This window comes from Heliconius melpomene, chromosome 7 (assembly GCF_056956725.1).
Source record: "Heliconius melpomene rosina isolate 202511_hmr_F chromosome 7, ASM5695672v1, whole genome shotgun sequence".
Taxonomy (NCBI): domain Eukaryota; kingdom Metazoa; phylum Arthropoda; class Insecta; order Lepidoptera; family Nymphalidae; genus Heliconius; species Heliconius melpomene.
The window spans coordinates 10,407,772-10,632,879 of record NC_140395.1 but is presented as its reverse complement, the minus strand read 5'-3'; the positions used below and the strand labels follow the sequence as shown (position 1 = coordinate 10,632,879).

Below are 225,108 nucleotides of genomic sequence, written 5' to 3'. Positions count from 1 at the left end.
AGGCAGAGGAAATTTCGTGTTAAGACACTGGGTTCCCCACTTTCTGCCAAATTCTGGAGGCATTGCGTGTTGAGTTGGCAGAACTCAACGCCGCGCTTTGCCTCAACACCAGAGCGAAGAAATGGAAATAATTAAAATAATTAAATATTGAAAAATACGTTGAAATTAAAGAAACTAGAGTAATCAATTCTTGGTAGCGTAAAAGTATATTTCAATATCGTACACATTGCTCCGTTAATAAACCAAGGCGCTAATACATTAATGCAATTTTAACTTCAGCCGTTAACTTGTAAAGTAGTGGGAAGTTTCTTTAAAGTTTGTATTCACACTGATCCTACAAACTATAAACAAACTTCGTCTCAAGAATTTTATCCGAGGGATATTTTGATGCAGAACTAAATTTTAAATTTAATTTTACCTTTAAGGATTTATCAAAGAGCTTTAACGGTTCAAAGAAGGTGCAGTGAATTGTTTTGTATTTTTTTTTGCTTTACGCTGTATTTTATCTGAGATAAAAGGATAGGTCGAGGGAACCTAGTGTTAATACACTCTTTTCTCCACTTTTCGCTGAATTTTCGTGACATAAGTTGAATTCTTGAATTTATTCTATAAGTACATGATAAAAATATATAATAAAAAGTAAATATATATAATAGATAAAATATATAATATATTTTATCTGTTATATAAATTATAACAATATTATAAGTAAATTGAGAAGGAATTATCTAACACAATGTACGTAATCAATCCCTCTCCCAATTTTTGAAATGTTGTGTATTTAGTGGTGGAAGTCTATTCAGCTCTTTGAGTTGTAACCAAGGCGAGAAAATGAAAATAATATATTCTCTCAAATGGAAACCGAATCCATAACCATCATTACTTAATAAAAAAAACATAATTTTACAAGCAATAAAAGAACTAGATATATATAAAAAGTTCACTAAATGTATTAATATGGCCTTATTTTCTTCGACGAAAAAAAGTCTAGTCACGGGCCTATGATCACAATTTGATTGCTGCGGAGCAAGACCCTTAGACTATTTGCGGGGATAGTACGTCTCTTCAGGAATTTATGAGGCTCATCGACTTTTATTACGAATTGGATGAGTACAGATGTTTTTGATAGGCATAGTTCACTGCGGTATTTGTTGTAAATGTATTTTAATATGTATACCTTACTAAAATATAGATGTTTAGTCGTTAAAGGTTGGTAAATATTGCGTTTTCAGTGGCGGAACTTAACGCCGGAAATAAAAATTACGACACTTACGACAGTTGCAGTCACAGTTAAACACCGTTCAGGAACTTGATTTATTATAAGTACTTTTATGCAGTCGATTTTTTTGTTTTTATTAATATTTTTCTTAGGATTTATTGTATTCGTTATTAGTATCTATTATAACACGAACAATTTCACAGTTTTAATATTTTCTTGAGTAAAATTAGCAAGAATGGTCGTTAAAGTAAACTTAAATCGTTCGTCGTAAAGTTGTCTAATACATTATTTTCTAGGTATTACGGAATTGTGAGCAGCAAGAATAGTACACAGGAGGTATCAGAGCAAATCCGCCATACATGGTACTGGGACTTACGGTACGGTACGGAAATATTCTGGCTTGCTTTTGTTCAACAAAATGTCGTTGTCTGTAAAATAATAATAATAGAAATAGCTTGAAGATAGCTGGATGTTAAAACATTGACATGTACAGTGTATTTATATTATATATTTTTATGTATTTATGGAGAATTTTATTTATATTTCCTATATATTATACTAGTGGCTCGCCTGCGGCTTCGCCTGCGTGAACTACCTTATTATTAATTTCTGTCTCCATGAGTACCTACGTCCTATAAGTGATGTCCATGCAAAATTTGAGACTCCTAGCATTTGTAGTAACGAAGTTTCATACAAACTTTCAACCCCAAAAGCAACCCCTTAGAAGTCGAATATTGCAAATTCCCGTCTTAGCGAGCACCTACGTCCTATAAGTAACTCCTATGCAAAATTTGAGATTCCTAGTAGTACTTGTCGTTTCTGAGATTTCGTGATGAGTGAATGACCTTTGGATTTTATATAGGTATATAGATTTTCATGTTTACTCAACATAAATTGTCCCGCTCTCTGCATTTAGGCAGAATTCTGGGCATTGCGTACTTACCGCGTACTTTTATGATTGACCTATAGATAACCTTTCTTGAATCTTACAATTTTATTACAATAAAAGATTAATCTACTTCGAAACTAAAAGTATGAAATTCTCTTTTAATTGTACATCTCTAGTGCCGACATGACCTCTATCGAGCTCTCTATACCGTAATTAAGTTGGACGCCTCAGTTCTTAGAACACTAGCGTTTTCAACTTAATTGAAACTTCAAATCCCTCGAAATTAAGTTCAAGAATCCGCTTCAAAACTACTCTTTTCTAAAGTACAACTAAATTAAAAATTTTCTTTTAAATAGGTATATTTAATATTAACTTTTATCTATATATTTTTTGTTCAGTTTTGTACTGTAGTCCACATAAAGCAAAGAATCTAGTGCTAAGACACTCCATTCCTCATTTACTACCCGAAATTGTAAGTCGAGAGTACAAAAACCATTTTTGAAGGTGACCATTTTTGACATTGTTTTTCGAGCGTATGCTTTAAAATTTCCATATTTATTTTTAACATTATCTTTAGTTTTTATATAATATTTTATACACATATAACAATACATTTTATTTGTGTTTTTACTTACTTAAAACTTAAATGCTATCTGTATTTTTTATTGACTTATCACTATTTTTGCTTATAATACCTACTTAATGAGAAAGATAAAAAGAAAGAATGAAAGAAAAGGTAAGATTTTAATATCCTTTCATTAGATTAATGAGAGCGACGGTAAGCCGATTAAAATAAAGGATTTACTCGTTTACTGTGTCGGGTCCGTTGGGAAATCAACCACAGCACGTGTAAATGCACCAATGACGTTGTCAATTTGTTAAATGACTTGTTAGAATGACAATTTACTTTTATTATAATAATTGTAAGGTATAAATTAATATAATATTTTTCTAGTTAAATACTGTCTCGCATTTGGCAGGTAGTAGAGGGAAACTGGTGTTAAAACACTCCGGTTCCCCACTAAACGGTCAGTTTTGGAAACATTGCGTGCTGGGTGGCGGAACTCAACGCCGTGCAATCGCGAGGAAATGTAAGTTTAATCAAACACACAACCGTCGCGCTTAAAATAAGACGTGCCACTGGCCTACGGGCATTTATACTACGGCCGTTTAATTAAAAAACTTTTTTTTTAATTTTCTGCAATATAACGTCAATGAAATGACAATATAATGTCATTCTCAACAAAGGTTGTATAAATTTATATTCGTACCTACACGGTTAGCAAACTGTTTTTTTTTTCGACATTCCAATTAAGATTAATTATAATTATCTTTGTTTCGTTCTTTTTAGGGTTCCGTACTTCGAAAAGAATAAAAGAAACCCTTATAAGATTACTTTGTTGTCCTTAAAGGATAATGACATTTATAGATAATTTAAAGTACACAGTATATACATAGATAATTTAGAGTACACAGTATATTCTGAAAACATTTAGCCGGGATTAATGCCAGGAGGAAGAAGAAGTATATTCTGAAAACAATATTAATAACTAGCGGACGCGCGCAGCTTCGCTTGCTTATTGCTTAGTGGTGAATTCTAATAAACCATGAAATACGTGTTCAATGAAATATTTTTAAGAGTCTAAGTTTCAAATTTTATAAAAATCGGTGGCGATTTAAAGATTTTTCCATATTAATTTTCAACCCCTTATTTGAATTAAAAACAAACCACGAAACATGTATTTAAAGAAATATTTTTAAGAGTCTAAGTTTCAAATTTTATAATAATCGATGGCGATTTAAAGATTTTTCCATACAAATTTTCAACCCCTTATTGACACCCTTAGGGGATAAATTCTAAAACGCCGTGAAACACGTGTTCAATTAAATATTTTTAAGAGTAAAATTTTATAAAAATCGCACTAATCAGAACTAAGTCGGACGGACGGACGAATCGGACTTGCATGCTACATAAATAATCTTGACAGACGACAAAGTGATATAATGGTTTCGTTTTTCATTTTAAGGTACGGAACCCTAAAAATGTGTGTACGTATATTTAAAAATATATATATTTTAATTAATGTTAATAATTTTAAGCGTTTTTACGCCAAGTGTATGTTTTTACTTGGTATGTGTTTCCATATATGTAGTACCAAAGCAAGTTTTACTATTTACACGCTTAAATTAACTTACAAATAAATAGGTATAAAATACTTCCATACTTGTTTTGGAAGGAAGTATTCGTTCGATTGTAAAATTTTTTATCATTTGGTATGACCTCTGCAACTTTTAAACAATTTTATAATTTATGAAGGCAATAACATTCATCAGCGGCCACCAAAGCACAGTGGGGCAAAGTCTGGCTGTGATAGGTGTGGGTTCGTACTTGGAAATGACAGAATTTTTTCGAAATAAAAATATACGAAACATACGAAATTTTAATGAAACTGAACGAATTAAAGACAAGGGATTCTTTCGTCGAATGAAACCCGGTTCGTGTCAATCTATATTTAAATTAATGCCACCAAAAACATCTGATAACAAACAGCTCAGTCTCAATAAAGCTGTTTGTTTTTCTATAAAAAGTAATGAAATCTTTAGGTAAAACGAAGCCAATTCTAAGGTTCCTTACTGCCTTTATTATTTATATAGTTAAATTTTATGTGATCGACCGTTCAACATTCTTTAAACATAATTACGTATTTGGCAAGTCAACGGCCAAGTCTCTAGTCAAATTAATACAAAATTTAATACTGAACCCTCCAGAATTCGGCGGAAAGTGGGTAACGGAGTGTTTTAACGCTAAATTCCCTCTGCCTATCCTGCTGTGTGCAGGATACAGCGTGAAGCTAATTTTTAAAACTATATTTATTATGTGTAAGTTGTTCATCTGTCTGTATTTTATTCAGGTATTGCAAGTATCTAATCATAGAGTTCAGTTCCGCAATTTCTCGAAAATTGGGCCGAAAGTAAAGAACGGAATGTTGTGCCTGCCATAGGTATACTGAATACTAAAGCTAAATGAAAATAGAAGAAAATGAAAAGATTAAATCTCATTCCTCTGAGCAGGAATCGAATCCACAACTATCGCTTTTACTGGGCCACCACGGTCTCTGACAAGTAAGTGTACATTATAGAAAGCGCTATAGGGATTGGTGTATTGAGGTGACGTCATCGTGACGTAATTGAAATGCAAACTACTGCATAATGTGAGCATCACGGAGCGGACAAGTTTTGAAACGAGTCAGTTAACCATTTTTTTTTACATAGTTATGAGAACTTGATTTTAGAGTTCCCCATGACCTGTCAACAAAAATATTTTTTTAGAAATGTTTTTTGTTATATTATATTATACTATATATACTAAAAGGTAACTAACTGTAAATTATAAAATTTTCTTATATAGATAGATTTTTTATATCATATTATAAGATGAAAATTTAGGGTCGTGTTTCCGAACGTCAATTGTAAAGAGCTGACAGATTTGCTTAGTAATAGAATGACTTACTTTTGCTTCGGGGCAGCGTGAGAGCGGTTAGGCGCATCACTTACTATATTAGCGGTATCGTACCTACCTACATTTTAAATTCAAAACCAGAAACTAGTAAAAGATAATTATTGTTCATTTAAATATCATTTCAGTTCATTTACATGAATGTTCAATTGATATGAGATTTGTAGATTTAAGTTTTTGCCATTAGTGTTGTGTTTGTGTTGAGTAATTAATAAAAATTGTAAAGGTTGTTTTTTTTTTGTTTTTTATTTGTGTTATTCCTAATAATATTAATATTTTTTAATTATTCAAACCAATCTCTATTTAATAAGTTCACCTTTTATATATCAGGTGTCAATTGTATTCTTTTTCTTAAGATTTTGTTTTATACTAGAAAGTAATCAACGTATGTTTCTTACATACACAACCCAACAGTTTTGAGTTTTTTTTCCTTTTTTTTCCAGAAGTCACACGAACGAAAAGAACCTCGCAGATTATAATTAAATGGAACCTTGGATCAAAAACGTTTCGCTCTTGACCACAAACAATTTAGTCTTGTATGTTCTTAGCACTCTCAGTCACATTATAGATTTTGATCTGTGAGTTCATAATGGTGTATTTAATAATAATATTAACGATTATTTTATTATATTTATATGGAGTCAGGACTTTTAATTATTGGAAAAAGAAAGGTGTTAAACATGATTCTCCTTGGCCATACGTCGGGAATAATTTATCTAACTTTTCGCAAAAATGTAGCATTGCCATGATGGCCACAACAGCTTACTATAAATATCCTAATGAAAAAGTGGTAGGATTTTTCAGAGGTACTGCACCTGAATTAGTGATTCGGGATCCTACGCTTATAAAACGGGTGTTGATAACAGATTTTCAAAGTTTCTATGCAAGAGGATTTAACACTCACGATACTGTTATTGAGCCTTTAATGAAAAATTTATTTTTTGCTGATGGAGACTTATGGCGACTAATAAGACAACGATTCGGACAAGCTTTCAGTACAGGAAGATTAAAAGCTATGTTTCATATAATAACTGAAAGGGCACAGAAACTGCAAACAATAGCTGATGAGGTAGCGAACATGGAATATTATGACATGAGAGAATTAATGGCACGGTACACTACAGACTTCATTGGGGTGTGTGGATTCGGGTTAGATATGGACTCATTAAACAATGAAATGTCAGAATTTCGAAAATTAGGAAAGCGAATATTTCACAGAACTGTACCAGATGCAATAAATGGTGCGTTGAAATTTATGTTTCCAGAATTATGTAAAAATATTCACTTTTTGTCGAGAGATTTGGAAAACTCTTTTAATTACTTAATAAAGACCGTCCTACAAAACAGAAATTATAAGCCATCAGGCAAAAATGATTTTATAGATTTAATGTTGGAATTTAAAAAAAAAGGTAAAATTATAGTAGAGTCACTGGAATTAAAAAACTACGATGGTTCACCAAAACTTATTGAACTTGAGATGGATGATTTGTTAATCGCTGCACAAATTTTTGTATTTTTCGGCGCTGGTTTTGAAACATCTTCTACAACGTCCAGTTACACATTACACCAGTTAGCATATCATATGGACTACCAAAAAAAAGTTCAAGAAGAAATAGATACTGTTTTAAAAAAACATGATAATAAAATAACTTACGAAGCCATTAACGAGATGGCTATCTTGGAAAAGGCGTTTTATGAGGCTATGAGATTGTATCCAGCAGTGGGATTTTTATTACGAAAGTGTACAGCGTCTACGTATACTTTTCCTGAAATTGGTTTAACTATAGACAAGGGTGTCAAAGTTGTTATTCCAACGCAAGCTTTACATAGGGATGAAAAATATTTCGAGGAACCACATAAATTTAACCCTGACCGATTTTTGGACACGAAAAGTATGAAGAGTGATGTTTATTTACCATTTGGGGATGGGCCAAGAGCTTGTGTCGGTATGAATTTTCAATTTCAAATTTAATTTTTAACTTTTTTCATGACAAATTGTGTATGTAGGTAATATTTTGAGAATTATTTAATATTGACGCCATTCGTGGTGCAGGGGCACAAGTATGCGATTTTTACCGTGACAGTGGGGAGTGGGGAACGGAAGTGTCTAAATGGGAACGGAGTGTTTTAATACTAGCTTCCCTTTGCCTACCTTGCTATATGATGGAGACAGTGTGAAGCTAAAATTAAACAAACAACAAAGGTTCTCAAGTGTAGGTTAGATAAATTCTACTTCTGTAAATGACGTAAAATTAAAAAGTAAATGTTTAAAGAAGTAAATAAGACTAAATAGATAAATATAATAAAAGAAATATGCTATCTTTTATTAATGCTAATCATTTATGGCTGAAAGTAGATTATATAATGAGCTTTTATTTGAATCTTAAGAAAGGAATATCATATTTCCTCGCTCTGGTAACAAGACAAAGAGCACAACAAACAACGCCCTAAAAGATGGGCGACGAACAGAGTGCCCTGACATTAGGTTCCCTCTGCCTTGTTATATAAGGGGTAGAGTGTAAAGCTACTTAGTTTTATTTTGGTATAATTTTGTATTTAAAATATTTTTTCAGCTGCCAGATTGGGAAAAATGCTAGCGATGGCTGGAATCGTCGCTGTCTTACAAAAGTTTACTGTAGAACCGTGTGCTATAAGCAAGTTGGAACCACTTCCAGATCCAATGGCCGTAGTGTCAGAAAATTTTATAGGTGGATTACCTCTAAAGCTAAAAAAAAGAACCTTTTAATATGTATTTTTAGTCTTGCAATTAATTATAGTTTAAATACTACTCTTTGTATTATTATTGATAAAGAATATAAGATTTGGTAAATTTAAAATTTACTGCTGTTTTCTTAAACAATCCCATAAATCTAAATCTCCAATAAAAATATTTATTAAAATAAATATAAATAAGTGTATGTCCATAGATAACTATTTATGTATATTTGTAATGTAGCAATAATTTTAAATAAAAAATAAAAAACCAGTCAATTGCGACCCAAATTTGTCCACCGAAGGGTCCGTACCAAATCAAATTTCATAACTGTAGGCCCATGTGAAGTTCCCTGTAGGTTTTGGTTACGCGGTGAATTTCGTACAAATGCAGCAAAAACGATGCATAAATACTAGTATGTTTTAATTGTGCTGACTTTAAAGCTTGTTTTTTTGTGCTCCAAGCGACCATGGCCGAGAGATATCAAGCTGAAATTAAGTAAGCTTAATTTCATCAAATCACTTAAGTAAGCTTAATTTCAGCTTGATATCTCCACGCGATCTTTTTCCTTTTGAGATACGGAACCCTAAAAGTCATAACATATCGAGTTTGCAATATAAAATAACAAGGGACATTTGCTGCAATATGTTTAGCATTTAATTTCCAAGTCTTATCTGAATTATAATAACATAAATATATAAAATGTTTACTTATTTATTATCTGTGGGCGAATGACCTAATAAATTACATTGCAAAATTGTAATAACATCTCGTCTAATAAAATATATAATTGTATGCTATACACGTGATAGCAACGAAACGAAAACGAAACATGATTGGCCAAAACATGCGCCAAAATTCAAAATGATGAAATTATTATTTCTTCCTATTTCTTTTAAGTATTTTAAATTTATACTTTTTTATTGTCACATTACAATTAACAATGGAAATGTTGGACGTTTAAAATTTATATTCATATTAATATTAATTTACATGGACATATTTTGAGAAATCTGTCTGTCTGTATTTAAGTAATCAATTAGTTTAACCTAACTAAATTCGTGAAGGATATGTTAAAACTCTTATGAAAACAAAAACTGACAAAACAGAAAATCCGTAATATGCAAATATAATAAATATTATATATAATTATATTACACTTGTCGACCTGAGTGGCTTCGCCCCCTTGAACTATGTGAATATTTATTAAATATGTTTATGAAATTATTTTCAGTTCAGGGGATGAATTCTAAAAAACCACGAAACACGTGTTCAATAGAATATTTTTAAGAGTCTGTGCCATGCTCAGAGATCAACGCAAGGTGGAAAACTGGAATGTAGTTTTAACTTACAAACTTTTCTAGAAAACGATGAAAGACGTGTTCAATTGAATACTTTTAAAAATCTAAGTTTCAAATTTCACAAAAATCAATGCCGATTAAAATTTTTTTCCATACAAACTTTCAACCCCTATTTCACCCTTTTAGGGTTTAAATTTTTCCAAATCCCTTCTTAGTGGATGTCCAGATTACGAAAGTAAACATTTGTCCAAATTTCACGTTTCTACGCACAGCGGTTACGTCCGTGCGTGCGTCTTACCTCAGTAAGTGAGGACAAGTCCTTTTATATATGGACAGTTCATTTTGAAAGTGTTGTAAGTCCATTTTTGAGAAAAATGAGCAATCACGTAATTCATGCTTAATTTAATGTAATTTTTTTATATATAACTAGTCCGTGTTTAATTTCTCAAAAAAAACCCATATTTTGAACAACTTAAAAGCGGTCGGTAAATGAAATTGCATAATCATCGACATACTAACCTTTAATTTTCTCGAAACAAAAGAAAATGGACTTACACCACTCTCAAAATAAACGGTCCATATATAGATAACATAATTAAAAATATTGAAAGGAAATGAAGCCATCAGGGTCACAGAAGGACAATGCTTTTATATACACGCGATTGTTGTGTAACGTCTACTGATTATATTTAATGTTTCTCGTTTCTGCAAAACATTATAAAGGTATAAAACATTATATCTTATATAGAATATCATTACCTCTAAAATGCATAAAGTTTTGACTGATTAAATTAAAATTTGTACTTTTACCATTCCAGTTTGAGATTAAACTGACTTAACAGTCACATTTACCAGCTCAATTTGGTAACTTCTTGAATTTACTACTAAAACCTCGGATTTATCAGAATCAAAAATAATCTGCAAAGAAGAAGTCAGTCAGAAAACTTCTAGTATTAATAATATTCCTCTAAACTGTTTGTTCTACTTAGCACCGACTTCAAAATTATAAAATCTTTGTAAAATTATTTTTCACTTTTTAGTTCGTTGTTAGAAGTCGGTTTTTGTTTTTGTTAAAAATTAATTTATTTTACGATTTTAAGTGATGGGTAGATCTTAAAATGATGCTTCTTAAACGAGTGGTGATGGTGGTGGTAGTGGATGTCAACGAGTGGTTATGGTTGTTCCATGTAAAACTTCATTTAATTAGGTATTATTTTTGTGCAAAGTAACATATATTGACAAGAACATACATAAAAAGTATTCGGGCGAATTGGGAATCTCCCTTTTTTGAAGTTGGTTGAAAATGAGAACATCCTCTTTTTTGAGGTTGGTTGAAATTTGTTGGTTGAAAAAGAAATGTAACGATCCGGAATCTCACTTCTGACATCGAGTTAAAAAGTTTTTGCTTGTAACTATTACAGTATAATCAATTTTTTACCAAAAAAAAAAAAAACTTTCTCAATTTTCACCAGATTCCATAATTGGAACCTAACCAAAGTTTCACCAACTTATCCTTGAAGTGTATCCTTTCAAACAAAAAAAGAATCATCAAAATCAGTTTGCGCGACATTGAGTTATTCGTCTATTTGTCGCGCACATACCTAATGCTAATTTAAGACTTATGTGATTTTCTCATGGATACCATTGTCAGACATGGACCAAAAAAAAATGGGACCATTCGGGAAGCTTCACCTTTCAAATAAAAAAAAAATATCAAAATCGGTTCACCCAGTTAAAAGTTATGAGTGAGGTAACAAACATAAAAAAAAAATATTAAAAAAAAAAATTAAAAAAAAAAAATACAGTCGAATTGATAACCTCCTTTTCTTACAGAAGTCGGTTAAAAAGGAATTTAATCGATCGACCTTGGAAAGACAGTAGGGGCGACCTGATAATAAAACTTGATAATAAAAGTGTTAATATTTTTGTTGGTAATTTTTCTAACGCTCGAATTTCTAATTGGAGTGAATAGAATCAGTCGCATTTATCTACGTATTGCGGTAAGTTGCTGTTTTTGTTTTTACTCTTGTTCCTCACATGTATATGCGAAAAAAAAAAACGTTAAACTGAAAAGAAAACGTAAACGTATCTAGCACGGCGTTTAAATAAAAGTAGTCTTGCAAAGTGTTTTAATTAGTACGAATATGATGAATTATTTAGTCAACAAAACAACTCGTACAGACATAATATAATATTTGTATTTGTATATGATGGGGCCGTCGAGGTGGACGCGCACATTTGATGTATTCGTCATTTGTGGGTTCGATTACAACTCGGTTAGAAAGAATTATTTTTAGTTTTGCTAATAGGTAGAGCTTAGTGGGCGTAGAGGCACAAACTATGACTGTAACACGACAGGTTGTGGCTTCGATTTCCACTCAAGGAAATTAAATATTTCTATTTTCTTTGCTCTGGTGATTCCGCCATTTAACACACAATGTCTCCAGGATTCGGTAGAAAATGGGCAACGAAGGTTCCCTAGGTTCCCTCTGTCTACCCTGCTGGATACAGCGTGATGGTAAAAAAAAATCTTGTTATGTGGCGTTGAGTTAAAGTTAAGCAAGTTCAACCTGGTGACTGCCTCAAAGAGACGGCCCAGCACTCGTTGGAGATATGCCCAACCTGGGGGTCTCAACGTCTCGCTTTGCGCAACATCGTAGGGGACGACCTTTTCCTGCCGGCCGTGCCAGGGCCAGGGCCAACCCTTAAAAGAGTTTCCTAACGAAAAAAAAATTTTAAGTAATTAAGGTATATTAATAAGACGACTGTTGTACGTTTTAAGTAAGCTGTTTTATTAGTTTTTATCTTGTTTTGGTGTTACAGTAAAGCATAAATATATTGTTATAGCCCTATAACAATGTAATTAAACTTTATTGCTTTATGCGATATAAATTTATTTTTTCGTATAAATATTGTTTTTGTCTCATTTTATAGGATTCAGATTCAGATTTTCTTAAGATTTAGTAACACATAAAGTTTCATACAAATATTAGCTTGTGTATGGGTCTCTAATATTATTTTACAATTAATAAAGTTATTAAACATTAAGAGGACGAGTAACTTTATGAGAAAGGACATCGTAAGGGACGGATTCACTTAAGCCAGGTGAAAGGATGTGATAATGAGAACCACATGGTTCAGACCACAATCAAACAAAAAGTGATCCATGACTCTGACCTCAGCTGATTTTAGGAAGTGATTTTGATACTAGTGCTGTTACTGAACTCGGTCAGCCTGATTTTATTGGATCTTTAAAAGTTTGACATGTATTTTTATATTTACTAGAGGACCCGTTGATACGAATTATAATAATTACAACATGTATGTCGTTTTATACCTACATATTGTCAAATCCATGGTAAAATATGTTTTATTTAATTTTATACACTGTACAGACCTTCCTTTCGAAAGGAAGTGATGATGATGGTCATTTGTGATGCAGAAGAACAATGACTCGACATACACGCAATTACTATATAACCGCTACTGATTATATTTAATTGTTATCATTTTTGCAATACGCGGCATAGGATTCCACTATATTTATAATAATATAATATTTCTATCTATGTACTGATTAAATAAGATGTTTATATTTTATCATTACAGTTCGAGATCAAGGTACCAGCTGACCAGTAATTAGCCACAGGAGATTTACCAACAGAATCAAAAGAAAGACTTTATATGAATCAGAAGATTATTTTAAAACCAAATCTTGTTGGTTTTAACAATATTGTACTAATTTTACCTTCTGATGATTAAATTCGTTATATAAATCCGTTATAAAAGTCCGTTAAAAAGGTCCGCTATAAAGGTTCAAAATGCATAAAAACTTGATTTTGGAGATCTTTATTGGAATTCAATAAAAGTAAAATCTTGGAGCCCAAATTTGGTTTGGTTTTCAAATGTCAATTAACACATGTGTCCTGTGTGATGTGAACACATGTGCACCATATTAGCGTGATCGATATTTTCTAAAAAGGTAGCGAATAGTTGAAACGCATAAGAATAAAGACAAAGGCCTTGAGACCAGTCGTGCCGCACCTGAAAAGTGTAACTTAAAACGCGTTATGTTGTGGGTTTGATTCCATTTTCATTCTGATGTCGAGTCCAAGCGCGGCGTTCAGTTCCGCAACTGAATGACAAACGGAGTGTCTTAATGCTAAGTTGCCTATGCCTACCCTGTTTTGTGCGGGATACAGCGTGACACTAAAAAAAACCAAAAAGATGGATTACCTAATTATGGATTGAAGTGATTATTCATTATATTTAACAGGAGCTTATAATTATAGAAATATAAACTGTACTTGATAATATATTGTTAGAAATCGGAAGCGGTTAACGTTTTTAAAAAAACTCGATAAAACACATTTCATATATAAGTTTCTAATGTATTTGGAAAGAGATTCTACATAATTGCAATAAGTGATATGTACTCAATAACAATACTTCAAACTAGTTTCCTTTCAATCAGGGCCGTTGCCTACAAGCAACTTCCCCCTACTTACATCTACCCTCTTTTACACGAGTACGCTAACAATATAGTATATAATCACCACATATTTTTTTTATACGGAACTATATAATAAAATATTTCACTCTTAGCCAGGAATAATGAAGTCTTGATTTTTCTTATTCGCACACAGTCGTTGTTCAGTTTCTGGATTGTTAGTGCATGATGTTATTAATAATAATATTAACAATTATTTTATTATACTTATATGGTGTCAGAAATTTTAATTATTGGACGAAGAAAGGTATCAAACATGATCGTCCTTTACCATATGCCGGAAATAATTTACCTAACTTTATCCGAAAATCTAGTATAGCAATGATGGCCACCGACGCTTACAAGAAATATCCTGATGAAAAAGTGGTAGGTTTTTATAGAGCTACATCACCAGAATTAGTAATTCGGGATCCTGAATTAATTAAACGAGTGTTGATAACAGATTTTCAAAGTTTCTATGCAAGAGGATTTAACACTCATGATACTGTTATTGAACCTTTGATGAAAAATTTATTTTTTGCTGATGGAGACTTATGGCGTCTAATAAGGCAACGATTTGGACAAGCTTTCAGTACTGGAAGATTAAAGGCTATGTTTCATATAATTACTGAAAGGACGCAGAAGCTGCAAATACTAGCAGATGACTTGGCAAACATGGAATATTATGACATGAGAGAATTAATGGCACGGTACACTACAGACTTCATTGGGGTTTGTGGATTTGGTTTAGATATGGATTCATTAAACAATGAAATGTCAGAGTTTAGAAAATTAGGAAAGCGAATATTTCATAGAACATTAAGAGATACGATAGCTACAATGTTTAAATTTATATTTCCAGAATTGTGTAAGCACGTACATTGTTTGTCAGATGATTTAGAGAATTCTATGTATTATTTAGTACAGACCGTTCTTAGAAATAGAAACTACAAGCCATCAGGAAAAAATGATTTTGTCGATTTAATGTTAGAATTTAAAAAAAAGGGAAAGATTGTAGTGGAGTCATTACAAAACAAAAACGATGATGGTACACCGGAACTTGTCGAGCTTGAATTCGATGATATGTTAATCGCAGCACAAATTTTTGTTTTCTTCGGCGCTGGTTTTGAAACATCGTCTACAGCATCAAGTTACACGTTACATCAGTTAGCATACCATATGGATTGCCAAAAAAAAGTACAAGAAGAAATAGATACTGTATTAAAGAAACATAATAATAAAATAACTTACGAAGCCATTAACGAGATGACTTACTTGGAAATGGTATTTTACGAGGCCATGAGATTATACCCTGCGGTAGGATTTTTACTGCGAAAGTGTACAGCATCGACTTATACGTTTCCTGAAATTGGCTTAACTATAGACAAGGGTGTTAGAATTGTTATTCCAACGCAAGCTTTAAATAGAGATAAAAAATATTTTGATAAACCAAATAAATTTATTCCTGATCGTTTCCTGGATTCTAAAAGTATGAAGAGTAGTATATTTTTACCATTTGGGGATGGCCCAAGGGCTTGTGTTGGTAAGTTTATCTATTGTTTAATGTATAATTTTTATCTATCCCTATTTCGACTCTGTAGGGTTAAAATTTTTCAAAATCCCTTCTTAGTGGATGTCCAGATTACTAAAGTAAATATCTGTTCAAATTTCACGTTTCTATCACCAGCAGTTACGGCTGTGCGTGCGTGCTAGTCAGTTAGAACATGTTTTTTTACATATACAATAAAATAAGGTTCTAGAAATATATTGAAAAATCTTGGTGTAAGATATATGTTTACCAAATATGTATATTTTAATTATATAAGATAAAAATATATAATAGGAAAATAATATCTGTGTTATAATTGTTTCAGCTGCTAGATTAGGAAAAATGCTGGCTATGGCTGGGGTAGTTGCTGTATTACAAAAATTTTCAGTAGAACCCTGTGCTATAAGTAAGTTGGAACCTCTTCCTGATCCGAAGGCCATAGTATCCGAAAATTTTATAGGAGGATTACCACTTAAGCTGAAAAGAAGAAAATAATTAATTACCTTTAACGTATTGTACATTTTTATTAATACTTAAGTTTGTTTAAATAATTATTATTTAGTCTACAATTTAGTGTGAATAATTGTAATATTTTTATTTAAAATATTTTGTATTTGTCCTTTACAGACATAAGCAAGGTGATCTTGGTTTTTTTATATAAATATATTGGAGATAAGGAAACGAGTTTGACATACTCGTAAAGGCAGTCACGTTTTATAAAATAAAATTTGAATATATATTTTATAACGGTGTTTAAATTTTTTTTTTTGTAATATATTTTATTCTATTTCACATTTTGCTTGACCTTTCTTAACCAAGAGCACCTTATGAGAAGAGAATTTGGTCGCCGATGTCCGCTAGAATAGCGAATAGCGAAAAATCAACGCCGCGTAGAAGTGAAGATAATTTATTTCATCGAGTGGACTCGAACCATCAACCATCGTGTTTACAGCCATAATTTGTTCCACTGAGCCACAAATGCTCACTATTAGAGGTTGGATAGAAGACATACTACGTAAAGGACACTCGTTGTTAAATAAAAAACAAAACATTGATTATTTTGAAAACATTTAATCTTACTCGTATAAATATAGTCGGCCGCATTACACATAAGTCGATATTGAAGCTTATATCTAAACGTACATAAATGCTTGTTGGTATGTCACGTCTTAATACAATATACATTAAACTATTATATTTTTAAGTTTTTTTTATTATAGTATTATTATCATGCGATACTATTTTTATACAATGATTAATTGTTGCGTTTTCTTTGGTTTTAAATATCTTTAAGTTTCTTAGGATTTTGGCGGATTTTGGTTGATTTTGGTTGATTTTTATGAAGCCAGACTAGACTAATATCAATATATTTATATATTACGTGCAGATTTCGTAAGAAGAATGAAATTAGTAATCATTTTCTTTTATTCAACTCATCAAACGTAATAATATGAAAAATATGTAAATTTTGTATAAAAACAGTATTACAGATTACATAAATGTACTCTACATATATTATATGTAGGTTTGAACGACTAGTAACTACTTATGGAACTAGTGGTAAACTTGCTTGTCATAAAAGAAAACAAATACTATTTATTTACCTTTTTTTATCTAGTAAAATCAATATAAGCTATACATATTTTGATAAAACTTTAGCCTTTCTTTCAAGCTGTCGGACAAATAGCCTATATTAGGTAAAAATTCACTCAAATACACTACAATATTACTTTAATGCAATTAAAATTAATATGTACAGTCTCAAATAAATCTTGGATAAGCTAACTATCACAAAAAATCAATACATTTTTGTTCTTATGACGTTTAAATTCTTTAACATATTAGTCTTAGTATATCGAGTATATTGTTACTTATTTAATAAAATGGCATTTCGTTAATTACTGGACAAATATTATTAACATTTTTTAAATTGAATTCCAATTGTATCCCGTATATAGCAGAATAGGCAGAGAGAACTTAGTTAAGACACTCTGTTACTCACGCACCCCGTGTTGACTGGCGTAACTCAACGCCACGCTTTGTCCTGTCACCGAAGCGGGAAAATCAATATAATTATTTTCTCTGACTGGGAACTGAACCCACAATCATCGCGGTTACACGGCGGACCAATTAGTAACGTGATATGCCAATATACTATGTAGTCAAAGCCTTAAGTTAAATAAGCATTTTATTATTTCTCAAACTATTAAAATAACATAACGTAAGTAACCGTTATTTAATTGTATGTTTCACATAATTAGGGTTGTTAATGAAAAATAATTACATTTATATAACGTAATGTTATTTATAACTAACAAATGCCAGAAGCGAACACAAAAACCTATTGAAATATAAATGTGAGATTCGCGAGCCAGACAGTTTACAAGATATTGATAATAAAATATAATGACCGAAAGTTTTAATATTTTTAACGTTATTAAATTAATTATTATTTTTTTGTTTAATTTAGATGAATACCGGATTCGAACTCGCAACTGCCTGACTTGTTTACGATCACTTGAAATTTGTCATCACTTGAAATACGACAATATTATGCAGATAACAAAAGAGAGGATCTCGGACAGTAGACTAGGTCTAGTAGTAGCTAGACTAGACTAGGTCTAGGAATAGGTCGAGTAATAGCTTCTCCTAATATATTTTCTTCTAGCGTCACATATATAACGGTAGCAGGAAGAAAGGAAGGCGGAACTCAACGCCGCGCTTTTGCTTTGGCGCCAGAGAGAAGAAATGGAAAATAATTCATTCCCCCGAATGGGAATCGAACCTACAACCGTCACCTTACAGTCACACTCCCCTATGCCACGATAAATATTTTAGACTATGAGCTTCACAGTAATATTAAAAACAAATCAAAGCGTCAAATAATATATATAATAATTTACACATATCATTCGACGAATATTAGATCGTTTCTAATTTTATTGCAGTAGTTTTTATTAAGTGCATTTTGAAGGTCGTTCATATAAAGGTCATGTTTATCTAAAAATTAAATGCAAATTACATCGTCTACTCGTTTAATAGAGATACCAAATACCTATTTTATTTTTTATTTTAAAGTTTGATATTTTAATAGAATAGTAAAGAAAATTGTTATTAAAATTTGTTTCTTATTCTTTCCACTGTCCGAGCTAATACAATTTCTGTAATCGAAAGTGCGAAATTCCATTTATTGACTAAATATTAACATAATTTTAAAACAATATAAATTAGTCTGTTTTCTTAAAATGTCAGTAATTCTATGCACATGCCCAATCGCTAGACAGAGGGAACTTAGTGTTAAGACACTCCGTTCCCCACTTTCCGCCGAATATTTTATAAATATAATAAATATGATTATATACAATTACACGACGCCTTACAAATAGGTTAAAGTAAGCGAATGATATTGCTAAAAGCTATATTTTTTAAGGAATCTCAAGTGAACACCAAGCTTAATATTATAATGTAAATCTCATATAAAATGTGAGTTAAATAAAGAATCCTCTAACACATGCTGTACTTATTTTAATAACTCTATGAAAAGTCTTATAAGGTCGATTGAACTTAATTTTTTCCAGTTAATTAAATGTAAAGTGACTTAATAAAAAAATGCTCTTGACGGAATTCCGAAAAAAATACATTTTTTTAATGTTAATAATATAAATATTTTTTTTTAGTTTTTAAGCAAATTCGTCTGGGTGTGATGATGAATAAGAAATACTAATGTCCTCTAAACGGTTGAGCAAATATCTCGTTTAAAAGTTGTTGGTATTCTTCGGCGTTGTAAAGGTAGTCCTCGTCGTCTAATAAAGAGGTTAAGTTATACCTGAGGAAAAACACATTTAAGTTAATATGGTGTAAGCTTTAATTAGGTAGCACTCCCGTTCCCCGTTGTCCGAATTCTGAAGGTATTTGGCGTTGAGTGGCGGAACTTAACGCTGTGATTTGCTTCGTTACCAGAGCGAGGAATTGAAAATTTCTAAATATTACATTTCCTCAAGTGGGAATCGAATTATACATTCTGTCCAAAACTTTTTTATTTTCTAAAAAAATTGTTTAGACAGACAGAGATCTATCTATGTATAATAGAGAATGATAGTGAAACATGTCCAATGAATAAGTCCCCCTAAAAAGTATAATTATTGGTAAAATTAACCTATTTACCTTAAAATATCGCGTTTTCTTCGCACATTAATATGTGATGTGGCTTCTATACATAGTACTGCAAAGTGGTTGTTACAAGAGTACCTGCAGAGAATATATGTCTAAATATCAATATACTAGCGACCCAAACGTGGCTTCGCCCGCTTAAACTTAGCCAAATTATATAAAATACACAAATTGTGGCTTTTGTGTTATTCTGACGTATGAGCTATATTAATTACTGTAGAGTTTCATCGAAATATGTTTAGCAGTTTTTTGTGTGAAAGCGGAATAAACATTCCATCGTCACAAACTTACATAATACTATATGTTAGTAGGATAAGTTCTTTAAATATTTTTGCGAGTGAAGCAAATGCTAGTGGACGATGAAATTACATTTTACTGTATAAATAGGATATAGTTATACCTTTCTTGTGACAGCAGTTTATGAGAATATAAAGAGGCTGCCATTCCTCTGCTTGTGGGTTCTCCATTCTGCCATTCCTCACAGAAAGTGTCCATCGCGCGCTCTCCACTCGCGTGTGAGCCGTGCCATATTAGTTTTTGAGGCCTGTCAAAAAAATAATTAACTTTTCTTTTCTTTTCGCCGAATTCTGGAGGCATTGTGTGTTGACTGGCGTAAGTCAACGCCGCGCATTGCCTCGACACCAGAGGGAAGAAATGAAAATATTAAATATTTCAATTCCCCTAGTGAGAATCGAACACATAACCTTTCGCGTTTAGAGTCAAACGCTTGGTAAAGCCATGACTGGTATACAATTTTTATGTGAAAAAAAATAAGATTTATTTGCTTTTATTTCTGTTTGTAATAAAATATACACATCTACTTTAAAATAATTAAATCTTACCAAGATAATATAAAAAAATACCATATATTTACCAATTAGTATCCATTAAAATATTCTTTCCGTTGAAGCTGTAAATTCTGGGTGCTCCAGCTATGATACCACCATTTCCATCGAATATGTCCGAAAATGTCTTAAATAGAACTTCGCCTTGTATGTTTATCACCGGCAAGTGTCTGTCCGCGTAACGCACTGTGGAATCTAAATTTTGTATTCTGAAAGATAATTATTTAAATTATAAAAAAATAAAATAAAAAGAAGTAAATAACAATCAGGTTCACGCTGTATCCCGCATACAGCAGGGTACTCAGAGGGAACCTAGTGTTAAGACACTCCGTTCCCCATTTTCCGCCGAATTTTTCGAGGCTCAAGGTGAAACTCAATGGGGGGATGTTTACCTTGGTGCCAGAGCAAAGAATTGAAAATATTAATAAATAAAAAATTATTCCCTCGAGTGGATCCACAAATGCCCGTGGGCCACAACGGCCTCAAAATTGAATTCATATTTTTTCGTGCATTTTCTATTATCTTACATATTATAAACAATGTTATGTTATGAACTATACAAGCAGAGCCTGGTGACCATTTGTCTATTATTATAGACTAGTTATATTATTTCACCCAAGTAATAGGCGAAAAAAATTTGTAAAATTAAATAAAAAAAAAGTAAATTCTCAACAGTGGTCGTGGTCCTAGTACTAATATGCATTATTAAATAAATGATCATAAAAGATCGTGATATGTTGCGTCAGTGTTGGAAAAAAATGGTACATGAACACTATATTTTTCTTATTTTATAAAATTAGTAATTAATAAGTTGACATCCTTGCCTGCTGGTGAGGAAAGCCCTGAAGGTTCCCTTCAACCCGGCGCGCCGCGCCTGTCGGTAGCACGCGTAATCAGCGCGGCGGACTCCGTGCATATTACCCGATAGTGGCTCGTTGAGGGCTACTAGCCGGAGCTAAAAGTTATTTATAATAAATATTTTTTTAGCTTACGCTCTATCTCACACATAGCATGCTAGTAGGAACTGAGAATGTAATGTTAAGACACTTCCGTCTCCCATTTTCCATAGAATTCTTCTTTGCGTGTTGAGTAAACTCTACACTATTCTTTGCATCGGTACCAGAATAAAAATATTAAATATCTTATTCCCCTGAGTGGGAATTGAACCCACTATTGTCGTGTTTACAATAAATAAATCCTGTAAGTCAATAACTAATATTTAAGATATAATTTATATTTCAATACACTTACACTGGGCCCCGTCGGCGTTATAGGAATATTGTCGATTAAATTGGACAATTGCGGCACGTGGACGAGGCTGGCGGCGGGCAGTGGGGGCGTCTGCGGCGCTGGTGTGGTGGTCCCCGGCGCTGACAACGTCACTAGTGATCCTAGCTTTAATATGATAAAAAATATATTTAAAATAGTTTCGTAAAGAAATTTAAGTAAAGCTTACTAAATAATTTTCTTATTCGTATACCTACACAAATTTTAGATGGGTTAAATAAAGAAAATCTATAAACATAAAATATTTTACATCGATATATACCTTGTTTTGCTGTATTACAATTATTAAGATTAAAAGGTAAAAAAAAACTTTTATCAGCATTTTCTCAAGCAATCGGATTCGAATCGGAACATTCGCATTCAATCTAACATGTTTCAGCTTTGGTATAACGACATATTGTCGCGCCACTTCAACCTCTATTATACTTCATCATCATCATCATTATCATCATCAGCCTGTCCTCGTCCACTACTGGACATAGGCCTCTCTATATTTATATCTCTATACTTACCAATACATATTGCCAACCAGAATTGACTTTCACGAATAACGCCTGTTCTTCAACGACGTAAGCAAGAGCTCCAACTGGACTGGAGGACGCAAGCTATAAAATAAATAAATCATAAGAAAAATATATGACATATTTTATTTCTCATTAACATTGCAAAAAATTTAAGTTCTAGTATTGTCTCGTTTTTATTGTTTACACAATGTGCTTATTTAAATACAATACAAATAGCTTAAGTTGTTTCATTGTTGTCGTTATTATAAAAACTATTGACTTTAACTTGACTTTAAATGATCATATAATATTTATAAAAACATGAAGAAAATATATGAAATATTAATATTTATCTAAACGTTGATACTATATAAAGAATAAAATATATAAACATACTCTCAGCATTTCTTCTGTCGTTTGAAAAACAGCAGCGCCTGGTACATTTTGAGTTCGTTGAGTTTCCTCATAGTGTCTCGATTCGTGTGCTGGATATGCTGGACAAGAAATGTACATATATCCATCTTTATTATCATCATCATCATACCTTAATATTTAATCCGTAAACCAGCTAAGTCCATTTGCGTCAACTTTCATTCAACGCATCATGTCTTGATTCCAGGTGGCAAGTGGATAAAGGAACGCCTTGATACTATGTTTGTTATACCCAGGGTGGGTAATAAAATATGACTCCAAATAAAATACTATAATATCATAAATAGATAACTTTTTTACGTTTATTTTGAAAATTGTTATTTAAAATTAATACTTACATAATCGATCTCTATGTCTATCTTTCAAATCCTTAAGATCCTCTAGATCTTTAAGTGCTTTTATTGCATCTAGTGGACTTTTCGCAACTGTTTCCATATAGCAGCGTGAATTTAAAAAGTATACAATCACTAACAAAATTTAAATTTTAATTTATATACTTTCAGAAAGTAGATAAGGAAAAGTAAATCCCATCAAAAACATAAATGTAAAAAGAAAGCCAAGTTCTGTAATAAAACGTATGCTTTCAGCGATAAAAGAAGTGAGATGTAAATGTATGCCAAGTTCAATGGTCAGTCCTGAAATTTATTTTTAACAATATAAAATATTTTATAACAACTGAAAATGCCCATTCTTCCTTACAACTTGGAGACTTTATTTATGTGTAATATCTGACTTGGCTAGTTTTCATATGAATTTACAATAGAATCTTAATAGAATAGAATAGAATTTGAATACATTCATTAATATCGATGTAAATTAATTTGAAAACTAGCCAAGTCAGATATTACACATAAATGAAGTCTCCAAGTTGTAAGAAGAATGGGCATTTTCAGTTGTTATAAAATATTTTATATTGTTAAAAATAAATTTCAAGACTGACCATTGAACTTGGCATACATTTACATCTCACTTCTTTTATCGCTGAAAGCATACGTTTTATTACAGAACTTGGCTTTCTTTTTACATTTATGTTTTTGATGGGATATCATTACTTTTTGTACAGAAATTATAAGTAGGAAGGTTCATAATGTTATCAAAATCAAAATATTCTTTATTCAATTTGGCCATTACAAGTACTTTTCCTATAGGAAGCTACTATAGCAAGAAACTCAAGAGTTGCTCTTTTTAAAACATAGTTTAGAGTAAGCGCTTCATAGGACATTTCTCTTCGCCGAATAAACCAAGTAGGACACCAATGTGATAATACACTTCTATCTTAATATTGTACAAATCTACTGCAGCCTTTATTTCGGAAGTAGCTCCGTACGTAGTTAAGCAAAGCATGTCTTCTTTAGAAGAGTCAGGATTCCCGTTTCGAGCGCTAGTGTAGATACTTAAATCATTCCAGTTACGACATACGTACTCTACTATAGTCTCGCGCAATTTATTAGTTTGTTGTATATCAATACGCTCAAACGAAGAATATGCAATAGCATGGAAGAGACAGCTCCCATCGGGAGGCATTGGAACAATTCGGTGTAAGGTTCTTGTTTCACCCACAAGCAATTCTATTGAACGACTCATTGTTCAACATGTCTTGGAAAAAATATAAACAATAAGTTTATTAAGTGCTGACGGTACCAATCTGAATTGATATGATCTCAAGGTTAACTTCGTTCTCTGCCGTTTTTACAAGTGTTCCTAAAACCAGTAAAATCATGAAACCCAGGCCAAAAAAACCATTAAAATATGAGCGCCTTCGTACAATAAAATGTATCTAATATAATTAGGTATTTACTTTTTTTATTATAGTCAATAATATTATGTTTTATTACTCTTAAGATGATATTTAATTATATATGAATTTAGATTATATTTATCTATGAATCTCGACTATAGTTTTTATTTTGTTGATTAAATGACAGTTGTCAGATTATAAAGTAATTAATGTATGCTGCGTTTAGAAATCTGATAAATTTATTATTATTTTTTTCTAATTTTATTATTTTGTTGGAATAACTCAACACGCAATGCCTCCAGAGTTCGATGGAAAGAGGGGAACTGAGTGTCTTAACACTAGGTTCCCTCTGTCTACCCCGCTATGTGTGGGATACACCGTAAAGCGGATTTATTTATTGGAACGAAGTTCCTTACGGCAGGCTTGGAAGGGATAGAGATTTCGCTGCGTGAACGAACTGAAAAAAATGTGATAGTAAAACCGTAAGAAAAATGCGTGGAATAAAACCGTTAAATGAGACGTGCGCAGGCGCGACAGTCGCATACACAGACGAGTAATGTATAATACCTTTCTCTTTCTCCCTCTTTCTTTTTTTAGTTGATAATTTGAATTACGATGTTTTTTTATTTTAAGTAATTTATTATTTCCTAAAATACTGAATTTTCTAAATACTTTCTTGTACTTAAATAAAAACAAATCAGCAAAATTTAAGAGAAAAATCAAGAAAACCTACATAAAATTGAGCACGACTTTTTTTGCAATTTGTGTCGATTCTACATTAGCCGAAGGACTCGTCGTTCGTCGAACTTCGTTCCTAACTGGTGTCCCACGACACCACATTTTGGTTTTTTTTATTATTTTGTTTAAGTAATTTTTAATTTTCTCTTTTTTTCTCTTATTTTTTTATTAACAATTACTTAAATTTTTACTGTTAATAATTACTTTATAATTACTTCTGTTAAGATAGCTGGTAGGCTGACAATGTTTCACAATAAAAATCAAATCAGCTTCACTCTGTATCCCGCACACAGAAGAGTAGACAGAGAGAACCTAGTGTTAAAACACTCAGTAACTAGTAACCAGTAACCAGTCAGGTTTTACAGTCGCACTTTATGCCCCTGTGCCACGACTGACCTTACAGATAGTATATTATTATTAAATTTTATATATATTTCTATCAATATAATTACTTTTTAAAAGCTTTTATTTATATTTATTTTTTAGTGTATTTTTTTCTGTTTTAGGATTCTGTACCTCGAAAGCAATAAAACAGAACCCTTATAGGACTTAGTACTTAAATATTGTAATAATAATTTGTTATAATAATTTGTTATTTGTTATCATTGTGCCGATAGTGGTTTCGGTTAACGGTTTAATAGCGAAAAGCCTCGACCAAGACCTTAAGAGACTATCGCTTAGCTGTTGGATCAAGAACCGGATACAGAAGGCAGTATTACTTGAGACGGCACGTATTGTGCGGAGGTTCCTCTCTCTGGAGCCCTAGCCCCCGATGGCTTGGTCCCTTGTCCCGCCCTCGGAAGAGTGGTTTTTTTATATTTTTAAATGTATCTTTTTTATAATAATTTATATTTAAAAATGTAAAAGTGATTCACTAATTTAATAAAAGTTCTTCAGGTATTTAATATCAAATACGTTAATCGACTATGCAAATGCTCTTAGTATAATAAGTACTAAAATGTTTAAATTATCTATATATATAAAAGGACTTGTCCTCACTGACTGAGATAAGACGCTCGCACAGCCGTAACCGCTGATGGTAGAAACGTTAAATTTGGACAAAAGTTTAATTTCGTAATCTGGACATCCACTAAGAAGGGATTTCGAAAAAATTTAACCTTAAAGAGATGAAATATCAGTTCAAAGTTTTTATGGAAAAAAATTTAAATCGGCACCGATTTTTATAAAATTTGAAATTTAGATTTTTAAAGGTATTTAATTGAACACGTGTTTCATCGTTTTCTAGAATTCTCCCCTCTTATTATTCCCCCCCTAGAGAGAACCTTTAGGGGTGCAAATATTCATAAAATTTAAAATTCAGACTCTTAAACGTATATAATTAAACATATGTTGTATGGTTTTCTAGAATTCACCCCCTAAGGGTGCAAATAAGGGGTTGAAAGTTTGTATAGAAAATTTTTTAAAACGCCACCGATTATTATAAGTTTGAAATTTAGACTTAAAAATATTTCATTGAACACATGTTTTATGGGTTATTAGAATTCACCCTTAAATAGGCAAGCGAAGCTGCGCGCGTCCGCTAGTAATAAATAATAATGAAGGATGTTAATCCATTTATTATATTTTTATATTTTTACGTGAAGCCCTTGAAGTCCACATGATGACAGGCTTTCTCAGGACATAAATTAGAGTCATTTTCAGCTACAAATGGAGACATATCTTATCTTAAAATATACTTGAAAGCATCGTGTTGTTTGAGATGGCTTACGTAAGTAATAGTGAAGTTAGTCTACAAAACAAATAAAATATTTACTAACGTGTGACATAAATAAAAGCAAATATATATAAAAAATGCATTGCTCTTATTTTGTTGGCAGGCGCTATGCCTAAAAATCAGTTATCATTAACTTTGATTGCTATGCTTTCATTACAGGTGCTATAAGTAAATGTTACTAATTGAATCTATTTATTGAAAAATTATAAGAAAATATTTAAAAAAATACTAGTTTCGGATTTTTCCCTTGACATACACCTAATTACTTAACCGGATGCTAAATTTCACCATTCTAGATCATCTGGAACTTGGTTAACATTAAGGTCTATAGGTCAGTCACCCCCCTAAAAATTTACGATTTTTGGACGTCATTATCTAAATAACTGTTTGAGCTGTGTTTATGAAATTTTATGCACGTATACAGGTAGGGGGTCTAAATATTTGAGCCAAATATGACAGCTTTAGGTGGAATAGTTTTTGAGTTACGAATAGGTAAAAAGTGGCTTCAAATGGTTCGTGTAAAATAACACACGGTGCTGCTCGCCAGTTCTGAAACCCAGAAACTTGGCACGCGCTCCGCGCGTTTTAAAAATATTTTTAGCTGGAACACTAACAATAATAAATAACAATACATACTTGGCCGACCATAATATTTAGTGCTTCCGTGTACAGGTTCATCGACGTAACTAACACCGGGTTCGCCTTTAGGTCCCACTATAGATATTCCTGGAGTCCCAGGAGGTCCAGGGGGCCCTGGAGGTCCTGGAGGTCCCGGCATGTACTGCATGGGCTCTAAACTAGTGGCTGACCCTGAGGGCCCTGGAGGACCTTGAGCTCCTTTCATCCCAGGCATCCCATCGAAACCTCGATCACCTTTGTCGCCTTTTAACTGTTTAATTTAAAAACCACATTAACTTATGTGCATTCGATTCTCACTCTGGACTTTTTAATTTCTCCACTCTTTTAGGATAAAGTGTGGTCAATTCTGCTATTAATTATGCGAGATCTGAAATTTTGGTAAAAGGTTGAGAACAGAGAAACTTGTCACTCATTTCTGACTATTGAGATAAATGCGGAATTCTGAACAGTGTAAATACTGAAAAAGTCTTTTATAAAGAATTTTGCATAAGATTCACCATTGAAATGTCTAGGAGGTTAATTCCTGCATCTCCTTTTTCTCCTTTTGGTCCTGTAAGTCCCGGTACTCCTGGTGGTCCGAGTGTACCTGGCCGACCCTAAAAATAAGAATATAATATTTTAAAATTAATGAATTAACATTCTTAAATTCATATTTTTGAATTCAATAAAGTACATGTGTGATAGTACAGTTGTATGTAAAACATTGATATTTCATGCTTTACTATATACCATTAGTTAATTAGTATGCGTGTCCACTGGGACATATGTATAACACCATATCGGAAAAATATTTAGAATACAGAAGTCTTATTTCCTTACTAATATTTAAAATATAAATTTATAATATCTGAATTACCTTTGTATTCTGATCCGCATGGAATAATAATATGATTAGCAGTAGAATTAAAAAGTAACAAAAACTACTTCGTAAATTATGACTGTGTTATTACTATTAAAACGTACCATCCATCCCGGTAAACCAATGTCACTTTTCTCGCCAGTTTTTCCAGGAACACCTGCGATTCCTTGTAAGCCTTGAGGTCCGCGAGGTCCTGGAGGTCCAGGTCTACCTCTTCTTCCTCTTAAGCCTGACTCACCTTTGTCACCCTAAAAAAATTATAATAATTACGTATATATTTACATTTTAAGGCCGTCGAAGTGCAGTACTATTTTTTTAATTTTATTTTATTAATGACATCTGTAAAAATAACAACACAATGTTAATTTTATATTCTAAGAAGAAAGATACAAATATAAATCATAATACCTTAACAGTAATAATGTCTGACCCTCCATTGGCAATGCTAACAGGACCAGGGGGACCTCTTTCCCCTCTTTCCCCCTTAAGACCAACCGGCCCTTGAGGACCAGATATACCGGGCATTCCCGATGGACCAATATCGCCTCTCTCGCCAGCCTTTCCGTCTTTACCAGGCAAACCAGAAATTCCATCTGCACCTTGACTACCTTTCTCTCCCTAAATAATTATTTTAATAAATTACTTCAGATATTATTATGTACTTTTTATGGTAAGTCACTTCAATATAAAATGAATACTGTATTATATTTTCTTCTTCTTTATATTACATTTCCTTTCTTTATCTTATAATCAGTATTAATTGTATTTATGAAAAAATAAAAGAAAATATTAAATATTTCCTCTAGTGAGAATCGAACCCATAACCGTTTACACTACCCACTGATTTTGATTACCATCATCTGGTAAGATAAAGCACAGCGTAGAGAAAAAAAAGCGAATTTAAAAAAAGTAAACAAATGTACCTTTTCTCCTTTATCACCTCTAACTGCTGGTTGTTGTCCTAAAAAAATAAATATATTTAAACGAAACAATCATATTATATCAGTATTTTTTTCGCTTCTCGCTGTATCCTGCACATAGCTATGTAACATGCAAACCTAGTGATTAGACACTATGTTCCCATTAAGACAATTTTGTTTTCTACTTTCCGCCGAATTTTAGAGTTAAAAAAACGTTAAACTTATTAAAAATTCTGTATTTTATATATTTAATTTGCTATTAAATGAGCTTATATATTATGCATGTATTGGTGTTAAAGCTACGACGATATTGGAAACTATTAAACTACCATACAGATACGAACGCCAGCTTCTCAGTTTCTAACATTAATATTAGTTCAAAATAGGAAATAGAGAGCATGTGTTTATTACAAGTTAATGGTAGAAATTGAAGATAAGTGTAGCAGTATGAACTTTAGGTAAATCATATTATTACTTCTGTGAAATACGCTTATTAATTCAGTATTTGTTATTTTAGAGCTTACCAGTAGCTAAGTATTCCGATTCGTCTAATCCAATAATGCCAGTATTTACAGAAGGTGGTCCAGGTGGACCTGGAAGACCTCGTTCACCTAAAATTAAGGAAAAACATTTTTACTCCATAAGAAGTCTTAAGAAATATTACTAAGAAAATAAAACAAAAGTCAGCTTGTAAGCTTATACTAAATTTATTGACTACTCCTAAATGTTAATGATAAAAAAATAATAGAAAATAAACATATTTCACTATGAACAATTTAGAATCTATTACCTTTTTCACCTTTATCGCCAATTCGTCCATTAGAACCTGGAAGTCCGGGGCGGCCGTCGAAACCTGGACCGCCTCGATCACCTTTCAATCCTCTGTCGCCTTTTGAACCGAGATGCCCCTAAAAGAAAAGCAATTGTAAATTATCATTAACATAATTTGATATTGATATAATATTATTTGTTTTATTTATAATTATTAATTTACTTCAATTACAAAATATTTTGAATAGATGCTTACTCTGTCACCTTTAGGACCAGCTTGTCCTATTTGACCTCTTTCACCCTTTTGTCCGGGGAATCCTCTTTCCCCTTGTAATCCTAGGGGCCCAGGTTGACCTGCATCTCCTTTAGGTCCTGGCGCTCCAGGTCTTCCGATTGCTCCACCGTAAGAACCCAGCAGCGATTCCTAAGGAAATTTGAAAGATATCGTAATATTTTTAAGCTAACGAAATTATTTTGAATATAAAACTGTTGGGATCCAGATATTTTCGACAATTTCTTGGCCTTTCGGGCTGTTGGTAATAGAAAACGTAAGTCTAAGAAAAGATAATTATATTGACGTTGTGTAGCTGTAAAAGAGGCTAATTATTTCGAACTTAATTGTTTTATTTATGAATTATCTGTTTTGTAAATAAGTAATAAAATTACAATTATTTATTATATTTAGCTAAAAAAGGCTTTTTAGAATACGTTTACGTAACAAGTATGGAAAAATATATTGCGAATTTCATATAAAAAGTTGAGTTGATTTTTTTACATGCTTACTCAAATGATAACCCAAAAAATATTTCAATATAATAAGACATTAATAAAAATAATTTCGTTTTCTTTCTTAACATAAATTATTTTCAGAGGTTGTGTGAATTTGACGGTGACAACTTAAATAAATTTCCTTTCTCATTTCCTTGATATGTATCAAAAGCATAATGCTGTTTTCTAAAGTTTGTAGCAACGTTTTGTTTACTGGAGACAATGGGCCTATCATTCAACAGGTAAAATGTTTTTACTAAGAACAGACATAATATAAATGTCTTATTTGTATAATTTACTCGATTTCTTTTAAGAGAACAAAATCTTACCTTATATATTTGTCTAGGTTTCCAATTAGACTATATAGTCGGAAAAGCATGAAAATTATGAAAAGAAAATGTTAAAAGATAAAATTCTTGTTTATATAAACAACGAAAGTAATTTTTACAACTTAATTACAACTTACATAGGTACTTTAAAAATAATCTTAGTGAACTATTTATTAAACGTTTAAATTTTTTAGAAACATACATCAAAGTTGCTATAATCTGAAGATCCGGGAGGACCTGGCGGACCTGGGGGTCCGGCAACACCTGGTCTTCCATCGATTCCAGGTTCTCCCTTTGGTCCAGGTTGACCTTCAGGTCCTCGAGGCCCATCATCACCCCGGTCACCCTTGTCACCACGTAGACCTATTGGCCCTCTTTCACCTGGCATCCCAGGTTGACCCTTTTCAATATGGAAATGTATACAATTTATTTTCTTTCTTTAATATGAAATAAGAAAATAAGTAAATTTCATTAACTACTTTTTACTAAAAATTAAAGTAATAACTTACAGCAATACCAGGAGCTCCGGTCCTCCCATCCGCACCAACTATGCCAGAAGGTCCAGGCGGACCTTGAAGTTCCGGTGCAGTCTCCAGTAGAGACAGTAGTACACTGGAGTTACATCCACATTGTCCAAGTGATACGTAGTTTTCACCAAACACTTGCTATGAAAACAAAAGTAAATACTTTTTTGAATAAGTTAAACATAAACTAAAAAATCTTCAGAGAAGCTAAATATTTATTATAAAAACATTGTTAATGTATAGTCTAATATTATTAATCGATTGTTAAAGTAAAAAATACAAACCATAACTTTAGTCTTCTAATCCATTAAGCAGCAAGAAAAGAAATTTATAGATAATTCAATAATAAAATTATTAGGCATCTTTAGTCTAGCACGATCGACAGTATAATTATCTACCCATATTTTTTTACAGCTTCTGGTAACGAGTGGGGAATGGAAGTGTCTTAATGGGAACGAAGTGTCTTTACAATAGCTTCCTAGGTCCCTTCTGCCTACCTTGCTATATGCGTAATTTGACAGCATAAATCGGTAAGCCAAAGCTAAAGTAAAAAATATATTAGTCAATTATGACTTCCTTTTACCTAAATACATTCAATCTGTAGTTTATCATAGAAAATATATGAACTCTATGAATAACACTACAAAATTAATATTTTTACAACTGCAGCGAGTGTTAATTTAATTTTTCCACATAAAACCACCGGGCGTTGTATTAAATTTAAAAATGTACATTTATTTTTGTGTTCAATATTATTAAATACGATTACTTTTGTAAAAAAAAAATGGAAATGAAAAACAATATATTTTAGACCTGTGTCAGTTATGAAGGGGGAAAACATGGAAAAGTAAATGAATCGATTGCTATCGAGCATTGGGCGGGCGCCAAGTGCATAGTAAACTTAGTTATGATCGTACCAATTTAGTGAACCGCAGTTTCCCGGTAGTTCGAACTAACATTTAGAAAATTGCTACAGTTTTGAAAGATGTAGACCATATTCTAAATGGAATGGACTCTGGCTGTAAGAGTAGTTAATTCGGTTCTAAATTTTGCTATTTCAGTACTAAAATTATTCAAATGTTTACATATAGCGATGTTTGCTAAGCGGATAACGTTTAGGTAATATCTGCTTATGTGTGCATTAATATAAGTAATATAATACAAACGTTATTAATACATATATTATAATTTTGTATTATAATATACTTATTAATAATTAGTTACATATTATATTTGTGTTCACAGGTTCTCGGTTCGATTCCCACTCGAAGAAATAAAACATTTAATATTATACATTTTTTACTATGGTAACGACCCAGCGCAGCGTTGTATCCCACCACTCCACACACAATGCATCCAGAATTTGGCGGAAAGTGGGGAAAAGAGTGTCTCAACACTAACTTCCATCTGCCTACCCTATTACTTTATGGGACACAACGTAAAGCTTAATGAAAATTAAAGGGGCATTTACTTTTATCAATATAATATTGATTTTAATCTTTAAAATCGTTACAGCAAGACATAAAGAAAGAAAATATCTTCTTAAACCTAATAATATCCACCAGAGATGCCACATTGGCTACTCTGTTTATAAAACGCACACAATACAATTCCACTCTTCTCCTTTTATAGAATAGCAATAAAGAACCTCTCAATATTATGCTAGTAAAGAGTAAAAGTCATTTTAATACTATATATATCGTGAACTCGCCTCAGGGAAGGATTTGTATAGAAGTTATTTCAATGGGCTATTCACGTTCGGTTGATACGAACGTGCGACGCGAGCGATGCGGTTGATAGAGATGGGTTGGACTATGTTTAGAATGTAAGCGTTAAGCGATTGAAATATAACGTTAGTGTTTTATCTCTCTGTTAAAATGTCTTTTAATAAAATTTTATTTTCAACTAATGCGTTGTACTTGGCTTTTGAAATATATCTTGAGTCAATGTTATAAAATTGAATAGAAAAATAGAGTATGAGCTAGCGAAAAATATTCTTTCTTTATTACTTTCCGTCCAATTTAGGATATTTTTATTACTATTTGAGACGTGCATAGTTTTAAAAATGTTAAATTTACTGAATATAAAAAAAAGATAATTAAAATCTTTTTAAACATATAATATTTTGAACTAAGAACGGAGCGCCAAGCTCTACGGTCTCTACATACCTCTCTCACCTCGTCCACAATCATCAGCCCCTTCATACATGCCCTCCGGAAAGTCCTTAAGGTCAACCGAGGTTTCCCCCTTTCCCCCTTTTTTCAAAACTAAATTTTAATATCGGCAATAATTTTTATTTACATTTTTATTACCACTTGTACCACTCTAATATTTACACAGGGTAGGCGATGCCCGCAGGTTAATGGAGAACCGTGTGGTCTAGACTGCACAGGAATTTACTTTAAAGTGTACTCACAATGCCTTTACAAAGACATAGTTTGTCGTTTATTAATTTACAGCGAGAATACGCTTGTATTATTATAATAAAGGAGTAAACTCTGTTACTTGTTTGTTATTTAGGAACAATTATATAAGTTTTAGCTTACGACGTTCCGTTGTAGTAGCGTTTAGAATACAAGCTATCTTTTATTTATCTATACTAATATAATAAAGCGGAAGAGTTTGTTTGTTTGTTTGTTTGTTTGAACGCTAAGATCTCTGGATCTACTGGTCCGATTTACTTTGTTTTTGATTTGTATGAAAGCTGCATTCTTCAGAAGTGCTATAGGCTATATAATATTACATTACACATATGTACTAATAAATTAAAATACTTTCTAATTTGACATGCAATATATTCTGCCATGTTAATAACAACCGTCGTCGCTACGCGACCGCGTGCGTTACCGCGTCATTTTGATATTCATCCTTATGAAAATAAATATAATAGTCACTTTTAGCATTTCATCTAGATTGAAATTATATTTCTATAGAAATTATATTCTAATACTTCAAGCAGGCGTAGCCGCGTCCGGGTCCGCTAGTGTTTTCATATAATTATTCTGTTTTGTTCACAAATTAAGCATAATTAAGAAATGTTGTCATATTTCGTGAGCATTCATCTAGGGAAACCGAAACAAACGCTCTCGAGATATTGCGTGTTAAGTGACGGAACTCAACCCCACGCTTTGTTTCCCCTAGTTTAGTTTCCCTAGCAGGAATCAAAGCCGCAACCGTCGCCTTTACAATCAAACACTGTACAGCTGCGCCTGGCCTCATGTCTCTTTCATGAATACATAATAGAATGAATGAAGGCTAAAATCATTTCACTATCCTATCAAATCTGATATTGATCTCATATGATTTATGTGAACTTATAACATTCAAGTATTTATTAATAGTAAATATATTTTCATAAAGCTACTTACATCATCTCCAGATCCTGACATCTCCGAAATCGCATTTGAACCCGGCAGCCCTGGAGGTCCAGGAGGTCCCGGTGGACCAGGCGGGCCCCGAATCGATTCCCCAGGAGGACCCTATTAAAAAAAATATATTAGTACTTACAAAGTATTTTAATAAAACAGCTTATAATGGCGCAAATAGGACTTAAATAATAAAGCCTACTTAAGGATTTAAACCTCACTTGGGAGAATGTTAATAGTTATAGTTTGTTTGTTCTAGTATATTATTATAGATATATTATATATATGTATAATCTTTCCGTCAGGGATGATTTCAACCCACTATTATAAGGATTAAGGAGATTAACCCCCCCCTTTTCCTTAACCTTTTCTAAGTCCGTATTGTATGTAATCGCCTATTTCAATTTATTTGCAATGTTCCAATCACGCACCGTATTTGCTCGAGCAGGCTTCGAGTAGAATACTATGAAACATTGTTGATCAAAACAGTGTTAAGTGCTCCATAATGACTCTATATCATGATACGGGTTTGTAGAGCGTGTTTATAATGTACGATTGTTGGTAGTTTTTTATTAAATACGTTTTTATTTGTTATTTAATACTAATAAAATGTAATAAATAAATAAATAGGAAATTAGTGATATAATAATAAAATTATGATACAATAAAATATGAGAGTATTAAGTATTAATTTTTACTTTATTGTCAACAATTAAAATCTTTGTTCGTTGTACCATACATATGCAAATTATATATTTATATAATAGCATCGTAGAAGATTATTTAACTAAGAGAGATTTCTCCAAATTTACTCGTCGCTAATTTAAAAAAAAAAAAAAAATAAATAAATGATAGCATATTTATAAAAGCAGAAAAGCATATTTTTCTTTTATAGTTATATTTAATTTTACATCCAGGCGCTATATTTCCACCAGGTTAATTATACCTTCTCTGTTTCCCAATTACGATAAAACGTCATTTAATATATACAGTGACGTATCGTAGCCGGTACGTCACGATTAAAGAGTCGTACGGTAGGCGGCGCTACACGATAAATCGTGCGGTAGAACAATGGAGGGTGCCCTTTGTGTGAAAACTGCGAATTTCGCGTTCCAATCCCACATGTTTGTTAACTGGCGACTCTATACTTCCCTTTTTTCATTTATAAGCTGTCTATTTGCTACGGAATTAATTTGCATACGCTCGATTTATATAGACAGTCGACCTTGAGATATTTTATGGAACAAGGAAACCCCCTTTTTTTCAAGTATTTTTAACGTTTTTTTTATATTTATATAGTAAGTAATATGATATACATATTTATAAAAGGTTTATGCTACAGTATAAATATATTAAAATATGTGGAAATATAAAATAGTATAATATGTTAATAATATTATAGAGTAAATAATTGTATCTTACATTTGTTTATGGGTTAGGTTAGAAATGATAGCAATATTACATTATCAGTAATGAAACATAAAAATATATTTTGGCAACGACAATTCGTCGATATCATTTATGAAATACAAATAAAATAAATAAAAATATACTAAATTATTATATAAATCGAATTAAGAATATCTTGCCCTTGATCCTCTCTCTCCTTTCTCGCCACGAAGTCGCAAAGGATATCCTGTAAACAAAATTCATATACAAAATAAAAAATAATAATATATAATTATCTTAAATTCTCATTAACTTGGCTTAACCCTTGTTTAAGCTGAGTTATTACAACAAACTGAAGGGTCAAGGCGTTCTAAAGTCTTAGATGTACAGAAAGTTGGCAACACTAGTTGCTATCATAAGTCAAGCCGTAATTACGTATCGCGTAAAACAAACAGTCGTTAATCCCGGCAAACAGTGGAACCGCACGAACTTCAACGGCCCTCCTAATAGGTTTTTGATATTACATAATGTAATTGTAGATTATGTGGGGATATTATTTATTTATAGAGGAAACGTTAAAAATCGTATTAGCTCAATTTATATCAAATTTTAAGGTTGTTGATAAAATGTCGTGTTTAATTATTCTAATCTAGCATTGGATAGAGTACCTTGGGAAGCTAGTGGCAAGTTTTCTGGGTTAACAGAAGCCCTAAGAAGAAGATTAAAAAAAAATAAGAAAATATATCAAAGAAAATCGTGAATTATTTTACTCATTATTATGTTAATATATTTTTTCTATGTATTATATAAAATAATTTATTTACCGTTAGTGACACATAAATATTATTTATACAATATAATTTAACATAAAGTGAAACGATTACTCTTCAGGATAAAAAGGCTTAGCATATAAAATGAAGCTTAATAAGTTACCATCTAAGCCGGGAGGTGGCGGTGGGAACGGCGGTATGGTACCATAACGGCCGGAACCCTCCGAGTCACCTTCCTCTTGATCCACCTGTGTTTTACAATTAATTTCAAAACATATTGTATGAGTTTTTAACATTAAATTAAGCAGCATTATCCCAGGATTTGAGGATTTGTTAGATGAGAGCGTATTATTTCCGGTTATGATAAGGTTATTAAAGCTTTGGTAAAAATGTTTCTTTTTTGTTTTCTCTTTTTCATTGATAATATTAGATTAAAAATTATTACTGCATATATTTTTTTTGTTAATTAAAAAAAATATAGATTTTAACTAATTTATGAACAATTATTGGCAATGGGCAGGCCATGTTGTCAGGAGTACCGACAACTGATGGCGAAGAAAGGTCCTCGAATGGCAACCACGTCTCGGCAAAAGGAGTACAGGCCATCCTCCAACCAACCGACGACCTGAAGAAGACAGGGGGAATCCGCTGGATTCAGAGGGTGCAGGACTAGACGGAGTGACGAGCATTAGGGGAGGCCTATGTCCAGCAGTGGACTTTAAAAGGCTGATGGATAGAATGGATGTAAATAAATAAATATTAAATAATCAACTGCGCTGAAACGAAAACGATTGACTGTATGGACGTTTTCCTTTTAATAGAACATTTGAAACACAAACTTTAGTCGCTAAGAAACAATTGTATTAGTTGTTGTAATGGCTCAAATTGAATTTATAGAACATTTAAGTGAAGTTACTAAATGTAAATAGAAATAGAGTTTCTGTCTTAATTTACACAAATTATCGTTAGAAAATAAATGGATATTTGATATTTATTGCCTATAACTTTGAAATGGTAATTTGACTATATTTTTTTTGAATATTTATATGTTATTTTAGTATTATGTTTGGATATAATAGTTTCTCTATGGAAAAAAGGCCAATTAATTATTTATACGAAGTGTAATAAGTAAAACTTCTGTTCCCCAATTTCCGGAATTCAACGCCGCGTTTCACAGGGAGAAATTGAAAACATTAACATTAAGTACCTATTTAATTTCCTCGAGTGGGAATGAAACCCACAATCAAGGCCTCAAAAAAAATTAAACAAAAACCATAACAAATAAACGAATTCAGTACATCACGAACATCATATTTCCCCCCCATATAACGTCTCTACAGAAATACTACGAAGACGTTTGATTACGGAAGCGGTAACAAACGCCCTTACGGAATACGTAATTTCGCTGAATATTTTGATATTATGGGGTAGGTATGAATATGAATACCGCGTCTCAATTGTGTTCTACCGTCTACCTAATGAAGTGTGTATTGGTGAAGTTTGATTTGATCTTTATATTATGAAGTTGAAAGTCAAGATTTGTAAGTTCTTGAATATTAAGTGATGTTCAGAATTTCAATTTGAATTTTAAGTGTTTAAATAATATTTTTGTTTAAAATGTTGAATTCTACTGAAAAACTTAGCTTTTGTTATTCAAAAGTAACGAGCTTTCAGAATTTTCATATATATTTACTTATTTTTATCGCATTTCGCGATATTTGTGAACATTTTCTAGTTATTTATAAAAGGTCTTAGTAGTAGGTCATTAGAGAGCTAAAGGTCTGTAGTTCTTTTTTAAATTTTTTTGCACAATATTTGGTTATTTGTAAAATTGGTATATCTTTTAAATTATACTACCGAAACAGTAACCATCATTCAGTCCCTTTTTTAATTAATATTAATATTTAAAAACAAAAATTAAAAAAAAAATGAAAACTGCCACAAATATTTATAATACATCTAACTATGTTGGCTATAAAAAATTAAAAATTTCAATATTTAAATAGTAAGATATAAAGATCAATAACCTGAAATTCAAAAGGGTCTCTACTATTACATAGATAAGAGACCACGCAGTATGTTGTTAGAACTGAGCAAATATTGGTACAATAGTAACGGAAATCGATTAAATTCAAACGTGGGGTCGCTATCTTAAAGCTCAGTACACTACTAAGTGAAAATATAAAAATATATTTTAAAATTTTTTGATGTTATGAAACATTAAAAAAATAACAGAGTTATACTATAATGCATTACTATAATGCTAAATTACTTAAATTACAATTTTGTTTCCGGCGTTAAGTTCCACCATTCGACATGCAATGCCTTCAGGATTCAGCAGAAATTGGGAAAGACGCGTTTTAATAGGACCGGAGTGTCTTGAGTCAGGTTCCCTCTGTCTACTCTTCTGTGTGCGGGATACAGAATGAAGCTAATATTTTAAGCTACTTAAATATATCATCTAATCTTGTTAATAGTAATAGTTGATATTTATTAGTGATATTTTTTATTTTTTTTAAATAAAAAAATATAAAAGTATCCTTCAAGTATTATATTACATTACTTTCAAATTCTCACTTAAGTAAAAGTCCAACAAAGAACTCCAACAAACAACAAAGCAATGTTGTAAAGCGTTCATTCACTCACGGCTTATCTAAGACAAGCCGTACCCATAACGACAGTTAATGTTTGTCTTCATTGCCGTTTATTTGTTAAAAACCCGCCGCATTCTTTTCAATCACGACGTTATGAGTTTCAAGAACAATTACTATTTAATATGAGAGACATTTTCAATTGAAATCATTTTATATCTCGGAATCGTAAGATATAATGGTTTCAATTATATTGTAGCGGGATTTGAACTGGCATCTCTTAGCGCAAGCGCTTTGACAAGTGAGCCATATGTTCTGATCAAGCTATGTCGAAATTTTTATATGCTTGTTCCAACTTATTTGAGTTGTAAACATCTCTGTAGAGAAGTTTTTACTTTCCGCTGCTCAAAAGTATCTCCTTAAAATTATCTTTATAGTGTCTTAACTCCAATTTCTCTCTGTTCCTCTTGCTAAGTTTTTTTTAAACGGGAAAAAGCCTGAACTTATTACTTCTATTTCATGATTCAAAACATATAGTCAAATTACCATTTCATCACTAATATATCACAAACAAGATTTATATATTGCGGACGTATTAAAGACGGTAACAACATTAATTCAACCCCAAAGGTTCCTACAACACTAGCGCTAGTGCCAAGTTATGTAAATAAATGAATTTATGTGTACGTTTAAACGGAAATGAAAACATAATTTCACACAAACGGTTAAACAAAGCTTGGTTAATTTTAGACATTTACAATGCATTGTGTTAGTAGACACCACATATGTATGCTAGTATTCTTTAACTCGGTTAATTTATATGAAAAGTTTAAAATTTCAATTTATTATTTTTTGGTTGTTAATAATTTGATAGAATCGATTAATATTAAATGATTTTATATTAAAATCCAATTTTGCATGACGTTAATAGTAAATTGTTCGTGATAATGAAAAAATATCAACAAAATTGCACTTAAAACAGCTATCGAGATATTTATTGTGCAAAAAGGTCGAAAATGTCAATTTTGATAATAACATTTTGGCCTATAATATATTTGATGAGGGTTAAAGAATAATAGCGAGGTTAGGTGATATTAAACAAAAATAAATAAAGAATGGCTAGTCACCAAAAAATTGTCTATATCTATCTCGTCGACTTCACTGCTTCTGTCTTCCTGTTAAAATGTTTTTTGATATTGTAAAACAAATCTATTATTTAATGAGAAAAACAATATTTTATATATTTTTCAATATGAAAGTTTTTGAAAAATTTATAATAATTAATATTTATCCAAGAAACTAGCCAGAGCTGTATAAATTTTAAAAAATAAAACTTTTGACTTACCTCGAAAGTATTAACACACTGTACTTCAGCTTGTGAGGGAGATCCATACAGTTTGAGCTCTTGGAACGCACCCTGTATAATTAGGACGGTTAACACACGAGAAATAAACATTTTACAATAACCTCTGACAATTTATCGATCGTATTTTTTTTTAAAAGACCGCCAAATTTCATACACATTTATAAAGAATCGATTAAAAATTTACTTATGAAAATATAATCCATATAATATAATCGGATTTTTGAAATATTTTTTAAATCGATTTTTCGCAATTTCAAGCATGAGCGTCCCAAGGTCCGTGTCAATCATTGCGTACGCGGCGTTGCACTAAATTTAAACCAAACTTTAGCACAGGATCTTTGTAATGTCCAGCTTAATTCGGCACTTTGCATACTTGTAAATACTCAAGAAATGTTCTTTGAGGATAGCTCTTATTGGCTGGTTGACGTTCTTCATACATTTATTAAGAGAGGATTGGTAGCATTCCTTTGAAAAATAAAACAACCTTTTATTAGACGGTTATTTTATTGGATATAATTATGTTTTAAATTGTTGCTAAATCTTTTTTTTTTCTTTTAATATAACAATTAATTTACTTATTACATTATTGTAAGCCATAGTGAAAAGTAAATAATTTGTTGTTTTTAATTTAGTATTTTACTTTTAGCCAGAGATTTTACATTTTAACCAAGGATGAATCTACGAATAAATAGAATATATTATGTTAACATTCGAAAGAAAATAAGACGGTTCATATTGAAAATACAAATTAATTCTGTAATTACTTTGATAGAACATTATAAAAATGTTATTATAAAATAAAATATAAACTTTATAATATATTTTATTTTAAAATAATATTTTAGAAAATTTATTTTCTAATATATAAATAATCCAAATAAATCATTCCATTGGAATCTCAACTGAACTTCATTATAGTAAGACTCATCTCGTGCTCCACTAGATCTCTTTGACAAGCTTTAGTAGAATCCCAGAGGCGAGAGAACTAAATACGGAGAATACGAGTACGGTTGAAATATTCGACACCAGTGTAATTAGTTCGCACAAAGTCAGACGTCAAGAATCTAAAATAGTTATTTTCGAATTTAATAGGTATATTATATTAAAATTATGTATAAAATTGATTTTTTATAAACTTTTATATCTTAGGCCTTTGTATATTAACATATATATGTGTTTGTACACGTAAAATCTTGCAAGCTCAATTTAAAACGCCCTGCCTCAAAAAATCGTCCGAAAGTGGGGAACTAACTGTCTTAATACTAGGTTTCCTCTGCCTAACATCATAAAATAGACACCTACAAAGCTTATTTTCAATAATATTTTTTAATTTATATTTTAATTTAACTGCATATTATATAGATAGAGCAAAGCAGAAATATGAGGTCGGTGGTTAATTAACGCAATTTACTTATACATTTGTTTACTCTTATTAAATACTAGCGGACCACCCGCGGCTTCGCCTGTATGAACTATGTTATTATTAATTTCTGTCTCCATGAGTACCTACGTCCTATTAGTGACGTCCGTGCAAAATTTAAGACTCCTAGCATTTGTATTGACGAAGTTTCATACAAACTTTCAACCCCAAAAACAACCCCTTAGAAGTCGAATATTGCAAATTCCCGTCTTAGCGAGCACCTACGTCCTATAAGTAACTCCTATGCAAAATTTGAAATTCCTAGCACATGTAGCTTCTGAGATTTCATGATGAGTGAGTGACCTTTCGATTTTATATAAATAGATATATAGATAATATTTTACTCGTAGTTTAATAAAACTTATAATAAGCTGCTAACAAATTTCAAACTGTCAAAGTCTCCATCATATTGTATTGTTGATATCAAGTTTAAAAGTGTTGGATTTAATTATCAAGTGCATTCACAATAGCGTCGGAGTTGTATAAAGTTGAAACAATGAGCTGGAAAGTTGGTACTACTGTGTCAACGGTAATTATACTTGCAAAATACGAAACTTAATAGTAACTTGAGTTTCGATTGGCGTCTTTCAAGCAACTTTTAAAACAAACTTAATATGGATTACTGAGAAAGGTGAGGTAAATTTAATCTGCTGAAACAGTTTTGTTTATATAAATATAATAGAAAAATATATAACAAATTTAAATGAAATGTTGCTTAAATATAAAATATATGGTTGCGATATTGCTTCATTCGCGATTACTTAGGATTATTTATGTAATAAGTAGAATTTCGTTTCTGTTTTAATATGACTTGTAATGCGATTTTTTTAAAATCGTTATCGTACTACCATTGGGATTTTTCATTGGTATTAGAAATGAATAATAGAACTAATTCAATTTATCTCATGATCTTTTTATTGTACAGACAAAAACTTTGTTCAGTGGTTGTTCTTTACCGTCAGTGCTTCCAAAATTCGGCGGAAAACGTGGAATGGAGTGTCTTAACACTAGGTTCCCTCTGCTTACAAAACCCTTCTGATATAATACAAAACTTGTAAATAGCGATAGCATTACACAAAAATATATTAATATTTCTCTACGTATGATTTATTGGGGAGCGCACGAGATATTCAATACCTTTCACAATGGATTTGACATGTAAATAAAATTGATAGCGGCACCGCTTTTTTGCGGATTATTCGAAATTTATTGGCATTTTCGATAAAAGTTATCGAACGGGAACGGGGCCTAAGTCAATTTGTCTGTTGAAAATTATACAAATACCTTTTTTAATGAATCTTAGTTAAAAACAAATATTTAAGTTTAATATTTAAAATATTGCTTTAAATTTTACAATATTTTTTAACAGTTTCGTAACTCAAAAAAAAAAAAATGTTTCTCAAGATCGCGTAGAGGTCTGAAATTAATGTTAAATATGCAAGTCTACGTTCCTTGAGAGATCTCAGTGATAAGTCACTCTAACCTCTATCAACAGAATGCAATTTCGCACACTATGGCATTACTAAAACTGACTTAAGACTATCGCGGCAAAGGGATAGTGAACGAGAAGGTTGTAGGTTCGATTCCCGTCAGGAAAAATATATTATGTTAATTTTCCTAGTATATTACAAAAAACGGTGTTGAGTTTTGCTGCTCAACTGCAATGTTACCATTTACAAAAAAAGTAGAGAACGGAATATCTCAACGCTAATCTCTCTGCCTACTCTGCTATGTCAGTATAAGCATGAATCTGAAAAAGAAATAACCAGCGCTTACAATCAAATACTCTTTAATTAGGTTATGATGGCTGTTTTATATATACAATACATACATGTTTATTTAATTCAAAGATCTGAATTATTTACATAATAAGTATGCTTAATACCTGTATTTAATGAGCTAGCGGCGGACTTATATCGTTAACAAAACAATTTTTAACATCACCTTACACAATAAGAAATGCACACTACTGCTTATAAAAATATAATTCTTACTCTTCATTTATTTACATAAATATATACAAGATTTAACAACATTTACTTACCCTGTCAACAATCCTGGGAGTGGGTTTCGATTGGCTGAACTTCTCGGCGGTGCCTAAATGATGGGCTCCCTTCGGCTCTAATAGTTTTAGTGTCGACACCATTGCTAGTCCAACACCGATGAGCACAAGCAATACCAAGGAGCACATGCACAGTTTGGACTTGTTCGACACTACCATTGCCATTTTTTTAGAGTTTTTATCACTTCACTGTTTAGTTTTAATGATAGTTATATTATAGTTGATATATTAGCACTAAATATTTGTTTTAATGGAATTTATATAATTTGTAAGAAGTATAGTATATTTGATGTTTTAAAATATTTTCAAAATTACGTAATCTTTAGGTAAAAACAACTTATAAATGTTGGCTGTTCCTAAATTCAAGATTTTATTAAGAAAATAAGGCCTACGTGAAATTTATGAAGTGTTATAAAATAACAAAATATCTTTACACCTAATTTTAAAAATCTTATATATATCTCTATATACAGTAAATAAATAAAAAATATACTAAAAAAACAGTTACATATATCTACATCAGTAATTACTGAAGACTTTAGTTCTAGGCTAAATACAAGAAACTATGTTCTTCAAAATATTTGAAAAAACATTTCACTTTATATGCAATTTCTGAAGTATTTTTCATTCAAATATAACTGAAATATATTTGCAACTGTCGTTTTCGCTATAAGAACATGATTGCAGACGCGACGTGCAGTACCTAAACACGTGTCTGGTATATGGAAATCTCGTTCAATTGCTATGAAATCGTCACAATATAAATATTTTAAGAATTTTTCTATATTGTGTTACTATGAGGAAATGTTATTTTATACAAATATATAGATAATAATAAGATTTGGTTAGAATTTTTTATCTTAATCTGCTTGTGACTGTACCTAATTAGTTACTAGAAATTAAAGATTTTATAAATAAAAATCAAAATCAGCTTCACGCTGTATTAAGCACACAGCGGGGTAGGCAGAGAGAGCCTAGTGTTAAAACACTCAATTTTCCACTTTTAGCCAAATTCAGGAGGCTTTGCCTCGACACCAGAGCGAAGAAATGGAAATATAAATATATAAAAATATTTCATTTTTTCGATTAGGGATTGAACCCAGAACCATCGTTGCAGTCACGCAAATCTTATAAAGTTATAAGTATTCTATTAAAATAAAAACATGAACATAGTTCACTTATCTGTATCAAAAATACAAGCAATCAGACTATCATAGTACCTCCGGAACTGTTATAACTTTCTTCAAATTCTCACAGCGATAAACTGCATAGGTATTTCTCTTTGGTTCTATTGAAGAACCCAAGTTTGAACCGTCGAACGTTTCCCGGACAAAGCTTTGCACAATACGGGAACTCGACAAAGTCGCTAGCTGACAGGAAATTGCTATAGAAACGACAACTAGTGATAAAGGTGAACGTTTTTTCGCTTTTCCACGAGGAAAATTATATTTTAAATTTTCAAATAAATTAGGAGTGACATTTCAATAAAATGAATGAGACATTTCTGCTGTTAATTTTTTTGGATCTTTTATTTAAAACGATGTTTCTTTTGTGATATCATCACTTTCCTTATTTGATTGCAGTTTTCTTTGTCTAGCGGCGCGCCTAGCAAATGTTTTATAGCAATCTTCGTAAAAAGGTATTCTGCTTTTAATAATACTCAGGCGCTTCTATACTACTATAGTATTAAAAACATAATATATGCAGTGCAGTTCTACTATATTTGAATAATAAATTTATCACAACCTATAACAACTATGAATTTTGTTTTTATTGCCCTCCAGTAATAGAAATTATTAAAAATTAAAAATGCAATCTTTGTATAATCAATATATTTAATGATTTCTTATTTAACACGCATTCGTTCCTTAAGTAAAAATCGAACCCACGACCATTAGTTGAACATTGTATTTCATAATGTTACATGAAAAACTATTTTTTAGTTTCTTCAAGCTCTTCAAACAGTATACCTACGAAAATGTTTGAGAGTACTGTGCGGGTTATTAACAAACTTTGACAGGGGTCTATTACCCTACCTTTGACTATGAAAACTATGTTTTCAAATTATGAAGTTGTCACGAATGAGACTCTCATATATATGGCTAGGTTTTTGGCAAAGGCAATTGGTAGTACGAAGCATTTCTAAGTTCATATGAACTTATTATGTGGTTTTCCCTAATTAATTTTAAAGGTGAGCTAATTGTTTAATTTATTTTAAAATTGTATTATTATGTATATAGTAAATTAAATCAAATCAGCTTCACGCTGTATCCCGCACATAGCAGGTTAGGCAGAGGGAACTTTATGTTAAGACACTCCGTTCTCCACTCTCCGCCGAGTTCGTGTGGAGGGATTGCGTGTTGAGTGGCGAAACTCAACGCCGTGCTTTGCCTCGACAGAGCGATATAAATATAAATAAATATTTTATTACATCGAGTGGGGATCGAACCCACAATCAGCCGATTTTACAGTCACACTGTGCTCCTGCACCACGACTGGCCCCGACTGGACTATATAGCATTTTATTCTAATCTATTTTCTTCTGCCTACTCTTCCATATACAGAATGCAGCGTAAAGCTTATAAAAAAGTGATGTACATAATATATGTAGACTTACTTATAAAATCCAAAAATCTCATGAAAATAAAGAAATATATATTTTTTTTGTAAATGAAAAATAATTATTATTGTAAATTTACTGTATTTTATAATAACAGCATTTACTAACATTTGCATATTACTTGTTTGTATAAAACAAGATAGCCTAAGGCATATTTATTACGTTTAAGTATTAGTTTATCATTGCAAAACTAAATATCTGTTTATTTGACCAATTTCGATTACAAAATCGGTTAATAGGTTAGTCAAAGTGCAGTTCATTAATTTTCACACTAAGTTTATCTATATGAATTGTGTCACAAATATATTTTATTAAAAGAAATAAGATAAAAATGCCTTTATCTTTTAGCCTTGTTTTTCTGGAAAAAATGCCTACAATTTTCATTACTCTTTCTTTTAATACAAGCTTTTAGTGAAAGACCTTCCCGCCTTCATTTTTATATACTTTTAAATGAAATATCAATTTATAAACATAAATATGCGTCTTAGAGTAATTTGAACCCCAAATAATTTTTGCATATATGTCACAAAAGCGCAATTAGAACCGTATATAATTACAATAATAGGAGTCTCTATTATTTTAGAAATGAAAAGAAATTTCTCAGGCAAAAATATAAAAGCTTACTTAAGTAGGTAGTTATGAAATTTTTAAAATTGTGTCGAGTGCCTTAATACTACTTTCAAATAATCAACTTGGGGTTGCATAAATTTTATTTTCTATTCTCCACTTTATCCCAGTTACACATCGTTCTCTAATTCTCGAGTGGCGGAACTAAACGCCGTTTTTGTTTTACCAGAGCGGGGACATAAAACAGTTCTTTCCCCCAGGAGGAACCTAACCAATTTGTATGATAATATAAAAAAATGTAGACAAAAGATAATGCATGCATTACTTATACTTATTTCTGTTCATTCATGTTACGGGTTCGGTCTCATATTACGTGAAGACGTCAAATAAAAATATAATCAAACTAGCGGCACGCTCGCGGTTTCACCCGCGTGAACTATGTTATTATTAATTTCTGTCTCCATGGCTACGGCCTAGTGACGTCTATGCAAAATTTGAGACTCCTAGCATTTGTAGTAACAAAGTTTCATACAAACTTTCGACCCCAAAAACAACCCCTTAGAAGTCGAATATTGCAAATTCCCGTCTTAGCGAGCACCTACGTCCTATAAATAACTCCTATGCAAAATTTGAGATTCCTAGCACATGTAGTTTCTGAGATTTCGTGATGAGTGAGTGACCTTTCGATTTTATATATATAGATTTATTTCGATCCTATCTATATATGAGTCTAAAATTCGTAAAAAAAGCATAAATAATTAAAATTTAAATCAATTATTTATAAATATCAATAATTTCTTGAGTAAGAAAAAGTTCATTATAAAGAAAATTGTATTCGCAATAGTAAAAGCTTTATAAATAGTTTCTAAGTAGGTATTGTTCTAATAGCACATTAAAACAGAATCCGCAACCCCGCAGTGTGATTTTGGCAGGTCTCCACTGCCACACTACAGTACGTGTTAAGTGGGCACCTACAATATTCAGGTAATCTCTAGTACTACAACGGAGATTTGGCGGAATACGAAATTGAAATCTATAGAAAATAATTTTAGCATATAGTTGTGAAAATATGAATATTACAGTAAATCAATTTAAAGTGTATTATTATAGAAAAATATTCGTTATTTTAGGAGAAAAAAATCTTTAATTGAGTAGTGTTAAATTAAATTGGTTTCGGTGCATGATTTTGTCAATATAAACCATTCCAAATCAGCTTCATGCTCTATACCGCACATAACAGAATAAGCAGAGGGAACCTAGTGTTACGACACCCCGTTCTCTACTTTTCCTACCACGACGGTCTCCATGAACATTCAAATAAGAGAGAATTATAATCATATTGATATAAGCCATAAATTTTCACATAAATCAATTATGTGGTCTCGCGAACTCGCTAAGCCTTGTTATTGAAAGAGATAAAAATGATCCAGTATGTTAATCCAGATTACAAACGGATCGTATGTCAAATTTTACCTAATTTTGTAATGTTATTTTTGTAACTTCACTTTTGTTATATTGGCCGAATGATTATTATTTTATGAAAAATTTATTTTTTTATTAAAAATTGTATTGAAAAATCCATTTCATTTGAAATTCCAATTTAATTATCTACCCACTCTGTAGAGTAGACGAAGAAATGTTCGCGCCTAAATATGTATTTTTTAACTTTAGTTATTGTTATTATTTACATAACACACGCGTAAGGGAAAAAAATGTCATTATAAAAATTTCTCCCCAAATTATCTAAGCCTGCCGATTTCACACTGTTAAAACCACCATTATTTACACATTATCTGTATTACTATTTAAATTAGATATTATTTCACAAATCCATTTAACACGTAGAGCGACTCGGATTTTCGGCACAACACTCCGCTCGCGTACTGGCTACTAAAATCTGGTAACATCAGCTGTTACGAAGTCGATATCTTTGGCGACGTCTAGTCTGAGAAGTTGACCTCGTTATCTTGGGGCCTAGAGCCACGAGGAACTGACTTGCTTTTTATTATTCCATTTCTTAGAGCAATTCGACATTTGCGACGTTTAACTGAAGCACTGGAGACGGTTATGACTTTGAAATGACAGTTGCCAACTTTTGTGACTTTATCGTGTAATGATTTTATATAAATAGTTTTTATATTTACGATAATTTGTTATAGAAAAATGTAAATCAACCTCTTTGTTTAATAAAAAGATATATTTGAAAATTGATACATAGAACTAGCGCGACGCTTGATGTGTTGAAAATTCTGATGCGCATTATTAGATTTGGAGCTGAAGAGGAAAGTGGTCCTCTAGAATAAAATATTGTATTATAATTTAAGATATACATTGTACAAGCCTAATGGTATCTAGCCCTGGAAGAAGTATAAGTTCTGTAAAAGTCCTGAGATATAAATTGTAGAAGCCTAATGTTATTTAGCCCTGGAAGAAATATAAGTTCTGTAAAAGCCTCGAGGTGTTTGATTTCTTTACAGTCAGAAGCGGGATCAGATTCCGCCCCAAAGTGAGGTACGTACAACAAAAACATGGAAATCAAGTTTTCCACTGCTAGCTTTTGTAGATATTATTGATCGGAGAGCTTTTGATTGAAAATTTAGTCACTTTAAGAGTTATTATGCATTTTATTAGAATAGTATGAAGACAAAGTATATTTTATAGAATAGTGTGATGATGAAGTATATTTTGTAGAATAGTGTGATGATGAAGTATATTTTATTAGAATAGTATGAAGATAAAGTATATTTTATAGAATAGTATAAAGATTGATACACGGCTAAGGATGCCGTAGATGAATTAGTGGTCAGCGTGCCACAGAAGAATGGTTAGAATACCATAGATGAATTAGTGGTCAGCGTGCCACAGAAGAATGGTTAGAATACCATAGATGAATTAACGGTCAGCGTGCCGTAGATGAATTATCGGTCAGCGTGCCGAAGATTGATGATTGATATTATGTATTTAGAGTAAGAGCCTGCTTGCTCGAGGCTGGTGGTGGCCTCGGTATGTCGGGCGTAGTAGTAAAGTAAAACATTAAGTAAGCGCCTGCTCGTGACTGATGATTGCGGCAGTCAGGCATAGTGTGTAATAGTCTTTGTAAGTAATGTATGCTTAAATTATTATGTTTGTTTATTAATATTGATTATTTTAGTATTTTTTTTTTTTTCTTTTGATTGATTCTGATTTATTTATTGACATTTTGACGATCCATTTTAAATATTTTTTGAATGATATTTAAAAGAGAATGCTTTTGAATTGATAATTTATAAATACACCAATTAATTTATTAAGATTATTAGTTTTTAATGACATTTGTTGCATTAATTTGAGGGAAATGGAGTCGGATGCTGAGACGCACTCTAGAGGAACCACCCAGTGGAATGATGGCAATGACAAACAAAAAAAAAAGGAATTTATCGAAAATGCAAAACTTCGAGATCTTCGCGGCCGTAGGAGTGATTTACATCTTCTGATGAGCGGTTCATCTGATGTGATAAAGCGCTTCGGTGACATAAAGACAAGCAAAGGAACTTTTTACTGGTATACAAAAGCAATGTTTAGATTTATAAATTTCTGTATAATAGATAAGAATTAAAGTTAAACTTTAGTTACTGGTATTATAAAAGTTAATAGATCACATTTAAATGTAATTCCGCAGTTTGTGTGACATATAGAAAATTGGCTTACATAAGTAAATGAGTGTATAAATTTTGCTCGTTTGTTTATAATGGGTCTTGTGAGGAAATAATTCGTATCTACAAAAAGTTTAATAAAGTGCTTTGAGCGAAATTATGATCAGTTTCTCAAAGAAATGAAAGCTAATACTAGACAATAAAAAAATATACATCAATATTTCTGTAATAAATTACCCTTAGCTTTACTTTTAGATCTGGTTAAAACGAAAGAAAAAAAAGCTATTTTCTGTATTAGGATACTCGATAAACCTATTAGAAATGTAAAAAAACCAGAAGATTTATTGATTTATCTCAGATATCATGCATTAAAAGTAGAAAATTAGTCTCACTCGGGTGTCGGGTCAGGATTAGGATCAGGATCAGGATCAGGTACCGTCAGTGTCATAAATATCATAGGTCATAACAGTGTTAGTTTGGTCTGCTAGTTCAAAATTTTATATATTGAAAGATATATATTTTTTATGTATCAATTATTGTGGCAACAAATATATTAAACAAGATAAATAGAAACACGATAACAAAGTCACAGCATTAGGTTCTGCCGCCAGTGTAGTACCACCTACAAGTTTCGACATTTTTTATTTCCAGTAGAATTCATATATGTGATTTATATCGGGTTGGGGTGATTGGAATAAATTAATTAAATTTGTTTCTATGTACATAAGAGTTTATTAGCATACACACGTTACAATTTTATTATTAGCATAATTACAATATGTACAGACGTTGCAAATTATGTGTAAATTAGAGAAACGACAGTCACAATTAATGAATCATCTCACTTTGTTGTCTTTTAGCGTTATCCAGTCTGCTTTGATTTATAGCAATTATTATCTTCTTACGTTGGTTTTGTATTCACACGTATTCACTATTTTATCGCACTATTTAAACGCTATGTTTAAAAAGGTAGTATATTGTCTTTATATATATTTTTCTCCAGTTCCAAAACATATTATTTAGTACAAAATGTATATTTATGTATTCTGCCATTTTCTTTATGGTAGCGAATTGAAACGCACATAGAGCGAGTGTCAATATCTGCATTTTTTAAGCTCATAAATTTAATAAACATGTAAACTAAGACTAGTAAACTTGTTAGTTTCTCTTCACCTCTCTTGGACCTCTGTCCAGGGGTTTACTTACCTTTTGAAAATTCATCTGATGACTAGGCAGGCGTTAGTGCTCTAGTTGTAGATGAGATTTTACTGCATTAAAATGTGGCGTTCCGCGTTTGTTGCTTACCTTGTCTTAGTCAAATTTGTCACGAAGATAGATGTTTACTCTCTTACGAACTCGAAACTTTAACAATTGGTAGCTCGTAAAAGATCGCAATTTGTTTGCTGGTAACTGTAAATAATAATAACTGCTACGTACGTAGTTATTTTTACGCGATTTTGTTCCCATTATGACAACATGGTGGTCACAATTTAGTGTATTTTCGTTCTGGGACCGCATCGTCAACGTAGACTTAGAAACAATGTTTATACGTTGAAAATTACATTTTTAGCCGATTCAATAAGTTATTTTGCAGCAATTTTGTCTTACAAACGTGCTTCATATTAACATAACGTTTTTATTTATAAACCAATTCTAGTCATTAAGCGTAAATGGGCAATAAAGATTTCTAAATTTATTTATAAAAATTAAAGTATCTCAAAAGAAATATTTTTTAGGAAATTACTAAGGAAGTTACATAGGACTAAAAAAATAGTTTTTGTAGCATTGTGTGTGTATACGTTAAGAAATAATACGGAAAATTATTTTTTATTTATATAAATCATAGTTTTTAAAATTTGATTTAGCCGTCGGAATTACTCGTCCTTGATATATATATATGTATTTTTTACCTAAATTCAGTAAATTTCAATTGCAAAAATTTGAGGAATTTTCGGAATCGGTTCTTTAACGAGTAAATTTTACAACACAAAGAATATTTGATGGTTTAAATGACTTTTATGTAAATATAGTTCAACAGATGATCGTTTCGAATATTTCAGCCACAGCCAACTCTCCTTGCATGTCGTTCCGTGGCATGGTTAGGGATTGCTGTGTTTAGGTCGGTCTTGAATAGTTCAGGGAACTATTCAAGACCTATACTTAATTAAAATTGGAATTCTCATATTGGATGATTTTAAAATAAAAAAATAACTTTGTAAAATCGTTATAGTGTTTCTCATGAGGTTATTCTTTACATTACATAAGAATTTATTTACTACTAGTGGGCCCGTCCGGGGCTACGCCCGCCTGAAATAGAAATATTAATAAAGGAATTGAAAACTAAAGATTCAGTCAGTTCAGTAAAACACTTGTATAAAATAACTGTTACGGCAATTAGCAAATTTGTCGAACTAAATACTTTAAATTGGCATAACTTTTATTTTTTTTGTTTATGAACCGATTGTAATAAAATAAACCCTATATGTTTTCGGGAGCTTGCCAGAACCCAATAGTGAAAACCGCATTTAAATCGGTTAAGTCGATTCTGAGATAGCAAACGCACAGACAAACGGACAAATAAACAAAAATTCAAAAATAATTGTTTTGGGTTCTATTAGGTTAATAACATTTTTTTTTTAAAAAAATATTTTTCAAGTAAAGACCGAACCTCTTACGATTTTATTATGAGTATGTATGTGAAGTAATTGTTATAACTCAACTGCAAAATTGTTATTATATATATTTATTTTTGATGATGCCAATAGCTCGACGGTGTATTCCTATCGAATGTAACGTTCTCAATCCAAACATTATAAGCCCAGCTAGATGCACACTACTTGGCTCTGTAATATCGTAGATCCTTTTACTTTTCTGAACGTACTGTTATGGATTTTTTTTACATACTTATCAACATACATCTATTGTGTTAATTAAAATTGCTTAATAATATTTCCTAGGTATCCTTATACCAAGACCTAGACCTAGACATATTTAAGTTTTTGTATCCTTTTCTTTACAAATTAACGTGACCGTATTTATATATATTTGTTGACATTAGAAATTATATTTTATTATAATTAATAATTCTATACAATATAATAGGATATATTACGTATGTGTATAAGGATATAAAGCAGCGGTCCGAGTGCACCTTAAGGTAGCCTGGCAGAGATCGCTTACAGCGATAAGGCCGCCTGCTGTGCATTTTCTTATGTGAAGCATTTTCTTTTACTACACTTTATTTAATGATGGACAATAAAGTATTTCGTAAGATATTTGTAATTTTAGCGGAGTTTCAAATATAAATACGCTATCCTTATTATTTTATATATTTAAGAGTGAAATTAAAGTTCAATAACGGAACTGACAGATAATAATAGGTAACAGCAAGAAATAAACTTTAAATAGTATGTACGTAAAGAGTGCAATATACGTAGAGATAAACAAACATGTAGCCAGTGGACATTAGAACATAATATTTATATTTGTGTGTATGATTATTGATGTTACTTTAAGTTGAAACTAAACTTTATACTACATATTTCTTTACTTGCTCAACTTTTATTACTAAAAATGTTTAAAATGTTCATAATCTCAGGATATGCGTACAGACAAACGCAGGGACACATAAACCGACAAAACCGACAGACAACATTTTAACAAAACATGTTTTATTTATTGATAGATTTTCTCGTATTTCTTCCACGCAGCGATAAGTTACAATTTCGTTATATGTACATATGGTTAAACTTCTGAGAGAACTCCAAAAGTCTTCTGGTCTCAAAAGTAATTATTTTTTGTAAATTATATGTTAAGTCTAGTATCTATTGCGCATTTTGTTATAATATGATTGTACTAGCTCAAGACGCAATGATTTAATTAGTTGTATATTTGTTGAAACTAGTGATGTCAAGTAGGCTGCGGCAATATCAATACATATATTATTTGTAATCGACCGAATGTAATGAGTGAGTTTGTGAGTAGTCGTGCATCGGGAGATTGCACGAAGTCGGATGGCCGAATGTAATGATTTTATATAAATAGTTTTTATATTTACGATAATTTGTTATAGAAAAATGTAAATCAACCTCTTTGTTTAATAAAAAGATATATTTGAAAATTGATACATAGAACTAGCGCGACGCTTGATGTGTTGAAAATTCTGATGCGCATTATTAGATTTGGAGCTGAAGAGGAAAGTGGTCCTCTAGAATAAAATATTGTATTATAATTTAAGATATACATTGTACAAGCCTAATGGTATCTAGCCCTGGAAGAAGTATAAGTTCTGTAAAAGTCCTGAGATATAAATTGTAGAAGCCTAATGTTATTTAGCCCTGGAAGAAATATAAGTTCTGTAAAAGCCTCGAGGTGTTTGATTTCTTTACAATCGTAGCTTGGATAAGTTTTTGTTGGCAAATATGGTACTAACATTTTTGAAGGTTGAATAATTGTATGTGAAACTAATGTCTTATTTCTATGTCAACAGAAAAATAACTTATTTTAACTATTTGGATGTTAGGTTTGCTTGCGTTTAGTGTCTTACAAAGAGATGTGGTCAAAGATCCTAGTGGTCAACGATCCTTATCAGCCACGGTAATGACTATGTATCTTTATTTGTTTTGATAATATTATTATAAGTTAATCTAAGATTTCAATATTATACATAACAAATATAAAATCAAAACAAAAAAATTCTTTATCTCGTAGTTTTGCACAGGAAACCCAATCTAAATAATGATAGCTCAGCTACGAAAAAGCAAACAAACTTGAAAAAACAAACTCTAAAATTCCGACTGGGGCGAATTCCTTTTGAAGAATTTATTGAAGGAGCAATAAAAATGCGCACCGATAGTTACAAAAGTAATAACTAGTGGAATGGAATGTTGAACGTCTAAATTTGCGAGTTTGTAAGTTCCATCGAGTTGATATCGATTTCTCGTAGTAGCTGTTCTAGACGATATGATGGCGTCGCTCAGTCTGCGGACCGACCTCGTTATCTCGAGCGCCGCAGTGAGCCAGTTACGGATAAACCTTTTTACTTATAAATTTATTACCATTTAATACCTCATCTTAATTAAAACAAGTGTTGGAAGCATTTTTTTATTGATGGATTGGAATATACCTAAATTACTAGAGTTGTAGGTTTTTTATAGTATTTTAAAAGCCTACTTTATGTCTATATTCATATACTTAACAATTTTTCCATTAAAAATTCCTTATAAATATATTTTTCTTGTTCTTAAGTACTTTGGATTATCTTCAAGGCTTGTAAATAAGTAAATGATTTCTATCCACGTTTTAATAATTTAATTTTAATTTACATCGTCATTATGCTGTTGATGAGCTGACGTCTACTGGTTTAAGTCGTATTTGGAGAAAGTTTTATGTTTAAGTATATTTAAACTAATAATTATATTACATTATTATTTATTCGCGATGAGTAAACTATTTTTAATGCTAATTTAAATAAAGTTACTATATTTTTTATTTACTCTTTCATACTCTACGTATAAAATATTTAAGTTATTGGCCAATTTCATATATTCGTGTGATAATTGTATTTAAGGCTGTTTTCCACATAAACAAGTTACTAGTCGGACGAAGTACTAAGTAACTTTAGTCAAACAATCTTGCAGGCAACAAATAATAAAAAATAACATTAATTTAAATTTTAAGAAATGATAAAAATATATAAATTAAAAACTACGACAATTACAACAAAATGTTGAATTTTTTTTTCAAAAAATCACTGTAATATTTTTAAAGATTAAATTTTGAAATTGGTGAAATTTTTATACTTTAAAACAAAACAAAAATAATTCTGATTCATATAAAGTAGAACATAAATAATTCTTATTATTTCACAAAAATTCTGCCCACATATAACGTTTAAAGCAAAAATAAGAAAATTTTAATTTATTATTGGGTCCTGGCATGCAGTTTGCCAGCAAATCTACGCCACTGCGACACTTCGCGGCCGTAGTGGAAATTATTATAGCAAACAAAAATAATAAAAGGAACGTTGGAATTTTGTAACGGCACAAGCAAAGCTCTTTTGGATACGTTTAAATTTTAATAACAATTTAGCTTGAGAAGAATAAAGTATTCTCTTTATTGCTTTTCGCTGATTTAATGAAAAAAGTAGTCGTATGTAAATAATTATGTATTTGTTATTTTTTGTTTATTACTAGCAGCTTCCCGCGACTTCGGTTATGTGGGCGCTACGACCATTTTTATACTATTTCTATTTCTTACCCTCTCTCTATGTGTATGTTTGTTCAACTGGAGCGATAAATAATATATAATCATACTCGAAACGAAATCGAACCCAGATCTTTAATTTTTATATATCAATCGAAAATGTGCTATCACGTTGAACGACTTTGGTCAAATATTTATGTGAGCGGAAAATAAGCGGTTTCAGTACAGATGTATTTGTTAACAAATAGTTGGTGTGTTAAAAAAATAGAAACAAGAACCTACACGCATAGTATTTTTTTTGTTGAATATTATTGAAAATTTCATCATTTTCGAGATTATCATCTCCTGGCTGACATTTCAATGAATATAAATTCGAATTTATGTTATATGGGAGCGCAGTGGGACCTCGCCACGATGTCCTTAGCAATATTCTTCGACTGTAAATATTATAGTGGTGGGTTTGATTCCTACTCGTGGGAATTAATTATTTTCATATTAAAGCCTCCATTAAATACGCAATGTCAAGAATTCGGGTATAAAGTGAAGAACGAAGGTATCTAGACTACGTTGCTATTTCACTATATAATATTTAATACATTTAAAAAAATATATGTGTATGTTATATATATTTTTTTTGTATTTATATTTATTTTAATATATTTTGTTTTTGTTCTTTAGATTAATGTGTATAATATGTGGAAACTTAATTGGTTTGTATGTATAAGAAATTTTGTGGATTCTAAGTTAATATTGAATACACACACACAATCCCTAAAAATAAATAAATAAAAGAAAAAACGTAAAACTGACAAAAAAACCTTAAAAAAGCTTCTCAATTTTCACGAGCCACGTTTGATTGGAGGTGTCAGTGAAATGAAATTTCTGTTAACAAGAGACAATTATATTTCAGTTAATAAACTGAAGCATAAATTTAATTGTTTTATTTAATTTCTTTTATTATAAAAATACGAATTATTGTTTTAGTTGATAGGTATTATATTTTTACGTGATAATTAATATGTTTTGAAAATGGTCCTATGATTAACAAATATAATATAGAATATCACAGATATTTAAACAAAAAAAAATCTTTTACTACTTTTTTTATCTAATTAAATGAAGTTTAAATAAATAAAATAATGAGAAAATATTGGTAGTTTGTGTTACAATTTATGAAATGCTAACACTGTTGCAGTTTTCTGATGTAATAGTAAAAACCTATCAAAAGAACATTTCCATATCTGGTAAAGATGACGTGCGAAATTGGATTTTCTCAACATTGTAACATGTAATTCTTTTGACTTTATAACGTGCAACTTATAAAACATGCACATGTTAAAGTGTATAAGCACAAGAAGTAGAAGTAAGAAAGAAGAAAAAAAAATTAAGCAAGTATTTAAATGTTATAAAATAAAATAATGAAGTTAATGATACGGTGAAAAGGAATACTGACCCAATATGTCTAGTGATATCAGTTTTAAAATTAAAAGAAGGTGTATAAAAGTAACTTCTATATTTAGTTTTTTGTATTAGTGTATGGTACACTACCCTTTTGTGACATGGGAATTATTTCACCAAGAAGATTCTTTACTTCTAACCAGCAGTTGCTGAGATTAGCAGATACCTACGAACAAACTGTTCTACCTTACAAAATGAGTATAGAAGAATTTTCGCTTTTTTATCAATAAAAAAAGTCAACCATGTTATGACATATTATGAAATTGTATTTCTAACTGCAAAACTTTCAAATGTTAAATTCATAAGAGACCGGGAACTGTGGTTGTCAGGCGCAACTTTTCTCTCACAACTGTCAAAGTCAAAACTGATGCCGTCAAATTGGGTAACGTGCGCAAAAAAATAACCATAGCAGAGACCACTGTCGTTTCATGATAAATTACTTTTTCGAAGTTAATAGATATTTTTTTGGATATCCACTGCGCTCGTCAGTTGTGGCGTGGACACGTTCTATCAATTTATTTTATGCTTTTGTCATAAATTAATTATATTTTTATGTATATATGTCTTTTTTTAAATATTATGATGAAATTGTCTCAATAATAATTTAATGGTTAGTTATTTTTCTAAATTTTATAAGTAAATAGAATTTTATGCTTATTATAACATCTATTAAATTAAAATTAAATGTATCTTAATTAATTTATATGTAAAATAGAAGATTTCTATAATTATAAATTTATAACTGTAAAAGCGTTAACATGATTTATTAAATAAAATTAATAATGAATACACATATGTATCCGCACTTTGCCTTAGCAGAGTAATGTAAATAATTCATTCCCCAGAGCGGGAATGGAAGTCACAACTATCGCGCTTACAGATTCCTCTGCGCCTTGATAGTCTTTCGTATTATTATACTAACAACTAGCTAAATATTTTAAAAATCTATTTTTTTATAGACTATAATCTTATGTTCACATTTTAATAAAAACGATAAATATTATAATAAATTATAAATATAATTCAAATATTAATTGCTAATAACATCACTAATTCGTTGTAAACAATCACCGCGTGTGTTTGTTGACGTCAGTCCCGTCACTATACGTCACTGTCATCCGATCAGATTGACATTTGACGTTTATACTTATTAATCGTACCACGTGCGCGCGGCCCAACCGACCGATCTAGACTGAGATGAGCAAGCTTCCCACATTTGGCAAATATACAAGGATAAAAAACTTCGTAAACACGAATATAAAAAATTCGAATGTCGTAGCCAAAATAAGGAGCTATTCAGCATTCAACCTCGTTCTGTTCATCACAACATAAAACTGGCCGAATGTAAATATATACCACTAATTAAACATTTTTGACTGAAAAAATATTTCACGAGGCTTCCATAAGATAGTGTTTCCGCTGACAAGCTACGAAAAAGGGACTGCAAAAGGAAATTGGAGCAGTTTTTGTGGGTATACGTCTAGAAAATGTCATAACCGTAGCTCCATTGGCCTACATGTGGTATACAAACTCTTAAGGCTGTATGATGAATGGGCTAGGACGTTATTTACCCGGACCAATTTCGATGGCCAGGTCAAGCCGCTTCTAGTTTGTAATATGAGAATTTACTTTAATCAAAGTATCAAGTTGTTTCTGCTTAAGAATACAAAATTAATTGAAACTTTGCTCAGTCTGGGATATTGACATTTAAAATATATCTACTTGGAAATTATTATAATTATAATGTGAAAACTTTAGCGATATTAAACCACTACTGTTTTTCTTAAATTTTGTATATGTATATGTATAAGTAGGCAGAAATGTCAGAAGTATTTATTTAAATTAAAGAGCTTTCTTAATATCCGCCGATTATTAATCTTAAAGTACTTATGTAAGAAAATGTTTTATTAAGTAAAAATTGAATATGTCAATCAAATTTAAATTCATATATGTAAATATAAGATTAAATTTCAGTTTATAACATATGAGTAAAAAAGTTAACAAATTTCAGGACTTTGCAAAAGATTTTTTATTTAACCTATATAGAAATCAGTTTGCTATATACAACTAAATGCTTGCTTAATAAGAAACAGCATTGTAATTATGTCCTGACATTAGTAAGGAACGTTAAGCAAGCAGAGGCCAGTCGTAGGTTCAATCCCATCGGAAAGTAAATATTTATTTAAATTTATATTTTCATTTCTTCGATCTGGTGCGCGGCGTTGAGTTCTACCAGTCAACACGCAATGGCTCTAGAATTCGGCGGAAAGTGGGGAAAAGAGTGTCTTAACACGAGGTTCCCTCTGCCTTCTTTGCTGTGTGCGGGATACAGCGTGAAGCTGTTAGTTATACAACGCTTTAACTCCAAAAAAAATATTGCTTCTGTATTTCGCATATACCAGAGTAAGGAGAGACATGACCAGAGTATATGAGCATAATTATTATTAAGTCTTAATTAATTATTATCTCATTAGGTGAAAATATAAATTTTGGTCAGTAGTCACTTAACGCTCTGCTGGCCTAGGCTTGAAATGAAAACATTTCATTTTCGTAGTTAACTTTATAATTTTAATATAATATTTTATTTAGTAGTCTCTAAGGGTCACATGGTAAGGACCTCGCAGCAGTTGAAACGCGTCAGTCATGGGCACAAAGTGTGACTGTAAAACCAACTGGCTGTGGGTTCGATCCACACTCGAGGAGATGAAATATTTATTTCGATTTGTATTTCCATTTTTTCGCTCTGGTGTCGAGGCAAAACGCGGCGTTGAGTTCTACCACTCAACACACAATGCCCAAAGAATTCGGCAGAAAGTGGGGAATGGAGTGCCTTAACATGTTAAAATACTAAACAAAATTTAATAAAAAAAGATTATTAAAATAATAAAATTTCACTTAATGCATCAACATTGGGTAAAATTTGATGAAGATTATTTCTTATACAGTGCTAAAAGATATAAATTGTATGAAGTACAATAACCAGCGAAAAAAATACTTAGCAAATATTTTATAATAATATAGCGCCATCTTGCGTTAGAATACCACATCATAAGAGAACTTTAAAAAAGCTTTACCTAATTTAATTGTACAATTTAGTTACGAATAAATTATTTGCTCATCTTGTATCCAGGAGTATTGAAGCCGTTGCGGCGCAGTAGCCTAAGCGTGGGACTATAAATGTAACGCTTGTAGGTTCGATCCTCATTCGGGGGAATGAATTATTATTTATTTACTTTCATTTATTTGCTCTGGTAACAAGATAAAAGTCGGCGTTGAAAATTCGACGGAGCTGCGTGTCTTAATAGTAGGTTCCCTCTGCCTCCCTTACTATATGCGGGATACAGCGAATTAAAAATTTAAATAACATTTCTTTGAACAATTTTCAACTCTTTAGAAAACGATGAGTCATAACAAGATACATGAAAATAAAAAAAAATGTTCCCTCCCTTTCTGAAAAGTTAAATGTAACAACGACTCGCCGCGGGCAAATGCTAGCTAAACACTATACAGGCTATTCCAAGGATAGTATTCAAAACAAACCCCCAACCCCCATTCATTGAGATGGATTTTCAACATGCCACTCATCGTTATTGAACCAACCAATTTGTATTTATTTTTCAATGAAAAATTGAACCTGCTACATTAACAATAGAGCTTATATTTAGTTTCCTCTCAGATAAAGGGGTCGTAAAATATTTCATATAGACAGTGAGTGTGTCTGAGTGTTGTATTTGAAAGTGTTATAGCAAAGCTAGTGTGGTTTCAGTAATAGTAAATCAGAAATATTTTCGCGCATACAAAGGAAAAAAATATATATTAATTCTAATATTTTTTCAGTTATTATCATTTAAATATTCATCCGTATTTAAAGAAGATCTGCTTATTATTACACAATATAAATATATTATTAAACAAGTCGAGAAAGCATTAGGAATTTTATTAACATAATTTACCATTTTTAAGGTTTGAAATTTGGAATATCACGAAGAATTCTTGCAAATACAAAAAAAATAAGCCACAAGACGAAATGTAAGTGAATTTTAATTTCAGTTAATTCGACAATTTCGCATGTCGCCAACAAATAATGAGATATTAAATATTGCTTTTCTAATAATACTGTCTTGAAGGAATAGCATAATTCTAGAGGTATTCTAGCCTCTAGCGAAGGTTAAGATGAATTGAAGTGAACTAACGACTTTGTAAACTTAAATATTACCATGGCAACCCATAATTATAACCAGTTAGGCCTTCTTGCAAAATAAAATGTAATATTCTGTTGTAAACCTTGTTTTAAGTACGTAATGATTATAAAGTAGCGTGTTGTGCTATACAATAATTGTATTACGTGGTCGCAATATGCCCCAAGCGAAGTAAAATGTTTAGTCGATTATTCGATGGCATGGTTTAATAATCAGCTTCACGCAGTATCCCGCACACAGCAGGTTAGGTAGAGGGGACGTAGTGTTAACACACTCCGTTATCCACTTTCCGCCAAGTTCTGGAGACATTGAGTGTTGAGTGGCGGAACTCAACACAGCGCTTTTGCCTTAACCAGAGTGAAGAAACGGAAATATAAATTTAAGTAAATATTTCGTTTCCTCGAGTGGGGATCGAACCCACATGTGTCACGGTAATGTATGGTATGATTTGATAGTAACAATAATAAAACAATTAATAAAAAAATATATCTAAAATATCAAATTACTTTTGTAAAATAAAAAAAAAAACTAAATAATAATATCCAATAATTATTAACGAACTAAAATAATATTACTAAAGGCAGAGTTATGAATATAAATTATTGGAACACAAAATTTGAATAGTCCGTTGATTTAGATTTCGATATTAGTAAGTATTAAATCAGAATTCGTACCACATAGGTTTGAATACTCTTCAGTTCAGGATTTAGTGAATATTTGTTCAGAGTTAAGAGACTATTAATGAATCCATTTACGTACATATCCATGTATGTGAGGTTACATATATTTCTTTCTTCAGATACATGGTGCCTATTTCTGCATAAAAATGACATCTTCTTTCTAGCATTCATTGCTATGTCATCAGGTCTTTCTTGGGAAAACGTTGATGAGTACCGAAATAAACATGTGTCTAGTGTTGAGTCTTCTCTCGGGAATGTTTCCTTATATGGTGAAAAGAAGAAAGAAAAGGTTCTTTCAACTCCCAGAAGACACAGTTTGCGCGGTAATCACTAAAAAAACCCCAAGTTACGTGCCAGTTCTCGAGGGAACTCCTCTTAAAACTGCGCTCAGTACAGTATTAGCATATTAGACATTAATGCTGTGAGTGCTACGTCGTTCAAATCATTGGCGATCCAGTAATCTGTGAGAGACGTGTGTTCTCTATCGCATTTATCATGGGGAGTGCTCTAAGAACTGTTTAACCTGATACCTGTCTTCGAATTTTCTAATCGTACATGCGTCACAACCTTAAATATTATCCTCAACATCCGGATACGCTCTGTGGAACTTCACTACTGTGCAGTTTGGAATATCTCAACACAACTGTGAAATGTTGTTTTTGTTGTTTACCTTGTCTTTTCTATAAAAAAATTCATTCCCCTGATCGAGAATCGAATCGCAACCGTCGCCTTTATATTGTTGGTACAGACAGATGCTGTACTAATGCTCCATGACGGTTTCTACCTTTCTAGTTTCGTCACATTTAGCAACTATTGTAGTTAGAACATTTAGTAATATCATATTTGCAGATCAGACTCGCTAACTTTATAACTGCCTCTCAACTTGGAATATCTGATAAAATGTAGAGTAAAATTGCTTAAAAGCCCTTGTTGAATTATATTTAACTTTATATTTAAAATAACAAATATATTTTCGTATTTTAAAATTGACTTTTATTTTTTTATTTCATTTACCACTTACTTGTTATCGTATTATCGTTGTAAGCAAGAAAAATTTTTTTTTTAATATGCGGCACATATTTAAAATATTTTTTTTTCTTAATTTAGTTATTCCCTCGAAGAAATGTTTATTATTTATGTTATCGAACATCACTAGACGCAGAATATCTTTAGAATGGGCATAGTGTTAAAAAAATGGTTATTCTCTTTCTTCAATAAAAGTTACATAAAAATAAAATAAATAATTAATGTAAGCTTTTCCATATTTTTTGGACGCTCTACTAACTCTATTCCAATCCAAAAACATTATATTATGCATAACTATAATATTTTTTTCTTTATGCATAATATTTTTTCCAACAGTTTCCAAAGTTAGAAGCCGTAAAGTGTACGATCTGATATACGAGTATAAACGTGACCGAGTTGAAGTGCTACAAAAGTTTACCTGCAACTAAGAACTTGGATAACTGAGAAGATGCAAACAGCACATGCAAAATTTTACTATTTGCATAATAATATATATCCTTTCGGGGCGTCAATATCACTTTTTTTAGGTTCACGCACGCGGTAGGTAGATAGAGGGAACCTACTGTTACGACAAAACGTTCCTCACTTTCCGCTAAGAATATTTTTAGAATATTTTTGTCTTCAGTGGTGCTCAACGCCGCGCTTTCTCTCGTTTCCTGAGCGAGAAAAAGAAAATAATTAATTCTCCCGAACTGGAATCGAATCCATAGCCGTCAAGCTGTTGTACCACTGCTCCACCACGTGCCTCAGCTTTATAATAATTATATTAACAAGAATAAGTAGAAAGTAATAAATAGCGCATTCTTATATCTATCGTACCTCCATTGAAAAACGTATTCATTGTTCATTTATATAAGCAAACATTGAGGTTTTTCATTTAATCGATTCCTTTATTCCTTTGTTCATATTATTTATTAATGAATCACTTTATGTATTAATTTATAATTGAACAACTAGTTACTTATACATCTTAAATATTATATTATGGAGAATCGAGTGTCTTAACTCTACGTTTTCTTAATTTGTCTTGATTTTTGTGATGGATTGAAGATAAAAAAAATATTATAAGATATAATATTATTATTAATTCGACAAAATATTATAAATCTTACAGCAGTAACTTAAAATTCTAATGAATATTCTATTGGAGAAATTATTTATATTGAAGTGTTTGTTTTACATTTTAGAATCATCTACAAATGTTACAGTTTCATTTCGGCGTTTCTTGTTTTAAAATAAAAGTAAATATTTTATTAAGGAAAAACGATGAATGAATGATTTTTGGTCTATTTATGATATTTGATTGGCCCAAATATTATGGTATTGTAGCAAAAGCCTCGAAATTTGGGCACAAATTAGGGAAAAGAGTGTTTACCCTAAATTCCCTCTTCCTACTCTTCTCTCCCCTCTGTTTTAAATAACTTATTATTCTATTTCTTATAGCAAATTATGTTGCATACTACATAACTATTTTGTTACAGTAATTATTTGGCCAAAGTTATCCCAACTTAATCCTCCAATGTAATTAACAGTGATACGATGATCGATAACAGCGTGAAAACAAATAAGAAATTCCATTTGCAACTCAGCTCTTATCACGTAATTACATAAAGTAGTTGGTGTTAAAAGAAAAAGATACTTCCTACCTACTTTTTCTATTTCTAACTAACTCTTAACAGAAAAGTTTCGAACTCGTAATGGATATTCGATCGATAAGTGAATGTTACCTGAACGGTACGTAGAGATAGATTTTGTAGTTGCAGTGAAAAGTAATAAATTAATTGAAATTATGTTGTTAAAGGGTCGAATAATAAAATAGATTTTCTTTATAGCGTCACGCTGTATTCGTCTCTAGGGTAGGCAGAGGGAATCTAGTGATACGACACTCCGTTCCCTATTTTCCGCCAGAGTGAGGATGGAACCCACAACCACCACCACCCACCCACCAACGACCACCAGTCGCGTTCACAGCCACACACTTGTGCCCCTGCTACATTATTATAGGATAGAATTGTAAAATAGATAAATTAAGATATAATACTAAAAATTCTAATAAAATTTTAACATAGTTGAATTTAAACACGCGACTCTTGGAATCCATCCAAATGCTACAGCCAATTAAGCTATTCGTTCTTATCGCGATAGTCTTATCTAACGACTTTCGTTGTAACAACTTTACAATACACCAATAGATTTTTGTAGATATGTTTAGTTTATATTGCTAATAAGATATAACGATATTTGTATTAAAATATCTTTTAGGGAACATATACATTTTTATTTTTTTATAATTATTTATATGTTTTCTAAAAAGTATTTGTCTTCCTAAGTGTGGAATAACATTTAAAAAATATAAAATATTTATATTATATGACCTATATATACATACATAATGAAAGCTGAACGACCTGTTATTATATCACATTAGAATTTGGCATGAACATCAAACAATGGTACAATCAATTTATTTGTAGTAATTACGATCGATAAATTGTCAGGCGATTCATTTCAAAGAAAAAAAAATGTTATAATAGTTGAAATATATATTATCTAATTATATGGACAGATATATATAATATATATTACCACTTTGAATATTTTACAGACGTTTCAAATATTTGTGACGCTAATCTATGCCCCTATGCGATTTCACTCTGTGTAATTTAATTGCAGAAAGGCATGATACAGTAATTCTATTCTCCAATATAATTTTCAAGATAAATCATCAAATATGCTTAAAAACGGTCTTTTAATACGATGTTTTATTAAATATTGAAAGAAAAAAGTGTTTACTTACGTGAAACGCTCCCCTTATTAATGGTCCAGCCTGGCCAACGTATAGCGTTGATGCGGAATCGAATACCAATTCAAATGGGCTTCTCTTCACCGTCAAAGTGTCGAATTCTTGACAATTTAGATATAACGATATATTTTGGGCGGTCACTTTTAGGGCGAACCGACTCCATTTCTTAGCAAATGATGGTACAACAAATGATGCTATTGTTTGGCTTAAGGCGTATACATTAGCGTCTGTGTATAATAGCGATATATTAGTAAGACCTGGACCTGATGGTATTAATTGAACACCCAATTGGACTACGGTTTCCAAAGGATTGACGACGGAGAAGAGAAACCCGCCATCTTTGTTTGCAGGACGGACAGTTGCCGTAATAGAAAATTCTCCATACAGCTTCTCAGGCATAAAAAGACGATATGGTGATTTAATATCGGAGCCAGGCTTCAGCCCATAAGCTGGAAACCCATCCAGGCCCTCGTCGAAGTACTGAGTTTTCGGATTGCTGAACGGCACCCCAATCGCGTGCAGCAAGTCGTATTCAGGAATATCTGGAAAGCGATAAAATTATCTTTCTTTATGGGCACTTTACGTTTCTTTCCTTTTAGTTTTGTTTGTAGTGTGTTAATTTCTTAACTAGTTCACAGAAAATTTATTGTTACAACTAGGTCACGTTACAACTCTGCTTTATAGCGGTTTGTTGTGCTTCGAACAATTTATTGGTCGTCGTTAAAAATTTAACAAAGTAACATTTATTTGTAAAATACGAATGCTATTTAATTATGATAAGCACTTTGAATGAGATATTTAAGTTTTTATATTAATTTTACAAAAAGCATTCGACGTAGTATTTATGGTTTTGCATAATAGTCGTTGTACCTAATTCTACCGCTGGTCGATTCTTCTATAGTCAATAATTATCTAGCTATTAGTTACTAGTATTTTTCTGTCTGTGGAACTATACACTATAGCATTTATTACGAAATTGGTGTCATTTACCTCATTTATTAGTTCGTAATATAATAATATTAAACAACATTTAAAGATTTTTTTTTATATGATCGATTAAATAATTTTTGTACAAACGTTCTGTATATGAATACCTTTTAAAATTAATATTTTTAATATTTAGCTAGCGGTAAATTTATGGAGAGCAACCGACATGATGTCAATCTAATATCTTTGAGGTCCTGGATACTTACGCAAGTGGTTTAAGCTTCCAATTTCTTAACGTCATTAAAATGTGCTAGTAATTAGTTTCTAAGTCGCTATATCGATAGCTCTTAGAGATCTGACTAATAGATTCACATTAAAATATTCATAAAAAACTTATAACATATAAAAGTTTTATCAAAATCCGTCCAGTTATTTCTTATGTAAAGTGAACAAAAGACAGTTGTTTCACTAGAGAAGAGATCCAAAAAATTATGAAAATTATTTTGCAAACACCAAAAGCTTCTATTAGGTACTAAAATTGTTAATATTAATGTATATTCTTTTTAGAAATTTAACTTCTTTTACAGTTTTATTGTATGTATTTATACTGGTAAATTATTAATTAAATTAATAGTGTATATTTTATATTACTAACGACGAATATAAACATTTCAAATATTTTTTGCTGCTGCGTCTACTAAATCCCTTAATCCATAGAGTTGCACACCTCGCACGTACTATTGTTTCTTCTGAACGTGTGTATCATATGAGAACAAGAGGTTGTTTTTACGTTTTAAATTTATATTTTCATTTCGCTCTGGTGTTGAGTTAAATGGCGTTAAGCTCCGCCAGTCAATACAGAATGAATCCAAAATTTGACGGAAAATGGGGAACGGAGTGTCTTAATTCTAGGTTTTCTCTGCCTCTACCCTGTTGTGTGCGAGATACATTGTGAAACTATTTTATATTTTTTTATAATTTAAAGAATATTGAGAATAATGTTTTATAATTGTCAAATTTGGCTTTTTTATATAAAAAATTGAAATTTTCATATTGATACAGTATATCCAATATTGTGGTTGGTACAGATGAACATAATTATGTATTTGATGGGGAAACTGAAACGATGTCTGTATTGCAGTGTAATTTAATATTTTTGAAATACTTTTTTTTTGTATCTATTTGAATAAAATTCGTTTGATTCAGAATATAAATAAGATTATTTTGATATATCACCCATAATGCTGCTATCTTTAATTTTAATGGAAACTCACACTACTCCAAAACTGGCTCATCAGTTTGTTATCAGGAATACCTCAAGGTTCTATATAAGGCCATGTGTTCTTTAATCTTTTTATGAACGACCATTGCAGAAGTTTTAGCGTTGAAAGACTATAAAACTAATACTCTCTCTCTCTCTCTCACACCTATCTTAATGTTTAGGATAAGCGTGAAGCAAAATAAAAACAAATAGAAATTGTCCAATTGAATGTATATCACATTCCACACAGATGAATAATAAATAAACAAAAGCATTTGCTTGCATCAAATGTAAAAGGAACAAAAAACTAAAACCATAGCGTATAGTCCAACACGTCCAAGCTTAATAACAAGAATATTTGTTCATATATCACGTTTATTATGTTAAACATATAAAAAAGTAGTGCCAAGTCACTTATTCCTCTTATATGATGTTTCTGTATTATTATGACACTATGCACCAATATTAATACACTAAATCAAAAGATATCTTGATTTGTGCCACTTTTTATAATGTTGAACCCAGCGTGGTGGATACTGTCTAATTGAAAGTCGTGGTTGTCAGTTCAAAACCAGTCAGGGGTAATATTCATATTAACATAATATAAACGTTTTTGCCGTTTGCTTAGAGAAAGTGCGAGATCGTAGTTGCCATCTAATGCGGATGGATGCAATAAGGATAATTAAGTAATTTATTGCAGGATCGTTTCTGTGTATAACATATGCATTGCATATACATATTTTTTTTACTTTACGTTTTAGCTTCGTTTCAGCTAGGCGGGCTAGGCTTAGGCGGAGGGAACCTGGGAATCTAGTGTTAAGACACTCTGTGCCCATTAAGACACTTCCTTTGCCCACTTTACGCCAACTTCTCGAGAAAAGATTACAGTCTCACGCTTTTGGCCCTGCACCATGAGCCGAAAGGGTCCTAATATTAGGTTCCCTTTGCCTTCCTTGCTATGAGCAGAGTACAGCGTGAAAAATATTTTTGTATACTATCGCTAATTTTGTATAACACGTAGCAGGCATATTTACGTACAATCATTTTAATTTTAAAAAGCTTGTACACAATAAGCTTAATTCACCAAAAATTTAAAAGCTAAAATGTAGTATGTATAGTATTTTTGTAGACTTGAAATTCTCAATTCTCATGTCTCTTTTATTTTTATGGGTACGTTTCGCTGGCGTAAGCACGCACGTATATAATAGCCGTTATGGTGGCAGTCGACAAATTCGAAGCTTACCACCCGCGGTTACTGTTTGTTTATTTTATAATACTTTTATTATAACCGACCCGCCGCGACTAGCTTCTTTTTGTATGAATAAATCTTTATGGAACTAAAAATGGACAGTGGATTATTGTAGAATTTTTTTATGTCTTGTATAAGAATTTTTATTTCCTCGCTCGCTCGTTCTGCTATCGAGGCAAAGCGCGGCGTTAAGTTCCGCTATTCACCATGCAATACCTACAGAAATTGTGAAACGGGAATGTCTTAATGGGAACAGATTTTCTTAGCACTAAGTTCCCAGATTTCCTGTGTGTAATTTGCTATATCCAGGATACAAAGTAAAGCTTTATTTTACTCATAATATTAATATTTCAGCTATCAAAAGTAGAGTCAATATAAAAAACACTTACCATTCGCATATTTAGATCCAAAAAGTCCATCGTTTGCTTCGCAAATTGTACTTGACAGTACAATAACTAGCCACACGTACCTAGAAAAAATAAAACGAAATATTAATATTCATATAAAATGTCCTTTAAGCAATTGATACAGATATTAATAGGAATAATGATATACAGTAAATAATATTACAACTGCATTCTTTTCGCTTGCAAATATTCAAATAAATATTTTATATTATGCATTTATTATAAGGTCATAGAAAAAATAAACTATTCATGTTGTTTGTGTAGTTGATCTTATATTAATTAAATAAAAAAATAAAGAATCGTCATGGCGAAGGGGGCAACACAGAGTCTAACTACAAACACCATGATTGTGGGTTCCATTCTCAATCGGGGAAAAAGAAATATTTAATATTTTCATTTCCTTGCCCTACTAACAAGGCAAACCGCGACGTTAAGTTCCGCTATTCAGCTATTATTTTATTTTTCCATCCAAAATTTGATCCTAAAGCATAGATAGCATTTCGTAGCAGAATTTCAATTAACCGTTTTCAAAATTCAATTTAAAACAAGTAACACTGAAACGAGAAAGAAAGCTGACTAATTGAAATAATCTACTGAAGATTCATTAAATACGAACTGTCGGCCAATTGAACGATGAATCCCCAATCAAATCCATTTACAAGTATACCGGGACCGTGTGCCGGGATGAAAGAAGTGTCTATCTGCAATTCAGATCGTGCTCTGAATCGGGTAGATGAAGTGAGATTTCATTGATATGAATTGGTAAATGCCTATTGGGTGGTAAAATTTTGATTTTTAGGGTTCCTTACCTCATGACGAAAACCTTATACCTGTCGGTGTCAAGAACATTTAACTCGAGATCGAGTGGAAGTATCAGGGTGAAATTAATATCAAATATTCAGTTCTATAGTGCTTTAAAGCTCAGAATCAAGCTTCCATATTGTATTAAATTCGCTGCGTAATACAGACCTCTCTTTCAGATCTTTTCCGTGGACATACAGTTATGAAATTCGGCCCGAAGTGAGATTTTATAATATAAATAAAGGAAAAAATCTGAAATGTGATAGGTATTAAAAGAAAATCTGAAAAGTGAAAAATTATACAGAAAAGAAATCATTATTAACTTATATTTATAGAAAATTCAAAATTAAACTATATCTTTGTCTAATATTTATTTCTTATATAATGATTTCATGACATACAAAATAAACGATATAAATAACAAGTAATTATTGTGAAAGCTGAGCAAGTCAATTTGAAGCAAATTGATTTGAATAATACTCCTAGTCATGAGGGCGAAGGTCGTGGGCTTAGCAGGAGTTTTATGAAAGGAAATTAAGCAATAGCAACGTAATAACTGTGAATGAAACCTTAATTCCGATGAAAATAGCTTTTAAGTGAAATAGTCCATAATATTATACAGCTTTACTTCGATTCATTAGTACTTATCTTGCTTAAGAAATGCTCGCTTGTTTAAGAAAATGAGAGTAAAAAAGTTATTTTTGTAGTTTCATTCATTACATCGAATAGAAATCGAACCTACATCCTGTCGCGTTTATAGCCGCACTTTTACTTTCGGCTTCGAAAATATTACATTATAAACATTCCTCTGAATAAAATTCGAATTCATTACCATCGACTGTAGATAGACACATTCTAATTGCATCAGAATGGAGTTTTATAATATTTACATTCATACATTATGCAAGTAATATTCATATATATGTGATATTATTTACTAAGATTTAAATATGCCAAAGATCATTACTTTTTATGGTCATATCCTGTTTTACGATTGAGTGTTACAATTTTAATCCCATTTAAATTGATATTTTTTGCTTTTAAAATTCCAATGTTTATCATAAAATTGCATATTGAGAAATAATTTATTGCTTGTAATCTATTTGATAACTAGCGACCCTCTTGCGGCTTCGCCCGCTTTAACTACTGGATTATTCAGGTAATGTATGTTTGCAAAGCACTTAAGATAATGTGAAAATTAATTAAACCCTAATGTTACCCGCATTTTTGTAGTTTCAATAAGGATTTTCCAATTGTTTTACACAGCAAGGATTTTTTAGTAGGTACCGTAATTTTAAATCTGTGATACTAATCTTTTCAAGTACTTATTAAAATATATTTAAATGATTATTTTTAGATAGTTAAATGACTATTTTTAAACGGAAGAAATTATAAACAAAAACCTACCTACTAATAACTACTACAAAAAATATGAAACCAAATATATCGCGCTTAAATAATACATTCAACTCCAATTATCCAATACGTGCAAACGCATCTAACTAAATCTTCGTTGCTATAGAGGCAGCCGGGTTTTTTTTTTTCGAGCTTGTGGTTAATGAAGGGGGTATTCTGTCCCTGATGAAAAGCAAACACGACGTGGCTGCCTGTGAGGAAAATTAAATAGAATGCATGGGCCGGGAATCGAACCCGGGCCGCCCGCGTGGCAGGCGAGCATTCTACCACTGAACCACCGATGCGTGTAAGGCAAGCGGGCACGGCGGACGCATGGCGAGTGGCGAGCCGTTTCGCAGCAAGGATTTTTTTGATATTGTAACAACTTCTAAAGTACTTATTAAAATGAAAAACAGTAAAAGACAGTTTTGGTCTACATTAAAGGGCCAACGTAACTAATGTACTTATTTATATGCGAATATAATAAGGGATAAGTGAAACTTGAGTAACATACAGCCGATGTGTCAACGGCGGGATGTGTCAACAATTAAATGCGTTTTTCTGTAAAACTATTCGCAATTTCGAAATATTGTAAAAAGCAAATTTTATCTTCGTTTAACGTAGAAAATTAATAAAGTATTTTAAAGGATAAGGATTAATACCATTATGGAAAAATATCCCTCACAATAAAAAATATATTGAAATTATTATTTTTAGACAGAAAAATGATCACTACACGTTATTCTTAAAAGATACGAATATGCTCTCGCGAACTTTTTTGTAGATCTTATTAAGAGGAACAATACTCCAGTACATTTTTTTCATGTAGTACTTACCATTAGAGCAGCACATGCGCGAAAGTGTCTCAACGGGTAGGACTTTATACACATTTATCGTATTTATGTTAATTTACATAAGAATGTACAAATAATAAACTATATATAAACCTTCTACGAAAAACACTCGACTTAATGGTGAAGACCGCATCAACATCCGTTGGGTGGTTTAGAAGAAGAAGAGTTAGAAACAACAGACAGACACGAAAAGCGACTTTGTTTTATAAGATATAGGATAGGATGAGAACGAAGTGCCTTAACACTTAATTTACTCAACAGATTCCCAGGTTCCTTCTGCCTACTCTGCTATGTGCAGTATACGGTATGAAGTATTTTTTTTTTCTTATTATCTTGATCAGATTTTTTTCACATAGATTTTTACTCAGACGTAAAGTAAAAAACTGCATGCTTTATTATGAAGTGCTCTTTCTTAATTCAAGTAGTTTATTTAATTTAGGCAGGATGCGAAAAATAATTAAGAACATATACAATACAATATTACAAATAAATACAAAAAATCTTAACCATATCGACCAGATCGTTCATCTCGATTATTAATTAAGGCGTACATCCCGTTTAGAAACAGTCGGTATTAATTGCGGCGGAACAAAAGTCATAAGTACCATCCATCAGTGGGTTGGGGGAGGTTTGACAGCGGCCTGTTTCATTTAGACGTCCAATAGTGTGTCGGTTTTGAAGTTTCATACAATGTAAATAGAGGAATCAATCATTATTGGGAACCTAGTTAGGGTTATTGAAGGGTATTGTTTGGTTTGATATGGTTTGTTTGTGATAAGGATAGATTTGAGGGCTGTTGTGGCTCAAGGGCACAAATATGTAACTGTACCGTGGTGGTTGTGGGTTCCATTCCCACTCGAGGAGATGGAGAATTTTTTTTTTTATGGAATAAGACCAGGCAAACGAGCAATCTTAAGATAAATGCTCTCAGACAGACCACAAAGTGAGAATCACTTTAATAAACGTACCGTTTTTTCCTATTGAGGTACGGATCCTTAAAAAGGTTAATAATAAAAAATATTTTTCCAAAAATTTCAAATGTTAACTTTTTAAAGTTAATAAAGTATCGTACTCAATTAAAACCGATATATCGGTTTAGTAATAATTAAAATTTCAAGAATTTTATTTAATAAATTCTACGAACTAAGCTAACAGCGTGTGTAATTTTAAGTGCACAAATGAAAGCCGCAAACGCCGCATTCATTGTATTCCTAATTGATTCTACTTCAGCATTCTTTATAAAACATTTTTTTTTGTTTTTATTTTTAACCGACTCCAATAAAAGGAGACGGTATCTCAATTCGAATGTATTTATAGTTAGAAAGTATTAGAATGAAAACGCTATTTTCTTAGATTTAAATGAAGAATAGAGTGTAATAATTATTTTCTCTCTGATCAATGAAAAATAATTGTCATATTCTATGCGGCTAGGTACTATTTGAGGGCATCGTGGTACAGGGCCAAGCTGTAATGCGGCGGTTATGGGTTTGATTCCCACTAGGGGGCCAAGGCAACAAGTGCGGCGTTCAGTTCACTCAACACTCTTGAAAATTCACGTCTTGTAAATTCGACTAAAAGCGGAGCATGGCGTATATTAATACTAGGTTCCCTCTGCCTACCCTGCTATATACGGAATATAGTGTGAAGCTGAAAAAAAAATAAAAAAATCTCTATCAGTCTACTCACAAAGCGAAGATTAAATCCCTCCTCTAAAGTTATTCAATAAGGAAGCAATGAAGTGCCTGGTCGCAGGGTTAACAGACAATTACTCCTCCAAACAGAGTTGATTTTATTTATTAAGGGCAATTATAGGGCAATTCTTAATAAAACATAAAATATATTATGTGACTGTATAAATATTACGCGGCATTGAGTTCTGTCTGCCTTCAGAATTCAGCAGAAAGTGGGGAACGGAGTGACTTAACTCTAGGTTCCCTATGCCTACCCTGCTGTGTGCGGGATACAGCGTGAAGCTGATAAAAAAAAGCACTTTTTCTTATTACCAGAGCGAGAAATACAACCACAACGAGGATATAAAAATAAATCTCCAAAATATTATTGCCAAAATTTAGAATCGTTTGAGTGAAATTAATTCTAATTCTCTCAATCTATTCTCTCCATGTACAATAAAAAAATAGACAAAAGAAAAAAACTTCATCTTTCTTAATCCACACAATTATGAAACCGAATACCGAAAAAGAAAAGTCTGGCGTTTAACGAGTATTTTAAGTGAAGACAATTTAATTGTTACTCACAGTTGACAGTACGCTATTAATCTGCATTAAGCGGAGAGCAAGTAGCATACAGTTTGTCAATAAATTAATTGTCATGTTCTAACTGTAATGGATACTATTTTATAATCGCTTAGTGTCTTAGTTGGTTGAGGAATTTGAATGTGCAACTTAGATTGTTGACCTTGCGTTCAAATTGCTTAAATGTTAGCACTCTATTTACACCTCATAATAATACTTATTTAATAATACTTATTTGTTTAAACGTGGTACATATATAATTATTTTAACTTAACTTAACTTCACGCTTTATCCCTTAGCGGGGTAGACAGAGAGAATGAGCGCCAAAGTCTATGCCAAAATCTCTGCATACCTCTTTCGCCTCGTCCGCTGTCATCGACCTTCATACATGCCCTTCGGGGAGTCCTCATGCTTTTTACGTGACCTTCCTCCAGTATCTTTGATACTGTGTTTTCGAAGGTCAACCGAGGTCTCCCCTATTATAATTGTTTTTATTTTGTATACTTGTTTTTTTGTCAGCTTCATGCCGTATCTCGTATAATAGGGTAGGCAGAGGGAGACCAGTGCTAAAACACTCCGCACCTCACTTCTTTTTCTAACTGGTAACGCTGGTAACGAGGTGAAGTGCGGTGTTGAATTCCGCCACTCACCACGCAATACCTCTAGAATTCGGCGGAAAAAATGCAGACGGAACAGAGGGTCTTGGGAACCTGGTCCCACATTCTCTCAGCTTCCTCTGCTATAATGTTTACTAGCTAATTTTCGCCACAAAAAAAAACTATCACTATCACTATCATTCTAGTGATACAAACAATCATATTTTAAGAAATACATTATTTTTTACTAAGAGCACCCAAGAATGCAATATTACCTAATTACCCATTTTCTTTTTAAGTCCACGTTTTCTTTCCCAAGATACTTACAAATATAAGCTTGTAAGCATAATATGGATGGAATGCACAAAGGTCAATAGAATTAAGGTCGCAAACACCTAACGTAACGATGTGAAACATTATATCATTAAAATTTAAATAAAAAATTACCAAACTTTCACTTTGAAATATTAATAATTGTTATGATTATATTATAGTGTATTATATTATGACATAAGAGTCAAAATATGTCAAAAATAAAAATGGTTATAGTTTTTATCGTATCCCATTGTTGTGGAGCAGTGTGTTCACACTGTATTCTACACATAGCAGGATAGGCAGAGATAACCTGGGAATCTAGTGTTGAGACACTCCGTTCCCATTAAAACACTTTCATGACACACTTTAAACAGAATCGAACCCACAACCTGTCACGTTTATAGTCGCCCACTCGTACCCCTGCGGTACAACTGACTTCAATACTCCTGGATGTTAATATTGTTTATCTTAAAATATAATATTAATCTTAATATTATTCTCAAAAACTTGAAATAATGGAGACGATAACAAAATTTTAGTACTTACCAATAAGTATAACGAAAAAAATGCTGCATTTGGGATATTTACAAAATATATTTAGGTTTCTCCAGGTACATTTCGACACCTTCATGAATTATTGAAAACGATAAATTTCCCTTAAGACTCACAAAAAGAAAGTGTCACATTTATCGTTCGCTCCAGAAGGATAATATTATGTGAAAGAAAACAGTGGCTGCCATTTTTCACTAAGACTATGCATAACATTAATATTAATTTTATGGTATTCTGATAAGTTTTAACAATTATAAGAATATATGGAAAGAATAGCAATAAATGCTATCGGTTTAGGTTTGAGTAAATTGACATTCGCACAAAATTTAGGCTTGAAAGTGTTTTTTTTTATAATTAGGTACTAGTGCAGTTTTTTAATTGTCGGATCAATTAAAGTCTCTAAATTATTGGTATGCAAATAAAAGACTTTTCAAAGAAGAAAATAGACTTTTCATTAACTGTTGGAAGTGTCTCTCTCTCTCTCTCTCTCTCTGTGTCAAAAAAGATAGGTCGGCCAGTGGGAATATCTATTGGACATTTATTTATTACATCATTTCGACATAATTCGAACAAAATCGACAACATACACATAGACATGAACTTTAAATTGAAAAAAAAAAACAAAACAAAACATTCTTTTGTTCAATAAAAAAAAAATCCACAACACAATAAATTAATTTGACAAAAAAAATACGATTGTAAAAAATGGAATTTTAATACGAGTATAGTGTCAGGGCTGCAATCTTGCCCCGGACGACTGGTTCCACGATGAGCTTTATAATTTGTGCTATTTTCATGCAAATTAAGTGGAACACCGTAACAACGTAGAAGCGTTGTCATTACACGCTGTCAGAGAGAGAGAGAGAGAGAAATGCTTAAAATATTAAACCCTCGTTCGATTTCCGATGGCAATTTGTGGAACCTATTACACAATTGAAACAATGTGGAGTGAATGTTTTCAATTTAATTCTTTGGTGTGGCTATGTTGGAATTTATCAATTAATTTATTGTAATTTGTTTTTTTTTTAAATATTTTTGTTCAATATGTATGTATTTCAATTTGTATTTTATTATAAATGCAATTGTTCCAGAACTACCCAAATAAGAAACAAGAGTTGTAATTGATTCATAAAATACATTTTTACATTTGAAAAATCTGTGTTATCACAGTCTCTTTTTTGCGGATTTCGCATTTTTCCACTCAAAATTCCATGGCTCATGGCGGAAATCAACGACGTATTCCTTTTTCACCTCACAGCTTCACAATGTATCTCATGTATAGCAGGGCAGTTCTGTTCCCGTTAAGATATCTCCACCGAATTCCCCAGGCATTTTTCACTGCCCTCCAAAAGTGCAAAAAATAGAAATAATTAAAATACAATGACACCCCGAATCAGGATTGAAGTTGCATTCATCGCGCTTACAGGAATTTTGCTCGAAAACATTTCTTAAAAGAAATTATAAAAAACATTACGACTTTTTAACAAATCTACTCACGAATTGATGTTTAAAAGAATATAGAGCCGACAAACATTATATATGTGCGGTACGTCTTTGATTTTTATCTTGATTTTGTGTTTGCAACAAAATGACCGTAGTTTAAGCGCCCGTATCGAATGCTAATTGAATTTTAAAGTTTGTAAAAGTACTCAAAAGCTTCAATTATTCCGCATAAAAAAGCGTAAAAAGCTTCGGAACTTGTTTAATTTAAAACACTTTGACAGAGTTACGTTCATAAATATAACATTTTTGTCGGTATATTTTAAGAGATGATTGAATAATAAGTGTAATTAAATAATCTATTTTTTTTTTAATTTTCCCGCTCATAGCAGGATAGGCAGGGGGAACCTTAGACCCTACTGTTAAGACACGTTCCCCATTAAGAAGCTTTCCTTCTTCACTTTCCGCTGAATTCTTAAGACATTGCGTGTTGAGTAGTGGAACTCAACGCCGTTCCCCTTATCGATAGGGTAGTTATAGAGGTAATGAAAATATTTAATAATTATTTCCCTCGAGTGTGAATCGATGCCACAACCGTCGCTTTACAGTCGTACGCTTGTACCTCAGCGCAACGAGGGTCTATCTCTATTTTATATATATTTTTTTCTCATTTAAAGAAAGTTTAAATGCATTTTGAGTTTGAAATTGTAATGTCACTACTTGACTTAATAGAAGATTTTACTTTATTTAACTAGGTCTTCAAATCTATCTTCACAGCAAGAATAATACCATTAAGAAACTTTGCAGCGTCTGATTGTAAATGCGACGGTAATCGATTCAAATCCGTTCGGGGGTATGAATTTTCATTTCCTCGATAAGTAAAAAAAGACAAATGTTTTTAAAATTAATGTCTTAACAATAGGTTCCCTCTGCCTACCCTGCAATTTGCGGAATATAGAATGGAGCAAAAAAAAATTAAAAGCTCAAGCTTCTAAGGTCATGATATTGACATTTTAGATCAGTGTATTCATTCAATAAACATATTAAATTATTTATTTATCTGAACAGGCGTTATACGAGTTTCCATTTTTGGACAAGCACTGTGGACATGAGTAATAAATATAATACCATATTTAGTCTGTGCTGTAGAGTTCGTGATGGTGTTTTAATAATGTACTATTTTATCTCGATCTCGGTTATTTCTGGTAAGTGTCAAGTTCATACAATCAATCATTGTAAATCATTGAATAAATAATATTTGTAAAGTTAATAATAAGGATAGAGGGTCAATCGCAGTGCAGGGGCACAAAGTGTGACTGTAAAAGCGACAGGTCGTGGGTTCGATTTCAATTGGATGAAATTGAATTGAATTATATTTATTGAATTGAATTAAATTGATTGAATTGAATGATGATTTGAAATGAAATATTTAATACTTCCATTTTCTTCGCTCTGGTGTTGAGATCCGCCACTTAACAAGCAATGACACCAGAATTCGGCGGAATATGTGGAACGGAGTGTATAAACACTAGGTTCCCTCTGCCTACGCTGCGTGCGGGATACAGCATAAAAATATATAATTTTTTCTTTAAAAAAAATAATTATTTATTTGTGATGAATTAATAATATTTATAAATTATAATTTACAATAATTAGCAACTCTTTGACCTTACCAACATATCTACGTCCTTATAAACTGCTCTATTAGCTATATTTACTAGATGTACCTTATCGTGTCTTTTATTTAGTTATAAATATATATGAAATATTATTTAATATAATCATTACAAGTTTCATAATATATTTTATAAATCTAGGCCAATGTTGTATCTAGAAATAATTACTAAATCTAGGGCTATACAGAAATTACTAAGAATTATTCTTGTATTACGAACATGAGAATAATCTTAAATATGTTTTTGCCATACATTGGTATATGTTTATTGGTAAAATTAATGTATAAAATTAATATCTACTCTACGTGCTATAGTAGTTACCGTGAATGATTTGAGTTGAAGATAATTAATCTTCACGCAATCACGTTATTTTGCGAGGGTTTTGTATTTTCCGCCAATTTGGTGCTTTCCAACTAAGTATCTTGGTGCCTAAACTCCCTAAGGAACCTACATCCCTAACTTGAGTACTCTACGCCGCCTATTTGCCATTACGTTGTCTGTACGTCACTCACTGGTAGAAGAGTTTTATATTGTACTCATATATTACAGGAATATTATAAAAGCTTTGAGGTCACTTATGCGACTGTCAACGCGGCCTTTACATTTCCGTACCGCGGCGTTGGGTTTCGCCAGTCGACACGCTATGCCTCAAGAATGCGACGAAAATTGGGGAACGGCTGATTCCCTCTCTAATTCCCTCATGAGATTCCCTCTGCGTTCTAGGGTAAAAATCAAAATACTAATTTCATTACGGCAGTTATGGCATTGGGGCCGTTCAAGTATACACACGCAATGTCTCGAATAATTCGGCCAAAAGTGGAGAACGGAGAATTTTAACACTAGATAAACGTTTATCGCCTTGTTATGTTAAACTGTTTATAATAATTCATGTATTAGCATAGTAACTCCATGTAAGCTTTCGACCCAATGACTCAATATATTTATTATACTTAGTAACAGGATTTGCATAACCCGAGATAGATGACGAGTTGACACGAACTACAGGCACGTTCTGAACATAGAAAGTCACACTAATTGGCATACCTCATTCCTTGTTTAATTTTAGAGTTGGTACTGTTTATTTTGTGAGAAAATAAACTTTAAAATAGACCACACAGTATATGGTTAAAATTATATATTTTTTTATCTTCATGTTCCATATATATCTTGGTAGGTCGATCCTAGTGTAAAGACGGAGTGTTTTAACACTAGGATTTCTAGGTTTTAGGTTTACCACTTTCCGCAGGGCTTTTGCCTTAGTGCAAGACCGAAGAATTACTAATACTTTAAACATATTCGAAATCTCTCCAATATTTCCTCAAAAAGCTTTATGTGATTTAAGTAACAATTTAATCTCTCTACGATCAGTTTAATTAAAACGATTTAGCCTCGTCGGTCAAAGTCTTATAATGGCCAAAATATTTGTGATACGAGATATTGATCTAACTTTAGCTAAGAGCTTACGTTATTCAACGTATTCTCTAGAAACTACGAGTATTTAATCGTGATATTTGTTAAAGGCCTCGTTTGAGAGACAAGCAAAAGCTGTTTGTGTTCTCCAACAGTATAATGGAGAAATTGACGATTTACGTATATTCGTATATTGAATGTGTGATGTATGAACGTTGTTTGACAGGTTGATGGGAAAATCCTTGGTTATACCATATAAAACAATGACAACCCCAACCAAAGGTGTATTCTCTAACTGTGAAATCTATTACTTAAAATTAAATCAGCTTCACGCTCTATCCCGCACACAGCAGGGTAGGCAGAGGGAACCTGTGTTAAGACACTCCGTTCCCCATTTTGTGCCGAATTCTAGAGGCATTCTGCCGTGTATAGTGGCAAAACTCAACGCCGCGCTTTGCCTTGACACCGGAGCGAAGAAATGGAAATATAAACGTAAATAAATATTTTACTTCCTGGAGTGGGGATCGAACCCACAATCATCGCGTTACAGCCAAACACTTGTGCCGCTGCGCAACGACGGCAGTTATATTAATTTTATTACTGTGTGTGTTTGTTTAACAGATTAAATATGGAAAAAATATGGGTCGCCATCTGATTCAGCAAGTGCAGGGTTAGGTTACGCTAACAACTGAATTTCAAATAAATTGTTCAGAAAATGGAGAACGGAGTTTCCACCACCATCCCTCTTTTTACCCAACAAAAGATTACATATATTATAACTACTATCAGCTAACAACCCAAAACGTACCCAAACTGTCAATTATATCTCTATCAATTACAGCAATCTACAAACTTGGTATATTTAAATGAAACAAGACGATATTTGATTCACAGGTACCTACTAGGGTGTTATCAGGTTTAATGATAACGTGTGATAGCCCATAAATCAGTGTTTAACTATTGAATCGACGTATCTACTTGTAATCTTGTAATCTTGCCCCAAGACCCGTGCTCCGTTCCGCAATCTGTATTCGCGTCGCGCCTAATAGTTTATAGCGATAACCGTTCTGGACATGTTAGATGGTTGTATTGAATATGTAAGGATTAAATGTTAATTTAATTAAAAGCTTTTGTGTGGGGTTTTTTGTTTTTAATTTTATAGTAATTTAGAAATTAATTAATTTTATTAGTTGTTTAGCAATTATTTATTACGTAAATGATAACTTATAATACAAGTAATGGGAGATATCCCAATAGTGAATGTTTATTATATTTCATTATAGCCTCCAGAATTTGGCAGAAAGTGGAGAACGGAGTGTCTTAACACTAGGTTCCCTCTGCCTACGCTGCTGTGCGGGATACAGCGTGAAGCTGATTTCATAGCAAAAAATAATTACAAACTTATATAGGTAGGTTTTATAAGTTGAATGTCGAACTATAATCCTGAAATTGGTACGAAAGTCTAGATGGGTGAGTCCGACCCACTCTAGATCGGTTTTTAAGTAAGAGAAACGTAAAAAATATTTGTACATACTTATAATTATGTTTTATTTTCTAATCATGATCGTGTAGTAATTGCTGAAGATGCTCAAGCCCACATTTTAGAACACGGGATTTGAATCTGTTCTTGTTAAAGTTTAAAAGATTTAAATAACATTTCAGCTAAAATATTCATAAAAGAAATTAAGACATAGGTAATCCAATAAAATAACTCATCACAAACCTGTGTTCCTTAAAGCATTTTCATTAAAGATTATTATTATCTAGGTATAATACTATTAACATTTTCCGGGTGTTATTTTCAAATACTAATTACTTCTATTAACCTATAGAATAGCGAAGCATACGTGACATTCAAATTGGCATATATTGACCTGCACTCTCCATACTAGAAAGCCGTAGCAATTAATAGTGAAATGTCCTTACTTACTATGTAATCAAATAAGACAACTTTCGTAACACTATCAAGATATTGTAGACATAAATGTGTGACTGTAAAAACGGTTGCGGGTTTGATTCCCAATCGAGGGAATTAAATATTTATTTATTAAATATAATTTATTTAAATTTATATATTATTTTTTTCGTTCTGATCGCCTCAATGCCTCGAAAAATTCGGCGAAAAGTGGGGCACGGAGTGTTTCAACACTAAGCTCCCTCTGTCAGCTGTGTGCGGGATACAGCGTGAAGCTGATTTAATTTCAATTAAACAATTAATCATAAAATAAAACAACTTTCATAATACTATCATGATATCGTGATGCCTATTAAAGCGAGAAAGTTGTAGACTTCTATGTCTATTATAATTGACAACTTCGTTAGTGTAAGTTACACATATTATATACGGACATGTTACTGTATAATTAGTGAAGTTATGTGTATAGTTTAAATACTGTTTAAGTGTTTAACCACTTATGTTGTATTTGTATAATTAGTGAGAAGGGAAGCAGTAGGTGTTTGTTTGTATGGCTAGATTTTATAATATGTTTACATATCTATAAGGAGATGGTCCCACTGACTGAAGTAAGATGCACGCACAGCTGTAACCGCTAATGATAGAAACGTGAAATTTGGACATACGTTTATTTTCATAACATGGAGTTAACTAAGAGGAGATTTTGAAAAATTTTAATCCTAAGAGGATGAAAGTTTGTATGGAAAAATCTTTAAATCGCCACCGATTTTTATAAAAATTGAAATTCAAACTCTTAAAAATATTTCATTGAACACGTGTTTCATGGTTTAGGATTCACTCTTTAAAATGAAAATAATTTTATAAATATTCCTATAGTTCAAGCGAAGCCGCCCAGGTCCCCTAGTTTTGAATAAAACAAGGTAAAGCGGGCGATAAGCTCCAGCATTCTTAAAAATTGGGCGAAAAGTGGGAAATTTAAATTCTATATATAAGATATATATAAGATACAGCGTCAATCCTAATGAAATATATATTTTGGGATTCCTAAGTGAAAAGGCAGAGAGTAAGTATGGTTATAACATTTATCATATTATTTTGCTTATTCGAGAGACCAACTTAATTAACCCTGCTATTTGTCTTTTAAAATTTGTTTTCAACTTCACGCTATATCATTATATAACACACATTGTAGAGTAGACAGAGGGAACCTGGAAACTTATTGTTAAGACACTCCGTTCTCCTTAAAACACTTCCGTTTTCCACTTTCCGCCGAATTCCCGAAGCATTGCGTAATGAATGACGAAAATTACTGCCGGGCTTTACCTCGTAACCAGAGAAAGAAAATGAACCCAAAACCGACGCGTTTATACCCACACATTAATGTCCCTGCAATATTTTAAGACAAAAATAAATTAAAATTATTTATCCTAGTTGATTCAAAGAATCAACTAGGATAAATAATAATCTTTTGTTTTCTCTCCTCAATGATAGCGGTTTTTACTAGTAAATTAAACAAATAGATTAATATTACAAATGTGTTTTTGTAAAGAGTTAGGCAAACGTTAATGATATTAAACGATATTACGATACATTAACCTTATAATATGAACTAAGAAACTAATCTGCAATTACTTAAAGCGATCTCTCGACATTCGTAATGCATCTTGTTTGAATAACTAATACATTCTTGTGTAACAGTTCTGGTTACCAACATAATATATGTAGGTACATATTATGTTGTATGTATATACAAGATATTAAGATATTAGTTAAAGAACCTTATAAAAAAGTAGAGGAACGGAACTATCCTGACAGAAAACTAAGTGTCCTAACATTAGGTTCCCAGGTTCCTTCTCCCTACTCTCTTGTATACTTTTGGATTATTTAAAAATTACAATAAAGAATTATATATCTAAGCCAAAACTATTGATAAATAAATGTACAAAAGAGTTCGTAGTAACTACTAATTAAAAAAGTTTATAGATTATAGAATAAATTATTGTATTGACATATTTATTATTTTAACATTTACAACAGAAAAAAAATATTTTCAATAATAAATAGCTTCAATAGATTAACCAGGCGTCATGGAGGTTGGGTCTGTGAGACCCGTCACATTTGAATTCGTTTATAATTTTATTTTAATGCATATAACCTTGTCGTTCTTCTGAATTGCTGGAGCTGATGAGTTTTTCTATTCCTGGCAGATAACACTTTAACTGAGCAACAGCCGAAGTGGTAGTTATACGATTACAAAGTTGAAAAGGGTCTATGAGACCCATGCAGAAAGGCAGAAAGCGCGGGTTCTGTTGCGGGTTATAGCGTGAAGCTGGAAAAAAATAATAAATAAATAAAAAGGCGTCGTCGAATATTCAGTATTAAGCTGAACGCTATTATCGCGTCGTTGTGAACTTTATCCAGGAGTTGACGAACCGTGAACTGGTCCGATAACGGTAATTAGACTGTGCACCTGTCTACGGATGGCGTTTTAAGCTTAAAAATATAGTCCATTTTATATTTTGCTTATTATTACTTGTGATGTAAAATAAAAATGAAATTTCTTGCTTAAAATTTGATTTTTCATTGTTTTTTTTTATTAAATTCAAAATATTGTAAAGGAAATAAAAATAGTTTTCCCCTCTGAGTGAGAATCGAATCTACAACCGTTGTATATACAGTCAGACGATGTACCGCTGTGTGACGACGACCTTATGTACTCACTCAGAACTTTGTAAGATAATATACCAGTTAATATTAATAATAAAATAGACTAAAAGCTATAATAATATCGTCTTTTCGTATCGTAAGTATATCTAAACTCCAAAGAAAAGAAATAGAAATCTATTCAGTAGACCCTTTCATAAGTGCAGTGTGAAATATGCAGACAAATTAAGTCCAGCTGCAAAGTACGGAGTTGATTAGCACGAGCACATTTAGATTTATGATGAGGCGTTGATGAGCCATCAACTTTATTTATTTTTCATACATCAAAGGGTTAATAGAGTTCTGGGATTACTTTGACGTTGTTTAATTTTTTTTCTAACTTGCATGTATGTATTAGTTTTTGTTTGTTACAAAAAACATGGGTCTTGGTATCGGGTTAAGTATTCATATATGTATTTTCTTGCTAAGGACTGTTAACAAGGGTTTAACTGTGCGATGACTGTAGATTCGATTCCCAAGCTTTTAAGTTAAAAAAAAATCAGCTTCTTGCCGTATATAGCAGGGTAGGCAGAGGGAACCTAAACTAAATGAAAATACTAAATTGATTATAATTTTATTGTATTTAATGTCTGGCATCAAAATTTCTAAGAAACTTTACTCAAATATAATTTCTAGGAATGCAAAAGCGTAGGTTAGCTTTTGAACATGGCATGTTATTACAATGTTAATTAATGTAAATAGTAAGACTTCATAATTATGTTCTTACATAGTGATGAAGCCAAAAAAATATCTTTATTTTTCACTTTTTTATCATTTTCTATTATTAAGTATTATTTAAAAGATTTAATAGATAAAGTGTGTGTGATAAGTGTGATTGTAAAATCGACTGGTTGTGAGTTTGATTCACACTCGAGGAAATGAAATATTTATTTATATTTTCATTTCTTCGCTCTAGTGTCGTGTTCTGCGCCGCGTTGAGTTCCACAATTGAGTACATAATATCTCCAGAACTCGGCGGAAAGTGGGGAATGGAGTATCTTAACCTTAAGTTCCCTCTGCTGTTTGCGGGATACATCGTGAAGCTAGATTCCTTTGCGATATTAATATAATTATAATTAACATTAAATTAGTAAATAGCCAAAGAAATACAATATGTTTAATGTTTTCTACATATATTTATTGGCAAGCCGGTATCGGACTCCGTATAATCGCCGGCGCCTAATCGACTGTCACTCGCACGCCCCCATTGTTTTCTGAATAATGTTGGGGCACACGAGAATATGTTAATAATTACCTGTTCGTTCACAAATGGTGGGATTAATTACTTTGTGTGTTTGTGTTTGTGCTTTGAATGTGTGGGGATGTGTGTGTTTGTGTTAAACATATAATTAGGTGTGTGTATTGTACATATTTATCATAGCTTAGCAGTCGGGAAATATGCCTAGTCGTTTTTCTTTGTTTTAAAAGTAAGTTGGAATAAAAAACATAAGACAAAAAAAGATAAGCAAGATTTTTTTGTTTTTAGGCTCCCGTATATAACTGTAAATTAGACGGTTGTGGATTCGATTCCTTTTCAAGAAATGAAATATTTAACTTTTTTATTTCGATTCTGAGCAAATTGTAATATCTCAAACGGAAATATCTTAATGAAGAGCTTGGTGTCTTATCATTAGGTTCCCAGGTTCCCTGCTAGGTGCTGAATACACCGTGAAGCTAAGTAAACAATCACTATTGTAGCGCATCGTTATATAAATAAAAATAAAAGTACGATATATAAAACAAAATATTAAATTCACACAGCCCTTTATACCCTAAAGCGATATCTTTTGTAACTGTCGTAACTTATGAATGTTAAAACTATAATTAATTAACTTTAGGAAAGTGACTTGATTCATAGTCAAATTAGACTGTAGAATTAAATCTAAAGACGGTTATGAATGTGGTATGGTAATTAGATGGTTTTCAATGGCTCGTCTAATAAACTGTCACTTTTGAATAGTGATGTACCTATATTACGTCGGTACTATAAAACTATATATATAAAATCGAAAGGTCACTCACTCATCAGAAATCTCAGAAACTACAAGTGCTAGGAATCTCAAATTTTGCATAGGAGTTACTTACAGGACTTAGGTGCTCGCTAAGACGGGAATTTACAATATTCGACTTGGGGTTGTTTTTGGGGTTGAAAGTTTGTATGAAACTTCGTTACTGCAAATGCTAGGAGTCTCAAATTTTGCATGGACGTCACTTATACGACGTAGGTAGTCACGGAGACAGAAATTAATAATAACGTAGTTTACGCAGGCGAAGCCGCGAGCGGGACGCTAGTAACTTATATTATTAATTATTTTGATATCAATCACTAATATTATAAAGCATAAATTTCATTAATTTAGTTAGTAGGTACCTATTTTAATGAAATATAATTTTATTTTTACCTTTGCACTTTGCCTGCTTATTGCAGAATGAAAGATAACAAATACAGTGTTAATACACTCTGTTCCTCACTTTCTTTTAGTAACGTTCAATGATGGAACTTACATCAGAAGAAGAATGTAAAAATTTTGACGATGATGGCTAAAAAAGACGATGAGTGCGGGTTCGATTCACGGAGAATAAAATATTTAATAATGACACAAAACGTCACTCAATAAAATGCCTCAGGAATTTGACAGAAAGTGGGGAACGGATGTGTCTTAATGGGGAGTGGAGTATCATATCACTAGATTCCAAGATTCTCTCTGCCTATCCTGTTAAAAAAAAGAACAATAGAGCACCAATATTTAATTCTAACCAAATATAGCAACATAAAATGTAATTTCCAACGATCCATTTTATTATACAGTTAATGTACTGAAATTGATCATATTTATAGGCCATAAGATTGGTATATTATCCTGGCGGGAGTAATACTTCCTACGGGCCATTTAAGCAGACCCAAATCTTAAAACTCCAATGGACATAACAAATGATGGATTGTTTCTATGTGATTTATAGTTCTTTTTCATTTACCGTCAAATCGCTTTTTCCATTATAGCAAATTGAACAGAGATAAAGTAGTGTCAAAATATTCCACTTTTTTTTCTTTCTTTCTGATACCGAGATATTGAAAGGAACTTAACACCACAACGAAATAAAATCTTTAAAAATTTAAGCTTCGATTTAATGTGTATTAACTGCGTATATATATAAAAGTGATTTTTAAAGCGTGAAGTTAATTTTAAGTGTACTTAACCCATATAATATTAAGTAACGCTAGTTGTTAAACAAAAAAAAAAGAAAAATATAGAAATAAATATAAAAAGTAATAAATGAAATTATAATATTTTTTTTATTTACATTAATGAGTTAAATTTAAAAGAGTATATTATAAATTATTATTCAGATACTACAACTATTACTTAGTCTGTCAGAAATGTCATTTTATATCGTCATGTTTCATATTAAATATTCTATTTCCGGAGTAACATTTTCATATCTCTCATCGTCTCGTCTTGCACTAAATTTAGAACTCGGTGCATACGAGTGCGATATATTACTTTTTGCTGCAATGTGAATCCACTCAGGGTTTCCACGAATAATTATTAATAATCGAGTTTTATTAAGTAGATACCTTTACTTAATAATGTAGTATAATCATTATTAAAATATAAAAGAGAAAATGAAAAATAACCATTTTGGAGCACAGAAAAATACATTATATAAACTTCTGTCAAAGCAATCAAAAGATCGTTCTAAATTTCCCACGTATAAAACACTTAGAAGGTATATATTTCATAATTATAGGTCAACGGGAAGTACTCTATAGGTTTTAATTATTTGGTTTGAGAAACAATGCAAATGCATTGTTTCTCAGCTCCAAGGCAGTTTCGCTGAAAAGTGCCTACAAGAAACTCAGCAGTTAATCACTTTTCACTATAAAGTTATAATTTAATTCATTTTTGTAATTTATATGATATATGCATACGTTGAATACATATCCTCACAACATAATAGAATCTTAAATTACCTCTATTTTAATTGTTTTAACTTTAAACAAAACTTGTCTAATTTATTGTGTTAATTAGAACAACAATACAAATAAGAATTAAGTTGTCTAATTAAACATTCGTGTTTCTAGAATATAGTGAGGTGTTTTCGCACTGTGGTTATTAGTTTAGACGATGTGCGAACGACTTACGCCTTCTTGATTTTTGTATAGCTGCTACAGTTTCTTTCATGTTTGTATGGAATGAAGCTTGCTAAATAAGCTTACCTAGAAGATTCATTAATAATAAATAAGAAGAAAATAATTAAAATATAAATCATTAATTCATATAAAGCATATAAAGAAGTAATAATAGATAAATGAATTTACTATAATCGTATGCGAAAAACAGTATACATCTATACTAATATAATAAAGCGGAAGAGTTTCTTTGTTTGTTTGTTTGTTTGAACGCTAAGATCTCTGGATCTACTGGATCGATTTAATTTGTTTTTGTTTTGTATGAAAGCTGCATTCTTCAGAAGTGCTATAGGCTATATAATATACCATTACACATATATACTAATATATTAAAATTCTTTCTAATTTGACATGCAATTTATTCTGCCATGCTAATAACAACCGTCGTCGCTACGTGACCGCGTTCGTTACCGCGTCATTTTGATATTCATCCTTATGAAAATAAATATAATAGTCACTTTTAGCATTTCATCTAGATTGAAATTAAAATTTCTATAGAAATTATATTCTTATATTTCAAACAGGCGTAGCCGCGTCCGGGTCCGCTAGTATTACATATATAGTACAGATATATCGCTACATTATTTAACTCTTTTAAATATTGCAAATTAAATATAACCAAAAATTGGCAGTGCGCATAGATACTCGGGTTCCAAAACGAGGACCCTTAAAACAATAGCTCTTTTGTCTGACAGATTCGTCGCAGAGGCGTTAAGTCCATTACGTCCAACATCCTCGAACTCACCAACTTTCTGAATAGAGTTTCCAGTTAATTCCACCGCAAATTGACTCTGATGAACAATCTTGGAACAAATTTCGTCTTAGATGCCATTGTGATTAATCAAGTTATTGGAGAAAAATATCTTTGGGGTGTCCAGCTTGTTACTTGTCTATTGAAATGTTTGAATCGACTAATTTACTGTCTTTATCTACTTTTGTAAACGAGTCTTGGAACGAAATTACTTTTTTTTTTCGAATTAATCGTATTGTTTTATAAAGATTCACATCTTAAAAGAAAAAAACCGGAATTCTTATAATTTTTTATTGTTTGTCTGCCTGTTATTCTCAAGAACTAATTGAAAAACGAAATACATATTCAAGGTGTACCTACTCAGTTCCACGAAGCATAATTTTCTAACTTAACGCAATCGTGACGTGCGTGTGTTTATGCTTCGTTTTTGCTGTATATTGTACGAAATTCACTGCATTATCAAACATACTACACTAGATTATGATCTAGAATTATGAAATTTGATTAGAAGTGGAAACTCATACAACGTAAGACAAAGATAAAATCTAAAAATTGGTAATGTATCCGAAGGTATTTCAGAAAAAAAAAAACAATACAAACCTATAGTTTTAGTCCATTTCGTATAAATTATTTGCATACTCGTATGTCCACTAAGTTCAATAACAAATAATTCGTCAACTTTTATAAGTTCTACTACAATAACATACAATCATGTGACTGGTGGGTGAGTCAAGCAAGATATTTGGCCATTTTTTATGTTTATGAAGTAGGTATAAACAGAAGAGAATCTATTCTTATATCCATTATTTCTAGCCTGCCGCCGGTTTGATTGATATGCCGACGACAAGGCTACTTTAAGTAATTATCTAAAGTAGCGTTAACGTCAGCGACGAAAATTATTTGTAATGTAAACATTGGTCATTAATCTCACCTTGGAAGTACCTACTAAACTAAGAATATTTAAAAAATATACGCATTGTGCTATACAACGTGCCTATAAATGTGAAATCTGATAAAAATCGTATAAATAAACATATCAAATAAATTGCCATGACTAACGACAGCCAACACTCCTTCTCTCCGGGTCACTGCGTCCTGCGGGTGTAACTTCGTCTGCAGTAGGGCATCCATCGTGGAGCAGTTTGGAAGTGCTTTTTATTAACTGTGTGAATTTTTAATTGTCATAGAGGCCAGGCGTGTGACTTAGTAATTTTTTTTTCTTTGAATTCGAGGGTTTTAGTTTTATTGCTATGTATGTAGAATTATGTATATGTAGTGTTAATTAATGTTCAAGTCTTTGTGCTTATATTACCATATTTATTTATTATGTATACATTAAAAGATGCTAGAAATTTTATAGATACTTACCCTAAATGAAATCGGTTTCTTGAATGAGGATATAATCTGTAAAAACAAAAAAGAAACTCAGTTTATGAAATAATATAGATATTATATAAATTTAATGAGCTTGAGATTCCTTATGTTCCTTCCTTAATTAGTTATTCGAATATAACAGGGTTTTTTTAAAAAGATGCATTTCTAAATTCTAAATGTATGATATAAATATGCTGACGATGTAAATACATTATTATCACCAATTTGAATTAAAATACAATATTTAAAAAATATATATTATTAACTCAACTTTCACATATAAATTAAAATAAACAAACACCACCACCAGACAAAATTAAAAGTCAAATCCATTGATCAAATATTATAACCTATCCTATGACATAACAAACCCAAAAATATTTCATTAAGATTTATCTTCAGAACAACAAATCTCACCGACACATTTACTATACACCACTTGAGTTGTTACAGGATTTATATAATTTACCGTTGCTTCTCCAAATGTGAGCTTTATTCCGTTGTAATAAAACTTTGTTTGAGTGAAAGTTCCGTTGCGTCGAGCTTTCGAAGCTTGTTGTGTAACGCTTTCAGTTGGTGACATTGGTCGTTGTCACCGAGAGATAAATGGCCAACGGTTTGTATTTAGTGACAACTTTATACATGTACACCAATAACTAACTATTAATTGATGTATTGCTTTCTCAATGGTCTGTTTAGTGTTTGATGATTCTTATTTACGTAAATCTTTGCATAGAATTTGAGATATTTCGTGTTTTTGTGTCCCGTAATTTGCCTTACCAGAGTGAGTAAATGATATTTTTTTTTTGAGTGAATCGAACCCAAAATCATTGCGGTTATTTTTAGGCTTTTTACCACTGTGCCACGATGGCTACATATTCATGTTTATGTGCTTATTGTTTGTTAATAAGATTATTTACAGGTAGCTTCTTGTAGGTAGCTTATTTGCAATAGTAAAAACAAAATACTTGTTATTGGAGACGACTATAAACGCGATAGGTTGTGAGTTCGATTCCTGTTTAAGTTAATTTTAATTTATTTAATGATAATGGGAACGGAGTTTCGTAACACTAGGTCCCCAGATTCCTTCTGCCTTCTCCTTTGTGCATTTACAAGACTTAACCCAATTTTGACTTAAATAAAACTTAAAATATCCTAACATTACGTAAATTTATTCTAAAATTATTACCGTGACTGTTTCTTCTACAAATAAGAATACTAATGAAAGAAGTAATAGTATTTTGTTATTTAAACCAATAAAATGTAAATTAACCGATACAATTGTGGACTATTGATTTAATATGATACAAGACAGAAAAAGGAATGTATGGACCACCCACGATACCACACGAACACATTTACAATGTACACAGATAATTATTTTTATTTCCCACTCGATCTATTACAATTTAAGATTAAATTTTACGATAAGTTATTAATTTTTGTATATGCTTTAGTTGGGAGGCAATTTAATAATGTTATATTATAATCACGATTTTGCTCGAAATCGTGAATCGAGATTTTGTTTTACCATGGTGATTTAGTGTTTTTTCTTACTTCAAGCTGAATATAACAGGACAGATTGAATGAACCTAGTGTTAAAACACTCTATTCCCCACTGTTTCCCAATTCTAGGTTGCAAGTTGTCCAGACGCGAATCCACAACGACGCGTTTACATTTAGACGATGTGCTGATGCGCTACAACGCCCTCCAGACGGATGTGTCAATATTTTTTATAAATTATTAATTCATATTACTCCAAATGGACCTCAAACCTACAACTACCGTAAGTCGAGTCATTTTCTTCCCAATAACTACGGCGTGGTCGCGTCATATGGTGAGAATGATTGATTATTTTTTATTGCTCTTGAGAAAATTCTAAATCAATGCTATATAACCGTACTTCTCGTATGACCCTTTTGAATGGACCCACCCGTTGATAATGTTTGATGGATGACTTCGCTCTTAACCTCCGGCTACCGGTATAATTGTGTTTTAGGGCTTATCCACATGTATTCATATAAATACCTACATATATAATGTTTTTTTGTCATAAATCCTAAAAAACCTCTTTTAAATTTTGATGAATTATATTTTTTTGTTTGTTAATTTGTATTATTTCTAATTAGCCTTCCAAAAACAGACTAAGTGTGGGGTTAAGTTCCGCATCACAATACTATCGGAATAAACTACTATCGTAAAAACTTCGACTAAATTAACATTTTATAATCTGTATGCACCCTAAATGAGTCAGTCGATACATATCGGTACATACGACCGTAGTTTAATAGCGTTATTTCCGATACTAATGAAGAAGTCATTATTTACCATTTATCTTTTACCATTCACTTCTTATGAAGTTTCAATCTTCATTAATGCGGGACTATTATAGCTCCATGATATACCTTGGGGGCGTTCTGGATCGATTCATTTGTTTATTTTAATATATTAAAAAACCTTTGTTGGTAATCTGTGGGTGCATTAGGGCTTGTATTCCGCTATAAAAAGGGAAAAATAGATTTACCAGTAATAAAAAGCTGAAATTATGTTGTAATAAGGATTTTTACTTTTTATTTATAACTCTGCATGTGGTTATTTTTTTTACTTGCATACCTAAAGTTAAACAGATAAATATATAGATTTACCAGTAATAAATTCTGAAATTAGGTTGTAATATAGATTTTATTGTCAGCTTCACAATGTATCTTGCACGTCGCAGGGTAGAGGGAACCTAGAGTTAAGATATTCTGGTCTCCACTTTCCGTCGAAATTTTCCGCCGAAACACAATGCCGGGCTTTTGCCTTGATGCCAGAGCGAAGAAATGAAAATATTAATCAATAATAATTCGATGAATTCGTAGGGATCGATCGACAACCTTCGCGTTACAATAAAATTTTTATGCCGCTGCCCTGACGGGCTCAATGTTTTAATGTATTAAAAAACCATTATTGGTAATCTGTGGATGCATTAGGGTTTGTATTGCACTATAAAAAGGGAATAGGTTTACCAGTAAAAAAAGGTGAAATTGGGTTGGAATAAGAATTTTATAGTTTTTTATTCATAAATGTGCAAGTTGCAAGTTTTTTCTACTTTTATTTGAATATTATAGTGTAATGGACATTCACTCTATAAACAGAAATTGATGGGTGCATTCCATGCACATCGGCATCACGATTCAATCAGCCTCAGATGTCGTTTAAATGAGTATGCATTTCTTTTAAGTAGTAATTTTTCCTGAGCAATTTTTCTTGGAATATATGAAGTTATAGCCACCAGGGTAGAGACCAGCACAATATGAGATATCCTACCTAGACCCTCTATATTCCCCATAACAAATTGATATTTGTCATTAATGAAAATCGAATTTGCGTCTTGTGAACTCATCAATTCAACAGATCATTCAATAAAATTACAAAACAACATTCTATACAAACTTTCCATAAAGAACCCAAATATAATAGACATGACAAAACGATAAAGAATTCTCAAAAAAACTATAAATAATCATTAAAACGATTCACATATTTGGTTTTCTCCTATTAATATAGCGTGGGTGTGCCGTGGGCGTAATGTATCTATAGACTCGCATCGATTACAATTTGTACTGCACTGGTACCAGAGGGAATGTGAGAGGGCATTCGTGTTAAATGCATTTAAGACGTTATATAATAAAGTTTTTTACGTTATTAAAATTGTTTTGTTGGAATAATATTTAATTTAAATTAAATTACTTATAGCCTTTTTTTAATATTAGAGAGCTAAATATTTTTATTATATTTTGCATTCTTACATGATCGTCATTTCATTGAGCTTATAAGTTCGAACTAAATGGTTATAACTCATAAGCATTTCAGCGTCACGCTGTATCACCCATATAGCAGGGTAGCCAGAGTGAATAATTCTCCAATTTCTTCATTACGTGTTGAGTTACGGATTTAAACGACGCGCCGTAACAATTATTTCTTCAGTTCCCTAATATCTCATAAATTATCTATATATCTTGCTTAAAATGGAAGATATAAATACTATATTACTCTAACATAGTATACCGCGAAAATGCTTCCCAGCTATGTACGCGTAAATCGTTTAAATTACACAACGGAAATTAACGCAAATTCATAATTAGAATTGCAGATCTGCAACCAGCAACTAATAGTACTTTAGCTGCATTCATGACATGGAGCTCTACATAATGAGGTGCTGGTACCACCTACCTACAATGTTATACGGCAGCGAAACGTAGGTTTTACAGAAGAAGACTGAAAGAAAGATGTGGTCTCGGTGGTTTAGGTGATGTGATTTGCTATGAAGATATATCCATAATAGCAGGTAGGTATTAACGAGGATGTAAGTATCACAATGAAAATGAAGAAGACCGTGCTCAGGTAGTTTGTTTTGTTGAGAGAAATGTATGCATGACAGAAGAATAGCAAAAAATATGTATTAAACAAGAGTAAGTGGGTAAGACAGGCAGAGGGGGACCTTGAACCTTCGAGGACATATTATGGATTATAATTGATGAAACTGGTTGCAGGTCACGTAAAAAGTATGTAGTTTTACATGTCTGTTGATATAGGTTGATGACAGCGGACAAAGAATGCGTAAGAATGAGTAGACCGTAGTGGCGCTCTGTTCTTTTTGGAAAAAAAACTGAAATAAATGAAAGACAACTAAAATTTCCATATATTTAAACTAAAATTAAATCAAGAAGTGAACCCACTACCTTCGTCACGTATACATAACAAAATTGGCTTTATTCATGAAATTAAGAAACTTAATGATACTTTACGTAGGTTCGTCACGTTTTATTTGTCTCAAATACCGTTCTAATGATTATTACATTATTTTCCTTTATTTATTCATCCGTCCCGTTCCATTCTGAAGTGAAATTCATTAAAGGTAAGCAATAAAAATACAATGACAAAAATAAAAGGAAAAGTATAATGTTTCTACTACTTTATTAGAAAAACAACATTACTTTTCATAAAATCAAACAAATATAGACTCATTTTTTGTTGTAATATTGAAATATAAATTCATTTTATGTTTTTGATTACGTGGCATTGATGTCTTATTTAAAAGTCATTTTTTTCTATTATCATGCATTTCCTGTTATTTTTTTCTTAGCTTAACTCCTCGCTTCTGCCTCGTTACTAAGACGAGTGAACTGAATCTCGGTTATAAAATAAATATCACTACAGTTTAGTAGATCTCTAATATAATAAGTATAGTATATGGCGATGCAATTAAAAAATCCAAATTGTTATAATAATTATATCAACTGACAGACGGATGTCACCTCAGTCTACCCGTGACCAAAGACTGCAAAACTACTTCTCGAAACGTCGGGTTTCTAAAAATACGAAATATACGCGATTAATTCATTTAAGGAGTTTCATTTAAAATTGGATTTTTATTTATTTCTCTATTTATTTTTATCGTAGACATCGCGCATCGTTGGGTCCCGCCACTCTACCAGTGTTTTAAATTAGGTTCCTTTAGTCTAGCCTGCTATTGGTAATAAAACGTGAAGCCTCAATTTTTATAAATAAAATAGGTAACGCCGTTACAACGACGTTACGTTATTACAATAACGTGCCATCATTGCTGCAATTTAACTTAACTTTATGCATAGATTACGTGTTTAGTTGAAACCTCAAGTGATTTGGTACTAACAGAATTAATAAGCGAGGCGAAGGCGAATAGCGTGTAATGCAAGGGATTATCGAACATAATATATAATAAGCTAGGTTTACTACAGGTATTAGAATTAATTTACTACCTATAACTATTGAAAATGATAAATTATTTATTTATTAAGATGAAAAATTAGTATAGTTTACTTATAAAATTGATCAAACCACCAAGCACGGAATCGAATTGCAACCATCAAATGTACAATTATATATTTCTAAGTTGCACCATAGCTTGTAAGAGCTATTAATTATGTAAAAAAAAATAGATAAGAAATATCTTTAAGATCTATTTATCTATAATATTTATCTATCTAGAAGGTAATTGAATAAGTATTACAGATCTATGGAATATAAAAAAAATCGTCTCTATTTTTAAGTAACTAAATAAAAGTCGAAATGTGCCGAAATTTAAATAAGAAGGCAATATTGTATCATAGAACCCACACTGTAATGTTCGCTTTCTAGCATTTATATGCAGTTAAGATAAAAATAACAACTTTTAGTATAATTATCAGTATTTTGTATATAGTCGAAGGTGTAAATTATTAGAAAATATACCTATATTTGGAAAATAAATGCCTTATAAACAAGGCAGGTTTTAAATGTTTCTTGAAATTTGGTCTAATATTCACTTTATTTTCATAAATTATAAAACACGTTTATCTAATTATACTGGATTGTGAATGTGGATTCAAACACATACAATTCGTAACACCAAGGGGAGATGTTAAGGCATTTACGCTATGTATTACTAAAATATCATCGTAGTGTGTTGTCTGGACTGGCGGTATTCAACGCCGCGCTTTTTGCCTTGGTACCGAAGGAATGCAAATATATAAAATTTCGTTTTTTCGAGTAGGAATCGAACCCACAACCTGTCGCGAACTGAGTTAACACTAACATCCCTCTGCCTATAGTAAAAGTCTATTTCGATAAATTATATTTTGAATTTAGCTAATCTCGCTAAATACCAAAATGTGAAGAATGAATATGAAATATTTACCACCACTCAACAAGCTTTTTTCCATAACACAGCGCTAACACTATGTTCCCAGGTTCCCTCTGCCTACCCTACTATGAATACATGTACTCATGTTCTTAAATTGAATCCAAATTACGTCAAAGTAACTACAAGTAAAGATATCTAATAGATGCTATATTTAGATATACCAAATGCATTCTATCAGAACGAAGAAAGCACAGGAAGTTGATCGTTTAAAATTCTAATGCAATGTTACTGCAGCGATAAAGCTAAGAGAATAAAGAAGTGCTTCGTTTCAAAGTAAATAAAGTTAAAAATTTTATTTTAAATGGTTAAAGGTAGGTTAAACCTAGATTCTTTGACTTCAAATGACCTAAAAATTATATTATATTTTTAGTATAAAATTGTTCTGAAATAAAAATGCTGTTGACATATTTCGGATAAAAAAAATTAAATACCATGTTATTTTTTTAAACGGTTTTATTTAGCTCATCCCGTTTGTTTATTTGTTTGTTTGGGTCAAATTTAGTAATTGAAATTTAACCCTCTTCCCGTTAACCGATTGATCTGAAATTTGGTATAAACCTTTGATTCTGGTGACAATACAATTATCCATATTCAATATTATTGTGAATCCAAGATGGCCGCCGCTACAAGATGGCGGACAAGTTAGTTTTTTTCAATCCTATCAATACGGGTATCAAATGAAAGGGCTTGTCAAGCAGAATTCAGTGGACTATACAAAATCAAAATCCAAGATGGCCGCCGCTACAAGATGGCGGACAAGTTAGTTTTTTCGATCCCATCAATATGGGTATCAAATGAAAGGGCTTGTCAAGTAGAATTCAGTGCACTATACAAAATCAAAATCAAAGATGGCCACTGCTACAAAATGGCGGATAATGTAGTTTTCAATCCCATCAATATGGGTATCAAAATAAAGGGCTTGGTAAGTATAATACAGTATACTATACACAATTACAATATGAATCTCCCACCTAAGTCAAGATCTGGTATCCTGTCGAGGACTGTGTGGCTATAGGGTGCCTAAAAATGATACGTCGCTAGGGGTACCACCCAAGGTAAAAGGTAAAAGCGCGCCGAGAACTGTATGGCACTAGGTGGATAAAAATGATATGTCGTTAGCGTTTTCCCCTCAAGATTCAGGCACATCTTGTTGTACATAGCCTTGTCCCTCTATTGGACCTCTGGGGGGGTCGTTCGTAACATTCTCCATTAACCTTGCAATAATGAGACATCGAGCCTCATTTCAACGAATTGAATGGCATGAGAAATAAAAACTAAAAACTTAAAAATAAAAAAGTAAAAAAAAAATTTTAAGTTAAACGGTTTTATATTGCAGATAAATGTACTAAAAGCTAAAAAATAATTTCATAGAAATTATGATTACTAAAATAAAATCGTGGGGACACTTGCTACTTACCACTAGGTGGGTGAAGTCTCACGCTATGTCTTTCAATTGTAGATATTGGACGTGCCCCACGATTAAATTTTTTAGCTTTTAGTACATTTATCTGCAATATAAAACCGTTTAACTTAAAATTTTTTTTTTACTTTTTTATTAATTCTTTATGTAGCCTCAAGCTGTAACCCTCTCTCTGAGAACTGTGTGACTTGTGATGCCTTTTTTATTCATAGATGGTTAAATTATAAAATACAACGTCATCTCAAGATCGATCTCAAAGTTGAGAGTAGTTTATAAATATGTACTATAGTGGTGTAATATATGTATATATATATTTTTTTAACTTCACACTGTATCCCGCATAAGGGAAGGCAGAAGGAACCTTAAGGCTCTTTACCTTGATACCAGAGCGTTAAAATAAAAGTAATAATACTTACTTATTATTTTAAATGATAATTAATTCCCATAATCGAATCCACAATCGTCGTGTTACAGCCAAATGCTTGTACCACTGCGCCGCTATGGCCTTTATGTACATAATATATCACACATCCATGTTATATACAGTGAAAGGATAAGGGTAGTTCCTGAAGCCGTAGGGTTGTCACCGTTAATCCCAGCCGTCCAGGAAATTAAATGGGTATTAAACATAACCGCAGGTATCGCTTAAGCGGCAAGCGCGTCGAGCGCCTTCCTGTGTGTTTACGGTATCTACCTATGTATGTTCGTAGGTATAGTTATGTATGTGTGAGTTATCTCTTCATGTTTTAATTAAATCAGGCTGTGCTTGGTGCAGCGGTTTGGTCTGATTATTGTGGAATTTATACTCTATTGTTTTTTTTTTTCAGGTTTCGGCTGAGGGAATATAGTGTTAAGGCACTTGGTTCCCCAATTTGCGTTTTTGCGTGAATTATTATTTTTTTTTTCAAATATATCAATATAATTGAGTTTCTTAAATATAGATAAAGTCCCAAAGAATCCCTAAACTCAGTTATCATTTCTAACAATTGATTATTTATCTTTCGTAAGACGCATTATTAAAAACGACTGTGCTCTATTAATACCGTAGTAAACATACAGACATATACAGGTAAGTTTTGTATGTAGGTTGTTAATATTAAATCGCAAATTCTCACTTATTTTTTAGGTGCTTACAATTTACTTTCAGAACAAGTATATATTTTAAGTTTATTGACCTAGAATTGTTTTTGATACCTTGTAAGTTCAAAGGAACGAAACCTTTTGTAACATTTTATTTGGCGTTTAGGAAATCGTAAACAAAAATTATGAGACCATTTCTAAGAAGAAAATGCGTTCAGCGTAGCTGTTAAAATCTTGTGAAAATTGAGATATTCTACAGCAAAAGCAATAAAATGAATCTACAGCAAATATATTCTATTTAAGGAAAAAATATGTTATTTTACAATTGTCCAAAATTTTTTCATATTAACCAGGCAGGCTTATAATACTGGTTGAGTTCTGCCACTCAGCAGACATAAAATAGCCAAATAAATCGAACCTACACCTATGGGGCTATGTAAATAATATTAAAAAAAAACCTTGAGATTTTTTTATCAGAGTACAGTTTTTTTGTTGTATTTTGTAAATACACAAAGGAGCGACGTTCATTTAGTGTTTTCGGAAAACAATGTTGTCAATTTCGACGTTTGACGTTCCATCTGATGCAGCGCTTCCCGATATCCAGAGAATAATTGCTGGGAATACTGTCGAGTAAAATGAAATTGTTTAAATATGTTCATATTTATTTTTTTATATAAAATAATATAATAATCGTTATTATGAAGTTAAAAGGTATTATAATTGATAATAAAAAATATCTTTAAGCAGATAGTAAATGCAATAAAGATCCTTTGGCTGTCGCTCCGCTCGCCCTTCTTTCTTTTGGAAAGTGGAGAACGGAGTATCTTAACACTAGGTTCCCTCTGCCTACACTGTGGGATACAGGGTAAACCTACAAATATTACAAATATGATCTATTCATACAATACAATAGTAAATAGAATATCCAAAACAAATATGTATTTACTTATTAAATTCAATACAAACTTATATTATTTTCACGCAAAAGAAAAAATATTTTTCTCAACTTTAACACACATTCACCCTCAAAGGCGAAGCAAAGTTACACTGCCACTTTCTTCCCAACTTTATTCCTTGCATAAATAACGAGAATTGCACAAAGTATTATGACACTTACATACATATATTACAGCCTATAATCGCTTGTTTTAACCCGCAATTCGATCTAGTATACAAATATTTGTCGTTTACCATCCGCCTGTTAAAACTACTTGAGGTAGAGTAAGATATTTAACTCGTTTTCGAGTAAAAAAAAATTTATTCACATTGTCGCGCAAATTGTCGGCGTTTCCGGTGTTCTGTGGCTTTCGTTTTACTGTTATTGGTTTTTCTAACCTCGTAAGCACATTGCGTACACTTTTACTATTATCGTTATGTTGCTTCTTGTTGATAACAACAACGAATAATCGTACGTGTATTTTGTAGTTTTATTCGATATAGATGGAACTTGGGAAGCTAGTGTTAAGGCACTCCGTTCCTATTAAGACACTGCTGTTCTCCATTTACAGATCTCAACGCCGCGAATCGAACGGTCTTTTTTGTTTGATTGACGTTGTTTGATTGATATATGTATTAATTTACAGGTGTGTTTATTTATGATTTAAATAGTCTATGTAAATGGTTCATTGATGAACGATGATAATTTATGTAAAAACAGTAATAAAATGTTTCTATTAATATTTATTGTTTTTTTTGGGAAATGGAGTGTCTTAACACTAAGATTCCAGGCTCTCTCTGTCTACTCTGTTGTGTACAGGAAGAAGTTATAAATAAATATATACAATTAAATATTACAGAACCTTTTGTATGTAATTGCAATTTATATAATTTCGCATCGCAATCGCAATAATAAATATTTTGTAAGCCTAAAAGTTAATACATAGTTAGTTATTAATTAGTACACTAACAGAAATTTTCATTTAATTAATAATTGTTATAATGGAAGCACCATAAGTGAGTAAATGTCAATATCTGATATCAAATTGTTAAGCTTATAATACCAGCTTCCGGTTATTAAATAAAATTACTTTATAAAATGAACACGGGAAAGCTGTAATAAGCTTAATAATCGTTGAACAAAAACTTTTAATAACTGTCTTTTGTAAAAACAAATTGAAAGAGATAATTAAAAAAAACACAGATAATTTAAGAGTTTGAGAAAATGAAATATTTCCATTTCGTATTAGTTTTTTTTTATTATTCATAAAAACAAAAGGAAATCAAGAAAACAATTATTTTGTTATAATTTTCTATTTTCGATTTCCGAAATAAATGTTAAAGGTAATTTGCCAAAATATTAACACTCGTTTTCGATATTTAATTATAAACTCTTTTAAAATATTTTTTGATAATGGTTATTGTCGTGTTAATGGCAATTTGTTGATGAAATGAATTTTCAATTCAGTCAGGTAAGTAGAGCTATTTTTTCACATATTTGGAATAATTTAAGTAAAAATATATTATTATAAAAAATACGTTAATTAGTTTTGCTATTTTAAGCTATTTCTTAATTAAATTTCGATATTTATAGTAATACATTGTGGAAGCCTAGTCAAAATTAGAAATATTAGTCATTTATATCCGGTTCCATTAGTACTTAGATAAATTGATGTCCGTTGGTGTTAGTAGAATGATTATGATTTTAGCGTTTTAGTATTAGTAATGTTGTTTCTATAATTAAAATAGAATTCCGTGATTAATATCCGGTAGAGTTACCTTATATTTTGCACTTCTATATAACACACTTGTGGGATATTGGCCTAAGTTAGACAGTTGACGTGACAGACAGGTGATATCGAATGCAGGCGCCTGCAGGTTTCCAGTGGAATATACTCGTAATATAGAGTGAAGCTATTCTTGTTACCAATCCGTACGTGGTGTGATAAGTGTTAAATTAGTGGTTTGTGAACTGTGAGTGTAATCAATTATTTTTTTAATATTTTCGCTCTGGTCGATCTCATGCACGCCACAACACGCAATGCCTCCAGAATTCGGCGGAAAATGGAGAACGGAGTGAGTGATTTAATTGAACACGTGTTTCATCGTTTGCAGAATTCTCCCCCTAAGGGTGCCAATAAGGGGTTGAAAGTTTGTATGGAAAAATCTTTAAATCGCCACCGATTTTTATAAAATTTGAAATTTAGACTCATAAAAATATTTCATTGAACACGTGTTTCATGGTATATTAGAATTTATCTCTAAGGGAGCAAATAAGCAGGCGAAGGTGCGCGCATCCGCTAGTATAATATATAAATATACTCAAAATTATAAATCTAACTTAAAAAGCAAAGCTGCTACATTATTTCTTTGAAGCACTAAAGCTCCACCTAAAATATAGTGACAGGAGATTCAAATTAAAATCCAGTTTTAGTCTAGTTTCCTTATAATGCCCAGAAAGCGTGTTGAATCCTTGCTGGCTGAACACGAAGGCCTCACTCCTGTTAGAAAATTAAGGGGTTTGGTGGTTCTTTTATACTATTTTTATTAATTGATTATTTTTGATGACAGAGGGAACCTGGGAACCTAGTGTTACGAAGCAAAGAAATGAAAATATTAAATATTTCCAAGTGGTAATCGAGTTTGTCATATTTTTGATATACTGCATTTTGTTTTTATTTCTACGTAATATTAATCGTCACGCATATTATACCTTAGAATTGGAGGATTCGTTTTAACTTTCCATCCTCTTAATATTACCTTATGGTTCAAACTCAATCCCAGAATAGCAATATTTATAAACATAAACAATTCCTTCAACAGGAATCGAACTTAAAACTATCGCATATACAAACAGACACTTAATTTCTACCATAATAACGTCAATCGAAATATTAATATAACGTGGGAAACCACAATCTGTAGATTATATTGTAAAGTATTATCCTTTCTTTGAGTGCAATCGAGTGCAATCGAGTGCAGATCCCATTGAGTGTTACTTTATACTCAGTAACAATAATAGCAATTGAATTGCAATACCAATACAGTATGTATGAAACAATAAAACACTGAGAAAGCCTTTTGTACGAGTAATGTATAATCTGTTATATTCTTGTAATAATATATCTTTTATTTACTTTCCTTATATAAGTAAACGTTTTCTGTATTTATTTCTTTTGTGCTAGAATCTATGAAAATGTGTATCGTTTTGTTTGTTTCTATATGAGCAATATGTATATTTTTTTATTTTTTAGCATAGGAACGTAGTGACTCTATTCCCATTAAGATACTTCCTCGCTTTCCTCCGATTTCTGGAGGCATTGTCTGTTGAGTTGCGGTACTCAACATCGCGCTTTGTCTCGTTACCAGAGTTAGGAAATGAAAATGTTAAATGTTTTATTTCCCCAAGTGAGAATCGAACTCACAACCTGTCGAATTAACAGTCTCACGATTGTACACCTGCACCACTACTGGTCTCGTTTAGGGAAATGGTAATAAGTCGTTGGTTCAAGTAGGAATCGAATTCACAACCCTTATATTTACAGTTAACCGCCGCGCTGTCTCATAATGGCCTGTTTTCTTCCTTATTTTTGAATATTACAAATTCCTAGTGATGATGAAATTGAGGTTATCTTATTTTGACATAAAAGATATACATAAATTAAGATACGATATTTTTGTAGATATTTTTGTTTTACGTGCTGTAGCGTCCGTCGATTTATTAACTTTTTAAACTTCATATGTTACAAACGTAATATATAGAGAATAATTAAATTTTAATTGTTTTCGTTTATCTTTTTCATCTGCTGAGATAAGCGAGAGAGTAGAGAGTGCATCTACACCGACAAAAAAATATTTACATGTTTAAAATATAAGAAATCACCTAATAATACTTCAACATTTTGAAATAAAAAAAATATTTTACGTGTTTAAATTATATATAAAAAAATATATACAAAAAAGCTGTTTTTCTTAAGTTTATTTTAATATATTCCATATATATACATAAACATAAAAAAGTAAATTACTATTTATTTATCTTAAAAGCCATATTGATAAAAAAATCTACAAACTACAAATACCTTTCCCATTCAACAATAGATAAAATTTTACAACATCGTTTTCTCATTTCACTCGACGCGGTTTTTAAAATTCACGGCGCTCTTCAAATATTGTACCCAATTCCCAAACACATACAGAGATATTGGTAAGAAATCCAATTTAACTTATATTTTACAATGGAAAAAGTCAAATTTGAATCAAAATCGTGGATTCGGTGGAAAGAATTAGTTATTATTTCCTCGCTTTGGTAACAAGACAAACTGTGGCGTTGAACACCGCCGCTGTAACTTGCAAAATTATGAAAATTGGGCGAAATAAAGGGAACGTAGTGTACACTAATCCTAGTTAGTGTAACTCTGTTTACCCTGCAATATTTATCATTCACTGTGTAAAGCTAAAAAAAGGAGACATTGCATTGTCCCACTCAATATACAAAGCGAAGCTTAAAGTGTTTTGACACTACCTTCCTTTGTCTATATGTGAGACAAAAACGGTATATAAAAATAATAAATACAGTTTTTATAATAAATTTACATTCTAGACTACAAAATATATGACTAAGACTGAGAATAGGTATAAGACCAAAACATTATATTTAGTTTTAAATTATATATTTATATTATAATAGAGAACATAAAAGAAGTACAACTCAATAATCGAACGTGAACACTTTTCACACACCCACTTACCAACTTGCAAATTATAGACTAAGAATTAGAGTTCAAACAAAACCGTATAACTAATTAAAGGCGTTTCCGACGTCTCAGTAAATAAACCATACGTTTACTGAGCAGACGCTACTGGGTCAGTGGTCTGTGACGTCACAACCTGGTAAGTTTATTTATTCAAAATCCTATTCGTATCCGGCCAAAGATTCACTCTAAATATTTAACTGAAAGTACGTAGTGTGGCTACAGAAAAGGCGGGCAGAATTGATAAATATTCTCTAGAAATCAGCTTCACGCTCTATCCCGCCACAGTAGGGTAGGCAGAGAGAACTTAGTGTTAAAACATTCCGTTCACCACTTTCCAATGAGTGGCGCAATTCAACGCCGCGCTTTGCCTCCAAACCACAGGCTAGAAATGGTAATATCAATTGAAATAAATATTTCGTTTCCTCGAGTGGGGATCGAACCCACAACCATTCACGTTTACAGCGCGCCACGACTGGCCCCCTGCGCCACGACTGGCCCCCTGCGCCAAGACTGGCCCCAACGTTCTCTAGCGGTTTAATAATCTCATTAAAGAGTTTACTGACGTTTTAACTGATCGTTAAGAATTCACAACGAGCCTCTATTCGTCCTTAAACAGTATTAAAAACGAGGTTTATTTACAACAACTTTACGACTGTCAATTTTTTTTCTTTTATAATTAGGTTAGTTATTTTTTTTTTACAACTAGAAAAAAATATTCATGGACTTTTTGTGGTGGATGTATAAAAATGTAGTGCTAAACAGCTCGGTTCCGACAAGTTGAAAATTATAGGAAGGAATTATTTAATCTTTATAAAGAAATAATATAAAAAGCTCATTCGGAGGAAAGATTATTTTTAATTTACTTTCATTTTTCCGCTCTGGTAGACGAAAGGCGGCGTTAAGTTCCGCCACTCGAAAGTGGAGGACCGAGTGTTTTAACACTCAGCCTAGAGCAGACAAGAGGGAAAAAGAATGAAACTGCCGCTATATGTATAAGCTATATTAACAAAAAATAACGTCAATACTCGCCAATATGGTAAATACCAAAATAAATATATAAATAGTCAACGCAAGCAGATCCAAGAGCTATACACTAGTGTATCTAAAATATAAAGGGTCATTGGAATTAGGCCACAATTTCACTCAACTTTATTAAATGAAGGAAGTTTGATATCCGTTTTAACTAATTATTTACCGAGAATCTAAATTAAAAATGGCATAATTACTATGAATATAAATAGGCCATTTCTCTTCGTAGCTGTCCAACGTATATGATTTGCTATTTCACTATGAAGAAAGTTGTCCGTCAGAATGTTTGTTTAAGCAATCTCTCCTATTTATAATGTAAATGTTGAGTTTCTTTCTACCGGTTGATTTAGTTTTAGAACTAACGTCGAGTCGTTCAATGAATAGCTACTTTACCAATAAAGTTTGAGAAGTTGTGTTTCTTTTTTTATTTATATATATATTTTTATATGAAATATATAAAAAAAAATATATAGACTTGAATCACGTATTATTATTTTATATTATTAGTTAACAAAACATTTTTATATAGGTAGGTAATGTATTACCGTTTTGTACTACGTAAATGGCTTAATTAATCCCGATTGTAATACCTGAAGATGACGTCAAAGCATACTATACTCTTTTTGTAAAGAACATTTTTAGCTAGGTTTATTTTTACAAAGAATTTATAAAGAAATGGTATTAAATATGTAAATATAATAAACTTAAGACATCAATATTAAAAGATAAAAATTAACTACAAAGCTCAGACTAGACGTACTCGCGACGCTAAATAAAATATTAGAAATATTTATTTTAATTATAAAAAATATATAAATGTATTAAACTGCTGGTCCATACGAATTTATACTCTAATTTCTATAATAAATATCGCTGACCGCTGTCAGAAATAATCTTTTTTTATGGAAAACACCAGGCAAACAAGCGTACGAATCATCTGGTGATTATAACGCCCACAGACAGAAACAGTACCCCAGAACATTCCCCATGATAAATGCGTTGAAGAACACGAGCACAGCGAGGATACATCGCTACTCAAAGACAAATATAGAAATTTTTAATTTTTTTACAAAAAAGTTGCATAAAATCTAAATGCATAAATATTACAGAAAAAAGAAAATTAAATATTAAAAAACACCGTTATAATATTTATTTCATATTTAATGGACATAAAGCCGAATCTGCACAAGATTATAATTATTTGCTTACTGACGTACATATGTATCTGAACTTATAATAATAAACTCAAAGAGTTACTTATTGTGTATGAAAAGCTAGTTATAACCTGGAACCTTACGAGTATATGAGTAAACTAAAATACGCAAAATCCGATTTTTGTAGAAATTTCGGAAAATCTTTCTGTAATCTGTTAATTTTCCGTTTCTGTTAATTTGTGCTCAGAGAGTATATTATTAATTTTATGATATTTGCAATTGTAATTACATATTTATTATAATTGGGGCCAGTAGTGGTGCAGGGCCACAAATTGTGACTGTAAACGTGGTTGGTCGTAGGTTCTATCCCCGCACATGGAAATTAAATATTTATTTAAAATTTATTTTTCCTTTCTTCGCTCTAGTGTTGAAGCAAAGCGCGGCGTTGTGTTCTGCCACTCAACAAGCAATACCTCCAGAAATCGGCGGAAAATGGAAATGAAGTGTTTCCTCTGTCTACACTGCCGTATGCGGGATACAGCGTGAAGATGATAATAAAAGAGAAATATTTCAATTTATTATAACAACGGTATCTTAGTGATATAGAAATTCTAACAATTTACGATAGTTTTAGAGTAACATTTTGAGATTAAATATGAATAAATGCTGAAATAGTAGAAAAACAAATTTAAATTTTAAAAATAAAATTCTCATCTTACATTAATTATTTATATCGCGATAAAATTATTAATTATGTAGATGTACTCTACTGATTTAAATATATATCATTAACATAATATTTAGTACTAAAATTAACATTATATATATATATGAAAAAATTACCAACGTACTAAAATATTTCATAGCTTCGTTTCAACGTGAACGTGTCTATCCCACTTTAAAATTAAAATTAGACCGGACTCTGTGAATCAGCGAACCAATTAGAATTTCATGCATTTCCGTTTTACCTAATATTCATTTGAATTCACGTGGCTATATTACGAAAGCTTATATTTTTTTAAAAGTGATCGCTTTTATCTACATACTTGTAATATATAATGAAAACCTTATATATATAGAAATCTATATATATATATATATACATATATATATTTATTGACCGTTGAGGAGCAGCAGTACAATATCTGACTATAAATGCAACGGTTATACGTTCCCCTCTAAATCGTGAAAATTAATGGTTTTCGTTTACTTTTCTAGCCGCGGCGTTGAGTTCAGCCACGCCAAACGCAATATCTCGAACATTGGGTGATGTGCAGAATATCATAACACTCGGTTATCTCTGCCTACCTTGCTAATAAAATATTTTTATAATCAGTAGATCATCCCAACTATATTAAGTTAAATTAAAAGGTAGAAATAATCATACGAAAAGTAAGTAATAGTAAGGATATATACAAGAAGAAACTGAATTTGACTGATCTATCATCATGAAATATAACAATACAATAATATGGTATGTTATATGGTATGGTATGGTAAGTATCCATGGTTATCTCATGGTATTTTACTTACTTATCTCACAATGGAGACAGAATTTGAAAAGTGCAACACTTACATTGTTATTAGTAAGTAGATAAACGTGTGTTGTTAGTTTTTTTTAACTATACATGAAAAATAGGAAAATATCTACAAATGATTAGTAAAAATTCTTAATAAAATATCTTTTTATATACCTTCTAAAACAGAAAGGAGATCTTTCCTCAATTGTATATTATAGAACTAGTGGTTAAAAGTTACCGGGCGTTTCACACTTATATTATCTTCGCTGCCAAGATTCATAGCTCTGATTGTAAAGTTTTCGCTTTTCAATCTCCAATGCAATTTTCATTTTTCAAACCTTAAAGCTTGAAGTGTGCCAGCAAGTGGTAAGATTGTCGGTTATTCTATTTGAAAATCGATTTTGCTTCACTGATTTATACTTGTACATATTAAGGAAAAGTAATTAATAATATTGTTAAGATGTTACCACAAACTCAATGCCAGAACAAAGAAATAAAAATAAATTAATAATATTTTTTTTTTCTATGAAATGTCTATTAATTTTCATTTTTTGGATTTTTTTCCTTTATTTGTACTATATCTTCTATTTTAGGTCCACGAGAAGTGCCCTATAGATTTTGATTACGCGGCAAATTCATTCAAAATGCAGTAATAACTTTACTTAGAAGCTACATTTTTCTGCCCCAAGAGACCATGGCATATTTGACACTAATTAAAGCTTGATACTTTCACGCTATCTTGAGATAAATGGTCTTTACAGACAGACGTACAGACGGACAACAAAGTAAACCTGTAAGGCTTCCTTCGAGGTACGGAACCCTAAAAACGTAATTTTTAATGCATATACATTCTAAATACAGTAATGATCCTAATTACATCTCTCATTTCAACCAACAAACCAAATTGAACCAATAAATCTTCCTTTATGACGACAGAACATCTCACCTATATTTAGTTGGAGATTCCTGAATAAACCACAAGTGCTTCCCCAGTCACGGCGCTGGTTTATCGACCTGCGTCGCCCCTTGAATTATTTATCGCATAGCATTTTCATTGGTAGCATTTCTCGAACTGCAACTACCTTTTTGTTATAATGACAGCTATGGCTTTACACTGTGTTCGAAGAACTTGTTATGCGCTACTAATATTTTATTGAAGTTGGCTAGAGAAGATTGAAATTATTAAATTTTAAATATGATTTTATGTACGTGAGGATTGTGAGTTGGATTTTCACTCGATGGTATGAAATATTTTCATTTCCTCGCTATAAAAGTCCCGGTAAAAATATAAAGCGGCGTTGAGTTACGCAATTTAATACAGAAAATTTAACGATAAGTCTTTGTAGGTCTCCTGTTACTACCCTGCTATATGCGGGATAGAGCGTGAAGCTTAAATTAAATAAATAAGTTAAATCTAAACTTAACATGAAACAAACCTGATACGATGAGGAATGTTTACATTTTACTAGAGGTATATAATGTTTAATGTGCAATTTAGTCAGTCCAAAGGATACAGGTGATTCCCCTTTCAATTAGTTACAATTATTTATAGCACTTGATTTTTTTGTCTCTTTCGTAAATACTAAGAATAGTAATTAATAATAAATACTTTAAATAAGACCAGTAGTGGTGCAGGGGCACAAGCGTAGGACTGTAAAAGCAAAAGGTTATGGGTTCGATCTCACTCGAGGAAGTGAAATATTTACTATTTTCATTTCCTCGCTCTGGTACCGAGGTAAAGCGCGTCGTTGAGTTCCGCCATGCAACACGCGATGCCTCTGTTATTCGGCGGAAAGTGGGGAACGGAGTGTCTCAACACTAGGCTCCCTTTATCTACGCTTATATTTGAGGGATACAGTGTGGAACTGAAAAAAAATACTTCGTAATGTTAAAATAATATACTTTAACCTATTTGACACAGATAATTTAGATTATTACCTAGAAATTATTTATTTGTGCATAACAAAAATTACAAGCAAGATATAAATTTGTACTTTAGTGCATACAAAATGAGTATTAGTGAGCGAAGCTTGTTTAAATAAAGCGGAATATTAAACCGTCGTCGAAGGAAACACTTTGTTAACACTTCATGTAAATTAAGTGTGGAATGAAGAGATTCATTATAATAAGATTTTACGATATGAAAATGTCGTTTGCGTGTAAACGGGAAATGATGGATAAAATAATAGCTTGAAAATGCAACTTTTCTACGTAAAATATTGGTAAATTTTCACAATTTTCCATATATTTCAGACTTTTACAAACAACAACGTATACAAGTTGCCAAATTTCGTTCCTATGCATTCAGTTTGTATGAAATGAATTAAAAATATAAGCTTATAATACTTTTTTTCAGAAAATAATAATGTTGTTTTTGGGTTGACTATAGATATATTGGGTTGACTATGAAATAAAATTAAATTATTACATAATATGTGTATGTGTATAATAAAACATGTTCAAATAATTAGGTCAAACTATATTATTCAACATACGACTTACGTATGTTAAAATTAATAGGCGGTAAAGAAGGCACAAACAAGTTTCAGTGAAAGTAAAGATAAACGCAACAAAATTATGATATTTACTTACATCGGTAATATCTGACCTAAAATAAATCTCACGATGTTAGTAAACTCTACAGCAGCAGTGATTATATTGGTGATATAAATAAAGGTTTTTTTTATCAGCTTCACGTTATATCCCGCACACAGCAGGGTAGACAGGGGGAACCTAGTGTTAAGATATTCCGTTCCCCACTTTCTGCCGAAATGTGGAGGCATTGCGTGTTGAGTGGCGGTGGTGGTGTGTTGTCGAAGCGAAACGCGGCGTTGAATTCTATCAGTTATCACGCCGAGAGTTCGTCGGAGAGTAGAGACTGGAGACTAGGCTCCCTCTGCATACCCTGCTACATGCGGGAAAATTGGAAAAATTAGATCTATAGGAAAAATTGTACTTATAACAAATAATATATGTAATTATGTTACCTTACCAAAATAACGCCCTATAACAATCAATCAACTATTTTTAGTTAAATCAAAACAAATAGTAAGACTAGGAAATTGGTAAGTTGCCCTAATAAATAAATTTGAGCCACCCATTCGTCTTGTTCAGAAGAAACCTGTTGGCCTGACGCCAAGTTTTTGCGGTTTCTTTTCGGGCATAATTGTTTTTTGTCTACACTCATCTTCCACTTTAGTAGGATGAGCATAGAAAGCTTAGTGTCAAAACACTTTATTTCTCTTCTAGATACCCTACTGTATGTCCAGCCTAGAAGTAGAGAAGTAGATTTAGGACAGTCAGTTCCCTACTTTCTGCCCAATTTTTCAATATATTGCGTGTTGAGTAGAATCATTCAACAGTGCGCTTTATCTTGCTGCCACAGAGTGGGAATAAAAATAAATAATTAATTCCCCCACGGAAATTATTTTCATATCCTCGAGAATCGTATCCATAACCAACGCATTTACAGACAGCCATCGTACCACTATGGCACTATGGTCTCAATTACTAAGTACAGATAAATCAACGCCAATATTTTTACAACAGGGCCGACGAAATGAAAATATTTAGAAACTAGCGACCCCCTTGCGGCTTCGCCCGCTTTTACTACTGGATTATTCATATAATGTATGTTTGCAAAGCACTTATTATAATGTGAAAATTAATTAAACCCTAATGCAACCCGCATTTTCGTAGTTTCAATAAGGATTTTCCAATTGTTTTACACTGCAAGGATTTTTAGTAGGTACCGTAATTTTAAATCTGTGCTACTAATATTTTCAAGTACTTATTAAAATATATTTCAATGACCATTTTTAGATAGTTAAATGACTATTTTTAAACGGAAGAAATTATAAACAAAAGCCTACCTACTAATAACTACTACAAAAAATATGAAACCAAATATATCGCGCTTAAATAATACATTCAACTCCAATTATCCAATACGTGCAAACGCATCTAAATCTTCGTTGCTATGCCTCTATAGCGGATGGGTTTTTTTTTCGAGCTTGTGGTTAATGCTGAAGAGGGTATTCTGTCCCTGATGAAAAGCAAGCACTACGTGGCTGCCTGTGAAGAAAATTAAATAGAATGCATTGGCCGGGAATCGCACCCGGGCCGCCCGCGTGGCAGGCGAGCATACTACCACTGAACCACCGATGACTGCTCATGACGCGCTTGTATAAGCAAAACGTCGCGGGGCGCGTTCCGCAGCAAGGATGTTTTGATATTGTAACAACTTCTAAAGTATTTATTAAAATGAAAAAACAGTAAAAGACAGTTTTGATCTACATTAAATGGCCAACGTAACTAATATACTTATTTATATGCTGAGAGTAAGGGATAAGTAAAACTTGAGTCGGCACAGTTGATGAGTCAACGGCGGGATGTGTCAACAATTAAATGCGTTTTTCTCTAATACTACTCGCAATTTCGAAATAGTGTAAAAAGCCAATTTTATCTTCGTTTAAGGTAGAAAATTAATAAAGTATTTTAAAGGATAAGGATTAATACCATTATGGAAAAATATCCCTCACAATAAAAATATATATTGAAATTACTATTTTTAGACAGAAATATGATCACTACACGTTATTCTTAAAAGATAAAAATATGCTCTCGCGGACTTTTTTGTAGATCTTATTAAGAGGAACAATACTCCAGTACATTATTTTCATGTACGACTTACCATTAAAGCAGCGCATGCGCGAAAGTGTCTCAACGGGTAGGACTTTAGACACATTTATCGTATTTATGTTAATTTACATAAGAATGTACAAATAATAAACTATATATAAACCTTCTACGAAAAACACTCGACCTAATGGTGAAAACCGCATAAAAATCCGTTGGGTGGTTTAGAAGAAGAAGAGTTAGAAAGTTCAGACAGACACGAAAAGCGACTTTGTTTTATAAGATATAGGATATAAATATTTCTCCTGAGAGATTTCAACCTAAAACCATCAAGCGGTATTAAACACTTCCTAATTACTTTACCGCAGTGACATCTCCTAAAGAGACTTCTTGGCTAGTAGCCAGTTTTTGCAATCTTTAAACGATAATTGTTGGTAAAGAATTTTAATCTCCCATCTCACCTTTTACGTTATTCTTTCGCATTTATATCGTCTTATAACCACTTTTTCTTTATAATACGTGAGTAATTACAGCATAATTTAAGTAATCGTTGACAATTCAAGATTCCTTTTCAAGAGAACAATAAATAAATGGCATTTTATCGTCTGTTTTTATTTGTATGTTACAGTAAAAGCTTGAACGTAAACAAAGTCTAGAAAAACTATTTTTTATACTGTGAAATTTTTATTTGCATATATTATGTTTAATGCATTTAAAAATATGTAACTATAATATTTAAAAGAAGAAGTATTCGATTAAAGTTTTTCTCATAGTTACTATTATGGACTTGTAACTTGGTGTTAAATTGTCTTCAGTCTTGTATACATTTTTGTATCTGAATTATATCTAGACAGATAAAAAGTGAAAACCGTAGTAATATCCAATAAAATAACATTTTTTGAAATGTTATTATAGCTTCATGCTATAGCATCCTACCCTGCTCCGTGCGGGATATATCCCGCAAGGTAAGCTGATGGAACCTAGTACATTCTGTTCCTTTTACGACACTTCCATTCTCCATTTTCTGCCGAATTCACATTTTTTTTGTATTCACACAATAACTTACTTTTTACTACTTTAATAAATATTGTAATACTAGCGGCTCGCTCGCGGTTACACCCGCGTGAACTACCTTATTATTAATTTCTGTCTCCATGGCTACGTCCTAGTGACGTCTATGCCAAATTTGAGACTCCTAGCATTAGTAGTAACGAAGTTTCATACAAACTTTCGACCCCAAAAACAACCCTTTAGAAGTCGAATATTGCAAATTCCCGTCTTAGCGAGCACCTACGTCCTATAAATAACTCCTATGCAAAATTTGAGATTCCTAGCACTTGTAGTTTCTGAGATTTCGTGATGAGTGAGTGACCTTTCGATTTTATATATATAGATAATATAATAAACTCTATTAATAAATAAATAATACATACAAGTAAAGCTATTAGGCATATCTCAGCCAGAAATCCTATTACAAAACATAATTCCTATAATAAGTGTGTTACTCCCACACACATGCACATATTGACATAATAATTTATGCGGGAAGCAGTTTCGCAAAGGTTATATAGTTGGCTCTTTACTTAAAGATAAATGATACTATAAACTTGTATGACTTTACATTATAAAGTAAGAATATTGATTTGCTGTAAATAGGTATAAAAAACCAGCTTCACGCTGTATCCCGCACAAGCAGAGGGAACATAGTGTTCAGACACTCTGTTCCGTTTTGAGTGGCAGAACTTTACGCCGCGGTAATATTAGTGTCTCTAAAATAGCATTAAAATATTATCTAAATTGCACCCACTTGATGACAAAACAACAATCAATTGTTATCGGGAATTGTCTGCTGGCTCTGTCATCCAAAAATAGTTTGCACCCATTTGACGAAAATAGATCCCAATATAAGCATCGGTGTACAGTTATTTCTAGAAATACAAATATCATTACTTCTACTAGTATACACGTTTTATCTATAACTTTTACAAAATAAAAAACTATTATACTTATTTTAATACTAAAATTGAATATATGATAAAACATAAAAAAAATATTTCATTGTGTAATAAGATTTTGAAAAATAAATAATTAAAAGCCTTTTTTCTATTTTAATTTTTATTGAGTTAAATTTAAAAATAATGTGAGCTACATACCTATCCTACTAATATTATAAATGTGAATGTTTGTGAGTATGAATGTTTGTTCTACTTTAACGCAAAAACGACTGAACGTTTCAATAAATCTCACAGTATTATAGCTAACATACTAGATAGAACCCATAGGCTACAATTTATATAAACCTGTTGTATAATTTGACTATAATCTATATATATAAAAGGACTTGTCCTCACTGACTGAGGTAAGACGCACGCACAGCCGTAACCGCTGTGCGTTGAAGCGTGAAATTTGGACAGATGTTTACTTTCGTAATCTGGACATCCACTAAGAAGGGATATTAAAAAATTTTAACCCTAAAGGGGTGAAATAGGGGTTGAAAGTTTGTATGGATTTTTTTTTAAATCGGCACCGATTTATATAAAATTTGAAATTTAGATTTTTAAAAGTATTTAATTAAACACGTATTTGATCGTTTTCTAGAATTCTCCCCCTTAGGGTGCAAATAAGGGGTTGAAAATTTGTATAGAATTTTTTTTTAATCGGCACCAATTTTTACAAAATTTGAAATTCAGACTCTTAAAAGTATTTAATTGAACACATGTTTCATGGTTTATTAGAATTCACCCCTAAATTAGCAAGCGAAGCTGCGTGCGTCCGCTAGTATAATAATAAGCTTAAAGTTGGCGAAGCCGAGTGTGGGCCGCTAGTAGTTAATCAATAATATAGTAAAATATACTAACAGAGACGCTAACAACATAAATAAGTTGTAACAAGCGTATAAGATTTTCGACATAACTCGCTGAGAACGTATGGCTTAGTGGTCATAGCGGTCGGACAGTTTCCAAGAGGCGCGGGTTATAATCTCGATACGATTAATTATTTAAATTTTTATACATTTTCTAAATTAGTAAATAACTATTTGTACTGCATTTTAAATGTTGTGTCAGTGTCAAAACACTCTGTTATTCACATAACGTGTTGTTTTATCGTTGCGCTTATTATGATCCGAGCGGCGAAAAGAAAAAGGGATTGAACCCGCGACCTTCGCATTTCTAAACAGTGTCTGACCTACTCCACTATAACTTCAATTTATGGTAATTATTTAAAACACCAATAACGATTAACAAACAATTTTATAAATAATTACATCTATTTTCATACGAGGACGACCTAATGACATAAATTTAAACTTTTCGTCTCTCGCGCCGTTTAGTTTACATTGGACTCAAGTGTTGTTCCACGAAATTGCATAATGGGTGGTCGCTTTAATGATATTGACTTTTCTGGGTCTACGATATAATGGTGGACAGACGGACTGACATTAAATGTGTCAAATTTCTTCGAAAAACAAGTATATATGGGTTTATGGCGAAATAACCTATGGTTTATATCATTTCAGAAATAAAACGGGTAGCGGCAAAGGTTAGAGTTACACAGATTTAGTGTTTTGTGTGTCGTTTAAATTTATATTGCTTTAACGACCGTCTGTCTGGCATTGGTTCCGCATGCTTGTTTACATGTATTGAAGAAATTATAATAAAATGTAATTTAAAATAAATTAAATTTTAAAAAATCAAACTTTTTATTTTTTTTAACTTCATGGTGCATTACATTAAGTAGGGCAAGCAGAAGAATTTTTTTTTAATATTTCTTTTCTCATTTTTCCAAGACATTTGTCATTAGAATGAGGAAATAAAAATAATTAATTCCCCTAAAAGACAATGAAATCCACAACCTTTGCGTTTACAGTCAGGCACTGTTCCACTGCGCCGCAACGACTTCTACTCTTTTCATGTTTAAGTATCTTCTTCTTTAAGAAATATTGGAGAATTTTGGGATAAAAAGTAGTACTATATGTTACTTTACAATTTCTTTTCTTCTGTATTTTCCCATAAAAACCGATTCAGTCCTTGAGATTAGGTCAATTAAAAAGATAGACAGAAAGACAAATTTAAAAACTGTTTGTCTTTTAGTATTGCATAGTTATTTTGAAATCATATACCTAAATTTTATTTATTTGTATAGGTTTGAACTTTCCATTTTATTGTACAATAGCTAGTACATTGGTGCTATATCAGTACGTCAACCACGTCATTTACATAAAACACGGTTCAATAAAGCATTTTTCGTGTTCACAAAATCTTAATTAAAATCAATTTACTATTGAAATTTTGTTTTAATTTTAATTAAAATCCAAAGTTTTCCGAAGAATGCGATATCTGGAAAGTGGGGCAAGCGCAATTTGGTTCGAATCAAAGTTTCTGGAATTCCAGATTAAAGCTAAATAATTAGGCGAAGCCATAAATCATTCTGACATCAGCTGTTATCGTGAGTCATTGACCCTCGTGTTATGTCACTGATAATAAAACAGTTGTGTTTAAGTGATATGAAAAAATATTATTTATGTTTTGAGGTCAGTACGTATGAAAGAATAGAATTAATAAGTTTTTTATTATTGTTTTAAATGACAGGCAGAGGGAGTTTGGGAACATTGCGTGCTGAGTAACGAAACTTAACGCCGCGCTTCGCCTCGACACCAGAGCCAATAATTAAGTAAATAATAATAGAATATTAAATCAAATTATTTATTTCTCGTCATGGCGCAGTAACACAAACGTCTGACTGTAACGCGACGGTTGTAGTTGGGTTTGATTCCCACTGAGAGCCTCGTAAGCCTTCTGTCTATCCTGCTATATACCGGAGACAGTGTAAAGCAAAAAAAAAATTTAAATATGTTAACAATTCTAGAGTGGAGACCACGCCCCGGCAAGCGTAATGTAGGACGTCCTCCAGCTAGATGGGGTGACGATATTCGCAACAGCTGGATGCGAAGAGCCGAAGATCGAGCTCAATGGCGTGCCACTGGAGAGGCCTATGTCCAGCAGTGGACGAGGACAGGCTGATGATGATGATGATGATGATGATGATGAACAATCAAAAAGATTTCTATTGTTATTATTATTTACGTACGTAAAAAACAATTCAATTAATTGATTTTTACTGTTACCTACACTACGCAAACTTTTAGCCGAATTTCATAATAATATTTCATATAGAAAAGTAAAAGCAAGTGTATTCATACAAAGTTTAGTAAGCGTGAAGTCGTAATCGTAAATCACAGTGCCTTTATCAAAAGTCGCTGGCCCTCCCATTATGTCATCTATGATTCGATAAGAGGCACATTCATCATATATTTTACTTTCATAACATATAAGTGAAATATATCATAAATAGTATTTATGTGGAACAGTTGAGAGCGGAGTGTCTTAACTCTAGGTTCCCTCTGCCTACTCTGCTGTATTCGGGGTAGGTGTGAAGTATTTATATATGTAGGAATTTTCAAATGAGAATCTGTTTTTAGCAATAAAAAAGTATCAATAACTAGTGAGCGGCTTCGCCCGCTTATAGTTATTGTTAAATTTTAGACAAATTATTGCATAGTTATTAAATACATACATACAATACATATTAAATAAATTGAGGAATTTATATTTCCATTTCTTCGCTCTGGTGTAGAGGCAATCCACAGCGTTGAGTTCTGCCACTCAACACGTAATGGCTCCAGAATGAAAGTGGAAGTGTTTTAACACTAGGTTCCCAGGTTCCCTTTGCCTAGGAATACAAAGTGAACTTGAAAGTATAAAACCATAAGAAAAATCTAATTTATATGCAAACTTGATACTATAAAAGTCATACAAACAAAAGAAAAAAGACATTTTAAATTTCAATAATGTTTTATTTATTACCCAAAGGTTCAGTGCAGCCTTTTTAAACTGCATACACTAAATAGTCCGCAAAAACTACGTCCGAATCACTATTTACATAAAGTGGAATAATTAATTGCAACTTTAAAGAACGAGCGCCGGTATTCATGTAAATTAGGGCTAGACTCTATTTATTTTTACAAACTTGTTGTTTTTAGTATACCGCCTTGGGAATGTTTCTTTTTATTTATTTTTGTTTTCGGATATATTGTATGTATGTTTATTTGTTTTTTTGTTTTATCATCAGAAAATAGACTGAGTAAGACAGTTCAAAATATATTTATTCGTATAATTTTTAATGTAAGATAGAATATTAGTTTTTTTTTAGCTTTACGCTATATTCCTCACATAGTGGGATAGGGACAAGGAACTTCAGAATCTAGTGTTAAGGCACTCCGTTCCCTTTCAGACATTTCCGCCAAATTCTGGAGGCATTGCGTGTGGCGGAACTGTTCCTCGAGTTGGAATCGAACTCACAACCTATTGCGTTTGCCGTCGCACACCCCTGGGACTAGCCTCAAGTCTGCTAGAGCTAAGCTTTTGAATATAAAAATAATAAAAATTGTTCACTTTCTTGTATAAGGAAGGAAGAAATATTGGAATATTTCTTACATTTTTAAATATTTAAGAAAAAAAAATAGTGATATTACGGAACTCTTTGAGTGCAAGCCCGACTGGCCCTTGTACAGTATTTTCACAAAACGCGGCTATCTCTATTTAATGTTAACACAGATTCACGTCTATTGTTTAATGCTTTCTTTTATCCTGAAAGAGTTTTAAAGAAAAGAGGTTTTTTAATTAATATTTTTTTTATTGTATTGTCCCACAAAGCTGTATACTTTTAAGAAATTAATAATTAACAATAATTGAAACCAGTCATGGCGTACGAGCATAGACGTGCTACTATAACTGCTACATGTTATGGGTTCGATGCCCACTAGAAGAAATTAAATATTTTTATTTTCATAATCAACTTTAAAAAATAAATTTCAACATATTTAGATTTAATATCTCAAACGTAATAAATAAAAAAAAACTTATTATATTTTATGTGAAAATATTATCACCTTAATTAATTTTTATATCTACTCTTGCATGTTATGAAATATGCATTCAAAGGAATTCCACTTACCTATAAAAGTATTTTAATATTTTTTTTCGAAATATTCTAAGCTAGATTCTTTTATATCGTGATAAGAATTCACACGTTTTTATATTCAAATTAATGTGAGGTCCATGTTGTAGTGAATTAGGTCACAAGTACATTCTTATCGACTTAAACTAAGATGTAATTGATTCTTTATATTATTATATACAATACATTATACTATATGTTATTAAAAGCATATATGTAGATACTAGAGACTATTGAAGAGCAAATTTTTCTCTTCCTGGTCCAACACGAAGAACCGCGGCGATAAGTTACGCCTCTCTATACAGGATGACAAATACAATGTCTCAAATATAAATAAATAAGAAAATAATATTTAATTAGTTATATATTTTTTAAATTACACTTAAAATACGTATGGAAAATGGAAATACTTGTGGCTGTTGTAAATATGGTATATTTGTCACTTGTTACTTGCTCTACGGTGCTAATTCTCAAACCCAGTTATTTTGATGGCCGCATTCTATGTCAGTGTTATATCGTTGTCAATTTGCACAACTTTCCTAAATTTGCTATAATAATTAAGATAGTTGATTTAAATTATGAGGAATCTGTAATGGTTCTAAATAAGTATTATTTTACTTTGGTTACCCAGTTTTAATATGAGACCAACGTGGCCCAGTGTTTGAGTGTTAACGCGACGATTGTACGTGCAGTTTCCATTCGTGGGATGAATTATTTTCATTTCCCCGCTCTGGAGGCCCATAGCTGGATAAGGCTGAATGACTCGAAAATTTGGCGGTGTGGGGAACGGAATGCCTTACTACTAAGTTCTCTTAACCCTGCTATATGCGGGATACAGCGTGAAACAATAAAAGGCAATTGTATTTCAGACTGAGATTCCAAGCCACTTCATGACGGCCTCAATGTCAAATTCCAGCAGTGAAATTTTTACATAGTAATTAAATATTCTTCTTCCATAATAAAACTGTTAAACTGTCCAGAATTAATTATGTTTATGCAAATATTAAATAATTTGGCAATAAGGAACGTGATCAGCATCAGGTCGTTAACAAAATTTAATTTCACAGCCACTGACAGAAAGGCAGATAAATTGTCTTGCCCTTCACACTATCGAGCTATAGCTAATTTGACTTGCTAATATTATTGGTCTAATTACTTATATATACAATTAAAGCGATTAAACTTGGATAATTTTCTATATTTTTATTTAAACTTTAGGCGAAGGTGATAAAAATAGTAAAATTTGCAATTGAAAGCTTAATGAATCAAATTTCATAATAGATAATATGGAGGTCATTTTTTGGTTGGAATGCAATTTGTGTAACATAATAAAATTAAGATAAAATATGACAAAAAATAAATTTCATTCTCAATGTCAAAACAAAACTTGTTTTGCTAGAATGGGCGAAAACTAGAGTAAAAGTCATAAAAAATATATAGTCGGCTTAGTTTGTAAACTTGCTAATTAAGCTATCAAATTTTCAAGTGACAAAAATTATTAATATAGAGACAAATAAAGCTTTGAGTATATAATATTATCCGAAGGTTTGCAGAACGAAAATTGATTTTTATATTCCATTATATGAAATACTTTTATATTTTTTTAAATTTTTCTAATGGGATAAAATGTACATAAAGAAACAAACAAAAAAAAAACGAATTTAGCAAGTTTATACTCTAAGCCGACGGCATGTAACTTACTGTAACTTTTTGTCAAAATATTTTTTAAGTGTCAGATTTTAAATCGAGTGCAGCAGAGTAGGTAGAAAGAACCCACTAAATACTTATTACATTTCTAAAACTATTACGATCGAACCACCATATATGTATAACTTTAATTTAATTATAATTCACATCCAACATTATTATGAAATGAAAAATGTTCTCCAATACTAGCCAAAGTACGAATTTAAAATTATTTTACCCTATGAATTATTAAAATATCTGTAAGTTCAGTATTTTTCTAAGCATGGACACTAATTGAATTTCCCAGGCGTCGTTACAGTGGTTTGTTTACATAGAGCTAATTAAAAACGTTAGCTGTAGTCATAAATTAATTTAAACTGATCGCTGGTATTTACTTGCAGTCGGATTAAATAGAATGAACGTTAAATGTTAAAAAATTGTTATATTACATGAAAAATTCAGTGTTTCAGTAGTTTTCAGTTCAGTAGCATTCAGTTTCAGAAGTTAACAGGTAGTGGTAGTTTTTTTAGCTTTACGCTGTATCCTATCCTAGAAACTAGGCAGTGTCAAGGCACTCCGTTTCTCACCCACCGCCGAATTTTCGAAACATTTGCGTGTAGAGTTTCTAATTAGATTAAAAGTGTAGAACATAATTGCATATATGCATAATATATACAAGGTTTTTCTCTGTCTGGTTTGTTTGTTCCACGAGATGTTAGAAGATTTAAATGAAATTAAATGTCAACCCGTAACTAACAACTAGCTTTAACTAATACAATATTATTCTTTCCCATTGACAAAATTGTTTATTCAACAGTGACCTAAAAATCATTCATTGAATTTCGAGACTCATTCAAGCATTTACATACATAAGCATTGAGGTATTTTATCGTCTACATTATCATTTGATAAGAATTTTTATTTAAATATAGAACATATATACACAGTAACTTTACTGTTTGTATTATACATATTTATGTTAATAGGATTATTTTATTTCCTGAGTATTTTTAAAGGTCTTATGGGAAAATATTTTACTTATTTTCGTATTCAATACCAAATTTTTCAATAAATATTTTTCTTTATTCATTCGACTGTAGTGGTTAGAATAATTACTTTTTTGTACATATCTTTGTAAATTAATTTTCCATATTTTGTAACATACGCAAGGTAAACTTAACGTTTCTATTTTATGTCCATTTATATGTATATACATCCTAAAATATCTAAAATCAATAAGTTACACTATTATTACATAATATATTATTTAACTAAGAGCCCATCGTGGCTGAGGGGTACATGCGTGTGAGTAACGCGGCAGCACCTTTGTCTTTGGTACCAAGACAAAGGTGCGCTGTTAATTTCGCCATTCATCAAGCAATGCCCCCAGAATTCAGCAGAAACTGGGGAACGGAGTGTCAAATACTAGGTTCCCTCTGCCTACCCTGCTACATGTGGAACACAGTGTGGAACTGAAAAAAAAAAACTAAGAATACACTACGTGGATGGATTTTAGTTCAATATTTGACTTAATTAATTAAAATACTCCATTCCATCAATACAAAATAAAATAAAATATAACAAAACAAGTGGCTCTTCAGCCACCAGGTTTTTGATGAAAGTTTTCGAGTAATTAGCAACAAGGGTTGGCAGCTTACAAACAACTTGTTAGTATACCTCTGTTGTGGTTAGAAAAGGCTTTACCTTGCTTACATTGATTAAACAAATTTCCAAGTTTCGTACTTCACTCTAAATCTTGTTTTATTTTAATTTTTTTTATGAGCTTCACCCTGTATCATGCAAAAAGCAGGGTAAGCACAGGGAACCTAGTCCCAAAACACTCCGTTCTCCGCTTTCCGCAGAAGTCTGGAGGCATTGCTTGTTGAGTGGCTGAATTCAACGCCACGCTTGCTGTACACGAGAGGGTAGAAATGAAAATATAAATTTAAATAAATATTTCATTTTCCCGAATGGGGATCGAACCCATAACCAGCCGCTTTTACAATCACACTTTCTGCCTCTACGCTACGACTAACAACGGAGTTGACAGTTTACAAACAAGTTGTTAGAGTATCCCTCCGCTGTGGTTAGAAAAGGCTTTACCTCGCTTACATTGATTAAACAATTTCATTCCAAGTTTCCTAAATCTTGTTTTAATTAACAGTTTTAATTTAATTAACGTTGTCACACGAGATTCTTGTTAATAATATAATTATAATAGGCTCAAGAATGTACGTTTTCAATTTTACTTTGGATTGATTATAAATTACAATTAACGATATAGATACATGTATGTAGGTTGTGTAATGTTACGATAATTTTAATAAAGTCACAAGTTACTAGGCAAGTGGGGAACGGAAATGTCTTAGTGGAGTCATAACATTAGGTTCCCAGGTTCCCTCTCGAAGGTAGGTCAGAGTACGGTACTTTGTGCAGTGTGAAGTTAAAAAAAATAAAATACACAAAAAATATGTTTTTTAAACTAAAAAATTATATAAACCGACAATGCTGAATTGAATGATACTTGACAGTGTAAGTGTGAGCGTGAGGACTTTATTTTATTTGTTTTATTACTTTATTACACCAATAAGAATAAAAACAAAAAAAAGCATCCCAGTCAACCCCTACTAAAAAAATCTGAAAAAAATATTTTAGGTTGGTGTACAAATTCAAAAGAAAAAGAAAAAAATTCACTAAGTATGCTTAAATAAAATTAATTAAAAATTACATATTTTATATTACATTTTAATTTATTTATACAACTATATAAATTTACTAGTGGACCCGGACGCGGCTACGCCTGCTTGAACTATAAGCATATTTTCGCGTCGGTCATACTCATACTATGCCGCCCGAAGGCTAGGTCATTTCGAATCAGTGACATCTCCTTAATTATTTATTAGAATGTTATACAGCAAACTATAATTTCTATCTAGATGCAATGCTAAAAGTGACTATTATATTTATTTTCATAAGGATGGATGTCAAAATGTCGCGGTAACGGTTGCGTAGCGACGCGACGTTTGTTATTAACATGGCAGAATAAATTGCATGTCAAATTAGAAAATACTTTAAAATATATTAGTACATATGTGTAATGTAATATTATATAGCCTATAGCACTTCTGAAGAATGCAGCTTTCATACAAAACAAAAACAAAGTAAATCGATCCAGTAGATCCAGAGATCTTAGCGTTCAAACAAACAAACAAACAAACAAACAAACAAACTCTTCCGCTTTATTATATTACTAGTGGACCCGGACGCGGCTACGCCTGCTTCAACTATAAGAATATTTATTAAATATATTCATGAAATTATTTTCAATTCTCAGTAGAATTAGTAAGAAAATATAAGCTCAAATAATCAAAAAAGAATAATAAGTAGATACACATTATTAGAAAAAATTATCTGAGTTATTGAAATGAACTAACAAAAGGATTAAAAGTAACTAAAGGATAGGTATTCTTAGTATTAGAAAAAATACCTAAAGTTTTCCGTGCGTGCGTACATAGATATCGACTCTACGAAATAACTAAACATTTCTCTCAATTAAGTAGGATAATTTTAGCGGGCAATATCAAATAAAATAAGAAGAGAATCAAAGTGTATTTTAAATTAATTATAAACGACAAATAAAGTTCGAAAATGTATGAAAATTTATAAAACCGTCAACGTCATCTGCCCGTTCGCGTCGGTCATACTGTGCCGCCCGCTAGGTGGCTAGGTCATTTGGAATCAGTGACATCTCCTTAATTATTTATTAGTATGTTATACAGTAAACTATAATTTCAATCTAGATAAAATGCTAAAAGTGACTATTATATTTATTTTCATATAAGGATGAATATCAAAACGTCGCGGTAGCGGTCGCGTAGCAACGACGGTTGTTATTAACATGGCAGAATAAATTGCATGTCAAATTAGAAAGTACTTTAAAATATATTAGTATATATGTGTAATGTAATGTTATATAGCCTATAGCACTTCTGAAGAATGCAGCTTTCATACAAAACAAAAACAATGAAAATCGGACCAGTAGATCCAGAGATCTTAGCGTTCAAACAAACAAACAAACAAACAAACAAACAAACAAACTCTTCCGCTTTATTATATTAGTATAGATAGTATAGATATGAAAAAAATATCAGAAAGGACAACTTGGCACGTACATACCAAGTTGTTTCGCATTTATTGACATTCAAGCTGCATACGTTAATAGATTACAATGCAGCAAAGTTCTGCCAACCTAACTACTTACTGGAAGAATAAAGACCTATTTCAATAGTCAAAGCTGTATTTTTAAGTCAATGTTTTATTATAATAATAGTAATAATCGCGTCCCTTATGATTGATAGTGCTAGACACTGTGTTTCTGAATTCAAATAAGAGAGTCTAAAGTAAAAAAATACTTATTATTATTTAATACTTTTAAAAGCTTCTTTGAGCGATATCTAAAATGATAAAAATAAACTTCACGCCGTATCCCGCACACAGCAGGGTAGACAGAGAGAACCTAGTGTTAAGACACTCCCATTCCCCATTTTTCGCCGAATTATTGATGACGCATTACGTGTAAACTAAGTGGGGATCAAACCCACAACCAGTAGCGTTTTCAATCACAACCTTGAGCTCCTGCGCCACGACGGGCCTCATAAATAATAATGGGACAAGATTAGCTAATATTTTAAGTATAGGAGCTACAATTTTACTGTATTAAAAACCACCACCACGATGGTTCTTACCCCATAAATCCAATGATAAGCAGTAATGGCCTCACCTAGTTAATTAGACTAACTGCTAACGTATCACTACGCTCAACCCTGTGTGAGGAAATCTGAGATGATTTTGGCCCACATTCAAAGTGTTTAAACAAGGATTTATATTGATTATGCAGCATGAATATTCGATTAAGGCTGCCTAGGTCCAGTGGGAAAAAACTGATTTTAAATCCGACGGTTGTGGATTCGATGTCAAATGAAATTAGTGTGTTTTTTCTCGCTCTGGTGAGATAAATTGAAAGGAACGGAAATGGTTTAATGGGAACGGAGTATCTTAACACTAGTTTCTCAGGTTCCCTTTGCCTACCGTGCTACGTGCTAGAAGGAAGATAAAATCTTAATATGATATTTGAGCATTTTTATTAACATGAGATTATTCTGTCTTTTCTATTTTATACACTAGAGATGCTTAAAGTCAAAAGAATCTATACTAATTTAACTTTGAAGACATTTAATAAATTTTTAACAGGTGGTTTTGAACCAGTAACTTCTGTACTAAGCGATGGCTGCAGCGTGACGGTACCAATAAATTATTCTACACAATAAAAGGGCTTGTCAGGTCGTAATAGAGAATGACAGCTCGAGCACAACACATTTCTAACAAGTTTGATGTCTAATCTATTATATTGTGCTTTCTTCATATATATTTATTTTAGATTTTTTTATAGTTAAAAGTAGCAAGTACTTTAAATGTTAACAGTTTAATATGTAAACATTATTATTAATTTTGTTGATATATATATTTTAGATTTGTAAGTAGGGAGATGAATGTAAATGCTGACACCTTTTTTTAATTTTTAAAAATAATGCTACATAATAAGATAGATAAAAAGGCACAGTTAGGTTGTTAAATGTTGTTGAGAAATCGATTACAAGTATAGAGACTATCGTGTCGCATTGAGACACCGTCACTAAAACGCGATGGTTGCGAATTCGAACTCTACTCTCTTTTACGATAAAGCAAGGAATCTTCGGTATCTCATCACGCCGTATTTTGTAACCGCAGAAGAAGTAGTTTCGAGGTTCTTCCCGCCTACTCTACTAAAACTAAAAAATATGAAAATAAAACTGTTAGAGGCCGTCGTATTGCAGTTAACACTAGGTTCCGAGGTTCCCTTTACCTACCTTGCTATCTGCAGGATACAGCTTGAAGCTTATTTATCTACGATCTATGAAGATCAAAATCAAAAATATGACATTCCACATACATTGAACTTTCGAACATTAATTCACGTATAAATAATATTTACAAATGAACAAAGTATTTGGTATTGTTTATATTCAAATACTTTCTTAATAGAATGTGTGGTCGTTACAAACGATAGAACTAATTCATTCGTCGCTTATTATATTCGTTAGTTTAAAAATAAAAGTAATAAAAGAGTATTACGCCTACAGCTATTTACGTTTTTAAAGTTTATAAAACTGGTCTAGTGCGAGCCGTAATCGCTCATCGATGGTTCCGTACCGCTTTCAGGATTGTAGGTAAACGGGAAGTACCTACAACTTATAAAAATGACAACTTTAAGCTTCCGATCGTAAGCACGCAATTTACATGAAATATATATCAAAATTTAAGTTTCTAAAGCTTTTTCTTCTGTAATATACTTAACTAAAATTACCAATTTCTAAAAACTAAGCCTCATATCTTTTAAATGCGTTGACTTGAGTCGAAAGAGAGAGAGAGAGAGAGAGAGAGTGCGAGTATGTCTCTAAGATATATTAAGAAAAATGATCAAAACACTCCTGTTTGTCTGTTTATCAATCTATTTGAGCTCATCTGTCGAGAATGACAGGCAGGCAGACGGACAAAAAAGTGTGCTTTTAAGAATTATGTTTTTTCTTTTGAAATGTGGAATCCTAAAACTAAATTGAATCATATCAAAACAAATAAACAATAACATAACATGTTTTGTTTTATACTAAAATAATTACACAAACATTTGTTTTAAAACAAATTGTTTTATTGAGATTGATCGGGTAATAATTTAATAATACTAAAAGTGAATACAAAACGCGTGGGCTTTTCATTTGTAAGTAATTATCGTAGAATGTCGTTGCTGATGGATGTGGGTGTGTGAAACGCCAAGTTATTTGTTTTTAATTAAAGTTTTGATTGGAAAGCTCTCTCTACGATATTTGATACACATTTTAAATATATAATTCTAGTATATTTGCAACATATGATTATATTAATTTTCCATTTAAAGGTAGTTGAAGTCTATTAACAGCTAGCTTTTCCAAAGGCAAGTCGAAAGCTCGTCTAATCTATTCTCTTATTATAACTGTTCATTGCTAGCTATAGAAAAGATAGCACATGGGCCCCTCTTCACCCACAATTATTACTTGGTTCTGCCAATAAGTTAAATAATGTCTTGAAAATGAGCAAAAATCAGAGCTTACAGACTATTACAATATATTCTCTGACTGGCGTGTATGCAAGAGGGTAAATAAAAACATATTTATAAATATACTAAGTTACTTCAACCTGTTACCATTCACTTAAGCCTTAAAACATACAGACAGGTGGGGTGAAATATAAAACAATGGGAGTCTGGAATCAACACAATGGAACCCCAAACCCCATTGACACTTTTTTTACATATATTATGTATATCTATTTATATATATCTTAGACTAGCGGACCCGGACGCGGCTACGCCTGCTTGAAATATAAGAATATAATTTCTATAGAAATATAATTTCAATCTAGAGAATCCTTATTTTCATAAGGATGAATATCAAAATGACGCGGTAACGAACGCGGTCGCGTAGCGACGACGGTTGTTATTAACATGGCAGAATAAATTGCATGTCAAATTAGAAAGTATTTTAATTTATTAGTATATATGTGTAATGTAATATTATATAGCCTATAGCACTTCTGAAGAATGCAGCTTTCATACAAAACAAAAACAAAGTAAATCGATCCAGTAGATCCAGAGATCTTAGCGTTCAAACAAACAAACAAACAAACAAACAAACAAACAAACAAACAAACAAACAAACAAACTCTTCCGCTTTATTATATTAGTATAGATTCTACAGGATGGTGGTAGGAATGTATATCATGCATTATTTAAAACATTTTTCCTTCTTGAATGTTCTGGTTATACAGTATGTGTCGCTAAATATCTGTATTTAATACAAAAGCTTTAATAGTTATAACTTAAAAGCGTTCAGGGCTCATTGCTTCAGAGTTTCTCTGTAAGCACGATATTATTACATTCGAGTTAGTACTATACTATTAGATACTATATTATATTCGAGTTTTGGGATTATATTTAAATTATTTTTATTTCTCATCCCCTGATAGACAAAGCGCAGCGTTAAGTTCCGCCACTCAACAATGCGTTGAAGATGAAATCTTTACACACTAGTTTCCCTCTTCCTACCCTGCTAAAAGTCAGAAAGAAACATGACGCTATATAAAAAAACGTATCCTTAACGTATCCTTAAAATAAAAAAAATGGATATAGGTCAAAGGACTAAGTGTGCCTTGCGGATATTAGTTGTTAATGCAGACGTGTTTTCTGGCGAGAATCGTGATAAAAGTGCATTTTCGAATGTGGGACAGACCGCTTGTAAAATGTTCCTTTGTAATAACCCAAATTGTACATACAAGCAGGAAAATAATGCCTTCTCATTTATATTTCAAACTAAAATCTAACTTTTATTTTATAGGTTTCCTTACTTACTTTAATTAAGATGAAAAACATAACAAAAAATTAAAAAAATATATTTATATTATGCCAATAATAATATACATGTACAAAAGTATAAAAATTAAATGGGTTAATTAATGTCCGTGATTGGGATTCGAACCCATGACACGTTGTCCTACTACGCTACGTATTCTACATATAAATATATTAAAAGCTCGACTCGATAGATAACAATGACGAGAGGTCAATAACCTCTGTATAATTAAAACATTTTAAAATAAATTATTACACGTCTGTTTTCTGACCTTCGTGCTAAAGATGCGTTTATAATTTCATATATTTATATTTAACGTTCAGCTTTATAAAATAAGCTTATATGACATTTATGTACGTAATTAATTATTTATAGAGGCCAGTCGCTCAGGGGCACAAACATAAGGCTAACGTGATAGGCTGTGGGTTTGATTCCCAGTCAAGATAATGAAATATTTAATATTTTGCTTTTCTTCGCTTCTTGGAAAGTGGGTAAAAGAAGATCTGAAAATTAAGGTCAAGGTGAAGATCAAGGGATATCAGCTGACTGCAAAAACAATACTTGTGGGTTCGATTCTCTTTCGTGGAAATGAATCATTTTAATTTCTGTTAAGGCAAGCACAGCCTTGAATTTCGATAAGTGAAATTTGTCCTTAGCTGCCTACTTACTTATATAAAAATATACATTTTTCTTTAACATATATTCCCCTTTTATTACTCTAAGATAAACAATTGAATCATAGTTGCGATAAAGCGATGTAAAATCTCGCAAATAGCATTTTATAGGTAACAAACCAACACTATGACGTAAATTGCTCTATAATATTGTAATTAAATCAAGATCAATGACTTCGTTTTATTTTAAGCTTTCTGGAAATTTATGTATTGCGTGAGTTAAACAATCTGGTGGAGGTTAAATAATTGTTTTTAGCTAAAATGTTTTTTTTAATTATAAAGTAGCTCTGACAAGTGAATTTCTGATAGTTCAGCGTTAAGTTATGCCACTCAACACGCAATGCCTCCAGAATTCGGCAGAAAGTGGGGAATGGAGTGCACTAGGTTCCCTCTGCCTACTCTGCTGATACAGCGTGCGGGATACAGTGTGAAGCTGATTGGATTTTTTTTATTTATTCTCTTTCAGCACATGGGCAAAGCTGTAGGTAAAAGCAAGTATTGGATAAAATAAAAAACTAAAATAAGCCGGCAAAGCAAAAAATAAAATAATAAACTATTCGAATTTTAAAAATAGACTATTAATATAAAAATAACCTATTCTTTGTCCTTCTCTTGAATATCTCAGCTTAAACTTATTGTAAAAGATTTCGAAGAAGCGGATTAAAAACCACTCTAAAAACGATTAAGATTTTTCAATTTTATTTATTCCACTGATCAATTGCATAAATTAGCTCTATTTTGCTTAATCGTTTACAAAAAAACATTTAAAATGATATATAAAAATAATTATTAAAATACTAAGAGGTCAATCGTAGCGCAGGGTTATAATGTGCGACTGTAAAACCAACTGGTTGTAGGTTCGATCCCGACTCAAGGAGGTGAAATATTTATTTCAATTTATAATTCCATTTCTTCGCTCTGGCGTCGAGGCAAAAGCTCGGCGTTCAGTTCTGCCACTCAACATCCAATTCCCCAAGAGTTCGGCAGAAAGTGGGGAACGTAATGTCTTAACACTAGGTTTCCTCTGCTTACCCTCTTGATTTATTTTGATTTAAAATACTAAGTACAAAATTTTAATAAGATTCGACATTCACCTTGGTAAAATCTTTCGTTCTCTCCAATTAAACAAGACGTGTGAATAAGACAGTACAAACATAAGATAGATCGCTCATCACGCATAGTTAAGTATAAACTTTTCAATCCCTCTCGCCTTACTAATGTTATTTTTAGTGAATTGTATAATAAATAACGGGCTGTCTATGGGTGTTCCGTTTGGTATTCCTTAATACTCAAAACACGTTCGTATAACGACATTGTTTGAATTAATTTCTGTTAAGATATTAATTATTTATAAATTGTTTACTTTTTCTAGCTTAATGCTTTACCAGTATGTGGCGGTGTTGATAGGAGAACTAGAGTTAAGACACATCGTTCTTCATTTGGACATTAATTCGAGGCAAAGTTTTGACTGGTGGAACTCAACACTGCGCTTCCATCTAGCTAGAGACATCCATCCATCCATCCATCCATCCATCAGCCTTTCAACGTCCACTGCTGGACATAGGCCTCCCCTAATTCTCGCCACTTCGTCCGGTCCTGCGCCCTTTGAATCCAGCGGATTATGGTACACAATATATAATTTTGAACAAAACATTTACGGTAGTAACCAATTAATTATACTTCATTCCAATTATTATTTTCTTTAAAATTCACATTCTTATATATTTTTATCGTATTTTAGTAGATAAAGAGAAATAAATATTTTCAGCATTGTTTTTCGAAATACTACGTTTCGATCTAATATTAGTTTTTTATAGTATTAGATTCGAACGATTCCACACCCATTGTAATTACACAAAATATCACAAGAACATTAATTAAATATTTGCTATACATAAATTCTCCATTTTAAATTAAATCTCCCAAGATCTTACTCAATCAGTGTTCGTTCTCAGCTCATAACTAAACTAAAGTTATTCAATATTCTCCAACAAGGATACAGTCGACCCAGATGTATGCATGTTTCTATATAATAAACTGTATGTATGGTAACACTGCAAGCTGTTTTGACAGCGTGCTAATTTCCAAATGCAAATTATAGTTGCCAATATTTGAGTTTAAGTTGTAGAAATGACGTTTAGTTTTAGTTCTTTGATAGCATTTTCAATAGTAAATGATTTTTTGAGAGATTATTTGGATACGGATTTCTTTACTTTCCGCCAAATTTTTCAAAACAATGCATGTTCAGTGGCAAAACTCTATGACGAGCTTTATCTTGTTACCAGAGCGACTAAAATAAATTCATCCACCCGAGTGGGAATTATTGAATTTTAAAAATTTTTACTCCAGTCTAGCAGTGTTCTTTATATATTATAAAAGTGAGAAAATAATATAAATAGTACGGCAATGTATTTACCATTTACTAATTGGCATTTTAACCTTCAATTTCTGTTGTAAAAACAAACAACTGGTACAATAAAAAATAAAAAAAAAAACAGTAAAAAATTATAAACTTAACAATGAATAACAAAAATTAAATATAGTTTATTATTTCAAGTCCTGGAAACGCAAAACAACGCAAGTTTAAAAAATTAAACACATACAAGTTGACCGAGCATTTTTCCGCGGTAACTAATGAGGTTCTTCCCAACTGAGCACACAACTCACGTAGGAACAAATTGCTTGCAATGTACTATTCTGTGTGTGCATGTTGGTACCACTGCGCGAACTTCTTTTGAACTAGACAATGGAATAGCATTGTTGATGCTGGATTTAGCTGGATTTTGTCTAGATTTGTGGAATTTAATGTTGGCAGTTGTGGAGCGGTTGTATAATTAATGAATAAACTCGAAATAAATCGAAATCGAAAATCGAAACTCGAAAAAAAGAAATAATTATTTATACAAATTTTGCTACTAAATACAATTCGAAAAAGTGAAATCTCTCTTTTTAATCAATTTTTAATAAACTGATTTTAATTTATTTTCTATTTTTTGCATGTAATAACGACGACGAAATTTATTGTAATAACGACACGACATTGTACTAGTAAAGTTAATTAAAAAGGATATATATATAATTTTCAATTATATTTATTAAAATATGTACTATAATCAATATCGTTGTAAATATTTCAGAAACATATGGATATAATATCATCTTTGTCAATTGTGGAACTACTTTGTTCGTCCCTTTGAAGTCCCATATCTTTGAAATTTGACGCTCCCATGAATAAATAGATATCAAAACTATCCTATTATATAAAATATCTTCATTAATAAATCAAATTTCTTACATCAAAAGTATTTTATTCTAAATTATTATTAAGAAGGTGTCCCTTCACAGCACTAACTAGTACCAATTAAAAGATTCATGCCCTAATTTGTCATGGCGTTCCATATCATTTAGTTTTCTGGTTATAATTTTATACGTCTCAAAGGAGTCCAGATTATAAATTGGGCAACTCATTAAATGAGAAGAGAAGAAAATGTGGATTTTTTTCTAATACAGACATTTTCCTATAATATAATTCTACAAGGCGATGCGCTATTTTAGCATCGTATATTTTTATGGGAAAAATTTGAAAATTAAAGTGATATAACAATCTTAATGGTGCTACTAACCATTAATATGTCTAGCGATAAGTAACCTACTAAGTATCACGAAATTCGTGTAAATGCAGGTGTTGAAAGTTGAGAGTATAAATAATTTTGTGACCGCCATAAGTCACTTGGAGCTGATAACCCAGAAAATTTTTGTATGAACAAAAAAGTTTAAACTAAAAGTAATTTTAAAGGTATAGTATAAGAACATTCATTTGAAATACTCATAGTGTAAAGACGTGCTAAGATTATCCATGGTTTTCGGTTCAAATACAATATGCATTATTTAGACTAAAAACCGTTATACCAATCAATGTTTTTGTCTTTACACAAGCGTGGGTCTATAAATTCGATAGATTGTGGGTTCGATTCTGACTCAAAAAAATTAAAGATTTTAATATTTTCATTTTTGCACTCTGGTAACGTGGTAAAACGCGATGAGGAGTTCCTCCACTCAATTCACAATGCCTTCAGCATACGGAGGAAACCCTGGAAAGGGAATAATGTGAGCGGAGTGTATAAGGTTCCCAGGTTACCTCTTCCTACCTAGCTATGTGCGGAATATAGCGTGAAGCTAAAAAAAAAATGTATGCGACAATTGAAAGTCATTACGGCCCTATAATGAAAACAGGTTAAAATAGATCCTGCTAGTACCATCACCGCATTCAACTCACGTACGGGCCATACTGACTCATCTTTTCGTAACGCCATTGGAAATTTAAATTCTCGACATGACAAAAGTTCATATAAGATAATAACCTTACTGATGACATTCTTAAGGCGTCAAACTATTTCTTTCCGATAAAAACGTCAATTTTATTGACATTTTTATCTGTGAATCTATAGTATTCTAATATATGTAGATTTGTCATTTTATCTTGTTTTACAATCATAGTCAATGTTTTTTAAATTGGACAAACGATAAAATAGTTGTATGTACTTTATTTTAATATCTTTAGATCTATTCGCACACCTGGAATTTCAAAAATACTTGTATATGTACAGTTTTTTTGAAAATTAGATAAATTCAAATATAAAAACGTACTCGTAGATTAATTTGACAATTTTTGGATCAATTTCCAGAGGAATTCCAAAGAGATCAAAATTGAAATTACTACATAGATCTTAAATCTATATATATAAAATCGAAAGGTCACTCACTCATCACGAAATCTCAGAAACTACATGTGCTAGGAATCTCAAATTTTGCATAGGAGTTACTTATAGGACGTTTATCTGAGACGGGTATTTGCAATATTCGACTTCTAAGGGGTTGTTTTTGGGGTTGAAAGTTTGTATGAAACTTCGTTACTACAAATGCTAGGAGTCTCAAATTTTGCATGGACATCACTTATACGTCGTAGGTACTCATGGAGACAGAAATTAATAATAACGTAGTTCACGCGGGCGAAACCGCGGGCGGGCCGCTAGTAGTTTTATATTCACAAGTAAGACTTTTACAACATTTATATCGTAAACTTGGATACATTAAAAGCTAGTAACGTCTAATCGCAATTTGCGCGACACAAATAGGCTGGAACTGGGTTAGCACTGAGAGAACACTTTAAATCTTCATTAGCAGATAATTGTATCACATTTAATAAAATGGCGCAATGAATAATACTTTATACCAGGAAATCTATATTTATTATTTATAATATAATAGAAAATGTTCTTGTGTTCGTCTGTTTGTCTATGCATTTGTTAATGCTAATCTCAGAAACGGCTTAACCGATTTGAATGCAGTTTTCATTATTCTATTTACGTAAGCTTCTTTTAGCATATAGTGTTTATTAATTTCCATCGGTTCACAAATAAAAAAAATATGTCAAAATGTTGTTGCAATCGACAATTTTGCTATAAAATAAGAGATTTAATAAATAAATTGGCTAAAGATAGGCTAGAAAATAAATAAATAATACAAGCGGGCGAAACCACGTGGGGGTCACTAGTCTAAAGTCTATTTCACGGTAGTGCAATAAAAGTAAATATAAATTTAATGATTATATTGCAAACAGCAATTTACAGGACATTTATGTTTAATATAATTACGATTATTGCTTGAAAGGGCACCCTATTATGAAATGTACGATGGAACGTTTTGTACGTGGAAATGTTTATTTAGAAATGAATGTTTATTGTCCACGTCGAATCTATTATGATTGCGTTTTTAGAGCTAATTAAATTAATATAGGCCGTAGTGGCACAATGGTACAGTATTTGATTGTAAACGCGATGTTTGTGGGTTCTATCCTCACTGGGGGATTGAATGGTTTTTAAGATTTTTTTTTTCGTTTCCCGGCTCAGCGTGACATTGAGATCTGCTATATAACACACTATGTCTCGAACATTGGACAGAAAGTGGAGAACGGAGTGTTTAAGCACAATTTTCTCTTTGTCTACCCTATTATATGCGGAAAACAGCGTTAAGCTATTTTAGTACATATTTCTATGAAGTTAACTAATGTATTGCAGTGTATATAGAGTGTAACACTGCATTTGTCACTTGCAAAACATGACACTTTACAAGACGCAAATCTGTCTTATCTTGTTGCGATTTAATGAGAAATATATAAATAAATTAAACATTATTTTTGAAATATCGTTTTTTTTTTTAATTTTTGATAATTTTTAAATAAAATTCGTCAGTTATCCAGCCAGTCCAAAGCCAGATGTGGAGAAGGGACACAAGCAAACTACAAAAGCGACAGGTTGTGGGTTCCATTCTCACTCGAGGATATAAAATACGCAGTACTTCCCGAATTCCACTAGAATTCCTCCAACGGAAAATGATGAATGAACAAATGGAGATCTGAAATGTCTTAATGGGAACAGTATGTCTTAACAATAAGTTCCCAGGTTCCCTTGGATATAGTGTAAAACTAAAAAAAAGAAAGTAATCCCATATATTAATTACGAAACACATAATTTCGTCACAGATTATTAGCATAGAAGCTACAATAACTAAGTGTCATGGAGTGTAAAACGATTCTCATGTCACGTCTTCGGAATTAATTACTCCCTAATTGTAATTTACTGTCCTTAGACCTTGTTTGCACCCACGACTTTGTCGTTAAACTCTTGTGAGAAACATCAACAGAAGTACTATATAACAAATCGATTTTTTGTATAATACAAACATATTAATAGTGTTTCGCTAGTGGATCTTTATGCTTTTTTCCACATAGCAGGTTAGTTAGAGGGAACCCTGTATTAAGAAATTCCAGCACAATTAAAATAATAATAACCGATTCCCCGAAAGGGGATCGAACCTAGAACTATCACTTTTGTAGTCAGACTCTTGATAGTATATAATGAATGTCTCGTATTATTATATTACAATTTACTTCTATATAAATATGTTATAATAATTAAAATAAAAATATCTCCCAGAATTAATGCATTCAGAAAACAACTAATATCCTATTCCCCACATAATAAAATAACCCAAACCAAAGCTTAATTAGTTTTTACCATATTAAACAAGGGTTAAATACACATTAGCCGTTGTTACCGTTTCAATGACGCAAAAACTGAGCGAACGACAAATGGTTAGTGTATTTTGTATGAAATTTATAATATTATGCGCGATAATAAAAATTGAAATTAATTATTAATTGGGGCACATAGGCGACTGTGAACGCGACAGGTTGTGGGTTCGATTCCCAATCGAGGAAATGCTCCTTCCTCTGGTAAGGTCCTCAATTCCTCAATTCCTTGCTCTGGTAAGGAGGTATAACACAGCGTCAGTGTGGCGGAAAACGTGGAACGAAAGTTTCTTAATGGGAACGGAGTGTCTTAATTCTAGAGGTCCAGGTTCCCTCAGCCTACTATACGCGTAGAGGGGTATAATTTTTGGGTAATACATGTCCCTTAAGTAGCTTCTTATAGGACCATTATTTAAAATCAACAACCATTCTTAAGATCAATCAAAGAGTATTCTAATAACAGCTTTTACAATAATAAAAAAAATGCTTTTGACAACGTATTTCAACCAAACAATTGAGCTATTTTTGTCGGCATCAAGTCTTTTTAGTCGTAAAAAATTCAAATTCTTCCAAACACCAGGTGTGACAAACCAATCACAATAAGATACAATACAAGATTCAATCTCCATTACAAATTTTTGTAAGCTACTGTTTTTTTTAAAAGAAACGTTTACGCTTCGAGATGAAGAATGTTTTTGTGGGTTCGGATCAAATAATAAATCTTCGTCACGGCCAAGTTCTGACATTTTAACAGGGACATAAAAGAACAGAGCTTCCTTAATATTATTCGTCCGGAATCTGGAAGGAAATTACAACAGAATTGACTGTCAATTTTTTTTTCTAATTAAATAGACGCCTCGCGAGCACTTTGATCGTGTAATATGAATTAATTTGGTTTTGGTTTGGTTAAGTTTGTTAAAATATTTTGATAATTTTTAGTTTTTTTTACAGTTTATATTATTTAGGTGTAAGATATAATAGTAGTAAAGGAGTGATACGCATTTGAATGTATAAAAAACCGGTTAAGTGTGAATCGGACTCGCCCCCCGAGGCTTCTGTAGCAATTTCAGGATTGTAGGACAACGGGAAGTACAACTTATATAAAAGTTGACAGAACAAACTTAAATTTGCGGCCGTATCTTACTCTGTATGAAATGAACTACAAAAATAAAAATTCGTGATGACTTTTTTTGAGAAACGCCTATGAATATTCACATTACAGATTTTTTTCTTTATTTATATTGTTAGATGAGGTTTTGGTTACGCAGCGAATTTCATACAAAATGCAGCAAAATCGATGCGTTTATGCAGTGCAATCAAAAAATATGCCCATTTTCTAGGTTCTATTTGTCCACCCTGGTGCATATACCAGGAGATGAGTCAAGTTCAAAAAAATAATCTTCTTCTAATCTTATAGTCATTCTTTTTATAAAATTCATATAATATGAAATTTTTCACCTGTCGCATATAATCTACATTACAAGTAGATTATACGCTATACAAGTTAATATCTAAAAATGCGCGTGTCATTACTAATATCGCTGACATAATTCATAGCCAGAATGTAGCCGCCTAAAATTTATATTTGGTATCTCGTGATGCATACACGATGTTAATAAAGTAGCGGGCAGGGTTGCCAGCCGTCCTAATCTTACTGGGACAGTCCTTATTTTAATATTTTTTAAAAGTCCCAGTTATCCAGTTACTTTGATGGTAACTTCTAATTATAATTGATTAGTAATATTTTTGGTTAAAAATTATACTATATTAGTAAAAATATATTTAAATAAAAAAAAATCAGCTTCATGCACACAGCTGGGTAGGCAGAGGGAACCTAGTGTTACGACACTCCATTCCTCACTTTCCGCTGAATTTTGAAGGCTTTGCATGTTGAGTGCTGGAACTCAACACCGTGCTTTACCTCGACACCAGAACGAAGAAATGGAAATATACATTAAAATAAAATCATTTATTTTATTTTCTCGAGTGGAGATTGAACCCACAACCGTCGCGTTACAGTCACATCTTTGTGCCCCTGGGCCACAACGGCCTTAAAAAAAGGTACCGGAATTACCTACTAGTAGCTAAAACTTAAAAGCTTGTTTTCTTTTTTTTTAACGATATATATTTAAAAAACTGTATAAACTGTCTCTGAACGTCTTCGTTCGTCAAAAACGTGGTAGCCCTGGTAGCGGGACAAAAATTAAAGCGACATGATGTAATGTTCGCTTTAGTGTACGCGTAATGCATACTTACTAGGTACGGTACATTTTTATACATATTATTATTATAATTTTATGATGACATTTTTGCTTCTTCATTTACTGTAAGAATTTTTTATTTAAAACATAAAGTCCTTTTATTTTATAAAAGTATTTTTTAAAATTTTACTAATAAACGTGATAGCCACGACCATTTCAACGAGGAACTTTCTTCATAAAATAGCCAAAAATATATATTTTTATTTTTTTTAATTGTACAAATGTAGTTTAATCATATTTTTATAACAATTATACTAATTAACCCACATATTCTAAAGATATTACATGGTTTTAGACCCATATATAATATTTGTCTCTCAATCAAAACTTTCCTCAAATTAAACTTCGATTCATTATCAAGCGCACCAAGTTTGAATCCAACACTGTTACACACGATGTATAATTTATACACCAGCTCGATTTATATGCATTGCGCAAGAAATCTGTTAACGATTAACATGAACGAGGATTGCATTAAACATGCCTGTGTTTTCTGATAAACTCCATGTAAATTGGGGACGTAAATGGAGTACCAAGGAAGTTACACTTCCGTCCCCCACTCTCCGCCGAATTCTGGAGGTATTGTGTGTTGAGTGGTGGGAATCAACGTCACGTTTCATTTCTTGGGTTGGGAATCGAACCCATAACCGGTCACGTTTATAACGGCACGCTGGCCTTAATAAGTATACATAGGTATAGTTTTTAAGCAATAATGTCAGTATCACGCGTCAAATCTGGTCCAGTAGCATCTCAACCATAGCTTCCAATCGCAACAAACAGATGAAAAGCTAAGATAATCAAACATCGACCTTGGCTGAGCAACGTCAGCAACTATACATGGAGATGAGATTTTTGTAGCAGAGATAAGACAGGCATCTTCGTCATATATAAAAAAAACTTTTTTCAGCTACATATAACTCCCAAATATTGTTAAGAAGATCAAATACATAACTTATGTACACAGTCTCTAATTTGTCCAAACTGGTAAATAAAAGACAAAAGGCAGCGTTAAGTTCCGCTATACAATAAGCATAACATCTAATTCAGGCATCTAGGAAATTAAACAACAGGGTGACTTGACATTGAGATCTGATGAGACTAATGTAAAGTGATAATTTATTCTCTCCGCTAAATCTATATATTTGTTACAGATTTTTTTCGCTTCACTGTGTATCCCGCACATTCCAGGGTAGGCAAAGGGAACCTGGGAATCTAACGTTTTGATTCTGACACCAGACCGATAAAAATATTTAATAACTAATTTCTTCAACTGGGAATCGAACCCAAAGCCTGTCACATTTACAATCACACGGTTAGCGTGTAGGTATTAAGAAATCAAATTGCTTTTTACATACAGTAGGAGGGCTTTGAATAACACTAGCTAATAATAAATAACCGCATCGACTGCACGTGTGACTCATATGATTAATCTCTTGGTTGCTGCTTTAAGGTTGGCTAAATTTTGATTTTCTTTAGGCTCTTTTGCGTAATTAGATGGCGGGAATGGCGAGCTATGATTAATCACCCTGTATACTGCCATAGACTAGGTCAGTAATCAGAACGAATAAATAATTAGTTATTTTATATATGCATTTTTTCACTTTCTCACTGTGTTCCCGTTCCTCCGAGTTCTGAAGGGATTGCGTTTTGAGTGACTGAACTCAACGCCGCGTCGTGCTCAACTTATGCCCTGAAGACGCCTTGAAGTCATTTATGAGAACAGAGAAGAAGGAATTTATGTCTTAAGGTAAAGTCTGGTAAACTTTTAAAATTGGAGAAAAGATGAGAAAGCCTCTATGTATCCCGCAAAAAAAAATCTAAAGTGTGATGATTACAAAAACATATCAGTCCCGGAAATCATTTGGTTACATAGGAAATATTTAATATTCCATACTAGTTCTGAGGCTTTGTGGTTATATTTGCATATGGTTGCTGACCACCAAACGTGACTCCAAGTTTACTTCATCATACATAAACGCATGTTATAAAACGCCTAATTTTGAATTAATGATTCCATCATTAATGAACATGCGGTTGTGGAAATGGTTGGAATATTAAAGTTTCCAAATAAATATCTTATATTTTTCTTTTAGCTTCATGTTTTTTGGTAGTCATATGGGTACGAATGTATCCTAGACCTAAAGTAAAAATGCTAGGTATGTTTTTCACTTTTTGGTAATTTTAATAATAAAAAATCTAAATGGGAAACAAACCTCGAACTATTGCTTTCACAGTCAAATTTACAATTTACAAGGCGTTTTTCATTTTTTATATCGATCGATCCACATATATGTACATACATACAATAAGAGCATCGAACTTTAATAAAGAAATCAATATAAAAATGGAGAAATTCTTTACATTGCAACCCAGTCAGTCCAAATTAAACCTTCTAGCGACTGACAATAAATTATCTGTGAGAAACACAGCATATGACGAATTGCCCACCGGCAGTATGAAAATAAATATTCTAGTTTGCAATTTACACAAATGGATATGTAGATCTGAAAGATAAAATGTTTTTGTTTGTTTGTACATACGTTCTCCATTATTTTTGTAATAAGATTTAAAGTGCGGTTAGTTTATTTAACAATTATATTTGAAGCCAGTCGTGATGCAGGGCACAAGCGTGCGTCTGTAAATTCGACGGGTTGTCAGTTCGATTACCACTCGCATAAATTAAATATATAATATTTTCTTTTATTTGCTTTGATAATGAGGAAAAATAGCGGCGTTGAGTTCCGCCACTCAACACACAAAGCCTTCAGGACTTTACAGAAATTGGAGAACGGAAGTGTCTCAACGGAAACGTAGTGTTTTAACATTAGGTTACCAGGTTCCCTCAGCCTATCCTGCTATGTGGAAGAAACAGCATAAAGCGATTCAATGTCAATGTCATTGTTGCACGGGTCCTTATTGGAGTGAAAATGTGATAATTGTGGGTTCGATTCTCGTTTGAGAAAGTGATTATTACCTTTTTTACGGGAAAAGTAAAGCGAAACCAATTGAGCTCAAAGTCAAAAAGTCATTAAAAATCTAAAGTTGTACACTTGAAATTTTAAAGGCACAAAGACTCAAGAGATTTAGGGATTATAAAGTCAATTCAAATCCAAGGTTTCATCAAATAGGCGTAGCTACTTCGACTATGATTTATAGCAGCCCGGAGTCAAAATCAATGAATCAATTTGTAACATTATTAATTAAATCTTTTATTCCATTCCCAATTTTCTTTCTCAATCTTGAAATATAATTCATTAAATTATTTAACTAAGCGTTTAGTCATTAGTCATGTTCTTGGATATCGTGATAAGATATTATTAGATTCATCTTAAGATCGTCGTAGTGCAGGGTCACCTTTACACTCACGCTTGTTCAACGGATATTAGTTCGATTCCCACTCAGTAAATGAAAAATTTAAAATTATAATTCTTTTGCTTTGATAACAAGACAAAACACGAAGTTGGGTTCCGCCATTAATATGCAATGCCTCAAGAACTCGGTAGACAGTAGGAAACGGAAATATATTACTGGGAACGATGTGTCTTAACGCTAGGTTCCCAGGTTCCCTCTGCGTACTTTGATTGGTGCGGCATTCAGCATGAAGCTAAAAAAATATTGGATTTATCTCCAGTAGATCAAGAAACGCAATTCTTGCATTATAATATAAAGGTTTTCTGGGTGGTCCACAGTTAAGTTGCGCTTTCTATCATTATCTTTAACATGTATAATTTACCCAACGTTAAATGTTGCGTTTAGATGATTATTAGGTAGGGAGGACGTGTGCTAGGCTGGTGGTCGTGTGTTTGTTTTTTTCTGTTATTTTTCTGATATTATAAAGTAGATTTTTTGCTGTTTTACACTGTATTCCGCACAAATCAGAGTAGGCATAAGGAACCTGGGAACCTAGTGCTACAACACTCCGTTCCTCACTTTTCCGTGTTTAGTGGCAGCCCTTAACGTTACGGTAATTACACAAGTATTAACAATTGTGAGTTCTTTTTATGGTTTAGGTAAATTACGTATTAATAGTTAAATTGTGTATAACAATGTCTTTAAGGAAAACATGTATTAAATTAAGTAACATAAATAAAGTTCAAGGCCATTCGTGGCGCAGAGGCACAGGCGCGTAACTGTAAACGCAACAGGTTGTGGGTTCGATTCCCAGGAATTTAAATATTTAATATTTTCATTCCTTCGCTCTGGTGTTGGAGCAAAGCGCGGCGTTGAGTTCCACCACGCAGCACACGAAGCCAACAGAATTTGGTCGAAAATGGGAAATGGAGCCTCTGCCTGATCTGCTATATGCGTATACAGAGTGAAGCTAAAAAAATATGCAAATAATAAAAGAAATACTTTTTTCTTATAAGAATTGCCAACAAATATCTATATATCCATAATTAAATTATACAAGAACGTTTAATTGCATCGCTAAAGCTAAATCTAAAAATAAATTTTATAGAAAATATCGAACTAAATACAACTTTTATATATTAGTTTTCTCGATAATGTTATTTTATTATACGATTCATGCAAATAGCCTATTATTAATTCTAAACGGCTATAACTAAATCGCCTACTGATTTTATAGCTTCCGAGAATATTGTCTAACATTTATAAGTTGATGAGTCAATATTCACTCTGCAAATATTTATTTATGATAGTAATAGCGATGATAGAAAGAAATGAGATGTGGAATTTTTTTATCTGTATGTTTGTATGTCTATATATTTTTCTAGTAACCTTCATTTTCATAATAAAACAGAAAAGAGACTAAATAATCCGTTTTCGCCTATTTTAGAAAGAGTGATTTGTAATAATTTGAATATTTAAGTCTTAAAATGTATTTAATACTAGTTTTGCCTGACTGAGTTTGCACGGGGAAGTTAATTTGAAGATTTGATAAAATAATATTTTGTTCCATTTCTATTAGTAAGCCATCATAGATTTCATCACAAAAATTGAAAAATAAAAATAACACTAATCACATATTAGAAACTGTTAATCAAAAAAAATGTTTATCAAAATACAATAGCGAAAACTGCATCCAAATCAGTTAAGTCGTTTCTAAGATTCGCGTAGCTATAGAAACGAAGAGACAGGCAACGATTAGTTATATTATTTTCAGTATATGCAAAAAACAACTCTCACTTTCTTAAACGTAAACAAAAAATATTTTAATCTTCGGAAGTTCACATTTTATTTTTATACCGTGCATCCCGGGGAGTTTTACGTGCCAGACATTTTACAAATTCTTATAAAATCATTTCATTATTTACTAGATTCTTTCTGCTATATGCGGGATAGAACGTATGTATAAATCAGGGTAGGCAGAGGGAACCTAGTGTTAAGACACTCCGTTCTCCACTTTTTGCCGATTTTTTCGGGCATTACATGTTGAAAGGCGGGATAGAAAATTAAACTAAAAAGATATATATAAATAAGCTAAGTTTGAAAGTTTTAATTTTTTACAAAACAAACAATTGCCAGATAATTCTGTAAAAATACGTAAAGTAAATGCTGTATTTATTATACATTAATTGTTATTAATGTTGCGAGTTTTGAAAATCTACAACAATTACGTGGGATACTTGTTGACATTGGAAACACCCGATCTGCATTACAATATTCATTTTATTAAACCAAAAAAATGTATAAAAGATGATGAAGAAAATGAATTCTTCATCTTCTTTAAAAATAAATTCTTCAACATTAAAATAAAGAAAAATAAAAACCAAAGTTATTCATTTTCAGATATACGTTATTTGTCTATGTTAGACATACTTTTCATAATTTCTCCTATAAAATAATTAAAAATCGTTATCCAGTATGAAAATAATCACCTAAGAAATTGCTGCTAAATTATTAATGGCAATACATAGCAACCTATGGCTGGAGTTTGTTGACATATTACTGAGCATGCGCAGTGCTATATCTATCCATAAACAATGAGTCCAGGACGAAATGGCTCATTAAAATTCCTTGAAACCTATTGATTTTATCGATCCTTATAAATTATCTATATATTTTATGGTAACCATATTCACATTTCTTTTATATGTTTTTACATTAATCATTAACATTTATAATATTTAAAAATTTGTTTAAAAACACAAAAAATACTTATTCTTTAGACGTTTTGACAATAATAATAAAAAATAATTGTTATTAATTTTATACAATTAGACAAAATCTCATACATTTAGACATAAAAGCTACTTACCGAAAGCACTCCATCGCGTTATACAAACAAACAGAACATATAATATTTCAGTGACGCCCTTGACGTTGCTCCTTCCCTCTGATCTACACCAACATTATCAAACACTTGTTAAACCCTTATCAGATAAACACTATCACTTCACGCCTCACCCGGCGTTTTTACGTCTGTCAAAATCACGTGGTCCACAGCCCGAAAGGAGAATATTTCGGGGAGAGACCGCTAAGGCGTTTGACTTTAACGAAACATATTCATTTCTCGTATATTTCATGTAGCGTTCTAACCTCCCACACAGTTCGCGAAGAACTAAGCGCAAGTTGTCGGTGCACGTGGCCGTAGCTTACGGCCGCCCTTCCAGTGCGATACGGGTCAGGGAAAAGAGACTTTCTTCCGACCAGTTTAGATGGTATTTCGCCTGGAAGCGAGGTCAGCCCAGGAAGATGAGCTAGAATATGGGACGATACAAAGTATTTTCGTGCTGGTGTCTAGTGCGTGCGAACTAAGGATGGGCTGCGGAAGCAAAATGCATTGAAGTTGCATCTCATGCTATTATTTTATCGGTTTTTAGTATTTTTTTAGTGTTTATTTAATTGTCAGTGAAATATAGCTTCTTAAATACTTGTTATCAGAATAAAAAATCGGGGCTATTGTTCCCAATATATTGGAAATGTTTCTCGCTTAGTGTTGTTCCTTTTTTTGTATTATTTTCAAGGATTTCGAAATGTTATATTCAGTTAGGCCTTTGTTAGTAAATGACTTGCGTTTCATATTGTTATTATGATTTTCGCTTTCGCTAAAGAGCCAGTTTATTGAAAAGGCAAATGTAAATATTGATGTAACGTCGTATTTGAATAGACTAGCGTGTATGCAATACGTAGTAGGGCCAACCCACGGGTCAGTAAACCGAGCGGTGTAAAGGCCACCGATACGTTATTATGTTTCATTTTTTTATATAATATCAGTTTCACGCTCTATCCCGCATATAGCAGGATAGGCAGAGGGAATCTAGTGTTAAAACACTCCGTTTCACACTTACCGCCGAATTATTCGGGACATTACGTCGTGTTTTCGCCTTATTGCCAGAGCGAAGAGAAGAAATAATAATTCGATCCTGCTAGTGGGAAACGAACCCAAAACTGTCGCGCTTACAGTCACAAGCTTGTGCCACTGTGCCGCGACGGGCTCAAATATATAATTTATTATTAATTTATCAGTAACAAGTAAAAGTCGTTATGAATAAAATCTTAAATAATGAGATCATGAAAGTGTTATATTAAACAATGTTTACACTTTTATCATGCGTTCCAATATTTTGACCTGAACTCTCCAATTCTTATCAATATCAATATATAATTCATAAGCTAGGTACAATACGTACTGATAATAAGCTAAAATAGATTAAAAATAATTAAAATTTGTATAGTTTATTTACATTTAAATATATATATGAATAAATAAGATAATTGAAATATAAAACTAAATTAAATTCAAGTAGGAAACACATAGAGACACTAAGTCCTATATCCTATAGTCCTAGGAAAGCAGTGTTGAGACACTCCGTTACCATTAAGAAACTGCTATTCCCTACTTTCCGCCGGATTCTGGAAGCACCGTTCTCTGTTAGTAGATGTCATCACCACTGTATAAATATTTTTCTCCCGAATGGGAATCGAGCCAAATAACATTACGGCTGCAATTACACGTTGTCTCACTGCATCACAATATACTTTTTAGTTTTTTTTTGAAGCTAAATAAAAAAAGGTACAATTATGTCAGCTTCACGCTGTATCCCGCACACAGCAGGATAGGCAGAGGGAACCTCGTGTTAAAAAACTCCGTTTCCCACTTTCCACCGAATTTTAGAGGTGTTAAGTTGCAGAACTCAACGCCATGCTTTGCCTCGAAACCAGAGCGAAGAAATGAAAATATAAATAAATATTTCCTTTATCTCGAGTGGGAATCGAACCCATAACCGATTGATTTAGCACTTTGTGCCCCTGCGCTACGACTAGCCTCTATATATACAAATAAAGTCAAAATATATGAACACACACAATTAAAACTAAACCATTGAAAACTGACTTTTTCCGTGAACCACAAAAACATATTAACTGTGTGTGTTGTGAACCACAAAATAACAACAACATTTCACAAATGATTGCTTAATTATCTGCTTAATTACCGTCCGCACGACGCGACGTAAACCGATACATCTGACACCGAATAATAACGCTAATTCCTGAAATATTATCCTTAAAACTAAATCAATTTAAATTTAAATTTAAATACGAATTCAAATTGTTTGTTATCGTATAGTAATTGACTCTATTGGAGCTTGGTTGGAATATGTTTAATATAAGCGATGGTTTTGGGTTCGATTCTCATTCAGGGTTTATATAGATCATCATCTTTTTCTTTGAGGCAAGCCAGGGGCATCAGCAGGTCTAATAAGGATATAAGGACTGTAAGCGCGACTGGTTGTAAGTTCGATTCTCACTTGAAGAAATATTTGATATTTTTAGTTCTTCGCTTTGGAAATATCTGCGTATTTGTTCTCTAGAAAGTATATTACATATATTACAATATAAATTTATGAATTATCTGGCCTCGTAGTACAGACAGTGCTTACCTTATCGATGCGTATAAATCGTGAGGGTCATTTATTATTTTTATTATTGTAATAAATCTAATGAAATTATCAAAATATTAAAGTTCATGAGATAAAACAATGAAATTAATTAGATGTTTCTCTAATTTATTTATTTAAGTCATCTGCAGTTAGTATCAAATAAATAGAACTTAGATCGTTTTTAACCGACTTCTGTAAGAAAAGGAGGTTATCAATTCGACTGTATGTTTTTTTTTGTTACTTCATAACTTTTGATTGGGCGAACCGAATTTGATAATTATAAAAACTACAAAATTATAAAATCTTTGTAAAATTATTTTTCACTTTTTAGTTCGTTGTTAGAAGTCGGTTTTTCTTTTTGTTAAAAATAAATTTTATTAGAAACGACTTTTAACGATATTTCAATTTATACGAACCATGTACCATATATATAATACACTTCGCTTTCTAAGTGACTGACACCTATCTTAATAACGGAACCACTGGACTAAAAATATGAAATTTGACAGGTTAAAGAGTGCTGGAGCACACTATGACAGTATAACTCGGAATTCATACGGGACCCTAAAAAAAACGGTATTTACTATTATGGCGACGACCAGTCTATATAAATTAAGTATCATGTTAACAATCAACTAAATAGTTATATAAGCATTTATTATAGTTTTACATAAATTTAATTTAACACATTAAATGTAACACAATGATACATTTAATTTAACACTTTGAGGCCAGTCGTGGCACAGAGAGAATGGAGAACGGAGTATCTTAGTACTAGGTTCTCTCTGCCTAGCCTGCTCTGTGCGGGATACAGCGTGAAGCTGATTTTTTAATATATAATTCAATTCTCATTATTTTAGTAAAATTGTGCATTGTGCAAGCGGCCATAACAAATGTAACGAATGTCGATGAAGTGGATCGATAATGAAATCAATGAGCTACAAATTTATCGGACCTTATTTATTGCTACGATCTCATTTTATAACCCAGATCGATGACTCGTCTAGTATGAAGTTAAATGAATAATTAATTATATTATTTAACGTTTGTCGATTTGTTCAGTTTTGTATGTGTTAATTATATTTTATTTATAAAATTAATTTTGTTGTGGCGTAATTGCACAGCGAGGAACGGAGTATCTCAACACTAGGTTCTCTCTGTCTACTCTGCCTCGTATATAAGGCATACGACATGAACATAAAAGAAAATAATAATTGGTCGTTCCGTTTATATGAACATTGTTATAATAAAAACATCGGTAACCCACTTAGACAAAAATAAAGCTTGCCCAAAATTGTTTTAGTTAAAGTTTTATGTAAAAAAATATTTGAAAAATCCAATAATTACTCTCGTATCGTTCATAGAACAAAATTGATGTTGAAAACGTCAGATATACATAGATAACCCATGCTTTTTGACTAAACGATTTCAATTACTCTAAACGGTTTGTGTAACGGTATCTTTGATTTTTGTAATACCGGAAGTGCTCTATACAATTAAATGTACCTACATTTACCTATATATTTTTTTTTATTAAGACACTCCGCTCTCCACTTACCGTCTAATTCTGGAGATATTGAGCTTTTGTCTCGACACCAGAGCGAAGAAATGAAAATATTTAATTTCCTCAAGCGGGAATCGAACCGACAATCTGTTGCGTTTATAGTCACACGCTTGTGCCCAATTATATGAAAACATTCGGTCAACTATAATTAGGCTCTAATTAAACGTACAGATATTTAATTCCTTTCCGCAAATTTATTGTTCAACAACCTCGGTTGTGGAATGACATTTAATTAGTTTCTCTAATTACTCAGATCATAGATGACTTAGACTCTATATGTAAGGGTTCATTTAGTTAATTATATTGGCAACCATGTGGTTGTAAACACGATAGGTTGTGTGGGTTTGATTCCCACTTGAGGAAGTGAAATATTTACTTATCTTAGCCTGGGTGCCTTAAGGTTCCCATTGTCTACCCTGCTAGATATGGGATACAGCGTGAAGCTAAAAAAATATTTTGGACCATCTGATTCCAATTAAGACACTACGTTCTCCATTTTTCGCCAAATTCTAGAGACATTTTCATGTTTGTCATGTTTTGAGTGGCGGACGGAAAAAGTTAAAATATATTATTCCTCCGATTTGAGACTCGAGCCTAAAAAAGTCACATATATTTGCAATAACACACAAATACAATAAAAATATCTAAATTTTCATTTCAAACCCACAAAAACAAATTTATTAATTAGTTTCCACACATCCAACGTTAAGTCACCAAACAGCCTCCCCGAATGTCCCCCTGGGTTCCCCCCCGGGTGTCAGTCCCACGTAAATTTGTCACTCGGAGGGACGTTTAATTTGCTATTTCAGTAGCTGGTAATTGCAAGTTTGATTGCTACGACCACGGTGGAGCTGAACGTGACCGTTGACGCGGCCCAGGCGTGCAGTGTTTGTATGAGAAATATCTTTTGTCACTCAGATTGCAGTCAACTATACTGATATTTTGAATTGTTTGATATAGCTTTTAAATATAATTTTAATATGTATGGATATACAGTACAAAATAAAAGTAGCTAATGCATATGACGAGTGGAAATGGAACCCACATCGGTCACGTTTACAGTAAAAATAATTATAAACTTATAATTCAGTTCCCTTATAAATAACTATAGAAAATTCTTCTTCTGATTCTGTGGGTATCTGAATTCTTATTTATGTATCCACTAAGGATTAAGCATTGAACCCACAAATAAATCGATTAAATAATAATCTTAATCATTATATCTGCATTGAAAAATTCACTGTAATACAAAACTTTTTACAAGAAATGCGGGGAACTATGTAATAGTCTCCTTTGCATCTCAAGTTGTAAGAAGGCAGTCAAAGAGACGTCTCATTTTAAATTCTACTCGTACTATCGTTATATACGGAGCTTCACAGAAAGCTTTTCTAGCAAGTATGATAAAAAATATCTTTTATTTTATATCTTTTATATCGCCTTTTATAGTTCAAAGTTAAAACTACTTGAACTTAAAACTTGCAATTTCGTATGAGTTCATAATTTAATTTATCGTTTATAATAAACTTCTTGAAAAGAAAAGTAATCGTTTTCTAAATGCATTTTGTAATTAATGGACTAAAATATTACTTGGAAATTTATTTAAAAAAAATATATATTTTTAGATTACTTTTCTTTTCAAAAAGAAGGAGGTTCTAGATAAAAAAAAACATAGTTGTCGAACAACTATGTTTTTTTTATGTGTGTATGTCCGTCTATTTCTTCGTCATTTATGAACTGATTTTCCCATTGATCATATTATTACCAGTTCAGGACCTGATGCAGGGAAACAGTATGAATATAGTATAAATTAAATATTTATACCTATATATCAACTTACTATTTGTAGTCCGTTATTTTTCAAGACATACCCGGCTAAGAAAAAAATATTATTAAAGTATAACTAACAAATACACCCAACATTTGCTGCAAAAATCCAAAGTCTAAATAAATAAGGGTTTCTACAAACTAATAGCATTGGTAGACAGACAGCTAAACTAGACAGACTAACAATGAAGTCTCATAAATGTCTTAGTTCGGTATTTTGATATACGATGTCTAAAGTTAACAGGTTTCCAATAGAAAAGGGTAATACGATCTATACTAGTATATCTAAATATGAACTACAAGTCCTAAATTTTATATTGCATTTAAGATTAAGAAGGTTATTAATTTTATTTTCGATGCTTACCATCCAAACTAATTATTAAAAAATGTTTTAGGCCAGTCGTGGCGCACAGGCAAAAACGACTGTAAATTCGAGGTGTAGATTCAATTTCTATTCGAGGAAATAAAATATTTAATATTTTCATTTGTTCGGTCTTGTGACGAGGCATGGAGCGTCGTTGAGTTCCGCCATTTGAATGCTTCCGGAATTCCACGGAAAGTGGGGAACAGAAGTGTCTTAAGTAGAACGGAGTATGTTATCTTGGGAATCGTACCTCCCACTGTGTTGCTCTTACAGTCAAACGCAGCCAAGGATTATTAATAATTATTATTTTCATTTTTTTTATAATTACACCAAAAAAGCATTGAACATTATAGTAAATAACATGAAAAAGAACGTGAAAATGTTAGCAAAAAATACATAGCTATATAAATTTCGTTAAAAAATTTGAAACAAAATTACTGCGTTGCATGCGGCAGAAATTTTTGAAATTTGTATGCACCGTCATACCGTACCACAAACCGCGTGAGCCTTTTGCGTAAAAAAATAGTAGTTGTAAAAGGAAAATGTGAAAAACATTGATATGTGTTATTTTAATAAAAAATAGCCAACGAATGTGTTATTTTCTATACGTCAATAGAAAAGGAAGGATCAAGATCTTTTAAATATACAAATAAAAAGTAAGAGAGACAGGGGAGTTTTAGCCTGATGATTAATCTTGGAGAACACAGCATCGATGATATTGGAGGAAGGTCATGAGATAAATATGAGGATCCCTTGGAGAGCATGTGAAACAACGTGGCAAAGAGTGAAATATTTACGGTATTTAAATTACATTTTTTCGTATTTTTCTGTTTATTTGTCCGTTTAAAGCTGCTAGAGACAGGTTTGATAAAAAGTTAAATTTCACACATTTTTTTGTTTCTTTTATAATATAAAACTGGATATAACCCAATTGTATGTTTAAATATTGTACATAATATAGCAATATTCTTTCACATTATCGTATTTGTTCGTGGCTGCCAAATAAACAAATAATCGTCGAACTCTACCTTTTTGTCTGTTAAAAATTAAAGTTATTGATATCAGTTTTAATATATTCATTCATCATATTTAATATAATATTATTATCTGTTTTTACATAATATACAAGTTAATATGGGCAAGTACAAAGACAACTCAATCATTACCATATGAGCATTTATATAAATAAAAGAAATTTTAAGCTGCACGTTATATTCCGCACAAAACGAAGTATGCAGATGGATCTTAGTATTAAGATACGACGTTTCCTATTTTTAGCTGATTTTAGGAAGCATTGCGTGATAAGGGCGGAACACAATGCTGCGCTTTGCCTCGACTCTAGAGCGAAGAAATAAAAATATTAAATATTTCATTTCCTCGAGTGGGAGTCTCTCATAATAATTTACTAAAAATATTCCTTCGTCGTAATTAAATACGATGTGGGTAGTAAATGTCAATTTTATTGTAACTCGTATATTTTATTTATAACGCTCTGATAAGGAACAAGTGATCGCTTATTATTTCACTTCTTGTTATAATTAATATTGAATCTGTAAGTATAAGTAATTATTTAAATGAAATACTTACTATGCTACTAGTAGTCTAGATAGGTAAATTATTTTATGTAAGTTTATACAAAAATAACATATATTTTAGAAAAACAAAAATTATATTAAAAAAAACCAAGCAAATCCGAATTGGCCTCGCCTACTGACAACGGAGAGTTCCGTACCAATTTAAGATTTGTAGTAAACGGTTAACTTACGACAAATAACCAATTTAAGTTTGCGGGCGTAGGCACTCGTTTTGTATGAAATGAACTACAAATATAAAATTGTAATCATTTTTTTCTTTATTTGTTGTAAGTTATCACTTCATGCCCAATATATAACTCGGTTAGTTCTTGCGATTGGTTTGACTTAGAAGCTCGGTTTTCATTATGCTCTAAGAGCAATCCTTGCAATCTCAAGATAAAATATCTTGACAGACCGACAGACACATAACAAAGTCATCCTATATGGGTTCCTTTTTTATATTTTGAGGTACAGAACCCTAAAAAATATAACAATGAACAACACTAGATGAGACAAGTCAAAAAACCACATGTAGAAAAATCAGCTTTATTTTCTTGCATATAAGACTTACATCAGCATGTGACATCCATTCTAATATTAACTTAACCTTCACATACGAGTATACTTCCTTACTATAATTCCGGTGAAGTTAAGCACTCCCTGGAGATCTCTCTCGACAATCAACGTTATGGTACAAGTAAAGTTTTCTAGTAAACATAAACGTAGACAGAAAATAATTCTCGGAGGCCGTAAATACCGGCTGCTGTAGTCTGGGACCAATTAAACTTGCCACTTATTTATATGGAAATTGTAGGGCAATCTTCTTTAAAGCTCAAATGGAATCACGAAATAGGCTTTCCTGTTTGTAATATCGCTTGCAGGTTTTAACGCTGTTCTGATAGTCTTTTGTGATATATACAGATATTTTATATACTTATTATATATGCATTAAGATACTTTTGTAACTTTGACTCTACTATTTATGGCATTAATAGAAAACTTGACAGTCGCTATAACTAAAAGAAACCGCCGTCGGATCGCTAGCTTTTTTGTATATTAAAGTTATCCTACATTTGTGATTTAACCCTTAGAAAGGATAACAAAAAATAAATATTCGTATTTACAGTATTATGGTAATAATTTATATTAATTATTACATTTCTAATACTATTTAAATAAATGTAAAATGAACGAATTTCTGCAATAAAGTACATAGAATGTTTATAATCACAGTACAATGTTATGTAATAAGCTATTTGACTTTTAACCTCAGTCTCGAACGTGACATTTTGACAATTCTGTTAAAGTAACCTTTAGGTTAAAGGTATTGTGCTAAGTTTAAACACATATTGCAATAGGTAAAGTATCTCATAAAATAATATTGCTGTAATTTAATTATAATTAGAATATTTTTAAGTGATGTATTATTTCTAAGTTATGTAATACTTAAAATACTTTTTTAGGGAAACATATAGAAATTTAAACGAAACGGGATTTGAATTCGCACCGAAGAAGCTCCTTGGAAACCGTTCAAGAGTTGTGGCCACTACGTCATATGTTTTTAGAAAGCCATTTGGAATTATTTTTGAGTGTTTCTTCTAAATTTATTTTTCTTGTAAGCCTTATACTTTCCTTACTGTCTGAAAAAAATAATTAATATTTCACTAGAAACTAAGAGAGAATGAAAGTATAGTAATATTTTACTTTGTCTTGTTAGTACAGTGAGGAAATGAAAATAATCCATAAGTGCAAACGGGAGTCGAACTCACAACGGTCGTGAATTCAACGAATTTTCGAAAGAAACGGCGTAAGAAGAAAGTATAAAGGCGTCCCTTTACACATGAATTTCATTCGTTTCATATGTCGTTACATAATAAAATAAAAGTTTTAAAAATAAACGGAATATTTTCTCAAAATATGATTTAAATATAATCTTAAGTTTATGTAATTATGTCTATGGAGGGGTGTTGTCATCTGACATTAAATTAAGAAGTATATAGAATTCTTTATAAATATGTACATAAAAAGTAGACAAAAGATAATGAAATGAAAATGAAGCATTCTTTCGTGTTAAGGTTCTTTCTTCCTTTTAATTGTCCTTGTTTGTTCCTCATACTAGATTTCTATTATAAATTTATATTGAGTTATCATATTAAACACAAATGGAACTTAACAATTCAAACTTCCAAGATGTTAAGAGGGTTCTTGAGAATAATCTTCCAACTAAATTAATATTAAACTACGTAGCACGTAAAATCGAATATCAAGCGTGTTTACGGACGCTGTGGTCACATTGAGGATCATAAACATGTACTTCCTTACCCTACCAACTATATAACGACTACTATAACTTGACCTCCAGCTTACCCCATTAACCCTTACTTTCTACTAGAAACTCAGTACAGAAAGACGCCCCAAGGGTCCTGACTCCTGGTCGAGAAGCATGCACTATTTAGATGCCTTGGGAAATAAACTAAGATAACACGAAGGTATGTGGCTGTACGCCTTAAATATTTTCGCTCTAAGCTTTTTAAAGTGTTTACGCCTGAAGCGAAATTGGTTTTTAAGAAATTTCACGTTTTAATCACTTTATATAACTAAATTTGTAAATATATAGTTTTTTTTCAAATTCCACAGGAAATAATTGCAATTGTTTCAATTTATCTATTCCGAGTAGAAAATAGACGGAGAGTTTTAAAACTATACCTATCTTGCCATATCTATTTTTTTATAGCTAAGCTTATAAAAAACTAGCGGACCCGGACGCGGCTACGCCTGTTTGAAATATAAGAATATAATTTCTATAGAAATATAATTTAAATCTAAATGAAATGCTAAAAGTGACTATTATATTTATTTTCATAAGGATGAATATCAAAATGACGCGGTAACGAACGCGGTCGCGTAGCGACGACGGTTGTTATTAAAATGGCAGAATAAATTGCATGTCAAATTAGAAAGTATTTTAATTTATTAGTATATATGTGTAATGTAATGTTATATAGCCTATAGCACTTCTGAAGAATGCAGCTTTCATACAAAACAAAAACAAAGTAAATCGATCCAGTAGATCTTAGCGTTCAAACAAACAAACAAACAAACAAACAAACAAACAAACAAACAAACAAACAAACAAACTCTTCCGCTTTATTGTATTAGTATAGATATGCATAATATGCGAAAAATGAACACGTTTCATGAAAATAAAGCGGAAACCAACAATAATTTAAATGTTCACAACAAAGTGACAATCGAGTTACTTCTTTCCGAGTACCACCGTTTTAATTTTTATGTGGACAAAGCCGAGTACAAATCCCATTTAAAAGAGACTCATTATTTTTTATAATAATAGTTACAGTTCTTTATTTCACAATGTGAAGTTAAAAAACCAGATTATAATTTTAAATATCAGTTTATTTTCTTTTCGGTCTTCAGTTTAATAATTAGTTTTTTCTCTATTATCTTAAAGTAATTAATTAATTAATTATTCTCTATTTTCCGACCAATTCCGATTTATTCAATTTCATTTCCTCAAGTGGGAATCGAACCACAACCTGTCGTGTCTACAGGTCTCATAAAAACAAATATTATTCATAAAGATTGTAATTATAAGCAGTTATCCTAATATATAACTATACTGCTAGAGCAATGCCTACACACGCTACTGAGCTGAAGGCATTATCGAATATGAAATTTCACACCCCGTCTACCCTTTAATAGTGAAGGACAATAGTTTGTTGCGGTATTACTAAGTGGGGTCAAATAGCTTTAAGCTATTTTTAATGCTTATAATATATATCTTTATATCTATTATAATATCCATATATATATAGTATTATGATACATTATTTCTTTGTTATATATGTAGGAGGAGAGAAAGGGCACCCTGTAAATTATTTGATGACATGAAGTTGAGATATCGTCGTGAAATCAAAGCGTTTACTGTCAAATACTTTTAAACTTAAATTAATATAAATTTCTTATTAACAAGAAGAAAATTCACCAGAACATCTGCTCCCAATAGCAGCTCATATATCGAAAACCAACTAAATCGATTAAAACGTAATAACAGTAAGTCGTGATATTTAACTCGATGCTATTATTTATGAACACGATTCTCATTTATCTACACGAGGTGTTAATACTGGCCGCACGTCACTATCGAAGTTCCAGTAACTATATATATTATAGACTGAGATCCCAGGGTCGCCAGAACTACGTCATTTTAACAAAGATTAAATTTTGAGGTTAAGTAGTCTAATAACTAGTTAAGACGGTATGCGTACTTACTAACTTGAGAGTGGGACTCTTTCACAGGTAGCCCCAACTTCGAGTAAAGGTACACGCTCACCTAGGTTAAAGTAGAAACGCTCGTATTTAAATATGATTTTAAAAATAATGCATAAAAATATATTTATTATTGCCAGACTCTTTAAGTGGGCTAAATAGTAGTTCTAGGGGCCCTGGGATCTTAGGCTATTATGAAAGGCATAGTGTTGACACAATTACGAGACATCCTCGTGTCGGATCATTTCTAATAGTTCATTTTATGTCTGCGGGAATTAGGACGTGTTGGAAATAAGCTTTAAATAAACTAGAGTTAAGTGCTAGCATATGTATAGGAAATATTGTCTTTTTGTACAAGTGTTTTGGTGTCTTATAAACAAATTTTATTGTTATTTATATTATTAAATTTTTGATGTTCATATGGGTTTTATTATCAAGTTAAAAGTAGTAAGCCATATTATTAAACGGTTTTATTTAGCTCACCCCGTTTGTTTGTTTGGGTCAAATTTAGTAATTGAAATTTAACCCTCTTCCCGTTAACCGATTGATCTGAAATTTGGTATACGCCTTTGATTCTGGTGACAATACAATTATCCATATTCAATATTATTGTGAATCCAAGATGGCCGCCGCTACAAGATGGCGGACAACTTAGTTTTTTTCAATCCCATCAATATGGATATCAAATGAAAGGGCTTGTCAAGTAGAATTCAGTGGACTATACAAAATCAAAATCCAAGATGGCGGACAAGTTAGTTTTTTTCAATCCTATCAATACGGGTATCAAATGAAAGGGCTTATCAAGCAGAATTCAGTGGACTATACAAAATCAAAATCCAAGATGGCCGCCGCTACAAGATGGCGGACAAGTTAGTTTTTTCGATCCCATCAATATGGGTATCAAATGAAAGGGCTTGTCAAGTAGAATTCAGTGCACTATACAAAATCAAAATTAAAGATGGCCACTGCTACAAAATGGCGGATAATGTAGTTTTCAATCCCATCAATATGGGTATCAAAATAAAGGGCTTGGTAAGTATAATATAGTATACTATACAAAATTACAATATGAATCTCCCACCCAAGTCAAGATCTGGTATCCTGTCGAGGACTGTATGGCGTTAGGGTGGCTAAAAATGATACGTCGCTAGGGGTACACCACCCAAGTTAAGGTAAAAGGTAAAAGCGCGCCGAGAACTGTATGGCATTAGGGTGGATAAAAATGATATGTCGTTAGCGTTTTCCCCTCAAGATTCAGGCACATCTTGTTGTACATAGCCTTGCCCCTCTATTGGACCTCTGGGGGGGTCGTTCGTAACATTCTCCATTAACCTTGCAATAATGAGACATCGAGCCTCATTTCAACGAATTGAATAGCATGAGAAATAAAAACTAAAAACTTAAAAATAAAAAAGTAAAAAAAAAATTTTAAGTTAAACGGTTTTATATTGCAGATAAATGTACTAAAAGCTAAAAAATAATTTCATAGAAATTATGATTACTAAAATAAAATCGTGGGGACACTTGCTACTTACCACTAGGTGGGTGAAGTCTCACGCTATGTCTTTCAATTGTAGATATTGGACGTGCCCCACGATTAAATTTTAGTAATCATAATTTCTATGAAATTATTTTTTAGCTTTTAGTACATTTATCTGCAATATAAAACCGTTTAACTTAAAATTTTTTTTTAACTTTTTTAATTAAATCAGCTTCACGCTGTATCGCGAACACGTCATGCTATGCAGAGGGAACCTAGTGATAAGACATTCTATGAATGTTTATGTATAAAAGCTGAAAGAAAAGAATTAAGTGTTTCGATACTAACTTACCTCTATCTAGCCCGACATATGAGACGACCGTTTTGTTTCGAAAATATTACAGTTTCGTCTAATGGGTATCGAACTCACGACCAGTCACATTTATCACGTATACCATAACATACCATAATCTATATTAAACGCCCAACCACAAAAAAAAACAATCGAATCTACAATCAAGCTTAACCAATTCTTATGCTAGTGACGTTCCAATGCCTAATATAACAATTAATATGCCGATAAAAGTAATAAGATAAGATATGGCCCCCACATACAAATTAACTATGGGTCAAGAATTTTCCAACACATTAACAGTTAATCCTATTAAAGAGACGAGTGTAATTCAATACGCTACCGTTTTACGATTTCCGTTCCGTTCAAACTGTCATTATTTTTATAGGCGACAGTGACCTATGAATGATGCTTTGCAACTTAGTAGTTCGTGTTTGGTATTCATGTGGTAGATAGTGAGTGTACCCACCATTCCACATGATAATAAGTTTGATGGGTAAGCTCGATTAATCATAAATAATCTATATCTATACTTATAATAACCCGAATCATTTCTTATAACATCTCCTACATTCAAGGGTTTCTGGTAGAGATCTCTATTAGAGATAAGTTATCCTTTGTACACTTTTTTTACCTGTTGTTGTAAGTTTTCTGTACTTTCTTTCTTGTGTGGTACATAAATAAATGAAAAAATAAAAATAAAAATAAAAATAAAAACGTAAGAGGGTCAGTGTCTGTACTTGGAAGATATTTAAAAAAAATGTTATTGGGAACCTTTATTAACCTAATAAAACCCAAAACAATAATTTTAAATTTTTTTGTCTGTTTGTCTGTGCGTTTGTTATCGCTAATCTCAGAATCGACTTAACCGATTTAGATGCGGTTTTCACTATTGGATTCTAGAAAGCTCCCGAAAACATATAGAGTTTATTTTATCACAATCGGTTTATAAATAAAAAAATAATGTCAATTTAATTTATTTAGTTCTACAAATTTGCTGATTGCCGTAAGAGTTATTTTATACAACTGTTTTACTGAATTCTCGAAATCTTTAGTTTTCAATTTCTTTATTAATATTTCTATTTCCAGCTGGCGTAGCTCCGCACGAGCCCACTAGTATACAATATTTATAGTGTGTTTATTATTATTTCTTGCCTTATCCCGGGTGGGGATTTGAATGTACTATAAGTGCAGTTGTCATTGTTTTCTACAACAATTGTCTCGTAAGTCTGGTTGAACTTTTTCTGAAAATATTAGAACAAAATAATCTCAAGAGAATTTTTTTTCTCTTAGTAAACTAATGCTTTGTGGGTTGTGAGTTCGATGTGCTCACTCGGAAGGATTAATAATTTATTAATATTTTCATTTCTTCGCTCTGATACCAAGGCAAAAGCTAGCCGTTGAGTTTCGTCACTCAACACGCAATCCTTCGAGAATTCGGTGGAAGGTGGGAAACAGAGAATCTTAACATTAAGTTCCTTCTGCTAAGCCTTCTGTATGCAGAATACAGCATAAAGCTGTTAGAAACAAACTTTAAACTTTAAGTTTAAGCATAGTTCTAAACGGATATCGAACTTACATCCGTCAGCCAACTAAGCCACAAAGGCTCCGGTATGTTAATTCGAAGCACTTCTCAAGTATTTGCATTACATTGAAAACAAGAATCTCTTAACAGAACCCAACGTACGAGCTTTAAGCGCATTCTCTCTCTCTTTTCCGTTTATAAATACAGCAATTTATATTTCCACGGACGTCTCTCAGGGCGATTTTGTATATAATTCGATTTGAATTTCGCTGACTAGTGAATGTTTCTAAGAAAATCACGTTTTGGTGCTTCGTTATTTATTATTTATCGTTCTCATTGTCATTTTGTTGGTCTTTCTGTTATATAAGTTATAAAAATTTAAAATATTATATATAAGGAGACATTGTTATTTTTTTCTTTTCTTGCTTCACTCTGTATTCCGCATACAACAGGTCTATGACCCTAATATTAAGACATTTCATTCACCTATTTTCAAGACATTGTATATTGAGTTATGTAACTCAACACCATGCTTTGTCTTGTTACCAGAGTAATTAAATAAATGAAATTAGTTAATTCCTCCGAACACTATGGATTGGTGCATCTTGCATGTTATAAGAAAAATAACAGGTACTTACTGTACGCCTTATTTTATAAAAAAAATATAAGGTTGTCGTGGCGCAGCGGTTGTGGGTTCGATCTCCACTCGAGGAAGTGAAATCCTCCAGATATCGGAGAACGGAGTGTCTTAACACTGTGTTTTTTTTATAAGAAATATTATCGTACCAAGACCTAAACCCGTAGTTCCTAGACCAACGCCTTACCCAGTTCAGCCTAGCTATATATATTTCATAAAATCTTCAGGATCTCAAGGATATTAAGAAATAGAGTTGATATGACAAGGTGATTATATCAATTCTTCATAGGAGGTCATATGAAGTGGAATTACACTGTCATATTCGCAAATTGCTTTTATTGTTATATTCAGATAAGCGATGTTCTCATCAATTCTAGGTAATTTAGTATATTATTTTAATTGTATAATCTAATATTCTGTATTTACTTGGTACGAAAATGTATATATTTTTTCTTAGTCTTGTAACTAAAACCTTAATAAGGCTGATGAAGACATATTAATATTTGGATATATTTTTGTAATTACACTTGGAAATTTAAAAAAATTCAATTTTCAATAACTCTAGTACCTATATAATTATCTTGTGATTGGATAGTTTATTAAAATTACGAATGTTATCTATATTTTACTTATAATAATATTACAATTACTATTTATTTGAGAAAAACTACTGGTAGTATATATTTGTTTACATACTAAATAAAATTTATTCGAACAGTGCTTGTTAAGGCTTTTTTTAACTTACGCAGGATATTTAGCCCATATTTTGTGTTTTATTACAAAAAAATTCTATTATCTTCTTTTCTAAATCTCGAACTAAGTAACATAAAGAAAATAAAAAAAAAACAATTTTAAATCTCAATGCTCTAACAAATCGTTTAGAAACTTACACAATAAAAAAATAACGTCGTAACCTTACCATTTAAGGATTCCCAACGAACATAACACTTAAACTCACTTTATTAAAAAGTGTACAAATTAAAATCTTTAACAAACCAATGAATGGAAATAAACATATATTAAAAAGACATAAAACAAGAGAGTACTGCTTTTATTAACCATTTACACACTTACATAGTTAATGAACATAAAGTATATTAATTTAATTTAATCTAAGGCAACGCCCGCCTGTTCAAGATGCATCTAATGTAGGGGACTGAAATCTATTAAAGTTAATTTATCATTCACTACGGTCAGTTGAGAATAAATTAAAAGATTGATCACTTTTTATATAATTTGTGGTTATGAAATAAGCTTAAGGGCTATAGCACAGATTAATTTTTAAGTTAATTATTCTAATGCTATAACTCTTTTAAATTAGATGAACTGATTTTGATGAAATTTTGTGTATAGGCAGCTTATAACAGAGGATAATCTTTCTATGAGATAGATTGCTGCTTAAAAATTCTGATTGGATAATATTGAAGAGCTGAGACTCTTTGCTTTTAATTTTTTAGGGTTCCATAGCCAAAGATTGAAACGCAATCCTATTACTGAGACTCCACGGTTCAGTCATCCATCTGTCTGCCTGTATGTCTGTCGCCAAGCTATATCTCATGAACCATGATTGTTATATAGTTGAAATTTTCAAATACATATAACACATATGTATGTATTTCTGTTGCCACTGAAATATATATGTATTTAAGGTTTATAGAAGTAAAAAGTCCCACGTGAACGGGCCCAACTCGCACTTGACCGATTTTTACAAAATTATTTTTTAAATTTTTATTGACATCTAAAACCAAGTAAATAGTGTAAAAATTATATAATATATTACATTTATTATAGATTCAAACATCAATAAAATCATTCACATTTAAAATACACTTACATAAAATGAATTCGGCCATATAAAATTAAAATAAAATCGGTAATATATAATTGGTAAACGACAAAAGCTGCATACAAAATAGTCAACATTCATTATATTAAAAGGCAACTTCGCGCGTTGTTTAAAAGCTCAATATGAAATGATTGTAATGCGATTCAATAAAATTCAGATAATACATTGAATTGAACGCCATTGATTGTTCACAGCTGGTTTATATTATCAATAAAATATGGGGGATATCAGAGGCCAGGCAGAGGCCCAAAGCGTGACAGATTATGGGTTCAAATCCCATTTGAGGATATGAAATATTTAATATTTTCGTTTCTCCGTTCTGGTGCGGCAAAGTGCGACGTTGAGTTCTGCCACTCAGCACCCAATGCCTTCAGGATTCGGCAGAAAATGGAGAAAGGATTGTCTTAACATTAGGTTTCTGTCTACCTACGTGTAGATTTACAATGTATTTTGTAGTTAAGATGTTTTTCTTATGACAAATAGTATATGAAATGATGAAAGAGTGTAAATAATTCATATACCAATACTTCCATTTTCGATTATTTATTTCCTACTTATAATTTAACATAATATAATTTAATACATATCACGTCGAAAAAGCATTAAGCTAGAATAAAACTAACTTCTTTCGTATAGCAATGCAAGCTAGCAATAAATTTAATTGTAGCTATGTGACCAGCATATTTAAATCCATGTTTGGACGAGCGACCACTGAAATGAAATGGTCGTTATAATTTGTTTTTATGCAATAATCGCTTTGTAACAATTGGCGGAATTAGTACTGGTGGCTCGTTTAATAAATATTTACTTGGGAACAGCTAACAATTAGGGTCTGTAAATAGATTGCCGCTTGCAAATTTAAATAGAATTAACCAGTCCATGCCAATTACTCAAAACAATTCGTTGAATTTAATTCGAAATGTTTTATACGAGTGTAATATATATGGCTACTATAGTTACAGAAGAGGGTTGAGACACTCAGTTCAAGTAGCTAGCCTGGATTATGCTATTGTTAAATATCGCCGTGATTATAAGTTTAATTCCCACTCGATGATATTAAAATTTATTATTGACTGGCTTACTTAAATATGTGGGATTGGATGGGGAAAGGAAAAGACAGAGAGAACTTAGTGGCAACACCAACTCTGCTTTTTTTTATGAACTTGAAACATTGTATGTTGATTGGTAAAACTCGATTCCGTACTTTTTCTTTACTGTTTAATATGCAATGTTTAATATTGAAGCCAAAATTGTTAAATAGATGTAGATCATGGTTCAAATGGATCAAAAAAAAGCGGAGCTTGACTTTTTTTAAGGTTTTCCATAACTCTACAAAAAAAAATACATATCTGGAAAAATACATATAAAAGAGCTGTTTTTAATAGAAACATGAAAAACAAGAATATAATATCTCGTTATATATTCTCATGAATAGTGTATTCATTGGGGCAGCCAATGTTTTAGTCGTAGATTGAGGTATTTTTATTCAGCAATAGTAATGCGAGGCGAAGCTTATTTTTTATATAAAATATAGAGATCTCTCTTTAAGTTTTATTTTTTATATTTAATACATATATTTAGACAACATTTTATCTTTTTTTAAATTTATTCAACTTCACACTATATACCCGAAGTAACAGGGTAGGCAGGGGGAGCTCAGTCTTTAGACTCTCTGCTCTCCACTTTCCGCAAAATTCTAGCGGAACCCAACGCCGCGTATCACTTTTATATCTACTAACATAAATACAAAATACATATCATCTTATTGTGCACAATGTGTGTATCGATCATATTTAACATTCTCATATACATAAATAAAATGGAATAAAAGTCATTTTAAGTTTTAAATATTGTGATAGGTACTTTTATATCAGCATGAAATTTGTTATGGCATGATCATAATTTATGCACTCAATACATTACGTTATTTAACGCGCATAAAGTGACAGTAACTTGCATATTATTAATAACTTATATCTTTTGAAGGGAATATCGTTAAAATATATTACACTTGAAACAAAATATGGAAACTGTGTAATTTCTTTGTTACTTATTTAAATAAATTTATGTATACATTTATTTTTCATAATTAATTATTTCCAATATCAGGTTCAGGAGTCGTAGTGCAGAAGCATAAGCAGGAGACTTTTAAATGCAAGTTGCAGCTTCAATTCTCACTCGAGGCAACGCAATGTGCCCAGAATTTGGCGGAAAATGGAGGACAGCCGGCTTTTAGGCGACATGCTTTTAGCTTCATAGCTAAAAAAATTTGCATATCCTATATCTTATAAAACAAAGTCGCTTTTCGTGTCTGTCTGTTGTTTCTAACTCTTCTTCTTCTAAACCACCCAACGGATTTTATTGCGGTTTTCACCATTAGGTCGAGTGTTTTTCGTAGAAGGTTTATATATAGTTTATTATTTGTACATTCTTATGTAAATTAACATAAATACGAAAAATATGAATAAAGTCCTACCCGCTGAGACACTTTCGCGCATGCGCTGCTTTAATGGTAAGTACTACATGAAAAAAATGTACTGGAGTATTGTTCCTCTCAATGAGATCTACAAAAAAGTCCGCGAGAGCATATTTTTATCTTTTAAGGATAACGTGTAGTGATCATATTTCTGTCTAAAAATAATAATTTCAATATATTTTTTATTGTGAAGGATATTTTTCCATAATGGTATTAATCCTTATCCTTTAAAATACTTTATTAATTTTCTACGTTAAACGAAGATAAAATTTGCTTTTTGCACAATTTCGAAATTGCGAATAGTTTAAGAGAAAAACGCATTTAATTGTTGACACATCACGTCGTTGACACTTCAGCAGTATCGACTCAAGTTTTACTTATCCCTTACTCTCAGCATATAAATAAGTATATTAGTTACGTTGGCCATTTAATGTAGATCAAAACTGTCTTTACTGTTTTTCATTTTAATAAGTACTTTAGAAGTTGTTATAACATCAAAAAATCCTTGCTGCGAAACGGCTCGCCACTCGCCATGCGTCCGCCGCGCCCGCCTGCCTTACACGCATCGGTGGTTCAGTGGTAGAATGCTCGCCTGCCACGCGGGCGGCCCGTGTTTGATTCCCGGCCGATGCATTCTATTTAATTATCCTCACAGGCAGCCACGTAGTGCTTGCTTTTCATCAGGGACAGAATACCCTCTTCAGCATTAACCACAAGCAAAAAAAAAACCCGCCTGCCTTTATAGCAACGAAGATTTAGATGCGTTTGCACGTATTGGATAATTAGAGTTGAATGTATTATTTCAGCGCGATATATTTTTTGTAGTAGTTATTAGTAGGTAGGCTTTTGTTTATAATTTCTTCCGTTTAAAAATAGTCATTTAACTATCTAAAAATAGTCATTTAAATATATTTTAATAAGTACTTGAAAAGATTAGTAGCACAGATTTAAAATTACGGTACCTACTAAAAAATCCTTGCTGTGTAAAACAATTGGAAAATCCTTATTTTATTTTTTTTTTGAAAAAAGGACAAGGCAAACGAGCGTTCGGGTCACCTGATGATGATCACCGCCGCCCACGACCCCGTGCAGCACCGGAGGAGCTACAGGTGCGTTGCCGGCCTTTGAGGTGGAGATAGACGCGCTTCTTGAAGGTACCCATATCGTACCGACCTGGAAACACTGCCGCGGGTAGGCCATTCCACAGTTCGGTGGCGCGTGGAAGGAAATTTCTACGAAACCGCACAGTAGTGGAGTGCCACGTATCCAGGTGGTGTGGATGGTATTTAAGTTTGTGACGTACTGTGCGGTTGGAAAATTCGGCGGCAGGTAACAGGTCGAACAGTTCCTCAGAACACTCACCATGAAAAATGCGATAGAGAACGCACAGCGAGGAGACGTCTCTACGCAGACCCAAAGTGTCAAGCCTTTCACAGCACATTGGGTCCTTAATGATTCGAACAGCTCTACGTTGTATGCGATCAAATGGGTCAAGCTGATACTGGCTGTGCACCAGCCCAGAGATGAGAACAGTACTCCATATGAGGCCGAACCTGGGCCCTATATAGGGCTAATCGGTGTTTTGGCGTGAAGTACCGTCTCGCTCTATTGATGACCCCCAGTTTCTTCGAGGCCAACTTGGCCTTGCTTTCCAGATGATCGCGATACTGGCAGTCACTCGAAACATTAAGGCCCAATATACTGATACTGGGCGCGGCTGAAAGGGGAGTGTTCTGAAAGACTGGCGATACGATAAATGCGCAAACCTGTGTCTTCAGGGGGTTAAATTGGACCAGGTTCTTCTCACCCCATGAAGAGACATTCTCGAGGGATGCCTCAACAGAAGACACAAGTTTATTTCGGCACTGTTCAGCGTTTTCCCGAGAAAGACTTGCGCGGCCGGAGTAAACAGCGTCCACCGTGCTGTCATCTGCATAGCAATGAATGCTAGAATCTTCCAGCATGTCATTGATATGCAGAAGAAACAGCGTGGGGAACAGCACGCAGCCTTGGGGAACGCCAGCGTTCACGGGCATATGTTTGGAGCAAAAACCGTTGACAGCGACCTTGATGCTGCGCCCAGTGAGAAAGCTGGCGATCCACCTGCATAAGTTCTCGGGAAGCCCATAGGATGGAAGTTTAGCAAGGAGCGCCCCATGCCACACTCGATCAAAGGCCTTCGCCATGTCCAAACTAACTGCCAGGCCCTCTCCCTTGCTTTCAATAGCCGCAGCCCAACGGTGGGTAAGGTAAACCAGAAGATCACCGGTTGAGCGACCATGGCGGAAGCCATATTGACGGTCATTAATCAATCGGTGATCCTCTATATAAACCAAGAGCTGGCTATTGATGATGCTCTCCATGACTTTTGAGAATAGAGAGGTGATGGCAATAGGCCTGTAGTTAGATGGATCGGAACCATCGCCCTTCTTCGGGATCGGGTGGATAAGAGCGCTCTTCCATGAATCTACTACTACGCCGACTGAGTAAGAGTGCCGAAACAAACGCGTTAGCACCGGTGTCAGCTCAGGAGCACAAGAACGAAGCACTAAGGGGGAGATGCCATCTGGCCCGCTCGACTTATGGATGTCCAAAGAGGACAGAGTTCGCCTTACAGCTTTTTGGCTGAACTTAACTTCAGGCATTGAGCTCTGGGACCGCGAGATGGTCGGTGGCGTTGATCCTTGGTCATCCAAAGTCGAGTTCGAGGCAAAGAGAGCGCCCAGGAGATCGGCTTTCTCTTTCGCCGTATGGACCAAGATGTCATTCCCCTTGCGTAAAGGCGGAAGCGAAGGCTGGCTGGAGTTGCCGAGTGCCGCCTTTGAGAGCGCCCAAAACTGGTGAGTTCCGGACGGATAGCTCTCAAGCTTCTCGCCGATTTTGGCGATATGCTCGGACCTTGCTTTGGCAATTTGCCGCTTAAAGGACCTAGAGGCCCGGTTATACTCTCTTTTTGAGGCTTTCACCTTCGGATCCTTAGTAGCCAGTGCCTCGGCCCAGATTTGATATGCCTCGCGTTTGCTAAGGGCAGCAAGTTTGCAAGACGTATCAAACCAAGGCTGTGACTTGCCACCGATGGGCACTACAGTGCTAGGAATATAAAGTTCCATGCCCTGCAGAACCACGTCGGCAACATCAGCGGCACAGGTACTAGGATCATCAGAAGAGAAGCAAACCGGCCCCCAGGGATAAGATGAGTAAAATGTACGCATCCCATCCCAATCTGCTGACTACGAAACTACGAAACTACGAAAATGCGGGTTGCATTAGGGTTTAATTAATTTTCACATTATATTAACCCTTAACTGCTCGCACGAAGAAAATCGCTTAACTGCTCGCACGGGGTCCGTGGTGACCCCAATTTGTATGGATAAAATTTGATGATTCCTTTTTTTAATGAAACAAGCGAATAGTAATTATGAAAGTACTTTATTTAATCTATAAGACATAAAAACCACAACTTAAAATAAAGTCTTCTAAGGCATAAAAATAACTAAAATATAAACTTCTACAATAAGGAATATTTTTGGCACAACATGAGATCATGCATTAAAATTTCATGAATATTTAGGAACTATGGCAATCATCGTTATTGCAGTTTTGGCAGTAAACAATGAAGTGCTCATTACACAAAAACTTTTTGCCTTAACTGCATTTTGTGGATACTTTTCAGTCACTCTTTTTCATGCACCGCACCGCCCACGCCCACGCCCAGTACCGCCCACGTTTAGTGGTAGGTGGAGCAGGTGGAGTTTCCAAACCATGTACTTCCAATAGCCGCGTGGTTCGACGTTTTTCATGACTTTCAACAAGTTCCGTTGCAAGTTGTCGCAAGAATGTTTGATAACTGAGGAATAAAAAAAGATCTATGTAAATAACATATTAAAATACAAAAAAAAATGTAAACCAGTAAAACGATAGAAATTATCATTCACTATAATATTTCATTCAAAGTTATATCAATATCTAATTAAAAACAATAGAATATAAAAAGCTTACCTTTCTCAAAAAAGTTACGTAAGTACTCGCACGGGGTCACGGCTCAGGAGAGCAGAGGCTTAGCCTTCACCTGCAGCGGCCTAAACGGTACTAAAATATGTTCTTTAGCGCATATTAAGAGACTAGCGGGCGTGCGGGGAGGTTCCAACCGTTGCAAGTGCATTTTTTCGATATGTGAAAGTGCTTTGACCCCATGCGAGCAGTTAAGGGTTAAGTGCTTTGCAAACATACATTATATGAATATTCCAGTAGTAAAAGCGGGCGAAGCCGCAAGGGGGTCGCTAGTTAGATATATTTTTTATTTATTTTATATAATTAATTATAGATACATATAAGCTTATTCGTCCAATACAATGTAAAGAGCTTAATAAGTAATAACATTGTAGCATTGCATCACAATCCCAGTTGCATCGTAAACAGGACGTTACATCTAGAGTCCCCTATCACAAAAGCGCAAGTAAAGCTTCGGTCTGTTATTTTGACTGATTAAATTTTATACTTCTATATACAAAGTAGTTTTCTACAATGTATAAAAGAACTAAATTTAATAAGTTTGAAATTGGTTAATAAAAATAAACGACGACTTTACGTTTATTATATCTTTAGCGATTTTATTTTATATTTTTAGATAATATTTTTTTCTGTATAAGAATAATTTTCTATTTAGATTCGGGAAAGCGTGAATAGCTATTCATTGGCTTATTTAAAATATAAAGCTGGAAAAGTTAAAAAATAAATATTTTTTATAACTAATTAAGGTGATGAGTGACGACTTATATAAAGAATATATATATATTTTTAATTTCATGCACGAAGAATTTTCCATCTACATTAACGGAAGGAAAACGAGTTCGCTTCTTTTGAAAATCTTGTTTTATATATGGCCTTCTTCGATAATATCGATACTGTGTCAAGGCTTTTGAAGCCTTCATCGTATATATAATTTCAAAAAGCTTTGATTTTTTTAGCTTTACGCTATATCCTATAACTTAGTGATAATACACTCTGTTCGCTATTAAATTACTCCAGTCCCCATTTTCCGCCGAATTCTTGAGGCATTGCTTGTTAAGTAGCGTAGCTCAACCCCACACTTTTCCTCGTTACCAGAGCGAAGTATTGAAAATATTTGATTCCCCCAAGTGAGAATTGAACCCACTATCGTCGCACCTACGGGCCTTTGTATTGATAAAAAAAAACAAATTACTACTAAAATTCTATTTACAATTGTACAGCATAAAAAATATGCGTAAAAGATATTTTAAATTATTTTTTTTATTCCCAGCATATAAGTTAGTGTGATAGGCTCAAGGATTACATGCATTTCTTCTGGCGCACCCAATATTAGAGCACGCTCTAATTATATGCGGTCTTCGATGTGGAGTATCGAACTCATTGTTCGTATCATGTATTTATAGCTTTATTCCAATATATTTACATTTTATTACCATATTTTATAGTACAATTGTAACCGTTGAGTTGTTTGGTTTATTAATTATTGTATATTAATTTTAAATAGTAGTAAACTCTAATAATTGAGGTCGTTGTGGCACCGTGGGTTCGTATCTGAGTGTAATCGCGATGGTTGTAGCTTCGATTATCGTTTGGCTAGTTTATTTAATGAAATTTTAATTTTTAAATAAATAATATTTTTAATGCTTCATGCTGTATCCCGCACGTAGCAGGGTAGGGAATATGAAGACACTACGCTCCCCACTATTCGCCGAATTTTAAAGGCACTGCGTGTTGAGTGGCGGAACTCAACGCCGAACGTTGCTTCAACACCAGAACGCAGAAACGAAAATATGGAATATTCCATTTTCTTGAGTAGGAATCGAACCCACAACGTGTTTACACTTGCGCCACGACTGACCTTAATATTTTTTATATATTTTTTGCTTTTATTATACTAACACACTATACCTAATATCAATTTAAAAAAAAAATGTTTAGCTATTACAACTTATTGAATTGAAAACAAAATTAATTTTGTCTGTATCAACCAATCGTGTTTTAAAATCACAAGCATTTATTTGTATAAGACTGTATAAGACAATATTTGTATTTAAATACAAGGTTCAGTTGTGCGTCAGCAGAAAAATATACAACCTTTTTTTTTCATTTTAAATATTTTGCCTGACGAACAAACAGAGCTAACTGAGGTACCCACAGCTAGTTTCAATTAAGCGGCCTCATCAACATTTAAAGAATTTAAATAAATATTACTATTTTTGGGTAAAATAGTAATATTTATTTCCATCATGAATGGTGGTAATTACGTTTTCAATTTTAGTTAAATTTGAGGTCACTCGTGACGCAGCAGCACAAGCGTGTGTAAACGCGACTGGTTGTAGGTTCGATTCCCACTCGAGGGATTCGGCGACAATAGAAAACGGAGTCAGTTAAGGCAAGGAAGCAGTTATAAGTATCTAATATTATAATTGTACTATTGAATTGAATAGAAATAAAAAAAGTTAAAAATGGCTGTTATAGGATATGGAAATGCGGTTGATCGATGGCCTGAGGTCGTGTCAATATTTTACGTCAATTCAATAAATATTTATTTCACTCGGACACGGCTGATGTGAGATGATAAATGTAAGCCATAAACCAATGATTGTGTTTTGTAAAAAAATAAGTTTAATTAATAAGCTAGTATAAAGATGGCCAACGTTGAGGCAACTAAAAAGGATCCAACTGCAACTATTTTAATAGAATGGATCACTTAACATCAGGTTGTCAGGTTCCCTCTACCGCTATATGAATTCCAACGATATGTTTTTAGTCTCTTATTAATAAGTCCCCTTAAACATTTACTTGCGCTGTAGATATATTGTTGCCATACGAAAACAAAATTCTTTCACAGTAATTAAAGAAATAAGTAAAAAATAACTATTAACAATATTAATGCCATTTTATAAGCATTAACGATAAAATTTTAACTGTAAATCAAAGGATCTAATCTTCTATCAAATCTCACCTTAATCTTTAGCAGATTTGCTCCCTTGTTACGGTTTCAGAGCAACCGCGACAGATTAATTACTAAACTTTAATATTGAATTATTAAGCTGAATAATCAATTTTCGCATAATATACCTATTTTTAAATATAATATAATAGCATTATCCTTTTTTACGGTTACTTAAGGTTTTAGGTTAATAAAAACGATATGTAAGTCACAACTACATTATGTAATTACAAGGAGGAATAGGTTATAATAACATTAATTGTTATAATTCAAGATGGGCAAGAAGCCAATTTTCATGAAAGTAAGCGCGGCGTTGAATTCCGCCACTCAACACGCCACTATAGACAGCGTGGAACTAGAAAATATATTTTGATAATATAGTGTAAATATAATATATATACCATACATATTTAGTAGCTGCTATTACTAAATGGATATTATACTGTTCATTTACTCTCCTATCGTTGTTCGATAGAATTAATTTTCAATTAAGCAATAAGCAATAGTTGTACTGCGCTGGCGAAGTGCCATTTCGCATTAAGGCGGATCTTAAGGACCCCTTTGATGACAGCCAAGGTACATGCTGAGAACAGAATAGCTGATAATGAGTTCATTTTTGTATGATAATTTCAATTAAATATTAAATTTAGTATAAGATATTATATAATATTTTTTTAAGGATTTTCACTATTTATTTAGAGATCACTCATAGCGTAGTGGCTGTTGGTGTGACTGTAAAACCGACTGTTTGTGGGTTCGATATCCACTCGAGGAGAAGTTTTTATTTAAATTTATATTTCCATTTTCTTCGCTCCGGTGTTTAGGCGAAGCGCTGAGTTCTGCCACTTAACACGCAATGCCTCCAGAATTCGGCAGAAAGTAGAGAACGCAGTGTCTTAAGTGGCCTAGGTGCCCTCTGTTTACTCTGCTGTGGGAGGGATATAGCGTAAAGTTAAAAAAAATCACTACTTATCGATGACTCTATCTACCCTCCAAAATGTTCGAGATGCCTGAAGATACAAATTAAAAAATTTTAGTTTCACATTTTATAAGATTTACGAATGTTGATTTAAATTTTCGACTCAGTAATTTTTTTATTGAACGAACTTAAATATTATGTTTAACGACTTTAACGATGAAAAACTTTTTAATTTTTTAGCTTAATTTCTAATAATACTAGTCTAAAAGACTTTTAAAACTTTTCATAATAATTGGTTATACTTTGAATTAGATATAATTACATTTTGATAGGTATTTCAATAAAGCAACCTTAATGGTTGTGTTCAAACTTTCTATTATCATTTAATTTCACGTTATTAACTATGTGAATTATAGTTTGTAACTCTTTATTAGTAATTAATATTGAAAATTAAGTGGATAGTTAAAAGTTATTTGAACTCTGGTATTATTTAATTATTTATGTTGAGATTCTTTATAATAAAAACAATTGGGCATCATTCACGCTGTATCCCGCACAAAGTAGGATAGACAGAGGGAACCTAGTCTTATGACACTCTGTTTCCTATTTTTCGCCGTATTCTGGACACATTGCGAGTTATGCCTTGACACTAGAGCGAAAAAATTAAAATATAAATTTAAATAAATATTTTATTTTCTTAAGTTTTATCTTAAATATTTAAAGGTAGGTAGGTAAAAGACATAGTGTTAAGACTCTCCGTTTTCTGCTTTATTCACAATTTCACGAAGGAAAATAATTAATTTCCACAAGTGGGAATCGAACCCGCAACACGCACATCGCATTTACTATAAACGATGTCCTGCTGCTACATGAAGGACTTAGTAAGATACTTCTAGGTTTGATTTCCGCTCTTTTATACAAAGTAAAATTTTACGCTGAAAAGATTCTCATAAAAATTTTAAAGCGGACGATTTCTATATATTCTTATATAAGAGTGTCCTAAAGTTACATAAAGAGTGAATGAGTTGAGTTTCTTATATAGAATTTATCTATGTCAATATAGAATAAAGAGGTTGGCGGGAAGCAGTTGGATCCGAAGAGCTGAAGATCGAGTGTGGTGGCGAGAATTGGGGAAGGCCTATGTCCAGCTGTGGACAAAAGATTGCTGTTGATGATGATGATGATGATGAATATAGAATATTCTCATATAATATATACAAAATGTAGAGCATGCCTTATAATTTTCTCTCTCTTCTCTCTCTCTTCTCTTAAAAGTTTCTCTCCATTAATTTGAAAAATATAACGATAATTATCTTTCACACAAAGTAATCGTGTAAATTTGTCATTATTTAATATTAATGAGTTTTAAGCGGTAAATGAAGGCAATATTCGAAAGACTATCTGTCGCTATCGCACCGTACAGTTTTAATTTGTATGCAAAATAGAGTTACTATGGCATGAAAGGTTTAAAACTAGGCTGGCGCAATTTTCTCTTGAGCACCTTTTTGTATTAGTTTTTGTTTTTGAATGTTTTTTTTTTAAATTAATTTGTTTGTTTGTTTGTTGAATGAAAGTATTGTTATTATTATACAAATTCATTAAACTTCAGTATTGCCATTCAATGCTGAATATTTTGATAATTGAGGGAAAAGTGGGGGATCAAGTGTCTAAACACTATATATGGATTATAGCTTAAAAAAATCTTATCAAATTCCCTTCATTCTGTTCACTCTGTTCCCTTCAATGTGTTCATTTCCAGCAAATTTTTGCGTGTTGAGTGGCAAAACTCATCGCCGGGCTTTTGCCTCTCTGCCAGAATGAAGAAATGATAATATTAATAAATAGTAATTCATTCCATCGAGTGGGAATCGAATTCACAACTGTCGCGTTACAGTCACACTCTTGTGCCCCTGGGCCATGAATACGGAAATTAGCGTTTAAATTCTATGCTGGATTTTAAAATATCACTTGCATACCTTAAGCTGCGTTATCAGCGAGTAAAATATTTAAATTTTAAAACTGGGATGAAATTATTAAATACTCGTTAGGCCATAAGCTAGTCGCATCAACTTTGGGTAGAATATTATTTTAAAAATATTTTAACTATTTTTGCTTATACTTAACCTATATTATGTATAGTATGCTTAATGCCTTTCTTCTTGTGATGACCAAACATTTTTCTTGGTGATGGCCTTACCTGAGGGTGTCTTTGGTCCTCTGATGAACGATTAGCTTATTAGAACTAATTAGTATAATTATTTTTTTTTCTTCTTTCCGCCATTGACCCGTTTTGTTGCCAGGGTCTACCTTCCGATTCAATCTGATCCACTTTGCATGATAGTCAGTCCATTTGCTCTCATGACCTGCATTATCATATCCTAATCAAATGGCTACGAAGTACTCAGGGGTACGAGGAACAGGTGTGAGATTGCTAAAGTAGATTTGGAACTCAGGCGCATGATATTCACGAATTGAATAAAATCTTGTTGAGAGTAGAGAGAGTAGAGTCAATGTCAATCATATACCATTGATTTAAAGAAAGAAATATATTTTTTTACGAGGACGCACTCTATGCAGTGTTATAATTTCTTCTAATCAAACTTTATCGAAAATGTATTACCAAAGTATATCAAATCATTAATTTTTTTACTTACCTATACCATAAAATTTTAACTGAACTCATTTTAATTTATTTAAATGTAACAATTTAAATACAGTTATAAAATGCGGTCGATACAGAAAAAAAATATTTATTCTGGATTAATATGTATCTAATCTAATTGCATAATAGCAACTACCGGTCGTTAAGTATTTTATCAAAGATAGGGCGTAAAAATCACCGTTAGTTACCAATTATGAGTATACTTACTTAGGTTGTTGCATCGCAACGACGTGACTGTTAACGTGACGTTATAATGACGTGATAATGAAAAATTTAAGGTTATTTTGGAAGCGGATGCAATAGCAAACCACGTCCGAGTTATTAGCCGAATGAAGGTATGACGTAGATGATTAAAGACGACACGACGCGACTATTATAGTAATCTAATCTTAGCTAAATTCAATATTAAATATCACCAAAGGTAAATACGTAGTGTTTGTTATATAGTATATGGTAAATAGATAAGAGTGTTTTAACACTATCATTATCAGTTAGTGTGTCCAGTACCAAATGCAAAAAGTTTGCAAATAAAAAAACAATACTTATTTAGAAGAATGATTGTTATTTTATATCTTTTTACACATTTTCTAAATAAATATTTTTCTTCTCTAAGTGGCGAATAACACTTTATAAAAAGTGTCAAAAAGAAAACAAATGAAAAAGTGTGCACACCTGTTGACTGTGGTGGTTGACGACATGGAACTAGAACAGCTGTTAGATCAAAATATGTTTTATCGCCGTACAATTAAAAATTATGCCGCGTTATTGAGACACTGGCCCTAATAAATAGCATCCGTAGGGCTCAAGATTTAAAGAAACGCCGACAAAATTGATATTAACTTAATTTTCTAGTTTCCGGCCTTAGAGAAAATTATTCATGGCAATCAAAGTAAACAGTTATAAAATGACCTAATAAATATTTGAGACTGTTCTGTTGTGGTGCAGAGGTGATGGGTCTGTAAAAACGCGACTGCTTGTGGGTTCAATCCCCATTTGAGGAAATTAAATATTTATTTAAATTTATATTTTCATTTATACGTCCTGGGGGTAAAGCATGCCTATATTATTACAAGATAAATTGATAACAATTTATATACAAGATTTTATATTAAACGAAAATAAAAAAGTAAAAAAAAAATTTTAAGTTAAACGGTTTTATATTGCAGATAAATGTACTAAAAGCTAAAAAATAATTTCATAGAAATTATGATTACTAAAATTTAATCGTGGGGCACGTCCAATATCTACAATTGAAAGACATAGCGTGAGACTTCACCCACCTAGTGGTAAGTAGCAAGTGTCCCCACGATTTTATTTTAGTAATCATAATTTCTATGAAATTATTTTTTAGCTTTTAGTACATTTATCTGCAATATAAAACCGTTTAACTTAAAATTTTTTTTTTACTTTTTTATTTTTAAGTTATCAGTTTTTATTTCTCATGCTATTCAATTCGTTGAAATGAGGCTCGATGTCTCATTATTGCAAGGTTAATGGAGAATGTTACGAACGACCCCCCCAGAGGTCCAATAGAGGGACAAGGCTATGTACAACAAGATGTGCCTGAATCTTGAGGGGAAAACGCTAACGACATATCATTTTTATCCACCTAGTGCCATACAGTTCTCGGCGCGCTTTTACCTTTTACCTTGGGTGGTACCCCTAGCGACGTATCATTTTTAGGCACCCTATAGCCACACAGTCCTCGACAGGATACCAGATTTTGACTTAGGTGGGAGATTCATATTGTAATTGTGTATAGTATACTGTATTATACTTACCAAGCCCTTTATTTTGATACCCATATTGATGGGATTGAAAACTACATTATCCGCCATTTTGTAGCAGTGGCCATCTTGGATTTTGATTTTGTATAGTCCACTGAATTCTGCTTGACAAGCCCTTTCATTTGATACCCGTATTGATAGGATTGAAAAAAACTAACTTGTCCGCCATCTTATAGTGGCGGCCATCTTGGATTTTGATTTTGTATAGTCCACTGAATTCTACTTGACAAGCCCTTTCATTTGATATCCATATTGATGGGATTGAAAAAAACTAAGTTGTCCGCCATCTTGTAGCGGCGGCCATCTTGGATTCACAATAATATTGAATATGGATAATTGTATTGTCACCAGAATCAAAGGCGTATACCAAATTTCAGATCAATCGGTTAACGGGAAGAGGGTTAAATTTCAATTACTAAATTTGACCCAAACAAACAAACGGGGTGAGCTAAATAAAACCGTTTAATAACTCTTGTACGTAAATACGATCGATTTATTTATTACTGTGTCGAAGTAATACAAAATATAAATCATATGAAATTAACTTGTCGATACCTCGTAGTATGTACTGGAGGGCGGGTAAAGTCACGACTACCTATACTAGAGACTCGCCTATAGACTTTGATCAAGAAGATTGAGTTGTATAGGACTTATTTGGATTACTTTGTGAAATAAGGTTTTATACTATAACTAGTGGACCCGAACGCGGCTACGCCCCCTTGAACTATACGAATATTTATTAAATATATTTATGATTTTTTTTTCAGTTCTCAATAGAGAGATGCGTTAAGTAAGCTCATTTTGGGTGACGTTTTCTAATAACAAACTTTGCAAATCGTTGCTTAGCAACGGTTGTTATTAACATGGCGGAATAAATTGCATGTCAAATTAATAAGTGTTTTGATATATTGGTATATATCGATAATATTACAGATATGAGAAAAAAAAGTATCCTATGTTCATCCCGAGACCCTCAAATATTTCTATATGAGTATTTTATCACAAATTAATTAGCAATTTGGCCCTGATTGCGTAAAAGACAGACAGACAGACAGAGTTACTTTCGAATTTATAATATAGGTATGGATTATATTATATACTAGCGGCCCGCCTGCGGTTTCACCCGCGTGAACTATGTTATTATTAATTTCTGTCTCCATGACTACGTCCTAGTGACGTCTATGCAAAATTTGAGACTTCTAGCATTTGTAGTAACGCAGTTTCATACAAACTTTCGACCCCAAAAACAACCCCTTAGAAGTCGAATATTGCAAATTCCCGTCTTAGCGAGCACCTACGACCTATAAGTAACTCCTATGCAAAATTTCAGATTCCTAGCACATGTAGTTTCTGAGATTTCGTGATGAGTGAGTGACCTTTCGATTTTATATATATAGATTAGTATTTTTTAATTTCTTTTCGTACTGTATTCCATTGTAAAATACGGAACGGAAACGTGTTGATTTCGTTAAAATAGGACAATAAATTAACATTACTTAATTCTCTTCTTCCTCTTCTAAATTTCTTAAGTCTAGCTACTTTGAAATGATATTTCAAAATCTTTTACAAACAATACACGAACAATATTTGTATTATACTAATTTTCTATACTAGAATTATAAAAAAATATATAGGTTTTATATATAAAATAAGATATCTGCATATCATCAAAAAGTTTAAAAGCTGCGTGTTGAGAAATGAACACTATATTTAACAACTGTCATTATATCTGGGTCGATGTAATAAATAACATGGGTACGAATTTAAGAAAACCTAAATATCGAACAGAAATAATATGTTACAGGGAATTTTAATGGAATGTTAATGGTATATGTGATTTTAAGCCAAATATTTGGTTATTTAAAGGAAAAACAAATTAATATAATTATAATATGTACTTCGGAAGTTAATGTTATGTAACTTCGAAAAAATGATCTAAGGCCATCATGTCTGAGTGGTAGTTAGTGAATATAAGCGCGACGATTGTTGGTTCGATTTCCACTAGGCGAATGAAATATTTTAATTGCTTAGTGGCACAGTAAGTCAATGAAACGCGGTTGTGGTGTTCGATTATCACTAAGCAAAATGAAATATATACTTTTTTAATAAGTAAATTGTAAATTATATATTAGAAATAAATTAAGTCTGTATATCCTGCTATATGCAAGATATTGCGTGAAGCTACAAAAAACCTCCAGAAAATGCAGGAGATGCATGAACATAAAAAATCTTTTGTACAAATTTTAAACAAATACCTATATATAATATAGATTTAAGCATTTTGAAATATTTAATATCTTCCATAACATATCTTTCTTTTTTAAGTATTTATTATATTTTCATTTCTTTTAACATATTATACGATCTATTTATTGGAACTAGAGAACCAATTGACTTGTGGACAATACGCGTTGCCATAGCAACGTGTTTTACATTTATATTTTACTTGTTTTATTAATTTTATATATTTTTGTGCACTTATTTATATAAAATATTTTATTTTACATATTTAACTACAATTTTCACATAAACAAAGTTTTACTTTACATATTAATATTTAGATGATACTTATCAATTTCAGTGCCAGTCGATGTATTTGACGGTTATAGGTAATTATTTCCACAGTGATTTGGCCTAATTTAGTGCAAATTAGTATTGCTGTTACTCAATTTCTCAGTAATTGAAATTGCAATATCAATCGAATATTGATTACAAGCTATTTAATTATAACACCGTTTACTATGGATAAACTAAGGTATTATATTAAGTGAGATACGGGCAATCTCCTTTCAAAACTGAAGGTCCACGGGAAGTATCCTTTAGGTATTAATTACGTGGAAAATTTCATACAAAAATGCACTAAAAATTACATTTATTAAATTAAACATAATCTTTATAACGAGCATAATGAAAGACCAAATAGCCTACAGAAATAAATGGTCCACAGAAATGACGGCCATACGAAATGTTGGTAAAAGATAAGCATATTGTCACACCCATCATTCTGTTTCCATGCCAATATTTTAATGTCCAGCATCCAATAATATTGGCGATCATCACAGATATAGTATGTATTTGTTTTCGTTCGTGCCTCATGTTTATTACAAAGGCAACGGATTTAAGCCGCGGTTCATTACACGCTCGCGTTGATTGATGCATGCTGCCGTTTATTTTGGACTTACTCGTGATTACGAGCGGTGCACTTATCGACTGATATAGTATGTTTTTTTGGATCGATTTGGTAGTTTTTAAGTGTTTGTTTACTTGCTGTAAGTGTTCTGTAATGGTTTTTTTTTTTCAGGAACACGCTGTATCCCGCAAATAGCAGGGTAGGCAGATGCTGAAGTTGTCGTGGCGCACATTCCAAGGGTGTGACGGTAACGCGACGGTTTTAAGTTCGATATCCACTCGGGGGAATGAATTATTATTTATTAATACGCTCATTTCTTCGCTCTGGCACCGAGACAAAAAGCCCGACATTGGCTTTGCAGCCGATTTGGCGAAAAGTGAGGTCTGAGCATAATTGTTTTGCTATTTAAATATGATCTACTAAGCTAGCTACCTTTTATTTTATTAGGATAGACAGATAAAACTTGTTAAGGCGTTTTGTTAATTGTTTTAGTCTATTATATATTTAAAAAGTAGAGTACTAATGTAGCGTTGTAATTAAATGTAGCGTAGCGTAGGTGTAATTTTTATTTCTTAGCAATTTTGAGAAATTATATTGGATTTCAACCTTAAAAATAAATAAGGTAACAATAAATCCTATCATTAAAAAGTCTACTCTCGATAATTTCTAAACAAACTTTTCATTTTTCTACGACGTAAAACAAGCAAAATTGCTAAAAAAATGTATAACACAAAAAATGTTTTCACAATATTTTACGTATTTCTTTATGCAGTCCACGGAGTTTCGAACAACTCTAAAAACTTTCTTGAGATTATGGACGGTAAACTTTGGAAGTATCAGATAAATATTTAAAAATTGACCTTTTTATATAACGTCAACATCCTATTCAGCAGGGATTTATTCTGTTGGCTATGGCCAAATTTTATTTTTATTTTTTATAACACGAATAATATGTCGCTTTATTTATAATTTTATAATCTAATAAAAACATTTTTTTAGTAAATAATAATTAACTAGCAGGTAAGTAGTACCACAGATTGATTTAGATCTAGACCACAGACACCACCACAGATAGAGAAAATCTAGAGTTAAGACACTCCTTTCTCCAGTTATCACCCAATTTTCTAGACGTTGAGCGTTGTGTTCTGTTCCCAGTACGGATAAATGAAAATAATTAATTCCACCGAGTGGAAATCGAACCCGCAACCGTCGCTTTAATAGTTAGTCACTGTGCCCCTGCGCCACGGCCGGCCTTGATGGATTTTATGAAGATTCTTAGAATTCATAGATCAGATAAAATTTCCAATTATTTACATTTCAGAAATAACATGAATATTCAACTTCAATACTTTAAAGTTAATTAAAATTATAAACGAGAAATTTAATCCTATACATCAAAAAACTAAAATCTACAAGTAAAACATTAAAAAAATATATAAAACTCACCGTAAAATAAACAAAACGAATAAAAGAAAACAAAGTCGACCGAAGTTAAGTCGCGCCCAGTGTTAAGATGCTATCTTTTGATTAAGGGCCTTTGTAATAATAGAGAATTGTTATTTATAGATTACTTACTGGAACCAATCGTTATCCAATTGTGTATATTAATCCTACTAATTTGATTGCATGAAATTTATAGTTTTTTTTATAATACTTTTAGGACAGTTCTAGATCCCACATGGGCGCAAGCGCGTGATTGCAACGCGACAAATTGTGTTCGATTCCCATAGGGAGAAATGTATTATTTAATATTTTCATCTCTTCGCACTGGTGTCGAGGTAAAGCTCGAGGTGGCGTTGAGTTCCACCACTCAACACACCATGTCTCCAGAATTCGGTGGAAAGTAGAGAGTGAAATATGTTAATACCATAACCTCCCTCTGCTTACTCTTCTATATGGGAGGAAAAAACTATTTTTCTCCGAGGCCGTTGTGGCTATGTGGTATGTGGCTCACTGTAAATATAACGTGTGTGGGTTTAATCTTAATCTGGGGAAAAGGGTATATTTAATTAGATATTAAATTACCTGTCTTAATAAATATTTTAATCAAACATTATTTTAATATGTATAAACCATTATAAACTCTTCTATTTACAAACTTTAACAATAAAAATACATAAATAGGAATAAAAACATAAATTCAACCCACTCCAATCTCTCCTGCCATCCATACAGCTCATTCCAGCTCCAAGTTCTCCATAATATAAAATGATAACTCTATAAACATAAAAAAAGCAAAAACGCCAGTTAAGTCAATATCATGCAATAAAGGAAATACTTATAAGGAAGTCTGCAATTTACTGGAATCCAGATAGCCTGAGCTTCGAAAATATTAATAATAAGATATTACGGATTCCTTTTCCACTTTGAAAACCCAAGAACCGCGGTCATACCAACTTTGTTAAATCGCATTGTTATTTTACTTTTGCCTTTTTCTTTTAAACATATTATTCTTGAAGATTAAATTATTCTCAAAAGACGAAATAACAATTTATTTTGTTAGGACTATAAAAATGTAAATGTCTGATGTTTAGTAGCTACGCAAAACATCAGTTTTAAGAGGTTTGTTGTTAAGAATATTAAATAATTTGGTTGAATATTATTATTCTTTTATATTCGCGTTATCCATTGCGGTAGCCAGAGAGAACGGAGCACCAAATGCTGCTGCAATTTAATTTCTCTCGCCTCATCTCATCAACCATTTTCTATAAGATTCATAGTACTGTGTTCTCTAGGGTCAATCGAGATATTTTCAAGCCTCTTTTAAAACTTGAATGGAGATACAAATATATTAATTGAAGTTTAAATTGTACTGATATATTTTTTTATTTTTTTTACAAATATAAAAAAAATATCCAGAAATTTTTATCTATTATTCTTCAACGAACAAGTGCACATCTTTTAACAATTTTTCTAAATAATCTCTCTTTTGAATCTTAGACGATATTTCTAGCTACAAATATTACAAGCTTTTAACAGGAAAGCTAAAGAGAGTATAATATTAAAAATTCCAATTTCTTCCTCTTATCCTTCATTTACATGTCGCTGGACCCTAAGCCACAGTTGTTTCAGCAGACAGGAGAAATAAGAAGCCTTCCATTTTGAAATTTATAATGCATCAATCCTCCTAAGAAAGAAAAATCACTGGACCGTAAAAAAAGTTATTATTATTTAATTTTTAAAACTACCTTACTTCAAAGCGTATATTTCCATACATTATAAACCAATTACGTACTCGTACGAAGCACACCGTATATCATAAAACTCAGCTTCCACTAGTTCTTAGTAACTAAGATAGATGGCTCTACGTGTACCTTTTTAACTTAAACATGACTCCATTCCACACTCTACTCTCAGTAATAGTGAAAATTGTAAAAATGGAAGAAAATATAAGCAAAATACGAAAGAGTTGTTATTTTATCCTATTTTGAACTATATTACTCCGTAAAAAATAGTTAGAACCTCTTGCCGGGATTATAGAGATTACGTAATGCGGACCGAAAGCTTTCTCTCTATAAGCTTAGATAGAATTCTGTACGAATGCTTTGAACCGAATATTTTGAACATAATGTAAAGCTCAAGCGTATAATAACGTACAATGCTACCAAATTACATAGCAACCGCGTATTATCCTGTGCGATTAAATATGATTTATAAGGCGTGACGTCACGACTTTTGAGTTCGAGCTCGGATCGACGCCAGGGGAGACACAAACCGTAAAATTACTAATTAAGAGTCACGTGTCACAAAACGGTTCAAATTTTAGAAGTTTTTGTTTACTTCTCGGAATATGTGAAATGTTTAGGATTATGCCGTTAAAACAAAGATAAGTAAAAATTATATTAAAATTAAAAATAAAATCAGCTTCACGTCGTATCCCGGTCACCTCAGGGTAGGCAGAGAAAATCTAGTGTTAAGACACTCCATTTTTCACTTTACGCTGAATTGTAGAGGCGTTGTGTATTGAGTTACGTTAATAATATCTAACATATCACATACCCGTGCAGTAAAAATATTTGCTGCTATTTTTTATTTTAGATTCATACTCGTAGTTTGTCTCGCATAACAGAAAAGGCAGAGGTAACCAAGTGTCAAGATACTCTTATTCCACATGTCGCTGTATCCCGTATATAGCAGGGTAGTCAGAGAGAACTTTGAAATCCTAGTGTTGAGACACTCCGTTCTCCATTAATTAAGCCACTTCCGTTTTCCACTTTCCGCCCAATTCTTAAGGCATTCGAGACGCTTTGCCTCCTTACTAGTGCGAGGAAATGAGAATATTGAATATTTGATTCCCCCTTGTGAGAATCGAACCGACAACAGTCACGTTATCATGCCTATATAGGCATGTTCCCCTACACTATGACGGCCTCATTTACTTATTAGTTTTGTACATATTTCATATAACTATGTCGATTATCAGAACGTCTATATAACACAATCGATGGGATCAAATCCAAAACCATCGTTTTTACAAGCCACCCACTGAGCTATAAGAGGCCTAAAATTCTCAATTAAAACCTCCTAAATTTCTAAAATGCACAGGTTCTATTGGGAGGAAGTGATTGGAAATCCACTAAACTAGTATAATACAGGCGAGTGTTGGAAATGAGCTGTTAATCGTCAAACTTGGTCGATTGGGTTGAGTGAGGTCAAAATTAATAGTTTCCAATACTGCCCCGGGCCAAGTGCTTATTAACAAAGGTTATGCAACTTTGCGATATTTGATTGTAAATCATTTAATTTGCTGTTAATTATTATTGAAAAATGGAGATAATAATTTAAAATTTTGTAGGAAAAATCTGTTAAAATAATAGTTGGTACCTACGAAAATCTAAATTAATTATAACTTTTTCGTGTCCTGTTGTTTACACAGGTTCTTTTAAAACTACAGAATTGTATTCGCAACCAATTTCCTTTTTAATTAAATTTGTTATAACCACTAGCGGCGTTAGGGTAGGGCGAGCCTGGGCGACCGCCCGTTTAGGGCGCTTTGCTATCTAAAAAAAAAAACAAAGTCATCGTCATTGAAATATTTATCAACTTTGAAAATAAAATTGCAGAAAACATAGACTTTGAATGCCTAATAAAAGAGTTCGCAGATAGAAAGGTTAGAAGTGAAATTTTATTTTTATTTTAAATACATGGTTATTTGATTGTACTCATTCCCTGTTTTGTATATTATTGAAATTTAGTTAGGGGGCGCCGAAAAAATTTCGCCCAGGGCGCCGGTAGTGCTAAAACCGGCCCTGGTTATAACGTCATGCTTATATATTTTGTTTATAATAGAATATAACATGAAATATATTTTTCATAGTAGATTACGATCTTGTTTCGTTTCGCTACATAACTCTCTTAAAAAAGTCACTAAGCAAGAGGGTGTAAAATGTCACATGCAATGGTGTTCGCGACATTTTTGGAGATAGGCAGATACTTAAAGGTTGCTTGGTATATTATGTTTATATTTTACTTCATATAAATACTAGAATCTAGATAATAAGGCTAATCTAAATCTAGATAATAAGCTTACAGCACTAAATTAATGAACAAATTACTGAAAATTCAAAACATTTATTAATTTCATCATATTATAAATTATATAGTCTTTTCAAGTTTCGGTTTTTACGTTGTCTTCTTAAAGATATGGTTATATTTATAAACTAGGTACCGGGTGAGGTGTCGTGAAATGAATAACCTCATAGGCAGTTTTTCAAAAAAATTATGACAAGAAATTTAACCATTTTTCGGAACTTTCTTTTTTGTAAGTTTTTTTAATGTAAGTTGTATATAATTTCTTACCTAATTTCAATTCCAGGCCCGCGCTTTTTTTCCTGCGATTCAAGAAACAATACAATTGTATACTATTTAGTAATAATTTCAGTATGATACTAATACGGACAGATGGAAAGTAAAGAGATCCTATAAGTGTTCTGTGTATTTTTTAAGAGATATGGAATCCCAATACAATTCTAATTATTTTCTCGAAAAAAGCCATGGATCCTTTAATAAAATTTATGTTAAGTGTTTTTCTGAAGAAAGAAAAAAGGAATTGGTTCATTTTTTACAACAATCAGGCTTGGATGAACTTCAGGAATGGAAAAGATTTTTTTCTTCTGCAAAACTTTACTAATAACATGAACAGCTTCATGGGCTCCAAGTAATGACAATATTAACGTAAATGACAGGCAAAATTAGAAATTTGCTACAATTTGTGGGCCTCCGGTAACCGATAAAGCTGAACTTTCATCATAAGTTATCAAAATTTTAATAAAGTTTGACATAAAATTCACACTGGTGTCCGAAATGTCCACTGAAGATGTATTAAATCATTTGCAAAAGTTGCATAGTCTGCCCGACGCGTATTGGTCGGCATTAATTAACAATTTCATAATTATTTATTGGGAATGGCATTTGTAATAATATTCTGCAATTACAGATCCGATAATTGGCGATTAAAATCAAATTGCTACTAAACATTCATTTTAACATAAATATTAGTAATTGGAATTAGTTGGCTGTAAAAATAATTTATACAAAAAGGGCAATTAATAAAATAATGAATTTGAGTTTTGAAACACCTATTTTTATTTTATAGTAATTATCACATTTATAGGGATCTCATGATTATGAGTTCAATCTCAACTTCAATTTTTAGGGTTCCATATCTCAGAAGGAAAAATAGAGCCCTTATAGGATCACTTTCTTGCTCGTCTTTCTGTATATCTGTCCGTCTGTCAAAATTATTTATCTCAAGTTCACATAGAGACATCAAGTTGAAATTAATATTAAACAAATTGGTACGACCCCTAGAGCACAAACAACATTTAGCTTCTGCTAATGTAAGTTAAGGTAACGTAAGCGTTTGTGTCAAGTATCGCTTCTGATGCATGTGTTATGAAATTCGCCGCGCATTTAAAACCTATGGGGTATTTCACGTGAATCTATAATAATAAAGCTTTACAAGAAATGCAACTTGAAATACATATAAAATAAAAGATCTGAGATCAGCTTCACGCTGTATTCCGCAGACAGCAAGTCCAAGGGAACGTAGTGTTCAAACACTCCGATCCCAATTCTCCACCGAATTCTGGAGGCATTAGGTGTCGAGTGAACTTAACACTGCACTTTGCCCCTATATCAGCCTCGAAAATATTTGAAAAAATGGAAATTTATGAGCATACCATTGAAAAAAATCATTGCATATTTACATTTATAGTTTATTTCATACAAATTTCTGCAAAATTGAAATTGAATTTAACAGCACAATTTATAATAAACGTTCAATACACATATTTCAGACATATTCAGTTGAAGAGTTTATAAGAATGCACTTCAATATTCGCTTCTAAATTTTAATCTGAAAAGCAATCTAGATGCTTTTGTTCTTACCATGAAGGATAGCTTTGGAAGATTTACTACCTGTTCGACTTGAAACGTCAATATATCAAAATATAAATAGGTCAACTGTTTGTAAAACATTTTTAGTTTATAGTATTTGTATTTAACATACGTATGAAAAAGACGGAAAGCAGAGGGAATCTAATGTCAAGACACTCCGTTCTTCCTTCGCTTACTTTTCGAGACATTATAATTGTGTTTAGTTGCGAAATTTAACGCCATGCTTTATGTTATCATCAGAGCGAGAAAATAAAAATAATTCCACCGAGTGGAAATCGAACCGAAAACGGTCGCGTTGTAACTAGACCATTGTACCACAAAAGTAAATAGTTACAAGAGCAAGTAGTTGCCGACTACAATTTATTCTAAGGCAAGAAGATAACACAAGTATACTATTGTAATTAAAAAAGTTTAAAGTTGATCCAAAGCGGAAGTTTGCTGTAGTTTCATTTTGATTTTATTTTTATTAAATTTTGTTCCCACTTTTGAGTTCGACCGATTAAATTTCAAGTGCCTTTAATGGCGTCGTAAATCATGAAAGATTTTATTTTTGGTGCTGGTAAGATGATTCGTTAGGCGGAAGTGACGATAAAATATTATCTTGGTAGTATAAGCTACATCGCTTTAAAATATTTGGTTTATCTAAACATATATTTAATTAATTTAATTTTGTTTATTATATGTCGAAATATAAAAATCGATGGTATTGCAGAAACATAGAATTAAAAGTATAATTTATCTGAACTATCTATATGACAGTTATAACATATTTTATTATATATAAATGAAAATTAACCAGTTCTAAAAATAGCATCCAATTATTAAACTAAGACAGGAAACGAATAATAAATAAATAACGAAATCGATTTTAATTAATCGATACCGAATTCAAATTTAAAGCCAATCATTCATTGGGCATACGTGAATAGGGATTAAAATATATCGTCCCACAAATTGGGGCTGAAATCTGTAGGCAGTTAGCGTAATCTATCTTTGTAATTGGTTTGTGGGTAGTGTTACAATCGAATATGTCAAATGAATATACGAGTATGTATAGGTTTCCTTTGGTTTTCGATTCTTAGTGTTATTGTGTATGATATTAGCGACTGCCATATGATATTAGCGATAATATTCTTACTTGTGATAAACTAACTATATCTATATACTAGTAAGAAAAATTGTAGTTTAGAACTAGTACAACATTTAAAAAGTAGTGTTAGCTATACAGTTTTCGTACCACTAAGGTATCAAGGGAAATAAATTATTTAAGTCGTTTATGCACTGTTTGATCTAACTTTGAAACGGAATAATAACTCATAAAGCATGTGTCTCACACAGAAACTGGGAACAAAGTTTTCTATTGTAGCCAATATGAAAAGGTTTAGGAATATGAATATGTAAAATTGCTTTAGAAGTTGAATATCATAGCAAAATTTACGAATTAGTAAAAGTATATAAGTAAATAGTCTAAAAAATTGTTTTTAGTTCACATTGAATTATAGCCCAAGATCCCAGAGCTGCCAGACCTACGTCATTTTAGCAAATCTTAAATTTTGAGAACTTTTAATTTAACATGTAGTTAAAACAGTGTGCCTACTCACTAATTTGAAAGAGGGGACCTTTCAACCTTGGATCTCGGTCTATTAGCAAAGTGTGCTTGTGTTTTAAAATTTCAAAATAAGATTTGTATAAACATTAAACAATTTTAATATTATTCTTCTGTTAGAAACATTATTATATTATATATTTAGATTATTTTATAATAATGGATCAAAAAATAAATAGCTAATATCTATTCATTGCGTTAATTTTATTATGAATCCACGTAACCGTACTGTCATTCTGTCATTCTTGACAGCTTATAAATGGAGCGGAGGTGACTTGCTTCTTATTATGATGGGTTTTTAAATGTTAGCGACACATTTACAGCGAACGGGGTAATTTATAAACGTTAAAATAATGCTTAGGGTAATATGAAAAATTGTACTAGGGAAAAACCATGACTCAATGTTTTTTCTGAATTGTTTACATTAATATATTCAAAAGAAAATCATATTATCATAAATTATATTTTAGTAAATGTTTATGGTTTCTGAGTTAAAGATTATTATTTTGTGCTTTAAAAATATGAACTATTATAATTATATCCTTAACAATCGTAAAAGTTTTAAGTTATAAAAAGTGTTCCTCTTAAACTAAGTTACTGCCTCGTTTATGTAGACTATAACTTAAAATCTCATTTATACTCATCCCTATAAGAATTTTGGTGTGTAGTCTCTCTGATAATGTTCATTTATAGCTCCCAAATAGCCCATGTTTAACCTAAAATAATCTACATATGAAAGTTCTTTTCAGCTTCACGCTAGGCAGAAGGAACCTAGTGTTAAGACACTTCGTTCTTAATTTTCCGAGGAATTCTTGAGGCATTGCGTGTAGTAACGGAACGCCATCCTTTGCCAAACACCAGAGCAAACAAATGAAAATATAAATTTAATTAAATATTTCATTTCCTACTAATGTTAAAATAAGATTATTTATTATATTTGTGTAAATAACTATATAATTTAAATATTTATTAAGGATCCCATCTGCATTAAACAATATTCTGTAAGCCTCGCTGTAGCAGGCGGCGCGCCGCTGTAGACCAAATCCGTACAAAAGTTTTGACCAAAGAGATGTAAGTGGATTTTGGTTGCGAACGCCTCTAGAGGATTATTCAGAATTTAACTCAGTGTTTTGTTATATACAACTTTGAATAAAGATATTCTTTTAAAAGGAAAAAATAGTGTTAGGATAGTGTTTTAAGTAAATTATTAATTTGTTGAGGCCAGTCGTGGCGCAAATGCGACCAGTTGTATGTTCGATTCCCACTCGACGAAATGAAACATTAAATTTTCTCATTAAAAGCAAGCCGCAAAGTACCTCGTTGGACTGACGACCTCATGGACCTGAGACCGACAGACGGCAATTGTAATTTATTCTCCACCTCTGGCTTGTCGTCATTGGTCTGCAGAGTAGAGCAAGAGCTGTATTCTCGAAAGAGTAGAAGTGCTTAATCTGTGTAATAACAGAGAAACACACTCACGAGCTCCTCGACACCCTTAGCGGACCATACTAGTGTTATGCCCGAGGATTTACTCCCTTTTGTGGAGGCCCATCTCTTTCGCCCATCTCTTGCTTGAGGCAAGTCAACGTCCACCGATTAAAATTTTGTGACGTGGAAAAGTTAGACATCGATTAGTCCCATTCAATAGCTCAGATCTCAGTCCTATTACTATTTCTACTTCAAATTATTATTCTATGTAAAAATACAAAGACTGAAAGTTCATATTATCTTATACGCTTTTAGTATAAAATTCACTGATTTTATTTTACTTTTGATTGTTATAGCTTTAACTTAGACTTAAGAATAATTCGTCTGGAATCTTTATACAAGATTTCAACTTTAATAGCGCTTGAACTCGATGAATTTGTTCTTTACGACTTGAAACCAAGTTATATTCGTTTTTTCATGTTTTCATTTCATCGATGAATATTTTAATATTTTATACATATACTAATTCAAGACCCGGGTGATCTGGAATGGACTCCCACAACTTCCTTTGCGTGGACTTTATGATGTTTGTCATGCTGCCTTCATTTAATATCCGTTGTGATTGAAACTTACAGAAAGTAAATAAAGATAACATAGAGTTAAGACACTCCGTTGTCGGTTTTCACCTAAATTTAAGTTACTGTGTTACAACTCAACGCCACGCTTTGATTTACGGCAACGGAGAAATATAACCAACTTAAATATTATTCTCTACATTTAATTGTTTAGTTCTATATCAGATGTTCTAGATCTTCAATTTTATTACGTTAACAAAAAATATTTCATTCAAATCCGTCTAGTAGTTTAGAAGAGGGGTGCGTGTAGCACACCAGTTTTACACGAGTTTGCTAACACTATATTAACTAGTTACAGAATTGTTTTAATCTTCCATATTCTTATCTACCTTCCTTCTAACAATTAACACATTCATCTAATATTTTTCAATGTTTTCAACGTATGTTTAGTTTACTTTTTATTTTATTCCTCATAAAATCTTCCTATATTTAAAATCTATATATATATTTCAAATAGTCAAATATTTAAATTTAGAAAATATTCTACACTAAAATAGCTTCTGTTTTCACAATCGCTTTTATTACAACATATTCAAATGATACATTTTATTCTTAAAAATAAGAAACTCTTTCCGGCTTTTCTGTAGTGAGTGAAAATTGGGAAGTATCTAGATAAAACTGACAAATAATGCTTGTAAAACAAAACATAAGGGGAGTGGAAAACTTGTTCCGAATTTCTGCACCTAGACGAGGCAAAACAATGGCGTGTCGTTGTAAATTGTGAAATATGTTTGCACATTTTCCGCGGTGTCACTACGCTTCTGTATATTTTGTGGAATATTGTGCGTTAGTGGTTAGTAAAGAATAAATTTATTTCAGGAAATATTATTAAAAGCTATAATTTATTAATGCGTAAAATAAAAAAAAATGCTAGCAATACCTATCTTAATACTTTATTTTTCATTCATTTGAAGACAATATGAGATTTTGGCTAAAAAGCCAATAAATTGTAATTATTGTACATACATGAAAAGTAAACATACCTCGGAAACATTAAGGTGACGTTAAGTTTCATTTCAATAAAGAGTTCTAGAATGAAGCTTTTTACAGTTATTTTCTATTTGAAAACTCAATTAAGTAATCCTTATGAATTTTCATGACCTTTCATGATATTGCAGAAGAAAGAAGATCAGTGACAAATTATTCCCGTTTTTTTGTTACTGATAGAATCTAGAATTTAGATGGGAATGCATTGTTGCAATTAATATTTTTCTCTCAAAATCCCAAAAGCTTATAATATATAGTCATATTGTCATATAATATACACAAAAAAACAGAAAACCTTACGTTTTGTCAAAAAATTCAAAACTATACAATCGCTTTTATATTTCAAAAAAGTTGACGTTTTTTTTAAATTGAAATTGAAAAATATAAGCAACAAAACTATTTTATGGTTCGACACGGCTATCAGTTCATCTTTCTTTTGTATCGATAGTGCCAGATTGAAATTTCACTTCGCGGTCAATATTTAGTTTGCCTGATAGAAATGTCCTGTTCAGAAGAATACTATATGTTAGTTTATAGAATCATAATATTATATGTTAAAATAGAACTTCAATTCATATTATTAAAATCACTAGGATATAATAATTTAATTTAAAATACAAAAAAATGAGGAAAGTAGGGAACGAAGTGTTTTAACACTAGGTTCCCTCCATTTACCCCACTGTGTGGGGATACAGCATGAGAAATCCAATCAGGATTTATTAAAAATTTAAAATAACGACACCTCCTATGTATTTTTGGCAAAATTCATATTTTATTGGGCACATTTGGCTCGGCATTCACTTGTTTTAGCTGAAACTCGTTTGGCATATAGACTAACGATGTGAGTCGGTCAATATTGGACCATCATTAGGTGATTATATATCTGTAATCAGACATTCAGAGATCGTAAATACAGTAGCTATGGTAAAAGGTCAGTATAATAAATATTTATGTGTATTTTTATTTTATTGAGAGGCTACATGGCTCAGAGGTATAAGGGTGTGACTGTAACGCGATGGTTGTGGGATCGATCTACATTCGAGGGAATGAATTATTATCTATTTCTTAAAAAATTAATGTCTTCACTCTGGCACCAAGACAAAAACCCGGCGTTTATTTCTGCCAGTCAACACGCAACGCCTCGAAAAATTCGGGGAAAGTTGGGAACGGAGTGTTTTAACACTAGATTCTCTCTGCCTATCCTGCTGTATACGGGATAATGAGTGAAGCTGATTTTAATTTTGTTTTTTCAAATACTATCTAGCTATTTATTTGTATGTCTAAATAAATATTGATAAAAAGCAATTAATATATTTCAAGATATTATTATTATTACTAGGCTGATAGAATTAAGTCACTTATAACAAAACTAACAACTCCAATTACAAATTTCTACAGCAAGCTTGTGATAAATTGAAAATTTTTAATAGTTTCCAAATCCTTCCAGCCCATTGGACGCGTTTGGCACGTCTACGTCTTGAAAATAACTAATTGCGAAGGCTTCAGCGTGTGTCGTGCGGGAGCCCCGCAACTAGGACATGTCGCGGTACTCCTCAAGTTTCTACGAACTAACGAGAAAACTTTCCTTATAAAATCCTCGTATTGAATATTAACGTGTTCTTTATTGGTCGTAAAATATGTTAGTTTTATGTTAGGTTTATGTGTGGGCTAGAGGAGATTGGATTGGCGATGTAATTTGTGTTTGGGTAGTTGAGTTGTCAAGTGCTTGAGATTTGATTTTTATTTTGAATTTGTGTAATACATATTCGTATGTATATTTAAAACATGGTTGTTTGTATTTCATAATAAAATATTAAACACCTAATCATTTTTCTTTTGTAAAAAAAATGAATTTTTACAAGAAAAACCAAATAAATCCCCTTATTTCGGAAACTATAATCAATTTATCTGTCATGAGAATGCTGTCTCGGTTTTAGGACCAATTCTTACTGCGGATAATTTTTATGTAAATATTTAATTAATGTTAAATTATTTAAGGCTTTATAAATATTCTAAAATAATACACACAGACAGAGGAAACCTAGAGCTGTTCCCCACTTTCCACCGAATTTTTCAAGGAATGGCGTGTTAAGTGGCTGACTCAACGTAGGGCTTATGCCTTAGTGCCAGAACACAGAAATAAAAAAAAAAACAATAAAAAATAGTGATTCATCTCACCGAGTGGGGATCAAACCAACAACCAACGATAGTCACACCCTCGTCTCCATCTCCACGAAATCCTCAAATCAGTAAAAAATATCTTAATTAAATTAGCTCTACAATACTCTAAGTAATGACCGAATGCTACAATGAATAATTCTTGTGTGCCCTAATCTGCCCCCATTGCACACGCAATCAGTAGACTAATTATCGTACCTGGACGAAATTACGCTGCATTTAGTGAGCAAAATGTGTAGTACTGTAGCCTCAACGATCCATCTAGTGAGGCACAGGGGCACAAAGTGTGACTGTAAGAGCGATCGAACCTGGGTTTGATTCCTACTCGAGGAAATGAAATATTTAATATTTATATTTTTTTCGTTCTCGTATAGAAGCAAAGCACGGTGTTAAGTTCTGCCAGAATAAAATAAAATGGGGAAATCGAAATGAAGAATCTTGACACTAGATTCCCTTTAGCATGGTCTCTGCAGCTCTACTTGATGTTTACGGGTACAGCGTGACACTAAAAAAACACTATCAAGAATATTTTTGTGAAATATTTATATAAATAGAAATAAAAATACACAAAATATTACAAAAAAATTATTACACAAGTAATATAATAAAATAGTGTTGCAAAATTCCGTTCCTTACTTTGTGCCCTCAGAACCAAGCAATATAAATATTGGACTAATTTAATTTTTTATTACCAATTCACTGATGTCGGGATGAAAATTGAGTTACAGTGACTTGCATAAAAACGGCGAACGTTTAATACTCCTTTCACGTCTTAGCTCAGAAGTCGTGACTAACATAGCTTACGACGCTGGTATTTACGTATTCGATTCTAACTAAGAAATTTATTTAATTCATTTCTTCGAGTGGGGATCGAAGCCATAAACGTCGCGGTACAGCCAAACCCTTGGGCCGCTTCTACCGCTTCTACTGGGTGTAGAAAGCTGAATTTTCGCATGTAGATTCTCTGGGGAATTTAGGGGAACACTAAAACATTATATCTAGAAATTCATAGTGGTGCCTCCCACGCAGATGAAACTGCGGGCGGCGAACCCAACGACATTATTATAGTAATATATATAATACATTATTGTATATATAAACTATATATATATACATACGAGTACACTAATATCATTTTAGTTTCTACTTACGCCTACATATTTTGTCATTACATTTTTTAATTTAAATCTAGACATACTAGTCAAACTTGTAATACTAGTTTTCATATAAAATTAGAAATGAAATGTTGTTTATATCGAGTCTAATATATATCGAGTCTAACCAGTACTAAAAAAATAATTATAATATTAATAATCTTAAATAAGATAACATGTGACTATTGATTGGATGATTACGGGTGCCATCATATTTCAAGGGAAATAAAATTATTTTTTTTTTAATTAATTTAAATTATTTACTTTTAATTGATTATTTATTTTAATTATAAAAAAATATTATTTTCACACTCATACGTGAAATAAAAGGCTGTTGCCCCATAAAAATCAACCCATAGCATTCAGTCAAGCATATTTAAATGGCCCCTCAATAGCATTGTTATTTTTTCCATTGCAACATTTTAACAACCATGTACATGTACCACACATTATATTCCCTCTAAGACAATATATAATATTGTATATTATAATACTCAATACAAGCTGTTAGTTTCCAAGTAAAATTTCCAAGATCAACTGCAACTTAATCAACCAGTAACATACCATATTGATAGAGCCTTGAGTCGTATCCTTCGGGAATATATTAAATATTAAAGATCAAGTTAATATACTAACTCGATACGTAAATTATACCATTACACAGATAATAGATAGATAGATAGATATATGGGACCACATAATCTGCATATAACATGAATATCATTATGTCAAATAGCGTTACGGTTAATTGAACTGTGAAATAACTGGACTTAATATTTTTTGTCTTTTTTATGGAAAAGACAAGTCAAGCGAGCATACGGGTCATCTGATGGTAGGTGATCATCGCCGCCCAGGATCCCATGTGCTTCAGGAACTACATAGGTCCTTTGGTGTTACACCTGCCACCTGCTTTCAGCTTTGCTAAAATAACGCAGGTCTGGGGGCCCTGGGATCTCAGTCTATAAGGATTTAAAGTTAAACTGTAACCATTCAGACCATTTATGTTAAGAGCTATTTAATTATATTCACAAAAATCGTTGTTTTTCCTCCGACAGAACAGAACAGAACAGAACAGTATTAAAACTATTACTATTTTTTTCAACATATTAATATTACATTATCCAAAATATAATGTAAACACTATTAATAGTAGCAATGAGCAAATTAATAGTAAAAAACAGTACAAGTCTAGGCGTTTAAATGTTAGCGGTGCAAAATATTCTTTATTGTCAACGACAGGGTTCATAACTCATTTAAGTCTGGAAACATATTCCGAAATTAAAAGTGAAAAATTGGTGAAGCTTTTTTAAAATTACATATATGTATACAGGTATATTTATAAATGAATTTATTACATACATATAACACTAATAGTTTGTCTAGGTTTATATTTATTTAAATTTGTATAAAATACCCTAAATCTTACCACGAGTTACAGATTTTTACTAATATGTACACTTTTCATAATGTTTAGAGTCAGATGCTCTCCAACTACCCAATGATGGCCTTTACGTTTTAAACATTGCTCTAATATATGCATTAGCTTTTCAAATCATATTTATGAGTGCAATAACTTCATAATTCAGCGGGAAGTGGAAAGCAGAGTGTCTTAACACTAAGCACCCTCTGTTTATTCTTTTTCATAATTGGATACAGCGTGCAGTTGAGAAATATTTACCTATTTTGTCCTAATTCTTACATTATTATAAAAACATTAAAAACAGACGCCCAAAGCCCCCACAAAGTTAGAGGACTAAATTTTCCTGTATTAGAGTTTTAGTTAGCGACAAAAAGTTGAAAAAATAAAATTTATAACACATGAAATCCAAGCCATTTTAACCTTTACGGGTCAAAGAATAAAAGTGAAAGAGGTGTTGAATAAAATAGCTGGATATTGTTTGACAAATGAGTAAGGAGTGACTTGCAAATTTATCTTGGATTTTTTTGCACCTAGCCAAGCCTGGATGTAACAAAGCGAGCAATGATAAATTGTGATAAGGCCTCTTTTGAAATTTTTCGATTATGGCAGGATATTACTTGTTTATCAAAGGCTTAATATTTTACTGCTAGATGAAAAATAAGAGGGGTGATGTAAATAATTTAGTGAATTACTTTTTCCTTTTTTGTGTGAGTGTTACGATACTCTATGAACTCTATTATCATTTCAGGAGTTATTTTCCGCGATTATAGTAGTACCTTGAGAGCTCATAGTAAGCAGTAATGCTAATTAAATAAATAAATGTATTGTATCCATTATATTTACTTTTAGATATAAAGTAATTTAAATCCATATTAATGAAACTCTCTCAATGCTACGTACTACGAGTATCTTCTTTTTACTATTAACTCATAATTGTACCTATAAGAATAAATAAATTTATTTATTTAAAATTAAAAAATATTTTTCTACCTAAACTTGTATTCGTATATATTATATAAGTTTAGTATATAGAACAAAACCTCCATGGAAATTAATCTCATCTCGGGAACCTTTGAAGAAAATTGATATATACCCCGTACTAAAGGGGTCTTACTAGAGCATATACAAAATTAACAGCCTAGTATGTCACATACATAATCTTCCAAGGGCTACAACGGCCGTCCCTTCGTATTAACTCCTGTTCTTAGTCCCAGGATTATACTGCCAGGGTAACGACGGTCGCGTGTTTTGTACCCTTAAGTACGTATTCACGGGAAGATGAAGTTGTATTGATTAAATGTTGTTTTAAATTATTTAATATATACATATATATAGAAACTAGCGGCCCGCCCGCGGCTTCGCCTGCGTGAACTACGTTATTATTAATTTCTGTCTCCATGAGTACCTACGTCCAATAAGTAACTCCTATGCAAAATTTCAGATTCCTAGCACATGTAGTGATGAGTGAGTGACCTTTCGATTTTATATAATATAGATAGATCTACAGAGTTAAATCAAAAAAAACTTTTTTTAGGGGAGGTTAAAAACTGATTACTGTATCTGTATGCATTGCAAATTGAACTGTTCACACATTAACTAAATATAAGAAAATACAAAGTATATAAAATCAACAAACAATTGTATATTTAATGTTTTTATTACATAGTATTAGAGATTATAAAATAATATTGTAATAAGTACAGTTGCTCTTGTAAGGCTTAAATTTACGTCACAGTCTGTAAATATATGAAAGTACATTAACAATAGTAAAAAAATAAGATTTACTCAGTAAAAAAATGCCTTGTGTTCTACGTATAGATTTGGCAAGCCTTGTAAGTACTCCAAGTCTCTTTAAAAATATTTTCACGAGGAACATGTTTAGAGTCGATTTTATTTTTTGTCTTAATATCAAAATGTTGAATGAGTATATATTTTTCTATGCTTATTTTTTTATCGTCGTTGTATTTAATAAATACAGAAAAATAATTTTATAAAGTCATATCTATACAACCAAAATTAAATGTATTCACAATTTTACTTTATACCTTTCTAACAAATCCACATCGTAGAAACAATTAACATGAGAATTGCTTAAAACAAATATACGTTTAGCTCTCCTTCCATCTGATGATTTCAAAGACATTGTACGTCGGGTTGCACACAACCAACAAATAGTCTCTATTTTCAAAGAATTTTTGAATAATACTAAAATTATTACTCAAAAAATATTCGATTATGTATTAAGCCGTCACACCTTAATTATATACCTAGCCTCAACAATACAAACTTGGTTCAGCTTTAATACTTTTTATGAATTTGTTGATTCACCTTTAAGGGGTCCCTTTAAGTGAGTTCGCACGAAACGGAATGATCTCGAAGATCGATGGCCAGCGAAAAGTGCTTGAGCATGTCGACAAAACCTTTTTACGGAAATGTCCTAATGTAAAGGCCAGCGTGGTGCGGACGTGCCTTGAGTAGAAAGACCTAATATATATATATATATATATGTATATGACGAGATTCATAAATTATACAGAAAAAAATATATATATTAAAAAATATATAAAGTAAGAAGCAGCCTACTCTCAGCTTCGCCCACCTACATATTTTCAGTTTTCAATAGAGAGATGCGTTAAGCAAGCTCATTTTGGGTGACGTTTTCTAACAACAAACTTTGTAAATCGTTGCTTAGCGACGACGGTTGTTATTAACGTGGTGGAATAAATTGCATATCAAATTAATTAGTATTTTAATATACTAGTATATATCGATAATATTACAAATATGAGAAAAAAAGTATCCCATGTTCATCGAGAGACCCTCAAGTATCTCTATTTTATCACAATTAAATTAGCAATTTGGCTCTGATTGCGTAAAAGACAGACAGAGTTACTTTCGAATTTATAATATAGGTATGGATATCTAAAGTCATCATGATACATTTCTAAAATCTGTACAATTTATTTGTAAAGTAATATTTACAGTAAGATTTTCAATAGTTACTTTTGAATTTACTAAAATAAAAGGCAAGAGTTTTAATTATTTACTTTACGCTCTAGTTTTATTTATATTTATATGGCAAATACAAAAATGTAATAGAATATTTTGCTTCCTGGTAACAAAAAAAACTGCTACAAATATTTATTTGGTATCAGAAAGCATTTATTGAATATTTACTCATGCTATATTTCCGGTACATTTTTTTTAGCTTTACACTGTATTCCACACATAAAAAGGTAGGCAGAGGGAATCTGGGAACCTAGCGTCACATACCTTTCCCATTAAGACACTTTAGTTCCCCACTTTCTGTTAAATTCTGGAGGCATTCCGTGTTGAGTGGCGGAACTTCATGCCAAGTTTTATCTCGTTACTGGAGCGACGAACTTAAAATATTAAATATAAGTATAATTTCATCGAGTGGGAATCAAACCCACAACCTGTCGCACTAAAAACCGCACCCTTGAGCCACTGTGCCACAACTATACCTACATTCTTTATTATCTTATATTTACAAGTACAAATATTTTTTTAGAGCTAGAATATTTCTAAGACGTTCCTAAAAGTAAGTTGGCCCGTGTAGCTGGTACCCAATTTGCTTATGTAAATACTCAGTTTCTGTTCCCCCTTGAATAATTCATAGGTCGACGTGAAACGTTTGACTCCCTTCACTTTTAAAATCAACACGGAAAGGCACAAATATAATGAAGAGGGAATTGTAAAAGTTGGCATCTATTGGTGTCGTCAAAGTTAAATTTTAATTAATTGAACTAATTGGTGATTGTAGTATGTATATAGGTTATTTTTGTGAGTTCGAAGCTCGTTTGAGGAAAATTTGTTATAAGTATATATGAACTTTATATCTAATAAAGTAAATAAGTACAGACCTAAGCATGGAGTAAGAATTTGAATAATCTTATAAATCGTTTTTATTATTTTTGAGTAGAAATATTGATGTGATTGTTAGCACGGTGGTTGTTGGGTGGATTCCCATTTGAGACAATGATTTTATTTAATATTTTTATTTTCTCGCTCTAGATAACAATGCCAAAGTGCGGTGTTGAGTTCTGCTACTCAACACACAATACCTTAACATTAGGTTCCCCTAGCTACCCTGTTATAAATATGCGGAATACACTTGAAGGTGCAAGAAAAAGAAATATACGTTTAAACCACATATTTTAATTCTCTTTCTACAAATACATTCTATTAGCAAGTAAATTTAAAAATATATAAAGCTTGAGATAAAATACTTAGAGTAAGAATAGGCTTGTAATTATCCATCATGCCATTGCCATTATATTTTGCGGGTTGATAAAATGTGAAAATATTGTTTAAAAAAAAATTAACAATAATAAATGCCTGTTTCCTATTTTCTGCTTATTCATTATTGCGTGCTGGACGCTGTCCAGCTGTGTATATTATGAAAATATTTTTTAATTATACTCATAAATTATCACGCAATGCAGTTTTTCTGGTAACTAATTGAATTACAATTTCTAAATATATTTCTAAAATCACTAGACAAGGTCTGGGCGTACTTATGCTCAAAGATAAATAGTTAACTGAAACAGAAGCTGGAATAGTGTTATATATCAAATTTTGGCATTAGAACTAGGCAAATGTTTACACATCCAAAAACAAACAGTGGAACTTAGATTGGATAATAAATATGGCAATACCACTCCAGTGACGGTAGCAACCGCGCAATAGAATTACACGAACTCAATTCAAAATTTCACTTTAAACTTCCAAAGCGAATTTTCGTTGAAAATGTTAAACTGCCTCCAGAACAGATTCACAACATCATTCGTTTTGAATATTGGCCGCACGTACGCCCTTAGGGGAAATTGCAATAGCGCGGATCTACAGGAAAATAGAATGTCAACCATAGTCTCCCATAATACCCCCAGACGGGCCCAATACAAGCAGATATCTTAGTAAATTGACATTCTAAATAAAATACCCTTTAGAAGGCAACATGAAACGAATTTACCTTATAAATTGAGTTGCTGGTGTTGAGCTACGCCTTGGAAAAATCTAGTTTCTATTTCATTTTGTATTTACCTTCTGGGAAATATATGATTTGCATCCATAAGTAGTTTCGATATTAAATGATAAAATATGTATGAATAAGTGAACTGCGAAAATGTAAACGTATTAATGTCGGCTGCTAAAGATTTTTTTTGTTGTGAAACCGATTTTTATATCAAAAGGTGTGAGCTTAAAAGCTTTCAAACTTATGTAAATATGTTTCTACAGAACTAGCGTTTTCATAGAAACTATTAAACTTCCCCCACATATTATAGTGACGTAGCTTTTGACGTCAGCATGACATAGTTGTAGTGTGTCATATGAAATGTCATGATTACTAAAGTGTAAAAAATTTGAAATTAATATATGACAGATTTTCTTTGGGGGTTGTTAAGTGAAATATTTTTTTTTCTTTTTAAAAAAAGATAAAAATAGAAACCAGATATACCTCTAGGTTTTATCTATCTTCTATTACCCAGGTGATGTGAAAACAGAAAAAACCTTGTATTGACCTTAAATTGAATTCATTTTGGGAGGTTTAAGGTCAATATGTGGGGGTGACAAATGTTAATGTTTCAGAGGGTTAGGTCTTTTTTATAATTCAACATCCTTGTTGCTTGTATTGTACGATTTACATAGGGAAATTGGTAAAGGGAACCTTTTATTATTTAAATATTATTCCTATTATACTACATAAGCTACCGGTAATCGATAAATAAGCGAAACAATAAGTTTCAGGTATTTTCATTTGTATATTTATAGTATTCTATTGCAATAACAATTATTTATTCATTTATATAGAATTGTACTCTATTATGAATATTTATATTTTTATCTTTCCCTTCCGTTCCTCGTTAAGCTGTGAAGTAATTATGAATAGCTCATTATCCATTGACTCGTATATTATTATACTGCTGAAGCTTGATAAATATTAATAAAAATCAGCTTTACGCTATATCCCCCGCACATAGCAGAGTAGGCAGAGCGAACCTAGAGTCAAGACACTCCGTTCTCCAATTTCCACCGAAGTCTGGAGGCATTATGTGTTGAGTGGCAGAACTCAACACTGCGCTTTGCCTCGACACTAGAGCGAAGAAATGAAAATATCAAATATTCCTCGAATGGGAATCAAATTCACAACCTGTCACGCTTACCATTGTATGCCCCTGCAGCTATAGCCTCAAATTATTAAAAAAATATACATTATAAGTGAAAATTACTTATATAAACGTTCAGACGTTAAATATCCGAAAAGCTGGATAAAGGAGTGATTTAAGTAAATCAGCTCTGGCATAAAGAAAATATAAAATAATAACATTTTCTTTTTAGGTAAAACTCTTAATGTAATATTGGTTTATTATTGTTTGAACAGGATATATTAAGGTCACTTTGGCAAGCGTTTTCTAAGATTTAGATGGGTTCGCCAGCTTATTTGTGAGTATGGCCTATGGATTTACATGGATTTTCTTTTAGACCTTACTTTTTATAGGATATTGTTTAGATTTATATTGAATATATTGATAAATTTTGTCCGATTTATTTTTAGGGTTCCGTACCTCAAAAGGGGAAAATGGAATATATATTTATCTCTTTTTTAATGTCTGTTCGTTTGTCAAGATCATTTTTTCATGATTATGTCAAGCTAAAGCGTATACCAAATATCCAGATTTAAAATGAAACTTCTAAGACAACGAAATTAAAAGATACGAGCATTTATGCATTGTTTTTTCTGCATTTTGTATGAAATTCGGCGCGTAATCAAAACCTACAGGGTAGTTCCTGTGGGTCACTGTAGGTTAGTTTTAAAATTTGGAACTGAAAAAATTTGGCAAAATTTAAAAGGTATTGCACAATAAAATAAGATACAAAAAAAATAACAAGTGGTCTTAACTCTAGGTTCCCTCTGCCTACCTTGTTGTGTGCGGAATACAGCTGGAAGCTGATGAAAGGAGCCACGATTGGCCCCAGAAAATATAAAGAAATATAGAGAACGAAAAAAATAAACAATACCTTATACGAAATCTAGTTACTTATTTATGTTTACATAAAACATAGTTCCGCATAAACTCCAGAATCCAAGGATTCGACAGGACTTACAGGTTAATATGTATTATTCATGTACTTTCAATTTATAAGCTGACTCTATTATGTGGAGTTTGTATCAAACTTCTGGATACACTTCGTTTGCTATTCAGACTTGAGAGATGGAAGTTTTACACTGAAACTATATAACAGTTTATAAATATAATAGTATTTCTATGTTATAATAATGGGAGAAGCCGTAGTGGCGCAGAAGTAACGGAGGGAAACGGAGTGTCTTAACACAACGTTTACAGTTTCTCTCTGCCTATCCTGATATGTGAATGATACAACAAATTAAAAGAACGATTTTAATTTCACACATTTATTATTATTAAGAATATAATAAAAAAAAATTAGCAATAAAATTATAATTACACTAAATTTTTACCAAAAAAATGCTCGATGTATTGAGCATCACCATATATATCAAAATTCCTTACAGTTCATTACAACTAAGAAAAAAAGAAACAATTCAAGATTAAAAACGCAGTGGAAAAACTTAAAAAGATAAATTAAAGACAAAGGAAATACTTTAAAACGAAATACTTTAACAAAATTTACGTCTGTAATAAACAACTGAGAAGCGCCGAAAATATTTTCAGAATTTGTATCAAAGGAGAGATTTTCTAAAGAATGTTATAATACGTCCATTAACGCGCCATCAGCATGGGATTTAAACTTTTCGCCCATCTGGTTCACTTACAAAATCCGTTGTTTTGTTTATATATAAGTTACTTTCGCTACAATAATCGCAATATAGTATGATAAATAAACTATATTTATGTATATAGGCAAATATATATGTCAAAAATAATATATATCCCAAACTTTTCCTTTCTTAATGGGTAAAGAGTGTTTTAACACTGGATTCTAATATCACTTTATCCACGAATCCAACATCAAAGAGGAAAATTATTACACCTCCATATTCGAACCTTTATTTTCCGTCCTAAGCGGAACTCAACGCCGTAGCCCTCGTGACTACGGATTGAACCCACAATCATCACGTTTACTGTATACCATTGGGCTACAATGACCTCATTTATTAACAATAGACATATGTAAGTAATCGTTTTTCTGCATGAAACCAACCGACAGTTTTTTTTTTTAATATATCACAGTCAAGTTGCTTTAAATGCCAATACCGTCTTTCATTGCCGTTTGTTCTGTTCAATACAACCGTGCAATTGAAAGCGAGTAATAATGGTAGTATGTTATTATTAATAATCTTTTATTTGTATAGGTACTGTCTTTGTTAATTAAAATTATAATAAAGGAAATATTTCAATTGGGGTTTAATAAATAAGTCTTTTTTGCTCTTTTTGGAGTGGACCATATTGGTTCTAGAAATTACAATATTTCAATAAATTACTTTAGGGATTTTATATTTTTTTTATGTAATTGAATTTCATCCACAACTTAAACGCAAAGCGTGTTTAGAATTGCACCTCAAGGTCAAGGCCAAGTGAAAGGCAAGAGGAACGTGGAACCCAACAGCGTGCTTAGATGACATTCTCGCTATTTTTCATCCCTATCAGAATGAATGCTAATTCGTGTTCATAAACAACTAAAGTACTGTACTGTACTGGCTATACAAATATTGTAGGAGGGTACAAATTCCTATTAAGTTCATAAAGAAAGGCTTGCTTCCCTTGACATAATATTAAAAAATTATAAGTCTAATTACATTGTTTTGAGGAATGTGAACTATATATCGTAGTATCGGAATCGTATAACACTTATGGTGTGGAATCGCTGTCTTGCCATTACCAAATTGCAGTAAGATATCCTGGACAGACGACAATCTTTTTCTTTTTAAATGTTACATTTTTAAACAAGAGGTACATATGAGAGATTTTCAAACTAATATTATTAAAATAAGAATATATTTCAAGAGCACTACACATTGCACGACAAAACCAAGTTGCAAGACAGCTACTAGGATCATCCATGTTGTATACTTACATATTATGTTTTAGATTTATTCTAATACAGCGACAGCTGTGCTCAGTGGAACTGTTTTGTCTATTCACTGGAACTCTTCACTGTTTACATAAATTAATTATACTACTCTACTCATTTCTAGCCTTTGTCTTATTATACTAACTTTCTTTAAGTTATTATTTAAGTTGTATAAACGTTTAATATGCCATAACCAAATTCGGTTTATAAGTAAAATTAAATTAATTTACAGAGTAAAATCCAAATCTAAAAATTATAATATATTGCTCTATTATATAAAAAATAATAAACGTAATTACTATAACAATATATATAGCGTTCTTCCATTGTCAACATTTCTTTTATGCGAACTTTCTGGGATCCTTCAAACTTTCTATCTGATGCTCTATATAGAAAAGTTATAATGAAATTAAAAAGTGGATTGGAAGTGTTAACGGAACATGCCCTTAGTAAATTATACTTATGACAGTCCCAGGAGAAACTAGTAACTATTTGTGAAATCTTTATAGAGGTAGAGAGAGAGAGAGAGAGAGTCCTAAAATATTTTTAACTTAATTTTTAAAATAAATTACATACACGCCTAAGCGTCAAAGGTACAGTTAAGGAGAAAAATTTAATAACTTATTACGTAATATAAATTCTGTAGGTCTATTATTTTATTCAAATTTGGAGTATAAAGAAATGTGAGATATCTCGAGTAATTAACGTAGAAAAAAAATCGTCTTTTATAACAAATGCTTTCATTTGCAATATTGTTTGATACGTTGTGAGCTTCAAAGGCTGAAAACTTTATTTGAAGTTAAATTTTGAATATTTTATTTAAAAAAAATATATTGAATTTCCAACTCTCCATTGTTAATTTTGTGGTGGAATTAAAATTTCACTTTGTTATACGTGTATTTGGCTTAATAACTTCATAGAACACTAATATATTTTGTGTAAAATATCATATTCTATATGAATATATACGAATTGCTATTTGACTCTATAAAGTATCTGTATATTTACGTGTATTTTTTAAATAGGAATAGATTTAATCTATTTTGAATATAGAGTGATTGCTAAATATATATATATACACTGATATAGGTATTACCTTTCCAATTATTTTTACTCCGTATAGTATACCCTGGAACTTTACCGTATTCGACCTGTTATGGACCATTAAAATAAAATATCTGAATATCACACATGTGCAATGAAATGCTCGTTGCCGTTGTTGAATTGCCTAATTGTGGATTTCGAAAATAATTATGTAACAAGAAAGCGCCTGAATGCTGTAGTTTTTTGTTAAGTAGTCTTGTTTTGTGCCAAAATTATCAATTGACGGGTTTTTAAATTTTTTGTCAATTTAAAACATCCTCATTTTGTCTTCTTACAAGGTATACATGATGCAGAGACAAGTATTGCATGAATATAACGAGACTCGAAAGAAAACTTTCTGACGTGGATGCATGAATGTTTATTACATAACAGACTCTCATTCTCTTTATCTCTTTTATCTGCCGTTCAGTCCGTTTCATCGTAGAGATGTAATACTATGATGTCGCTTGCAAACCTTCGTCTTATTAACTGACTTGTCTAAACCCAAATCGTTAAGACATAGCGCAGGTGTAACTTTATACGTTTAACAATAAAATCCAAATATATATATCCTTTAAGTATACAAATTTAATCACCCTAACCATTCTTTTAACGTGTTACTAAAAATAAGCATGATAAAAACCATCAGCGGTACATTTCATGCGTAAAAATAACATCAAAATTTAAAAGTTCTTTCCGAAACACAACTGTATATTGATGTATCACACTCATTTCAAAGTAAAAAGAAGAAAGGATGTGTAAAAGAAAGACAGAGAGCACGACTAACATTTATCATTGAGAACAATGTTTTTTGTGGGATTTCCTTCAAGAATCCAGGAGAGTAATGAAGGTGGCAATATCCAACCGACGGATAAATAACAAAATAACACACGCTTCCTAACGACTTTGATTAATAAGCAACATTACGATGCGTCCAACCCAATGGAATAGAATTTAAGTAGAATTCGGGAAATTATATTAATAGTAAGTATACCATTTTATGAGAGACCTATATCCAGCAGTGGACGAAGTCATGTTGATTATGATGATGATGGATCGTCATCACCACCTTACTTTTTTTCTGGATTTTTTAACTTCTTCTCGTGCTTGGTACCAGAACCAACGCCTATTTTACTCAAGAATAATAAATTAAACATATTTCAGCTTTACACTCTATCCAGCACACTGAAACTGTAACGTCCATTGGTAAGGGATTCGATCCCCACTCGAGGAAATAAAATATTTATTTAAATTTAAATCTTTGCTCTGGTGTCCAGGCGTGGCGTTGAGTTGCGCCACTCAACATGCATGTCTCCAGAACTCAGCGGAAATTGGGGATCAGAGTGTCGTAACGCTATTTTCCCTCTGCCTACCTTGCTGTGTGCGGAATATAATATATACATATACATATATATATTCCTTTAGCATATCTCCAGGATTACCAAGTAATTCTCTTACCAATTGTAATGACATAAAATGCTGTAAATAAAAAGAAAAATAAATGTTACAGTTGCAAGCGATAAATCATCTTCACGTTATGATAGATCACTCTCGCAGTAAACTAAATAACGACGTTAGAAATAAAAGTAAGAAAATGCATTATAACACAAGCTTTTATAGTGCAAAATAATTATAATTAATGATATTACTCGTATGAAGAATATGATGTGCATAATACGTCCAAGTTCTTTTTTTCTATTATATTTTCTTCCATATTTTGAGTTTCCACTTTATTAAAATTGTCTGGTGTCGTCTTCCTTTGGTTGGTGTCCTTTTTTGTGATTTCCATATCAGTATCAACAATTAGATTACATTTTTTCGTTATATTTAGTTTACTTTGTTAATGGAAATAAGCCTATTGTATAATATAACTGTGACGATAAACTTTAATTATATTTTATTTTATAGATCTATTTCAATTGAGTTAACCGCGTTTCAAAAAAAGCGTGGTGGGTTCAAATTTAAATTCAACATTCTAATTTTTATATCTTTATATTCGATTTTTTTTTAAATACTACAATTATATAAAATACAAAATTGTATACGAGTATGTCTAAAACGTTATATAAAAAAAGGTGATTTTTCTTACCACATTATTGCTTTAAAATCTTATCCATTTTATTTTAGATCTGTATTTTCGTTCATACAACTGAAGTACACGGAGAGCATTAGCTCATGCATTTTTCACGTTCTCAACGACTGACTGGGAGATGAAAAATTTTAGAATTCCTTCTATCAAAGTATGCTGACATACATTCACTTATGATCTAATGGAATATTTTTATGGGAAAAGGAAAATTATTATAATTGGTTTTATTTTGATGTGGTGTGTGTTATAGTGTTTGCTACTGGCGCATTAAAACAAAATCATCGTAATTACTAAGGTTTTGGGTTCAAGTTTGTCCACTCCTTTGATGATTATATTGAGTTCATTTAGTAGTAGAGTAGTTCTAAGGGAACTTCGCTTTAGGTTTTAATTTTGCAGCGTATTTCATACAAATTACCTACAGCAAAAACGATGCATAAACGGTCGTATCTTATGATTGCATTGATTCTTATTTATTTATTTTTCCTTGACGGACAAGAAAATGGTCTTATAAGAATTCCATTTTTTTCCTTTTGAAGTACGGAACTCTAAACATTAAAGATAATTGTAAGTTCAAATCCATACCTATATTATAAATTCGAAAGTAACTCTGTCTGTCTTTTACGCAATCAGGGCTAAACCGCTAATTTAATTGTGATAAAATACTCATATAGAGATACTTAAGGGTCTCGGGATGAACATAGGATACTTTTTTTTATCATATTTGTAATATTTTCGATATATACCAATATATTAAAATAATTAATTTGACATGCAATTTATTCCGCCATGTTAACAATATAATAACAATCGTCGCTATGCGTTGCTAAGCAACGGCTTGCAAAGTTTGCTGTTTTAAGAAAACGTCACCCACAGTGAGTTTGCTTAATGCATACATGGCGCGCGCCGATATAGATTTGTATACTTTAACAAAAATTAGATTATTTCTATAATTTGATATTCATCCTTATGAAAATAAATATAATAGCCACTTTTAGCATTTCATCTTGATGGAAATTATAGTTTACTGTACAACATTCTAATAAATAATTAAGATGTCACTGATTCCAAATGATCTAGCCTACGAGTGGTATAGTATGACCGACGCGAACGGGCAGATAGATGACTTTGATGATTTTGTAAATTTTTATATATTTTCGAATTACTGTTAATTTTTATGTAATTATTTGCTGCTTATAATTAATTTATCTCAGTTCGGTTATCTATACCGATGTTAAAATATCGTATTTTAATCATTTGGGATTTTATTTAATATTGTTCGCAAAAATTAATAATTATTTAATATAGAAAAATGTTTAGTACGCGCGCACGGCAAACTTTAGGTATTTTTTCTAATATTAAGAATTTCCTTTAGTTACTTTTACTTCTTTTGTTTGTTCATTTCGGTTACTCAGATATTTTTTCTAATAATAAATCTCCATTTATTATTATTTTTTAATTTATTTTAATTATTTAGGCTTATATTTTCGCGGGCGTAGCCGCGTCCGGGCCCACTAGTTCTAAATAAATATTGAATGTTCGACAATCTAACATGAAATGCCACAATTTAGTAAGAAAATAGCGCAATTGGTCGGCAAAGATTTTGTATATCTCCCATGTATATTCGGCAGCTTTTACATTTATACATTCTTCTTTATGTATCTTTAATTCTATCATGGGATAGGCAGAGAGAATGAAGTGGTAAGTAGCTGTATTGCCTATTTTGCGTCCATTTGGAAATATTATTTCTAGAGGAGCAGAATCAATAGTATGTTTTGAACAAGTATTTTATTAAACCTACGAGAAAATGAGTATAGTATTCTGTCGAGTGCGTTTTAACCCCATTAGAGAAAGAGTTTCTACTTAACTACTTAATATATATTCAATTATTAATAATGAATATTCCTTATAAATAGTTAAAATCAACAAAATGAAATTTATTAATATAACTAAAGCAAAATAGATATATACTTTTGCGAGTCTTTTGTATTGGAAGCTATACGCTTCATTGGTTCAGACGTTTCGTGAAAATCCATATCAAACGAGGCAGGGGCTCTTACTGAATACGGCTTTAGCTGCATTATTTCGAAGCTATCGGTAATTTGCTTTTGAAAAGTTAGGATTTTTTAAATATATTTGGTCTGTATTAAATTTTTTACTTGAAAATAAGATTTATTGAACCCTATTTTAAAGTTTGGTTTGAATTTAAAGAAATATATTCGTTCATTAAAACATTAACTAGAATGTATTTATGGTGGCTAAGCATTTTAGAAAACTATGATTTTTTCTAGATTTTATATTGATAGGAAGAAAGTATCCAAAAAGTTTTCCTTTTTTGTATTTCTCACACAAAGCCTAAAATATAGGATACCAATTAAGAGTTAAGAGTCAGTCACTCCATTCTCTACAACGCTAATGGTACTGTCTAACAATCATGGTTCGTTTAGATATCACTGCCTGGTGATAGACGGACAGACAGACAGACAGTGGATTCATAATATCCACAAGCTTTAATTGTGCGAACAAAGCTTCGGGCAAAAACTTAGTATTGTATGTTGTAATACTATTTAAATATTTTAAAGTAGCTATAATAAAGACGTTTTACAAACAATCACTATGAAAATAGAAGGAAAAGTTTAATATTTAGACATCTTTGAAGTAAGCCAACTGTAATTGATATTGGAAAATACTTATAATTACTTAAGCTTTTAATTTGAAACGATGATCGAAGTTTCCAATATTATTAATCTCGAAGCTAAAAATACGACAATCGACTGTATCCAATGACTTTTTATATAATTTCATTTATGAATATTATTTAATAAAATCTTTTAGTCAATTTATGAGGCCGTCATGGCGCAGCGGCATAAGGGTGTGGCTGTCCCCACTCGAGGAAGTGACATATTTATTTACGTTTATATTTCCATTTTTTCTGGAATTTGGCAGAAAATGCGCTACGGAAGACTAGGTTCCTTCTGCCTACCCTACTTTGTGCGGGATACAGCGTGAAGCTGATTTATTTTTTTTATTTTTTTTAGTTTTATTTTTTAGTTCAATTACCGCTTAGTAAATAAATTATGATTATTTATATTATATACTTATTGTAGCAAAACAGAACCTTTGTTTCCATTTGCCTTTCTTGCCACCGATATGCATTCGGACAATAATATGTAAAAACTTTTTCTGTATTTGAACCTACAACTATCGCAGTCGCGGTGACTGCGTTAGTCAGTCACGTCCTATGTCAAAGCAGCAAAATCAAATAAGCTATGCATAATTTATTCCCTATATATAAGTCACGGATACAATTCGGGTCAGACTAGAAATTTGCATAGCCGTAGACTTATAAATGCAAGGCGTACCTACCCGCTGAGATTGAGTTGTTCCAGGATCTATTCTTGAAGTGAATTCCTCAAAATCCCAGCCATTTACTGGCTTATTAATTCTGAAATGCCAATGGCCGTTACTTTGAACGCGCAGTAACAAAGGTTCATCTATTATTTTGGACTACCTCGTTTTAGCGGCATGAATAATTTTCATGGTTCTAGAAAATTATTTTGAGGTATTTTTACATTATTTATTAATGATTGTAGATGTTTTGTTTTCTTTTTATATATGGATGTTTTATAAATAACAACCAAAGAAGATATATTAAATAACAGTTTAATCAACCATTTGTAATCACACTTTTAATACAATTCGTGAACATTATTTATAAATTAACGTCAATTACTATTAAAAAATCTTTATATGCATTTAAAAGCAGAATTTAATATATTAATAATAATTGATGATTGATTTATTAAAGCTAAACATAATACAATTTAAATTCACTCTTTATATTTAGACCTTTTGATCGTTTGATCAGTTAATAAATAGCAAAAGTCTCACTAAATAATATATTAAGATGTTTATACACTATTAAAAGAAAATTTCAGTAGTAATATTAAGTAAAGACATAAATTTTAATTAAAATTTGTGACAAAATGTAGGTGTGATCGTAACTAGTCGTTCAACAGTTAGAGATTTACGACATACTAAAGGTAAAGTAGTTCTTACAACAATGTTATCAGAATAATACTGTACTAATACTAGCTTTGTATTTGACTTATTGTCTTGGCATACTTATTAACATATTATATCATATCATATACTATTATTATATATCTGTTTATTTTACGGTATAGACAGTGAAAAGTGTATTTAGATCTTCTGTTCTTAACTTAACTCTTTGTAGTAAATAAATTAATATATACGAGAAGACGTTAAGAAGTCAGTTAGTGCGTCATTTGGCCAAAATTAAATAATAAATAATTATACTAACCAATTTAATGCGTAATATATAAACAAACTAGTGGACCCGAACGCAGCTACGCCCGCTTGAACTATACGAATATTTATTAAATACTAGTGGGCCCGGACGCGGCTACGCCCGCGAAAGTATAAGCCTAAATAATTAAAATAAGTTAAAAAATAATAAGTGGAGATTTATTATTAGAAAAAATATCTGAGTAACCGAAATGAACAAACAAAAGAAGTAAAAGTAACTAAAGGAAATTCTTAATATTAGAAAAACTACCTAAACTTTGCCGTGCCCGCGTACTAAACATTTTTCTATATTAAGTGATTATTAATTTTTGCGAACAATATTAAATAAAATCCCAGATGATTAAAATTACGATATTTTAAGTATATAACATCGGTATAGTAAACCGAAATGAGATAAATTAATTATAAGCAGCAAATAATTACAAAAAAAATAATAGTAATTCGAAAATATATAAAAAATTACAAAATCATCAAAGTCATCCCGTTCGCGTCGGTCATACTATACCACTCGTAGGCTAGGTCATTCCGAATCAATGACATCTTAATTATTTATTAGAATGTTACACGGTAAACTATAATTTCCATCTAGATGAAATGCTAAAAGTACTACTATATTTATTTTCGTAAGGATGAATATCACATTATAGAAATCATCTAATTTTTGTTAATGTATACAAATCTATATCGGCGCGCGCTATGTATGCATTAAGCAAACTCACTTTGGTTGACGTTTTCTTAAAACAACAAACTTTGCAAGCCGTTGCTTAGCAACGCGTAGCGACGATTGTTATTAACATGGCGGAATAAATTCCTTGTCAAATTAATTATTTTAATATATTGGTATATATCGAAAATATTACAAATATAATTTTAAAAAAGTATCCTATGTTCATTCCGAGACCCTCAAGTATCTCTATATGAGTATTTTATCACAATTAAATAAGCTGTTTGGCTCTGATTGCGTAAAAGACAGACACACACACAGACAGAGTTACTTTCGAATTTATAATATAGGTATGGATAGTTATGAAATTATTTTCAGTTTTCAATAGAGAGATGCGTTAAGCAAGCTCATTTTGGGTGACGTTTTCTAACAACAAACTTTGCAAATCGTTGCTTAGCAACGACAGTTGTTATTAACATGGCGGAATAAATTACATGTTAAATTAATAAGTATTTTAATATATTGGTATATATCGAAAATATTACAAATATGAGAAAAAAAAAGTATCCTATGTTCATCCCGAGACCCTCATGTACTCTATATGAGTATTTCATCACAATTAAATTAGCGGTTTGGCCCTGAATGACAACTGTAAAAGACAGACAGACAGAGTTACTTTTGAATTTATAATACAGGTATGGATAAATAAACAAATATAAAGAAATCCCCAAATGGGAAACAAAGTGACGATTGCCGTCCATTCAGACGCTTGCTAGCTGTGCTAAAATAACTTCCCTAGAATATACGAGTAGTGTTCACTATATTCGTCTGCATTCAATCTAAGTTTAAATGTTGGAAGCGCGTTCTGTAAACACACCTGTCAAGAGTGGTCACGAAATGAAAATCAATTGCCTTTAGGCACGCAATGAAAAAACGGCGAAGCGTTAATAGAAGAATCTGGAATTACATGGAAAAATAAACATAATAGTATAGTTTATACTAATTGACAGTAAAGGTGGCAGTTTTGGGTTCGATTCCCACACGAAGAAATGAATTATTTTCATATCTTACGACCCGTAACAAGACTAAGCACGGCGTTGAGTGATGCTATTGAACATACAATATCTCGAATGTTGTGTGGAAAAAAGAGATCGAAGTGTTTTAGCACTAGATTCCCTCTGCGCTCGCACGCTAATTCCCTCTAGATTCACGCACTATAATGAAAAAAACCTTTGGAAGACAGCAACGTATTTTTTTATCAATTGGGAATAGTGCTTCCACATACACAAAACTATTTATTTAGTTAATTGTGCTCGTTAAGTGGCGGAACTCAACGACAGGCATTTTCCTTAGTGTTAGAGCAAGCAATTGAAAATATGAAGAAATAATAATTCATTCCCTCAAGTGGGGATCGAATCCACAACAAGGCGCCACGACGGCTATTAGAGATTTATTTTTATTTCAACTTTATTTCTTTAAATAGATGAAAATAGGCTATGTCGTCTTAAGAACAAAGGTCAAACAGGCCTTTGAGCCTACGCGAATTTTTAGTTCGATTCAAAAATAATAAATAATAAATTATGATAAATTGAAGATTCTTTCAAGGTTTATTTTAAGGACGCGGCCTATATATAGGCCCCTGTGCGGTTTTTAGAACTTTCTGTCTGTCTGTCAAGAGCCTTTATCTCAAGAACGCTTTGAGATATCGAGTTGAAATTCAACCCGTCACTCCGATCTACGGCCCAATGATTTCCTGAAAAAAACTTACACATTTACTTAAAAAAACATATGGCCAATCTGTTTAACTTGCAGTAAAACATTTTATTTAGGTTTACTAGCTATACAGCGTATCGTGCAGGGTAGATAGAGGAATCCTGGAAATATAATATGAAAACACTCAGTTCCCATTAAGACACTTCCGACGAATTCTGGAGCATGCGTGTACTAGAGGAACTCACCACCGCCCTTTGCCTTATAACCAAGGCGAGGAAATGAAAATATTAAATTTCATTTCCACGAGTGGGAATCGAACTCTCAACCTGTCGAGCTAACATCCACACACTTCTACTCCTGCGCCACTATCGTCCCCAGTTATGTAACATTAATTAGAATAATGTCATATTATGGTGTAAAAGTTTTATTTCTAAGTATATTAATGAAAAGTGAGGCGAGGGTAAACAGTAAATAACTCCAGTCTCGACTTAAACAATAACATTTTTCTGCATTCCCTACATATTGGTCAAGTTAACCCACTTTCGCTATGAAATTTAATAAGCATTATATTTTATGGCTAGTTGTTTGAGATTTATTACAATTCTTAAATAAGTATGGCTTGAATTTGGAATTTATGAAAATTTTCTTATTTATTGTTGAATTCTTGAGTATTATTATAGAATTTGTGCTATAATTAGAATTTTATTTATATTTACATACTTTCATTAGTATAATGTATGTGGATAATTTGAATATTTCGTGGATTATTTTACATTGATATTGTATGGATGGATTGACAATGTTAATAAGCAGCACACCAATAAAACCATGTGAGCCTAAAATAATCAAGAACTATAATTTCCACCTCGCAAATATGGAACAAAGAGCATTTGTTGAATATTTGCGAGGCGGAAATTTGGGCTATTGAAATAAAATATAGAAAGCACCAGGTGAATGCCTAAGCTACTCACACGAGTGTACGCGAAATAAAATGAAAATACTGCGGGGTGTTTTCGAAGCGTACTTTTTATTTTTAGGAAGGAAACCGTCGCTTAGTTTCCCAATTACTAGCTATAGAAAATATGTTTAAAATAACTAATTATAAATTATTTTCCTTAATGAATAACGTATTATAAACTAAAAAGAACATCGTAGTATATAATTTTATCATCTATAGTTTTTATAAACAAATATAATTATATTATATTAATCAAGCTCGTTTTTAAAAAAACGATCAAGGATTACCTACTACCCTACTTTTGCCGTGCGTTATTTTTCTTATCATTATTTTCTAAGGCATTCTCGATGAATCGCGCTCACAGTACCGAATCGAACCTACACCAATCGTACCGCCCTTTACAGGGTAGACGAATCTTTAGTCTATCCTACACGTAGGCAATTATATTATATATATATATATATATATATATATATATAACTCTTCCGTTATTAGCTAAATAACTGACAAGCAGTGTACATACAACACAACTGGACGTAGAAAAGTTAAAACTCATCATGCGGGTTCCTTAAGCAGTGTTTAAAAGAGGATATTTCGAAATTCTTGCAGGAACGGGAAAACAAAAGTTTATGGTTTATAGATGCTCAAACGAAGCTGCTTGCTACAACTGGGTATTATATAATGGTGATCTAAAAAACGAAGCTTTCAGTGTGATGAACTGCTTTTGATGTGGTTTTCAGAAAAGTATTTGATACAATCAGGAGAAGATCGCCCTCAATAAAGGAAGTACTCGGTTTTTTTTACTCTAAAATATCTTAAATATCGAAAGACGTTATAAGTATTTATGTTATCAAATATAATTTCATATTATATCAACTAAGATTTACAAAATACGGAATTTGCTAGAACCCCGTCCATCCAACGTCCCTGGCCTGTTGAAGGTATTCCGTTTATGAATCCCTTGACTAGGCATACGAGGACGAAGGAATGTTCTTCAAGAATTTTCTGTTTAACTTATTATATGTCGTTATGTTTATTTTCATATAATATGTGTATCGAGGCCAGTCGTAGCGTAAGGGCACAAGTGTGTGATTGTAAGGGTTGTGTGTTCTAATTCTAGGTTCCCTGTACTTACCCGGCAACATGTACTGGATGCGGCGTGAAGCTAAAATAAATGAATGACATAAATTAAAGTAACTAATAAAAACGAAGCAGAGTTATATTAATTATAAAAATAATATTAATTATAAAATTATAATTATCGAGAATTTCTCGTACTATGTAACTAACACAAAACAAAAAAAAATCCAACATATTATTAATACATACTTTATTACAGTATCAACACAAGAGAAACTTAATTAAAAAATCTAATTTTGCCTTGTCTTCGAACGAAAATTTCCAGAAGACACCTGCGCAAACGATTTAACTTGCAGCAGTAAATAGCTTGGAAGCTAATGAGTGTGCTCAGAAAACATGCAGCACACGAACTCTAAAGTAGTTCATTATCATTATTTCTGACTCCAGTTTCATTTTGCCGTAAAAATTGAA

At 31.9% G+C, this 225,108-nt stretch overlaps 3 protein-coding genes across 9 annotated transcripts; 2 read left to right on the top strand and 1 right to left on the bottom strand.

The window, feature by feature from the left end:
- The first annotated feature begins 5,577 nt into the window (after positions 1 to 5,577).
- LOC146537818 (cytochrome P450 6B7-like) lies at positions 5,578 to 8,466 on the top strand. 2 transcript variants are annotated; one of them, XM_085188964.1, is made up of 3 exons: positions 5,578 to 5,673; positions 6,069 to 7,571; positions 8,199 to 8,466. In XM_085188964.1, the coding sequence occupies exons 2-3, from the start codon at positions 6,215 to 6,217 to the stop codon at positions 8,369 to 8,371; spliced, it is 1,530 nt and encodes a 509-aa protein (XP_085045090.1). In that variant the 5' UTR covers positions 5,578 to 5,673; positions 6,069 to 6,214; the 3' UTR covers positions 8,372 to 8,466. The 2 variants fall into 2 exon arrangements, with proteins under 2 accessions (XP_085045090.1, XP_085045091.1); XM_085188965.1 differs by lacking the exon at positions 5,578 to 5,673 and adding an exon at positions 5,710 to 5,851.
- Positions 8,467 to 13,179: 4,713 nt separating this feature from the next.
- Positions 13,180 to 17,185, top strand: LOC146537817 (cytochrome P450 6B5-like). The gene is made up of 2 exons (XM_085188966.1): positions 13,180 to 15,671; positions 16,003 to 17,185. The coding sequence occupies exons 1-2, from the start codon at positions 14,315 to 14,317 to the stop codon at positions 16,170 to 16,172; spliced, it is 1,527 nt and encodes a 508-aa protein (XP_085045092.1). The 5' UTR covers positions 13,180 to 14,314; the 3' UTR covers positions 16,173 to 17,185.
- LOC146537816 (uncharacterized) lies at positions 16,729 to 151,139 on the bottom strand. Of its 6 annotated transcripts, XM_085188957.1 has the most exons (30): positions 150,827 to 151,139; positions 94,152 to 94,187; positions 71,914 to 71,993; positions 68,082 to 68,629; positions 41,396 to 41,467; positions 41,178 to 41,225; positions 37,623 to 37,707; positions 36,890 to 36,936; positions 35,304 to 35,414; positions 32,220 to 32,234; positions 31,921 to 32,076; positions 31,614 to 31,811; positions 31,412 to 31,441; positions 30,571 to 30,738; positions 30,334 to 30,451; positions 30,068 to 30,154; positions 29,547 to 29,584; positions 29,032 to 29,241; positions 28,728 to 28,871; positions 28,262 to 28,360; positions 27,762 to 28,014; positions 23,253 to 23,339; positions 22,879 to 22,976; positions 22,492 to 22,584; positions 21,944 to 22,087; positions 21,517 to 21,647; positions 20,722 to 20,901; positions 20,248 to 20,391; positions 19,842 to 19,925; positions 16,729 to 19,503 (listed from the first exon to the last, which is right to left on the bottom strand). In XM_085188957.1, exons 1-30 carry the CDS (start codon positions 150,838 to 150,840, stop codon positions 19,398 to 19,400), a joined length of 3,624 nt encoding a protein of 1,207 aa, XP_085045083.1. In that variant the 5' UTR covers positions 150,841 to 151,139; the 3' UTR covers positions 16,729 to 19,397. The 6 variants fall into 6 exon arrangements, with proteins under 6 accessions (XP_085045083.1, XP_085045089.1, XP_085045085.1 ...); XM_085188963.1 differs by lacking the exon at positions 23,253 to 23,339; XM_085188959.1 differs by lacking the exon at positions 31,412 to 31,441.
- Positions 151,140 to 225,108: the final 73,969 nt, after the last annotated feature.

What these genes read in the sequence shown, in the direction of transcription:
- LOC146537817 (XM_085188966.1), top strand. Translation starts at nt 14,315, where the DNA reads ATGATGTTATTAATAATAATATTAACAATTATTTTATTATACTTATAT. An exon ending in TGGCCCAAGGGCTTGTGTTG is followed by an intron (nt 15,672 to 16,002) that starts GTAAGTTTATCT and finishes TAATTGTTTCAG; the next exon opens with CTGCTAGATTAGGAAAAATG.
- LOC146537816 (XM_085188957.1), bottom strand. An exon ending in CTGGTCCTAAAGGTGACAGA is followed by an intron (nt 30,452 to 30,570) that starts GTAAGCATCTAT and finishes CTTTTCTTTTAG; the next exon opens with GGGCATCTCGGTTCAAAAGG. An exon ending in GAGGTGATAAAGGAGAAAAG is followed by an intron (nt 29,242 to 29,546) that starts GTACATTTGTTT and finishes ATAATTATTTAG; the next exon opens with GGAGAGAAAGGTAGTCAAGG.
- LOC146537818 (XM_085188964.1), top strand. Translation starts at nt 6,215, where the DNA reads ATGGTGTATTTAATAATAATATTAACGATTATTTTATTATATTTATAT. An exon ending in TGGGCCAAGAGCTTGTGTCG is followed by an intron (nt 7,572 to 8,198) that starts GTATGAATTTTC and finishes ATATTTTTTCAG; the next exon opens with CTGCCAGATTGGGAAAAATG.